This window comes from Wyeomyia smithii, chromosome 2 (assembly GCF_029784165.1).
Source record: "Wyeomyia smithii strain HCP4-BCI-WySm-NY-G18 chromosome 2, ASM2978416v1, whole genome shotgun sequence".
NCBI classification, from domain to species: Eukaryota; Metazoa; Arthropoda; class Insecta; order Diptera; family Culicidae; genus Wyeomyia; species Wyeomyia smithii.
In genome coordinates, this window is record NC_073695.1 from 185288042 (window position 1) to 185576399 (window position 288358).

The 288358-nt window shown below is 39.1% G+C and overlaps 8 protein-coding genes and 1 long non-coding RNA gene across 17 annotated transcripts; 4 read left to right on the plus strand and 5 right to left on the minus strand.

The window, feature by feature from the left end:
• Positions 1-23132: 23132 nt before the first annotated feature.
• On the minus strand, positions 23133-25905 carry LOC129721607 (zinc finger and BTB domain-containing protein 8A.1-B-like). Its single transcript, XM_055674362.1, has 2 exons — positions 25665-25905; positions 23133-25584 (listed from the first exon to the last, which is right to left on the minus strand). Exons 1-2 carry the CDS (start codon positions 25685-25687, stop codon positions 24588-24590), a joined length of 1020 nt encoding a protein of 339 aa, XP_055530337.1. The 5' UTR covers positions 25688-25905; the 3' UTR covers positions 23133-24587.
• Positions 25906-30981: 5076 nt separating this feature from the next.
• Positions 30982-38608, plus strand: LOC129724584 (anillin). 3 transcript variants are annotated; one of them, XM_055679579.1, is made up of 10 exons: positions 30988-31243; positions 31296-31655; positions 31730-33393; positions 35797-35932; positions 36088-36237; positions 36490-37051; positions 37121-37419; positions 37481-38106; positions 38169-38331; positions 38411-38608. In XM_055679579.1, the coding sequence occupies exons 1-9, from the start codon at positions 31226-31228 to the stop codon at positions 38284-38286; spliced, it is 3933 nt and encodes a 1310-aa protein (XP_055535554.1). In that variant the 5' UTR covers positions 30988-31225; the 3' UTR covers positions 38287-38331; positions 38411-38608. The 3 variants fall into 3 exon arrangements, with proteins under 3 accessions (XP_055535552.1, XP_055535554.1, XP_055535555.1); XM_055679577.1 differs by having other exon boundaries at positions 30982-31243; positions 38169-38608; XM_055679580.1 differs by lacking the exon at positions 36088-36237 and having other exon boundaries at positions 38169-38608.
• A 3179-nt stretch (positions 38609-41787) lies between these two features.
• LOC129724095 (probable very-long-chain enoyl-CoA reductase art-1) lies at positions 41788-44272 on the plus strand. Its single transcript, XM_055678718.1, has 5 exons — positions 41788-41909; positions 41971-42329; positions 43380-43596; positions 43657-43772; positions 43830-44272. The coding sequence occupies exons 1-5, from the start codon at positions 41904-41906 to the stop codon at positions 44032-44034; spliced, it is 903 nt and encodes a 300-aa protein (XP_055534693.1). The 5' UTR covers positions 41788-41903; the 3' UTR covers positions 44035-44272.
• A 532-nt stretch (positions 44273-44804) lies between these two features.
• On the minus strand, positions 44805-48436 carry LOC129724094 (exportin-2). Its single transcript, XM_055678717.1, has 7 exons — positions 48162-48436; positions 47945-48096; positions 46223-47874; positions 46071-46162; positions 45706-46012; positions 45475-45642; positions 44805-45414 (listed from the first exon to the last, which is right to left on the minus strand). Exons 1-7 carry the CDS (start codon positions 48244-48246, stop codon positions 44952-44954), a joined length of 2919 nt encoding a protein of 972 aa, XP_055534692.1. The 5' UTR covers positions 48247-48436; the 3' UTR covers positions 44805-44951.
• Positions 48437-55059: 6623 nt separating this feature from the next.
• LOC129722237 (m7GpppX diphosphatase-like) lies at positions 55060-57011 on the plus strand. Its single transcript, XM_055675534.1, has 3 exons — positions 55060-55823; positions 55883-56028; positions 56484-57011. The coding sequence occupies exons 1-3, from the start codon at positions 55259-55261 to the stop codon at positions 57009-57011; spliced, it is 1239 nt and encodes a 412-aa protein (XP_055531509.1). The 5' UTR covers positions 55060-55258.
• A 70-nt stretch (positions 57012-57081) lies between these two features.
• On the plus strand, positions 57082-58508 carry LOC129722236 (uncharacterized). Its single transcript, XM_055675533.1, has 2 exons — positions 57082-57828; positions 57887-58508. The coding sequence occupies exons 1-2, from the start codon at positions 57082-57084 to the stop codon at positions 58466-58468; spliced, it is 1329 nt and encodes a 442-aa protein (XP_055531508.1). The 3' UTR covers positions 58469-58508.
• Positions 58509-58689: 181 nt separating this feature from the next.
• LOC129722235 (tyrosine-protein kinase Shark) lies at positions 58690-67540 on the minus strand. 2 transcript variants are annotated; one of them, XM_055675531.1, is made up of 8 exons: positions 67273-67540; positions 66931-67195; positions 63533-63629; positions 62187-62671; positions 60688-62130; positions 59878-60616; positions 59640-59811; positions 58690-59586 (listed from the first exon to the last, which is right to left on the minus strand). In XM_055675531.1, the coding sequence occupies exons 2-8, from the start codon at positions 66958-66960 to the stop codon at positions 59244-59246; spliced, it is 3309 nt and encodes a 1102-aa protein (XP_055531506.1). In that variant the 5' UTR covers positions 66961-67195; positions 67273-67540; the 3' UTR covers positions 58690-59243. The 2 variants fall into 2 exon arrangements, with proteins under 2 accessions (XP_055531506.1, XP_055531507.1); XM_055675532.1 differs by lacking the exons at positions 66931-67195; positions 67273-67540 and adding an exon at positions 63835-64057.
• A 14826-nt stretch (positions 67541-82366) lies between these two features.
• On the minus strand, positions 82367-220148 carry LOC129723047 (uncharacterized). 6 transcript variants are annotated; one of them, XM_055676992.1, is made up of 11 exons: positions 220023-220148; positions 219005-219587; positions 85964-86255; positions 85228-85868; positions 84657-84789; positions 84346-84570; positions 83898-84078; positions 83541-83798; positions 83230-83477; positions 82989-83161; positions 82367-82932 (listed from the first exon to the last, which is right to left on the minus strand). In XM_055676992.1, exons 2-11 carry the CDS (start codon positions 219455-219457, stop codon positions 82879-82881), a joined length of 2658 nt encoding a protein of 885 aa, XP_055532967.1. In that variant the 5' UTR covers positions 219458-219587; positions 220023-220148; the 3' UTR covers positions 82367-82878. The 6 variants fall into 6 exon arrangements, with proteins under 6 accessions (XP_055532967.1, XP_055532968.1, XP_055532969.1 ...); XM_055676993.1 differs by lacking the exon at positions 220023-220148 and adding an exon at positions 219863-219955; XM_055676994.1 differs by lacking the exon at positions 220023-220148 and adding an exon at positions 219802-219906 and having other exon boundaries at positions 84687-84789.
• Positions 117810-136809, minus strand: LOC129723048 (uncharacterized). Its single transcript, XR_008727708.1, has 3 exons — positions 136708-136809; positions 136595-136654; positions 117810-117987 (listed from the first exon to the last, which is right to left on the minus strand). It is a non-coding gene; the product is annotated as an uncharacterized LOC129723048 (long non-coding RNA).
• Positions 220149-288358: the final 68210 nt, after the last annotated feature.

Sequence of the window (288358 nt, forward strand, 5' to 3'; positions counted from 1 at the left end):
GTTTCGCTTTGTGCAGCCGGCGACTACCTACGCTCGGTTTGTTTCTAGCGGCTTCGAATAATGTATTTAAAAATGATATTTGATTTTTCTCCTGTAGGTTAAATCGTTATTTCGATTAAATCTATAATTGTTATTTAAGATGTGTTTTTACTTTTGCGCGTGCTCGATTTCAAATGACGCAGAGAGGGTTACGAATGGACAACAAAATAAATATTGGCACTAATAGAAAACATTAGCATAGCATTCAAATCACGTCATTTGAGGATTACCGCCAGACTGGTCAATCGAATATCTGTATTTTTTATTGGATCAAATTCATTAACAATTCTAGGAAAAACATTTTATGTAAATATATTAGTTTCACAAATGTTTTATTTCTCAGGAATATTAGTTTCCTATGGAGTATTGAAATAAATGTTTGAATTATACGTGAAGATAAACAAAAATAAACGCAAAATACTGATACTAATGAACTTGACCTTGTTTCAAAGCTATTTGACCCTGCTTGTAAAACTGATTACTGAAACAAACATTCTCTAAAAATACAATTGATTTGATATGCACAACAATATTGTGAAATGCGCTATGGAAATGAACATTTTGGCATAATCATCACTGAGGTATTAACAACTGTGTAACTTATTTAACACGAAAGTTTATAACAAGTGTTCATTTGTCGTCTTTCTTTTTCAGCAGATACTCGTTTGCCATAGTGTAGGCAAGGCCAAATGTGAGAGCAGCAACGACTGTACCCTGGGCAGCAACTCGAAGCTGCATCAGGAACACTGACGTTGACATAGCACCGCGGGTTTTGTATTTGTAGAAGCCGATGCCGCAGACGGCAGCCAACCCAGCCAGACCAATAGGCATGAATGGTGACTCTCGAGCCTTTCGGGCCAGCTTATCTCCACTGCCTTCTTCCATGCGAGGTGTATTAACCATTGTGTATATCTGAAAGTTTTCAATATTCTTGTATTACAAGCGACAGTAAAGATATCTTAATTTCAAGTGCAGAGAATACTACTTTTCAAGGTCAAACTGACAAGCTTGATTTTGGCTCTTATAGTTATCGTTATGTGAAAAACTCATTTTAATTTAAAGTAAATGTTCGAACCGAAGTCAATTCTTCATTTGGCACGGTAAATTGAACTAAACTAAATAATGTAAACTACCTCTTGCGTTCAAAACACAATGGTGAAGGCTATAAGCTCTGTTTTAGTGATGGGAAACTTATCGATACTTATCGATAATATCGATAAATGTTGGACACCGATATTATCGTAAATTTTTTGACGTTAACGATAATTATCGATATTATAAGGGCGAGCAGCGCGAGCAGTGCACAAGTCAGTGCGGCTGGTTACTGGAGGAGGCCCAAAAGAAGAAGACCTCACCTACCCTACCCCAGCAGTTACTTTTGCCGCTAGGTATTTGTTGGTTGCTGCTATTCGACAAGATTTAGCATTGTTGGGGGTGGTGTAAAGGTTCGCCCCGGGTGTCACTGAGTTTCTGAGAAATAATGGTAACTAAAAAGGTATTTTTAGTTTCCTAAGAACAGATGAATTCGACAGCTTAGTACTGGAGAACTTTAATAAAATATCCAAACTTTTTGCACCATCTCATAAAAAGCAATGATACGAAATTTTAATAAAATGCATTTTCTTTGGCTTGCCAACTCTCATAATATGATAGACATGCATAGCGGCAGTCTATTGGTAATTCTCTGGTAATTGTTTAGTTTAACTTGGAACTGTTTAAGTTTAAAGCATCTGTTACCCAACAAACAATTTTTAGTTCCAAAAAAAAAATTCCAAATCAACGAAATTGTTGCGCCAAAAAAGTATCCTGATTTATACAGGGGATAGACAAAATAATTGAGATAAATTAAATTCTCTCGAATTTTAAATGGCCAGAACTTTACGAAAAATGAATCAATTTTGATAACCGGTTTCATTTCACTGGAAAACAGTAATATATTAGTATTACTTGGGTACTTGGTGTGACCAACCTACACCTAAAATGTTTCGGATTTCAAGAGTGTGTGTCAAAGTGTACATTTTTGCAACGCATAGAACGTTTTAGGCAGCTAAATTGTCTATCTAAAATACTTCATTTAAAAAAATCAGAGATCACCGATAATTTCTAAAATCATTTTTTGTTTTCAAAATTAAATTTTTCTCAGAGTAGGATCTTAAACTCATTTTTCAATATTTTTGAAGGAAAGTTCAGATAATTTTTACTAAGATATATTGATTCATAAGAAAAAGGTTCAAATACAGTTAGGTTTTTTTGCGCGGAGGATGCCTCGTGAAAAAAACATGTTAATTCAGAAATCCGCTTGAACAACCGCTTTAATTGAAAAATTTGCGTAGAAAACCACGTTAATTCGAAAATCTGCATAAATAACCTTTTAGAAAAAATCCGCGTGAAAATAATCTGACCTTTTCAAATGTTGATCCAGATAAATTTTCAAACGCAAGTTTGCAAAGTAGTTTGGTTTAATAAGACCTACACACCCACAATGTTCGATTGAATAGACGTTTCCCGTCGGACCTTACCCCCTATTTTTATATTTTTTCTTCAAAGTACTTTGCGTTCAAAGATTAATAGCGCTAAAATCAATTTTTTTCCATGAGTATTGAATTTACTATTATTTTTTGAAAAGTTGAAAATGCATGAATGTTGAAAATTTTTTTCACCTTGCATGAATGTTGAGTTTGGAAATTTACGTTCTTGCAGCACTGCAAAATATTATTCACCCCAACCTTTTGGCAACATTGTCATTTTTGACATGTTCTTGGTACTGGAATTGTTGACAAAACCAAGCATCGTTTTATTTACTGTGAAAAAACTTTTGCACGCAAATTTAAATTACACATTACCTGACAAAATTCTTTCGGAACTGCACCGAAAAAGTCTCTCCGCAACTCGTAAAATAACGAGACTAAAACTTAACTCTCGATTCGGAGGTATCCAGCATCCGTTCAGAAAGACCGATTCGTTGCTGCTGCGACTGTATTCCCTCTTTTCAGAAATAGTGAACAACTATCCTTAAATTCTTTCAGCTTACAACTAGGACGAATTTAATGAAAACCTCGAGACACTAAATCTCCTCCATCAGTAGAATTCCCAATATAATTTGCCTCGCCAACCAAAGCGTAACTTTGTCGTTTTCCTTAAACTATCAATCTATTTATCACCTTCTGAACTGATAACACTAAATCCACCTTCGGCAATCAAATGTGCAAGTAGTTTGGCAAGATTCCTTAACTTTGCTTGCTTCAATTCATGTATGCTATTCAACCGATCGGCGATCATAACGAACACAAAACTTTTGCGAAAACGCACTATAATCTGGATTGTAACCCTTTCGGACAAACAGTAAATTATGACCGTGACCGTCACTCGCTGGTTTTTGATGACCAATCCGAGAATCCTATCTAACACTCATTCGTATCATTTTATACCCGTACTCATTCGTTGTTCCCGGGCCAGATAATGCAACTGCTACTAAACAGCTTTTTCGTTGCTGTTTTATGCAGATCCTTCTGTACCAATTCCTCTGAATCATCAAAATCGAGGCGCATGTGTTGTTAAGTTAAACGACCAGACGTCCCGCATTTTGCGAGACAGTTCCGCTGCTTAACAAACTGTCCTACTCAGAAAAACGTTTCGCGAAATGTCCCGCATTTATCAAAAGTATCTCGCACGGCTTTGAAATGTTCCACGGTTTACAAAAATGAACCAACGAATGTAACATTTTTTCACTGGGACATTGTGCCCTTCTGTTAAGTAACATTTTACTCACTAATGTACCTCCTTACGTCTATAATAGCCAAATTGAACAAACGTAAGTGTGATATTTATGAAACCATTTAGTGAAAAAACGAACTTCTGAAATTATGTTCACCGTTAAATGCTTCTGCCTTAGTTTTCTCCGGTTGCATAAGCATTCACAGTTCTTGCTTCGAACCTCTGGAACGAGCCTAATCCTGGACTGGAATTCAAGCCTTTTCAGCCACTATCGAGTAATTATGGATGACCGATACAATATCTAATTAGAGTACAGCCAGAGGAAGTATATCGGTACTGGGCACGAACAAGTATGGAAAGCTCAAAATCATCGCTAACCTTCGTTGGCTAGTTAAGTTGGCCGCTGCGATATGCTAAGTTATTTTGCCGTAGCCGAGAATAAATCGAAAGTTTGATATTAGAGAAAAACTATGTGAGCCACTACTCGAAAAGCCAGAGGAAAAAACTTGAAATAAACTATTCGTTAAAACATTTATTCATAACTACAAGCAGAACACTATATATAACTATATATAAATAGCAGAAAACTATTACACTATAACTACTAACTCCCGTAGTGAAATTGTTAGGTACTGCAGCTGCTGTTGAAGGTTGCCGTCGCAGCGGTTCCGACAGTGGGAATTGCACTCGCCAGAGATGTCCCATTACTTTGTTGGCTGAAATCACAACATCTACATTTTACTAACTTGTAAGTTTTAGATAATCGTAAAATACTTACAATGTTTTCGAATTTCTCTATCCTTGCGGCTGCATTTCCTGCCGCGGGTGGGATTGAGGTTTATCTTTTTCAAGGTATTTGTTTATTTTACCTAGTTGAGATTATTTACATCGGAAACAGCTGCCAGAAAATCGATGTAAACATTATTCAATGAGATACACATGAAGGTGCGGAAAAACAAGTTAGTCAGCATAAAACAGTAAATCCTAAACAACGTCGTGGTTGAAAAACAACGTGAATCGAACAACACGGTTCGTGTTTCGAGTGTGAGATCTCGCCTAATTGAGTTTAGTTTATTATTGTCTTCATAAACACAGAAAAAGTTCTACGCGTTGCAAAAATGTACACTTTGGCACACACTCCGGAAATCCGAAACATTTCCAGTGACCCTTGGTCACGTCCAGTTCTCAAGTAATTTAAGGAAACTAGGACAGTTTTCCAGTAAAATAAAACCTGTTTTGTCAGAATTGATTCATTTTTCGTGAAGTTTTGGCCATTTAAAATTGACAGAATTTTGCCTGCTTCAATTATTTTCCTTATTATACAACCTTCAAAATGAACTTCGGATTGAAACTACTCCGTAGAAAGCACTCCCGGCGTAAAACCCGAAGACTTTCCAAAACAACCTGTTTAACTCGTCCGGTTGTTTGAATTTTCATTCGCAGTGTCGTAAGATTTGTCATTCAAGGCCTTAACACAATGGATACGTTGCGGCTGCGTTTGCGGCAATTTGACAGTTAGCCCATACATTTACTGTCACATTGACGTCACACGCCCGTAAATAATAACTCTAAAATGCGTAACATTTGACGCATTTTCGTAAAAAGTGGAACAACTCCTAAATTGAGTAACTCCACAAATATTGTCCTTCCACAAAAAAAAATAGAATGCAGGGTATTTTTAAGAAAAAGAAGAAGCAACACCCGCAACTGACAGACATCTCAAACACTGGTAAAAAAGTGCTGTAAGGAATAGCACTCGATAAACGTTCAACTGGGGATAGTTAAATGTTCGTAATTGAAATACAAAAATATCCGAAGTTTTATTCTCTACACCTCATTAGTTAATTTGAGTCTTTTTCATTAAGCAGACAGTATATGAAGTAGAGAGAACGAAAATTAAGCGAACTAGAAATATGATATATTTCCAGTTCGCTTAATTTTCGTTCTCTCTACTTCATATACTGTCTGCTTAATGAACTTGCGTGTTAACGGGAAAAAGCCGTTGTTAAAAATAGAAATTCAGTTCGAAAAATAGAGTCTTTTTATTTGTTTCTTAGGTTTTCGTTTGTCTTGATCGAGCAAAGAATATCATATTCATCATCAAAGGCATGTACGATTTATTGCCATCAGCGATGGGCACCATTTCGCCTGTTTTTAGATCGGTTAGTGAATATGATACGACAACATCGGGTACGGGTTTGTTAAAGTTCGCATGCTTTTGGCGATTTGATGTATTTATCACAACAATGCCATGATATATAAAATAAAAGTCGTGGAACAACTATGTCTATAAAGCTCAATTTTGAAGATGCAGGAGACAGACATAGAAACGATGCGCTGTACACTTTTGCGGTACTGAAAAACATCTATGTTAACTCAGGAAACAAATTTTCAAAAAAAAAAAGACTTTCTGAAGCATAGAAATTCTCAAGCTGGAACCAACAGAAGTTATGGGGAAACTAGGCCTTCGAATTTCGTTTAGCGGTAGGGCTCAGAAGCTTCGGTTTTTCGAAAAGTGTCCTCAATGGTAAAAATAAATTAAAGCTGAGAGAGTTTCCCAGCTGAAAAATTTATGAATATTTATTTTTACCACAAAAGGTCAAAATAATGGTCGCAGTGGTCCAAATCTTACAAAAAAAACACTAGATTTTAACTTTTATTGCATCTCTAAAGAATTTGGCATCACAATTTTTTTTATCGAACATTTTTTTATTGATAAAAAAGTATAATTTTACCCGCACGACTTCCCGAAGTCCGATTGTGCTGAAAATTAGAATAGTGACTTTTTTCGAGAAGACGAAACTCTTGAGCCGTACCTCCAAATCTCTGAACGAAATTCAGAGGTCTTTTTCCCATATATCTCATCGACACATTTTTTTGTTGAGGTTTTAACCGGCGGTCATTCACCAGTTAATGAAAACTATATTATATTGCATACTGTTTAAGCAACATCAAATAATGGATTATAACTAGTTTATTCGTAGAACATTCTGATTGCAAACCATATCAATGCGGCTCTGCTGCATAGTCGAGGGCAAGGAATCAAGGCGGCTTCAATGCTATTCAATTTCAATTTAAGTAAATTAAGAGTGCATACGCTTTGACAAACAAGTTCATGAGTCGCATTTTTATCGGTGCTGTCTGAGATTGTCATTTTCGGTTGTCAGTTGTGGTTGTCAGTTAGAGCGCAAAATTCTAATTTTTCTCTGATATCACAATACTCAAAACTGAGTAACACTAGGCGTCTTTAAAATGAGTCATTATTACTCAAAATTTGAGTACGACATTACTCATTTTTTGGGTACAGTTCAGTTTCATTTCTGGCTAGAAATCCTCCACGACCAATAAACGACACCACATGCTCATCAATAATTACCTTGTAATAAAAGTAAACAGTTATAATGCCTTCTGAGGCGCACACAATTAAAAAACATATATCCCAAACTGAAGCACATCATAGTCACCTATCAAAATGGACGTCGTTATATGCGACGTTACTCAGAAAGAAGTTATATGAAGGGAATCCAAAAAGTGAGTCAAAGTTACTCAAAATCAAAAAGGACTTCTACTCATTTTTTGACGTCTACGAACATCGTTCTAAACTGAGTCAGAGTTGCTCAGTTCATGAGTTATTATTTACGAGCGTGCAACGCAACGCAAACGCATCCATTTGTCAAATAACGTTTGCGGTAAAAAAAATGGACAAAAATTGCCGATTTTTCATGGGTTTACCTTTAATCGCACTGACGAAACTACTAATGCTTAACAATTATTGTAACCAATGAGTTAGCAAAAAAAATTTGACAGCTCTATCAGTCAAACTCTAACTGTGAGGGCGAAAAAAGTTAAGCTACTCCGTTCAGAAGTGTGCGCGTTCAAAAAACGGTACCCCGCGGCACTTTGTGGACGCCGGGTATGCCGGTTCTGGCATCTACAACATCTTGACTCTATTGGACAACGATCAAAGCATCGAAAGAAAGCCCGGTTTCGATGCTGAAGAGGAAGACCGAGGGAAAAGTGGCTAAATCGCTGTGTGCACTTGGCCGAGAGGTTGGTGCATGCTCTAAAACAGTGAAAAAGTATCAGGAGAACATGGACATACATGCAGGAAGCGGCAGTCCCGTCCTTTGGTCGCGGAGCTGCAGGCAATGACGCAGCGACAGCGGTTGAATAAGATGGTCAAGTCGATTTTCCCGGCGAATCGCAACGTGGCAGTGGTATTGGACGACTAGACCTATCTTACCCTGGATGGCAATGACTAGCAGGGCTCTTTGTATTTTACCTCCCCCACGAAGGAAGTGAGCACCGAGGTAAAGTTTATTTCACAGACCAAGTTCCCCAAGAAGGTGCGGCTGTGGCTGACAATCAGCGAGAAAGGGATGTCAAAGTTGCTCTTCTTTCGCTCCGGGCTGGCCGTGAACGGGGAAATTTATAGTACGAAGTGTCTGCCAGAAGTTGCGTCGTTCATCAAGAAATACCATAAGCACGAAGACACGGTGTTCTGGCCAGATTTGACGTCGGCCAACTACTCGAAGCGATCGTTGGAGGAGATGGCGCGGCTGAATATCGATGTGGTACCGAAGTCGGCGAATCCGCCCAATGTCCCCCACCTGCTTCCCATCGAGAATTTCTGGGCAAACTTGAAGCGCAAGATCTACTCCAACAATTTTGTCGCGAAAACGGAGGAAGAATTAATAAAAAAAACGAAGAAAGAGCTTAAAAACATGGCTACACGCATGTTTTCGTCCGCCATGGCGAATGTTCCGGTTAACTGCCGAAAGGCTGCACGCAAGGACGTAATATTTTTGCGAGGAAACTAACATGATAACCTTCCATGGGAAATTTATCCAACTCAATTATCTGTCATAGTTTTTTTTCATCACCATCTGGAATACTTTTTTTCTCACCATCTGAAAAAAAATTTTTTTTACCGCAAACGTTAGCTGTCAAATTATCGATACTTATCGATAATATCGATAAATGCGCCGGAATTATCGATTGTTATCGATGTCTGTTTTGGGTGATATTTCCCATCACTAAAGCCTGTAGTACACTCTGATTGAGCGTCAAATATTTGTCTCTTTTTGACAGATAAAAATTTGGTCAAAGATAATTATTTGTCACTCTCCGATTTTAACATGGGGCAAACACGGGCAAACAACAACCATGATGTCAAATAAATTTGACCATTATGTCAGAAGGTCAAATATTTGACCATTAGACAAAGAGTGCGAGCTTGGATATTGTCAGTAATTTTGAGCTTCTTCTGACAACTTACTCTTACACTAACCACACTCTCTTAATTCTCTCAGAGCGCAAAGAACGGCAGCGATATCAAACTTTTTTTCCTAAATCGAAGTGAGTATGGCAGCGATATTTATTTTTTGCTTTGAACAAGTTTTTCAGAATAAATTTGTTCAACCAGATGGCCTGTCATTGGATCTTTAAGTATGATATTAGTCTGATAAGGTATCTAACGAGAGACCGCTAGAGTCAATAGGATTGTAGCACTAGCCTCGCAATTGTTATGTGTACTTACTAACAGATGGCTCCAAAGTCTGTGTCGAATAAACCGACAGTTGAATTCTGAACCAGAATATGGACTCGGACAATGATGATTAAATTTTCGTAATGGTTGGTAGTGGTCTAGGATGTGCACGTACATACCTCTGCAGATAATCTACCGTAAGTTTCCGTTTTTGTTGCAATTGTGGTTCGTCACTGGGTGTGGTGAGCGTTGAGAACACCGACAACAACGAATTCTCTCCGGTTCGCACCTTCATTTGTCTTTGAAAACTAAACAAATATTGGTCAGAAATTTAAAAAATATCTTTTTACAAGGTTTCTCTTTAAAAAAATCAAATCTACAATGAACACTCAAATCCTCCAGTATATCGTACTCGCAACATAAAAATGTCAAACTTGACAGCACCCTTCCTCCATAGCCGTATGAAACTAAAAAAGACGCAATGCAACAGAACAGTTTTTTTTTCTTAATTTGTGGCCCCCAAGATGTGGAGGCCGGGACCCACCATAAACCCGGCTCTGGTTGGAAGTTAGTAGTTAAGTCTAGGGATGTTACGTATATCCGCATCCGTAAATACGGAACATCCGCATGAAAATTGACATTCGTATTCGCATCCGCATCAGCATCATACCATGCGGATGTTGAGAAAAAACCTAAATTAATCCACCTTGCGGTCAGACCCAGCCTTTCTCATTCACTCTTTTATTTGTAAAAAAAGATTTACATGAATGCTTCAATCCAATAAACGTATATTCACTCTTTAGGTTCTAAAACAATGGTGTTGTAATCTATACATATGAAAATGCAGTCCGGTCTGTCTGTCTGTCTGTCTGATCCATATAGGCTCGAAAACTACCGAACCGATCGACGTGAAAATTTGTATGTAGGGGTTTTTGGTGTCGATAAAGGTTCCTATGATAGTTTGAGACCCCTCCCTCTTCTGAAAGGGAGGGGTCCCATACAAATGAAACATAAATTTTTGCACAACACAAGAACCAGCCAAGCAAATGAAACCGAATTTGGCATGTGGATGTTTTAACGGGTAACTAATATGTCCCTAATAGTTGGACGCCCCTCCCTTTTCTGAATGGGAGGGGTTCCATGCAAATGGAACCAAATTTGGCAGGGGAATGTTTTTAGTGGTAAAAAATATGTCCATAATGTTTAAACACCCCTCTCTTTTCTGAAAGGGAGGGGTCCCATACAAATAAAACACAAATTTCGCGCAGCTCACGAACCAATCAAGAAAATACAACCAAATTTGGTATGTGAATGTTTTTAGAGGTAACAAATATGTCCATAATGGTTCGACGCCCCTCCCTCTTCTGGACGCACATGTTTCTGCACGAATTTCTGCACATCTTGCGAACTAATCAACTAAATGGAACCATATTTGGCAGGTGAATGTTTTTAGTGGTAACAAATATGTTCCATAATCGACCTTAGGCAACATTTTGCATTGTAAGATGGTAACTTCCGGTTTCAGGAAAATAGCCAAAAATGGCCGATTTCCACCCAATATAATAATATCCGGATCTAGAATGATACACAGGAGCTAAACTCGATCACAGATAGCATTTTGAATTCTAAGATGGCGACTTCCGGTTTCTGAAAACAGCTGAAAATGACCAAATACCACCCAATATGAGTTTTTCTTTAACCAGTATGACGTTCAAAATCCAGAAATTGTCTCCAAATGCCATTATGAAATCCAAAATGGCGACTTCCGGTTTCTAAAAAACAGCCAAAAATTGCCGATTCCGTCTTACATGAGTGTCTCCGGATCTAGAATAATACACAGCAGCTGTAATCGACCACAGACCCAATTTTGGAATTTGATTTGGCGACTTCCGGTTCCTGGGAAACAGTCAAAAACGATCGAATAACATCCAATATGGGTGTTTCTTCAACCAGAATGACGCTCAGAGGCTAGAAATTATCTTACATACCATTTTGAAATCCAAGATGGCGACTTCCGGTTTGTGAAAAACAGCCAAAAATAGCCAAATACCACTCAATCTGTGAATCGCTGGAACCAGAATTATGCAATGAGCTAACAATTTACCTCAGGCACCATTTTGAATTGCTAAATGGCAACTTCTAGGAAACAGTCGAAAATGACCGAATAATACTCAATATGGATATTTACGTAATCGAGATGATGCATAGAAACTGAACATTGACCATGGCCACCATTTTGAATTTAAAGACGACCACTTTTAGTTTCTGGAAAACAACCAAAATAACTAAATAACTCCTAATATGGGTATTTCCGAGATTGATGCCAGAAAATCTGCTGAAAATGGCCGAATACCACCCAATATAAATATATTCAGAATTGAGGCGATGTACAGAAGCTAAGAGTCGAGGATGTTGTCATTTCGGTAAAACCAATCATTTTAAACGATTTGTTATTTGACTTTGATCATATCCTATGGTCGATTCGTCGTGCATTTGCAGACTTTAAACACATCGCAAGGAATCAATGAATTTGGAACGTTCAAATAGTACGATACCACATTTAAATTATGTTAAGGCCACATACATCGATCAAAGCAAGTATAGTTTTGAATAGTCTCTGAATTTCTTTTCTTCCATAACTTTTGAGCCACATATCAAATTGTTATGAAGTTTGTTATTTGTAAGTTTGAGAGATGACTAGTTCGTATGACACTAGTTATGTTCAAATAAGTCATGTAATCTTTGAGATATTAGACTTTCGTTGTTTTATTAACAATTCAATACATAAAGGTTGCTGGGAACGTATAGGGCAGGCAAACTTTGAAACCACGTGTTTAATCATAATTCATCAGTTAACCCTTAACTAGTCCACTCATCTGATAATAATATTGATCAAATTGGTTGTGTAGTTTCTGAGATGATGAAGTTTCGTGATTTTCACATTTCGGTACATTACAGACGAAGTTACAGTTCGATTACAGTAAAATTCAATAGGGTCTTCTGAGGCAGCTAGACCATTCATTTGACACTAATTTTGCGGAAATCGGGTCAGCCATCTCTGAGAAAAGTGAGTGAGTCCAAATAGTCTTCGGAATATGTTACTTTTTATAGCTGGATTTTACATTTTTAAGCATAACAGGCAAAGTAATAGTCCGATTGCAAAACAAATCAATAGAATCTTATGGGGCAACTAGACCTTCCATTTGACACTGAATTTATGAAAATCGGTCCAGCCATCTCTGAGAAACATGAGTGAGATTAAACAGTCTTCAGAACACGTTTCTTTTCTTAACTTCTAAACCCAAAGTTCAAACTTTATAAAATTCAAAACTTATGGGTTTGTAAGGTAGCCAGTTCATATGAAATCAATTTTGTTCAAATCGGTTGTGTAGTTTTCGAGATAATGATGTTTCATGATTTTTACATTTTGATACATAACCTCTAAACTAAAAATCCGATTACAATAAAATTCAATAGAGTCTTATGGGACAACAAGACCTTTCATTTGCAATTAATTTCATAAAAATCGGTCCAGCCATTTCTGAGAAAAGTGAGTGAGAATAAAAATCTGCACTTACACACACACATACATACAGAAAATGCTCAGCTCGTCGAGCTGAGTCGAGTGATATATGCCATTCGGCCCTTTGGAGCACTTTTATACTTTCGGTTTTGCAAGTGATTGCTATACCTTTCTAGGAGAAAGGCAAAAATATCGCTTCACAAAATTTTGTAGAAAAATTTTCCTTGGTGTATTTGCTGCTCGCCTAATTAACTTTTGCACTGGGGAGGGACATGGTTACGCGAAATAGGCTAAATAAAAAACACAAAGGGTGCTACGGATACCCGCATTTGTAAATGCGGAACATCCGCAACTACATCTGCATCCGCAATCACATATCCGCATCCGCATCCGCATCTGCAGATGTCTAAAAATCAAATCCGTAACATCCTTGGTTAAGTCTTGGGTTGGGCGTGGTTTCAGTAATCAATCGATGTGTTTTGTGTTTTGAGCAGAAAACAAACAACTCAAGCTTTTTCGCCCTTGAAAGCGAGCGTTCTAATTGATGTTTTGGGTGTTGCGAAGCTCAATTCATCTCATACTTGTTAAATGTTAGCCAAAGACTATCATTTGGTCTGGCTTGATTTGGACTGCTTCAGGCGAACACAGAATACGTTGTAGATGGAGTTTTTTGAACCGTAACTATAAGAATCTCTAACATATTAAGCAGTACATGAGCTCTCAAAAGTATCTACGGTATTTCACACACGAGAACGCCACTCTTCCAGGCCCAACATCCAGCATTTGCACAACCGACAGGTTGCCGAGAACTTGACGAAACATTACCTTCCACGGAAGAACTATGTGCTTTGAATCGCGACGATGCATGGGGTAAGCTACAGTCGTCCATCGGAGAGGCCGCAACCGTGACACTAGGTGAGGTAATGCTGAGCTGTTTAACTGTTTTGACTGGGAATGCAAGCGATGACGAAAAAAAACTAGCTTGGAAAAGCTATCTAAGCATCCTCAGAAAAAGCACCCAAATATCAACAAGTTCGGAATGAGTTGGCCACGGCTCTGAAGAGAAAGAAATGCCAGCAGAGAACAGAGATAGTGAAGAGCTGAAGCAACTGCTTCGACCTAATGATACGCGCAAGTTTTACAAGAAGTTAAGGCAATCTCGTAACAGCTACACACCGATTCCAGATATGTGTAGGAGCGAGGAGGGAAACCTAATCACAAGCGAGCGCAAGGGGGTCGACATGTGGAAGCAGTTTTTCGATGAGCATCTCAATAGCGGAACAACGAAGGGAGGTGGAAGGGAATTTAATTTCCATGGTTTATGAGGAAGAGAGACTACCGGAGGAATGAATGGAAGGAGTTGTATGGCCCATCTTTGAAAAGGGCGATCGGTTACAATGCAGCAACTACCGTGGCATAACGTTGATCAACACCACCTACAAAGTCCTCTCCCAAATTCTGCTCTGCGTATTTCTTCTCTAGCAAAAGGATTTGTAGGGCTTCACACAAGTACGCGTAGAACGGACCAAATCTTCACTCTCCGACAGATCCTTCAGAAATGCCGGGTGTACAACGTGCCCACACATCACGTTTTCATGGAATTCAATACAGCGTGTGATACAGTCAACCGACTGGTCTCGAGACCAGTTATGGCAAATACTGCACGACTACAGTTTCCGTAAAAACTGACACGACTTATCAAAGCTAACTTGGATCAAGTGATGTGTTACGTGTGCGTATAGGGGACACTCTTGCATCCCTTCGAAGCACTCAGAGGGTTGAGACAAGAGATGGACTCCTGCACGAGCGGGCATCGAAACTAGAGGCACGATTTTTAGCAAAGGTACTCAACTAAAATAAATTACTCCTGATATGATATTAGCCGCAAATAAAAAATTGAAAAGGTCGTGCTGCCCTGGTGGAGACCGTAAAAATGTAAGGAACTATCGTGGTATCACGAGTCTTTCTGCTGCGTCCAAGTTGTTTGAGATAGATGTAAGCAACTGCATTCTTGCACGAACTAAGTGCTATGTTGCCTCCGAACAACATGGTTTTATGCCTGGCCAATCCGTTTGTACAAATCCTTAGAGTTCACGTCAACCTGCATTTCTCACATGGAACAGAAGGCGCAAGTCGATGTTGTATACACTGATTTAAAGGCTGCATTTGACCGTATTGACCACAAAATTCTCTTATGAAAACTTGCACGGCTTGGCGCTTCTCGAAAACTTACGGAATGGCTCAGCTCTGATTTGTGCGACAGAGTCCTTCGTGTGCAGATTGAGTCCTGCTTCTCGACACAGTTTACCAACGTTTCCGGTGTTTCTCAGGGCAGCAATTTGGGACCTCTGCTGTTCATATTATTTTTTAACGACATCGTCTTGCTGCTTAAAGTCGACTACAAATTAGTGTATGCTGATGACCTAAAATTGTACGTACTGCCGTGATACAACATTATGACGTACATCCATTTGAACAATTTTTCAATACGGCCCAAAAACGAACGGGTTACTTGTCACTTTTGTATTGAAATGGTGCATACGTCAATTTGTTTCCTTGATTTTATGCAACGTACGAATGAGTAACAGCCAAAAGAAAGATACCAAATGATGGGTCTTCGAATAACCAACAAATTGGCATAAGAACCCCATATTTGAAAAACTGGCGCTTACGTCAGTCTGCGAGATTACGGCAGATAGTAGTTCAATCTGTTCCCGACTGCTCACGTTTACAAGCGCTGTTAGACACGTTTGTTGACTGGTGTCGACAAAATGGGCTTGTCCTTTGTGTTCCCAAATGTCAAGTCATGACGTTTCACCGAAAAAGTAGTCCAATACTTTTTTTCAACTACCAAATCGATTGGCATTCCCTCGATAGAGTGGACCAAGTTAACGACCTTGGTATCCTACTTGATGCGAAGCTCACTTTTAACAAAAAACATCATATCAAGAAGACTGGGAACTCTGTCTGAGATTGAGCGACAGTTTTGGCAGCGCAGTCTTTCGAGTAAAAGTGGAACTGACGCATGCTAGTGTGTGTGCTGGCGATGCGAATGCAAGCCGATCGCACAGATTGGACCACCACATACGCCCACTCTGTCTTCGCAGCGATGCAAACTAGCACCTTTAATAGATGGAGTGCGCTGTTTAATTTGATGCTTGTCATTTGTATAGAAACGATCCAGAGATGCCAGTCTTCTTGATATGATGTTTTTGCTTTTGATCTACATCGCTCTGCTGTTATCTCAAAAGCTATACGTCAGCTAGGATTCATTACAAAAATTGCTCGAGACTTTAAAGATCCCCACTGCTTGAAAACGCTTTATTGCTCGTTGGTAAGGCCTCTGATCGAGAATGCCTCTCTCATTTGGTGCCCTCATCAGCTAGTGTGGAGTTTACGTATCGAACGTGTACAGAAAAGGTTTCTGCGATTTGCATTGAGAGATCTACCTTGGCGGGGTCCTGTAAATCTTCAACCGTATCCTGACCGTTGCACAGTGGTTTAAAACGTGAAAAACGTGATCGGCAGCCTTTTGAATACAAAAATACCATTTAAATGCTACAGTGTATTCGACAAAGTTTTTGTAGATCTTAAGGGGCATCTTTTGATGTGAATAAATTTTTGATTAATTCACCTAAAAGTGAGATAAAATTTTTATTTTTTTATTTACTTATCAAATCAAAACGAAGTCTTCAGCAAAGTTGTAGACAATCTAATGTAAAAAAACTTTGCTGAAGACATTTTGGTTCTATCTCTTGAAAATCGATCACATACAGGTAGTTTTATACACAGACATCCTTAATGCTTCTAAAAATCGAAAAATACCAAATAACTTTTTCTGAAGTGATTTTAGAGGCCTGCTATGTTCTAGACATGTTTTCATATTTATAAAATACATAATTCTGCCGAACATACCTTGGGAAAATTTTCAACTTTTTCATAGGGTTTAGGACATTTTAGATAAAAAAATGCACTTTTTTAAAAAAAATTTCTCGAAAAGCTGCAAAAACAACAGTCTTCACGAAGAAGACGGGGATTAGTACTAGCTTCCCCAGGTGGTTTCACTAGTTTCTTGCAGTCTCCTCAAGACTTGGGCGTGGGTGAAAAATTAGTTTTTTTTTACCCCTATACCCCTAAACCCTATGAAAAAGTTGAAAAATTTTCCCAAGGTAGGTTCGGCAGAATGATGTATTTTTTTAATATGAATAAATATCTAGAACATAGTAGGCCTCTAAAATCACTTCAGAAAAAGTTATTTGGTATTTTTTCGATTATTAGAAACTTTAAGGATGTCTGCATGTGGTCGATTTTCAAGAGATAGAACGAAAATGTCTTCAGCATAGTTTTTCTACATTAGATTGTCTACAACTTTGCTGGAGACTTCGTTTTGATTTGATAAGTGAATGAAAAAATAAAAATTTTATCTCACTTTTAGGTGAATTAATCAAAAATTTATTTGCATCAAAAGATGCCCCTTAAGATCTGCAAAAACTTTGTCGAATACACTGTAGTATTTAAAAGGCATTTTTATACTCAAAAGGCTGACGATCATGTTTTTCGCGTTTTAAACCACTGTGCGTTGTCGGTACTCGGCCTTGACACACTGGAACGACGAAGAAAAATTCAACAGGCTTTATTCATTGCCAAGTTAATGAACAACGAAACTGACTTCCCGAGAACGCTATCCATGTTAAACTTCCGGGCTTTACGACGAACCCTTCGCTCTACCGGACAGCTGCAACGAAATTATCATCGTACTGTATTTGGATGCAACGAACCAATGACTGCCTGTATTCGTACCTTCTCTGCTGTAGAAAACTTGTCCGAATTTGGAGAACCAACATTAATGTTCAAAAATAATACCTAATAATTTTATTTCAAATTTGATGGTTTCATCGTATTTCTTGGAAAATTTTACGTAAGAAACATTAATCACCCCGTGGTAATATGAGCCAATCTCGAGATATAGCATTTTTACGAAAATAGTTCAGAATTTTGTATTTAATAATAAAATATCTCAAGATTGGCTCATATTACCACGGAGTGGTAAGTGTTTCTAAAGTGAAATTTTCTGAGAAACACAATGAAACCATCAAATTAAAAATAAAATTAGCTGCATTGGCCGAAAATGCAAATTTAATTTTAAAATACAAAAATAATCTATCTGGCAACACTTCCGGGCAAAAACAATATTTTTTCTTGACTCCTTGGATTATTTTCTTCAAAAATCACCTATCACTATTTTCCGGGTGTCTTACGTCTATAAATTGTAAAAAAAATTAGTTACGCAGTTTACAATTTTTTTCGTAAAAATGTTATATCTCGAGATTGGCTCATATTACCTCGGGATGATAGTTGTTTCTTATGTGAAATTTTCCAAGAAACACGATGAAATTATCAAATTTAAAACAAAAATGGCTGCATTTGCCGAAAAATGTAAATTTAGTTTTCAAACACAAAAATAATTTATCTGGCAACACTTCCGGTCAAAACTTATACTTTTTTTTTTGATTCCTTGGTTTATTTTTTTCAAAAATCATCTATCAGTATTTTTCGGACATCTTACGTCTATGAATTGTAAGAAAAAGAAAAAAGAGATTTTTGACAAAAATTGCGCGACTTCGCCATAAAGAGGGGGGTCCTGGAGAGCGGGGGGTATTCCAATCCTCACCAAAATTGGGATTTTTCCAAAGAGACAGTAGATGAATAATTCCCCCAACTTTGAATAAAATCTGTGATGGTCGCGTCCAAGTGGCATGTACACTTCGTATGGAATGACCCATATTCAATTGTCAAAATGCGTGTGACGACAAAAGCAAAAATATTTCCTTCTTTTTTTTCTCATGCAAAAACCAAACAAATACAGTCAGGTTTTTTTACGCGGATTTTTGAATTAACGCGGTTTTTTTTTCGGCGATACCGCGCTAATTCAAAAAAAAATTCACGAATTTCCGAATTAACGTGGGTTTGAAACCACAAACGTTTAAGTGTTTATCTAGTAAAAGACTTAGTCCAAAAAATACTCTCCGCCCACCGAAAGATCCGGAATGACCGTCAAAGAGGACAATTTTAAATACTGGTTCTAGAGCGTCTCAGGTTTTTTCTAAAGACCTTCTTGCTGGACTACTTTACGCGGATTTAAAAAAAAACGTGATGGACAATCCGGTGTTAATCAAAGTTGCTTCTGGAGAGACGCTTGTGAGTAACCACTCTGGTTTTGTTGATATAGTGTCAAAGATAGGAAGCAAAAGATTAAACAGCATTGTCAGTGAAGTTGTCTATGTCCCGGGACTGCAGTACAATTTATTTTCGATTCAACGTATCGGGCAGTTGGGCATGGAAGTATGTTTCAAAAAGAATAGTGCCGAGATTCTTCGAAACGGCGAAGTCGTTTGCACTGCAAAACGAAAATACAAATTGTACGAAATGAACGTGAATGTGTCGCGTGTGAAAGAGCCAGCTGCTCTAGTGTCTCAAAATATTATCGGAAATGAAGAGTTATGGCACCGGCGTTTTGGCCATATCGGGCGAAGTGGGCTTGTAAAGATAGTTGCTTCTGGTATGGTAAATGGCATGACGCTGAAGAAATGCGAAATAGGAAAACGAGTAGTTTGCGAACCTTGTCTTAAAGGCAAGCAAATGCGAAAGCCTTCCATTGAGGTGCCTTTGCCTCGAAGCACCCGTCCTCTCGAGCTTATTCATAGCGACGTTTGTGGTGCCTTGACACCGACGGCTTACAACGGTAGAAGATATTTTGTTTCCTTCACGGATAACTACTCCCACTTCACCGCTGTATATATATTGAGAACGAAAGATGAGGTGCTTAAAGCCTTTCAAACTTATGTCGCTATGGCAGAAGCTCACTTCGACAGTTCTATTTCTCGCCTACGATGCGATAATGGAGGGGAATATGTAGGAACAGCCTTTCGTGATTATTGCCGAGTACGGGGTATACAACTCGAGTACACTGTTCCGTACTCACCACAACAGAATGGAGTCAGCGAAAGACTTAATCGCACTGTGATGGAAAAAGCTAGATCTATGATCGAGGATGCTGGAATATCTAAGACACTGTGGTGTGAAGCGGTTCAAGCGGCAATATTCGTGATTAACCGAAGTCTAACGACAGCGTTAATCGCCAACAAGACGCCGTACGAAATGTGGTACGGTCACAAGCCAAACTTTTCGAAATTTCGCATATTCGGTGCGAGAGCTTTCAGTTTCGTACCAAAAGAGAAACGGAACAAATTAGAGGCTAGAAGCAAGAACTGTTTTTTCGTTGGGTACGGAAGCAACGGCTATCGATTATGGGATGGTCATAAGGTTTACATCGCTCGAGATGTGATTGTAGAAGAGTTACTATTGATTACCAATAAAGTTCAGATGCCTGTAACAAAATGCAGCAGTATTAATGTTGAACTGGCAGGTCCCTCGGCAGGTGGTTCCGGAGTTTCTTCAATTTGTCCTACAGAGAGTTCTTCGGTCGATTCTATGGAACCGCAGACGACTGCTATAGATCCTGTTGTTGAACAACTGGAAGCCAACGACGAAGAAGAAGAATTTAATGACTGCCAGGATGAAATGGAGCCGGGAGAATGTGAGCAAGACCCCCTAGGAATACGACGAAGTCAACGTGTTCGAAATCCACCAGCCAGACTGCAAAACTATTCTTGCGTTGCTTTTGCACTTAATGCAGAAAGCTATGTATCAAATGTTCCTGAAAGCATCGATGATCTAAAGTTGCAACCAGATTGGCCGGAATGGCAAAAGGCAATCAACGAGGAGTTACGATCGTTAACCGAAAATAAAACGTGGAAGCTGGTCGATCTTCCCAGTGGCCGCAAACCTGTTGACTGTAAGTGGGTTTTTCGGCTAAAACTCGATTCTGATGGGATAATCATCAAAAGAAAAGCAAGATTGGTTGCGAAAGGCTTTACCCAACGGTATGGGTTTGACTTCAGCGAGACCTATTCTCCTGTAATACGAATGTCTACAGTTCGTATGATGCTTGCCTTAGCGAACCAGCACAACTTTATCGTTCATCAAATGGACGTGAAGGTCGCGTTCCTTAATGGGAGATTAACAGAAGATATCTACATGCGGCAGCCTAAAGGATTTGAGAAGGGGACAAGGTATGTAAGTTGAGCAAATCAATTTACGGGCTGAAACAGGCCTCGAAGGCATGGAACGAAAGATTCAACGAGTTTGCAAATAAAGTTGGTTTCCGGCGCAGTTCGGAGGATAGCTGTTTGTACGTGCTGGACAGCAATGCTGGTCCAGTTTATCTTCTGCTCTACGTAGACGACATATTGATAATAAGCAAGGATTTATCTCAAGTACAAAAGGTGAAATGTATGCTGCAACGTGAGTTCCGTATGGTGGATCTCGGCGAAGTGCAGGTATTTTTGGGGATCAGAATCGAACGCAATTTCAGTAAGGGCGTGATGGAGTTGAGTCAGCCAGGATATACTGAAGCAATTCTTCGTCGTTTTGGAATGGAATCATGTACACCAGCCTCTACTCCTATGAGTGTTAACTTGCACCTACAGAGACCGAAAGAGCAGCAAACTCTAGAGAATTAATAGGTTGTTTAACCTACCTCATGGTGACATCGCGTCCTGATCTTAGTTCGCCGTGTCTTATTTTAGTCAGTTCCAATGTAACTGTTACAACACCACACGGCAATACGGTAGATCGGACAACTGACACTTATGTTGTGGCGATAGAGATAGATAGTTTGCAGGGAAGTAAAAAATAGGAGGAAGAAAAAGAAAAAAAGGAGTTTGTTGATAGCGGGGATTGTGGAGAGTAGAAAAGTGAAGATAATTTCGCCATTACGATTGCTAAGAAAGTGTATTGGAAACAAGAAGGAATTTGTTAAAAAAATCAAGTTACTGCTATTAAATTTGAAAAGGTGTTATTAACAGGTGTCATAAAAACTGCTCCTGTATATTGTAGATTGTGCAGCGACCATTAGTATTCACCTGAAAAGGGAATAAAAAGGAACTTACCCTTAAATACATATATCGGTTCTGCTATAACATTCACTATCACGCTTAAAATTTATTAGGGTAGCTCACACTAGTCCGATCCTAGACACAAATTGATAACTTTGCGATTCATAATACAAGTAACGGTAAACAGTACGGGAAAATAGTAAAACGGAAAAGACGAACCACTTCTTTTTGAGAACGTTACCGAAAACTAATCGGCTGCTACAAAATCTGGTTTCTATCTGAACAGTAACCCCTCACAAGAGCATCGGTCACATCTTAAGAGAATACTGCGTTATCTGAGAGGAACGTCTAAGTATGGTTTGGTCTACAACCGGCAGAAATCAGCTGAGCAGGTGGTCGGTTTCGCTGACACAAACTGGGTGACCGACGTCAGTGATCGTCACTCCGTTTCTGGACACGTTTTCCAGATTTATGGTTCAACTACATCTTGGAGAAGCAAGAAGCAAAGGACAATTGCGCTCTCCTCAACCGAGTCGGAATGCAGCGCTTTAGTTGACTGCATTTGTGAAGCACTGTAGATTATTAAGTTTTTCAAGGAACTAAAATTGCGTGGCAATGAGGCTGTAATCATTTATGAAGACAATCAGTCAGCAATTGCTATCGCTGAATCGGAGACATCCTCCAAGAAACTGGAGCATGCAGATGTGAAACTTCAATTCATCAAAGAGTGCGTGCAGAAGCACTAAATTGCCATTCGGTACACACCAAGCGGTGACCAACCAGCGGATCTTCTGACTAAAGGTCTGCCAGCAGTTACATTCAAGAAACATTGTTTGAACTTAGGAATTAAGTAGTGATTAGATTCAGAAGGGGTGTTGAGATAAATCTGATCACAACAATTTTAGAGTATATTTCATAACCCATAACCCATGTACTTTGATCAGTTGACAACTATGTATATTCATGACAATAAACTCTTCACTTTGGTTTTGGATACAACACGAGCAAGTCCTGTTTTTTATTCTTTTCATTTTTAAGTATGGGTTAATTCTCAGGCTCCCCCACCTCTTTATCTTTCCCTTACGCTGAAATCTATAACATTTTTGCGTGACTTCGTCTTAACAAAAACATAAGTCCCCCTAAAACTGACCAGAAGGACGCACGACGAAACTTCTCCAGGGAATTATAATTGGTGATAATTGGCAAGAGGACAAGCATAGTAAGAACAGTAAGCGTGTAAAAGAAAGAGTATCACATTACACAAAAGCACTGATGAACAATAATAATAAGCATGCCGCTTCTCAATAGCGGTATTGCCAACAATAGAAGTGCGGGATACAGCGGACACCCGGGCTTTACGTATTTAACGTATTTAACACTGTTTCTTTTTCCAACGAAAACAAAATGAATCTTATCACTCGGCAATGTTGTTACTTTATTACACATTAATGTTGTACAGATATTTTTATAATATATTGAAGATGAACAGAGCAATGGTAACTACATTTTTTTTTTTCAAAGTGATGGCTCTTGATAATCGAGTAACTCGAGGGCGTATAACTGACGACCTTTTCTAATTTGGCTAGAAAGTTGAACATATCATCCGCCAGTTCGCTGTTTTGAAGCACACTAGGTACATACCAAACAAGACACAATATATCTGAAAAAGGACACGTTCATATCTTTTAACGCCGCATCAACATGCTACGGCATTTTAGACATGAAGTTGCCTTATCTTGCATTTTTTATATGTGGGCTTAAAAATATATATGATTAGCTAGAACTGAAACTGTAAAAATTTGTTAGAACAACATATACGCTCTTCATGTATATACTCGAACTTCAAATGTGTTATTTCCGCTATTAGGAACGGAACGCAGCGCCAAGCCCGCAATCGTACAGTAATTGTTTTCAAAACTTTCGTATAGCCCAGGGTACTGGATACTTTTTACGATATTTATTAGATGTACACTAAGGTCGTTTTTTACGCGGGGGATGCGTTTCAAATTTGTATGTGCCCGCGTAAAAAACGCCTTTTCCGTCCAAAAACGTTTAAACCTCGTTTGAATATGATAGAGGCCAATCTAGAGACTAAAATGCAATATTTTAAATTTTGAGTATTTACACCAAAAATTGTGATTTTTTTTGAAAACTGATATAAAATCACTCGTGGCCTAAAACGGAAAACGTGATTGAAAAGAGGTCGATATTTTGTACCGTTTTTGAGCAATGGAGGAAAGCAACCCGCGTAAAAAAAACCGCGTAAAAAACGACCTTACTGTATTTGATTCAAACGATACGATTCGATAAAGGAAAGGTGGATTTAAACTTTGTGTTTTCTCAGTATAACTTCAAGTTTTGATCGAGTAAACATAGAAAATAAAAACTTTGGTTCAAATTCAATTGTTTAGTTACACCGCATGACGCAAGCTAACCACCCTTATTCTTGTTTATGACTAAATCAGACTTTCGTACGATTAGATCAATTTAAACTAATTGGAAAATATTATTTCCATTTCAAAACGCGCTAAATAACAGGACATTCGAACGTTCCAAGTGATTAGAGCAAAAATGGAGATGCACATTTTCTATACTTTCGTACGAATGAGATAAGACCGTGAGCGAAAATTTAAGTAAATAACTTTGCTTCAAACCTGGCAATCTCAACAAGCTATACAGATACGTTGAATTCCATCGTATCATAAACCCAACTTCAAAGAAGCAAACCAGGTCTTGAGTTCTAGTTCGAAAACTATACTTCTGCATACTCTGATTATCAAGGCATCTCAGAAGCTATCATTGTGGTGATACCATTGTTCTATTCGATCTTCACAGAAATTGCGCAATTTGCTTAAATACCATGTCATTACAAATTAACGTTCCCCAGCTTGGCATCTTCGGGTGGCTCATGAAAAAGACGTAAATGCTTGGTCATATCTCGCTGCCGGGTAAAAACTCTGGAACAAAACTCACAGTGAAAGATTTCCGACACGGACGCAGTTGCGTTAGGACCGTGATATCGTTCCTGGTGCTTCTGAAAATCTCGACGCTCGGAAAACTTGGCTCCACAGTCGTTACAGGTAAACGGTAATGAGAGCGTGTGCAAGCGAAGATGTTTTTTGAGATTTTTGTCCGTGGTGTAAGGCTTCTTGCAGATGGGACACTGTACACCACCGGATTCTACTATTTTCTGATACTGACTGCTGCGCTGTTTAGGAGGTTTTACATCTCCAGTGCTGTTTCCGGAGCCGGCGGATTCAGTTTTAGTTGCTGGCCGCTTTGAAGATGATGCTGGTAGATCTAGCATATTGACAAGCTCTTCCGGTAGTCGTTCTACCGGAAGAACATGTTTGAATTCTGTGTCAATGTCTATCCGAGATTCAGACTTAGTTACATGACTAACAGGGGGTTGAATTGCTTCGTGAAAAACTCGCGTAAGTGTTCTCGGATGTTCTGGACCAGGGCGGTCCCGAGTTTCATTCGGTAGTCGAAATTCGTATCCTAAGGCTGGTTGCATCAGTGGGTACATATACCCAAAACGCCTATCGTCCATCTGATTTCCACTGTTTTCTTGAGAATTTTCACTCTTTTGACCCTGTCTTATCTGATCAGTGCGTTTCTGTTTAACAATCCAGTCGTTCTTTCTGCAACGATCACAAAAACGTTGAAACTCTTCTAAATACACCGTGCATTTCCAACAGATTGCACAGGTGAAATCCTCCTGGTAATTGATTTGTACACCGGTCCACTGATACACTTGATTGATCAACTTCTGGTTATGGTTGCTTCCAAGCGGGAATATCGGCACAACTTTGGTTTGTGAGAAACACAACCGGCAGTATGTGCCAGGATTGTTATTTGGTCTGCAAAGGAAGGAACAGAAGCAAATCAACAGAGTTTCATAGTAGTTCCGGTGATGCTACATTGCGTACAGGTAACTTACACATCGCACACACTATTATTCATGCCGATGCGATATCGAGTTATTAATCGATTTACCCACCGGTAGAATCGTTACCAATCGCACTATTGCAAGATGAATGCAAGTCGGATGAGTTGACTATTTATGACGCTTTTTGGTAATTAACACACGCGAATACTTTTTTTTCGTAAACAATAGCTTGCTTTTCCAGCCGATGGCATCAAAAACTTTCTCCCTGATGCGGGGTGATGCCGTCAAAAATTTTTTGACAGTAGATTTTTTGCAGAAATACATTGGCTCACATCTCATGCAGCAGACAACAGACGTAAAACTTTCAGTACATCCTGTTATAGACACTTCTTCTTCTTCTTCTTCGGTTTGATTTTGTTGGCCTGAGGGACAGTTGCCTCATATTAGCCAATACAGCTTCTATGTTACGGTTTCTCGTTACATTTAGTCGTTACACTTTTATTTTTGCCATACGTATGAATTGTAATACGTTTTCCATCTCTGTTTTATCTAATTCATTTTTATTAGCACACAATAATTCTTCTAAATTTTTGTATCCTTCCCAATCGAAATGGTTCCTCAGATGTTTGAACTTTATGCAGTCAAGGAGCATATGTTTAGTCGTGTTATCCTTTTCACATATGTCGTATTTTTCGAGTTGTCCTATACCCATTTTACCCAGCCAAAATTCTGAGTAGTCGTGCCCTGCTAAGACTCTATTTAGGGTTCTTACTTCTTCACCATCAAAATCTGTTTTCCAATACCAGGGCCTTTTGGGGTAGTAGTCATAAAGGTCGAAAAACTTCCTTCCTTTTCCTTTTGTTAGCGCTGTTTCTTTGTACCAATTGTCCCTTGCTTTTGCCAAATGGCTTTTATATTTCCTTACTGCATCGGTCCATGTGAGCTTATTTATTAAAATAACATTTGAACTTGCACCTTCTTTAGCAAGTTTGTCTGCTTGCTCATTGCCTTGCAGTCCTACATGCCCGGGTATCCATTGGAGAACCGTTCCAGTAGCTTGCAAGTCGTGACAAATTTCTCCGGGTAATTCGTCCCTGTTATAGACACTGTCTGTATATTTTACTATTCTGGCAGAGTGGATTCGGAAACCAAAACGAGAACCAGTCGTATGGAAACTCCATTGACTGGTTCCCGTTTTGACAGTTCAAATTGGTTCCCGAATCAAGCTGACCAGACGTACCGTTTTGAATGGGGCAGTATCGTTTTTTCGGCCGTTATTGACTCTACCTTGTCTTTCTACCATTTTGTACCGTTTTTTGGGTACTCCTTCAATTTTTAAAATGAATGTCTGCGTTAGAATTTTCTAATTTATAAAATAAGTTTTTAAGCTGCCAGGAAATGGGTTGTTCAGCTATATTAGTTTCCTATATCATCTGAAAGAGCTGAATTTTCTAAGCAAAACGTGATATTCAAAAAAATTCTATCGTCCTTCCATTTTTAAATCACTAATTAAAACTGCTCGAAATCTGCTCGAAATCACTTCATTGACAGTTTGCCCATGCGTCAACTGTCATTGTAGCGATTTGGAGCGATTTTTTCTTCATTCAAAAATCGAAAGACAATGACATAAAATTTAAAGAATAACAAGAGGGTTGTTACAAAGCCACGACCGCAAGGTTGACGTAGAATACTTTTACAAGAGAGATAACCCGGCTGCTTGCGTGTATTTGTTGTTCAATTTAGTATCGGATAAGATGCCGATTACATCTTTGCGTTATCACTGACAGTGCGAACAGAGTATTCGTTGTGATAAAGTAAACAGTGAAATGCTGATATAACACTAAAAACTAGACGGCTCACAGACGGCTGCTGTTAAAATGAGTCAACTTTTCATTGAATGCATTTACTAGTGCCCACTATCGCACAGAGACATTTTACTAAAGTGCCTCACTGCATCAGCCGCTATCGATGCTGAGATCCGCTGCAACTAGTTCGCTATCCATAGCCATGCCACAGTTGTACCCGCTATACGCTGCCATTGGTATCCACTGTCCCTGCATTAGCTGGCCCAGCTGCTATCGTTGCTGGAATCCACTGCAACTAGTGCGCTACCCATTGCTACGCCACAGATGTAGCCGCTTTCCGCTATCGCTGGTATCTGCTAGTGCTGCTGCTATAGGAGGACGACTGCTGTTGTCGCTGTCCAGAACTATTATGAGCGGCTTCGACTGAAACAGGCTCTTATATAGTCCAAATAGCATGTTTTAAATTGCAAGGCATATGATTCTGTCGACCGTGCTTGGGAAGCAATCAAATAACGACCAATCAGAGGTCGAATTTTTCGTTTTGACAAAGCTTGACTATTTTCAATAGTACAATAGTGTGAATAATAAAATTACAATCATATTCTTTTGGGAAGAATCTTAGAAGATTTTCCAATCTATTGCTGCAAGAACGAAGGAAATCCATCGAATACTAACCGATTTATTAGCATTTGAAATTGGGCATATTTTTCACTTTTCTCGGTTTTAGATTTTTTTTGTAGCCGAACTTCCTGAGAGAAGTATTCTACTTCAAAAAAAATCACGTTTTACTCAGAAAAAGGCGCTTTTTTTTTTTGGTACTCTTTGCCCCGCATCACCCGGTACCAACACCAGTATGAACTGATCGACGAAAATGAGCGGAATGAATTTTCTTCATAGCGGCTCTACTCGAGCCCTCAACATAATCCCTTACGAAACTGTCAAAAAGTTGTTTACAAAATCAATGCTGCTTTTTTCGAGTGAAAACGAGACAAATGCAGGGCTGCGCAGGTACACAACCTCCATAAACTACTCGAACAGAGGTTTTTTTTACAGAGGTTGGTACTTTCGAGTAGTTCGTTTTGTACCAACTTTTTTGGAAGATTTCTTCCTGAGTGTTACGTATGTCTTATGTATGTGATACTACTAATTAAGGGCCTCTGCCCTAGGCCACTACAGACTCATTTCTAGTCTAACCTGATGAGACACAAATTTAGGCCAAGATGGAGAAATCCAATGGAGAAGCTAACTAAGTTGTAGGTCTCCTACACAGCACCGAACCTAGAGGATTTTCGAATCACTTTAGATAAAAAAAGATACTTCCTTACTCTTCAAGTAGCGAAATTAGAATGTCAGCACGGCTGACAGTTTATTAGATTTATATCCGCAAAGTGCGTTACTCTTCGTTTGCTATAAAGTGCTGTTAGCATTTCACGTAATAAGATATTTATCGAGTATGCCATATCCGCGGGTAGCTAAACAACCCAATTGGGTTGTATAGCTATTCACGGATTTCCGATTTTCATATATCATCTGAATGAGTATAATTTTTTGAGTGATTTTTAAAAACTTTATATTATCATCCTTCGATTTTTGAATGAAGAATAAAACTTCGCTCTAAATCGCTACAATGACAGTTGGTATATGGGCAAACTATCATTGTAGCAATTTCGAGCAGGTTTCGATCAGTTTTAAATCGTGATTTAAAAAGCGAAGGACAACGATAGAAAAAAAAAATTCAATTACGTTTTATTTGGAAAATGCTGATCTTTCAGATGATATAAAAACTGATATAACTGAACAACCCAATTTGTTAATATTACTAAGTGAACTTTGTGTCTTCTTGGCAATACTGCGGCACTGGAAAAGACCTCAATCGCAAACGTTATGTGGCCTGCGAAATCACAAATTTCACAACCTTATTTCCAACAATCACACTCTCCTACGTAAAATTCCATCAGATTGTAAATATGAGAATCCAGCTTTTTACGCACCATAATGGCGGACGCTATAATGCAAAATTCGTAATATGTTACCTACCCTTTAGACAACTCTGCTTACGTCAGTTTGACTTTTCATGTATTTCGCAAGGAAAACAATGAATCTGGCAACATTAATGTTGCCAAAACTGCAAAAATCATTAACCTGACGTCAGCAGAAAGGTTCACAAATTACGAACGCGCATTATAGCATTATGGTGCGTAAAAAGCTGGATTCGAAATGAGTCAGGCTAATAAACATTTTCAAATATAAATCTTCCCATGTTTCCCGTTTTTGAACACATTTGTCCCGTTTTCTCCCCGATAAAATCTGGTCAACCTACATTAGGTTCACTCGTCAATCTATCCAGCTTTTTACGCGCCATAATGGCGGACGCTATAATGCAAATTCGTAATAAATTACCCGCCCTTTTGACAACTCTGCTTACGTCAGTTTGAAGTTTTCATATAGTTTATCAAAAGAAAAATATATCTGGCAACATTTGTGTTGCCAATATTTCAGAAATCGCAAATCTGACGTAAGCAGAGAGGTCGCATATTACGAACACGCATTATAGCGACCGCCATTATGGTGCGTAAAAAGCTGGATAGAGTTCTTCAAGCAGGATCTCACGAACATTAGCACCTTTGCAATCTGTAGTGATTTCAGTGAGTTTTCATTTTAGTGAGTCATTGTAGTGATTTCGAGCAGTTTTAACTCGTGATTCAAAAATTGAACCGGTCAAACCTTATGCAAGAACGTTAATGTCGGTCGGATTGTCTTCATTTTTTTGCTGTTTCGGTTGGGGCTTAACCCTTGTGCTTCTTAAGGCCCAAACACAATGGATACGTTTGCGTTGCGTTGACGTTAATTTGACAGAAAATGTATGGGCTAACTGTCCAATTGCCGCAAACGCAGCCGCAACGTATCCATTGTGTTTAGGCCTTTAGGTAGACGCGGTAGACACAGTGTATCATGGTTATTATCCAAAAAAAAGCTGGATTCTGAGTGAAAACCTCTTTATAATTCATATATGAGCTTTCCTTTCGAAAATAAAAGAAACGGCAATATTTTCGTATTTACAGCTAACACAAGCGAGGAAACAGAGAAGAGCAAAAACTTCAGATTTGACGTTTCTAGTCGTACTCAATGTTATTGGCCCTGACGACTCTATTGATATTGGATTGGTTTTTACTTGCGAAATTGAAGGAGAGAAATATTTTTGCTTTTGTTTTCACACATAAAATGACAATTGCATATAAGAATTCGCGTAGGTGCGAACAGCCTTAAAAATGTCTTTTACTTGTGTCAGGGCCAATAACTCATAGCACATTCCCTCGGATTTCTCGCAGTGATGTGTTGTAATAAATTAGTTAAAACCCCCTCAAATTGTAATTCTATATCGGCTTGCATCCCAGTAGTATCATGATAAAAGAAAAAGGTTCACACACACCACGATATAATCATTCCATAATAAAACCTACACTACTGTGCAGCTTAGCGACCCTCTCTTTCATACGCACGACTATCAACAAGTTTCCCTCTTGCTTTAACAACAGTTTTTAAAATTTTTGCACCGATCAGAAAGCAAATTGTAACAGTCGTTGCTTTGATGGGCCTGGATTGATGGCGTGCTACAATTTTTCCTAATTTGTTATATTTTGTGAAAAAAAAACTCAATTTATTAGTAGTGAAAAGTCAAACAAGAGCAAATAGTTTATTAAAACAGTGGGATTCGTGCTTTTTTGTCACAAATATTTGAGATAATCTGGTTGATTGAATTCGACCGTTGACAGTTCTGTTTGGGCGTTCATATAGAGTCAATGTAAAATGGATCCTTTTACTCAGGTAAAGCGATTTTACGTATTGTTGGTGCATTTTTAAAGTTTTTCGACCCTAGAACATACTGGATCGGGCTGAAAAACGCGCTGCGGCTCTAGGAATTACCAACACCTCCAAATTTCCCTTGTCGGAGTTCAACTACGACACAACGGCTGCAACTTCGTCTACGGTGGTATCGAAATCGCCAGCTAAAAAATCCCCATCAGCTGGAAATACGTACACCAAGCAATCCAAGAAAAGTTTCGGTAACGCTCCGACGATTGACTCAGAGAACAAGAGTCCTCAGCAGCAACAACCGGTATTGGCAAGTGGCTCAAAGGTTACTAAAATCGAAACTCAGCTTAATCCGACAAGTAGTTCAGGAAAGGATGTTGATGTTGCCGTTGAGATCAACATAACTACTGGTTCAAACGTACAAGTAAAGAAAGATAAAAATGAAGTTTGTGTTTCAAACTAGCTTATATTTTGATTTCTTTTTATTTCTCTCAAAAGGTTGAAGTGGAGGTAGCGGAATGCGAGGTTGACGCGAATGGAAAAATCTCTCGTAAAATGGATAACAAAACCGACGATATGGATGCAAAATGTTTAATTAGAGACTCATCTCGAAACCAACTGCAACGATTAGGCACGCTCTACTCTGAATCACAGGATTTGTCGTCACCTGTTCATCGCACGGAAGGACGCTTCCATGAAGAAAACACACAGGGGAAACAAAATTCCCGTCCTAAGCCTAAGCTTGCAAAATTAGCTATGTTGGCAGACTCAATCAATAATTGGGAAGATGATACGTCCCATCCGGACATCAAACAACATCGTGACACGCTTGCTATCGCACGGAAAGATAAAAGTCCAAACAGAAGACAAAGTCCAAATAAAAAAGAAAGTCCCAAACATACTGGAACAACTCCAAAGAAGAGCATGGCCCCTGCGCCTCCGAAATCTATTCTCAGTCCAGCGAAACCTACCGGGATCGATTCTGACAAGGTTGGTACAAAAACCCTCAAATGGGATCGAAAAGTAATGGACGCATTGGAGTCTCAAGGATTTCAAAGACGAGAATCTACTACTTCTAAGCTGGTCTATGATTACAAAGATTCATCTAAACTATCCCAGGAAAACCAAGAAACGGAGCAAACCGAGAAAGCTCTTGTTCCATTGAAAAAAACCCATGATATTGTTGATAGTTCTCGTGAGCGTACAACAGGACAAGAAATTATGAAAGCTCCTACGCAAAAAACTCAAATCAGTAAAGGTTTGGTGTCTGGACGAGCTGCAATGTTCGAAAAGTCTAATCCTCGCCAATCGATCCTTAAGAACAGCAAAGATCCAGCGGAAATGTCACTCAAGGAGCGCATGGCTATTTTTGAGAAAAACAAAGGTCAAGCACTTGTGCCAAAATCGCCATTCGGAATGGCTCCCTCTATCAAGCAAATAACAGGAGAGTCTGCATCATCGTCCAACACAAAGTACGTCACATCATGTCTACCCATACAGGGAACCGGTATTGGCACTGTTCCAAAAGAGCAACCGATTTCTCAAAAGCAACAAATTGATACTTACAACAAACCGTCTTCTGCGGCTTCAACGGCAACGGGGTCGGCAATCAAAAATACTTTTGCAGCGTTGATGTCCAACAACAGCACCATTTCCGAATCACAAATTCTCGAAGAAACGCGACGGCAACGACAGCAGGAAATGGAAATGCTACTGAACCGCTTCTCAAAACCGACTGACATGTCATCGGATGCGCTCATCGAGAAACCAGTTCCATCACCTCCTCCGATGCCACCGGATGGTTATCTCACGTTGAGCAACAGGAAATCGGGACGCAAAGATGATGTTATCGGTGCCGGTAACAAGCGACGCAGTGGAGAGGAGCACGTTAGCCCCGAAGTTCGTACCACATTGGACGATGTGAAACGGATTCGCATCGTGGCACCCAAAGATGGCCGGCTTTATCCGAGACTGAGTGACATCGAAACAACAACTACAGAATCAGAGGGCGATGATTATACAACAGCAACCGTTTCCGGTGATGATGGCAGTGATCGAAATCAGGACAGTCACTACCATGACTGCTATGGAGAGGAAGAAGAACAAGAGTATGACGAGGAGCAAGACCAATACGGTCAATCAGTGGATGAAGATGACGATAGGTAGGTGGAAAACCTTAGTTGGTTTAAATTTTTATGCATTTTTGGAACCTTTCACCTATACAAAGATTTTTTTTTCTACTGCAAAACATCATAGTTTTATTTTATTTGATTAATTCCATCTTATCAACAACGATCTACATGAAATGTAATAAATCTGATCCTCAATCAAAAAAAAATCACAGGAGGGTTGTGTGCAAAGCCACGACCGCGAGGTTGAAGTAGAATACTTTTCACAGCTCTACTTACGGCTGCACATTAACCTACGGCCGGGCGAAACGGTTCACGCCGCTTTTCGCGTTTAGCCTGGCAGAGGCCTAATGTGCACGGCCAACACAATAGAAAGGTGTTTTCACATTGAAAATTAGACACGGCTTTACTGGAGTAACTGTTGGAAAATGCATCTACCGCTAATACCGCCGATATCGTACGAAAGCGCTTCGTTTCATGTGGGGAATAATATCAACAACGAAAAATGACGCGCGTCTAAGCACACCCGAACTGTTTCGCCATGCCGCTTCCATTTACTTCCTTATAACATCTGCCTCATGGAAGTACCGGCTGCACCTACCGCTGAGGCTGTTACCATACTGCTACTGGTACCCAAAACTATTAACTCTTCAAATTAAGTGTTTTATTTGTCCTCAAAAGAACAATTGTTCAATTCCATATCGGATAAAATGCAGTCGCAGCTCTGTAATATTACCGACAGTAATATTCTTCTGAACAAAATGATCCAACTTTTCCATTAGAGGAAGTGCCGGCTGATGTACGGCTAAAATCTCGCCCGATCGCTCGCGTTGGCGTTCGTTCTCAGGCAGAGGTCTGAGACGTGATGACCAACCACAGGGCAAGTGATTTGTTTAATTTGAAGGCAACCATAGGCGCAACCCGCTGATATGTTCTGTTACCGCTGAGTGCTGATATCTGCTGCTGCTGTCAACGTTGCGAACGGTCCATCCAGCTCACCTTCCGACTAATGAATGTAGCTAGTTTTCACAGAAACACTCTTTTATAGCCGAAGGGTGCTACGTAATAGGCCACGCCCTATCAGTTCAGTTGTTCCATTCCCCAATGTTCTTCAGACAAATTATTCCACAATTCGCATTTGATTTTTGTATTCAGCAAATAAACACCGATGGTGCTCTCACACACGCAACGGTTTAAACCCGTATCTTATTGCGGTTTGTAACATCAAGCGATTTCGTTTGCTCGCTGTTGCGTGTTGCATCATGTTGCAACTTGGCAGCTGGGAGACGACGAAATTCTGTTTATGCTGATTGATTGAATCGTCTTCATATTAGCTCTGCATAGTCGAACTAACTGCTTTTGTGAATGCGTTCTAACAGGGCAGTTTGTTATTCAATGTCGGTTATGCTGATCGCAGCCTTTGCGCTGCCCCTACAGTGGGGGGTTTACTAAATAAAGTGAAAATTAGATAACTACAACAGAATTTGATTGCACAGAATGTCTGCTTGTGTTGATGCCAGAAAATTATTAACCTTCAATTATTTTTTTATTTGCCTTGAAAAAAAGCATTTTGCGGTTCAAAATCGGTTGCTAATTACAACCTTTGAGCTGCCCTAACATTGGGGGGATTAAGATACACGGACAACATGCACTGTGGAAGCTATTTCACATTCAGTAAATTAGACGGGTGAGACAAATTTAAATTGCTAGGATGCAACACAGAATGCTTGTTCGCGTTGACAAAAATTATTAACTTTCAATGACTTGTTTATTTGCCTTGAAAAAAGCATTTTGATGTTCAAGATTGGATTTCCTGATGGCAATCTTCATGCTGCCCCAACACGGGGGGAATAATGGCTGTCTGGCGACACACGCTGAGAAAAACCGCGCTGCTCCTGAGACGTGGTGACCAACCACAGGGCTAGTGCTGCTGCTAAGGAAGGACGACTGCTGTTGTCGCTGTCTAGAACTATTATGAGCGGCTCCGGCTGAAACAGGCTCTTATATAGGCCAAATAGCATGTTTTCAATTGCAAGGTATATGATCCTGTCGACCGTGCTTGGGAAGCAAGCATATAACGACCAGTCAGAGGTCGAATTTTTCGTTTTGACAAGGCTTGACTATTTTCAATAGTACAATAGTGTGAATAATAAAATTACAATTATCTTATTTTGGGAAGAATCTTAGAAGATTTTCCAATCTATTGCTGCAAGAACGAAGGAAATCCATCGAATACTAACCGATTTATTAGCATTTAAACTTTTCGGTTTTAGATTTTCATTTCACATCTCTATGTAGCCGAACTTCCTGAGAGAAGTATTCTACTTCAAAAAAAAGTTATACTGCAAAATGTGTAGAAAAAGAACAATCTTATCACATCTGTTGATCCACAGATTTTGTTTTTCTATCAGAACTAAATTCAAAACACGTTTTCAGCTACATGTACTCTGACGAGGAAGATCTGGATACAGGTATTTGTGACGTAAGTCTAGGTCAGGAAATTATGCAGGCTGTCAAGATGCAAGACCGGCGTGTCAGTTGCGGTAGACGCCGACAAAGTCAGGGAACAAAGGTAATTTTTTCTTACAATCTCTGGTTAGATTGAGACAGTAGACCCCTTTTAGAATGAGTTTGCAAATTTTTGTACCAATTAGATTAGTATATAGAGTGGTTTGAATGCACTATCCTTAACCGTTGTTTGCCATCACCCAACCCCAAATTTTGTAGATTGATCCGCACCAACAACAAAGTAGCATACAGCATCACCATCAGAGCCAGAATAGTTCCACAAGCGAAGTTTCCGGTATCCTCGATGACATGGAAGACTATCTCGACGAAGCACTCGACGAGGACAACGGAGAAGAATATGATACACCAGTAAGATCTGACACGATAACGATGCTTTGTAGTTTGTTTTCCCACTGATTTTTTTTCAAACTGAAAATTTTGTTTGGAAACATGTTTTTACTAACAGTTGATTCTAACATGCAACAATTCCTATGTAATAAACATTTACTAACTGATATTTTTCAAACTAAATTTTATCGTGTTTTTGCTAACAGTTATTTCTAACAAGGAACATTCCCTGCGTATATACATCTACTAACTAATAAATTTTATGTTTTACAGAGAAAGTCTACTGTTTCATCGAACAGTTTTTCGTATCAAAAAAATCCGCGCAAAAAGGATTGTCAAACAATTACTGAAGAAGAATCGGAAGAGAAAAAAGATCCTCAAAAACCATCGCCTAAGCAGCATCGCCATCAAGAAACTGTCCACGAAGATTACAGTAGCCCAGTAAAATCTGAGCTGAAAATCAATCCATCCGACGATAACAATATGGTAACATTGGTTCACACGGTTAGTTTCTACCGACGCCAGCAAAACTCGAACAATTCAACACCAGTTAAAAAAATAATTCGAGCCCCAGTGCAGTCGCAGCGAGTTCAAATGGAATCTACAACAGAAGATTCCGATGATACCACTTCTACGACGACTGCAACCAGTACAACATCCTCAGACGAGAATGATTATCTGATTCAAGAAAAGGTTAAGAAACTTTTGGACGAAGTTTGCAAACAACAGACGGTAATCGCGCAAACCAGCCAGGCATTGAATTTGTGCGCGGCCACCATTGAATTTTCAGGTTCTAGCGAATCTGTAGAAGGCGAACGACATCTGCTAGTAGCGAGTGAGTTCTGATTTGCTTAGTATGTTTGACGTGTTAAATAAACTACGCTATTTCTATTTAATTGTTTAGCTCACAGACGCCAGGCAATCCTAGATGAAGTTCAGCGTCTCCGTGTAGAAGGGTGTCTGCGGCCACCAGGTGCTCCCACCGAAAAAGGTCGGCTGACAGTTAAAGACATCACACTTCCTTTGAAGCAGGAATATATCAGAAAACTGGCTTCTGATGCCATTAGCGGTCATCATTTAGTTTGTTTGCTTAAGTATAATGAAACTGTGCTAGCTACGCAAACCATTCCTACTTTGCCAGGACTACTATCAGTTCGATTTCCAGATGTGCTCCAACTTAGCAATGTTTTTGCCGATTTTAAGGTTGTCATAGTATACCGCTAAGAGGTTTACAATTTTTGATAAATATTTTTAACATCTTTAGATTACTATGGAAATTTACGGAATGACTGCTCAACGGGAAATTCTTCCTCACGAAATCAAGTATCACATTGCAATGAACAAAAAAGGTTCCAACAAGTTGCATACACCAAAAGGCGTTAAAAGCAACACACGCTTGATAATGCCACCGGTGCAATCTCCAGCTGGCCCACAAGCCGTTCGCAGTCCAGCATTGGTTCAGTACGGTTTCATAATATTTTCATTGAAGGAAGTCCAGCGAACCAATTGGACACTGAACCCAGTAGCTGGTGTAAGTCCTCTGGAAGGTACCGTACATATGAAGGTAAACTGCGAATTAACAGTTACTGTCGATTATCGTGGATTTCTGACGATGTTCGAGGATGTATCCGGGTTCGGAGCATGGCATCGGCGCTGGTGTCGGCTGCATGGTCATGTCCTTCGCTATTGGACCTATCCTGACGATGAAAAACGCAAGCCTCCGATCGGAAGTATTGATTTGCAGAATTGCTGCACTCAGAAAGTAGCTATTGCACCCAGATTGGTATGCTCTCGACTGAACACATTACTGTTAGAATTCCGACGTCCAGCACAGCCGAACGATGTTGAATCGCTGGTTCTAGAAAAGCAAGGCAATACTGTTATTCAGCGGTAGGTTTTCGATAATATGAGGCTTTCATTGGATACTAATATGCCGCTTTATATTTCCACAGGCATTTGCTGTCAGCTGATTCCAAGGAAGAGCGCGACGAGTGGTGTGCTCATCTTAATAAGACACTTGCTCTACTTAAAGCCTGGGGACAGACCGATAACAAAAGCACGAGTTGCTGAATACATCTAATCTGCTTTATATCGGTTTCCTGTACAGTTGCCATTGTGAGTAGTATTATGTGTATCTTAGTTACTTTGTCTTTATTGATGTTTGAATAATTATGAACTCGAATCCCCCAAGCAGATGAAGAATAATATGCCTGCATCTGTTAACGATTACAACCGGCATAACTTATAACTAGTTATAATCAAATTATGCTTTTCTTTGCTAGCTTTGTGTACTAACTCGTTTGACACACGTTCATATTTTTATTCATTTACGCCATAAATAATCAATATATCTAAATGAATATATATCTATATGTATTTTGGCTAACATTAATGTTCTTTTTTTTTTGTGTGATAATTTGAAAGAATATCCTCTGGTGACATTTACTTTCGAAAGTGGGTTTAAAAATACATGCATATATTTTTATTTTTGCGTTGTTCAGAAAGTGTTTTATTTTATTCAAAAGTAAAGCCATGATAAAATAAATGCACGTTACAAGAAGGAGTGAACAAATCGTTTGCTTATAAAGATATCACATGCATGGGTGAAATTCGTTTTATGACGAAGCCAATATGTGTGGTATAGGACGCAATGATAAAATATTGATGCAGAATTTATTATTGATTAACTTTTACTACTTACATGCAACTTACATCTTTTTGTCACTATTTATTTAATTATAATAATATAATTTAAATCCGTTAAGGTGAAACTATGTTGAAGCCACAAAGGGCCGACTTCGAGCTACCACGTCGTCGATTTCGAGTTTTCAAGGCACAAAACTCTTGGGGAAGCGGCCCCGATAACGTGAAGAAGCGGTTGGTGGAGCTAGCCTCGCAAACTAGCACACCAAGAGGCTCAAAGGCCGGAACATCGACCGGAGCGGCGAATGCGGGAAATCCATGGGTTACCGTGGCAGGAAAAGGGCGCAAGGAGGGTATAAAACGCCAAGACGGAGCGGCGACCAAACGTCCGCCGAATGTAAAAAAAGCGAGGAGCAGGAGGAAAGCCCTCATACTCAAGACTGACAGGTCTAAGTACTCTGAAGTCTTGAAGAAAATGAGAAGAGGAACCCAGCTCAAGGATTTAGGGGCGGATGTGTGGACCATCCGCCTTTCTCGCACTGGCGAGATAATTCTTGAGCTCCGAAAGGATGCGAAGAACAATGGCGCTTCTTACAAGGCGGTAGCCAAGCAGGTGCTTGGCAAAGAGGTGCAGGCTCGGGCACTCACCTTGGAGGTGACTATCCAGCTTAAACACCTGGATGAAATTACCGAGAAGTGCGACGTGGCACAAGCCCTCCAAGAGAAGTGCGGGATAGAAGTGGTTACTGAGTCGATCCGCGGGTCCAGCGGGTCACTGAGTCGCTGTCGGACATCGCCATCGTATCGGACCCCTACCGGCTTCCTCCCGGAAAACGGTAACTGGGTTGCAGATAAGTCCATTATGGCGGCCGTATGGACGACGTGCAGGTTCGCGGTTCAGGAGGTTGTTTTAACGTCAAACGAAGGTACGCAATTGCCAAGGTGAATGAAGTGTTCTACTGCAGTTGCTATGCTCCGCCACGTTGGTCTATCGAAAGGTTCACCCATATGGTTGACCAGTTATGGAGCTAACGGGCCTAACGCCGTCGGTGGTGGCGGCTGACTTCAACAGTTGAGCTGTTGAGTGGGAAAGTCGCTCTACGGACCAGAGGGGTCAGATCCTGTTGGAGGCTTTGGCAAAGCTCAATTCAGATCTGGCCAACGTTGGGATCAAATGAACATATAGCATTAATGGTACGGAGTCGATCATCGATGTGGCGTTCTCCAGCCCAGGACTGATCACGAACTGGAGAGTAGACGATGGCTACACCGATAGCGGCACCACCAGTCGGTTTGCTATAGGGTAGAAAATTACGCGAGGCGGCAAGTGACGGGCAGAACTGTCCGCGGCTGGAAGACATCGTATTTCGATGCTGAGGTATTCGAAGAGGCAATGAGAAGAGTGCGATAAAGGCAATTGGCTCCGCCTGACTGCTGACCAACTAGTTGCCATGCTGTCGCGGGCGTGCGACGCCTCCATGCCTAGGACCCGCCGACCTAGGAATGAGAAACCACCGGCTTTTTGGTGGACTGATGCGACAGCGGATTTCCGCAGTGCGTGCCTCCGTGCAGCGAACAGACGAACGAAGGATTAAGCACCGCGCAGCATTCGGTTCTGCAAGATCGGCGCTAAAGAGTGCGATTAAGGCAAGCAAGAGGGCCTGCTTTGATAGACTATGCGCGAGTTACAAAACGAACCCGTGGGGTATTTCGTCTATACTTAGGTATGGTGTCCCAGTGTGGTCCAAAGCGCTAGGTACTAACTGTTGTGGTGAATTGGAAAGTACCTACATGCTCATGTGTGTGCCGGCATGATGTCTTTCAGCATAGCCATTAAGGAGGACGTAGAATGCTTCGACCAACGTGACACAGGGGCATACGAGGTACCAGCACATTATCGATGATCAGATGGCAGCAGGAATAGTCCAATTCCTTGAAAGGTAGATGGACGCACTGACTTATTCCGGTGGTATCCGGATGGTTCGGGAGGCGCCATGAAGAAGCTAACTTTCACCTGACACAGATCCTGTCAGGTCATGGTTGCTTCAGGCAGTATCTACACAGGTTCGGGCATGCGGGGTCCTCCATGTGCCCCGAGTGTATGCATGTCCTCTTCGTATGTCCTCGTTTTGCGTTTTGCGGAGCGCCATGATGGTAGTGAGCGGGCCAGACACTACTTTGGGCAACCTAGTTCAGAGGATGTCTTAAGACCCGAACATCTAAAGGGCGGTTTGTGTAGCCGCCTTTCAAATAGTCTCAGAGTTGCAAAGCAGGCAACAGGTTGACCACCGACACACCGACAGCCAGCAAGGAGGTTGCACAAAGCATAAAAGCCGCTCCGAGACTAGAGGGTTTTTAGTGGGTCAAACCCCACACTACCTGTGGTTGATCTTTGACAGCAAATTTTCCTTCTACCTGAAATAATAAAAAAGGCACAAAACTCGGTAATAGTTAGTGCGTCACCACAGTATAAATGAATTATCAAAAATATTAAAAGAGTAACAAATTATTATAGTATTCAATAAAAGTAACTTGATGATTACTGACCTTTATTGTAAACTAAAATACATTATGCAGTTTTTAGTTTTTTGTTGGTTCAGTAAACATTTGACGATTTATCGGTACTTCTACATTGTTGCAAAAAGCCCTTTATTTTTTTTTTACTGAATTCATATTGTTTTTACCAGACCGCTCGGCAATTTTACAGCACTTGTTTAAAAGAAATCGAACATAAAAACTCCGCCATTTTGAACTATTCTAAATGTTCGAAATGGGGGACTTTTATGTTCGCTTCTGTTTCGACAAGTACATCAAAATTACCAAGCAGAGAGCTTTTTCAGATGATATATAATAACTGGTATAGTGCAAGAACCCAATTGAAACGATTTAATCGTACGAAATAGTTAAAAAAAAACTGGCAGCTCTGTAGAACTGTCATTTTAGATTAGTCGGGCTCAGTTGCTGTATCATCCGTCTCAACGTAAGTTGTGTTGCTTGCGTACACCGTTCGTCGATCGACTGCTACGGAACAAATTTTCAAAACCATGGAGGTAAGGAAGGATAAATTATTCTTGAAACGCAGTCAATACTCTACAGTACTTGATTTTGCAGGTCGAAATTTTGGATGCTAAGAGCTCAAAGTCTCTTGGAAAATGTCAAGTTACAAGTGAAACAACTATAAAAGCACTAAAGGGAGAAGTATATAAACTGAAGAAATCATTGTCCATTCACCGACAAGCACTCCGCCTTGAGCCCCGTGGAAAAACTTTGAAAGACTCTGACACACTACAGTCGCTTAGCCTTTCCTCCGGAGCAAAACTGTATGTAAGGGACCTCGGACCACAGATCAGCTGGAAAGGAGTATTCTTGACGGAATACGCAGGGCCAATTTTTGTGTATCTCATTTTCTACCAGCGACCGTCACTAATATACGGTACAGCTGCATCGAATGCGATGAGTCTAACGGCAAAGTAAGTTTTTTTAAGTCGAACACAAGGCAAAACGCAAAAACCATCGATCGCTGTCTGGTCGATAATTTATGTGCATATTAATGCGTTTTCCTCACTATATTTTCGATGTCAACTAACCACATCATGCAGCTGCTTAACTTCAGATTGAATTAAATTCCATATTTTGCTATAAATTGGTAGATAGATAACGATAACGATAACGAACTAGCGTATACAGACAAACATAATGTATCGATGCGAAAAAGTACACGTGCACATTTTTATGCCACTGACTGGTTATCGAAGCCAAAGCTCATCAGGTCATCTATATAATTTCCTTTTTTAATTCTCTTTTCTCTCTACATCGTTCGTTAGTAACACGGTGTGTGATAAAGTTGTACCTACATAAGTAATGTAAAATAGATTAAGTTTTCGGCTGTTGCCATTTTATTTATTTTCGCTCACCGGCCCACACTTTTACTTACATACTTTTTCAAAGCCCGACAATGATTGTTTTATACTACATATCTACTATTTGTTTTCATATACATATGTACCTAGAAGTTTTCGTAGAAAAATCATCAATGCAGATGATCAATTTTTTAACATATTAATTGACGCATTTTAATATCAATCAAAAAAATGTAATTGGCTGGGGCATACTGTGTGTATTTTTGTGTCAGTGAAGTAAATTGCCTACCCAGTGAGCCGCAAATATAATTACGCTTACGCTGACGTCACTATTGTGTGTACCTAGCGTGCTATACGTAGCGTCGATGAAGCGAATTGATTTTGAGCATTTTCAAATGTTTTCACTGATCAAAATTTAATATTTCTGTGTCTAAATTTTGTAAGGCGATTAGACTGACCTTGCATCTCACTCAGATTTGTCGAAAGAAGGAGAAACACAAAAAGGCGAAATTAAGCGAAAGACAAATAACTATGGCCATGACATTGCTTCGAGCTTCTTAATATTGATGCAGTCAAAACAATACCAACAGAAGTTTTAAATTACTATGTTTTAATGTTTCTAGAATTCTGATTATTTTACTCAACAATGTACTTTTTCAGTATTGCTGCCGCATGCTGGGTTGGTCATTATGGAAAACGTTTGCTGGAAACTTTGTTCGTGCATCGTTTTTCGCACGCCACTATGCCATTGCGCAACTTGTTTAAGAACTGCTCCTATTATTGGGCGTTTGCTGGATACGTTGCTTATCACGTGAATCACCCACTTTTTACGGAACCTAGTACGGCCGTCCTTTATGCCGGCTTGGCTGGTTTCATTGTAAGTGCTACTTTTGGTTTTCAATTCGAATAACTAATTACCTTCTATCTCGTCCTGCAGGTCAGCGAACTGGGTAATTTCTCCATTCATATGCTTCTGAGAAACCTCCGGCCAGCTGGTTCTACGGTGCGCAAAATACCCGTTCCGGATAGTAATCCTCTGAGTCAACTGTTCAAGTAAGTCAAGGGTTTTTTGAATTCGAAATTTGGAAATAATCGATTGTCTTCCCTCAGTTTTGTCTCTTGTCCTAACTACACATACGAATTCTTTTCCTGGCTGTCATTTTCGTTGATGACTACCTGCGTTCCGGCGTTAATTTTTGCTGCCGCCGGTATGTATCAGATGACTGTATGGGCTATTGGTAAGCACAAGAACTACAAGAAAGAGTTTAAGGATTATCCTAAGGGTAGGAAGGCTATTCTGCCGTTTGTTATTTAAATGCGTTTCATTTGACATTTTTTGTTGAATCCATTCTATTTGCTCAGAAAAGGGGGGGATCGATTTGAGAAGTAGATTAAAATAAACAGATAGCGTTAGGTTTTCGGGTAAGGTTTTTTCAGCTTATGTTACGAGAGTGGTAAAGTATGGGATAGAGATTAGATGTGTTTCATGGAAGATAAAAACATTCATTCCCGTACTGGTTTTTGTAAAACCTAGAAATAAATTTCAAAAACAATTTGTTGTTTCATTTACCCCCTGTTGTACGGAGGAAACTTGGTATAAACTTTATAAATTTAAGTATTGGATCATATCAACGATATTATAGATAGGCACGAACCGAATATTAAATTTAGAGATGCATTACCCTCGGTGCGGGATGTAATTAGACTCTGTGACAAAGCTAATCAAAAACTCGATTTTCACAGTTCTAGAGAAACATTTCAAAGGTCCTATCTTCTTTGATCGATTTTTTAATTGATCACTTTCATTCAATCACCACAACTTATTAAACACCTTTTGCGACACGTTTTTTGCACAAGGTAATAGAGGAGGGATCACCCTAGCCTTCTGAACGAATCCACGCTTGGAAGAGTTACTAAAGCTCAGCCATTTCTAAAATGAAAAGACGCTCCGGAAAAACGATGAAAGCAGATAGGACCTTTTGAAATGTTTATCTAGAGTTGTACCCTAGGTTTTAGAGAAAATGGACTGGATATGCGGTGCCAGTGGTAAAGTTCGAATATGTGAATTTTAATTACAACGATTACTTAAAAAATTAACACATAGAAGCTTTATTCAGGGTTTGCTTAGACTACTACTTATAATACCTAATATTCTCAATGCAGCTGGCTCGAAACAAAAGAAGGTATACAATATAGTACTGATAGACAATTAAAAGCGAGGCCATATCCATTTTAAGCGATCTGCACTCCACTCTGGGCGCAGTACTTTTGTAAAACCTCTTGATGTGCCGCTGGTAAGGAAGCCACAAGAACGCCAATTTTGCCCGGGTTACTCTGTGCCAGTTTACCGAGATGTTGCACTAAAAACTGGCGTATATTACCAACGTCCGGTAGTGGATCGATTGGTTTGGCCTGCGCGAAATTAAGCTGTGAGTAGGCTGCCTGATACCCGGGCACGTCTTCGATTTCAATAAAGGTTTCTCCCTCGCTGGCCGTTTCGTCCGGAGGGAGCTCAAAAATCTGTATCACTGCTTGCAACAGCTGAGGCCAAAACTTTACATACGGATCGGCTATCATTTCCGGTGCTTCACAAAGTAACTTCGCAATGCCAACAGACACGATTTTCTGTTCCAATTCGCCCGAAACTTTGTTGAGATCGGGAATGAAGATACGTTCGATGACCATTCCAAACATTCTGTAAACAATGGTGAAGTTATTTCAATTGACAACGTAAACCATCGGATGTAATGCTTACGAAGATTGAATATTGTCGATGATTTGCACAAGAGCTTGAGCTCCTACTCGGGAAGCATACAAACATAGGAACACGATGAAACTGCGTACAAATTTTGTCGTTTTAGAAGAGCTCAACCGTTGAAACAGCAAGGAAAAGATCTGACGCATACTCTGACCTAGTTCATCTCTGAAAGTAACACAATATTTCACATAAACAAGCTCGCATAAACTAAAGGTAATTGATACTCACGGTGGATAATGCAAAAGTAAATTCTGCAGCAGATAAAATCCCTCATGATCATTGTTCTTGGAAGCAATCATTTTTTGAAACACCCCTAGGACGCCGTTCAGTTTACCATCAGCGCTAATTTGCGGGGAAGCTTGACGTACAAATGCACATAGCAGCCGGATCAACGGCGTAACATTACCTGGCCTTTCCCATAAAGCCGGTGCTAGTAAACATGGAAACAGTGATAGATAGGTGTCTGGTATGGCACGATGACCTTCGCGGATTTCCAGGAACAGCGACAGCATTTGGAAAACGTACGGCATGAATTCTACGGAAAAAGGAAAGGTCAAGTAACGAATATAATAATTGAAAAACCTGGCACTCACCGAGAACGTCGTTTTGTAATATGCCTTGAAACACTGGGAACAGAGCTTCTTCGAAGGAAGTGACAGCGTTAGGATCTGCTTTGCATACCAATCTGTAAAAACAATGTTTGCCATAAAACGCTTTAAACATCTAGGGTGTTATTTAGTCATACTTCACCGATAGAGACAAGGTTTCGAACAGATAATGATTGAAGTGCGGTTTGGAAGGATTTTTCGATACAACGGTTAAGATTTCCGTAAGTCGAGGTAGCACTACAATCATGAATGGCAGTGAAGCTTCCTGTAGCGTGTTAAGTGTTCGCATAATGCACTTCATGATGTACTCATTTTCATTGGAACCTTGTACGGTAAAAGCGGCAAAGAGTCCAGTTATTAGTTCCGCACTTATAGGAGCGAGAATTTCTTTTGTAACGATGGCTTTATTGTCTGAACCTTTCATGATCAGAATTTTATCGATAGTGCAAGCTGCATAACTATGAACGACTACATTGCCAGCAGCTAGATGCTTTGCTACCAGCGGTAGTGTAGCTACAATGATCTGTGGCCCTAGGATCGTACGGAAGGTCATAAGAAATTTAAGGGCGTCAGCTTTCAAAACAGGTAATTCGTTCACATCCGCCCGTTCCAACTCAGGAATAACCTGCTGCTGTGTGAACTGAGGCAACGGGACTAATTCGGATGTCTGGGTTACTCCTAATTTCTGTGTCTGACCTTTAGAAGCCATTGATGTTACCAAATAAATGGCTGTGTCTTTGGTTTTCCAGTTATTAACTGGATTCTCTGCAAATCTGGTTAGCAAAACTTGCAAATATTGGCCAAATATTTCTATAATTTTCGACTCAAAATTTTGAGAAAGTGTTTTCACCAGATCACATGCAGCTCTACGGCGTGTTTCTACATCAGACCCCTCAATGTCCCGTCTTATGTATTCCTCTGGATTATCTTCGAACAACTCTTCATCGGACACCCGAAAGTCCATGTTCGGTATGATAACTTTCTCACATATACTAGCAAGGACATTTGGATCCTCAAATAAATGTCTGTAGTGACTGCGATCTGCGACTGTGCTCAGGAAATTTAACGCATTTGAAACGAGTGTGTCATACTTCGTCTGAATTCCGGTATTGACCAGCAACTCCCATACGGCGGTAACAAATTGTGGCATATAGGGTCCGAATTCCTCGTCGTATTTCTGAGCGTATAAACAAAGATTTTCACATATCTGTGAACGCAACAGCTCTAAAACTCCTGCATCCTCGTCATCTGGTGTTTTTAGGCACGGAATATCTATTGTCAGCATACCGTGAAACGCTTTCATCCAAGTTTCCATATTATCCTCGAAAAATTCTGGCAAATCTTGCGAGTTTAACGAGTAAAACACTTTACAAACAAGTACTAAAGAACCATAGATTATTCTCAGCGCTTCTTCGTTGTTTGCGTGTGCTTCCGCCAAACCTAATGTCGCTTGCAACAGATCGGTTAACGGTTTCGCGAGCTTATCCAGGACGAACTTAATTTCTTCCCATAGCTCTTGTGACTTGAACTCGTATCGGTAGCGTTTGAACAACGAGTGGGCCGTTTGGAGCACTCCATTTATAATGTTGAAATCGCCTGTTGCAAACTTTTCGATCATTTCGTCCATCAGCTGAGGCCACTTGAGTGGAAAATCATATTTGCCGATAATACTAACGGCATCACTGAGTTGTTTTTGAATTGAGAGTGGAGATTTTAACATTAATGGAACAATCATCGCCTTAATGCCATTCCGATCTGATTCTGCGACTTTATCCGGACCGTCGTTTTCCTGCATAAAAAGCAACAAATACGTACGCCATTATTATCTACCTAACTTTTGTCTATCAATGTGTACTCACCAGATGATAACCCCAGTTGCGTTTGACAAAGTTCTTGAATGCAATCGCTGCCGCAACTCTGATGGTGATGTCCACTGTCGCTCGATCTATCAGATGCAAGCAAAGCAGTGGATAGTTTTGGCTGATTTCAATACTTTCGATGAATCGTTCCGCTGGGGAAGACAAAATAGGAATCAGCAACATAACCTTTCTGCATGATGTTTGATATTTGACCTACCGGGCCGACGCACTTCTGGATCAGGGCTAAGTGTTTGCTGCAAGTAGTTCGCTAGACGCTCGAAATTGTTCTCGTTGATCTCCATTATAGACCCGACTTGTCTGTTCAATACACTTCACCAATTCCACAAAATTTTGCACTGCGCAGGTTGCGTTGAAAATCTCTAGTAAACTGGTTTGCCCAGAGATAAAATAAGATAAAATTACCTAAATAAATTAATAAGAAATTTGCGATGTGAGCAAAATGATAATCAAGCACCAACCGGCGGTTTGCGAAACAAGAATGACAGTTCCAGAGATGCCAGATGTTCTACAATTTCACTCATTTTGAGAAATGACTTTTCTCAAGGAAATGGGTGAAATTTTACCCATTATTAAATAAACGGAAATATTGTGATTATCACTCAAAAAAATGAAAAGAAGTGAAAGTAAAATCAATTATTTTTAATTATTTGCAAAAATGAATCTTATTTACGAATACAGGAGTATTTCATCTGCTATCATCAATTGTCAGAATCGCTATTCTCTGCAACAAATCCAATACCATACGGATAGTGAACATTCTAGACCCAATATAAAAGAATCTCACATTGTAAAATTCAATACTTTATATAACATACTGTTTACCTTGCAACTCCTTAAACGACGCAGTATTGAATCTGTTTTAAAGTCCTTCCATGGCAATTGTTGACAAATAATAATCGTAGCAGTAACGCTTGCGAACAGAGCTAAAACCACGTTTGGAGTATTTTTTCACCCATTAATGGGTAAACAAATGACCCATTTTTTCTAAGAACATAGAGTTCCCAAGGTGCGTTTGTATTAGTGCGATGTGTTCGATTTTTCTTTGTTAGCTGTAAGAATTTTTTGTCACCTGTGAGAACTGTCATCTAAAAGAGAGAATAAAAAACTACCGAGTTCGATTCACACTCTCACAAACAGAGTTGCCAATAAAATTTTCGATTTAACTGGAAAAAGGCTGAAGAAAAAACTGGAAAAAACTGGATTCCAAATTTTTTTCTTCTTCTTCTGGAACTGGATTCCAAATAAATTGAAAAAAGAGCAAAAAAATGATTGTGAGAGTGCTTTTCTGTTATGGGGACTGAATCCAGTGTCAGTTTTTTGTACAGAAACTAAAGAGATAACTCTTCGCAAAAAATTACTCATTTTAATCAGAACTGTTTGGTACCGGCCTACACTTTATTAAAATTATGGACTGAAAAATTTCATCTAACAGCTGCAAAATTTAAAATTACGCAATCAATCTATCTCAAAATTAAGAAAATAAAGCAACATTTTCTTCTGCTACATTTGTGAATTTTAAATTTCAATTATTTCTGACTTCGCTAACTTTTGGTATCTAATTCTTCTAACAATTTTTTAACTTCTACGCAACAGAAAATAAATAGAAATATTTTTCATGGTCTGGTAAAATCTATTCGTTTGGTTTCATTTCAACCATGTTATGCAGTCTTTAATTTGACCGTGTTTCGTGTGAGAAGATAGAATACTGAAAATTTACGGTTTGAAAATAGTTCCGAAAATCATTCGGAGCTTCAGTGAATGAAAAACTGGACAAAACTGGCAAATATCTGAAAAAACTGGAAGATTTTGGGTATAAACTGTTTGACTGGACCATTTGAAAAAAAACTGGAGGAATCCAGTTTAAACTGGAACATTGGCAACCCTGCTCACAAATTTCAATATACAGTGTAAAGCGGGTCGTGTCGTAGTGTTCGTGTGTTTTCGCTTGGAGAACTCTATGTCTTTCTAATGCGTACAATTTTACCCATTTCAGATTTTTAAATTTACCCATTTTTTTGACAGCCGCATATGACAGAAAAAATGGGTACAACAATACCCATTAATGGGTTTTCGACTCTTACCGTGTAATAGAGATGGTCGGGTACGGGTATTTTTACCCGAAACCCGTACCCGACCCGTACCCGACCCGTACCCGACGGGTTCGGGTCGGGTTTCGGGTAACGCCAAAAAATATTATACGGGTTCGGGTCGGGTACGGGTAATTAAAAAACCAAGGCTTCGGGTCGGGTACGGGTTTGAAAAATTCTCAATTGGTCGGGTACGGGTCGGGTACGGGTAATTCAATTTTCGTGCATTGTGAGAATTCAATTTTTATCATTTCAAGCCTGGGTGTTTTCTTAATGTCGATAATCGGTAAGATCGGAGAGAAAATCGCTCATCATCACTCAACGAGAGATCGCCCACTACCTATTCTGACAGTTGTCGGCAGTCTATGCACCAAGGGAATGACATCATGCTATCGCTTTCTAATGTTAGATTGAATAGTTTTTCCTGCAACGGTTTTGATTTAAATGGAGTTTTTGTCGGGCTTTATTCATAACTGTCAGGAAAACCGCGGAGCATTGCACAGTGGGGCGACTTAATACAAATGCTTGCCAAGTAAAAAAAAGTGTCGATAAATACGACAAAAATATGGTATATATTTAATTTTGGGGTGCTGAACACGAATCTCCATTCCACTTTTTATTTGGAGACGTTCATAAAGCACGTGACTCAATTTGTCATGATTTTTTAGCACTTCTCCCCTAACTTTTTTATTAAACAGAATTATATAATCTTCAAGCACAAGCAACGCCACAGGGCGTCCTCTTTACAAAAACAACTAACGTAGTTTTTGCACAACTCCTCAAATCAACCAAATTTCGGAAAAAAAATTGTTTTTATAAAAATTTAAACAATATTATATATTATAATAGGTAATAAAAACTAACTACAAATCAACTTTTTCTTCGAGGCCAAAAAAAATCAAGCTATCATTGAAGCTGCAGAGCGTTTCAAAGTAATGATATATTTATTTTTAAATATGTCAAAAAACGTCAGTATGCCGAGTTTTGAAAAGTTATAAAAAAATCAAATTCTATGATATTGCACCCATATTTTGGACTTAAGCACTTAAATATTTATTTATTTATTTAATACCTGTTTTTTCTGATTTTTAGAATTTATCAGTGACACCGAATCTATGCTCAAAATTACAGGTTTTTGGCAAATGCAGTGAATTATCAAATTTTTCTCAAGTTATAAACTATATTAGTTTTGACCTTTTAAAACTCGTTTGACCCTTTAATGCGTTTATAAAACTCGTCGTTTATTTTAAACTTTACCAGGCATGCACTTTTCATAGTGGACCGATTCCTTATAGTGGACCACCCGCCTGAAACTCTGGGTTCATTATCGTTCGTTCACACGCACACTCGGTTCTAGCCTGGCTCCGGCCATCATCTAGAGAAACCACATATGACAATCAGTGCATAAAATGTACGAGGTACCCAGGCATGTTGAACAAAAAAAAATAAAAAAAAAACAGGACGGGACGGGTACCGGCAATTTCGGCGTTTTTTTCTATCGGGTACGGGTCGGGTACGGGTAGTTAGAATAGATATTTTTCGGGTTCGGGTCGGGTACGGGTATTTTAAACAAACCAGACTTCGGGTTCGGGTCGGGTACGGGTTTGAAAATTTTCGATGAGTCGGGTACGGGTAACAAATTTCCCATACCCGACCATCTCTACCGTGTAAGCCAACATCGATTATGAGTAATTTCGAACTAGAGTAATCGGTAGAAATTACCTACATGAAGGATAAATACGGCATACCTTTTTCTGAGTGAAATGTTTTAGGTAGTATTTACCAATGAAATTGGTAGTTTCCTTCGATCTCTTTCATCAACATCGATCTCTTTCATTCTACCTAATTTTGGATGAAAATTTTGTATCTGCTACTCTTACCAGTGCTGTCAAGACATGGTTAGTTAATATAAGCTGCAACGCGATCGAGAACGGGTGTACGGTATACAAAGTGTGTTAAAGGCCGAGCAAGTTGAAAAATAAATAACGGATTTTCATCGGTACAGATAGAAATAAAGGTATTTATTAAACTTTAATTGAAAAATATATATTTTCGATTGCCTTAGGCTTGACTAACTGTTTATAGGATATATATATATATTTTTTTTTTCATTCTTCCAGAACCATGGATCAGCTAAAACGTATTTTGGATTCCGAAACATTTGAAAAAATAAAAGGTTAGTGATACGCATAGATTTATCAGATATTGTTATCCCACAATCTCTTGAAATACTTAGTACCTATAATTTCAACGAACATTTTTTAGCTAACGCAATAATTTTTATTCTTAAACAGTAAGCCGAGATGCCAGATGCTCTTGATTTAAATCTGCAACTGCTCGTAAAACCGAATGGAATCTGTTTGAAATGTGAAAAATAACTTTCCGTATTTTGAAAAAAATTTGCCCTGACGACTCTGTTGATATTGGTTTGGTTTTTACTTGCGAAAGTGAAGGAGGGAAATATTTTTGCTTTTGTTTTCACACATAAATTGACAATTGCATATGAGAGTTCGCGTAGGTGCGAACAGCCTTAAAAATCTCTTTTACTTGTGTCAAGGCCAATGGGGTCCTACAGTTTTCAACGGTTTCCTGCTGGAAGAGTGCAATTTTTTGAGCAAAACGTGATTTTTAAAAAATGTTTATCATTTTCCTTTGATTTTGTAATGAAGGATAAAAATCTGCTCGAAATGCCTTAAATGACAGTTCTCTCATATACCGTACATGGGCGAAACGTCATCTAAGACCTTTCGAGCAGTTATTTTATTCTTCATTTTAAAATCGAAGGAAAACGATAAACATTTTTATAAAATCACGTTTTGCTCAGAAAACGCGGCTTTTTCAAATGATGTATAAAAACCGACATAGCTTTAGGACCCAATTGCGCTCGCACAGGCAAAAGTCTGCTAAAAATCTGAACACCTTTTGAAAAGGCTGCGAGGAAACTATTCAAATACCTGCAAATCAATTGGGTTGTATAGCTATATCAGTTTTTTTTATCATCTGAAAGAGCTGCATTTTCTAAGCAAAAAGTGATTTTTAAAAATTTTCTATCGTTATCACTAAATTTTTAAATCACGAATCAAAACTGCTCGATATCACTACAATCACAGTTCGCCCATGTGCTAACTGTCATTGTAGCGATTTAGGGCGATTTTTATTCTTCATTTAAAAATCGAAAGACAGTGTTATAAAATTTTAAAAAATACCTTTTGCTTAGAAAATTAACTCTATTTATCTGATATATAAATATCAAAAATCCGTGAATAGCTTAACAGCCCAATTCTTCTGCGTTGAGACTGTATTACAATCTTTGGCCAGGCGTAAAATATTTGTCACTTTTTGACAGATAAAAATTTGGTCAAAAAGGTTTGTCACTCTCCAATTTTTAAATGTGGCAAACACGGGCGAACAACAATCATGTCAAATAAATTTGACCATTATGTTAAAAGGTCAAATATTTAACCAAAGGTCAAATATTTGACCTTCTGACATAATGGTCAAATTTATTTGACATCATGATTGTTGTTTGCCCGTGTTTGCCACATGTAAAAATTGAAGAATGACAAACAATTATCTTTGACCAAATCTGTCAAAAAGTGACAAATATTTGACTCTTGGTCAAAGAGTGTAATCCAGCCTTTAGACAATACATTGGAGATCAGGGATGCCAGGTCATTTTTCCAAATGTCTTCACGTTCCAATAAAAAATGTCTTCACATGTCTTCCAACCCGAGATGGCTCGTTAGGACCGACTAAAGACTGGAAAAGTTACCGGCAAATCGTAACTGTCGAGCAAAAAAAAGGGCACCACCTCTGCCAAAATGCGGTCATATCACATATTTTCGAATGTCTTCACATATTTTTGAATGTCTTCCATTTGTCTTCACAAACAAAGATGTCTTCACCGCAGGGTAAATGTCTTCCATTTGAAGACATGTCTTCCAATCTGGCATCGCTGTTGGAGATCACGAAAAAACAATAGCTCATCATGGACCTGGTTGGAAAGCAGTTTCAAATATTTTTCTTTACACGCTCATTCTGGATAACCCAAAACTGAGTCAAAACCTAATCAGTTTTGCTAAAACCACCCCTTTGGCATCACGCCATGTTTCAAGGGCTAACATCTCAACATATGTGTAAACGAGATAGCACATCACCGCTTCTTTTCATACATATTCATCTCACTGCTGACAGCGGGCACAAATTAATTTGTGCCCAGGACATGAGTTCATTGTCATTCACTGTTACTCGGTATAGGGATGCCAAAAGGCTCGGCTAAAACCGTATGTACTCAAAATTGAGTAGAAGTTGTTTTACTCATTTTTGAGTACCACCGAATGTTATAAAAATTGAGTAAATATTACCCATATTATACCTGATGCGCGATGCGTAAAAGTTACTCATTTTCGACTCAAAAATGAGTACTTTAAGCTTCAATAAGGGAATTTCGGAAATATTATCATTATTGACTCGATATTATTATATTTTGCATTTTTAATGAATTTTATTTAAAAAAAAATTATTTTATTTCAAGAAATTCACCTTTGTTCGCCGGGACACGGGAGATCTTTGAATTTATTCGCCGTATATTTGGCATTAGTTGCAGTCAATTATTTCAAATTATGAATTACCTACCGATAACAACTAATTTCAAACATTTCTATTTCCTCCTTTTTTTGACGGTTTGCTTGGTTGCTGTTTGCTTTTAATTGCAAAACAAAAAAACAAAAACAACACGCAAGCACCAGTTACCCAATTTTGAGTAAATTTGACGCCATGATTAATTTAATTCTACTCATTTTTTGACGTCTTTGAACAACTGAAAAAAATGATTAAAATTCAACTCAGTCACTGAGTAGCCCAGAGTGAGCGTGTACCCAGTTTTTGACGTTTAATCGGTATACCCGTTAATGGGTAAATCGAGTTTACCCACTTAATGGGTTGGCTCACTTTTTGGCGAAATGGTTGAAAAAGTACCCATTAATGGGTTTTCGACTCTTACCGTGTAGATTCAATGATGACAGATAATGACGTGACTGGCAGACCGAAAACGAAAAACGCGCTTTTTCTAGTTGTAGCTAGATGTTTTTTTCGTTTAATCGAGTTAATTGTGATTAAACTCTGTTAGTAGAGATTCTGGCTGAAAAATAATTATTTTGCTATCGATTTGATAAAGAATTCCGTGGTTATTTTTGTTTTTTATATCATGCCAGAGAGTCTTTATCAATTGAGGACAGAAAGCGTGGAGTTAGGCAGCACTAGTGACAACAAAGATTATGACGAACGGCAGCGCCGTCAAGGTCAGCCAGCATCAGCAACGTCGTCTAAGCCAGCGCCTGAGTCATCTAGTTCAGCGTCCGTAGTGGTGGAAGATGGAGTGAACAATCCAACCAGCCGTAGCTACGATTTGGCAGACTTCGTACCTGTTCGCATCCTGAACAATAACAGCACACACAAGAGCGTTTCACTGTTGGGGCATTTTGTAAGCCTATCGCGTGACGATTACGCGATTATTGTGTTGGAAAAGACGGCATTCACTGAGGGGCAGCTGAAAAATCATAAGCGTCATCAAACGAGCACGGTGACGAAAGTTAATTCTGACGACGTCGCGACGAACTTGTCGGAAAACAGTGAAAGTGTGCAAAGTAGTGCAACTGGTGTTATAGCAGCCGTCGAAAGAAGTTTTTTCTCATCCACGTCCCAACTGAGGACGGAATTTGTTAATGATATCTACGGAAATTTTTTGTGCGTTGCTGATCCGGAAGTAAATCGTAAGTAAATGTACTGTTTTAAATAATATTTTTAACTGTAATATATACTTACTTGCTAGAAATCAAGGTGACAATCATATATCCAGCTACTGAGAGGCATATTGTGAAATTTTCCACCCAAAAAAGATATTTGGTGGAAGAAACTGCCCAAGATTATCGAACCGTGACATTGCCTCATATACAAAAGGAGCAGCTAAGCTTAGAGGTAAGCGCAGACTTTCGTTTTCGTTTCTTGTGCTACTTGAATACGTAGAGTAATATACTGGCTTTGTTCGCATTACAAATAACGTTAGATGAACGGTTTCTGAACAAATTGTGCTAGTGCTAACGCATCGGTTGGCCTCATTTGGCCAGTTTTCCATGGACAATGAAGGTTACGTCATTCATTTCGACGAGTTTCATTGTGCTCTATATCACATGATTTTTTTGTTTCTTATTTTATAGTTCTAGTTCTATTAATTTCTTTTTATAGTTCTTTTATTTATGTTTTATAATTTCCATTGTGATTTTTTCTTGATAAACCATCGTGTTTTGTCCTACAGAAATTTTTTCTCGTCCGCGCTAGGTTAAACTTAATATTATTTAGATAAAGATTCCGTCGGTAACATGCAATTATATAGGCTGTTGGCAGAACAATTTATGCAATCCTTTACATTTCAGTGGCTTTACAACATACTAGAGCATCGGAAAGAGAAGGATCGCATAGTTTTTGAGGATCCGTCAGAGGAAATTGGCTTCATATTGTTGCCGGATTTAAAATGGGATGGTAAAACATTGGAACAACTTTATCTACTCGCGTTAGTGCGCCAGCGAGGTATCAAGTCATTGCGGGATCTTAACGCTACTCATTTACCATTGCTGAAAAATATTCAAACACGTGGCATTGAAGCAATTAAAACACGTTACGGAATTAATGCTGATCAACTACGAATCTACATTCACTATCAACCCACATTTTACCACCTACACGTGCATTTCACATATCTGAAGCACGACCCACCGGGTATTTATTGCGAGAAAAGTCACCTACTAACATCGGTTATTGGGAATATCGAACTGCTACCAGACTATTACCAGAAAGTGACACTCTCTTGCGTTTTAAGTGAAACTGATAAATTGTACGGCAAATTTGAAGCAGCAAAGAGCGAACTGGATGAACCAGAACCTAAACGGGCCAAAGTTGAATAAAATTCTCAGCAATAGAGTTATTAGCAATTAGCCATTACAATTCTATCAGTGTTTAGCATTAAGAAAAAAGATGGCTGTCGGCAATATTGAACGTGTGTTAATAGAGTTGCGTCCGCGGCTTCAAAGTGCCAATTTCTTTATCTGCTTCAGTCGTCGTTTTGCCGAAATCAAATCAACAAAAATAGATCTAAGTTCCGATCGTATCATTATCATAACCGAAAACAATGCGGAACGTTACGAGATCCGGCTAGATGATTATTTCAAACTTCATATACAAACGCTAAGTTCGTTATTGATTAAAAATAGCTACATCTGTTTTCGTTTAAATACCAATGAGAACAAGTTCCACTCGGAAGTACTTGAGATTAACGAATACAATGGGTGCACTGATCTAAAGAAGCTAGAATGCAATTTGGAAGCAGATTGCAGTTACTTTATCATCTGCAGTAACTGCGGAAGTTATCTGCGTGATGAAGCTGTTAATTTTAAAAGAATTCTTGAGCTCCCATCGGATCACATGGACAGCAACGATTGGTATTGCCACCAGCATCCGTATACTACAGTAGACGATTTTGTTCATACGAATGGTGAATGTTCTTCGACAAAGTTGCCTCAAGCAAACAGCTTTAATCCTACTGAATCGGACGTATTCTTTGGGCCATTTTACGTTCTTCTCGACAAAAAACATCTTCAGCGAGTTCATCTCAAAGCGGAACGGTTTCTGTATTGTAGACGCTGTTTGCAATATCTAGGCATCATGAAACGCACTGGCTGTGTTAAGCTATGGTACGAAAATCTTCAGTTTCAAAAGCAAGCGGTAAGTTGTAAACATTTTAATGCAAGTGACGCACTTTGATATTACAATTCATTTACAGGATGTTTCAGACGAAACACAACCAACGAGACTATGCTTCTTCCGCAATGATAATCCACTCGAAAACTTCCAGTATCTAGTTCGCAAAACTGTCAATGATTATAATTTTATCTCCCACCTTGGACTGCCTCCTATTTTTAAGCTATTGTTCGAAATGCGCCAACCGGGTTTGAATGGAGAGGTGTTCTATCTGCTGATACAGATAATGGATGCCAATTTGAATGTTTTTAAAATTCGTAAATGCGTGGATCAGGATTCGGGTAAACAATATGTCGATAATGACGATGAAGCTCGAGATAAAGATAGTGATGACGAAGATAACGGTTTAACGGTTACGAAAAGGATTCATCGCGATATCAATCTAGAAAGACATAGGACTATGAAGCTGATGTACAGGTATGAAAAATATGATCAACAGCCTATAGTTAATTTTTGGCAGCAGGATAGTAACGTTGTGTGTGTCGAGATTTCGGAACAAATGTTTCGATTGGCCGTTCGGTATTTGGATAATAATTCAAACTATGTACCGGAATGCTACCGACATAATCTGGGATTCATTTTGAGCTATTTAGATATTACATAACTATTTTATTACACTGTAATTTATGTATTTTCATAGCAAATGATTTTTCTGTTTGTAAATAGAACACAAAAGAATTTCTACTTGGGAAAAATAGTTGGGTAATTGCAATTTATTTATGACATAGATCTATCGGTTGCGATACGCAATCGCTTGTTTTGGTTAGTTTCTGTAAGGTTTTCGGAGATTTTAGAAGAAGAACTATCAGAAAACACTTCATGTACTAAGTTGCTATTTATGTTTCATGCACTGTTATTGTAATACATTCAGCGTTTCTTGGTTGCAAACATTTTTGAAATCTGAATTCGAATGACAAGTTTAAATGCTTTTCTAATAATACACTGATTGAAGGCACATAAAACAAGCGAAAAATCATATAGTGATTTCTCTATTATGACACAATATCAATTCCAATCCAGTTGAGTCTTAGTTTTTTTTACTAGTTAAGTTGTTTATCTTCGGATTGATATTTTTTGTAGAGAGGAATGATAGGTTAAAATAAATATAAGAGGTATAACATTCATATTGTTAGCAGAACTACAAGCAACTGCTTGTATTGCGAATAAATATTGGTTGACTAACGATATGCACAACACATTAAAAAAGATACTTTGGAGAAGAAGTATGAAAGATAAATTGGCCATAATCGTTCCTATCCATCTTCTGTCGTATGGTAAAAAGCCCTGTATTGTAGCAATTCGATTAGCAAACACAAATCATAGGGACAAAATAAACGAAAAGTAATACTTTTAACATTGCTACTGAAAATCAAATCACCTCAACTGCTATTGTTGGCATTAATTTCCTTTCCACTTTGCACAAGCTCTTGCACATTTTGATACTCGATATCGTCAGTAAAAAATCTGGTTAGAAATTTGAATGTCGGTCTATTTTTGGGATTGAAACTCCAACAACTTTTCACAACGTCAAACACTCTGTTAGGACATAGCTCTGGTTGTGAAAGTCGCTGGTTGTTCTCAATTAACTTGATAACATCTACGCCCTTCATGTCGTGATACGGTGGTTGACCTAGGGAGTACATTTCCCATATTGTTACCCCAAAGGACCATACGTCACTAGCGTGGGAGAATGTACCGTAGTTGAAACTTTCCGGAGCGTACCTGTGAGAGTCGAATTAAATAACATGGCCTTAGTTTAAAACTTATAAACTTACCATTTAATTGGCCATTTTCCTCCTTGACTGGCTCGGTAGTAATCATCCCCAGCGCCAATTGCACGAGATAGACCAAAGTCGGAAATTTTTGCCTGATATCGATGGGCTAGCAGTATGTTGCGTGCTGCCAAGTCCCGGTGGACGAAATGATGCTGTTCAAGATATTGCATTCCTGTGTAAAAGAAACAATTTTCTATTGTATTCTAATCTTAACTATTTGTTGTGTTAAAATATTTACCACAGGCAATTTGCGCAGCCCAGATTACCAATTCGTGCTTAGGATTGATTGTAGTTTTATGTGCAATGATGTAGTCTAGCATTGACCCAAGTGGTACCAATTCTTCGACCATCATCAGCGGAGGCCCTTTGCAGATACCGATTAGTTTTACGATGCAATGATGCCTTAGTCGGATCATAACGCTAGCTTCCCGCAGGAAATCCGCTCTATTCCGTTTACCCTGACTCTCAACTAGTTGCTTGACTGCAATCGGTATGTATTCAGAGGGATTGTCAGTAGTAGGGACCAATAAGTCTGTTGCAGAATCCAGCTGGCATGGAATAAGTGACCCTTGATACACGTAACCAAACTCTCCACGTCCGAGGACCTTTTGTGTGATGATACATTGCTTGGGGATGAAATAGTTAGGACGATTGGAAATACTACGGTTTAGTTTCAGCTGAAGTTTCTCGTCTTCATCCTGTTGCTGCTGGATAATACAAAGGAACTCGGAATCTCCGCTTTGGATACTGTCACGGCTTACGGTAGACAAGGTGGAGTCCAGCCGTTCGAACGGACCACCGTGCCGGTATGCGTTTAGAACAGAGGGTGAAGGACTAGTGGGGGAAGCACATTCTTCTACTGAAATGCTGCTTATAACAGGCACATTCCGTGTGGCGATGTAATTGGTAGAAGTATTAGCAGCTACCGGTGAAAGTAATGGTGGTTTAGGAGGATTGTTGTTCTCTGAGTGCACAACCTAAAAACAAACAATTTTAAAGCCAGGATTATCATCTAGACAAGTTCCGATATATATATACTAAACAGTACCTGTGGAGGATGAGGAGCAGGTAAAGCAGGCGGAGCATCAATAAAGTAGATTTCTTCGATACTGTTATCTAGTTGGTTGTTCTCGTTGTAGATATCCTTATCACTTTCGGTGAAGCGATCGATGATTCCGGTAGCTCCGGAAGATCTCCGTGGTTCAAGTGTGGCGTGTGCCCGGGAAGGACTACTTTCAGTGGATGGTCCGTTGTTGTTGATACTATCGGTCACACGACTGGGCGGGAGAATTGGTTCGCCGATATCGATGTCCACAATGGCACAGTTGTTGCTCGGTACGTTATACAAGTCTCCGGAGATATCAAGAGGAATGGCTGGAGGTAATGAGAAATCCGAAGAGAATGATATTTGAATGTTGGACGACATGACTTTTGCAATCAGACTGTCTCTGTTTAACTGACGCTCAGGATCTGTTTGTGGTTCCTGCTTCATTTTGCTTTTTCGTAAACTTTTCATGCCGTCTATGATGATATTTTTCTTTTTCTTTTGTGTAGAAGTACTGCACTTTGCCCTGCTCTCATCGGTGTTGGGCGACTTCGGGGTAGGGACATGTTCTGAGCCAGGTTCAGACAGACCAACTTTGTTCATTTGTCGTAAAATGCTGTCATTCGGAACGGACAAATTTCGAATTGGAGCAGGAGGGCGCTGGGTTCTGGATAAACTGTTGTCGCTTGATTTACGAATAAACGACATGGTTCCATTGCTAGGCGAACTAACTGGCATCTGAGAAATGTTAGCTGGTTTGTGCTTTGTTTTAGGAATTGTGGAGAACTGAGGTATAGGTGGTTTGGGTTTTGGTGGAACCGGGAACTTCAAATTGATTTGCAGTCCATCAGAGAAGCGACTGTAGTGTTCTATAAGGTGCTCCAGGGATGTCATGTAAGGACCATCGTCAATGTATAAATAGTTTTGCTTTCTCTGAATAATAAAATGTTTTGCCTCGCCATCAAATAGCAAGGTTAGAACATCCACGCCATGCTTAGTAGAATATCGTACCAAATAAATTCCAGATGTGTCGGGCATATTTTCTAAATCTGTCGCATTTTCCTTGTTTTCCTTTCCGTGACTGATTGGTCGCAATTTACGAGCATGTTCTTTTAGGCTTTCAATAGCTACTTGCCGGTCTAGTGTTCCGTGATACCATTGACCTTTGTGTGTCATAGGAAGCGGAGGTTCATAGCTATTTAGAAAATCCACTACAGTGAAGTAGTTTTTTTCTTCAGCCAGATCGGCTGGAAGTTCTCCGAAGCTGGTTCTGGGCATGTGAGATACGCGATTAGCCAAAAGTTCTTTAACGGACTCGAGATTTCCATTGGCAGCAGCTTCATGTAACGGGACCCATCCGGTATCTTTGTTTCGTGCTTGAATATTTGCCCCAGCATTAATTAATAAACGAACCATTTCTAGCCCATCATGCCTGCGGCAGGCATACTGAAAATATAAACCATAAAAATAGTGCGTCACTCATACTAGCTTATTTTACTCACGTGTAGTGGAGTATTTCCCTGAGCATCTCGATTATTAATGTTAGACCCTCGCTCGATGAGCTTCTCTAAAATTCGAGCTTCTGCGTGTAAACATGCTAAGTGAACCGCTGTTTGTCCGTCTTGATTTTTAGAATCAATATTCCTGTAGCCACATTTCAATAGTTCCGAGACAATGGTGTAGTTGCATTCTTTCGTTGCTCTGTGTAGCAAATTCGTTGTCCCGTGACTACGCACGTCGTGTGGTGGAGGATCACTGCGACAGATGGCCTGTAGTTGAGTGACCAATCCGTGGGAAGATTCCCGGTAGTGTTCAATCAGCGAGTCCAGCCCATGAATCGGTGTGTGGTCATCGATCGAAAAGAATGCATCGTCCCCGTGGCGACGGATCTGATAATGCACAACTTCTTTCTGGAACAGCACGGACAGAACGAAATCTCCTTCGGATGAGCTGCTTTCTCGTACCATAAAGATGCCATCGCCGCCCTCTGGAATATATGCAACATTAGTATATTAAGCAATTGAAGTAACGCTTGGGGTAAAACATTTTATCGGGAATATTCTTTTGACATGTTTTAATAGCTGCTACATGTAAAAAACTGCGAAATAATGAAGAGTAAATTGCATTTAAAACTGCAGTAGAGTTTACTTTACGAACTAATTTCATTTTTGTCATATGACTTATATTTTAAGTTTAGTGAAGCGGGCATTGTATGTAGTTCGCGAGAATAATGGCTCATAGCAGTCGAATATAACTGGGCCGTATGTCTTTGATCGCTTAAACATTAAACATTGTATAAAATGTTCATTTAAACGCATAGGAAAGTTACGCTTCAAGTTTTTGGAAAAGATTCAACAAATAAAAAGAAAAGAAATTAAAAACAGAGCCAGAAATATATAAAGAAAGCAATCAGTAAACGTTGTATATACTTTTATTCTTGTGTAAAAACAAGCGCAGCTGCAATTTGTGCACATAGACAAGACTGTTTTTGTATATAACAATTGTAAACTCATTACAAAATTAACAAATTCAACAAAACTTTTAAACTGATCCTCTATGATTAGACGTGAATCAAATTTTTTAAAGAGCGTATACTAAAATTTACTAAAAAAGAATGAAACAAGTCTGATGCATGACTAGTGTCATTCTTTTGTTGAGAAAGAAATTGTTGTTTATTTTATTTAAAGTACATATACCTATGTAAACAATAAAACAACACCAATAAGGTCGAAAATTATGAAATGTACATAGTAGGTATGTTTTAAATCTGACCAATAATCGACCTCAATTCCAGTGGCGATGCAACAAAACAGCTCATTCATTATCGTGTTTTAGGAGCTGCACTTACCTTGTCTTAAAATTTCCTCTGCCCGTTCGCGTGATACTTTTCCATGGAACCAGCAAAGATTCTCCTCTCGATTCATCCTGATTATATAGGATTTAGTCTGCGCAATTGAATAGAAAATTGGTTTAAATTGGAAAAAATATTCGTTTCCCTAATCTAGTAGCAGCACGCGTCATTAATCAGTGTCATCATTTGATCTATTTTTAGCCAACAGTGCGGTACATTCATTACGACAGGTTTCATTTTATCAGCCATCATCAGTATCGACGGGGAAAGTCGAAAGGGTGTAAAAATAAGATTCTTACCAGAATTTTCGCAGCAATTGATAAGTAGCACAAATCAAGCAAAAAACTACCGTTTCACGGTTTAAATTACTAAATGGAAGTGGCACATAAACATTGAACTTATAGTTGCAAATCTAAAGGTAAAAACTAAAAGATAAAATAATAAAATTGCTCTTTAGACTTGACACTAATGCTAATACGACACTTTCATAGCTATTTATGCCAGTAGCTGCTGGAAATTGTGATTTCTTGACGTCTTCCAAATCAACTGGTAATGCTGTTTCGCTCTCACCGCCTGTGTTGTTATAAATCATCAGTGCAACAAAAAGGGATGGCATCTGTTTTATGTTTTTGTGTAAACGTCATCCGTTGAACAAAGAAAGAGGATAAATAAAAGAATTCCATGTGGCGAATTGCATTTAAGTACAGTATACCACGGTTAGTTTGATCATTGACGGAAAAATATGACGTAGAACAAGAATAGTGGGAACAATATTTCTATCTTAGATCTTTTCGACATCCCAAACTAGTCACATTCATATTACGTTCATTTTTGCGATGTAATTACACCAGTGCACTAAAATTGTTCGTTTTTGGTTTTCGAAGTAGTGTTAATATCAACACAGTGTAGTTGAAAAAACACCAACAACAAATAAAAATGTTTTCAAATGCCATTAAAATAGAATAACACCTACAAACAATTATAGAACAATACAGAAAATATCAGTTTCCCAGAAGAAAAGTGTAGTGAGAAACGTTGTAATACCGGAATACAAACGCATTTCCGATAATCGCCAATTGTTTAACTCAATCGACCCTTGCTTACTTGTTATAGTAAAGTGAAATAAGTCGATAAACAAATCAGAATATTTAAGTCTTTTTAAGGTTTTTCGTACTGTAACTGTAAATGAAATATAGAGTTCTCCAGGTGCGTTTGTATTAGTGCGATGTACTAGTATTGATGACATGATTTTTTTTTTGTTAGCTCTAAGAATTTTTTGTCACCTGTGGGAACTGTCATCTAAAAAAAGGAAATAAACTGTTACCGAGCTTGATTATCACTCTCACAAATTTTAAAATACAGTGTAAAGCGGGCCGTGTTCGTGTGTTTTCGCTTGGAGAACCCTCAGATACGATTCGCAATTTCCACAGCAATTTTCCCTCAATTTCAATCCAATTCACACATGGAAAAGGGGCCCATACAAGCAAGATTGAAAAGTTCTTTTGAAGGTTATTTTATCGAGGGTTGGTGCGAAAATTGTTAAAGTGATGGTGGCGGAAACAGTCAGCGGATTTTAAATCAAGAAGAGGCTAACCTTCGTCTATATGAAAACGTTTCTCCAGATTTAGCAAGAGCATAGCTTGAAATATGAAGGTTACCGCATGTACAGATTATTCTGTACCATATTTGATGATGTTTTCAGAGTGACAAAAAAGTTCACAAATAAATTCCCTGATTTTTCCTGATATTCTATGAAATATAACATTAATTTCCCTCATATTTTTCAGCATTCAGCACAAAAAAGTGCAACGTAGATGAACGCAACTCTTATATTCCAGCGAAAACAGTGTTTGATAGGATTTGCAACCAAACAGTAAAGGGTCCGCATTAGTCTTTTACGCTAAAAAAATCCGTTTTTGCGCTATAGAGCCGTTTAAAAATGGATCATGTCTCGGTTAAGAATTTTTCCCTGGTTGTTTTTCAGTTTTTCTTGATGTTCTATGATTTGTCTGAACGAAAAATTAATTTCCTGATTTTGAAGGTTTCCACCACCCAGTATTTTCCTAGTAAAGCATTTTACTAAACGTATGTTTATAAAAAAAAATGTGATACTCTACTTTTGTTTTTATAAAATGCTACGTAAACGGTACATAACGCAATAACATTTCAAAGTTATAATGTAACATTTCTGTTATATTTCGTTACATTGGTAGAGTTATCGAAAATCATTATTAGGTACAATGAACGCCGATCCTACTGATATTTCAATATATTTTGACTCACTGTTAACTGTCCACACAAAAGATGAAAATTAGCCTAACTTCCGATTAGTTTTGAAGCTTGGATAACGTATGTAATTCAGCAATGACGCATCTTTCGTATAAACATATAATCGGGTTAGTAACGAAAGGCTGAAACTCAAAAGGCTGAAACCCGAAAGGCTGAAACTCGAAAGGCTGAAAAGTATGTTTCATAACGAAAGGCTGAATGCACAAAAGGCTGAATGCACAAAAGGCTGAAACCACAAAAGGCTGAATGAACGAAAGGCTGAAACTTTTGTAACTTGAATCATAATCGTTGAAAAATTCGGACACATGGATAACAAACCTTTATAAGGTGACAGAGTTCAATGTTTGAGTATTAGTTGGTTTGTGCAATGGAAAATCAATTTTCGGCAACATTTGAATCTATACACACTTGACTCTTGTACACGTTTCCTAGATGATTCAGGGCGAGACGGCCAAAGGCTGCGAGTGTGCGCCGGCGACCCGCCGTCGGAAGCGCCGGCCACTGCGGGGGGCAGCCCCCCCGCAGAAATCACCTCTGTATAGGTGCGTTCGTTTTCCTAGGTCTACTGACTCGTAGGGGTGATCCCCTAGTTTAGTCCGAACGAGCGATAGCGAGGACAGTATACATCTCGGACAATCGAGTCGGCCGTAGGCCGCGAGTGTTTTTTTAGAAATGAACTTTGTGAATTTCAGCCTTATGCTTTTTCAGCTTTTCGTGATTCAGCCTTTCGTGTTTTCAGCCTTATGTAGCTTTCAGCCTTTCGTGATTTCAGCCTTCCGTGTTTCAGCCTTTTGAGTTTCAGCCTTTCGTAGTAGACCCCATATAATCAGGCTTTTATCTTGTTTTGTGCGAATCACTAAAATAACAAAAAGTTTACCAGTAACAATAGTTTTACATTTTTGTGCTGGTGTTTTGGTGGACAATTTAAAAAACTGTCAAATCTACTTCAAGCTATTTTACTGGTAAACTGTGTAGCCTGTAGAGAATGCAATATTTGCTCAGGCTTGAACTTTTGCGTGAATTTCGTAGTTTCTTCGTGATGAAGTATTTTCTAACATGAGGTTTTTTAAAGCAGTACTATCAAATAATTATCCAACAAATCTTACCTTGATTAGCACATAATCTCTGAACGGCATTGTATTGTGTAATTCGATTGTTTTTCGGATAGACGAAGATAATTATTTATGAGACCCAATCTTCGTCATCGTTGATCACACAGATTGCTTTTTATCAATTATTGATTTGCTTTTATCCTTCCTATGATCTTCGCCGGCATTCAAGCTTCATAGCCATACTCTCAGTCGAGACTAAGCCTTGCAAGTTTTTCACAACCCATGACTCATCCATTTACTGTTTGACTTGGAATAACGACTTAGAAATAGTAAATTGGTAATTATGATGATTAGATTCGAACCAACAGCAATCCTTGTTGTGTATTCGTATATCACCTGCTAAAGCAGACGTTTTTGAAACCTATTCGGGTACTTGTTCTACATGGCTTGGAATTTTGACTGGACAATTGATAACATGCTCACAAATTTACCGATTGCAGTGAGTTTTGTTTCTCTTTCGATGAAAGCTGTACGGTACAGGAAAACTGGACTCTCGAGAGAAAAGTTACAGCGACTTTATGTTCAACCGGCCGGGATAACAGATGATGTCTACGAAAGCCGAAAATTTCCCATTTAACTTCACCGCGCGAAGCATTTCGGTTCAAGTTCATCACAAGACTGACTCACGCTCGAAATAATTGAATGAGCAGTAGCTAGCTCAAAAGTCATATACCTAGCTACATTCGATCGTGTAATCGTCGTGAGAATCACGCTGTTATGTACGGCTAGCCGAAAGTTACACATAATGTCGCGTGTGAGGTTGTTGTCACTCAATGGGTGTAATGAGGGTGGTGGGTGGTGGGTGGTGTTATTTTTGTTTTCCGGTAAAGTAAACGCTGCGAAGTGCTGTTGAGAGGGAACTGTTTCTCTCTGGCTGGAGTGAGCTTTAGAATCGGGCACACTTATCGCCCGGCTGTCTAGTTGATGCGTGTGAACTTGATATCAATATTGACGGGTTTCTTAGCATGAATCATCAAATTCAGACTCTTACCCGGTAAAAAAGCACTATTGCATGACTTCCGAAATAGATTCGGTTTGATTTTTTCAGAGTTGTTATTGCGGTTATAATCACTAGATAAAGGTTAAATATAAATTAACTCGGCATATCGAACGGGGATAACCAGCCATTACGTTTTAACAAAGATGACTAGAACAAGATACCTGACTCTTGCAGAATTCATCGGACATGATTGTCGCTGCGCGTGAGCAAAAGTCGAACTAATTTATACACTGTTAATATGATGTATACTTAACGTAAAAATCAACTGACTACAACGCCAAGACATGACTGCTGAAAGGTGAAACAATTTTTTCAGTATCCATGTGGACGACTGTACGGTACTCCCATACGAAAAATGATGATAATGTGTACGGTTGCTTAGTTCTCAAACATGAAGCTTTCCGGAAGAATCAAGAATTATCGGCGCATCATTTAAAATTAAGCGTACCATCAGAAATTTTCTGATAACCGCTATGAGCACGCTCTACAGCCAAGTTTTTCACTCTTGCCGAAGTTAATAAAGCAAAAATCGGGTACCCCGATGAACCTGATTATATGCACAATGGTTCTGAAACCTGGCTTGCGACATATCAAACTTTAAGTTCTGGTAGAATGGGACCTGAAAATAAATATAACTCCTCAATATAAACCCCCACTCTGACAGTCAATTTCACACTTTTCTTTTCGTACTTTGAAGTGCAAAAAATATGGCAATAGCATTAAGCGCAAAAAATGACATTTTATCTTAAGCGTCAAGCTGACCAAACTGCTACACCTTTTCCATATACAATCTTGAACAGCTCAACGATCGATGACGGACTATGCACGATGAATCGGTTTTGCTCATAGTGACAATTTTATGAGAATTTAAGTCATCAGATGGCAGCACTAACCGTCGGAAATCGGTCGTGTTCAAAATGTATGAAAAATATGGAAGTTAGGTATCTTGTTCAGGTTATCTTTGGTTTTAAATATCATGAATAGTATACTCCATTCTTGAACAAATTAAAAGACGGATTTGGACGCAATAGTGTTAAAAATCGGTATATAAAAATGAGAAAAAAAGATTTGACATCTGGTAATCATTTGAGAAATCGGTACAGTGATGGCGAAAATAATAAATACACTTGCAGTTTTGGTTAATTTTCTATATTCCATGTGTCGCTTTTGCAGCATAGTAGAGTTTGCAGGGTACCTTGGCTGTCAATTTTGCTTCCGTATGCCGAAGAAAACATGCCTTTTCGTTGGATATTTATCCTGAGTAACGATCCTAAACATACAGCATTGAAAACTTGAAGATGATTTTCAGACGAAAATACAAAATTGTTGCATTGGGCAGCACAGTCTCCTAATTTACACCGTATCAAAAATCTATGGAAGATTGTTAACCCTCTAGTGCCCGCCTTTAGACGGTCTTCAGTTGAACCTCTAAAAAGCTTCGATATGAACTTAAAACATGTTTATAAAGCTTCATAGTGATTTTTTCGAAGTCGTCCAAAAATATATTTGGGCACTAGAGGGTTAGGTTCTACGTTGTAAAGCATCATCCAAAGAATGAAACAGTCTTAAGGAAAGTCGTACAGACAGCGTGAAATGCTATTCGAGTTTCTACTCGTGAAAACCTGGTGGTAAACATACCACGAAGATTGAATATGGTTTTACAAAACAAAGGACAAGCCACGAAATATTAAAAGTGAGTTTTGTAACGTCACCTTAAAAACATTACCTCACGCAAAAAACGTTCGGCATCACCGACACAGAAAAAATCCAGTTATTTCTCCGTTCACTTTTACAAAGAGTGTCTCCAAACCGTAATGACGTAACATAACAGCATACAACAACTAAAATCAGTGCTCAAATTTGGAAAATTATCCAACACTGCAAGTTTATTTATTATTTCTGCCATCACTGTATATAAAATTGTAACAAACATTTGAACGAGATATTTACGTAGGTATCATTGAATGGATTTGTTAGCCGATTTTTATGCGTTGTTTGAGCCAGGATATATTGTGATGACAAAGGAAGCCACTGTGATACCGAATCTTCGCGGAAAGTCATAATGATTAGATTTAAACATGTTTTAAACATTAGCTCGAGCAGTCTGGAGCGGAATGGATAAAAAACTGAAGTCTTTCCGAAAGAGAGTTCTACTATTCTTTTCATCGTGAGCTCTGATACGTTCTGCAGTAAAATATTAATTAAAAAAGGAAAACTATAAAACTAGAAAAACTATTCTACTGTACAAAACTGATAAAGGTAGGTTCTAGTGTTTTTTTCTGACAATCAGTGAGCAGTTAACCGTAAATCAGTTTGAACGAAATGACTTTTCCAAAAAATAGGTAGTTTATCATAGTTTTTATCTTAATCCTTTAAAGAGTATAACCATGTTGATTGATACTTCAATATAGTTTGTATATTTGAGAAAATACAACTAACTACTTACTTACTTATTTTGCTTTTGCGGCGACAGACCGATTATTGATCCAGTGCCGAATCCAGAATACGTCGCCATGTCACTCGGTCTTGGGTTCCTCCAAACGCGGGCATCCTCGTCGACAGCACACATCCAACGAGTGTAGGGTCTACCCCGAAGTCGACGGCCTCTATCGGGATTCTTGCTAAATATAGTTTTTGCTGATCGTTTTTCCGGCTTCCAGTTACATGCCCAGCCCACTGTAGCCTGCCGTGTTTTATTCGCTTAACTATCTGACAATTTGTATGCCTGGTAAACTTCATGATTAATGCGGCTGCGCCAAATACCACTTTCCAGTATGCCACCAAGGATTGACCACTAGATTCTACGATCAAAACACCAAGAGCTCGCTAATCAGAATCTTTCAATGTCTATACTTCATAGAGGGTCACCGGGAGAATCAGTGTTGCATAGTGTGCAAGTTTTGTACGGGTTTGCAGGTTGCGGGACCTCAGCTGGTTACGCAATCCATAGAAGGCCCTGTTCGTGGCCGCTATCCACCTTTTCATCTCACGGCTAACCTCATTGGTGCACGTCATCAATGTACACAGGTAAATCAATTCGTCGACTACTTCAAATGATTCCCTATCTATCACCACCGCAGCACCCACATTCGACGGGCTACCACACTTTCTACCAGCTCGATGTTCTTAGTTTTGGCAGAGATCATGACATGCCCCATTCTCGCAGCTTCCCTCTGGAGAGGTTCAAAGGCCTCGTCCACCGCTCTACGGTTCTTACCAATAATGTCAATATTGTCCGCAAAACCTAGTAGCATGTGAGACTTCTTCATGATGGTGCCGCTTCTTTGCACGCCAGCCCTCCGTATAGCACCTTCCAATGCGATAATAAACCATAAGTTGGACAGCTCGTCATCCTGCTTCAAACCATTTAACTTCGCGTATATCTGCCATAACTCAACTCTCCTGACTGAGTCCCACGCTGCCCTGAAGTTTATGAACAGATAATGAGTCTACCGGTTGAAGTCTCGAGATTTATCAAAAATTTGTCGCAAGATAAACATTTGGTCCGTGGTGGATCATGATGATGATGATGATGATGATTTTTCATCAGCGCAGACCTTCAGCATGTCTTGCTCGCCGGTCAACTGCACACTAAAATGTTGTTTTGAACGTCTTGACACCTCTGATTCGTCGGTAATTAGGTAAATCCCCTCTCTGTTGTTGCACATGACAGAAGCAGATACGTTCCGGATTTTTTCAGCGGTTATAACTGCTCGATATCTCCCTACGCTCTGACGTGTCACAGCCGTAGCGAACATGTAACATCTGGCGCGGTTCTTTTCAATCGTCGCTCGCTGGCACTCAGCGTCAAACCACTCGTTCTGTGTGGTTGTCACAGCTGTACTCAACACTTCTTGCACTGTGGTGCTGAGCGTGGTATGGATATGTCTCCACTGTTCGTACAGGTCCCCTCCAAATTGCTCATTGCGATCCGGTCATCAACTATCTGCAAGTATTCTGCAGCCACTCCTCCAATTGACAACCGGGTGCGTATCCCAGGTACCACGAGTTAGTGATCTGAGTCAACGTTTGGTCCTCTGAACGACCTTACGTCTGTAAAAATGCACACCATTGATCAGAACATGGTCGATCTGAGAGCAGGCCACCCCATCGACCTTGATGTCATGTCCTGAGCACTCACTATACGTCTTCTCAAGAAGATCGTAGAACTCCTTCTTCTCGTTATCGGGTTTATCATTAGCCGGTGCGTACATATTGACTAGGCTGTAATTGAAATCATTTGTCCCTAATCAAATATCTTAAAATAACAATATAGTTCACTATCGAATTTCCCATATATTTCCGTGAAGACAGACAGGGAACACCCCCTCTTGTGGGGAAAAAGGTAACTAAACTCATTGCACAGTGGTACAGTAAGGCAATTTAGGCGGACATGAGCTTTTCGTTGCGATTTTGGTTTGCGGTTTAAAGCCATAGTTTTTGTAAAAAGTTGTTTCTTATACATAGTCCTCTATTTATGTGCAAATGAAAATTAGGGTGGTCCTAAAATCAACGAAATAAAAACAAACCAACTTGTTTTTATTTGCATAAATAATTGTAAACATTCTTTGGCAAACTTGTTGATCAACTAATTCTAAGTAACTTTGTAGAAAAAACTTTTTTGTTGACATTTCTTCATTTCTTCGGTAACTTGAATCAAAAATACGCCAATTTTGACGAAAAAACATTGTCGATATATTGTACAGATGAAAAGTTTTCACTATTTCTATTTTAAAAATAGGCCCTTTTAAAGTACTGATGTCTCCGTTTAGGGCAAATAAAATGATATATATTGGTATCATTTGAAAGAACAAATATTGTACAAATATTGTGAAGAAATACCGAAAGTAGCTTAAAATTAGTTGATCTACAACTGTGCGTGTCGTGTAAATAGTAAACTAATCTCAAGTTGCTATATACGTGGTTCCCTGTGTAACTTCACTAGCTCAGATCCATCACGGGAAGCAATTACGAAATGTGCGGCAGTCAAAGTCAAGCTCAATAATCAGGACACGAAGTGTACAATTAAATGAATGTTTCAATTACCTCGTGGAAGAGATAAAAGAGAAACCGCACAATGGTTGTCAATTGTCGTATTCGGTTGTTGTGCAATTTTTAGCTTAGATAACACTTGAATGTTCTATCAATTTAACAATTTAAGTATGGATACATGTAATGTTGTAATTGGTTTAAAAGCTTTATTTTATTATATATAAAAGATATTTAACAAAACAACCATAATTAGTGATAACCACTGTTATGCAAAACCTATAATTTAATGTTTAATTTTTTTCGTTTTGAAAGTATTTTTTTGTTTTTCTCATCCCTCCGAATTTTTTGCTCTCGAGTTCTAACCTTCGTATTCATCACTTGCAGCTTTGCTTTAACCAGCATATTTATGTATTTACTAGCTGACCCGGCAAACTTCGTCCCGCCTGTTTTTGTGTTTAATTTAATAATTTTCAACATTCCAAATTCAATGATTTCTTGCGATTTGTTTATATCGTTTGAAATTATTTCTTTTATCGGAATGACAACATACTCGACTTTTGCCTTCAGTACATCACCTCTATTCCGGAAACACTGATATTGGGTGGTATTCAGTTATTTGCGTTGTTTTCCAGAAACTGAAGGTGGTCATCTTCGAATTCAAAACGGTGTTCAGGGTCAATGCTTGGCTTCTTTACATCATTTCGATTACAGACATATCCATATGTAGTAGTAATCGGTTATTTCCGTTGTTTCCCAGAAGTTATCATTTTACAATTCAAACTGGTGTCTGAGTTAACTCTGGATCCGGTGATTCTCATATTGGGTGGTATTTGGTCAATTCAGGCTATTTTTCAGAAACCGTAAGTCGCCATCTTGGATTTTAAAATGGCATTTTGAGACAATTTCTGGCCTCTGAGCGTCATTCTGGTTAAAGAAACACCCATATTTGGTGGTATTTGGTCATGGTATTTGGCCATTTTACAACTCAAAATGTTGTCGGAGGTCGACAAACGTACAAACCGTGGAACACCACCCATGGATTGCCTCATACATAGGCGAACTTTATTAATATAAAATATTTGGCCGAATCCATTTCACAATAATATGTGCATTTTTTTCAGTGTACCCATTAGGGTAATATTATTGTCAAAAGTTACTCTTTTTCGCATGTCGTGTAGAACAAAATCAGAAGTGGCGCACCTAGCGGTCGAAATGGTGACTAACGCTTCTGTCATTTTCAAATTGTCTTCATAATTTCACGTAAGTGAACTTTATTGGTATTTAAGATATTTGCCTTAATCCGCAACACGCATATACGCTCACTGATTGGCCTCCACTCCATCTAATGACACGCTTCAACTGTTTCCAAATTAGCACGAAACCGACTCCTCTTTCTGCTCTCACGCCACCACTGTGGTACATAAATTAAGTGTCCGAAACAGGATCTACTGTCCAGAATTTTTCGATTGCCTAGGTCCATGCCGTTTATTCTGATCCGTATTATTTTCTGGTTTGTTCGTAGTAATTGAAAATTGGTATGCTACCTCACTAGGGCTGCAATACCTAGTCTCGCGACAGGGGTGCCGTCTTAGATATAGCTGGCAGGGCATTGCACGGTCCGGGAAGTGAGGGCTCTTGTTTTATCTCACCCCGCATTTCAGCTTGTCCCGATGTATCTCAATCATTCATTTTTATCCAATTTAAGCTCTAGGGAAAAACTTGTGTTTACTGTTTACCAGTGTAATTGAATCCACGTGCATCTTATTTTATCTGGATACAATTACCAACAATTGATTGAACTTTGCGTTATTATTTGACGGTTGATAGCGAGAAATCGTCAAAAAGGGAAGTAAGTCGATATGCCTTAGCAACTTACTTAGCAACTCTACAACTATTTCGCCAATCTTTTCAGTTGTTCTTACTAAGAGATATTCGAAGTCCAGTTGAACTGGACATAGCAGCAAGTGACCTACAGCACAGAATCACGGGTGCCGTGGTGGAACGAAACCTATAGAGAAACCTCACAAAATAAAGCGCTGAGTTACGCAAAGCCGAAAGGAGGTCCAGAGTTCAATTCTGTTGGGATATTCAGGCTCTGCCTAAAGCAACGCGACTGCAAAATGCGATGTCCAGAGATTGTACGAATGGTTTTGGGCAATGGATAAATAGAGATGGAAGGTTGATTGTCGCTGAAACGCTGTAACACCATGGAAGGTGTTATGAAAAGAGCGGGGATATAAATGAATTTTACGATCTTCAGAAAGTCCGGGCAGTTAGCTGGCTTCGCTGACGACATTGACATTATGACACGCAACCTTGAGACGTTGATGGAAAAGTACAGCAGACTTAAGGCAGTGGCCAATCAGGCCAGGCTAGTCATAAACACGACGAAGACAAACTACATGAGAAATAGTGGCTCGAGGGAAAACGGATTCTGATTGATAGTGACGAAATCGAGGTAGTAGACGAGTTTGTGAATTTGACAATAACACTAGCCGAGAGATTAAAAGACACATTATGGCCGGAAATCGCGCTAACTTTGGACTGCGGAAAACGCTTCGATCGAATAAAGTTTGTCGCTCCTTAAAGTTGACCATCTACAAAACACCTATTAGACCGGTAGTCCTCTACGGCCGTGAAACATGGACCTTGCTCGTGGAGGAGCTCATGGACGAGCAGCCATGGACGCTGGAGATTCTTATGAACATCCATTGACCTCTGGACGGAACATTGAAGAGCTACAGAATGTCGGATTCAGACGCACGACGTCACGTAATTTCTCAGTACTCGCACGTCGACTGTTCGCGGTCTTATATCAACTGGGCACTAAGCTCTTTCGAGCCTATGAAGTCACCACGACCGAGTGGTTGGTGGGGTTGTATTAAGCTAGGAAATGCTGCCACCCAGCCGAAAAAAATAAAAGCTACGTCACCCTTAGCTTAACTCACTGGACTCTTTCCTGTTTTTTATCATTTAAAGAAGATCAGCAAAGTACAAACCGAAAACTGCCGATTTTATAACGTTGAGCCTGAGAGTTCAGCGCATTTACTCTACTCTACGGGGCTCTACCTTCATTGAGGTTCAACTTCTTCGGAAGTTACCTCTTAAATCTGTACCAAGAATGGAGTACCAAAAACGGTCACTGGTTACATCAACCATTAGGGCACAGGCTTGCAAACAACAAGCTCAACTCCATCGATAAGTTCGAGCGTCTTGTAATCTGTGTACAGCAATTGGGGCCAGCAACAATTAACAACCATTCCCATCGCGGTGGCTTTTTTACCCGAAAAAACCTAAATTAATCCACCTAGCGGTCAGACCCAGCCTTTCTCATTCAAACATTTATTTGTTTAAATAGATCTACATGAACGCTTCAATCCAATAAATGTATATTCAATCTTTAGGTTCTAAAATATTGATGTTGTAATCTATACATATAAAAATGCAGTCCGGTCTATCTGCCTGTCTGTCTGATCCATATAGGCTCGAAAACTACCGAACCGATCGCCGTAAAAAATTGTACGAGGGGTTTTGGTGCCGATAAAGGTTCCTATGATAGTTTAAGACCCCTCCCTCTTCTGGAAGGGAGGGGTCCCATACAAATGAAACATAAATTTCTGCACAACTCAAGAACAAACCAAGCAAATGAAACCGAATTTGGCATGTGGATGTTTTAAGGGGTAACTAATATGTCCATAATAGTTGGATGAAACACAAATTTCTGAACATCTCGAGAACTAATCAACTAAATGGAACCAAATTTGGTAGGTAAATGTTTTTAGTGACAAAAAATAAGTCCATAATATTTTAACACCCCAAACGGAGGGGTGCCATACAAATGAAACACAAATTTCTGCACCTCTCGAAAACTAACCGAGTAAATGGAACGAAATTTAGCATGTGAATATTTAGGGGTAACAAATATGTCCATAATGGTTCGACACCCCTCCCTGGAAGGGAGAGGTTCCATACAAATGAAACACAAATTTCTGCACGTCTCGAGAGCTAACCAACTCAATGGAACCATATTTGACAGGTGAATGTTTTTAGTGGTAACAAATTTGTTCCATAATCGACCTCAGGCAACATTTTGGAATGTAAGATGGCAACTTTCATGGGCGTAGCAAGAATTTCAAATAGGGGGGGGGGGGGAAGCTCTTCAAAATTTAAGAAGTAAAAAAACTGTACACAAAGGTCGCTTTTTACGCGGGTTTTTTATGTGGATTCCGGAATTTAGGCGTTTTTTTACGCGGCACGTATCCCCCGCGTAAAAAGCGACTTTAGTGTGTTTTGAAAACTAGAAATAAATACTAATCTTTAGTGATTGTTACATCAAGGCAACCAGTGAAAAGTTGTCCTACATCAGAGTGGAAAATTTGATTTGTCCAACCTCGAATATGAATAGATGTTCTTTACTAAAAACTCTTAAATTCATTTAAACCTTTGGACATATTATTTTGGCGACGAGGATCTCAAGAATCCACGAACATGGCAAAAGATAGAGTTGATCAGCAGCCGCAATCGGGAATTCAAGATATGATTCACAAGATGGCCCAAATTTTACAGCGGAGCATCAAATCCGGAGCATATTTTAGAGTCCCTCTCTTCGAACAACATCGAGTTTGTCTTCGACGAAGAAAACAGAGTTCCGTTCGGACGTTGTTGTTTAACCGCTACCAGGACCTCTTCGAGAACGATGCAGGCCAGCTGAATGATGCGGCGAAGGTACGTTTACTTTTCCGGAAGCTGGACACCCATTCGCCCAGCCGCTATCTCAACTACATCCTGTCAAAGCTTCCCAAGGACGAGAAGATTGAAGACACAGTCAAGATTCTCAATAAAATCTTAGGGCATCAAACGTCAAACGTTCCGGAAACGGTTCATGTGTCTTTTCACGATTGTTGTTGACCATCTGCCGATGAACACTCAGCAAGCAGAGAGCACTCAACCGCTGTTCAAATATTGTTGACCTCAGTCAGGTTTACACCCGACGTAATGTGCTGAACGAGCGTTCAATCGTGTATGTTTCCATGGTAGAGCAAGTGCAGATTTAACTGCTTTCTCAGTCGCAGGGAAAAAAGAACGGACTTTAGCTAGCAGGTCTATAAGACCCAACTCTTCCAAGTTCTCACGGTCTGCTCTCATGCTGCTGGAATGTTAATACCAAACTTTCACCTCTCCAACAAAATTGTCAACTTCATAAAAAATTACGAAACTTTCGGTTTTGCGGTTGAACTCTTCCAACGACCTGCGTATTGCGTTAGCGGGATGCAGCAAGGACAACGCGTACGCAGGTGCACTATCTTCATCGAACCGTGTTTCCAGTGAGGTTACAAGGGAATCAAGGTAAGGAATTGTCACAGCTCGGTTCCAATACTCCAAGCTAGTTGATGCAGGCGGATTTGCCCGGTACTTTTGCCGCTGCAATGTCCTTAGTGGATCAACTAAAAAACCTGTGCAATTCCACGCAACATAGGGCAAGTATTCCGATCAATCATTTTTGATCTGGCTGATACTTTACACAGATGTTTCAATGGGCTAAAGATGTCGTTTTGTGCTATTAGAGTTATTGAAAACAAAATTCTGCACCAATGTCAACATTTAGGGGGGGGGGGGCAACGCCCCCCTCTGGCTACGCCTATGGCAAATTCCGGTTTCTGGAAAACAGCCAAAAATGGCCGATTTCCACCCAATATAATAATATCCGGATCTAGAATGATACACAGGAGCTAAAATCGATCGAAATTGTCTTCAAATGCCATCATGAAATCGAAAATGGCGACTTCCGGTTTCGGACAAACAAAGGCAAACGACCAAATACCACCCAATATGGGTATTTCCGGAACCGTAATAATGCACTGGAGCCACAAATCGACTTCAGATAACATTTTGAATTGTAAGATGGCAACTTCTGGTTTCTGGAAAACAGTCTGAAATGGGCGATTCTCATTAAATATGAGTATCTTCGAACCAGAAAGATGCACAGAAGCTAAAAATTGGTCACAGACACAATCTTGAATTTTAAGATAGTGACTTCCGGTATCTGGCAAATAGCCGAAAATAGCCAAATACCATTCAATATGAATGTTTTCGGAACCAGAATTACGCCCAGATGACAGAAATTGATTTCACAGCCAATTTTAAAGTCCAAAATGACGACTTTCGGTTTCTGAAAACAGCCCAAAGTGACCAAATACCGCCCAATATGATTATTTCCGGAGCCAGAAGGTTGCGATAAGCTAAAAATTGACCTCAGACACCATTATGAATTGTAGGATGGCAACTTCTGGTTTCTGGAAAACAGCCAAAAATGACCGATTTCCGTCTAACATTAGTATCTCCGGATCTAGAATGATACACAGCAGCTGAAATTGACCACAGACCCCATTTTGGGTTCTAGGTTGGCGACTTCCGGTTTCTGGGAAACAGCCGAAAATGATCGAATAACCCCCTAATATGGGTGTTTCTTCAACCAGAATGACGCTCAGAGGCCAGAAATTATCTTGAATACCATTTTGAAATCCAAGATGGCGACTACCGGTTCGTGAAAAACAGACTAAAATAAACAAATACAGTCATACCTCGATACAAGGCAACTTTATTTTTATTTTCGTTACGTTATATCGAGTTACTTTATATCGAAGCACAAAAAAAATTTTTTTTAATTGATGCAAGAATGGTAATGGTTGCTCAAATATGCGTGAAAACCTATTTCCCATCACCTATCAGTAATTTTAAACCATTCTCATGCCCATTTAGGACAATTTTCAACAAGCAAAAAATAATTTTTTTAATTGATGCAAGACTGTTGACGGTTACTCAAAGATGCGCGAAAACCTATTTCCAATCACCTATCAGTATTTTTTAACCTTTCATATGCCCATTTAAAGAAAATTTCAACAAGCAAAAAAATTTTTTCTGATTGATGCAAGACTGTTAATTGTTACTGGAGGATGCGTGAAAACCTATTTTACATTAGGTATTAGTATTTTAAAACCTTTTTTATGCCCATTTAGGACACTTTTCGCATTAGTTTCATTAATTTTAAAACTTACTACAAACACTTTTTTGAAGCAATTTATACCCCGAAAACAGTTACTGTAGCATTTATTTTCAATTTGAATACATTTTCAAAGTTACTTTATATCGAGGTTAAAGTTACGTTATATCGAGTTACGTTATATCGAGGTTGCCTTATATCGAGGTATGACTGTACTATCCAATATGAGTATCTCTGGAACCAGAATGATGCAAGGAGCTAACAATTGACCTCAGGCACCAGTTTAAATTGCTAAATGGCAACTTCTAGGAAACAGTCGAGAATGACCGAATAATACTCGAATCCAAACCAAACATTGACCCTGGACTACATTTTAAATTAAAGACGACCACTTTTAGTTTCTGGAAAACAACCAAAATAACTAAATACCTCCCAATATGGGTATTTCTGGTGTTAGATTGATGTTAGTGTTAGACCCAATATGAATATATCCAGAATTAAGGCGATGTACAGAAGCCAAAAGTCGAGGATGTTGTCATTTCGATAAAACCAATTATTTTAAAAGATTTGTTTTTTGACTTTGATCATATCCTATGGCCGATTCATCGTGCATTTGCAGATTTTAAACACATCGCAAGGAATCAATGAATTTGAACATATATCGATCAAAGCAGGTATAGTTTCCAATAGGCTTTGAATTTCTTTTCTTTCCATAACTTTTGAGCCACATATCAAATTGTTATGAAGTTTGTTAATTGTAAGTTTGAGAGATTATTCGTTCGCATGACACTAGTTATGTTCAAATAAGTCATGTAATCTTTGAGATGATAGACTTTCGTTGTTTTATTAACAATTAAATACATAACGGTTGCTTAAGTTCGATTATAATCAAATGAAATAGGAACGTATGGGGCAGCCAAACTTTGAAACCACGTGTTCAATAATAATTCATCAGTTAACCCTTAACTAGCCCGTTCATCTGATAATAATATTGATCAAATCGGTTGTGCAGTTTCTGAGATAATGAAGTTTCGTGATTTTCACATTTCGGTACTTTACAGACGAAGTTACAGTACGATTACAGTAAAATTCAATAGGGTCTTCTGAGGCAGCTAGACCATTCATTTGACACTAATTTTGTGGAAATCGGGTCGGCCATCTCTGAGAAAAATGAGTGAGTCCAAGTAGTCTTCGGAATATGCGGATTGCAAAACAAATCAATAGGGTCTTATGGGGCAATTAGACCTTCCATTTGACACTGGTTTTATGAAAATCGGTACAGCCATCTCTGAGAAACATGAGTGAGATTAAACAGTCTTCAGAACACGTTTCTTTTCATAACTTTTGAACCACAAGTTCAATCTTTATGAAATTCAAAACTTGAGGGTTTTCCAGGTAGCCCGTTTTTTTGAGACCAATTTATTCAAATCGGTTGTGTAGTTTCTGAGATATTGATGTTTCATGATTTTCACATTTTTAAACATAACCTCTAAACTAAAAATCCGATTATAATAATTCAATAGGGTCTTATGGGACAACAAGACCTTTCCTTTGCAATTAATTTCATGAAAATCGGTCCAGCCATCTCTGAGAAAAGTGAGTGAGAATAAAAATCTGCACATACACACACACACACATACACACACACACACACACACACACACACACACACACACACTAACAGAAAATGCTCAGCTCGTCGAGCTGAGTCGAGTGATATATGCCATTCGGCCCTTTGGAGCACTTTTATACTTTCGGTTTTGCAAGTGATTGCTATACCTTTCTAGGAGAAAGGCAAAAAAACCCGAGAAGTTCAATGTGTTGCTCGAAATCTTGGGTTTTTGCCTATTAAGTTATTAACCTAAGAAGAGAGCAGACTTTTGTATTAAACATACATCGGAAGGAAATAATCGTCACTATCAGGAATTAAATCTCACCCGCGAAAAGCGCGGATACTTGAATGTTGGTATGCGCGATGATTACAATTAAATTTGTCGCGACATATGTACCTACTTAGAATATAACTGACGGAGAGAAAAATTTTGCGATGGAGTTTTAGACGATACTATTTAATTTATCATTAGCTACTGATACACATCGACAGTTACATAAATGAATCATACTTTCAAACACAGCACGACAGAAGCGAGAGCGCAACGGAGAGGAGAGACTGAACGTTGTTAAGCTTCTCACTCGTCGGTACTCGCTGTAGAATCACCTCCATACTACTGTTCATGCAGATTTCAATAGCAGGTTCGATGTATGATTTACAGTGTACTGTGCGCATCTACCAAATTGTTTTATACTCATTATCATATTTGCTGGAACTTGCAGCTATTTCTCAAAGCTCTTATTCTATAAATATATTAGGAAGTCGATTTAGTTTTAGCTTCGGATTTCAGCGGTGATATATATCATAAACAAGTAACAAACAAAACTAATTGTAAAAGACATTTATCGAAAACAGATTTACAAAAGAAACATGAAATGATAGATAGAAAGAAAGAATGGCTTATTTACAGCGCTTCAATAACTAGTAACGTATTAACCTTTGAAAACTACTTTTTATCGGTGGTGCGCTGTTAAATACGTTCCACAAAACTCCCCGTTTTGCGGAGTATTCATACGCACCAACCAGTAACCGTTTGTTCGATATTACATATATTTTCCTACTGCTTTCGTTCTAAAGCCTAATAATACACATCATGGGTAACTTCAACTGTGGTAATGGTAATAATGGAGGATGGTATTAAACTTAATTGATGCACAGTTTTTTTTAACAACAAGTTAACAAGTAAAATCACTATTAGTACCCCCGAATCTTCTTGCAAGAAAAGAATTAACAGTTCGATTGCTGTTCGATTCTTTTTAAGGCAGTGCATATTTGTTTCCGCTAGGTCATCAATTTGCTGGGTGGGCATTGTTTCCTCTCCTCAAGCTGAACTAAGTTCTAATCCTTGTAAACACACATGGCTTCATCGGCGCCGTCGGCGCAATCTGTAACCTGTGAATATTGAATAGTTAAAATGTGCTTATCGATAAATTATCAGTCATACTCACTTTATCACACAATTGGCTCACTGAAATGCAAATTCCGCTAACACATCGCAATTCTCCTTCCGGGCAGGGCGATGCATGGGCAGTTGTTAGAAATGCCCTGCTAGTGCTGCTGAATTTGAAGTCGTTTTCTGAATCAGAGGTCATCATAATTTCCTTACTATCTTGAAAGTTGTCTGGAAAAATCAATAAAGATCAGAAACGTAGGGAATGATGTTATCTGAAATAAGTCCATGAAAATTACTCAAAGTTTTTGAAACCGAGTGAGTTCTAACGGTTTCCGCCTCGGTTTGATCTTCTACTCGTTCGGTGTTTGTTTCAATTGGATCCGTGCGGTTCCTCCGATTTACCTGCGGAACGTTTTCGGCTGCAGTTGGTTCATATTCATCTTCTCGCGACGATCCATAATCTGCATAATGGCGTTCCTGGTGTGCTGGCTCCGTACGATGATTCCTTTCACGGTCCTCGTTGGTAATTGTTAGGTATGGTTTGCTGGAATTGACAGTGGATTTCCATTTTGTGTGCAGCAGCTAATAACGTATGTGACTAACTTACCCATTGACGGGGCTATTCGGTACCTGTACCTGCACAAATGGATACTCCCGGTGGCTGCTCAAACCAGTTGGGTAAGTTGTGTGTTCATCATAGTAGCAGTCCAGTTCATCGGATGCATCCGGGCAGTCTTCGTATTGATCGCAACGCCATTTGTCCGGGATGCATTTATCGTTTGAAAGGCAGCGATACTCATCTCGTTCGCATAATTTGCAATCAGACTCATCCTCTCCACCATGGCAGTCCTTGATGTTGTCACATCTGTGGAAGAATCGAGCATGGTTTATGTTTTTATCCTGTTACACGTCATGATCTACGCTTGAACGGGCACGTTTTGAAACTCGTTGTCGGTAGACTTACTTCCACTGTAGAGGTATACAGCTGGAATCCATGCACCGGAACTCATTAGCGTAGCAATCGCTCTCACGGGTTGGATCCTCGCAAACGTTGCTATCGTTTGAGTCTGGATAGATGTCGCAATCGAACGTAGACGTCAATATTTCCGAGCTGGCAATTATATGTGCACACGGTTCCAGGATAGCTGTTAACATAATTAGGAGACAGTATTGAGTGCACAATATGGGGGTGGGGGAGATTTATATGTAAATAAAAAAATTTCAATTACTTATTTTTGGTACAAAACAACTTAATACTTATTTACTTCTCTACAATAGTTCGTTCTGTGAAAGTGGAAATGGTGTTAGTTTCAAGGATACCATTCGGAAATTGTGGTAACCAATTTCAATTTTTCATTAAATTTGCTCTATAAGTGTGAATTGTTACGATTGTGAACTTTGACTCTACTTACATTTGCAGATCCTTTTGCAGGGCGTGAGGGTTCCCATTCGAGTCGGCCGACATTCGGGTTCCAGGACCAGACAGACGAATTCTGCCACGCGTACCGAGCACTTGGAGTTGATGACATACTGGAAGTGCTCGTACTCAACGTTGGTCAGCTGGAAGTTTTTCGACGTAGTCAAATCGTACGGTAATATTCCCCGGCACAGAGGGAGAGAAGTAGACTTGCAAATGCCTGGAAAAAGGTAGAAAAAAATTAGTTCGATTTGCCACCTCCAGGAGGCTCACCTGCTGGGCTGTCTGTTGGCTTGTGGGCAGTACCTTCTTCGGAAATATTGAAACGTTTCAAACCTTCGGTCGTGATTTCAAACCGCGACAAAATCGGCAGCGTCGGGGAAACTTTGGTCCGGTACAGGTTAGAATCTGTGGTGGCCGAAGTTGCAGTAAGGTTTTTCTAGAAAAATTCAAGGAATAAAAATTTAGTCCAACATTTGTTGGATGGATAACAACAGTTCAGCAATAATGGAATTGTAGTGATGATGGTTGGCGTATGAATGGAGACATTGGCCTCAGAAAGCATCTGGTTTAAATTTTGTTCTGTCATTGGGAATATTTACAGTTGAAAAATTTTCTCGAAAAAAAATGGTGAAAGGTAATCCCGCGTGACTGTGGAGAAGTGTCTCTGTGAGATTCACCATAAATCTGTCGCACACCGTACCCAGCCACCGGAAGAAATAATTGTCTCCCATCATTAGCAGAGGGAAGGTTAAGCCACCAATGGTACCAGTCCAAATGTTCTGTATATGATGTTTAAAATGATAAATGGGTTCATGCTCGTAGCCCAGACACATAAGAAAGGGTGAAAACGAGTTGAATTGAAACTGTAAATCACTTCTCTCTGCTTCTCAAGTCTGATCAACTGTTCGTTTAACATCGTCAACAGTTGTTCATCCTCTTCGATAGGAACCCCGAAGCTATTCTGATGACCTGAAGTGAATCCTAGCGATCTGTAGGAAATATCCTTGTTAGATCCCACCTGTCTGTCATTATCGTTGGTTCCGGTTTCGAGTGCGCGGGTTGTTTGCTCCTTGACGGCCTCCTCATTCTCGAACTCGTCATCATCAAATGAAACTCGGCCCTTGGTGTAATCCTTCAGTGATATGGTGCTCGTTTTTCGTACTGGTGCTTGAGTTGTGCTACTGACCTTTACTACTTGGGCGGGTATCTCTTCACTTAGATTTTCGTGTTCTGTCGATGTCCAGAAATTCTGACCTTCATTACGATTTTGTTCTGTTTTCTTTACGATAATTGCCAGCAAATCGTTGTTTAAACCGAACGAGAATTTAGAGTTGGGTGTTGCGCCATCTTTAGAAAATTCGGTGCCCTTGTCTTTATGATCTCGACCAAAAGTTGTTACTGCGCCACTATTTAGGTCGTTTGTATGTGAAAAATCGTTAAAATCGATAGATAAATTCTCCTCCACGTCGTAGATGCTATCTCCCCCTAGCAGGGAGCTACTCATGATGTCCCTATCTATAAAATTGTTAGAAAAAAAACGAATACTAGGTTATTGAACCTGTTCAATCGGTCAAATGAATTGAAGATCTGTTATTGTATCCGATACTCACCTACAACCAGGAAGTAAACAATTAAACCTAACAAGCTACATATTAGCAGTAATCCCAGTGGCCACTTGATAAAGCGCCATATCAGCTTGAGAGCCTTCCACAGGCAACAGCTGGAGTGGGAGGATGGCCGGAAGAAGGAATTGATGGATGATGCGCTTGTGAGGGGCGTCTGGGAACCGGCTTTCCAGTAGTTGAAACTGTGGCGATTGGCATGGAGGTGATTGGGTAGAGTATTTGCAGCCGAGGGCGGATGTGGAGAGGAGGTGGAGGTGTATCCGCTGTAGGGGGTACCCTGCAATGAGGAAACGTTAAGAAATAGTTAATTTTACATAGGTTGCTTGCGTAGTACAATGGTTATATAGAGATATGTAATATTTTTTATCTTTGCCGAACTCATTTTCGGAATATATAAGAAACTTATAGAATTCATCGAACTGAATTTCTATTTTTAACAACGGCTTTTTCCCGTTAACACGCAAGTTCATTAAGTAGACAGTATATGTAGTAGAGTAGAGTCCCGTCGGGATGCGGTATATTTTTCCAAATCTGTATCATATTTCCAGTTCGCTTATTTTTCGTTCTCTCTACGACATATACTGTCTGCTTAATGAACTTGTGTGTTAACGGAAAAAAGCCGTTGTTAAAAATAGAAATTTAGTTCGAAAAATTTAGCCGTACTTCCGTACTTGTGTCGCACTTGCAAGCACGACGCAGACTGACTTTGGTCTCGATCACACAGGTCTATGAGAGTTATCAGCATCTCTTCTGTGTGTGATGAGACATTCCTTTCAGTCTATAAATAACGCTTGCACAGCAGTGTGTGTAGTTAGGGATGAGCAATAGAATAAGTCGGCAGCGGAATGTGATATGATATAGATTGTGGAACAGTTCCACCGTCCCCCGTAGTTTAATTGGTCAAAACACCATGCCGGAGACAGGGAGATTGCGGGTTCATGTCCCGTCGTGATGCGATATATTTTTCCAAATCTGTATCATATTTCCAGTTCGCTTATTTTTCGTTCTCTCTACTACATTTACTGTCTGCTTAATGAACCAATAGAATTCATTTTTGAAGTTTATACCTATTGACGTAGGACTACGTTTAGCTATAATAGTACGAAAATAAATTTCTCTCGCAGCTCATGGAAGTCGATTACGGAATTGTGAGACGAATCGTTTCGGTGATACACATAGTATTTGTGCGACTCGTACTTGGAAAACCTTTTAATTAGTTTCTCAAGCATCCAAATGTAAGAATCTTTCAATTTTATTTTAAATAATCTTTTAGATTTCTTCAAATAACGTGCCCAGAGAATCTTGACTGTGAAATCCTAGAATAGCTTTGAAATCTTGAGAGGAATCGTTTATGCAAGACAGACAGAATCTGTGTGAATCATATATATATATATATATACATAAAACTTTCTCATTGATTTCTCTTCAATCCAAATGTCGAAATCGTTAGTTTTCATTTAATAAAAATCTTTTGTTGTTCTATTAAAAACTTTGATGTTATAGAGTATTAGATACTACTTCATTGCGTAACACAAACACAGACTTTTCCTCATGGATGGCGCAGAGTAAATACCTATATTTTACGTTGCGTTTCTCTATGAGAAATGTGACTATGCTGTTATCGGATATCCAGTTGTTTATTCCAGCAATCAAAATGGTTGAAAACGGGTTGATAAATTGCAAATTGGTTTCGAATTCAGTAGATTTCCGATACACGATTCTCATTCATGCCTCCTAGTCTCATAGACCAGGCAGTCTTGAGGATTCCCTTTTCAGGATTCCTTATCGTAACTTAAGTGTTCGTCTAAGCGTTTCGAATTCTGAGAATTCTTCATACGAAAAGGTTTTGAAACCGATTAATTCCTATTACATGTGATTCTTATTCTTGGGGACTTTTTTCACGTGATCGCCCACGATTTCAATGTAAAAAACCCTAGAGAATCTATGCGAAACTAATGTGTTCGTCTAAGCGTTTCCGATTCTGAGAATTCTCTAAAATAAACGGGTTTGGAACCGATGGATTCTCTTTACAAGATTCTCATAGGCAAGAGATCTGGGAGATTCCTTATCGAGGATGCCCATGATTGCAATGTAAAGAATCCTAGATGATCTATACGAATATTCGACCCGAACCCGAAAATGTTATTTCTTTGAAACCCGAACCAGAAATTGTGAAACCCGAACCAGAAATTGTGAAACCCGAACCTGAGATTTCATAGATTTTATAGTCGGGTTTCGGGTTTACGAGCCCAAACCAGACCTGAACCCCATTTTTTTAAACCCGTACCCGACCCGAACTTAAATATTTTTTTTTCACCCAACCCGAACCCGACCCGTACCCGACACTTTTCAGAAATTTTAAACCCGAACTCGACCCGAATGTAAGGTTTTAATCATCTATAGCTGTGCAAAAATCGACACAGTTGTTCATGGTTTGGCCGTTTCACCATTCCCATGGAAGAGATGACAGCAATATTATTTTCACGCCGCATGTGATCATTTTCACCTTGACTACTGGTTTCTAATCAAATTCAATTTGCTTGATTAGTAACTAACAGCATCTAAACGTGTATGGTTTTGGTGATAGACTTCAAATGTTGGATTGGCAACTTGGAAGCAGCGTCAATATTAGCACCGGCCCTCACAAGTTCCTATCTCACGCCTCCATCATATGATACAGCTGCCAGCTGAAACATGGACACAACTGGTTGGCGTTGCCTGGGCAATTTTGTCATGCGACAATAGCTAAGTGAGAAGTTGTAACACTATCGTATCGTGTAACACCGGCAGTAGAGGAAATGCTTCGCCAATACGAGCGTCTGTTCACCAAGATGGCGCGGCTTAAAAGAGCGTCTGATCTCCATGTTATGCTGATCAACGTCCTGGTGTCAGCGTTGTACTCTAAACAAAGCTGGCCCGATGGTCCCCCGGCGAGACAGAGGGTTATGGAAGGCCCAACAAACCAACGCGCAAAACACCAAACGTTGCAAACATAGAAGTAGTAAATACGGATCGGAACAATCGGCTCAGACCTAGTCGATGAAATAAGAACTACGATTGGAAACTCGGTATATGGAACTGCAGATCATTTTGCTTTCACGGCTGATATGTATATGATGAACTCAATCCACTTCGAAATCGTAGCGCTGCAGGAACTTTGTTGGTCGAGATAGAAGGTATGGAAAAGCGGACATCGAGAGGCTACCTTTTACCAGAGCTGTGACACCACCAATGACCTGGGAACTGACATTATAGTGCTGGGCAGGATGCCCCAGCGCGTGTAAGTCGAGAATTAAGGACCGATTCTTCTCCCGCAAAGACACCTGAAGGTCGCCTGATTTACAAGCGGAGAACCAAAACGACCACGTGCTAATCGAAGGTAAATTCTTTCCAGACGTCATCAACGGTCGCACCTACCGCAGTGCGAATATAGATTCGGACGAGCTTACAGTATATTCATATACGCTTCAAACTCTCGACGGTGTGTTAACTTGGACGGCAACCTTCTCACGAACAAGAGTACTACGACGAGCACCTTAACGGCGATGTAGCAAAGGACAACGACGAAGTGGCAGTAGATCTCGGTGTACGCGCAGCTGATGGCAGTATTCCAGCGCTTGACCTCCAGATTAAAGAGGAGATCAGCCAGCTGAAAACCAACAAAGCAGCTAGTGCTAACCAACTCCCAAGTGAGCGGTTGAAACACGGTGGCGAAGCACTGGCTAAGGTGCTACACTGGGTTATTGCCAAGATATGGGAGAAGGAGATAGTACCGAAGGAGTGAATGGAGCATACCGTGTGTCTCATCTACAAAATGAGCGACAAGTTGGATTGTTTCTATTACCGTGCAATCACGCTGCTGAGCGCCGCCTATAAGGTGCTCTCCCAATTCTATACTCTCGACTATCACCGTGTGTGAAGGAGGTTCGTGAGGCGAACCCAGGTGGGATTTATGGGGGCCCGCGCCACCACGGACGATTACGGTTTCCCGGATAAACTGGCGCGGTTGGTAAAATCAACGATGGATCGGGTGACGCGCGTAGTTCCAGTTTCGGGGACACTCTCGAGTTCCTTTCGAATCTTGAAGAGGGTTACGGCAAAGTGATGGACGTTGGTTCTTGTTATTTAATATCGTTTTGGAAGGTGTATCACGAAGGAGTGGTGTTGACACGAGTGGCACAAAACTCAAGAGCTCCGTTCCGCTCTTTGGCTTTGCCGATGACATCGACATTGTAGCACAAACCCTTGAGAAGATGACGAAGACGTACATCAGAGTGAAGGCTGTAGCCAGACGAATTGGACTGGCCTTAAACGCTTCAAATACCAAGTACATGAGAGAAAGAGGTTCCAGAGAAGACAGTATCAACCTCCCACCACGAATTCAGAATAGCTGTGATGAAATCGAGGTGGTACACGAGTTCGTGTACCTGGGCTCACTAGTGACTGCTGACAATAACATCAACAGAGAATTTTATCGACGCCTTATGGCAGCAAATCTTGCCTACTTCGAGTGCTCCGCTCGAACAAAATTCGCCGTCCGTAAAGTTGACCATGTACGAAACACTGATCAGACCGATAGTCCACTACGGCTACGAAATCTAGGTCATGCTCATCAAGAACCAATGCGCTCTTGGGGTTTCGAACGGAAGGTGCTGCGTACTATCTGCGATGAAGTGTAGATGGAAGATGGATTATTGCGGAGGCGGATGAACAACGACTGGCACCAGTTGCTGGGAGAACGGTGCGGTGGGCTGGGCGTGTTGTAAAGATGTTGGACGACAGGCCGGTTAAAATGGTTCTCGATAACAACCCAACTGGAACAAGGCACGCAGTGATCAAGGTGGCTCGATTAAGTGAAGGACGACCTGCGGTGCCTCTGCAGACGACAAAGCTGGCGAGCTGCAGCCATGGACCGAATTGAATGGAGACGATTTCTTCGAACGGCAAGTGACACCTCGGCCTGGAGCTGACTGGTAAGGTAAGTACTGTTCCATGTTGCAGTTTGTGGGTACGGTTTGGGGAAAATTGAACTCAAAAAATAGAAACAATTAGAATAAAGAGTTCGAAATGCTGCTATGAATCATGTCAACCGCCTTTTTTAAGATGTTAAATAATTGAATCAAGTGTAATGTTTTTTTTTCAATCGAATTCAACATTCTCAACAGAATACGCCTGTCTTTGATTCGGATTAAAGTTTTCTGTATATTTATTTTTCATGCATTGTATCGACCATTAACAAACGTCACCGTGGATTCACAGTTTCTATTTGGGAAAATAACTGAAGAGTTTTAATAATAATATAGTCCTTTGTCAAGTCTTCGATTGTGTTAAGTATACAAACCAAGGGCACTACCCTTTTATCGGATTTTACATTTAGGAGTATTTTTTTCTACTCAAATAAACTCGTGAGTATTTGCTACCTAAACGCAGCGAATTTATGGTTTGTTTAGATGACGCCATCGAATGTTATATATATTACCACAAATTAGACGAGTAATGAATCGGTGCTTGTCGATAACTAAATTGAAGTTTAGTAGTAGATGGCCCCTTTAGTTAACGTGGAATGAATGTTCGAATCGTGAAATCAGTTTCGTTGCTCATAATGGGAATTCAATTCATGATAACAAAATTTGGAAAATTATTGATTGCTGCTTTCCCCAAAATTGTATGATTTGATTTTGTTCTAACACTGTGATTGTGTTGAGCAGTTGCGTTGAGAGGAGCTTTTGCACCCGGTGCGGAAGTGTCTGGTTGTACCTCCTTTCTCCCCTCCCCCTACCGGAAATGGATTCAAAATGCAATGCTAATCACAAATATAAAGCCATTTTTTGAATATTCTAATATACTACAGCATTGAACAAAATACACCTTATTAAAATCAATGACAACGAAAATTTCTTCTTCGGGCCTTGATTTGAGAAAAACTATCTATAACTTCTTTAAAATCGATCGAATTGGTTAAATTTCGACAGACAAGATCAATACGTCGATAACTCCTTTTGATGCAAATAAGCTCAAATAACAATCAAACTGGTGGAAGGGAAACTTAGTTGAAATCTTTGCAGGGAATTTTAATTGTGGATAATATTGGCAGGAGGAACGAGGCTGGGTATAGTAAAGCAATAAGTGTAAAAAGGAGTGACAAAGCTGTTTTAAGAAGCTTTCTGTTTTTCAAAAGCCTTCACTGAAACCTCCAAAAATGAATTAAACATTATTAACCGTGCATATTTTATTACCGAATTACAAACAAAGTAGAGCAAGATCGCGCCAAATGACCTATGGTTGAATATCGACAATTTTTGATTTGAATGAAACTTTGCACACGTATTTGGCTTAGCAAACTGAGCATTTTTTACAGATGGAGAGATTTTTTACACCGATGAGTTACATTCTAAAAGGGCGTATGCCTTTGGCATAGGTGTTATTCGAAGCATTGTAGCCCAGAAACCGTTGGTTGTATAGAAAAATTGTCTGAGAATGAGTTGTAGGGAATTAAAAATGCACCATAAAAAAATATACACTGTACCAAAAAAAATTTCTTTGACCAAAAAAAATTAAAAATAAACATTAAATTTCAATTTATTTCAATTCAATTTTTTTAAAGAAACTTGACGTTAATACGCAACTTTTTAAAAAAAGTGGATGGAGAAATAAAAAATAAAATTTTTATGGTAGAATAATATTTTTATAAAAATTCTAGCTTAAACATTTTTCAAAATATTTGTATTCTGATGATTTTAAAAGATGCAGAGAGTCATTTTGAATCAAAAATCTCTTGGTAGTAAACATTCTAAAGGCATCGGTTTTCGAGTTATTTTAAATTTAAGCTCGAAAAATTAATAATATTTCGGAGAATACACGTTTTTCTTAATTTGTCCATGGTTCTCCAGCAAAAGCCATACGTTCATTGGAATGCTTGATCAAAAATATACAATTTTTTCTTTGACAACAAAACGATTGGATAAATAACTCAAGCGCTAAACCTTAGCTTACCTACACGTTCCCCCTTGCCGAATGTTTTATAAAATACCTAGATTAATCCACCTAGCGGTCAGACCAAGCCTTTCTCATTCGTACTTATTATTTGTTAAAATAGATTTACACGAACACTTTAAAATAACAGATCATTGGTAGCAGTGAAACCGTACCGAACATTTAAAACATAATCTTCAAACATATATGAACATATATTAACACATGCGAATAACATGAAATAAATATGTTTCAAATATATGATGCGAAATTTTTTTTTGATCGTGGTATAATCGAACCGTCACTGTACTCATATATAGGTTGGACTCGATTATATGTAGATTCGATATATTATTCGTTGAAATATAATTTTTGATTCGATTGTTTATAGTAAGATTTTTTTCTATATCGAATATGACTTGCTTTTCAAAACTTTTAAACCACGTGTACAATCATAATAATTCATCAGTTAACCCTTACCTAGTCCGTTCATCTGAAATCAGTATTGTTCAAATCGGTTGTGTAGTTTCTTAGTTAATGAAGTTTCGTGATTTTCACATTTCGATTCATTACAGACCAAGTTAAAGTCCGATTACAGTAAAATTCAATAGGGTGTTATGAGGAATCTATACCTTTCATTTGACACTAATTTTGTGGAAATCGGTTCAACATTCTCTGAGAAAAGTGAGTGAGTTTGAGTAGTCTTCGGAACATTTTTTCTTTTCATAGCAGGATTTCACATTTTTAAACACAACAGGCAAAGTAATAGTCAGATTGCAGAAAAAATCAATCAAAATGGGGCAACTGGACCTTCCGTGTCATATGGAATTTTTTGGAAACTTTTATGAAACTGGTGATTTTATGAAAATCGGTCCAGCCATCTCTGAGAAACCTGAGTGAGATTCAATAGTCTCCAGAACACTCTGTCCATAGCTCTTGAACTACAAGTCCAATCTAATAAAATTCAAAAGTTAAGGGTTGTTTAGGTAGCCCGTTTATTTAAAAACAGTTTTGTTCAAATCGGTTGTGTAGTTTATGAGATAATGAAGTTTCATAATTTTTACATTTTGAAACATAACAGAAAAGATTATAATAAAATTCAATAGCATCTTATGAGGCAACTAGAACTTTCATTTCCATTATTAGTTTCATGAAAATCGGTCCAGCCATCTCTGAGCAAATCGAGTGAGATTGGGAGAGCGTTACATACATACATACACACACATATAACACACACATACAGAAAATGCTCAGCTCGTCGAACTAAGTCGATTGATGTATGACATTCGACCCTTTGGAGCACTTTTATACCTTTGGTTTTTGCAGTGATTGCTATACTTTTCTAGGAGAAAGGCAAAAATCAATAGAGTCTTATGGCGCAACTAGACCTTCCATATGATACTGATTTTATAAAAATTGGTTCAGCCATCTCTGAGAAATATGAGTGAGATCAAATAGTCTCTAGAACACATTTCTTTCTATAACTTTCAAATCACATGTCCAATCTTTATAAAATTCGAATGTTGAGGGATTTTTTTTCAGGTAGCCCGTTAATTTAGAACCAATTTTGTTAAAATCGGTTGTGTAGTTCCTGAGATAATGAACTCTCGTTATTTCCACATTTTGATACATAACATATAAACAAAAAATCCGTTTACAATATAATTCAATAGGTTTTTATGGGACAACTAGACCTTTCATTTGAAAATAATTTTTTTAAAATCGGTCCAGTTATCTCTGAGAAAATCGAGTGAGGTTGCAAATTTGCACATACACAAACACATACAGAAATTGCTCAGCTCATGGAATTGAGTCGTGTGATATATGCCATTCGACAGTTTGGAGCACTTTTATACCTTCGGTTTTGTCAGTGATAGTTATACCTTCCTTGAAGAAAGGCAAGAATTAGTGAATGATATAAACTCATCGGAAAACATTTATATTTATAACTTTTGGACCACATGTTTATTCATTGTAAAAGTCATCGATGGTTTTGAAGACAGCTTGTTCATTTGATACCTGTTTTGTTCCAATCGGTTGTGTAGTTTCTGAGATAATGAAGTTTCGTGATTTTAACATTTCGTTACATAAAAGACAACGTTACAGTCCGATTATAATAAAATTTTATAGGGTATTATGAGACAACTAGACCTTTCATTTGCAACTTATTTCGTAATAATCAGTCCAGCCATCTCCGAGGAAAGTGAGTGAGTTCAAGCAGTCTCAAGATAATGTTTCTCTTCATAGCCTGATTTCACATTATTATACATAACGAACAAAGTTACAGTCCGATTACAATAAAATTCAATAGGGTCTTATGGGGCTACTAGACCTTCCATATGACACTAATTTTGTGAAAATCGGTCCAGCCATCTCAGAGAAAAGTGAGTGAGATTAAACAGTCTTCGAAACACGTTTCTTTGCATAACTTTTGAACTACATGTTCAAACACTAAAAAAATAATTTACAAATGGTTCAAAAAACAAGCCCGTTCTTTTGATACTAATTTTGTTCAAATCGGTTGTATAGTTATTGAGATATTGAAGTTTTAAGATTTTCACATTTTGATACATAACCTCGAAACTAAAAATCCGATTACGATAAAATTCAATAGGGTTCTATGGGGCAACTGGACCTTTCATTCGCAATTAGTTTCATGAAAATCAGTCCTGCCATCTCTGAGAAAATCGAGTGAGATTGGGAGACCGTTACATACATACACACACACACATACACACACACACACACACACACACATACAGAAAATGCTCAGCTCGTCGAACTAAGTCGATTGATATACGAGATTCGACCCTCTGGAGCACTTTTATACCTTTGGTTTTTCCAGTGATTACTATACCTTTCTAGGAGAAAGGCAAAAATAAGTTTGTCGTGCAACACTACCTTGTACTTGTTTACTAATAGTAACTGTTTGTAGAATACGCAACCAATAACTACTGGGTTACCTATATCTGTTTTCGTATATAAATACGATTGCACTGCTCCAGATGTTTGCATTTTGTGAAGATGAATAAAGTGACAATGGAATACACCAAGCCCAAATGCTGTAAACCCTTTCCTGATCATCGATGCTCATCAAGCTTACGCAAATTGAACGAAAACGTTATTGCAAAATTGAAAATATTGAACAGTCAAGCTCATTTTAATACGTCTTTATCAATTTGTGATTCGTGTAGTTATTGGAATGATAGTCAAGTCACCATTCATCCCTTCGTTGTTTACTATTCAATATCTGGAACACTTAAGAATATCAGCTTCATCATAATATTCGAAGTACTCCATCATGATACTGTTGCGGTTCAGGTGTTCATTGCCAAATTAATGAGTTTTTTGAAAACAACAATACAGTTGAAAAAAGCGATATTAATGTCTGATGGGGCTGCCTCACAATATAAAAATAGAAAAAACTTTGCAAGTCTTTGCCAGTTCAAAACAAAATATAACGTTGATGCAGAGTGGCATTTTTTGCGACTTCTCATGGTAAAGGCCCATGCGGTGCAATTGGTGGCATATTAAAACGAATGGCAGGAAATGCAAGTTTAGCCAAAGAACGTGAACATCCCATTACAAGCGCAAAAGAGTTGTATGATTGGTCTAATCAGAAAAGTATTGAAAATTCATCAAAAATGTCATTTAGTTGGGTATCATATGAAGAATATGAACAAGGAGTAACAGAATGGAGCAATATTTTCAAAAAATCTATAATAATAGCTGCCACACAAAAGTATTACTCTTTTGTTCCGATTTCAGAAAATAAGATACAAACGAAGCTGTTTTCAAAAGATGACGAATCATTTACTTATGATGTATATAAAATATAAGGTGAAACTAGTTCTGTAAAGTATCTATGTCATAAAAAAATATGTTCCTAAGATAATAAAACTCGAAAATAAATATTTGATTCTTATATATATTTATATCACTTAGAACATTTAACTCTTTTCTTGAGAACCGTTCGCCCAATCGTTTTGTTGTCAAAGAATGAATTGTTTATTTTTGATCAAGCCTTCCAATGAACGTATGGTTTTTGCTGGAGAACCATGGACAAATTAAGAAAAACGTGTATTTTCCTAAGTAATTAAAATTTTTCGAGCTTAAATTAGAAATAACTCGAAAACCAATGCCTTTAGAATGTTTACTACCAAGAGCTTTTTGATTCAAAATGACTCTCTGCATCTTTCAAAATCATCAGAATACAAATATTTTGAAAAATGTTTGAATTAGAATTTTAATAAAAAAAATAATCTACCATAAAAAAATTATTTTTCATTTCTCCATCCTGAACTTTTTTAAGAATTTGCGCATTAACGTCAAGTTTCTTTAAAAAAAAAATCAACTCTTTTTCCCTGTATTTTCGATGTTTTGTGCAACGTAAGAACCGACGATCACATTATGCGACGCGACGCGAGACCAGACAAACAACACTTATTGTTCTTACAACATAAAAAACGCATAAAAAATTACCTTTAGTCGACCGGTTTCGGGCTGCTACCGCCCATCTTCGGGTCTTTGTCCAGACTAGTTGTTTTTTCTCTCCGTACGCTGTGGGCGTTCGAAGAGAGAAGAGATTTACTGCACTCTCAGTTTCGTCAGTCCGAATAAGCAGGATGTAACAGGGGGATCGTCTTCATTCATTAATCTTTCCTGTGAATTGCTAATGAAGTACGACTCCCATGCATTCAATTGAGATGCTTTCCTAACGTTTTTAATTAATTTCGCTTCTTTCCAATTGATCACGTGGTCACAACTGATTGCATGGGCGGCTACACTTGATTCGCTCATTTTTCCGTTATCAACGGCAGCTTTGTGTTCTTTCAAGCGCACTTTAACCTTACGGCGAGTTTGTCCAATGTAAACTGAAGGGCAATTTTGGCAAGGTATCTTGTAAATGCCTGAATTCTCATCTGGAGGAACCTTGTCCTTCAAATTGCACAGTAAATCACGTAATGTGTTTTCACTTTTATGTACAACCTGAAGCCCTTGCCGTTTCAGTGTTGCTTTGATCGGGTTGGTAATCTTTGGGTAGAACGGCAGGCTGACTCTTTTGATTTCTCCTCGTTCTGGTTGCAGCGTTGTTGACATTCGTCTATGTCGTTTGCGTCGGTGTGTTTGTAGGATTTTATTCACGAATCCTTCTTCGTAGCCATTTACTTCGGCCGCTTTGTGAATATGCTCTTTTTCTTCGGCAAACTCTGCGTTTTCCATCGGTATATTATACAGGCGATGGGCCATTGAATGGAAGGCCGCCTGTTTTTGACCGCCAAAGTGGTTCGAATCCGATGTTATATAGCGATCAGTTGATGTCGGTTTACGGTAGATACCGAATTTCAATGTGCTATCCTCTTTTCTGGTTATTAATAGGTCCAGAAACGGTAGCTTTCCATTCTCCTCTCGCTCTACTGTGAATTTTATAGAGCTGTGCCGAGAGTTGAGCATTTCCAAAGTTTGGTCCAGGTAGCGTTCTTTTACCGGAGCGAAAATGTCGTCTACATAGCGCTTCCATACACGTGGGAAATATTTTTCTTTCTGAGCGTCGTCTTCAAAATCGCTCATAAAGAGGTTTGCTAACAACGGCGACAGTTTACTTCCCATACTTAACCCAAAGGTCTGTTTCCAGTATTTTCCCCTGAAGCTGAAGAAATTCTGATTCATGCATATTTCTGCTACAAGAAGGTAAGCTTCAACGTGGTGTTGTGGCGCACGACTACGTCCCAAGTGTTGGCGTAAACTTTTTAACGCGTCTGGAACTCGTACGCTTGGAAAAAGTGCTGCTACATCAAACGATACTAGGATTTCCCCACGTCTCAACTCAAACCCTTCTAACTGCTCGACTAACTCCACAGAATTTTTCACACTTTTGCCATGCTTTATTGGGTATTTTCTCATTTCGTCCCCAGCCAAGCTGCCATCTTTTCGGTTGGTGTACGAATGTTGGATGAAATTGGCCGCATTCCCACTAGGTCTTTGTGGATTTTCGGCAAGCAGTAGAGCGAGGCCACCGTCGGGTTGGAAACATGAAATTTTCTCTCTAGTTTATCCTCTCCCATCAGACGTGCAACATTCTGTCGCGCGAAGGTAGCCTCTTCGATCATGGTGTTGAGAGGATCCCTCGGTTTTCCGTTTTTGAATTTATATTCCTCGTACGGGCCTGCCGCGATCATATCACGGACGCGCGAATCATAATCGTTTTTGTCCATGATAACTACTGCATTCCCTTTATCCGCACGAGAGTAAACCACATTACGTGCTCAAGTGTAGCCGCCCATGCAATCAGTTGTGACCACGTGATCAATTGGAAAGAAGCGAAATTAATTAAAAACGTTAGGAAAGCATCTCAATTGAATGCATGGGAGTCGTACTTCATTAGCAATTCACAGGAACGAATAATGAATGAAGACGATCCCCCTGTTACATCCTGCTTATTCGGACTGACGAAACTGAGAGTGCAGTAAATCTCTTCTCTCTTCGAACGCCTACAGCGTACGGAGAGAAAAAACAACTAGTCTGGACAAAGTCCCGAAGATGGGCGGTAGCAGCCCGAAACCGGTCGACTAAAGGTAATTTTTTATGCGTTTTTTATGTTGTAAGAACAATAAGTGTTGTTTGTCTGGTCTCGCGTCGCGTCTCATAATGTGGTCAACTCTTTTTTTTTAAATTGAAATTTAATGTTTATTTTTAATTTTTTTTGGTCAAAAATTTTTTTTTGTACAGTGGATATTTTTTTATGATGCATTTTTGATTCGCTACAACTCATTCTCAGACAGTTTTTCTATACAACCAACGGTTTCTGGGCTACAATGCTTCGAATAAAACCTATGCCAAAAGGCATACGCCCTTTTAGAATGTAACTCATGGGTGTAAAAAATCTCTCCACCTGTGGAAAATGCTCAGTTTGCTAAGCCAAATACGTGTGCAAAGTTTCATTCAAATCAAAAATGGTCGATTAAATTTTCGCGTATTTCCAGGCGATTTGAAATGATTTTGCTCATGTGAGTGAGAACGAGAAAGGGTAATATTATAGAGCGATGTTTTTTCATAATATTCTTTTATTCTGCATCAGCTGGTATTTCAACAGCAAATACAAAATAAATTGCAATTGTGGGTAGTTATGGGTAATTTAAAAAAGAGCTGAATAGTTTCTCGGTAGAACGTATCTCAATGTTCGCAACTTTGCAATTATTATTCTGAGCATTTGGAATTAATAAAACTTGAAATTATACCAACATGGCCATCATAAGTAATGCGAATAAACGATATCACATAAAACAAATTGTAACAGAATATGATTTATTAGAAAGTTAAACTTTTTTACACAAATTTATTTCACCAATTCCAACAGGTCAAAAAGGTAGATAGCTAATGCGTGCACGACTGGTTAAAACACGCAATCAATTACGTGAAAATGTCTGCATCTCCTGTCATCATCCGGCAAGCGATATCCCAAACTGTAGCAGCCAATAACTCCGATTAGTCTGTACTTTAATCCACTTCCCAATCTGCATATCAATGAGCTGTAGAAATGTAAATGGCCCCGTGCCTTAGGCTTTCACCATGGTAGGTATGTACTGGTCAAGCGTTGCGTCCATGTGCGGTTTTACGCAATCTTAATTTTGCAGTTATAATAACGCCAACTTCCTGCCCGTGCAGTAACAGTCACCGTTGGATACAGTGAAAACGAAAAGTGATTGCTGCAACCCTCCTGCAGGGCTCTGCCAGGAGACATCCAGCTCAGCTACTACCGTAGGCAGACTGGCATTCTCCTTGCAGGCGTTCTCTTCTGCGTGTTCGTTGTTCGCTGTCAGGTCGCGACAATTTACGACTTACAAGGATCGCTCAGAGTATTTAAAAACTGCATTCCACTCACGGATTCTCGCTGAAAACGATGTGTTCGTGAAAAATAAAGGTAGACGCGTTCACCGAAATGTGCAAAAACGGATGCACCACTTTTAGTCTGTAGGAACCTTCCGGATGCTTATTCGGCACTGCATGAATAAATTAGTCCAATAGCTCATACAAATGTAAAACATTGATGTAAACATAAATATCCTGTTCCTTACTGCGGTATGGCCGTTGCAACTCTGCATCACAAAAGCGAAACAGACTGAACCACGCGAAAGTCCTACCTTCTGTAGACCGTACGCATCAGGTCCGTTCCGCATCACGCAGCGCATGATGGCAAAGATTCACATAAATTTTGTCGACCCCCGGAAACCTGGCTATCGTTGATTGTTCAGGTATTTCAAAAGCGAAACTCGGCCAAGCTGTACCACCCACACTCAGTCCGTCTGCAGATGGCGGAGGCATCGGCGAGGAAGTTTAGTGGAAAATTGCATAATGGTTTGGTCACGGCATGGTGCATCTCCAATTTCGCATACTCCACTGTGGCGGTTGGTCGATCGAATTGGGCAGAGCCATGAAATAACTAGGGCCGATGTGATATGATAAAGTGAATAATAATAATTTTGTGATAAAACTAACCACAATATTTACATCTATTGATGTTTTGTTACCTATTAAAAGCCCATCCGGAATTATTTATCATTACTGTTACCGATTAGGTTGAAATATTTTTCACCAAGTCCATAATGGGGTCCTAAAGTTTTAAACGGTTTTCTGTTTTTTATATATCAGCTGCAAGAGTGCAATTTTATGATCAAAACGTGATTTTTATAAAATGTTTATCATTTTCCTTTGATTTTTAAATGAAGGATAAAAATCTGCTCGAAATGTCTTAAATGACAGTTCTCTTATATACCGTACATGGGCGAAACGTCATCTAAGACCTTTTGAGCTTTTTTTTATTCTTCATTTAAAAATCGAAGGAAAACGATAAACGTTTTTTAAAAATCACGTTTTGCTCAGAAAACGCGGCTTTCTCAAATGATATACAAAAACCGGTATAGCTTTAGGACCCAATTAGATGGATAAGAGGAAAAGTTCAATGCTATAAGCGGTAACGCCATAGTTGTAAATGTTTTCTATTCGAACGTACAGAAACCCAGCCACTTGAGTATAGTTTAGCATTTCATCACAGTGCATTCTTACCACTCTGGTGAGCTAATTTTAATGCTACCGCCTTCGTGTGAGTTTATGTTTTCTACCCTACCATAGAATCAAGTGACCGTGCTCCATTGATTCAAGCCGTTGTGAATCGGTATCGGTAAGCTCAGCTTACCTGTCTAGACTGTGTGTAAGTAACGTGTATCATCGTCTATCATCGCCGAAAAGTACAATGAACGGCGCTATTTCACATAATGGAATTTTGTGCAGCTTACGTGCAGACAGGGCGAAATGTGTCTAGAATGAAATATATTTTTGTGAGCTTACCAAATCTGTTCCTTTTATATGCAAATTTGCGAAATGGGGAATGGTTGCATCAGATAAATGTTTCTGACGTGATATGCGGGTAATTAAATTATTCACGAAGTTGTACCGATTTGAATTATAATTAAATATTATTATTTCAGTGACATGTGAGTACTGTGAACCATTTTATATTTGTACCAAAGAAAATACGAATCAATGACATTAATGACTAAATTTCACATAATAAATTCTTCCGAAAAGAAACAAATACACTGAAAGAGAAAAAACTTGACCACATTTCATGTAAAAAATTATGAAAACTAAATTTACTTGAATGTTACGAATTGTATTATAATTGCCAATTGTATTAAAAAATTTCTGGAGAATGGATCCTAACTTTCAATGATAACTGCACGTTTGAATAAAACTTCTTAAGTGTTAAGTTCTTCACCATGGGAACATTCGAAACATGCATTGAACCATTCAGCTGCCATGCGATGCAAATGATATATAAGCACATGCGTATTGTGCAAAACGAATTATATTTAACATTACGCGTAACGAAGAGTGGATTTAAAATTCTGATTTTTTGATTCTCTAAACATGGAACAACTATCGCCAAAACGACTGGGTAGTGGGTAGTCGACTTGACGTAGAATTTTGTACACTTAGAAACAAACCATTGTATCATTTGCGTTGCTTTTCAAATTACAATTTGTTTTTTTTTTTTTCAAGATTGTGCAAATATGTTGAATTTATTTTCACCAAAAGTATTTCACGCGCATGCTTCTAAAATATCCACCAATATAACACTGGAACAGTCGTGTACTGGATCATAACCTAGATTTTAAAGAACAAGGAGTGATGGAAAGGTATTGTGTGTCCCATATACAGAAAGGGCGACAAGCTTGAGTGTTGCAAATTACCGTGCAAACACTCTGCTGAACACCGCTCACAAGGGACTGGTTCGAGTGAACTGTGTAGTTCGAGTATCGGGCACTCTCGAAACTTGACGAGGTTTAAGGCAAGGTGCCTACTGTTCAGTATTGAACTCTGGAGAGTGTGATTAGAAGAGCGCAGATTGACACGAGTGACACACAAGCATTGAAATTTTCAATCGCTCGCAATATTTGATGCAAATGTGTTCTTTGATTCAACACGTATCATTCAATTATTCTCACTCACGTACTCCATAGAAACGCTGCTGATTGTTTTTCGCTACTGACCGCGTGAGATCGTGTTCAACTATTTGCTTTTCACAATAGGTAGGTATCGTCAATGCTTACGGAATTATTTTTGTTTAGATGGTTTTACTGGAATGCTTCTGGATAGAACTTTCAGGTACGATTCCTGATTGTTATGTGCTGTGACTTTTTATTATGCTTGGGCAAGATATTCCAAAAGTTCAACTGTTTGGTTTCGCCGACGATATCGCCATTGTGGCTCGGACCTCTGTGCAGATGGCGGATACGACATGAACTTTGCTTGTGGAAGAGCGATGCGCCCTTGCAGTTTTCAAGCTGAAGATGTTGTGTACCATCTGGACGGAACTAGGAGAAAGTGAATAATCCACAAAGTTCAGGAGCTGCTAAAAGTGACAGGATGCGGCGGGCTGCGCATGTCGTAAGTATGTCCAATAACAGCCTGGTAAAAATGGTGGTTACCCCCCCCCACACACGCTCAGTGTCTTATCTGCCTCCACTACGCTAGCCCCTTTTGAATCCCTAGTGCTGGTTTCCGAATCAGCTCAGACACCTGTAACAGACGAGGTTTGACTGCCGATTTTCGAAGTTGAGACGCACCGTGAAAAGCATTTTGAAAGCCTCTGACTCCCCTAACCCAGTCGCGCAAACTGCAGCGTTCGACGACAAGAGCACGCTGTCTCATCGCTAATATTCCGTACAGAAGTATCAATAAGCAATTGTTCCATGCACACCTTAATCGTTTGCAACGTTCCCCAAGACATGAGCCGAAGGGTTTCTAGCGCTATGTTAGTAATCAAAGGAAAGAAACTGGTCTTCCTACATGTATCCGTAATGGTAATCGTGAGGCTTCTACCATGGATGAAACAGCCTCTCTTTTTCTCGAATAAAGCAGAATTTTCCAGGATGGCCGATACATCCAGCTCACAAGCTATCATCAGCGCTACTGCGAATGTACCTATTTTACCTAATATTGATCCTCACCACTCGTTAACTAGTAATGTTATTATTACAGCAGCCAACCGTTTGAAAAATTCTTCCAGTCTTGACCCAAATGGTGTTCCAGCAGTTGACCTCGAAAACTGCATCTATGCTCTTGCATCCCCGTTAGCAGTAATTTTCGATTCCTCGCTTACTAATAGTGCCTTCCCAAACTGCTGGAAAAACTCTTCTGTCTTCCCGGTCCATAAAAACAGGATGCAAGCGTAACGTTTTCAACTATCGAGGAATAGTCTCCTTGTATGCTTTGTTAAAGCTTTGCGAGCTGATTGTTTTGAGCTTTTTGACGCAATAATTCTCGCACTATATTTCTTCAGATCAGCATGGCTTCGTTCAGAAACGCTCCACTACCACTAACCTTGTATCTTTCACCTCTATCATCGTATGGCATATGGAAAAAGGGTCGCTGGTAGATGCGATTTACACAGATCTTTCTGCTGCATTAGACAAAATGGATGATGATATAGCTTTAGTCTTCATTCTTGGCAGCGCTCGTACCTAGCTAACAAAACCACTTCCGATAAATAGGTGATCATCTTTCGTCACCGTTCCAAGTGAAATCCGGCGTTCCACAAGGTAGTCATCTTGGACCAATCTTGTTTCTGTTGTACATAAACGATATAAACCACCTCCTGAAATGAACTGAAGAAATCTTACGCTTATGATCTGAAACTTTACTGTTATTAAAAAATTAAGTGATACCCTCTTTCACCAAAATGAACTAAACGTCTTTGCGGCTTGATGCAAGACAAATCGAATGGTCCCCAATTCTTCCAAATGCTCTGTGATACCCCTTGGGTGTGAGCGACAGCCAGCCTTCAACGTCTACGTCTCAAGCGGCACTGTTATGAAACGCGAGAGCTCCGTCAGAAACTTGGGAGTACTACTTGATTCATCACTAACGTTCGGAAATCAAGCATCATTTCAGTTAGGATTCATCTTCCGATTTTGCAAATACTTCCAGGATATGTACTGCTGAAGGCTCTATATTGTGCTTTTGTACGGTCAACGCTCGAGTACTCAGCCGTTGTGTGGGCGCCATATTACCAAAATGTAATCAATGGAATCGAGGCGGTTCAACGAAAGTTCGTACGTTTTGCGCTACACAATTTGCCGTGGCGTGACCAGAATAACCTTCCCAGATATACTGAGCACTGCAGGTTAATACATCTGGACGCTCTCAACGTCAGAGATGTCGCTCAAGCTTGTTTTATCAGCGACTTGCTAACATCCAACATAGATTGCCCCGAGCTTCTCAGTCATTTGGACGTAAACACCCGTAAACGTGCTCTTGGTCCCATACGTTTCTCAGCACAGGCAGATCCAGGACGAACTACGGAATGCACGAATCGATGAAATGTATGTGTCGTCTATTCGAAAATTGTTTTGAATGTTTCGGTTTTAATTTGTCCAAACATGTAATTAGAAATAACTTTTGAAGAGTGTTGTCTTTTTAGTTTTGTCCTTACTTGTTAATCTTAGTTTTAGTTTTAGTCATTGGGGTTGTGTCTAACTGTTGACTGTACAAATAAATCTTTTCATTTCTTAACTTAAAACGGTTTGGAAGCGCATTTCCTAACTCAAGCAGTGTCGTAGTTGTGCATATAGTTTTGTCATCACATTAAAACCAGATCAATGATTGCCAAATTGCTCTATTATTATAGAGCCTTGAAATTTCTTTACATTGCTGTAAGTCGAAAGGCATCCCAATTTCCTTCTGAAAATGCCAAGCATTTAATAAGTCATTGCATAAATTTAACTGCGGAACTCGAGTACGTCCATGTCACAAAGTCGATTCAAACTGTTTCACTTGGTAATTGTGTCACTTCCTTCTCGTAGATCGATTTGTCTAAGTTGACTTATATATAGGTTGAAACATTTCCTCAGCGCACCAAAACGAGAAGAGCCGCCCTAAATCTACCAAGACGGATCGTTTACCCGCGTTCATTACAAGAGGTGGTGAGGGGAAACCAGCAGACTTCATAGAAAACCAGCCATGGTTTAGTCTGCGTTTGGTTGCTTAAAGTGCGATAAAAATTGATAAACATCGTAGCATTGGAACGTGTAAATTTGCTAGTCAGATTTACTATCCGCTGTTGATACGGACACAGCAAGTTGGGAATCTAGACGGACATGAAAAATTTATGCCGATGCATTTAAAAGTAACAGGCGATTAACTTGATTAGATTAGTGGTATTTAGTTCGTTTATCCGTCCAATAATCGTATCTCTTCCGTCAGTAGTGGGCCATATGTAATTAATTTGCCAACTGAGTGATTTCGATTAAAGTGGTAGATGGGGTATATTTGTTTGCGCGGGGACTGGGAAAGTAGTAATTTTTATGCAAAACAGAAATATTATTAATCTTTAAATTTAAATTTTTATTCAGTTTATTTTCCAGTGAGTTCATTGCACTGATTCCAGTTACGACCAGGCTTCCAGCATCTCCGATGATCTTGAACGTGAAGTTTTAAATCAACAATGTCACTACCAATAGCAAAACAAAACACACAAAAGCACTGCCTATCTCTCCAACCACGCAGTACCTGATGAACGACGGACGCCGTGATTTGCGAGAAACCTTCACTTGAATTATGTTTGCGCTGTTTCACCGCAACATGTCGGTCGCGTAACTGAACATTTCTCGCCAACAACGGCGTTACGCTCGCAACAGAGCGCGGTGAACATTACCAAGAGCTCACCCACTATAAACCTGCATCGGATCTTTGTGCGCTACCCGCTGGAGTTGAAATTTGCGCGGTTCAGTTGACCGCCAACAGTAATAAAATGCGACCGACGATAAAATCGTTTGAATGTCATTAACGATTAATCATGCCAATCTTGTTCAGGTTTCGTGAAGACATCGGCAAAGCTAGCCGGTGGGAGATCATTTTTTTTTTGGATATACGATCGGCGTTGACGGTCATGGTTAATTAATCTATAAAAAAGGCAGATAATTGTGGCAACGGTCTTGCGCTTTACTGCGAAACAAGTCGTTTTATTTACTTCACGCATGATTGAAAATATCGTTGGAATGGTGTGAAAAGAAAACTTCAAAAATGTATCGTCCTTCGCAAATCACGGTGCAGTTTAAAGTTTCAAAACAAAGTACTTCGTCGATGGATGAGCGAAATGCTGATTATGTAATGTGGTGTAACCGAAGGGCACGGCCATATATCGGCAACACTCGGTAGCTATCATAATGAGTCATATCAACCAAATTTCACGATTTCGATTCGACTTTTGAAAGAGGAAACATTTTTTCGCCGCAGGCATTAATGAAAAGTCATTTATCGTTTTAATGGATGACAGCAACGAAATGAGCTTCCTTGCATCCTTGTGGTCGATTTTAAAACGAAACGCGCCTTTCAGCGACTCTTTAGTAATTTTCATTACTTCACAAATTTACGACCTCGTCGTTACGTATTGTTCGTTATCCTTTTTTGACAGAGCGGGTGTAATCATGTATGATATATATCATTTGTTCGGAATGATGATAGTAGCCGATAATCAGCCGGACTAGCATAACATGACACACTTGGAAATTAAATGTATCGCATAATTAATGAACTAAAAGAAATAAATCTTATTTTATCGAAACGTCAACATTCTACAGTAACATCCTGTTTTTGCCAATTCACGCACCAATTGAATGATTGCATTAAACTATGTTCTGTAAAAACTTAAATTCACAGCTAGAAAAAAACTGTATTGATTTATACATTGTTGATACACGTTCTGCACCGCTAAACTAAAAAAAAGTGAAGGCCAAGCCATGAAAATCAATGGCTTCAAGACGGGTCGCTGGCTTCAGTCCAGTGGAAATCATCTTTAAAGTACACCCGGCTCGGCTACACGCCTACCTCCAACTGCGATGAAAAAATGAAACACAAAATGTTGTTTTATATAAACAAATAAATCAGCTGAAACTTGATGTAGGGTGGGCATGCCGAGAATGCCGTAATCCGGCCGACGCGACAGCGAGCGAAAATATTTATACATATTGCGAAATTACGCAAAAACGTTGTAGGCTGAGTGCAAAGACGGACGCGCAGATCCGTAATTAATGTTTTGTATGCTGAGTAAGAAAAGAAAACGACCGATGAAAGCAACAGGTCTTGTTATAAATGTGCTGTTTTACCTAAAGTATTCAGCAACTTCAAACTTAAAACATATATCCAGTTTTTTTGTTCATGAGGTCTGCTATTCATAACGTGAGAAAATCTCACTGCGATTCAAAATACCAAGTTTCGCCCTTTTTTTCTCAAAAACTTTACACTATCTTGGTTCTTTTAGTTTAAAAATAAAACGGAGATACCTACAATATTTCTGGAAACGTGGACATTTTGTTGATTTGTCCTCAGACCACCGCGCTATAAAAGAAGTAAGCAATCCACGTATATTTTGCTGGTAGGCGAACATTAGGCCGCCAATCATCGTATGGAAAAAAGTGACTAGAAAATTTCAAAAAAAAAAACCCTATACAAAATGTTCACCTGCTCGAAAAAACACCCTGTGTAAAATTTCAGCTCAATCGGACTTAGAATGGGGTGGCGCAAAAAGATTGAAGTTTGGCTTTTTCGAAAACCAAAAAATCACTAAAGGGGAGGGGGGGGGGGGGTACGTGAAATTTCGGTTTCCGAATTTTTTTTTTGATTATCAAACTACTCAAACTACTCTGTGCAAAAAAAAATATCTCAACCAAAATTAAGATTGTGTCTCGTGGAAAATGTTGAATGCTTTCATGTCATTTGCAAAATCACACACGGGAGGTACATGGATTTTTAATATTTGAAAAATGTTTTCGATTCCAAGTGACTTAAACTTTTAAAGGAAACGGTGGAAACTGATGGAATATGTTATATTACTTTGTTTGAAAAATCTACTCTCTAAGACACTTGCACTCGTCTTCCGAATGTTGTACCAGACAATTTATTCGTTTTATTTACCACAATAATGTCCTTTGTCAACACTTGATTGAACACACAGTGCTCTGGCTTATATAATCGGACAAAAGACTGTATCGATGTTATTCAGTGATAATGAGAGTATAGGGATCTCAATCAGATACGCAACACAATTGACTCGTTGTTTCTGGGTTTGCGTCGTTTTGACAGTTCGACCATACATTTTCTGTCAAGTTTACATCATCAGAACGTGAACGTGACCATTGGCTGAAACTTTGCATAGACGATTTTATAGGCAAAAGATTCCATTTTGTGCTATTGGTTTAATTTATTGAAACACAACTCATTTTTTGCTCGACGCCTGGGTTCGAATCCCACCGCCGACATAGGTGTCGATGGTTGTGAGGTTGCGTGATCCACTCACAACCAACCCAACTGGTCTAGATTCAATCCTAGCCGACACCGGGAGATTTTCTGAGGCGAAAAATCTCTGGGATCACGCCTTCGCATGAGGAGGTAAAGCAGTTGGCGCCGGTCCGTTAATAAACGGGTCGTGAGTTAGGGTCCTGGGTGTGGAGTCGCCTCCCTGGGCGTCGGTGATTGGCCACAACAGTGGCGGAGCTAGACCGACGGAAAATAAGCGAGAGTAAAAAAAAAAAAAAACAACTCATTTTTGAAAAGCTATTGGAAAATGCTATTTCGGATAGGAATTGATGATTACAAAAATTTTCAGAGCCAACACGGTTTGTTTGAGCGGTATGACATCTTCGGCAAAGTTGTAGAAAATAGTTTTATTTTCAAAAAAAAAATATACACTCTAAAAACAAATTACTAATTTAAAAAAAAAAATAAAAGAAAGTTATAAATTAATTATCGAAAACAGCCCATTTAAAAAAACAGTTTTGCCTTTCTCCTAGAGAGGTATAGCAATCACTGGAAAAACCAAAGGTATAAAAGTGCTCCAAAGGGTCGAATCTCGTATATCAATCGACTTAGTTTGACGAGCTGAGCATTTTCTGTATGTGTGTGTGTGCGTATATGTGTGTGTGTATGTGTGTGTGTATCGCTCTCCCAATCTCACTCGATTTTCTCAGAGATGGCAGGACCGATCTTCATGAAATTAATTGCAAATGAGAGGTCTAGTTGCCCCATAAGACCCTATTGAATTTTGTTGCAATCAGATTTTTAGTTTAGAGGTTATGTTTAAAAATGTGAAAATCACGAAACATCATTATCTCAGAAACTACTCTACCGATTTTAACAAAATTGGTTTTAAATGAACGATCTACTTAAAAAACCCTTAACTTTTGAGTTTCATGAAGATTGAACGTGTGGTTCAGAAGTTATTTAAAGAAACGTGTTCTGAAGTGTGTTTCTCACTCATGTTTCTCAGAGATGGCTGAACCGATTTCCACGAAATTAGTGTCATTTGGAAGGTCTAATTACCCCATAAGATCTTATTGATTTTTTTTTGCAATCGGACTAATACTTTGCCTGTTATGTTTAAAAATGTGAAATCCAGCTTTGAAAAGAAACATATTCCGAAGACTACTTAAACTCACTCACTTTTCTCAGAGATGTTGAACCGATTTCCACGAAATTAGTGTCAAATGAAAGATCTAGCTGCCTCATAACACCCTATTGAATTTCAATGTAATCGGTCTGTTACTTTGTCTGTAATGTATCAAAATATGAAAATCACGAAACTTCATTAGCTCAGAAAGTACACAACCGATTTGAACAATATTGGTATCAAATGAACGGGCTAGTTAAAGGTTAACTGATGAATTTTATAGTGATTAAACACGTGGTTTAAAAATTGTGAAAAGAAACATGTTCCGGTGACTTTTCAAATTCACTCGTTTTTCCAAAAATGGCTGGAAAAATTAGTGTCAAGTGAAAAGTTTGGCTTTCCTATTTTATTTGATTTTATTTTTGTTTGGTTCCCATTTTATTTGACTATAATCGTATTTTTATTCCAACCGTTATGTATTAAGTTATAAAAACAACAAAAGTCTATTACCTCGAAGATCACACGACTTATTTGAACATATCTAGTGTCATTTGAACGGGTTGTCACTCAAACTCACAAGTAAGAAATTTCATAGCCATTTGATATGTGGTTCAAAAGTTATGAAAAGAAACGAAATTCAAAGACTATTTAAAACTGTAACTGCTTTGATCAAAACATATGGCCTCAACAAAATTTAAATTTGGTATTGTGCTATTCGTACGTTCCCGGTATTGCTCGTGATTGATATGTACGAAATTCAAAGTCATTTATTTTATTTCGCTATGTCTTCAGCATGAATATTTTACTCCTAATGAATATTTTTTTTAACTTTTTGCCTTTCTCCTAGAAAGGTATAGCAATCACTTGCAAAACCGAAGATATGAAAGTGCTCCAAAGGGACGAATGGCATATATCACTCGACTCAGTTCGACGAGCTGAGCATTTTCTGTGTGTGTGTGTGTGTGTGTGTGTGTGTGTGTGTGTGTGTGTGTGTGTGTGTGTATGTGTGTGTATGTGCAGATTTTTATTTTTACTCACTTTTCTCAGAGATGGCTGGACCGATTTTAATGAAAATACATGCAAATGAAAGTTCTAGTTGCCCCATAAGACCCTATTAAATTTCATTTTAATTGGATTTTCACCTCTAAAAGGTTATGTTTAAAAATGTAAAAATCACGAAACATCAATATCTCAGAAACCAGACAACCGATTTCAATAAAATTGGTATCAAATGAACGAGCTATCTTAAAAACCCTTAACTTTTGAATTTTATATAGAAGTTATGAAAAGAAACGTCTTCTGAAGACTGTTTAATTTCACTCATGTTTCTCAGAGATGCCTGGACCGATTTACACAAAATCAGTGCTATATGAAAGGTTTAGTTACCCCATAAGCCCCTATTGATTTTTTTGCAACCGGACTATTACTTTTTCACGAAATTAGTACCAAATTAAAGGTCTAGCTGACTCATAACACTCTATTGAATTTTAATTGAAATTTACTGTAATCGAACTGTAACTTCGTCTGTAATGTACCGAATTGTGAAAATCACGAAACTTCATTATCTCAGAAAGTACACAACCGATATGATCAATAGTATTATCAGATGAACGGGCTAGTTAAGGGTTAACTGATGAATTATGATTGAACACGTGGTTTCAAAATTTGGCTGCCCTATACGTTCCCATTTCATTTAATTATAATCGAACTAAGCAACCGTTATGTATTAAATTGTTGATAAAACAAAAAAATCCTATTATCTCAAAGATTACACGACTTATTTGAACATAACTAGGGTCATACGAACGAGTCATCTCTCAAACTTACAAATAACAAACTTCATAACAATTTGATATGTGGTTCAAAAGTTATGGAAAGAAAAGAAATTCAATGGCTATTTAAAACTATACCTGCTTTGATCAATATATGTGGCCACAATATAATTTAAATGTGGTATCGTACCTTTTGAATGTTCCCGGTATCGCTCGTGATTGAATTGTTCGAAATTAAGAGTCATTTCTTTTATTTCGCTATTTCTTGAGTATTTACATTACGTCAAATTTCATATTTTATACTTCCATTACAACATCATTATTTTAGAACCCAGAAAGTGAATACGCATTTATTGGATTGAAGCGTTCATGTAAATCTATTTTTACAAATAATAAGTTTGAATGAGAAAGGCTGGGTCTGATCGCTAGGTGGATTAATTTAGGTTTTTTTTTTATAAAAACTACGAAAGTTTTCCTGAACAACGAAACCGGCCATGGAGAAATCAGAAAAATAAGTTATATATTCCAAATTTTTTTTTTTTTCACAGAGTACATTTTTTTGGAGGAACGAAGTTTTTGTTTACAACTTTGCCAGATACACTATGCCAATCAAATAAACCGTTTTGACTGTAGAAATATTCTTGATTCCTCATAGAGTGCTCTATTGGAAATTAAAAATAAGTCTACATTCGAAACGGCATAGTGACTTCGGCAAAGTTGTAGATAATATTTTGTCCTTCCAAAAAAAATATGCCTTTAAAAAAATAAATTGAAAATAATTTTTTTTTCAAAAAATATTTTTTTTTTTCAAAAAATGATAATTTATTTTTCTTGATTTCTATATGATCGGACTGGTTTCATTGTTTTGGTAATGTTTCGTTGGTTTTATTAAAATAAATCAAGTTTTTAAAAAATGAGCCCTTTGGAACAATTAATTAACAATTAATCTATTCTATTATCTTACTATTATCTATCTATTAACTTTCTTCTAACTTTTGGAAGAATAATTTTTTGAGTGTATTTTTTTTTTGGAAAGACAGAATTATTATCTACAACTTTGTCGAAGACGTCACACCAATCAAACGAACCGAAGTGCTGTTTTTTATTTTATACTCATTTTTCACAATATTATGAACCACCCTATGCCGAATAAATGAACGACCCTAATGAAACATAATGTATTCGATGCTAGTTATAGTGTATATCATTATACAAACTATTTCGAGAAACTAGTGATCAATTTTAAAAGATAAATTCTAAACATTTTGAACTCCGCCTTCCACAATTGAAAAAACGACCAAGTCCCAGATAGTAAATTTTTGCAAGAAATTTTTTTTTCAGATGACACCAATTCTCGACGTTTCATGCGTTTTCAAGTCATTTGGCATAAAAAAAAATTTCGAAAACCGAAATTTCACGTACCCCCCCCTCCTTGGGTGATTTTTCGGTTTTCGGAAAAGCCAAACTTCAATCGCTTTGCGCCACCCCATTTTAAGTCCGATTGAGCTGAAATTTTGCACAGGGTGTTTTTCCGAGCAGGTGAACATTTTGTACAGGGTTTTTTTTTTGAAATTCGAGATGACCATTTTGGCTGGCACCCTAGCGAACATGACGTAGCGTTTCGTCGTGAGACTACGTCTTTGTTGTTCGTGACGTTGTAGGGAACAGGCTCTCGAACTTGCTATTCAACTTAGTAAGAGACTGTACGAAGGACATGTGTGCAAAAGAGCGTCCTCATCGTGGACGTGGAAGGAGCCTGAAGAAAATAGGGTGTAGGACAGGCGAATGAAACACTAGCGGTAAGAAGTATACAAACACACTGATATTGTCAAGCTGATGAAACACAGCAGGTTACAGTAGGCTGGCCGTGTTAAGTTGCGACCGGTAAAGATAATATTCGGCAGACACCCGGATAGAGGCCGCCGACTTCGAGGCAGAGATAGAATTTCTATGATCTGTCGCCATAGAAGTGGAGTAAAGTAAGGAATAATCTAACGATTACATTGGTCAACATAGGCTTTGCACTAGAGATCAAACTGGAAGAAAATAAAAGATTATAACTTTTGAATCGTTTTCGTGAATGTTGGTGAGCCTAGCCGCCTCGTAAGTGCTTCAAAAAGCCGCAAAGCTATCGCTCATTGAGTTCATCGTTACTCCGTTTGACGAACTTGATCTGCGACCTTTTGATGCACTTCTAAGGCGACTAGGGGCACCAAAATTCGGAGGAATCGTTAAAAAGCTATTATCTTTCGATTTTTCCTGCGGTTTGAGCTCCAGAGAAAATTTTTCTGTTTGTCGACCATGGTTCTGCATAAAAAAATAAAAAACTTTAGAAAATAAGAAAACTTCATTAGAACTTTTGCACTCAAATTTCGTTTAGCGCAGTTGTTCCCAACCTTTTTGGCCACGCGGCCCCTTTTGCTAAACACAAAGAGCTCCGCAGCCCCTTTTGCGAACCACAGAGAGCTTCGCGGTCTCCAAAAGAATTTCAGATACAAGCTTTAAAATACGAATCTGCGTCTTTCAGTTTCATATCGTTTACGTCTTAGTCCTAATACGCAGAAGAGGTGAGAATCTGCTTGCACGAAGATATTTAGGAATTTTATTTTTCTGTCAAATTTACCAAGAGCTTCGCCCCCCCGAGATGATCCTTGCAGCCCCTTTGCCGGCCGCGGTCGCCCGGTTGGAAACCACTGGTTTAGCATAAAAATGTTTGCCTATTTTCTCTGTGAAAACTCTAGTAGTTTTTCACATTTTATTCTGTGGCACAAAATTTTATCCTGTAGTTTTTAGATGAAAAAAATAGATCCTTTTGAATAGATGTCTAAATTATTTTTAGTTTTAGTGGGATTTCAAGCATGCGAAGTTGCTAAAAAGTCAACTGAACTCACAAGTTTTATTAAAACTAAGAGGATGAAAACAAGTTTGCCTAAAATCCACCATTGCGTAACAACAAAAGAAAAAAAATCCGATCATATTAATAAATTGAGATTAACGAAACGTTCGGATGCGACCGAAGTATTTTGCAAAAGTTAGAAGTGACAATGGAATAAAATTTGTCAGAAAGATATTCGTGTTGAAGATATACTTTAAATATTGTTGTCTCGGAAAATACTACCATATTTCGCCAAAAATGTGAAAAGGGCCCATGTGCCATATGTAAACAAGCCAAATTTTCTGGTTTATTGATTAATACAAGTGAAATCCTCCCTTACCGATAAGATTTGTTGATTGAAGAATTTATTTTTAACCAAACGATCTTATATGACACCCTACATATCATAACACATATGGGCCCTTTTCACATGTTTGGCGAGATATATGGTCCGTTACCGTCTCAAGAAGTTGCAGTCACCAGATAAATACTTTTCTGTGAGGAAGAAGAAAATGGCGCCATGGCATCATGAGAACCCATCTTTGGCTGTCTGACATGGCTGTGTAATTGAAATATCAGCAGATGCAAGATTGCCATGGCGTACCGTTTTTGGAACATTAGGAGTCCCATTATTTCACGATTTCACGATGCGATGATCTGATTGTTCGCGGTACAGCAGCGGAATATTGGAAGTAATATTGCGTTGCTTCTTCCATTTTGTGGGAGCGTAAAAGTGAAGGTCAATAAAAACGGCAGGCAGATGACTCATTCAGTGCATGGATAGAGCAGCGCGTTCAGTTGTCATGCTAACCGCCCTTCACCCGATGTACTGCGTACTTTGTAGTTGTGGGAGGTAAAATGCAGACAATTCATTCATCATGAACTGAATTCCAGGCAACACCCAATCTTTATGGCTAAAGAAATATCTTACTAACATTGTATATAACCTCGCTCTGGTAAGGTGCGTGACACGATCACTGCTGGAATTCGTTGAACGTGTTCAGATATTGCATGTAGGTATGAAGGAACCGGAATTTTGCCTCGTTTTAACTGTTGCTCTGCTACCGTACCCGGAATGTACATATTTGCAACTGGAATGGATTTTATACTAAATGGTAATGCAGCCATCAGCCGCTTGAACAGATTGAAAAAGTTAGCCAATTTTTAGCGAAAAGCTTCATAAGAATTGGTGCCTTTTGTCATGTAAATTTTATTGAATGAATTCAAAATTAAAATGTGGAATTTTTGTTAAGGTACACTCGGATTAAGGTAGAATTTATCCGATTTATACCTTGATACAGTATTTTATTAGAAATCATGCATTTATCGCCTCGAAATGATTGTTTGCAATGCATTTATTATGAAATTTCTGGAAGATTCGTATTGTGAAGCATATCAAAACGTTAGTGATGTTTATGATTAAGCAGTTGTTTTATAATCTTATAAAGCATCCAAGTGTACACAAATCGCTGTTGAAAGCCTTGGTTTTTTGCTCCTGTTTCGATCTTCATATTGAGAGATGGTGACCATTTCTACAGGAACGTGTAGGATCTGTTACACTCTATCCACAGGGTCTACCGCATTGAGCGGTTTGAAATCGTAGCTAATTGGAAAGGTTAAATCACCCTGCTGGGTGCTATATAGTTACCCGTCGTGATATTCATGTGTATTTTTATTACTGACAATTGAGAGACAGGTCCAGCCAGATTACCGTCAATTCAGCACAAATCGGCGAAGATCAACTAATTCTTTGTGTGATTGCTATTACGAGCGCTGGGTTCAGCTGTGAATGTGGCAGATTCCGCTCTAGTTAAACGGCGAGCATCAGGAACCCTAGAGGCTTGCCTGCCTCGTCAAGGAATCGAAGGTGCGCCATATGGAAAATAAAATATCGCAAACGATGCAATTGTGTCATCACGTTGGCGTTCAGGGTTTTCACCGTACCTCCCCGGCTGCAGCGACACTAGTTGTAATGTCGCTAGCCCTGAGTGCGGCACCGTTGCCCCTTGCATTGAAGCCCATTTCGTTCCTTGTTGAAGCGCACTGTTTCTTTTATTTATCGTCAGCGGTCAGAAGGGGGAGAGACGAAAAGGATTGCCTCGTGCCGTTCCAAGATATATGTACGATCGGAATGTGTTGAGCGCTTCGTGCTAGTGTGCTATCGATCAAAGCAGCGGTGGAAGATGATCATTAGTCAGGGGCCAGTTTGAGACACAAATTAAAGGTCTAGATGCTAACCTGAATAAAGATGATATATTGTATGGTTAATTATGCACGTATGCCGCTCTGGTAATTGTAACTTTTGCGCTCTTAGGATCAAGATCAAGTTTGATGTATTGGAGTTTGAGTGCAGGTTTATAGTTTATTGATCACAATAGCTGATAAATAATTGAACTTAGCTTAACTTTTGGAGGGGCTGTCGTAGTAGCATAGTTGTACATCTTACCTGTAAAAGAAAAAAAAAATTAAAATCAACAAATAATTAAATCATCTGTTCATTTTATTCATTCTAGTTGAGAATAAATCGTATGAATCTATCTTCTATCTTTCTTCCAATAAGTTACGTATTTTCGATGAAAATGCAGATTAGGTCAAAAACGGTGGTTTACTCAAAATAATGTTTTTGGTTCTTGGTAATAATTTAAACAATAATATATTCGATTTAGAATCGAATCACCTAAAATTTATGAGAAAAAAGCTATTTATACTTGATTGTTGAAGCGTTTTTTACTTCCGCTGTTTTGTTTTATACTAGACCTTTTCTGATTTTTTTGAGCAAATACATCATAAATTATTTGTACTTTATGTTTATGGAAACCTTGAAACGAATTTAATATCAATCGAAATGTCGGAAGTAGTCACTGACAAAAAATATGCGAACAAAAAGGCAAGCATATCTAGTATAAATGTTACATTAATCATACATTCCCTCTAGTTGTGACCGGCACCCCCATCACAACACCATTAACACGCTCGACAATTGCTTACGGTCACAAAATACAGTTGTCAGCGGACAGTTAATGACCTGCTAAGAGCGTTCATTATCCTCGACACGTATCAAGATTGCGATCATATCCAAATCTGAGCGCGCAATTTTGCCGCTTTGTTCGTGATCCGAAAGCTTTTGCAATAATAGTATAAGTGGCCTCAATGGACGGTTAATACCACTAGGTTTAGTGACTCATTTCGGAACCTAAAGGAGCACTTAATACATTTTAGATTGCAAAGCCTCGCGTCCATTTGGTAACGATGGATTAGAATCGTAAAATCTTTTATACAATTGCCGACAGCCCTCTGATCCAATATAGGTGTGCGTTGGTTCCGCATAGGTGAACAGTTGAACGCACCTCTTTTCCTATACCGGTTTCAAGCCGACAATAGAAGGATCTCCTGGCTATTCCGTGTGGTCAGTTAGTTTACCAGTTGACCCTGGATGTAAATTGTAACGATTGGCATCGCATTAGTTGCACATACGGTATGCTAGCCCAGCTAGGATCGGCATGCACAGTCATTTCCTTCTCCTTATTTGTAATAGCAAGGCTGATCCTAGACACTCAGGTTAGGTTTGTGCTCGGTGCTTCTAATGAGCGGCTGATCGCATGCTTTCGGTTTCGCTTAAAAGAAAGATCACTCGCAGATTCAATTGCCGACTTATTACGATTGTAGGTTAATTGTTGACGATCATCTCCTAGAAGGTGTTGTAAAATGAATGTAAGGTCGATAAATGACTCGGCATAGAGGATGGGAAAATGGTAATTGGTAATACTACGCTTATGTCTCCCTTTGAAGTTGAGCTGAAACATGACACAGATATTGTAGCTGGACATCATTTGGGCTCAATATAGACATTATACTAAGAGATCATTCGAACAGCAATGTCCGTCATTACCATGGCATAATTTGAAATATCATTTCAATAAATCTTAATGCTGTGAAATCAAATTAGTTCAACGCTCCCCACGTTTCCAAAAACAAACGGAAAAAATCTTCTTGTATACATTGAAGATTCATCTGCAAAAGAATGAGCCCATTAGCGACTATTGTGTTGGCCATTCCACACTTCTATCTAATGTTTCGACAGCGACAAGATGTTTCTACACGAAGCGAACCGACTTCAAAACAAAAGGGGACAAACTTGAATATCGCAAGAGATGGCCGCAATTAATCATTGGATCGTGGTCTAATTGGAATGCAGCTAATTTGCACCATGCAGGTTGATCACGCAGTGGTGTATTGAAGTCATATGTTTATAGAATAGAAAAAATACGTAATTTTTACAGGAAAAGCGAGTTTATTTTTGTTAAACTGCCACTTTTAATAAAAGTGACTGCTATTGCGAACCTTGAGCCGTCCCTGTAATTTGTAGTTAAAACCACATGTCTGATCGACTTGCATGATTAGCGGTAGCACTTCCTCTTGGAATGAACATCCTTTCAACTGAGTGAAAAAAAAAATTGAAAGGTGATACCTGCGGAATACCTATTGGTACCCATGTATTCATTAGTTATTCGCGATTGGTATAAGCTTTTTTTACCGAAAAAAGCTGTAGTAAAAATCTTGAATGGAATTCAGTCGTGTAATGTTTCGAATCAGTTTCGAAAAGCTAACCAGCTGCAGGTAATCAATTAGCGCATCAGTATAATAATAACCATCATCATACAAGCCGAGATTTTGCCGCTGGTACTATAAGTCGAAAATGCTACGGATAAAACCTGTGTTTATGTGCAGAGAAAATCTTCCGTGGTGAAGTCGGTTATTATGGTTGCAGCATTCGCGAAGATAAACGAAAGAAAGAAAGAAATGATAGGGCCCCGGTGAATATGTTTACTTGTAATAATTGCAGTCCATTTAGCGGATGAGAAATAATCTATTACTTTCAGGTTATTTTTGGTGATGTGTAACCGTTTTGCATTCTTTTAATATTCGTTTTGTTGCGAGTAGGGTTCACAGCCGTCAAAAATGCGGTTACTGATAGAGTTCCTACCAGCCATCAGTTTGGAATCGCTTCACTGAGTATTGCAACACCCAGTTTTAATATTTCAGTATCCTCTAAAAAGTTTACCATCACCTGAAATAGACTGATATCTATTGTTTCTGACTAGTACTAGTAGTGTATTCTTCGTATTTGAAGCTTAACTTATTTCATGATCTGCAGTCTTCAGCAAAGATGTTCTGTAGATCAAGAGTTTCTGGATGGTACACAATTTAGTATGGAATTCTGTCGCTTTGTGGCGCTGGTATGTATGCAATTCTTCTATTTTACCCTTACCTAATCTCATGGTCAGCGGTCGGTTTGCAACATCAAGGGCTTCTGGTTGTTGGACAACTTAGTTCAGAATTCTACTAGCGTTGCGATCTTCGACCAGTACCAGAAGATTTTTTTAACTTAGTGGGTATTGCTAAACGATGGATGACGCCGCTATCCATATGTCCGCAAAATTTATAAGTCACTTCGGATTGGCCCAAACACGGATACAGTTTCATGCTACATGTTGTATCCTGCTCAAATGAAATTAATAGAGACTGTGTTATAAAGAGATACGCAAAGAGAAAAGCAGTAAATATGGCAACCCTTTGCTAATATTTCATTTTAAACAATTTTGGCAACCACATTTATTTTCGCATGACTTTTCATACGCACTAGAAAGTGTAATGAAATTTCGAAACTTTGTAAGGATATGTTTCTGAGTTTCAGTGCTTGTTCATACAATTATAATAATTTCCAATGCATCACTCATAACATGAGCATGACGAACACATTTTTCGTTGAAACCATAATTGCACGTGATTCACAGAATTTAAACTGATCGCAACACACATTCTATACGAAAAGTAACACGCATGAGTTTGTTCACTTTGCGCACTTGGAGCCTCAATTTGACGGTTTACTTGGAGTTTTCGACGTTCTTTGCGTATCTGTTCATAACACCGTCTGTAGAAATTAATTTTTCAAAATGAACACAAAAAATTATAAATCAATTAGGTATTGATAAAAAATTAAAAAAAAAAACCTAAATTAATCCACCTAGCGGTCAGACCCAGCCTTTCTCATTCAAACTTTCATTTGTAAAAATAGATTTACATGAACGCTTCAATCCAATAAATGTATATTCACTCTTTAGGTTCTAAAATATTGATGTTGTGATCTATACATATAAAAATGTAGTCCGGTCTGTCAGTCTGTTTGATCCATATAGGCTCGAAAACTACCGAACCGATTGACGTGAAAATTTGTATGTAGGGGTTTTTGGTCCCGATAAAGGTTCCTATGATAGTTTGAGACCCCTCCCTCTTCTGAAAAGGAGGGGTCCAATACAAATTGTACATACATTTCTGCACAACTCAAGAACAAACCAAGCAAATGAAACCGAATTTGGCATGTGGATGTTTTAAAGGGTAACAAATATCTCCATAATGGTTCGACGCCCCTCCCTCTTATGGAAGCACATGTGTCGGCACAAATTTCTGCACATCTCGCGAACTAATCAACTAAATGGAACCATATTTGGCAGGTGAATGTTTTTAGTGGTAACAAATGATACACAGCTGCTGAAATCGACCAAAGACCCCATTTTGGTTTCTAGGTTGGCGACTTCCGGTTCCTGGGAAACAGCGGAAAATGATCGAATTACACCCAATATGGGTGTTTCTTCAACCAGAATGACGCTCAGAGGCCAGAAATTATTTTAAATACCATTTTGAAATCCAAGATGGCGACTTCCGGTTTGTGAAAAACAGCCTAAAATAACCAAATACCATCCAATATGAGTATCTCTGGAACCAGAATGATGCAATGAGCTAACAATTGACCTCAGGCACCATTTTGAATCGCTAAATGGCAACTTATAGAAAACAGTCGAGAATGACCGAATAATACTCAACATGGATATTTCCGTAATCGAGATGAAGCATAGAAACCAAACATTGACCCTTGACACCATTTTGAATTTAAAGACGACCACTGTTTTTTTTCTGTGTGGACTCATCACTGCTACCAGAGATTAGATCTCTTGTGATATTGCCCAGGTGTTTTCTGTACTCCGCACTTCACATTATTGGCAGTATCACTATTGAAGTAAGTGATACGCTTATCATTCATATCCGTGCTTGTGTGTAAGTTGTACCTTTCCGTTTCAAACTTACTACCCTACTATACCGAGCCTCTGTCCCTCCTAACAATATCGCCTAATTACAATTCCCTGGAGAGAACTTTCATATGTTACTCACACCAGATTTATTATAAAAGGGACTTATTTTTGTTAGAAGGAGAGTCACAACAGGGAAAAATTCAAATTGAAGGAAGGATACGTGGTGGGGAGCCTGAGAATTAACCCATGCTAAAGTCCTTTTTGACAACCAAACGGCCTGATTTTACTAAGATTCGAACCCACGACCACCGGCTTACCAAAGCAGACCCTGTAACCTTGCGGCTACGGAGCTCCCTTCGACCACTGTTAGTTTCTGAAAAACAACCAAAATAACTAAATACCTCCCAATATGGGTATTTCCGGTGTCAGATTGATGCCAGAAAATCTGCTGAAAATGACCGAATACCACTCAATATGAATATATTCAGAATTAGGGCGCCACAAGCCAAAAGTCGAAGATTTTGTCATTTCGATAAAACCAATCATTTCAAACGGTTTGTCTTTTGACTTTGATCATATCCTATGGCCGATTCGTCGTGCATTTGCAGACATCGCAAGGAATCAATGAATTTGGAACGTTCAAATAGTACAAAACCACATTTAAATTATGTTGAGACCACATATATCAATCAAAGCAGGTAAAGTTTTAAATAGCCTTTTAATTTCTTTTCTTTCCATAACTTTTGAGCCACATATCAAATTGTTATGAAGTTTGTTATTTGTAAGTTTGAGAGATGACTTGTTCGTATGACACTAGTTATGTTCAAATTAATCTGTAATCTTTGAAATAGTAGACTGTCGTAACCGGACGACCGGTTTCTGTGGGCTTAGGCCAGATTTCAGTAATAGCAAATAAAACGTGCGTTATCTAGAAGTGTTAACAAAGGAATGACGTTTATTTATTCTTGTACACGTTTATTAAAGAAGGTCTCAAACATTTCATTCTATACACGCTAATGAAAACGCCAACAACTTTTCCCCTCTTTCGAATCAAGCCTCATCCATTGCTCATTTATAAGTCTTATCTTTTTGGTGGTTTTCTAAGACGAGTGGACCGCCTCGGACTAGGAAAGTTCCTTGCTATGTTTTCGGTCGGTTGGTCGGTATTGGTGTCAAGAGATTCCTCAGTGGTTTGCTCTGGTAATTTTTCATTCAAGGCTTGGTTATAACCATGTGTGACCAGTGTTGGCGAATTCACTCTGTGGTTCCGGTCATCCGTGGATTTCGGAGCGAAACTTAGCTCTGGATCTTCAACAGTTTTAATTGGGGCAGCTCTCAATTGGTCAATGTGTCTTTTCCAAATTCGGCCGTCATTCAATTCCACTACATAGTGTAGTTTTCCAAGCCTTTCCGTGATGGTTCCAAAACGCCATTTAGACGAGCTAAGAAAATCTCTTGCAGCTACGGTTTCGCCGACAGTGAAGCATCGTACTTCAGTTTCTTCCCCACGTGAACGATCTTCATTTGCTTCCTTGGGAATTATCGAGTCAAGTCGAGATCTTATTTGCCTGCCGTAGACCAAGTACCAGTCGCAGGATGAACCATGCGTCGATAAGCCATCAAAATGTTATACAGTTCCAACTGGACATCTTTTCGCTCACATTTTAAAGCTTTTAATTTGTCTTTGAATGTTTGGACAAATCTTTCAGCTTGTCCGTTTGTAGCTGGATGATAGGGAGCTCCCATCTTATGCGTTACGTTATTTGTTTTCAAGAATAATTGGAATTGTTGAGCGGTGAATTGAACTCCTCTGTCAGTAACCAGCACTGACTGAGCACCGTACGTCGTAAAATATTCACGCAAACGTTCGATAGTCGTATCTGTAGTCATATCGCGAGTGATTTTCACTTCTGGCCATTTTGTAAAAGCATCAATTATGACCAAGAAATAATGACCTAGTAACGGTCCTGCGTAATCAATATGAATCCTCTGGAATGGCTCAGATGGTCGTTCCCAATGATGCGGTTGCACCTTCACTGGATTTTTCCTCACCTCTGCGCAGTTAACACAGAGTCTTGCTAATTCTTCGATATCTTTATCTATACACTCCCACCAGCAATACGATCGGGAAAGAGACTTCATTCTTGAGACACCAAAATGGCCTATGTGTAGCGAATTCCTCGTAGGATACAACCTTGTTGGATGCTGAACTCGGCTTGATCTACACCAAAGCGGTCTGGACCATCAACTACTCTTCCAGCTTTCAATCCCTGTAACAAATTCCGGACGTTGAAATCGTTCTTTGTGTATTCTGCTAACTCGTTGACCGTCACCGGTAAAGTTTCGATTTGGCCCAGTTCAATTACATCAGCAACTTCAATACAGTTTTTGTTCTCCGCATCATTTACTGGTAGTCTTGACATTGCATCCGCGTTACTATTATCTTTAGAGGAACGACACCGAGTTTCGTAGTCAAACGATTCGAGAAAAACTGCGTAATGTTGCATTCGAACAGCTAATAATGTAGGAAGCCCTTTATCCGGGGATAGAATCTGTGATACAGGCTTATTATCGGTCACTAAAACAAATTTGCGGCCGTATAGATACTGGGAAAATTTCTTCACTCCAAAAATAATCGCATATGCTTCTTTATCAGCTTGACTATACTTTTGTTGAGTCTTATTTAGTGTTTGTGATGCGTACTGAATAGGCTTTTCGGTTCAATCAGGATACGAGTGACTAAGAATGGCACCCACACCGTAGGGCGATGCATCAGTTGCAAGGACCAAAGGAAGCTGAGGGTTGTAGTGCACGAGAACTCTGTCAGAAACCATTTCCTTTTTCACCCACTGGAAAGCTTTGTCGCAGTCTTTATCCCATTTAAATTTCACGTTGTCTTTCAAAAGGTTATTGATCGGGTAGATGCGTGTGCTCAAATTTTTCATGAAACGTCCATATTAGTTAATAAGACCGACAAAAGCACGAACCTGCTCGCGATTAAGGGGTCTAGGCTATTGCTGAATAGCATCCACCTTCGATTTCATCTTTCGTATTCCTTCCTTGTTGATAGTGAATCCACAGTACTCAATTTGATCGGCGAAAAACTCACATTTGGCGATATTAACTCGCATTCCGTACTCATTTAGTCTTTGTAGAACTTGTTCCAATCTTTTCAAATGGGATTCATCATCGTACCCTGTGATTTTTACATCGTCTAGGAACACTGACACGCCTGGAATATCTGCTAGTATCTGCGAAATTTCCCTTCGAAAAATAGCGGGAGCGGATGCCACACCATACATCAAGCGAGTTGGTTTATATAATCCAAGGTGCGTATTTAGCGTAAGAATCTCGCGATCCTCCTCACGAACCTCCATCTGCAAATAAGCTTGAGCTAAATCAATTTTTGAAAACTTTTGTCCTCCAGACATATTTGCAAATAGTTCTTCGATTGTGGGAAGTGGATGTTCGTCAATCTTTAGGCTTTTGTTAACTGTAACTTTATAATCTCCGCAAAGGGGTCTTCTGACTTTCTAACCGGAACCACCGGTGTAGCCCAGGCACTGTGTTTCACTTTTACAAGGATTCCGCTGTTGACCAAACTACTAATTTCACGTTCGACGATATCACGGATAGAAAATGGCAACGTACGAGCTTTCATGAATACTGGTTTGCGGATGCGGATATCCGTTACATCCCTAGTCCATAGCATCCTGCCCAGCAACTCCTATCCCTACCTCCCCATGGTACCAGCCGGGATACGGGTAACCAAGCGAAGATCATGGTAACCAAGATCATGGTATCATGGGCCCTTGGTCGTATGCTGACAGGGAAGGGGGAGGTGGGCTGACCTCCTCGAAGGAAAGCTCAGCCCTTCTAAGCGTCTGTTTCCCAGGTTAGGGGCGGCTCATAACAGCGTCTGACCCGAAGCGGGCGGCTGAATAAAGAAACGTGCTGTCTTGAATGCTATACCCAAGATGGCAGCCCCATCACGAGACTCGGTAGCGTAGCCCTAGTAAGGCAACCTACCTAAGCAATTACACTACGAACATTCAAGAAAATATAACTCGGGACATTCGGTACCTGGAACTGCAAGTCGCTAAATTTTGTGAGCGGAGACAGGGTGCTGCTCGAGCAGCTAGAACTCCGCAAGTTCGGCATCGTGGCTCTGCAGGAGAAGTCGCAAAAGTTAGAAAGTGTGGAAAGTCCGTGGAGGCAAGACCCAGTTCTACCAGAGCGGTGGAGCAGCCAACGAGCTGGGAACGGGTTTTTGTGTTATGGGCAGAATGCAGGATCGTTTGATCAATTGGAAGGCGATCAACGAGATGATGTGTCTGGTGAGGATTAAAGGTCGTTTCTTCAACTACAGCATCATCAACGTGCACTGCCGGCACGAAGGTAGACCTGACGACGAAAAGGAATCGTTCTACTCGCAGTTGGAGGCAACATACGACGGCTGCTCGTCACGGGACATCAAGATCGTCATCGGGGATATGAACGCCCAGGTTGGTAGGGAAGCGATGTATAGACCGGTGATAGGGCCACACAGCCTACACACCGACACGAACGACAACGGTCAACGATGCATCAACTTCGCAGCTTCCCGAGGCCTAGTGATTAGAAGCACCTTCTTTCCACGCAAAGAAATCCACAAAGCCATCTGAAGATCACCTGACTACCGAACAACAAATTAAATTGACCACGTTCTCATTGATGGCCGATTTTTCTCAAACATTATAAACATACGCTCCCTCCGGGGTGCGGATATCGACTCAGACCACCACCTAGTAGCAGTACAAGTGCGCTCAAAATTATCCACGGTATTTCACACACGTCAGAACCGTCCTCCTCGGCCAAACATCCGGCAGTTGACCAACCCGCAGGCTGCCGAGAACTACGCGCGCTTACTCGGGAAGGCAAAGTAGATAAAACTATTATTCTCCGTTTTATAGAAGTTGCAATTTTGAGATTAATCCACCCTAAATTAAGAAGCGAATTTTACTTTTTTCATTTCTGCATATAAAAATTCACTTTATTTTATTCCACGGAAGAGTTATGTGCCTCGACTCTCGACGATGGATGGGGAAAGTAACGCTCGCCCATTGGAAAGGCCGCATCCACGGCACTAGGTGTGGTAATGTTGAGCCGACAAAACGACTGGTTTGACGGGGAATGCCAGCAAGCGATGGAGAGGAAGAAAAGAGCTTGGAAAAATTATCTAAGCATCGCCACAAGAGAGAACGCGGCCAAATACCGACGAGCACGAAATGCGTGAACCACGATTCTGCGGAGGAAGAAGCGCCAGCAGGAGGACAGAGATCGTGAAGAGCTGGAGCAACTGTTTCGGGCTAACGATACACGCAAGTTTTTTTGAAAAAGTGAACCAATCCCGTAAAGGCTACACACCGAGTCCAGATATGTGTAGGGACGTGGAGGGAAACCTGATCACAAGCGAACGCAAGGTGGTTGATAGGTGGCAGCAGTTCTTCGATGAGCACCTCAATAGCGGAGCAACGAAAGGAGGCGGAAGGGAAGTTATCCTTGGAGTGCCTACATACGACAGTAGTGTCCCAGCTCCCGATATCCTAGAGATCGAACGGGAAATCGGGTCACTTAAGAACAACAGAGCCGCCGGGAAGGATAGGCTCTGGCAGAGCTCTATAAACACGGAAAAGAGGCACTAGCAACGGCACTCCACTGGGTAATCTCTAGGATTTGAGAGGGAGAGAGACTACCGGAGGAATGGATGGAAGGAATGGTATACCCCTTCTATTAAAAACGATCGGCTACAATGCAGCAACTACCGCGGCATAACGCTGACCAACGCTGCATACAAAGTTATCTCCAAGATCCTACTCCGCCGTCTATCTCCTTTTGCGAAAGAATTCTTAGGGCAGTATCAAGCGGGCTTCACACAAGCACGCGCTACTACGGATCAAATTTTCACTCTCCGGCAGATCCTTCAGAAATGCCGGGAGAACAACGTGCCCACACATCATGTTTTCGTGGACTTCAAGGCAGCGTATCATACAGCCGATCGAGACCAGCTATGGCAAATAATGCACGACTACGGTTTTCCGGATAAACTTACACGACTTAAGCAGGTATTAGACGAAGCAAATATTTGCTATTTTTGGTACGATTTTTATTTGCACAAAATAAAATCTGTATAGAAAAATAGCAAATGTTTGCTTCGTCTAATACCTGCTTTATCAAAGCTACCTTAGACCTAGTGATGTGTTACGTGTGCGTGTCGGGGACACTCTCGAATCCCTTCGAAGCGCGCAGAGGGTTGAGACAAGGAGATGGATTATCCTGCACATTGTTCAACATTGCCCTTGAGGGTGTAATCCGACGGGCGGGCATCGAAACGAGAGGCACGATTTTCAGCAAAGGTAGTCAACTCATGAGCTTCGCAGACGACCTGGACATTATTACAAGAAACTCAGCGACGGCGGAGGCAATCTACGCCAGACTAAAAGTGGATTCTAGAAGAGTTGGACTAGAAATAAATGCGTCGAAAACCAAGTATATGAAAGGAAGATGCTCGAAAGAAACTAACATTCGCCTCCCACGGACGGTGGTCATGAACGGCGACGAAATCGAAGTGGTAGAGGAGTTCGTATACTTGGGATCTCTGGTAACCGCCGACAATAACACAAGTAAGGAGGACAATATTTGGTGGAGTACAAACCGAAAGCGGAGAGTGGCGTAGGCGTATGAACCACGAGCTGCAGACACTACTTGGAGAGATTCCCATTACACACCTGACGAAGGTCGGGAGACTACGGTGGGCCGGTCATGTCGCGAGGATGCCGGACGATAGTGCGATAAAATCGGTTCTCTTCCAAGACCCCACCGGCACCAGGAATAGAGGGGCCCAACGTGCTGGATGGCTTGACCAGGTTGGAGCGAATCTGCGAGTATCGAGACGTCCAGGAAATTGACGACGAGTAGCCCAGGACCGAGTAGAATGGAGGAAAATTCTTGATACGGCACGAGCCACCACGGCTCTAGGCTGCTGAAGAAGAAGAAGAAGTGTATAGTGTCTTGGACAAAGATGTTTCTTTTAAAATGTGCTACAACTTTACCGAACAAGATGGATTTTTATAACCCAATGCAAATTCGTTTTCCCTATTAAGTGGATTAATCACAAAATTACAACTTCTATAACATGGAGAATAAATTATGGAACAACTCTACTGAAGACACTGTGGCTCTAAAATCAATTTTGCATGGGTGAAAAGAATTTTAATCACATTTTTGCAGCATTGGGAACAGTGTGCGCAGCTCTAAAAGTGTTTGGATTCATGAGATAAATTAAATTCAAAATACTCAGAGCTACGTGTACAATAACACCACGTAGCAGGTGAATTCCACACCAAACTGTATAACAACCAGGAGCCGTTGTCCTCCTGAACAGCTTTACCAAAGTCCACGGCTTTTAAACCGGTCGGAATCACACGATGAATTAAATTCAAAACACTCGAAACTACATGCACACTAGCGTCGTGTTGCCGCTATATTCCGAACCATACTTTCCGTTGTTTCTTTAGAACAACTTTGCTGAAGACCACAATCCTCTCGGTTAGCGGAATCACGAGATAGTGTTGCCTAAATCTGCCATAATTTTAGGTGATGCCAAACTTTTCGGGGTGCTGCAATATTCAAACTGGGTCTTGCAAAACTCAGTCAAACGATTCCAAGCTTATAACGGGTAGTGTATATTAATTTTCATTCGCATTAAAGCAGATATTCTTTAAATCACAAATCATGACTTTGAACTGTGTTTAATGCCATTAAGAAATGTTCTATTTTCACCGAGGAATTCTCGGAAGGCCTTCCTAGGGTTTAAATCCGTTTTTTTTTTTGAAGATTGATAATATTGAAGAACATTCTAGACATGCTATATTTCAGAAAAAAGCAAAAAGAGATTTGTTATAATTTTGAAAATTATATGACTTTTTACTCAATTCCTAGTGGACTGTTAGATTTGCAGTCAGTCTTGTTATTCTCCTCAATATGTGAAAAGACCAGAGAGAATATTCACCGTTCACTGCTTGCCCAGCATGAGCGCAGCGTATAGCAATTGTTTGCACCAGAGGTCTTCATTCTGTACTGTATTTCTGCCGCTCGCAGAAAAATAAAATACATGCTGCTTACACCACAGCTGAGTGAAACAAGAGTGGTAAATCACTCTGATGAGAATACACAAAACTACACCGCGCTGATCACTGCTGGAACAAACACGATAGCATTCGAAGAGCAAACATGCGGGGCTGGCGGCTGGATTATTTATTTTTCAGATTCGAGATACAAAGCCAACAACGCAATCTACCTAGATGCACTCCTCATTCGACATATGCTTAAGAGCCACACAGTAAAAAGCACTGCAGTGAGCTCTCAAATACACACGATTCGTTGCTTTCTTTAAGCAAGTGCGGCGCTTTGCCCACCAGTGTGAGAGTAGTTGTTTTCGCAGTGAAAGATATTCTCTCACACACTAGTGATTCTCTGAGGAGAAATGGCAAGTCTGTTTGCAGTCATGTTTATTCCTATCGCAATGATTATTCAAAGTATAATTGATTGTAAAATAAGTAATAAAAATTGGAAATATGCTTATTGAATTCTGCACGTGATAAATAAGATATTAGGTGCGTAACTAAGTTCTTGCTGTTTGTCAATAGTTGCGCCCGCCATGAGTGCTGCTCGATTTTAACATATTTAGAACGCAATGAACCAAGCTGAGTCCTATGATAAACAAATCATTTTGATACGTTAGTGAATTAATGGTAGCATCATTAACTTTTAGTAATGTGAAAACATCTGATTTTGTGCCATATAACCGTCATTTGCGAAAAGTGTTGCTCCTCATTTCACTCACGGAAAACGGCGACCAAACGACTTTCTATATCTAAAAAAAATTACTTTCTATTTAGACAATGAGTTTTTTTTGACTGAGTATACAACTGATTTTTGTGAGATTTCGTGTCGTGAAAAGATCAAACATCTAATGCGACCGCATTTGGGATATAAATTATAAGAAATCTATAAAATATATAACGAATGAATTATATATTACATAACGTATAAATAAATGTTACACCGCCGGGTGACCCAATAGATATTGCCAATATTCCATAGTGACCTCGTGCTTCGTTGAGGCTCTCTTTATTGCTTTATATGTGTCACTGTTTCCCTGCAGCGAGAGCTTCTCGCGAATTTCATCTAGCGCTTCGTACGACATATCGTGAATGTCCGTAAAGGCGTCACTATTTCGCAAGTCGTTTTCCAACACCACTAACTCATAGCTTCCTTTGTTATCTCTCCTAGCAGTTCGGCCCTTGATCTGGGTTTCTTCCTTGATATCCAGCGAGAAAAATGTCTGAATAACGTGTACTCCGCCATTGCGTTCTACAGCAACACTTGATTTGTAGTCAACCCCACGCCCCATACCGCGAGTAGCCAAGGTAACCGTTCGTGGTAGGCCTGCCTCATTGATGAACAGTAACTTCAGGTTCGGTTCCGTATTTTCTGTCAACACATTGAGCCGATCGAATCTACCGGAGTAATGAAGCTCGAACTTAAATAGCTCTTCGTCGGTTGCAAAGAATATAATTACGGCACGTTTCAAGGCTACTACTTTCTGAGCATGGCTGCAAATGCATTCTAACCAATCACTTACCGTCGACAGATGATGAAAGTTTTCGATTGTGTTAAAGCGGAGGTTCGAATACCCAAAAAATGTCGGCAGTACGCTCAATGTTTCTATGTTATAAAGTTCTTTGATGATTTGTTTTTCTGATTCGTTCAACGTTGTCAGTGTTCCAGAAACACCTAAAATGAGTGAGAAGCTTTTAGGAAGCATAGCGTATGATAGTGAACCGCACTCGATGTTTAGGTAGCCGTAGTTGAGTTCTCCGTTGATTTCCGCACAAAAGTCATGTTTCTTTAGCCGGAAGTAGTTAAACGTGCTGAAGTAACTTTCTCTTCTGTGGTTCGTATATTCTCCACGATATTTAAAGGTGATGGTGTTTCGCGTACTTAATTGATAATTTGTCCAACGTGATTTTGGCTCACGATGAACTGCAATGGCACATTGTATCATACTCTGCAGATGTTCATCGAAAAGTGTTTGATTTGTGAAGGTTCTTCGTTTCCAAGCATGATCTTCCATTCCAAAAACGTTTGAGTAAGATGATACCAGTAAATCATATCGGTTGCTTTTGCTGAGGAACTCTTCAAACACTTCGGAGTTTACGAATGATTTCAAATATTTGGTGAGACGATTAGTAAGCACTTTTACGTCGTAACATTTTTCACACACCGCCTTCCAGATTTCTTGTTGTATTCGTCCCAATCCGGTAATCACTGGGTTTGCAACGGGATAATAATCATTTCCATAGAACTCACGAGTAAAGAAAACATCCACTTCATCCATCAACAGAACCTTATTGTTTTTTGGTTGCACTGTTTTGTTCGCTTGATTACTTGCATCATCCTGTAATATTAGATCTGTGACAATTTCTCGTAGACCTTTCCGATGCCCACCGATGTTAGAAGTCATAACCGAATTGGCTAAATCTTCAAATGTACCGTACTGAATGTGTTCGTCAACACCAAAAACCAAGAACAGTGGTTTGAAATCGGCAGCATCTCTTGTAAGCAGATATCGATTATAGCAAACGACCAGCACATCGTGACCCATTAAGGCTAAGACTGTCGCACACAAGCCAAGAATTAATGACTTTCCTTGACCGGTTAATATTTGAGCCAAATGTTTTGAAGCGCCAAGCTCAATTCTATCGGTGCTCAACATTCGTAACAGGCATATAACCTGAATACAGTGTGGGCTAAGGTATTTTCCAGCAACGCATACATCTTTGGACACTAGTATTGACCATACCGCAGCGATTCCGGCGATCAGATCCGGGAGTTTCTTCAATTTCATACTTTCACACCATTCGTTGAAATGAATTTGATTGGCAATTTGCTGTATTTTATCCGCTATTAAACCCAACACATCTTTTTCCTCGTTGCCAACAGCCATTTGCGTGTATTTCTGGAAACTGTCTAAATATCTTTCATACGCAACTCGCAGCAATTGTTCCCTATCGGGGTCCGTAGATGGATTCTCCTCTCGGTACAATTGCAAGGCTCGTGTGATGTCCATTTCATTTTGCTTGCGGATGAACCAAAAAGCTTCACGGATTAAATTAATGCGATTTGCGAAGTTGGCGCGTGAGCTGCAGCCTTCCATAATACTGGCGAATGGTTTTACACTCTCATCGTAGAACAGCTCAAATGAAACATAATCTGACTGTTCATCTAAATACAGGAGGGATGCTCTGATGACACTAATCAATTCACCGGCTGTTATTAGCTGATCTTCAGGAGAGAGTGTATCACCAGACTGCCAAAAGTTTTTATTCAGCTGAGTGCTTATGAAACTCATTAGAACGTCGAGAATTTCGACAATGTAATGTTTCGGGAGATCAGTATTCAGCAAAGATGGTGCACACTGAGTAAATTTTCTAGTATCTAGCACGCGAAATGTTTTGCTTTCCGTGTCCGCCAAATGATTATCGACCAGTTCGATAATTTTCAGATCTTTTATAGCTTTTATTTCTACTTCACTTATGTTCAGTTTGATGAACCAGGTGAACTGCATGTCTTTTAAGTCAACAAGAAAATCATTGTAGGCTCTGAAAAAGGCTACAAATTGTTCGGCCGCGGCATCTTTTTCTAGTGCGGTGAGAGCAATTGATATCAACTGTTGCTGCATATGATGTATCTTAGGAAGGTTCAATTCAGCCGCAAGCTGTTCAACGATTTCATTGCGGTACTCCCAATAGCTGTTGAATATATCCATCAGGTCACGGAAAGTGTTTGTCGAGTTGGTTATCTGCAGCGCAGCGGAGTTGGCGACGTCTAGTTGTCGGAGTAAAATTTGTCTATCACAGGTGCTGTTTTGGTGTAAAATTAAGTTGGGTGAAGTTTGAACAATGAAGCGAGTTGTATTACGCGTAACAACACGCACAGATTCCAGCTGGTTCCACCCTACGTTGCAGATAAATCTGACGTAACTTTCTAGAATGGTTGCTATAAGGTTCTTCTCGTCCTCATATTGTGACACGATACTCTTCATTACATGTCCAATGGCATCATCCAACATACAGTACCAGACGAATATTTCATCTGGAATACCCAACTGGTTTGCCATGTCAGTGCCTGTTCTGTGCAATTCCACGATTTGATTTAAAATTATCGGTTCATAGTTAAAAGGCTTCCGAGCAGCGCATGAAATAGGGTCAAAATGATGCAACAGTTTGAAGATAAAGAAATATTCCCGTTCCATACATTCGGTAATGTGGTTCTGCGATTTCCATACCACTTCAGTAATTGGGTACCATCCAGTTGAATTGCTTAAAAGTAATTCCACCGGGGAATTACAACATTTATCTACCATTTCCAAAAGCAGCTCCTGCAAACTTTTACATAAGCTAAAGAAAACTTGATTACAGGTCGAACCGGGCTTAGACTCTTTTGTAGCTTTTATATGACGAATCCATCGATTAACTAGATCTTCGATTGGCTGCTGGAACATATCCTTATCAAGCAGATTAATCATATCCACAAATAGCTTCACGTCATCCATGTGAATTACGATTATTTCTTGTGTGGAAAAATGTTCAATCGGTTTCTTTAGAATTGGTGGAGCTTTTTGCAGCAACAATTTACGACGTTTTTCCACATTGTGCTGCCATATCTTATCTAACTGATCAAAGATTTCTGCTTTCGAATCTTTCAACTCCATGCCGAAAGAGGCCATTATTTCAGCTCTTAGCAACTTTTGCTTCTCCAAACCAATGAGCTCGTTAGCAATAACTTTCAACGTTTCGCTCGTCCTTCGACTTAAAGCAAGTTTGTGAATGAATATCTCGTAGCAGAATTTTCCATTTTCATAACATTTTTCCATGATTAGTAGAAGCGGTCTGCAACTTTCAAAATTTTGATCATTGGTTGCACTAAAGGTTTCTTTAACAACTGTGAGAAGTTTCGTGTACAACTCAGCAATTCTAGCTGTTAGCCCACATTGTAATACGTTGACAATTCTGATTTGCCTAAGCAGTTCCTCCTTGGCATGAGTAAAGTCGTGACAGTTAGTAAGTGCTTCTGGATTGACGACTTGAACTGTAGCAACAAACTTATTTTCCGTTGTCATGAGGCATCCTTCATTGTGCAATTTCAGTACCATACGTCGATGTATTAGCTTCGCCGATATCCCCAACTGATCATCTTTGTGCTTTGACTGATATTTCAACTTTACGTACTCTCCATGTTTAGATAGAAAAGTTCGCTTTTCGTTAGATGACTGAGCATTCTCAGTTAAATCTGGCCTAAAATAGTTGTATACTTTCGAGAGAAATCTATTGGTGTATGGTCTAGGAATTGTCAACTTTATACTATCGTTTCCAACATTTGCAGGTTTGACAGTCATATCGCTGTTTCTCTCGCCAACAGTATCGTTGAGGATATTCTGTTTCGTGTCACTTATTTCGTCATTTTCTACCAAAAAGTTTACACTTTTCTCGGAATTCCATTTCTTCATTGCCATTGATTGCGAATGTACCAACGATTCCATGAAATTGATTTCGTTTTCTGTGGCGCTGTTTACACTATCAGTGCTTTTAGTTCTCTTATAGTCTTTAGCGTTACCTGCGCCCGACGTGGGTGGGTTTAGAATACTAAAATATTTGTAGTCCAATGATTCTGGTCCGAGGCTTTCAACTAGAGTGTTTACTGCGTCTTCCGCTGCATCTTCCCATGTAGCGTCTGTCTCGTTGTCTGAGTCTGTATCATCTTCTCCGCAGGTATCCTTCAACTTTGCACTGTGCGATGACATATTCTCTATAAAAAGAAACCTTATCTCACTACCTTACTGCATCGATAACACTTACTTACCGATTCCAAAACTCCAATGGCCAAATTTTGACGTTTTTATTTAGTTATCATGAAGATGCACTAGAATAAAAGTATTTGAAACAATGTACAACAAAATTGAAGCTCTAACATACAAGTTTCGAACAAAACACTAGTTATCAATGTAAAGCAGACAAACGTGTTACTGGTGACAAATGAACTCTGTTAATGCAGGCAAACAGATCGAGACTGAACTGGTGCACTCATACAGTGTGTAGACCTGCTTTCATATAGATAAGCGCTATCAGAGTTCCAAGTAAAACGATAGTGATCATTTCCAGCTGAAGTAGTAAATCGGTAGGGTAAGGACCCCATAATTCGCTCTGACCCCATAATTCGCCTACCCACTAATCAACAAATTGTTTAAAGGGGTTTGTTATTGAATTATGCCAAATAATAATTTATGTTCAATCTCATGTACTTCTTTTTTATGTTTAAACACGGTTCTCTTAAGTTGACACTATATTGCGAACAATAAAAAAAAAATAGGTGGACGAACTATGGGGTCGTTACCCTATATGTCGATCATTAATAAATGGACTAGAGTTTTTTATTTTTTCAGTATTTATGCATGAATAAATATTCCAGTTTAGTATGTTTATCACGAAAAGTTTTTTTGTCCTCACCAGTAATTTTGAAAACGGCATATTTTGAAGTGAGCTTTCTCCAAATTTAGTTGTAGGAAACTGAATGTTTACAGTATGCTATAAAGTCAGGGAAATAGTTGCTTAGAGCTCTTCTGGCTATTAAAAAAAAATTTAAAAAATGCAGTTTATTTCAGTTTGACGAATAAACAAACATTAGGAAAAACCGTGAGAAACCGACGCATAAAGCTGTTTAGCGCTTTTGAAAGTAAAATGTGGCCTTTTTTATATACTTTTCATTTAACTTCCGTTCCCGTTTGGTTTTAACTTGAATCATTTTTTCCGTATCCGATTTAAATATGACTCCTATATTACTAACCTGCATGACGATGGCACGATGATCCACATTTCAAACCTTTTCTTGAAAACCGTTCACCCAATCGTCTTGTTGTCAAGAATTGAATTGTATGATATTTTATTGAACTTACTTATAATTTGTGCTGAAGAACCACGGACAAATTAGGAAAAACATGTATTTTCCTGGATTTTTGATTTAAAATGACTGTCTAAATTTTTCAAAATCAAATCAAATAAGGATTAAAAAAAAGCTAAACTCCTATCAAAAATTTGACTTTCATTTCTCTTCCTGGACTTTTTTTCAAAATTGCGTTATTATTGTCAAGTTTCTTTAAAAAAAAAAAAATGGAAAAAAATTAACTCTTTTTTAATTGAAATTTGGTGTTATTTTAATTTTTTTAATGAAAAAAATTTTTTTTTTTCAGGTGTGTAATGTTTTATGAGGCATCATTAATTCTCTACAACTTATTCTCAGACAGTTTTTCTATACAACCAATGGTTTTTGAGCTAGAATACTTTGAATAAAACTTACACCGAAATGCATAGGTACCCCCTTTTAGAAAATACTTCATTGGTCTACAAAATCTCTCTGTCAGTGAAAAATGCTCAGTTTACTAAGCCGAATACGTGTGCAAATTTTCATTCAAATGGTACCATGGTACCATGGAACGGGGTGAAATTGATCAATACCAATAATATTTTCCAATTAACTCGCTTAATGTATATTTTTCCCGAAATAGTATTTGTGCAAAACAAGTACTGGTATGTGCTCAAGGAAACCACTATGGTTATTGGTGAAATTTCTATCGTTTACTTATGAAATAAATTCTAGAATTCTATAAGATAAATAGGAGTAAAATTGATCACCCTTAAATTCCATACATTCTGTTGGAAATGCACTACTATTCGATTTATTTAAGATAAATGATGACTTCTGAACTGAAAAGTATCAATCACAGCTAGTTTGGAAACAAGGCCAACAATAATTCAGATTAAACTCAGGTATGAAGTTTACTAAATTTGCTCTCATTTATTCATCGCTAGACCGATTTCAATTTGGTTCGTTGCAAAAGGTGAAAAGCAAGGTCTGGAATTAATATTTTTGCAATTTCCTGCAAAATTATCAATATTACATTAAGGGTGTGGAATAATCATTTTCGAAAATTATATTTTTTAAGGTTTTATCAAATTTTACTCACTTGTCCAAATTTATCGTAATTTACTGAATAAGTTTACTTCAAGTGAATTCAGTATTATTTGCTCTAATTTTTCTCCTCATATATCGAAGCGTCATATTCAGTTTTCATTGTTCTATGGAACATGGTGTGAACGTCAAAAACTATCTTTCAAAAAGGTTCGCGGGAAAAGTGGTGGTGTAGATACAGTGCAGACGGACGATTGGAAGGAGACCCGGTATAACTATAAGCAAATATGAACCGTGCGACATTATTAACAGTGATGAAACAGGTATGCAGTAACGTTCAATCAAATATATTAAATACCAATATAGTTCACTTACGTGAAATTATGAAGACAAATTGAAAATGACAGAAGCGTTAATCACCTTTTCGACCGCTAGGTGCGCCACTTCTGATTTTGTTCTACACGACATGCGAAATAGAGCAACTTTTGACAATAATATTACCCTAATGGGTACACTGAAAAAAATTCACATTTTATTGTGAAGTGGACTCGGCCGAATATTTTATAATAATAAAGTTCGCCTATGCATAAGGCAATCCATGGGTGGTGTTCCACGGTTTGTACGTTTGTCGACCTCCGACAATATTTTGAGTTGTAAAATGGCGACTTCCGGTGACTGGGAATTTGCCGAAAATGACCAAATACCACCTAATATGGGTTTTTTTTAACTAGAATGACGCTCAGAGGCCAGAAATTGTCTCGAAATGCCAGTTTGAAATCCAAGATTGCGACTTCCGGTTTTTGAAAAATCAGACAAAATTTTTAATTGTAAGATGGCGATTTCCAGTGATTGGAAAAAAGAGGAAAATGACCAAATACCACCAATATGGATGTTCCTTTAACTAGAATGACGCTCAGAGGCCAGAAATTGTCTCTGAATACCATTTTGAAATCCAAGATGGCGACTTCCGGTTTCTGAGAAACAGCGAGATATGACCAAATACCATCCAATATGGGTATTTCCGAAATCGTGATGATGCACTGAAACCACAAATCGACCTCAGACAACATTTTGAGTAGTAAAATGGCGACTTTTGGTGACTGGGAAACTGCCGAAAATGACCCAAAAACAACCAAATATGGGTGTTTCTTTAACCAGAATGATGCTCAGAGGCCAGAAATTGTCTCCAAATGCCATTTTGAAATCCAATATGGCGACTTCCGGTTCCTAAACAACAGTGGCAAAAGACCAAATAACACTCATTATGGGTATTTCCGGGATTGTTATGATGCACTGAAGCTACGAATCGACCTCAGATAACATTATGAATTGTAAAATGACGACTTCCGGTAAATGGGAAACTGCTGAAAATAACCAAATAACACCCAATATGGGTATTTCTTCAACCGGCCGATTTCCATCCAATATGAGATGTTTCGATACCAGAATGATACACAGGAGCTAGAATCGACCACAGACAACATTTTGAATTCTAAGATGGTGACTTCCGGTTTCTGTAGAACAGCCGAAAATGACTAAATAACACCTATCATTGGTGTTTCTTAAACTAGAATGACGCTCAGGGGCCAGAAATTGTCTCCAAAAAAAAATAACCTAAAGGGACCAAATACCACCCAATATGAGTGTTTCTTTAACCAGAATGATGCATGGAGCTAAAAATTGACCTCAGACACCATTTTGAATTGTAAGATGGCAACTTCTGGGAAACAGCCGAATACTACTGCATATGAATATTTCCGCAATCGCAATAATGTATGGAAGCCAAGCATTGACCCTGGACACCATAATGAATTCGAAGATGACCACTTTCAGTTTCTGGAAAACAACGAAAATAACTGAATACCACCTAACATGAGTGTTTTCGGAATAGAGGTGATGTACTAAAGGCAAAAGTCGAGGATGTTGTCATTCCGATAAAACCAATAATTTCAAACGATATAAACAAATTGCAAGAAATCAATGAATTTGGAATGTTGAAAATTATTGAATTAAACACAAAAATAGGCGGGACGCAGTTTGCCGGGTCAGCTAGTAAATACATAAATATGCTGGTTAAAGCAAAGCTGCAAGTGATGAATATGAAGATTAGAACTCGAGAGCAAAAAATTCGGAGGGATAAAAAAAAAACAAAAAATACTTTCAAAACGAAGAAAACTAAACTTTAAATAATAGTTTTTGCATAACAGTTGTTATCACTAATTATGTTTGTTTTGTTGAATATCTTTTATATATAATTTAATAAAGCTTTTAAACCAATTACAACATGATATGTATCCATACATAAATTGTTAAATTGATAGAACATTCAAGTGTTATCTAAGCTAAAAGTTGCACAACCACCATATACGACTATTGACAACCATTGTGCGGTTTCTCCTTTTATCTTTTTCACGAGGTAATTGAAATATTCATTTAATTGTACACATCGTGGCCTGATTATTGAGCTTGAGCTTGACGGCCGCACATTTCGTAGTTGCTTCCCGTGATGGATCTGAGCTAGTGAAGTTACACAGGGAACCACGTATATAGCAACTTGGGATTAGTTTACCATTTACACATCGTGGCCTGATTATTTGAATATTTCTTCTTCGTGCCTCGATAAGCTACATCTATTATATTATCAATATTCAACTCCCGGAATTGCGTTAGTTTTACATACAAACAATATACGCACGAAATTTGCAACATATTTTTTTCTGTGAAAGTATGAAATTGAGTCAACTAAATCTAAAATTGAGTAAATTCAGTTTCGTGTGTGAGAATGTCACACGCTCACAGAAATTCAACAACAATGCACAGTGATACAGTAAGGCAATGTAGGCGGACACGAGTTTTTCGATGCGATTTTGTGGTTTTAGAGTAAATTTTTTTTTTAAGAACTTGTTTCTTATATTTAGTCTATTTTTATGTGCAAATGAAAATTAGGGTGGTTCTGAAATCGACTAAATGAAAAAACTCACTTTTTATTTGCATAAATAAATGTATACATTCATCGGCACAGTTGTAGATCAACTAATTTTAAGCAACTTTCGGTATTTCTTTACAATATTTATACAATATTTGTTCTATCAAATGATACCAAAAAATATTATTTTTGTTTGCCCTAAACGGAGACATCAATATATCAAAAGGGCCTATTTTTAAAATAGAAATAGTGAAAACTCTTCATCTGTATAATATATCGACAATGTTTTTTCGTCAAAATTGGCGTATTTTTGATTAAAGTTACCGAAGAAAACTTTGTTTTTAAATTTGAATTGAAAAAATAGAGCGAAAAGACTGTTTTTGGAAACCAAATTTCATGTCTACAAAAAAGTTTTTTTACAAAGTTACTTAGAATTAGTTGGTCTACAAGTTTGCCAAAGAATGTTTTATTTCGTTGATTTTAGGACCACCCTAATTTTCATTCGCACATGAATAGAGGACTATGTATAAGAAACAACTTTTTACAAAAACTATGGCTTTAAACCGCAAACCAAAATCGCAACGAAAAGCCTATGTCCGCCTAAATTGCCTTACTGTACCACTGTGCAATGAGTTTAGTTACCTTTTTCACCACAAAGGGGGTGTTCCCTGTCTGTCTTCACGGGAATATATGGGAAATTCGAGAGTGAACTATATTGTTATTTTAAGATATTTGGTTCAATCCAAATCCTTCTGGTTGTTGAAAACAGTTTTCGTTCTAAGTCTTTTTTACAAATGTTTACAAGACAAGACGTATACCTTCCTGTCAGAGAGCTGCCACGGTGGGAAATACTTAAAGAAACAATAGGGGTCTTCACATCGAGCTCGCATACGAATACCCAGCCGTAAACTGTGTATCTTCCATTACTCGTCAATGGAGGTGAGTATTTTTACGGCTGGGTGTTTGTTTACGAGCTCGACATGAATACCCATAATTGTTATTCATGTAGTAGTGAGACGTATCCGCCGCTCGTTATTGGAAATTATTGGAATCTGAAGTCATCCCCTGTAACGTATGAAGCAGACTCGAAAGCCTGGAAGCTGCCCGTTATTTTTGAAAAGTGGATTTTAGACTTGAACGTGAAATTTGTTAAAGAAGAACAGAAGTCGTTTGTTTTCCTTATGGGGTTTTCACTGTGGCCAGAGAGGTTGATCTATTATGATTTTGCCCGAGTGTTGAATACAAGATTCAAAACTCCTATCAAAAAGACCGAAACTAGGTCTTGCATAATGCCATATTTTTTGAAAAGAGGTACGTGGGGTAAAAAAGCATGTCAAAAATTTATGTCCAAAAATTGCTCAAAACGTAAAATTGTCAATTCAATTGAATCGATTGTCATGAAAGTTGGCATGTTTATTCTACTCTATAAAGGAAACAAAATGACAGTTATTGCAAGTTGCTATCAAGAATACATGATGAGATATTCGCATTTAAAAAAAAAAATCCACCTAGTGGTGAAAACCAGCCTTTCTCATTCGAACTTATTATTTGTTTAAATAGATTTACACCAACACTTAAAAAATACACTTTGATTATTTCTGCTGGATTTGTTATTCTTTTTTTGTTCACACAACTGTACCGAACATTTTAAATATAACATTCACACAACATACATTAACACATATACATGCAAATAACATTAAATTCTTTCAAATATATGATGCGATTTTGGTTTTAATCGTGGTATAATCGATTTGTACTCATATACTGCGTATAAATATTTAGATTGTTTATGTCAACTTTAGTCAGTAGATTTCAAATAATACATTATACATTAATTTGATTTTTTTAACGCAGTTGATATTACTGAATGGGCAAATACCAATCAATATGGGTTCTTGAAACCTGGATTATACCCAGTGGCATTTTTAATCCAGATGACCACATCTGGTTACATGATAATCATAAAATCCATCATAAAATTGCCGAACTGCCTGATCGACTGTTTCCGATCAACAGCCTAAAGTGACAAATATCATCCAATACGATTTGGGGTAGCGGTATGATACCCGGAGGCCAGAAATCATCTTCAAACGCCATTTTAAATTACTGGACAGTAGCTTCCAGTTTCTGGAAACCAGTCTAAAAGGGACAAACATTACGCAATTTGAGTTTTTCAGTATCCGGGATGATGCTGAAAGGCCAGGAATCAACTCCATACTGCATTTTGAAATCCGAATTTGCGACTTCCGGTTTCTGGAAAACATCCTTCAATTGCCAAATATAATCCAATAAATGTATATCCACTTTTTGGATTTCAGAATATTGATGTTGTATTTGAAGGAATAGTATTTAAAATTTAACGTAATATTTGTACTAATTAAATAGATTTTCTATCATAATGAATCCTACTTTCGAACTTTGATCAAGGCAGCTAATTTTAAACAGCCTTTGGGTTTTGTTGCTTTGTAAGTTTGAGAAACAACTTGTTCGTTTGACACTTATTTTCTTGAAATAAGTCGTGAAATCTTTGAGAGAATAGATTTCCAATATTTTTTTCCTATGAATCCTTTTTTTTCTAGGGCAACTATTGTGAGCTTTAGAGCAGCTTTTTTTTTCGATTTTGTCAACCAGCATTATAATCAATTGTAATGGGTACCAATACAGCAACTAAACCTTCAATTTAAAACTAAGATTGTTGAAATCAGTCATGCCATCTTTGGCAAAACGAGTGAATTTAAAAAAGTTTTCTGAACACGTTTCTTTTCATGACCTTAGAACTACATGTTCAATCACCATGAAATTCGTTATTTAGGGGTTTTGAAGACAGTCCGTTCATTTGATACCTATTTTGTTCAAATCAGTTGTGTAGTTTCTGAGATAATGAAGTTTCATAACTTTTACATTTTGATACATAACAGACAAAGTTACAGTCCGATTATAATAAAATTTAATAGGGTCTTATCAGGCAACTAGACCTTTCTATTGCAACTTATTTTGTGAAAATCGGTCCATCCATCTTTGAGAAAATTGGGTGAGTTCAAGCAGTTTTAGAAACATTTTTCTTGTCATAGCCTGATTTTTCATTATTATACATAACGGACAAAGTTAAAGTCCAATAACAATAAAATTCAATGCGGTTTCATGGGGCAACAAGACCTTCCATATGACACTAATTTTGTGAAAATCGGTCTAGCCATCTCTGAGAAAAGTGAGTGAGTTTAAACAGTCTTTGAAACACGTTCCTTTACATAACTTTTGAACTACATGTCCGATCCTTATAACATTATTTTACAAATGGTTCAAAAAATAAGCCCGTTCTTTTGATACTAATTTTGTTCAAATCGGTTGTGTAGTTTTTGAGATAATGAAGTTTTGTGATTTTCTCATTTTGATACATAACCTCGAAACTAAAAATCCGATTGCAATAAAATTCAATAGGGTCGTCAGGGGAAACTAGACCTTTCATTTGCATTTAATTTCATTAAGATCGGTCCAGCCATCTCTGAGAAAATTGAGTAAAATTGGGAGACCTTTACATACATACGCACACACACACACACATATACAGAAATGCTCAGCTCGTCGAACTAAGTCGATTGATATACGAGATTCGACCCTTTGGAGCACTCTTATACCTTTGGTTTTTTCAGTGATTGCTATACCTTTCTAGGAGAAAGGCAAAAAGGTAATTTTCACAGCAGTTTTTCTCTTGCCAACAGATCTTGAATTAAAATCCAAATAAAACGTTTTGTAGTGCAACTCAAGAGTTTCCATTAAATATATTCAAAAAATGCGCCGTTATAAAGATGCCTTGCAGTATCTTTTTGGCAAATCCTCAGAACTCGGTCTATATCAAATCAATCATGTCAAAAACAAACAAAATGCTTATTTAGACCTATTATTCACAAACTGCACTGAAGACTTCTGTGTAGATGCATCATTGACTCCCATCTGGAAAAATGAAGCATTCCACACAGCAATTGAATATTCAATAGTAATGAATAACACTTCGTACCCCAGCGACTGCGAGTACGAGGATGTACCGGAATACCACAAAACTGACTTCGAACAAGTCAAACGTAGACTTCGCATAATAAATTGGCGTAGTATAATTTGTAAAGAAGGAAATGTCAACGTAGAAGTATCAAAATTTTATGAAATAATTAATCAAATTATATCAGAAAATGTACCTCTAAAGAAAAGAAGACGAACGAACACCAACAAATATCCAGTGTGGTTTAATCCACAATTGAAGAACCTAAAAAATAGAAAACAAAAAGCACATAAAATATACAAAAAAGACAGCAATAGCGAAAATCTTCAAAATTACCAAGAAATTTGCTGTCAACTTGACGCAGCCATTAAAATTGCACATGAAGAACATAATCGTAAAATCGAATATCAAATCAAGTCTTGCCCTAAGAACTTCTTTAATTACGTAAAAACCAAACTAAAAAGTAACAACTTTCCATCACGAATGCATCTTGACAGTAATGTAGGACAAACTAGTAATGAAATATGTAGTCTTTTTGCCACTTTTTTTCAAGAAATTTACACCAAATATGAAGAAACAGATCGCGACCGCGAATACTTCTCGTATTTTCCTGAATTTTCGAATTCTTTATCTGTCAATCAAATATCTGAATTCGAAATTCAAAACGCACTTAAAAATTTAGACGCTACGAAAGGTCCTGGACCTGACAGAATAGCTCCAATTTTTCTCAAAAATTTGGCAGAAGAACTATCTACACCATTACAACACCTTTTTAACATGTCCCTGAAGAATGGAATTTTCCCAGAACTCTGGAAAACCTCATATTTAGTGCCAATTTTCAAATCTGGCGCTAAATCTGACATTCGTAATTATCGTGGAATTGCCATTATTTCATGCATTCCAAAATTATTTGAATCAATAATTAATGAAAAAATCTTTCAACAAGTAAAACACCAAATTACAACTCAACAGCACGGCTTTTACAAAGGCCGATCAACTACCACAAATCTTTTGGAATTCATAACTTTCACTCTGACTGTAATGGACAACGGTAACCACGTAGAAGCTCTTTATACGGACTTTAGCAAGGCATTTGACAGAATCGACATACCATTATTACTCTTCAAGCTCGAAAAATACGGAACTGAAACAAAATTTTTGGAATGGCTGCAGTCATACTTAACAAAACGAACACAAATAGTCCGCTTTCAAAATTCCTTTTCAAACCCAATAGAAGTAACTTCTGGGGTTCCTCAAGGTTCCCACCTGGGCCCTCTTCTTTTTATATTATACGTAAATGACATTTCCTTTCTTCTTAAGTCAATACATGTGCTTGTATATGCTGATGACATGAAGCTCTTTATAGAAATAACCAATGCAGAAGACTTCGAAATATTCCAGAACGAAATTAATGTATTCTACACTTGGTGCAACAAAAGCCTATTACAACTCAACATTAAAAAATGTAATTCAATAGCCTTTAGCAGAAAAACAGTAACACCACCAACAAACATTTTCTTAGGAAACCAACCAGTAGAAAAATGCAAAATCGTTAGGGACCTAGGCGTAATCTTAGACTCCAAACTCACATTCATAGAACATTATAATACAATTATCAACAAAGCAAATAGTATGCTGGGCTTTATAAAACGCTTCGGCCACAATTTTCAAGACCCATATACAATCAAACTATTATATATTACATACGTCCGACCAATTCTGGAATATTGTAGCATTGTATGGAATCCCTATATTGCCACACATGAAGAACGCATTGAATCTGTCCAAAAACAATTTCTTTTGTACGCGCTTCGTAAGCTAAATTGGACATCATTTCCCTTGCCATCATATGAAGCACGCTGCATGCTTATAGACATACAAGCACTTAAAGAACGCCGCGATCTTTCAATGCTTTATTTTATCAATGACATTATTTCTCAACGCGTGCAATCTACTCAATTATTATCACAACTAAATTTTTATGCACCCAGTCGTCAATTAAGAAATCGTAAAATATTTTCGGAAAATTCTCACAGAACAAACTACTCAAAAAATGGCCCAATAAATCGCATGATGCGTCACTATAACCAGCACTGCGAAAATATCGACATCACCATGGGCAGAAATCAAATAAAAAAACGACTAACTACTGGAAATAATGTATAGAATATAAGAAAGCATTGTATTATTATAACTGTAGTCTACATTTGCTTGACGAAATAAATAAATAAATAAATAAAGCCATTTTTTCTATAACATGTCATTGACCATCATTTCGAACCAATTGTGCGAGAAACGAAACTCCGTTTTGTGTCGTTGTTCTTTATGCATTAATGCACTAATACATAAGTCTGCAGAAATTGAGGTTTTTGGAAAAGGGGTTAGTGAGGTAAACAGGCTCTTCAAAATCTTGTATTCAGAAACTGCTCAAATCGTAAAATACTTACTCTCGGCTTAAATTCGAAGTTACTCGATGGAATGAGAGGTTATTTTTGGAGCCAACAAGAGAATGAGAGAATGTCAGCAAAGCCACGCAATACTTTCTGTTGAGCTTTTTTTAATGTAGGGTTCATTAAAGAATTAATCGAAATTTTCAGTAAATCTATCAAGTCTAACCCAAATTCTTGCAGTTTTGGTGATTTTGACGGTTGTTTTTTTCGAAAAAAAAATCTTCAAGGAACGTTTTACCCCAAATTGCTGTCTTCTGGTAAAGTAGGTAGTTCTGGTAAGATACAGTGATAATCCAAATTTTCAAGAAAATCTATTTAGTCTAGCAGGAACTAGTGATTTTAGTGATTTTGACGGTTTTTAAAAAAAAACCTTCTAGGGCCGTTTTACCCCATTTGGCACACTTGGCTTATGCATGATATAAAAGCTCTTGAGTTGCTCTACAAAACGCCATATTGAGATATTTTTTCTAGCGATGTTGAGAAGAGTAGGATGACCCTGAAAATTGACAGTTTTTAAAAGAAAAATGCGTTTTTTCGTCAATTTATCTCTTTGCCATATATTGTGACCATGCGTTTTGAAGTACTCTTAGTGTAGAATAATACCACAATTTTTTAGGAAAATCCATCAAGTCTAGCAGGAATTATTGCACTTTTCAGTATTTGGACATATCATTTTCAAGGGCCGTTTTACCTCACTTAACCTCAATGAAAAAAATTCAAATTTCGCAAAACTTCCTACCTTGAACAGACAAACAAACGCTGAAAATTTCAGCCCAGTCGGAGAACATCAAAACAACGTCCCTCAGAAAGGCGGTTGCGGCTCGCGCGAACTGGCTCTTAACGTTGCTTTTGCTGACGCAGGAGTCCTCTCGACCGCGCAACCAGATGTCGTACCGGTACAAGGCGGCCAGCGGATGACAGGATAGGGGGAACCCAAATATCACGGACCCTCCTTTCCTCCTTGATGTAAAAGGCCAGACCGCGGCTGACCGCAATGACCAAAACCAAGAGGGGACTCTCCTTAACGGTGAGAACGTACTGTGCGAGGGTGCCAATGCTCTTTTACGGTTTAGGCGCGGAACCTTTCCAGGTTCGCGAGCCGAACCGTGTACTGTGCAGCTCAGGGGGGTCCAATCCTAGGTCTCACTCACTGCACATCACACGGACGCCTCGTGTATATCAAAAAGCTCGCGAGTCTGCGGGTCTACTTCCTTTTATACCCTCAGAAAGTCCGCCAGTTCCCTCCAATAGTTTTGCGCTTAATTTAAATCTTATTTTTGAAGCAGTTTGCGCCTTGCTGAATCCAGCCTTATTGACCAAACAGCGATTTATATTGTGGCAGTGGCATTTGTCCCTAACTAACGTGCTTATGTTCTGTATTGGATTTTATTTTGATTTAAAAAAATTTCGAATTTTTCTCCAGAGTTACCTGGAAGCTGAAAACGCTCTGTCGCAAAACAGTCAGTTCTGGATCCACCAAAAATCACTGCTTGTAATCAAACCTAGTAAGAGTTTATTTTATTCTGGAGAAAAATATACTTTTCCTCTGTATGTTTACGCTCCTTAATTTAGCTCATTGGAAAGAATATCCTTGATTTATTTAATAGAACAACTTGTGGCTCTGCTTGGATGGATGATTACCTTTCCTCTTCCTTATGTTGGCACTATATTATTAACTTAACTCGTCGACATCTTAGAACAAGCAACTGGTTTTTAAAATATATGCGGTTCTACGTAGCTATTAATTATTAAGCTGTTTTATGCGAATTCCAGTGTGAATGAATGGGTTTCTAATGGTGCGCACAGTACATAAGGCAGGCAAGCTAGGAGATACCTGTGATCGCATGCGGTGAGTTGCATGTTCGTCATCAAACACCTCCCGGCGGTTCGATGGTAGCCCGCTGCTACACCATAAATGCTATGTTCATCTTCGATGAATATATACCACAGCTTGTGGTGCTACCGGTTTTTCATAGGAAGAAATGTCGATAGGTCTATAAATTACCCGAGCGTCTGTAATTAGTTGTTTGCCTCCAATAGCCATGGTTTTAGGTTACATTTAACTGGTGGTTTCAACCTGGAGCCATCAAAGTCAAGGTCGACTCTGGCTCAGTTGAGTACGAGTTTTTAGAATATTATACAGACATATAAATAAACTTTTTAGTTTGGCTTTAAAAAGCAGCTACCATTTGCTGAGAAACTCATTTCAAATGATTAGTTTAATATGCAGCTTTACTTTTTAGGTGTTGAAATAAAACTGTTTGACAAACACATTTTCCTCAAATTAGTGTCCAATTTGACATGTCCAGAAGAATTTTAGGAAACTCAACTTTCTACCAAAAAGCTTGAAGAATAATTTTGTTCTAATGTACGAGCTTAAATTTTTTTTTTAAATATTTTGAATTTTAATACTGAGAATAGGCTGTGTTTTCATTTAATTCTACTACGAAAGATCGAATACCCTCTTATACCTACTGACCGCAAATATTTTAAAATGAAATTCCAGACAATTGACTAGAAGCCAACCCTTGAAAACTTTTCTCTACCTTTGCCATTGTTAAGATATATCGGTTCAACACGCGAAATGTTTCATTAAATTCTGAGTGGGTGCTGCCAGCCCGTCAGTCGCTTTGGCGAGAAATCCATCATATGTTGAGTATTTCGGGGCCATCCACATACCACGTGGACAGATATTGACCCCCCCTCCCCCTCCGTGGACAACTGTCCATATAAACTCTAAAAAAATTGTATGGACCGTGGACATTAGCCAACCCCCCCCCCCAGTGCTGTCCACGTGGTATGTGGATGGTCTCTTCTGAAAATGTTTATAGAAATAAAAATCGGACTGGTCCAGTCGACAAACATGCATGCTCAATTTTGGGGTGCTTTTTCGCCGTGTGCCGATAGCTCGCTCCACAAGTGTAATTTAAAAAAAAACGATGTATGACAAACTTGTAGTCTCATTCTGTGCCGAACACGCATCAGTATAGGACGTGTTTGGTGATCGCTCCGATAGAATATAAAACAAAAGACGCGCGAGCAAGTGTTGGCATTGTTTGCCTGGTCGAGTGAAGGTTCAAGGTCGCCCGCCTTTGTGCAACTGTTTCGCATCGTGGCTGTTTGCTGGTGCGTAAGCCGATTTGGCTGCTAAGTGATTTGTGCTACAGCAGTGGACGAGAATCTCAACACAAAGGAGGAAAAAGAAGAAGCCAACAGTTGACAGCGAGTTGTGTCGCTGTGCTGAGTGATCACACACCCGGCTCGATGCTGGTGGCTGTTTGGAGCTGCTGTATTGGTGCTGCTGGCTGTAACGGCTGCAGCTTCGACCGTTCGGACAACCAACCCTGCTGAAAGGAGAAGTAAAGAGGTACGTGTTCTGTCGGCGCTAGTGCGCTAGATTTAGCGCGATGGATGTAGATCCCTAGCCTCCCGTGCCACCATCCCCGAACCCCTCCGACCCTGTCCCTCCTGCCAACCCTTCCTCTGTTAATTCTCCAGTCCCCCCTCGACCCAGGCTTTACCCGGACGGATCTCAGGGCAGCTTTACTGTTTTCTTTCGGCCAAAAGCAGGACCGAAATCGAAACCGTTAAACATCCTGCAGATTTCGAAAGACCTGACGGAGGGGTACAAGGCCGTGACCGAAATCTCCAAGGTCAGACCCAACAAGCTCCGTGTCGTGGTCAGCGACCTGGCACAGGCCAATGCTATCGCTTGCTCTGAGCTCTTCACACGCGAGTATCGCGTTTACATACCCGCACGAGACGTGGAGATCGACGGTGTCATAACCGATTCGAGTCTGTCGGTCGAGTGTATCTTGGCAAGCGGTTTTGGCTGCTTCAAAAATGCTTTGTGTCACGACGTAAAAGTAAAGATCATAGATTGCAAGCAATTGCGGTCTGTGTCTCTTGTCAACGGCACAAAAGTGTACACTCCGTCAGACTCGTTTCGTGTTACGTTTGCCGGATCTGCTCTCCCTAGCCACGTCTCGATCGATCGGGTTCGTCTGCCTGTGCGATTGTATGTACCCCGTGTTATGAATTGCACCACACAGTCGCCTACTGCTGCAATAAGGCACGATGTAGCAAGTGTGGAGAAACTCATGCGGACGATTCTTGCAGTGTAAATGCTGAAAAATGTATTCACTGCGGGGAAAATCAGCATGAGCTCTCCACATGCCCGGTGTACATGCAGCGCAGAGATAAAATCAAGCGGTCACTTAAGGAGCGTTCAAAGCGATCTTACGCTGAGATGCTGAAGAAGACCGTGACCACTTCTACCATAACATCGAACCCCTTTGATCTGTTGTCCTCTGATGAAACCGATTCTGACGATTCACCAGCGGGAACAACTTATGCCAATCCTGGGGCGTCTAGAAAGAGGAAAAATATTTCCTCTCCTAAACTTCCCCGAAAAGGTCCTAAGATTTCCCAAAGGGAAATGAAAGTTACAAATAAACCAAACAGTGCTGCGGAAAAACCGAAGCAAACTCCTACTGGGCTTGCAAATTTAAAGTCCCAGAAGGAGTTCCCAGCACTGCCAGGAACATCTAAAACCCCAGTTGTTCCTTTTGCACTCCCAGTTGATGAAACAAACTCTGGATAAGTGAAATTTTCTGACATTGTGGACTGGATTTTTGAAACTTTCAATGTACCCGATCCAATTAAAAATTTTCTTACAGCATTCCTCCCAACAGTTAGATCATTTTTGAAGCAGTTGACTGCCCAATGGTCCCTCCTTGCAGCGATTGTATCCTTCGATGCCTAATTCATCTGCGTATACGAAGGATTCTATCTCTGTCTTACAGTGGAATTGTAGAAGCATTTTACCAAAAATTGATTCATTTAAAGTTTTAATAAATAGAAACAAATGCGATGCATTTTCCCTTTGTGAAACTTGGCTTACTTCAAATATTGATCTCAACTTCCATGATTTTAATATTATTCGCCTTGATCGAGACACCCCATATGGAGGAGTACTTTTAGGGATTAAAAAGTGCTATTCTTTCTATCGTATTAACCTCCCCTCGATTCCAGGCATCGAAGTTGTCACATGTCAAATGACAATACAAGGTAAAGAGCTTTGTATTGCCTCAATATATATTCCTCCCAGAGCACAGGTTAGGCAACGGTTGCTCTTTGATTTAATAGAACTTCTTCCCTCGCCACGTTTGATTTTGGGAGACTTCAACTCTCATGGTGTGGCTTGGGGTTCCCCCTACAATGGTAACCGCTCCTCTTTAATCTATAACCTTCGCGATGACTTCGACATGACTATTTTGAACAACGGTGAAATGACCCGTATCCCGAAACCTCCAGCGCGCCCAAGCGCTTTGGATCTATCCTTATGTTCGACGTCGCTACGGTTGGATTGCACATGGAAGGTAATCCTCGATTCTCACGGTAGCGACCATCTGCCTATTCTTATTTCAATTACTAACGGTTCAACTCGCATGCGACCAATTGACATTCCGTATGACCTCACACGGAATGTCGATTGGAAGTTATACGAGGAAATGATTTCAAAAGCGGTCGAGTCGATTCAACATCACCCACCACTTGAAGAATGCAACCTCCTCGCGGGCTTAATCCTCGACGCCGCGTTGCAAGCCCAAACGAAGAAATATCCCGGCGTAACGATCAAAGAGCGGCCTCCAACTCCGTGGTGGGACAAAGAGTGCTCCGATGTCTACACGCAAAGATCCGACGCGTTTTTGGCCTTCCAGAAGGGAGGTATACCCGACGACTATATACGGTATTCGGAGCTTAATACCAAGCTTAAAAGCCTGGCTAAAGCAAAGAAACGCGGATATTGGCGTCGGTTCGTGAACGAGACGTCGAGGGAGACATCGATGAGCACTCTTTGGAACACAGCCCGAAGAATGCGGAATCGCGTAACGGTCAACGAAAGCGAGGAGTCTTCAAGTCGGTGGATATTTAATTTTGCCAGGAAAGTATGTCCGGACTCTGTTCCTGAGCAAAACATTGTTCGCGATGCGTCTCCGGGCCACGACGCGATAGAATCACCTTTTACGATGGCAGAATTTTCAGTTGCCCTCCTGTCCTGTAACAATAACGCGCCTGGGTTAGATAGAATCAAATTCAACTTGTTGAAGAATCTACCCGGCAATGCCAAGAGGCGCTTGTTGAACTTGTTCAATAAGTTCCTGGAGCAAAACATTGTACCGCAGGATTGGAGGCAAGTGAAGGTGATCGCCATCCAAAAACCAGGGAAACCAGCATCTGATCACAACTTTTATAGGCCGATTGCAATGCTATCCTGTATCCGGAAATTGATGGAAAAAATAATACTCCGTCGTTTAGACCATTGGGTCGAATCAAATGGTTTACTATCAGATACTCAATTTGGCTTCCGCCGTGCCAAAGGGACGAATGATTGTCTTGCGTTGCTTTCAACAGCTATTCAGCTGGCGTATGCTCGCAAAGAACAAATGGCGTCTGCGTTCTTGGACATTAAGGGGGCTTTTGATTCCGTTTCTATTGACATTCTTTCGGGTAAACTTCACCGACAAGGATTTTCTCCAATTATGAACAATTTTTTGCACAATTTGCTGTCCGAAAAGCACATGCATTTTACGCACGGCGATTTGGCAACTTTTCGCATTAGCTACATGGGTCTTCCCCAGGGCTCATGTTTAAGCCCCCTTCTTTACAACTTTTATGTAAATGACATCGACGAATGTCTGGCAAATTCATGCACGATAAGACAACTTGCAGACGACAGTGTAATCTCTGTTACAGGAGCCAAAGCTGCTGATTTGCAAGGACCATTGCAAGATACCTTGGACAATTTGTCTGCTTGGGCTTTACAGCTAGGTATCGAATTCTCTCCGGAGAAGACTGAGATAGTAGTTTTTTCTAGGAAGCATGAACCTGCTCAGCTTCAAACACAATTAATGGGTAAAACGATTTCTCAGGTTTTGGTACACAAATATCTTGGTGTTTGGTTCGACTCTAAAGGCACCTGGGGTTGTCACGTTAGGTATCTGATGAAAAAATGTCAACAAAGAGTGAATTTTCTTCGTACAATAACCGGACAATGGTGGGGAGCCCACCCAAGGGACCTTATAAGGCTTTACCAAACAACGATATTGTCTGTCATTGAGTACGGGTGTTTCTGCTTCCGCTCCGCAGCAAACACACATTTGATCAAACTGGAGCGAATACAACATCGTTGTTTGCGTATCGCCTTGGGTTGCATGCAGTCGATCCATACGATGAGTTTGGAGGTCTTAGCTGGAGTATTACCATTGAAAAACCGCTTCTGGAGCCTGTCTTCTCGCATTCTTATCAAATGTGAGGTCTTGAACCGTCCTGTGATTGAAAATTTTGAGAGGTTAATCGAACTTAATTCTCAAACCCGTTTTATGACATTGTATTTCAATCACATGTCCCAAAATATTAACCCTTCTTCGAATATTCCAAATCGTGTCGACTTATCAAATACTTCTGATTCTACTGTGTTTTTCGATACATCCATGAAAGAAGAAACTCGTGGAATCCCGGATCATTTACGCGTGCAGCAGATCCCCAAATTTTTTTCCAATAAATATCGAAACATCAACTGCGACAACATGTACTACACTGACGGATCACTTCTTGATGGGTCCACTGGCTTCGGTATTTTCAATAACAATTTAACCGTCTCCCATAAGCTTGATAATCCTGCTTCTGTTTACGTCGCAGAATTGGCTGCAATTCAGGACACCCTAGGGATTATCGAAAAAATGCCCACGGACCATTATTTCATCTTTACGGACAGTCTCAGTTCCATTGAGGCTCTCCGATCGATGAAAGATGTTAAGCACTCTCCGTATTTTCTGGGGAAAATACGGGAACATCTGAGTGCTTTATCCGAAAAATCGTATCAGATTACCTTAGCGTGGGTCCCTTCTCACTGCTCGATACCGGGCAATGAGAAAGCGGACTCTTTGGCTAAGGTGGGCGCAACAAACGGTGGAATTTATGAAAGACCAATTGCCTTTAATGAATTTTTCTCATTTGTACGTTAGAATACGATCATCAGTAGGCAAAATGCTTGGACCAGAGGGGAACTGGGAAGGTGGTTACATTCCATAATCCCCAAGGTGTCGACGAACCCGTGGTTCAAGGGGTTGGATGTAGGTCGGGATTTCATTTGCGTGATGTCCCGGCTTATGTCCAATCACTATAGATTTGACGCGCATCTCCGTCGTGTTGGGCTCGGGGAAAGTGGTATCTGTGCCTGTGGTGAAGGTTATCACGACATAGAGCACTTTGTTTGGTCATGCCCTGTACACCGTGACGCCAGGTCTAAATTAATAGCTTCCCTGCAGGCCGAAAGCAGGCAGCCGGCTGTTCCTGTTCGTGATGTCTTGGCGAGCCGTGACCTATCCTACATGTCCCTTATATACGTTTTCCTGAAATCCATCCACGCCCCAGTTTAATCCTATTCCCTTCCGCCTACATCCAACCAAACGACAAGAACACGTTAAGACCCCGGATCCGGAAACAGCAACTAGACCCGCACGATACTCTCAGGTCCCGAGGGAGACAACCCAGTATGCCAGTCCGTAATATCTTGGCCCAGCAGCGGAACATGTGCTTACCTATGGCAATGAAAACCATCATACAGTAAACCAGAATTTTTTATGCAAAATATTATAGCTTTAAGTTACATTTAGTTTCAGCTCGTAGTCGGCAGCGAGGATAAAAAATTTGCTTTTAGTTATTAAGATACTTTAGCAAGTAAGCTACCAGATATAATTGGCGCCGTTAAACATTAAATTGTATTTGTGCCGTGTCAAATAAATTATAGATGAACAAAAAAATAACTTGTAGTCCCTAAGTAGTACTACAAGTTTGACGAATAGTGCAGTACTCTAACTCCTAGACATGAAGTGTGAGAGCCCACATTCAGCGCAATATTCAGTCAACATTCGCAGTGAATATTATGATATTCACCGCAAATATTGGTTGGATATCCTACTGAATATGGGCTCTCACACTTTAGGGATAAAAGTTAGAGCACTGCTTATTTCGACAAACATGTAGCATTTCTTAAGGCCTGCAAGTTTGTCGAACATCATATTTCAAAATTATGCTTGTGAAGCGAATTATTGGCACGCGACCAATTGAATGGAATTGACACCCCATAATTGAATATGCAATCTTGCACAAAACATGCGACCAGCGAAGCCGTCAACTGCCATCAACCGTAGAGACGCTCATAACAAAACGTGTTTTCTAAACCGAATAAATATTTTACCTAGCAGCATTGTTATATATATTTTTATTAAGTTGTATGAGGAAAAAGTAATTTAGCTAGTGACTAGTTACCCAAAGAAATTTTTGAAGATGGGTAAAACCACTCAATAATAAACACGTTGTGAACTAAACTAAAGAGTTGAACGCGTGATGCAACTCATCATTAATCTGACATTTGCTTCAACTGTACACAACAGCTAGCTAGCATAGCACTGCACTCACCGACCGCTAGACGACAATTTTCTCAACTATTGTACCCACTGGGAACTGACAGATTGTTACTTCCAAGAAACCGATCGAACGCCATCCTGCTATAGGGTGTACTTTGCATAGGTTAAAGCTTTTCCACGCTTTGCCATGCTTTTGTGTAATTTCAGCGCCTCGCGTTCGGCAGTTTTTCATTCTTTCTCATTCAAAACAATTTTCTTCGCTTTCGGTTGCACAAGTAATCATCGCTTGGATTCAGCGCGTGGGCACCGGTGAAAGAGATTTTCGCACGATTTACGATCGATCGATGGATCAATCGACAATGGGTGGTGGTAGATATCTAATTTGATTTTCTGATCGACTTTGTAGTGCGCACCAGCAAATTGAGCGATCTTGACGGCCAGAAAGTAAACAATTTGTATTGACCTATGGATGCAACCGAGTTGCGAATTAACGACGCCACGATGGATCGAATTGTACACAATCGTGACTGGAGGAAATCTTGGGAAGACACGCGATTTCTGCTTGCTGGTGATGCACAAAAATTGGTGAGATTCGATGGAAAATTTAATCCTTTTTCTCGGTCGCTTCAACGCTTTATATTATTTCTCACGTAATTGAAAAAGGGTGATTGGATTCACTACCGTGTTTTATGAGCACCATAAGTGAAAGTTTCCGCATTTCGATATTCTAAAAGAGATCATTAGTTGTAACATTAAGGCTTAATTTTTTTTTGTAAACAAACGGGTTGCAAAAAAATTTATTTTGTTGTCTTTTGTTGTGTAACATTATTTTCCTATATAATAACGATTATATTCTATCCTCGCTGTTTTCCCCAGCAGACACGTAAGTTTTCTGTATTATGCAAAACTAATTATTTTCATCCGTTTTGGTAATGGTTTCACTCAGCGCTGCTACCGTGCTATCTTTAATTCTGTTCAACATGACGGTGTGCCGCTTCGGCTTCCCCTGCCTATGGCCGGCCAAGCCTTGACGGCATTAAGGGAGCAGTTTGGCCTCAACGATCAAAATTCATTATCCGGTATCGACAAGCTGCTATTTTTTTTTTGCACGAAGCAAGCTATAAAACGAAGATGGTACCTCCTCAGTTCTTGAAGCAACAGTCGTTGGTCCCGCAATATGATAGGTTCTATGAAATTAATTTCAATGCTTTAAAGTGCAACTCCGTGAGTCTACCGAAGGTAGACTGTGATGATGGCGCAACTGCAAAGTTCTGAACATGTCATCTACGCTAAATGTCACTTTCGGTATGCGCTCATTTTGAAACTTGAACTTTGTCGTAAACGAAGGTGCGACACGATTGTCTGTTAAAGCCGAGCGGTGCTGCTTCGACATTTGTTAGTAGGTATCAATTTCATTGTGCCGTTTTTCGATGATGACAATAGCGCTTTGCTTGTGTTTATGTTCATCATAAGAGATCATTGCTCCGAAATAGTCGTTCACAGCAAAAATAGTAGAAAAGTCATTAAACGTAATGGAATGCTGGTTTCTATGCGAAGTAATTTTCACCATTCAACGGAATGCGAGACAATTAAGCACAATTGATTATTATGCTGTATGCGCTGTTATGCTATTTTTATGAATGGAAACTCGAAATGGTTGATCGTTGGGTAAATTGCAACAACTATCTTTGATTTTTCGAAAACGTTTACTTAGCGATTCATTTAAGTGATCAATCGCCCGCAGCACATGTGTAGTTATTGTGTTTCAAACTGTGCATCACTTTGCTTTCCAAATTGTTAGGAGTGTATCTCAGAAACGGGGTAAACAGAAACTAGCGGAGCAACTTTAATCCTACTTACTTTCTCGTCACATTGAAAGCTATGAGTATTTTGGTTACAAACCCAAAAAAAAGAAATCCAAAAAATGTTTTTAGGTCCAATTACTGATTATTATGTGAGATTTTAATAGAGCAATTGCAATTAAAATTGACCTGAAAAAACTGGAATTTAGGAGGATTAGGGGCATAATGAGCACACGGGGCGAGATGGGCACCGCTCTTTTTTGCGAAACTACGTATTTTTTAACACAATATGGTATGTGGAACTCTTCCGTAGTTACTACAGTATCTTTTTATGTAGAACAAAAGTGGTTTGCCCGTTTAAAATATGGAAATATATTGAAAAAATCAACTTGGTTCCCGGATGTTGGAAAAATTATTATATTTGCGCACTACAAAATAAGCTTCTACGGTCGTTTAAATGACTCAATCAAGTATGTAGACACATCGATATGACATATGGGTCGTACCCCAAATTTCATTATCATTGAAGTTTTAATTTTAAGCTATAATTAGTATTAATATCTCATGTTAACTTTAAATAATTCGATAGGGGTGAAATGGTCACCTTTAGGTGGGGTGAAATGAGCACACCTTGTCACATAAACTTAGCTGAAATTCATCTCAGTACACTTGTGAGTTTGTCTGTTTTCATAGTCAGTGTTTGTTAACAGTGATGGTGCGAACATATATTAGAAAATCTTTGAGACCGAATCGGTCAGAAAAAGGGACTGCAGACATAATTGGCCACCATAAGGCACGACGGGACATTCACGAAACAAGCCGCCAAATATCACGGCATCCCGCGACAAACGTTGGCCCATTAGTTGTACTTCTACACAGTTTCAAGATAGGTTCTATAAGAATGCTCATTATACCCCGTGGGTGCTCATTATGCCCCAGTGGGGTGCTCATTGTGCCCCACACATCGACTGATTACTAGTTTTTGATGCATGAATCTAATTTGTGTTTTTCACCATTATACGATAAATTTTTCAGTTTGTGAATAGTGTACCTTTAATTATAGATAGTTAATTCAAGTTTTGCACTGAAGACAGCATGAAGTTTTTGTCGTTTTCCATGCCTAAATCAGCATCTAAGTTAGGGTGCTCATTATGCTCCTATTCCCCCTACATACATTTTCGATTTGGATGAATCTTTATATTTCTGTATTTATTTCAAACGTTAGTTTTTGACAGGGCGAATTTATTTTGGGGAGTAAAATTTCTAGCAAAATATATCTATTGTTTCGTTGGGATAATCACCGGTTTATTTATGTTGGATAATCGATTTTTTTAAATTATCCAACATGAACAAAAAATATATATCTGAAAAGCCATGGGCTGTGCTGAATACGTATTTTAGGAAGAGTTTTTAGATGGACGTTAGATGGACTGAAATAGAAGGATGCGCTGTCACTCTCCAATTTACTGTTTAACATCGCTCTTGAAGGTGCAATAGAGCAAAATCATTTCAAATCGCCTGGAAATACGCGAAAATTTAATCGACCATTTTTTTGATTTTAATAAAACTTTGCACACGTATTTGGCTTAGCAAACTGAGCATTTTTCACAGGTGGAGAGATTTTCTACATCCATGAGTTACATTCTAAAAGGGCGTATGCCTTTTGGCATAGGTTTTATTTGAAGCATTGTAGCCCAGAAACCGTTGGTTGTATAGAAAAACTGTCTGAGAATGAGTTGTAGGGAATTAAAAGTGCACCATAAAAAAAAATACACAGTACAAAAAAAAATTTTTGACCAAAAAAAATTAAAATAAACATTAAATTTCAATTTAAAAAAAAAAGAGTTGAATTTTTTTTTATTTTTTCGAAGAAACTTGACGTTAATACGCAACTTTAAAAAAAAAAAGAGAAATGAAAAATATTTTTTTTTATGGTAGATTAATTTTTTTATGAAAATTCTAATTCAAACATTTTTCAAAATATTTGTATTCTGATGAATTTAAATGATGCAGAGAGTCATTTTGAATCAAAAAGCTGTTGGTAGTAAACATTCTAAAGGCATTGGTTTTCGAGTTATTTCTAATTTAAGCTCGAAAAATTATAATTATTTAGGAAAATACACGTTTTTCTTAATTTGTCCATGGTTCTCCAGCAAAAACCATACGTTCATTGGAATGCTTGATCAAAAATATACAATTCATTCTTTGACAACAACACGAATGAGCGAACGGTTCTCAAGAAAAAAGTTAAATGTTCTAAGTGATATAAATATATATATAAGATTCAAATATTCATTTTCGAGTTTTATTATCTTAGGAACATATTTTTTTAAGACATAGATACTTTACAGAACTAGTTTCACCTTATATTTTATATACATCATATGTAAATGATTCGTCATCTTTTGAAAACAGCTTCGTTTGTATCTTATTTTCTGAAATCGGAACAATACCTGTGAGCAATTCCACAATAAACGGGCAACCAATTCAATCGAACATTTTTGATTTAGCTGAAACTTTGCATGCATGTTTCTAGGGGCAAAAGATGCCTTTTTGTGCTGTTGGTTTAGTTTTTTGCAACACGACTCATTTTTGAAAGTTATTTAAAAATGCCATTTTTAGAGCCAAAACGGTTTATTTGATTGGTATGACGTCTTCGGTAAAGTTATAGATAACAGTTTTGTCTTGCCGAAAAAAAATATACACTCTGAAAAAAAAGTTTTTATTTGAAAATAGTTAGAAGAAAATTTTCAAATTATTTATCCAAAAGAGCTTTAAAAATCTATTTTTTTTTATAAAAACGACAAAAGATTACCTAAACAGTGAAACCGGTCCGATCATGGAGTATCAGGAAAAAAATATGATTTTTGAAAAAAAAAATCACAAGGGTACTTTTTTATGGAAGGACAAAGTTTTTATCTACAACAAGGTCAAGCTTGAAGTTAATTCACACTAAGGCACTTTTTTATTTGATTTCACTGGTGACCTCAGAAAAATTTCACACATTAATAAGCGCTGATGTTTGCATGTGATTCGCAGAAACTCGCAATCTAATAATTGGCTTAAAAATAATAGAAACATGCTATCTCATTTGCTGTCATGTTTCCCACCGGTACCCACAGCAGAGGTACAACGATGATGCATGGTGCTCCCAACGAAAGCGCGAGATGCATACACAAGCAGTGCGAATCAACGGACCTCGTCCACCGACGCTGCCTCTGTCCTTTTAGCTGGATATCGCTCTAAAACGACAATTAATTCAGCGGAATGTCGGACATCGCGGTAAAAACAACGATGGCGGCGGTTGCGGTCTGCACCTCATCAAGACTGTGGCGAATTGTATTGGTTTCGCGATACTATGTGATGTGAACTATGTTTCTTGCCACAAGTCGGTTAAGCATAGTGATTGTTGTTAACTGCCACCACCCGCCTATAAGTTTGACGGTCGCCTGAAATGTGGAACAGATCTTCGCGTAACCAATGTTTTGAAATACTACCGTAGCGAGATGTTGCTTGACCCGGTGGCCTTTGGAATAATTCGCTGCACAGGGGAACTGATACGGTTGTGCTGAATCGCCTACGTGATTATCGTTTTTATTTTCAGGATTATTCAACTTACTGCCATTTGATACGCATCTGTTAGGCTCTGGGCGCTCAATTAAATTTGTTCATATTTCTATTGCACTCACCTGTAAAGAAAATGTAGAGAAAAACCGGTTAGTTTGTGCTGAATAATGGTAACGGACGCTTTATGATCGGTTAAACATGAAATAATAGGCATTGATTGGTTTGACTGTTCAAAAAAATCAATTATAGTGATAATTATAAATTCTTTTGTTATAAAGCTTTTCTTGATGCACCAAAACGGTGATTGGTTGCCTTCCTTATGAAGAAAAAAATTACGTTCAATCATCATATTATCAATGATAAACTTGCAGTACTGTAATGCACAAAATTATCGAAAATTCTTTGAATAAAATGGAAAAATTACATAATCTGAATCGCAACATCATAAAATACTAGCAACTTCAACAATAACAATTGCTTGAACAATCTGCATTGCGCAATTCTGGATATATCATAGAGGTTGCTAGTAATAAGGAAACTGTTTAAAGCTACAATATTTTAATCTTGCTGTGATTTGTTGTATTTAGAAACCACCTGGCAGGCTATTTTTTTTTTTTTTTTTTTTTTAAGGGGGGATTTGTTAGTAGCTTAAGTATTTATGATAAATATTAGAAAATAATGAGTATGTGTGTCCAATCACAAATGGTGACTTCTCAACACTGTTGGAAATTTGTAATTTTAATTGTTAGGATTTGTTTGCTTTCGCAATTAGGACTTATCATTCGTAGGGATTTAAACCTACTTGTAAGAAGAGGGAAGTAAATTTACAACTAACTTAATTGCTAACTTATTGGCTATAAAGAGAGCTTATCGTAGCAATTGAGGATTGCAACGATTTTTGTCGAAAATTGTTAATAATTTTATTTGACATAGCTTCTAATGGTTCAACACCAGTAAGTCTATGTAATTCGAGTGTACCAAACCAAGGAGGACGCTTCAAGATCATTTTCAGAATTTTATTCTGAATCCTTTGAAGCGTTTTCTTCCTTGTTGAACAGCAACTTGACCAGATCGGTACAGCATAAAGCATTGCTGGTCTAAAAATTTGTTTGTAAATCAAAAGTTTGTTCTTTAAACAAAGTTTAGAATTCCTGTTAATGAGAGGATATAAACATCTCGTATATTTGATGCACTTGGCTTGTATACTCTCAATGTGCTCTTTGAAAATAAGTTTTTTATCATAAATTAGTCCCAAGTACTTAACCTTGTCGGACCAACTTAAAATAACCCCATTCATCTTGACAACGTGATTATTGTTTGGCTTGAGGAAAGAAGCCCTAGGCTTATGCGGAAAAATTATCATTTGAGTTTTAGAAGCATTGGGAGAGATTTTCCACTTTTGCAAGTAGGAAGAAAAAATATCTAAACTTTTCTGCAATCGACTGCATATGACACGAAGACTTTTTCCTTTTACGGAAATGCTTGTGTCATCGCAGAACAATGACTTTGTGCATCCTGGAGGCAAATCAGGAAGATCTGAAGTGAATATGTTGTACAGGACTGGACCCAAGACTGAACCTTGAGGCACACCTGCTCTGACAGGAAATCTATCAGATTTTGAATTCTGATAGACAACCTGCAGAGTTCGATCAGTAAGATAATTTTTTAAAATTTTGATAAGGAAAATTGGAAAATTAAAAGTTTGCAATTTCGCAATCAAACCTTTATGCCAAACACTGTCGAATGCTTTTTCTATGTCTAAAAGAGCAGCTCCAGTGGAATAACCTTCAGATTTGTTAGCTCGTATCATATTAGTAACTCTGAGCAATTGATGAGTTGTGGAATGCCCATGGCGAAATCCAAACTGTTCATTTGCAAAAATTGAATTTTCGTTGATGTGTGACATCACTCTGTTAAGAATAACTCTCTCAAACAGTTTACTTATTGAAGAAAGCAAACTGATTGGTCGATAACTTGAAACTTCAGCTGGGTTCTTATCCGGTTTTAAAATGGGAGTGATTTTTGCATTTTTCCATAATTTGGGAAAATATGCAATTTTGAAGCAACAATTGAAAATTTTTACTAAAAATTCCATTGTGCTCTCAGGGAGATGTTTGATTAGTATATTAAAGATTCCATCGTCACCAGGTGCTTTCATATTTTTGAAATTTTTAATAATTGATTTAATCTCATTCAAGTTAGTTTCAATTATTTCTGCAGGTAAAAAATTCTGGGAAGAAATTAAATCAAATTGACGTGTGACTTCATTTTCAATTGGGCTCACAAAATTCAAATTTGAGTTATGAACACTCTCAAACTGCTGAGCAAGTCTTTGAGCCTTTTGTTCATTGGATACAAGAAAACGTTCACCATCTTTTAAAACTGGAATAGGCTTTGAAGGTTTCTTAAGAATCTTCGACAGCATCCAAAATGGTTTTGAATATGGTTTCAATTTTTCAACTTTAGTCTCAAAATTTTGATTTCTCAGAAGAGTAAATCTATGTTTAATCTCTTTCTGTAAATCTTTATAAATAGTTTTAAAAACAGGGTCACGAGAACGTTGATATTGACGTCTGCGGACATTTTTCAAACGAATTAGAAGTTGAAGATTTTCGTCAATTATTGGTGAATCAAATTTCACTTGAGCCTTTAGAACAGAATAATTCCTGGCATCAACAATTGCACATTTTAATGCGTCCAAAGCGGAATCAATATTCACTTCGTTTTGCAAATCAAGCTCATTATTGAAATTTCTCTCAATATGAGTTTTGTATCTTTCCCAATTAGCCTTGTTATAATTAAAAACAGAGCTCATAGGGTTTAAAACTGATTCATGTGATAAAGAAAAAGTTATTGGAAGATGATCAGAATCAAAGTCAGCATGTGTGATCAAATCACTACATACATGACTTTGATCTGTAAGCACCAAATCAATTGTTGAAGGGTTTCTTACAGAAGAAAAGCATGTAGGACTATTCGGAGACAAAATAGAATAGTATCCTGAAGAACAATCGTTGAATAAAATTTTGCCATTGGAATTACTTTGAGAATTATTCCATGAACGATGTTTAGCGTTAAAATCGCCGATTATGAAAAATTTCGAACGATTTCTGGTGAGTTTTTGTAAATCACCTTTAAAATAATTTTTGAGCTCGCGTGTGCATTGAAATGGTAAATATGCTGCGGCAATAAATAAAATCCCAAGTTCAGTTTGAACTTCAATTCCCAAAGTTTCAATAACTTTCGTCTCAAGATGGGGAAGAGCACGATGTTTGATTCGGCGATGAATAACAATTGCAACTCCACCGCCGGAACCCTGAATCCTATCATATCTATGAACCACGTAATTGGGATCATATTTTAATTTTATGTTAGGGTTCAAAAATGTTTCAGTAATAATTGCAATATGCACATTATTTACTGTTAAAAAGTTAAAAAGCTCATTCTCATTGGCCTTCAATGAGCGAGCATTCCAATTTAATATTTTAATTGTTTTATTTAAAATCATTGCTAAATTTTAAATTAGAAACAATTTTAATAGTAAAATTTGTGCCTATTTGAATGGCTTCAAACATTGATTTTGCCTGCAACATGGCGTTCATAAGATCGAACATTGCCTGTTGCAAAAAAGAAAGTTTACCTGCCGTAATAGGCCCCAGGCAGTTGACATTAGAAAAAATATTTTCGGCAGCAATATTAGCTGGAGTGATAGGTGTACAATTATTTTCTAGCCTGTTTTGCTTACCCATATTAACGGTTATTTTCGAACTACCAACACTAGGCGGTATAATGTTCGAACTACCTGTAACCTGTGCATAAGTTAAACGGGTATGCAAAGGAGTAGGTAAACTATGCGTCACTGGTACGCTTGGAGAATTTTGTTTTGAAGTTTCTTTTGAATTTTGCTTACCTTGCCTTGCCTTAACAATTGCTAAACGGACTGGGCATTGATAAAAATTTGACATATGGTTGCCGTTACAATTCGCACAGCGAAAATTTTTACTCTCTTTCACAGGACATGTGTCCTTTTTGTGAGAAGAGTCTCCACAATTAAGACATTTTTGGTCCATGTTACAGAATTTGGAACCATGGCCATAACGTTGGCAAGTACGGCATTGGGTGATATGCTTTTCACCTCCGCCATACTTCCTATAAATTTCCCACTTTACACGCACATTATACAAAGCATGTGCTTTTTCAAAAAATTTTAAGTTGTTAACCTCATTGCGGTTAAAATGAATTAAATAATTAACAAGGGAAATTCCAGTTCTCTGACTGTTTTCGCCTCGTGATTTTTGTTTCATTAGAATTACTTGGGTAGGGGCTATGCCAAGTAATTCTGTTAAAGTAAGTTTGATCTCATCAACGGTTTGATCGTTGGTGAGACCTTTCAAGACAACCTTGAACGGCTTGGTGTTCTTGGTGTCATATGTAAAAAATTTGTACATCTTGTCAGTTAAATACTGAACAAGACGATCGCGACCCTTTACTGAGTCGGCTAATAAGCGGCATTCACCTCTACGGCCAATTTGATAGGTAACTTTAACGTCAGAAACAAACGTTGAAAGTTCCTTTTTGAATATATTAAATTCAGAAGAAATAGTTACCACAATAGGTGGAACTTTCTCCTTTTTTAAAGATTTTATATTTTGTATAGTTTCATTATTGGTAACTTCCATTTCACCAGCTTCTTGCTCAGGCAAAATATCAAAAGGATTGTCACTACAGACACTCGATGTGTCAGAAAGAGATGCCTCTCTTTTCCTCCCCGCAGCGATGCGAGGTTTCTTTTTCCGTCCAGCCATTTCAGGTGATACGAAAAAAGTTAAAACAAATGTTAAATTTAAAAGTAGGTAGTCTTGAGAAAGACTGATGGGAAATAACTTTCAGGTAGTCTTTAAAAGACACACTGACAAAACACAAACTTTGAAGCTATAGGCAGTCAAAGACCAGTCCACAAGCAACCGAAAAAACGTCTGATCTGTAGGACAGTTCAAGACGCACTGACCTGGCAGGCTATCATTTATAATATAAACCCATGGTTAGGCTTTGCATGCAAAAATAAATCCCTGAGTCATGCAGCATATTGAAGAGCACAATATATGTAACAACAAGCGCGATGCGTATTATGTAACTAATCGTAGACCATACCTGGAACCAACGGGCAGTTTTTGATCTCTAAAGATGCATCTACGGTGCTTTCTTTCTCGTACATTAGCGGCTCTTTTCCCAGCAATTATCCAGCCTCCCAAACAACATTGACAGTGACTATTATTATTATTTCACTTTCACATTCCAGAAATCGAACGGTTGATTGTTCGGAATCCTTTACTGCGGTGCTGGCACGTCTGCCTGTAGGCCGTCTGGCTGTCCCGGACCCAGGAGATGCCATACGAGACAACCCTTGGAGTATGCCACGAAGAACGGCATGTCAAAGAAGCATCATTTGCCATTTTTTTCCTCAGGTTATGAAGTATATGCTAGCTATCGTAGAGACGTGCTTGCCATACCTCAGCAGGTTGTTGATACAGCCAGATATCAATTGTGAGTTGCTGCACGGACATTGGACAGTACTTGAAACTGAATAGTCCGGTGACAGATATCACAGCATTTCGCAAACACACCGGCTAGACTTCAGAGTTTTCCCATGGCTCACGGGTCTCGGCAAGCAGTAGGGGCACCCCCGGTCTCGCATGCGGGGATGATCATAAAGCCATTTGTAATTAATATACGATTATGTCCAACAGCTACCGTGAGCGTAATCGCCAATTCTCACCGTTTTTTCCACTGTTTGTCTTGAGTACCGGGCTGTCGTGTGGCGTCGAGACAAGAGTGCTTTTGTGTGGCGTATGTGCGCGGAGGTATCGAACAAAAGTTCGACGGTACCCATACGTTTGTTCATTTGTTTTCCTATACCTCAATTGTGGTGCTTACATATGTACATTTGATTGTATCCGCATCCTGAGTTGACGACTACGTGAATGCAATTGCAAAGCCAAATTGCCGTGACATGTTGTAAATTATTGTTCCAATCAATACGTCACGTATTTGCAGAGTAGCTCTGCTTTAATAACGCAGCCATTAATGAGCTTGGCGACGAACCCAATCGACTTGATTTATCGTTATCGAAAATGAAATCATCGGAACTTATTCATTCCAAGCTACCAAACTTGTGTATTATGTCCTAAATTCATGAAAGTTCGAGAAATAAAAAACACTTTCGCCCTTCATGCTATGTTTAGTTCATTAATAACGCTTTTCACATTTTCTGTTGCGACCTGTAGCTACTACCGGTCAAGCAACCACTGCTTGTAACTTTGATGCGTTATCTTGTGTTATTCAATCCTATACAGAAACGGTTATGATGGTTTCGTTGCTACCAGCTTGCACTATCGACGTACGATCCGCTCATATCAATGCAGTCGGGCCAAGCATCCAACATCAATGCAAATACCATGTGCGCGTTAAATTTGTCGGGCTTGTTAAGCGCTCTCGTTTCAGGAAGAAATAATTACGAGATCAGATGCTACCCGCCGGTGTTAGGTGTGGAGCATTGCGCTAGCCTGGCGGCAGCTGTTGGCGGCGAATTTCTGAAATATACAACGCATTACATCACGTATCGGACCCGCGTGCCGGTTGCTTGTTTATAGCGCGTGAGGGCATCGGTCGATGATGCATAAGACGATAGTCGGCTCGGCGTATCCAGCGCAGCGCGAGAAAGAAATTTAATACTTTAGCTCCACTGACCCACTGCTGGATGGGCGATAGTCGATCCAGAGTGCTAGTTAAGTGAATAGTATTATGAATATTATCACCTCTTCGGTATGCGGCGTTCACCGCCCCAGAAGGGTGTTTCTTCATTGGAAATTGGGTTATTAGTGGAATAATGCATGGCACCTCGGTTTCGTTGATTTTGATCTTTCCAAGAAATCCGAGAAACAGGAGGGTGAAATGGAGTTCGATATTAATTAGGAAATTAATTAATTACCGTAATCATGTGGTGGAATAGAATATTTGTTTTCATTTGCCTGTGAATCGGGTTAAAAATATATTTTTTGCTCATGGGAAACCCTTGTGTGAATGCATGTTTCTATAAAACTGATGATTTTATTTTTCGAATAACGTATTGGCATTAATTTTGGCTAATTAAATCATTTAATTCAGACTGATCTTTATTTGTAGAGGCTTCAGATTAGATACCATTTTTTGATGGTAGTGAATGGCACATTATACCTAAACCCTATTCGATTTTGGCACGTATCGTTTTTGGCACAGTTCAATTTTGGCACAAAAGCGAAAAGTTTTTTTAAATCATATTTTTGAGTTTTCTCGTTTTTCCTCTAACAAATTTGAGTTCGAAAACCGCCAAAAGAAAGCTATTATGGTCCTTAGTGTTGCCGACAAGGATAGCCGGAATCGGTCAACTGGTTCCGGGCATATGGCCGGAACATGTTCCGATAATACAATGACCGAAGCAGTGATTAGAACCGTATCAGGCCTCTAATTACGTCGGACACTTCATATAGAGTGTCTAGATCGTCATAGGCCACATGTGGACCTATTCCGGTTATGTTCCGGATACTGCTGGATTATTGAACCAAATACCATTAAGCGACACCTGTAACGACTTGGAATCCAAAAAATGGTCCATTGGTGGTCGTATCTAGAGTCTAAGTCATCATAAACCACATTAAAAGTAAAATATATGATGGAAAAAACCGTCTGTTTTTGGCATGGTTCGATTCTGGTAACATATAAAGTTTTGACGTGTTGGCAAAATCGAACGGGGCCTGTATAGGAAAAATTCATAATTCATTCGGTTTCTGAAATTACCCTGATTTTTTAAAATATTTCTAAAGTCAATATATTTTTTGAGAATAGATGAAGATATGGTGGCTTACTTCTTTCTGTCTTCATCCTAGAAAGGTATAGCAATCACTTGCAAAACAAAGATTTAAAAGTGATCTAACGGGCCGACTGTCGTATATCACTCGGCTTAGTTAGACGGGCCAAGCATTTTCTGTATGTGTGTATGAATGTATCTATAGGTATGATACACAATCATACCTATAGATACATTCATACACACATTCATACTTTATGATCTCACTCACTCAGAGATGGCTGGACCGAATCTCGCAATCCTAGTGCCAAATGAAATATTCGAAAAAAAAATCGAAAATTCTCATAATACTATGCAAATACAATTAAAATTATCAACATTGGACTTCGTGTCAAAAGTTATTGAAGCTAAAGTATATGAAAAATAAAAACATAAATCGTCGAATATAATAAAATGAAAGTTTTGTATGCAAAACCGTCGTGACCGCAGAATAACGTAGAATAAGGTTGTTTGTTACATTACTTGTATTAAATATTTTTAAAATTTAGTGCAAAAAAGGAGTTGAAGTACTATCGAATTTTAATATGCACATTAAAATATGACATCAATGAATAGGAATGAAACAAAGACTATGCGGCGCAAACAAATTTCAACAGTCAGAGTGCATACAAATTGAAATAACATTTCACCTTTAATTCTAGTATAAAACGAGAAAATAATAAATCTTTAATACTGGGTTGAGGAAAAAGAAATGTCGTATTTTGTCAATAGATGGCAACACTTAAACATATTTTGTGTTATATCCATCGCGTCGGGTTATACTATACGGTTATTTAGAGACGGCAATTTGTGCTACAATACAAGTGACGTTCTGACAGTGTTGTGATCATACGTTTCAGTCTCATGTTATAGCGCGTCAAAGATAGAGTCCACCAAGCAAGAAATTCGTCATGTTTTACGTTTTTCTACCTGAGAGGTAAAAATGCAACGAAAGCGGCCAAAAAAAATTGTGAAGTTTTAGGCCCGATACTAGAGGTGGGCAATCCGCTCACGAACTGATCTAAAGAGCTGGTTCTTCAAAGTGAGTGAGTTTTATATCGCTCTTTTTTAAAGAGCGGTAACTCACCCTTTTACTTCAAGCAAAAAGCTGAAGCCGATTTTGTTGATTAGACACCGCAAGCGAGAGCCATATGAATGTTTTACACCCCAAGCGCAAAGCGGCGTGCGACACTGCAATAGAACTCCCAGAAAATAGCTGCCGCCGGCTGCCTGCTCTTCTATGCATAACCATCCACCCGCCGCGGGAATAAAGAATAAAATCTACTTGCCACAGTTCACACACAGCACACGGGCTGGCTAACGCCGGGACGCAAACGAAAAGTGGAACGAAAAGAGCGAAAGAACTGGTTCACTGATCTTTTGAATCTATGCAGACAACCCGCTCCCGAGCTGATCAGAAAATCAGTTCTTTGAAAGATCGAAATCTTCTGATCGCGAGCGGATTGCCTGCGAGCTGAACAAAAGAGTCATCGGAAGAACTAGTTCTTCTGAGAGCGAAAGATTTCGCTCTTTCAAAGAACTGAATCTTTTGATCAGCCTGCGAGCGGATTGCCAGATCAGTGAATCAGTTCTTTCGTTCTTTTCGTTCCACATCCATTCGTGTGCGTACTCGGCGTTAGTCAACCCGTGTACCTGTGTATGAACTGTTGCAAGTTGTTTTTTTTTTGCATGCTCTTGCGGCTGGCTGGTGGCTGGGTGATGAAAAATGCAAGTCATGCATATCAGGGCAGACGTTTGGTTGCAGCTTGTTTCTGGGAGTTCTATTGTAATTTTGCGCGCGACCTTGCGCTTGGCAAATCGGGTGTAAAGCTTTCACCTGGCTCTCGCTTGCGGTGCCTGATAATTAGCTACACTGATAAAAACCAAAAATTATGTAGGAACGAAAAGAGCGAGTGAGCTGTTAAAAAGAACTAGTTCACCTTAGTGAGCGGAACCGCTCTGATCCGCTCACTATAGTGAACCATTTTTCCCACCTCTACCCGATACTGTAACGATTCGCACAGCACAGCGTTGCAACGCGTTGGTTTGATCGATTTCGTTCTGGTGTAGTGGCTGTCGAAAATACACCCCGTACTGGTAGGCCAATCGTCGTAGAAACCGATAAAATCGTGGAAATCATCCGAGTAGACCGGCTTGTGAGCATTCGCTCGAGTGGCCAGGAACTGGGTATAGACCGTAAAACTGTTTGAAACCATTTGCAGAAGATTGGATTCCAAAAAAAGCTGGATGTTTGGGTGCCACAAGAGTTGACGCAAAAACAACCTCTTAGACCGAATAAACGCCTGCGATGCACTACTAAAACGGAACGAACTCGGTCCATTTTTGAAGCGGATGGAGACTGGTGATGAAAAGTGGATCACGTACGATAACCTCAAGCGAAAAAAATCGTGGTCGAAGTGCGGTGAACCGGCCCAAACCATCGCCCAGCCCGGATTGACGGTCAGGAAGGTTTTGCTGTGTGTTTGGTGGGATTGGAAGGGAATCATCCACTATGAGCTGCTCAATTATTGCCAGACCCTCAATCCGGGTCTCTTTTGTGAGCAGCTCGACTGTTTGAAGCAGGCGATTGACCATAAGCGGCCAGATTTGGTCAATAGGAATGGTGTTGTTTTCGATCAGGACAACGCTCGGCCTCACACATTTTTGATGACCCGCCAGAAGCTACGGGAGCTCGGATGAGATGATTTATCGCACCCACCGTATAGTCCATGCAAAACGCTTTTGGTGATACTAAGTTGGCCTCAAAAGAGGCTTGCGAAAACTGACTTTCTGAGGTTTTTGCAAATATGGAGGGGGGGTTATAAAGGGGAAATACTAAAGTTGCCTTCTAAATGGCAAAAAGTTTGCGAACAAAATGGCGCATATTTGAATCGGATAATTCTAAGTATGTTAAATAAAGCGTCAAATTCCGATCAGAAATACGACATTTCTTTTTCCCCAACCCAATATAAAAAAAAATCAATAAATCTTTATCGTTTAATTCCGTCACTTACCACGGTAAAGCAACCCTTCCTCTCCGTCGCAGTCGTGGAGATGCAGATGTAAATTTGGTCTCCGACAACAACGACTGTTACACCTCCTTCGTTACAATATCCTTTTTCACCCCAACGAACGTAAGGATGTGGCCGGCGCCGTTATGGATCTATACAAAGCGGAAGCTACTGAATTGTTGTACATTGAAGATGGTAAACTAATCCCAAGTTGCCATATACGCGGTTCTCTGTGCACCTTCACTAGCTCAGATCCATCACGGAGGAACAACTACGAAATGTGCGGTCATTCAAGCTCAAGCTCAAGCTCAAGATCAAACGGACCGTTTTTTTGCTATTTGAATTAGGTGTCTCTCAATATAAGCTTCACTGTACCGACCTCAACCTCGCACAAAAAAATCGTAAACAAATAAATCAATACCCGCAAATGCAACTAACCAACACCTGGTAGCAATAAAAACAAACTCTTCTGCATTCTTGCCTCTAGCCCAAACTACATGATATTCAGGCTTCCGCTTGAATGCCAAAGATACCTACATCAAATTACAAACATAGAAGGCACGGTATGTGCTACGCAAAAAGTGCTATGATGCATGTTTCGGTCACTCCAACTGTTCCGGCTTGCTGTTTCCGTCGTGTACATATTGGTATAAATGGTATTAATAAGTTCAATAAACAAGACAGAGTCAGTTGACTTCTGGTTTGAATCCGAACCCGTTAGTAGTCACTTGCAGAACACCGGATACCCAAACTGCGGTTTTATAAATATTCCGAAAGCCTTTAGTACTTTTTCGTTCGCTCTTGGCATAATGGACATATTTAATAGCGACCGTGACAGGACACCCTGTAATGTTGTAATGGTACTTATTACCGGTTGACCGGTTTAAGGCACTACTTCTCTAAGTCTGATTTCGCTGAGAGTCTTTTAAGAGAACATTTTTCGAGCAAACGAGACTTTAGAGCTCTACCCATGATCGAAATTCGAAGGTCAATTTTTCCCCTCACGTTCCATTGGCCGCAGCTCGAAAGTTTGTCCCAGTCCCAAGTCCCAGAGATTCGTTTTTTTTTTGAAAACGTCTTGTTACAGAGTAATAAATCCAACATGTATTATCATTAGATCACAAATCATTCGATTCTAAAACCTTCCTCATCTTCGTGAAATCATTTCACCGTTCAAAATGGTCATGGAATTATTCCACGCGAAACGTCGCTTTTCTCATTTTCACTGCGACCTAGGGTGGCAGCACTTTTCAAACCACTCGATGTGACCATCGAGTTCGCGGCGAATTAGAGCAATATGTCCAGGGATCTGAAGCAGAGCCTCTTCGTGCTTCGGACCACCATCGACGAAGCTCAAAAGGAGTACGCCGAACTAAAAGGACAACTGAATCTAAGCAGGTTCAGACCGATGCCCTCATGCCCTCATTCGCTGCGATCTGCGCTACGGGGTAGGTCGGTAAGCGAACGAGGCAGTCCCCGGGGAAGCGGACACCGATAACGTGCAAAAGCGGTTGGTGGAGCTAGCCTCGCAAGCTAGCACACCATCAGGCCAGAACATCGCCCAGAGCGACGACTGCGGGAAACCCTCGGGTTACCGTAGTAGGAAAAGAGCGCAAAGATGGTAAAAAGCGCCAAGACGAAGCGGCGACAAAACGCCCGCCAAATGTCAAAAAGACGAGGAGCAGGGGGTACGCGCTCAGGACTGACAGGTATAAATACGCTGAAATCTAGAAGAAAATAAGGAGCGAAACCCCATCCGTTGATCTCGCACTGGCGATATGATTTTTGAGCTCCGAAAAAATGCGAAGAACAAGGGGTAGGTCCTTGGCAAAGAGGTGCAGGTTCGGGCACTCACCTCGGAGGGGACTCTCCAGCTTAAAAACCTGGATGAAATCATCGAAGCGTGCGATGTTGCACAAGCCCTCAAAAAGAAGTGCGGGTTGGAGGACCCAGGTGGCTACTTTCCGACTAGCACCGGCAGATGCGAACCTGACACTGAAGAAAGGCAGGCTACAGGTCCGCTGGTAAGTATGCCCTCTGGGTATAATTCAGCAACCGGACGTTTGCTTCCGGTGCTTTGAGGGAGGGCATAAGTCCTGGATCTGCAAGCGGCCCGACAGGAGCCAGTTATGCAGGCGCAACGGTGGTGCAGGCCGTAAAGCGAAGGATTGTGGGGAGTCGCCCGAGTGCATGGTATGTTCCGGAAAACGGGACGCCAAACACTTTGTGGGACACCTTCGATGCTCAGCCGGTAAGGCGGCTGCGAAATCACGGGAATAAGGATAACGTAACTGAACCTGAACCACTGCTACGCGGCTCAGCAGCTGCTATGCCAGTTGGGAATCCACAGCGCTTGCATTTAGAAGCATCCATTTATCGGTGTCGCTGTACAAGATTCTAGAAAACTACTTCCAGAGTCGAGTACTTGTTCAAAACACGGAGAATGCTCAGAAGTGCGTCCCAATTACCGCTGGAGTTCCGCAACGTTCTATCCTGGGACCAATGTTGTGGAATGTCATGTATGACAGAGTGCTGAAACTCGAGTTCCCTGTAGGAGTTGTGATCGTCGGCTTTGCAGACGACATAACACTAGAGGTCTACGGCAAGTCGATCGAGGAGGTTGAGTTGACGGCTGCGCACTGTACACGCAAGGTCGAGGACTGCATGCGCTCCAGGAAACTGGAGCTAGCACATAATAAGACGGAGGTCACGGTTGTGAACAACCGTAAATCGAAGCAAAAGGGGGTTGTCAGAGTTAGAGACTGCAACATCACCTCAAAGCGATCTCTGAAGCTCTTGGGGATTATGATAGACGGTAAGCTCACATTTAAGAGTCACGTCAACTATGCTTGTAAGAGAGCTTCAACGGCTATTATAGTAATAACTAAAATAGCTCAGCAGTGAACGGCAGCAAGCGTTAATTTCTTACCAGCGTGATTACGTCCATGCTCAGCTATGAAGACGCCAAGTCCAAAGCGCTAGGTACTAACATTTTTCGTGGCAAACTGGAAAGTACCTACAGGCTCATGTGCCTGAGGGTTGCGAATGCGTTTCGTACAGTGTCATACGACGCAATCTGCGTCCTGTCCGGCGTGATGCCTATCAGCATAGCCATCATGGAGGACGTTAAATGCTTCGAAAAACGTGACACAAGAAGCATACGAGGTACCAGAAGATCATTATCGATGGTCAGATGGCAGCAGGGTTGGTCCAATTTCGCGAATTGCAGATGGACGCATCGACTTATTCCGGTGGTATGGGTTGTGGGTTGGAGACTGGAGGGTTTTTAGCCAAACCCCACACTACCTGAAGTTGGTCTCTTAGTATCGTTCCTCGACCAGCAGGCCAAGCATGCTTTCCTTACAAACCTTTTTAAAACGTTCAATTTTCATTAACTTTTAAAAGCTGCTTTATAGAACCACTGGGATTAGAGTAGTAATGTGTGCAAAATTGCTGCAACTTTTGATTAAGTTTGACACCTAGATAATGAATGCCTCTTGGCTAAGACGCATTTTTTATATATACATTTAATCATGCTTTTCTCGTGTTTTTGGTCTATAAAAATGAAAAAAAAAAATAATTTTTACTAGCAAAGGTATCGTCTTACATGTTTGAACTAGAGATGGTCGGGTTCGGGTTTGATCGAAGAAAAAATTTCGAGTTCGGGTCGGGTTTGAAAACCTGAAACTCGACTATATATAATAGGCATAAGATAATGATGTCCAACATCATGCAATTGTAAAATCACAAAAACTTTTGAATAACTTTGGAAGTTCAAAGCTTTGGGTCAGGCTCAAATTGGCTTTATAAAAAAATCGGGTTCGGGTTTGAACGAAAAAAAAATGATGGGGTTTTAGCTACAAAAAAAAAACATCGTTTAACCGAAACATCAACTCGACCATCTCTAGTTTGAACATGTATCTGTGAAAAATTTGAAAAAGAATTTGAAAAGAGCTAGTTTACTGCTGATTAACAGCTTGCATTTCGCTATGGACGTTCCATAACTCATCAACAGCTAAGAGCTACTAATATAAAGGGAAATTAATCTCAAAGATATGTTTATATTGGAATTATCATCTGACCCTCACACGAATTCGTTAGGACCGAGAACCCGAGGCCTTCCGTGACATAGTGGCTCAGTGACACACACCATATGGCTACTTGAACACCAACGTACAAAAAAATAGAACCACTGATCAGAAACAACATGTTAACATGATTTAATTAGATTTAATTTTAGCTCGTAGTCGGCAGCGAGGATAAAAAAATTGCTCTTAGTTTAAAAGATACTTTATAAAGTAAGACACTAGAAATAATTGGCTCTGTAAAACATAAATATGTATTGTGCCGTGTCAAAGAAATGCTAATTGATAAAAAAAAAATGCTTATATTCTCTCATTGACAGAAACTCTAAAGTTTAATTAAAGAATGAACTTTCGACTTACAAACAAATTCTAGACCAGCAATATGTTATTGAGTGTTGAGCTAGTCAAACTGTTACTTAACAAGGTAGTGAACCCTTCATAGGATTCAGAACAAAATTCTGACAATGATTTAGAAGCACTGTCATTGAATTGAAAAATTATGGGAACCAAAGCAAAAAAAGGCAGCAGTAATAGCAATATTTGTGTTATTGCCGTTCCGTACGAAAAAAAAAAAAAACAACGTAAAGTCTATCTCCGCTACCAAAGCAGAAGATCTAGTTTATATTCTGAGTTATTTATAAAGCAGAGAAGCATGTAGACAGAACAAGTCTTAGTCCAGTTTAGTTTTTGACTTTTTTGTAATTTTATATGCAAGCGATCTCATTCAGATTGTGAGTTTATTAATAGCAGAAACCATCTTTTAGGTGCTCATGTGTAAGAGTTTGCTTTATTAAATTATTTTTCTATGGATAAAAATGCTGCCCGTTCAGATGGAGGAGCAAGTGTTAATCCGGCACTGAACATCTAGAGTGCTAGACAAAATAAAGTACAAAGAAATAAAAACGCTAAGACAGGATGTAAATTATACTGCACTCTTACACTCTTACAATCATCGGTACAGTGATTTTTCAAAAAAATCTCCAACCACAACAAAGGTTTAAAAAACTATCTTTCAAAACAAGTAGCTATCTTTCGATCAATTATATCACTGCGGCATAAAAAAATGACTTTGGTTTTAATTCCTATCATAATCTACACTCTAAATCATTCGTCTACAAGAGAAATCCGGCACTGACTGTGACCAATTGACCATGCGCTGCCAGTTTGACAGATCTGCATAAAAAATCAATCTGGACTGTTGGGCTATTTTCATCACAATTTTGAACATCGTTAGGCCACGGCGTTATATCCATGTTGATGATTTTTTTTCATCGATTAAGCTGTCCGATTTTAGGGCCGGCACGCTTCCAAACACGATGGGGGTGATGTCACAGCAATAGTAAAATCGAACAGCTGGTGCTGCTTCCCACCAGTGAAAAAAAAAAATTCGTCGTAAAATAATTCCAAATGATATAAGGATCAGAGATGCTTCGTTTCGTATTAGTGGAATAAATGAGCCCACGTAACACTCCACTCTGTTCTCCCTCGACTCCTTTCGGTGTAAGGCATGCGACATTCGTTCACTGTCGGCCATGTTTTTCTCTGCTTTATTTTACGATCATATCTCGACTGCAGTATACGTCTGGTTTCTGTCAGTCTCAGTATAATTATTTAAACACCCGCAACTCTTAGATAATATCCAAACAATGCTACTCCGAAACGAACCGACAATCGGAGTGTTTCGCAATTTTCAACAATCGCAAACCATTGGCGCTAATTGCCAGGCGCTTTTGCGTACAAGCATACTTTATGTTGCTTGTACTCCAACGATTACTTTTGTTCCAATGGTATAGAGGTGCCGCATAATGTATCTTAAGGGGACTAGTTGTATATTCTGATTACTAAGCAAATTTTAGACTTTTGATAGCAAGTTCGAGCATGGACATCCCAATAACTCAAGTCTATTATTCATAACGATGGCATTTTCTCGTAGATTTAAGAGAAATTAGGCCTTAGTACGCATGTTACCAAGCTCTACCCACATTTGATGTTGCCAATCAACCAAATGCATATGTCTCGATAGACCATATCTTGGGTGCTATAAAATCGTGTGACACACTTGAAAGCGACAAGAATCTAATGCCGTTGTTTGTACTGTGCGCTGCATAACTACAAGTAACACAGGTGGAAAACAAAGCCACAGATGTGAATGCATAAGCCCTTGACGTGTACGCTTTGTTTAAAGCATGCAAGTTTTGACTTGCTGATAAATTAAGTTGTACTGAGCGGGCACAGAAAATTGTGTTATTTAAACGAAAGCTAATTTTACTGGTGACACTAATTACCAGCTCGGCAAGATCGACAATTCAACTCGATGTCATTTCTTCGTGGGAAGTTAACCATAAAATTTTTTATCGTTTGCCATTTTGTGCTCGAGAACGGGTGAAGTTGTAGGTGGCCAGAGTACATATATTCGATATCTGTCAATGACTTTTGTAAACATCGTTAAACAGGGCCCCCTATAACGAAAATTCATTGGTTGGCATTGCAAGAAGAGGTCTATATAACTAGTCGGTTTTAGCACTTTTCCGAAAACAACAAACGTTTACATGTACCTGTTGTAATGGTCCTTGTAGCTCGCTTGAGTACTACCATCAAGTAAGTAAGTAAAAGTGCCCAAGCAATAGTCCTAACACATGAGGTGAAAATTTGAGAGCCAATCCAGGAAGGTCCAAGGCTTGTTTGTCTTGTTGGGTGCATGTTTGGCATTTTGTTATATTTCACAACCGCACTTAGCAATTGCATTATTTCGCAAAAACCATAAGTATGTAACGATACACCGTAAAGCTACTATGTCAGTTATAACTAAAAAATAGTTGCGCTTAAGTCAGTCTTTGGTTTATCTCTTATTTGATGTCAATTGTCAAACGTATATTTTTAGTACTAAAGGGAATAACGTTTGCATTAAGAAAAAGGACAAAAAATGCTGATTTTTTATGAGCTTACCTTAACACGCACTGACGAAAATATCCATGTAGCATCAATCATAGTAACCCATGACTTAGCATAAAAAATTGGACAGCTCTATCAGTCGAACTCTAACCGTGATGGCGAAAACAGTGAAGCTAAGTTCAGTAGTGTGCGCGTTCAAAGAACGGTAAACTACCGCGTCGAGAACGGATATCATGCGGCATTTTGAGCAGGCCGGTTCCGTTCCGTCATTTACAACATCTTCACACTATTGGACAACAATCAGAGCAACGGAAGAAAGCGCGGTTCCGGACGGCCAACAACCCTTAGCGACAAGAAGCTCAAAAAGATGCAGAAAAGGAAGACCGAGGGAAAAATGGTCGATGCAACCGACCAAACAGTGAAAAAGTACCTGGCGAACATGGACATACATGTCAGAAAGTGGCTGTCCCGTCCACTTGTCTCGGAGCTGCAGGCAATGACGCAGCGGCAGCGGCTGAATAAGATGGTCAAGTCGATTCTCCCGGCGAAATGCGACGTAGCGCTGGTGATGGACGACGAGATCTGTCTCACCCTGGATAGCAATGACTGGCAGGGCACTTCGTATTTCACTTCCCCCACAAAGTCAGCTCCGAGGCTCCCTAAGAAGGCGTTGATGTTGCAGACAATCAGTAAGAAGGGGATGTCAAAGCCGCTCTTCTTTCGCTCTGGCCTTGAACGAGGAAATTTATAGTGCAAAGTGCCCGCCGGATCAATTATCTGTCTTAGTTTCTTATCACCATCCGAAAAAGTTAATTTTTTAATGCAAACGTTACTAGGTGCTGAATTCCAATATTGAAACCCGACGTTCTGTTCATTAACCACAGAATTTGACGTCAGTTGTTGTACAGGACAGCGGTGCTAACGCTTTGATCGCAACGGATTGTAAATAGGTACGGAGAATGGTTTGAATTTCAGGTTTTAAGGGCTGTTAAACACTGTTAGTGTTGACGTAGAACTTCAAGAATAATGTGAAATAAACAATGTCTGTAGCGTCGTCACGAATTGATACCTTTTTCATCGTGATAGAGTTAATGCTGGCATGTGACGAGGAGTAGGTCCATGTCAAATGAAAACGAAATTGGAATAAAAGGGATAAGGCAAAAAGGGATTTTGTCCTTTTTTCGGCCGTTTCGTATTTTCCACGCCTTCTTGCATAGCGTGATTTCGTACACGCCCACGCGTAGATTGGAAGAGGTCTATTTTTACTAGTATGTGAGATACACGTGGTGTATGACTTATCCTGCGCGGGGGACATACCGCTGCACTATATTTGATATAAGGATTGAAGCTCGCGTCTGGAGTAAACAAAACGTTCTATCAGTAGGTCTGAAATGCTAGGATTAGAGTCAAAGATATTTTCTGTCCTTATCAGGTTGCTTAGAGTTAAGGAAAACCTGTTCAAAGAATGTGTTAGAGAATGCTACCACCGCAATGCATTTAAATTGATATCTCTGTATTGGAGGGAAAGAATTGTATCAAGGATAGGAATACGATAAGTTACTGAATGTTTTGTAAAACTATATTTCTATCTCTGTTCAACAAACTAAGGCTAGGCTTAGAGAATGATTTTAGAAGATATACGAATGTGAAATTCTTCAGCTAGCCTTAAAGTAGTAGTTGTAATTTTACCCCCTAAGATGTGAATTTGTATAAACTTTTTTACTATATAAGCTAATATTTTTGAAAATAAAATTCAGTATCAGTTTAAGATTGAGACTCAACGTGTTTCCTGTGCCAAGGATCACATCCCGAACTCTAACTAGTAAAAGCGGTTTTCCTGTGCTAAGGAAAACTTTTGTCGACCCGTTTCTGTTCCAAGGAACGTATAAAGAGAGGATCCTTCGCCCTCTTGGTCGCATCAAAAACGCGATTACAATGTCCGATAGATTTTTTACAAGTGTCCACAGTTTTCGGTTGAAAATATCCTCTTGCGTCATTAAACAATGCGGAATCTATTATAACTAGTTGGCCCGTAGTGGCTAGCCACTTTCAAATGCGTTTTGAACTATTAAAAGTTAATATATAATCTAAAATCAAATTTTTTTTTAAATATCGAGTTGTTGTTCAAGCTGTAACTATGACACTATCGACGATTCGATGCAGATGGCCAGCGCTGGTTTAAAACTTAATTAATTATCTAAACTGCGATAAATCCTTCGTTCAGTAGATCCGGGATTGATTGCTTACTCGAAAACGAATCTGTATCTCGCCTCTTATACGGATCCACTGCACAGCTGTTTTCTCCAATATCTAAATACTTTTTCTCCATTATTTGATTAGTTTTGAAAAAATGTTTTCTAACGATTTAATTTTTTTTTAAATTTCATAACTTGAATAATAGCTCATTTTCTCAATTGCTTGATGTTACGTATGTTATATTCAAACTAAGCTTACAAAATAACTAAAAATGAATGTGATTGAAAAAAAAAACAATTGACAAAAACCATTGCTCATGAAAAAATACTGGATTGTTGAAAAAAATATTCACACATGCAATAGTTTGTCTCTGCAATTTGTTATTAACAATAGCAAAGCTTGGAACAACGAAGTACTGTCCTCTTTTAATCATTGATGGGTAGTTCAAATCCCTCTCTAATACTCCGATATAACTTCACACATGATAAATGACGCGCATGAAACATCTGTCATCTGCGTTTCATCACAGAAACCTTTTATAGTGTTGCGTAACAACATAGCAATCCTCATCCCATCACCACCACCTTTGTCTACTTTTTTGTTTTCGTCTTCTTCTACATAAGCAAACAAATATTATTTGATAAAAAATAAAAAAAGTTGGCACACTTTAGCGCATTTGCAGGATAGTAGATAAACCTATGTTTAATTTTCAAAACTTTGAAAATTTTATGTCGATATATCAAAATATCTTAAATCAAAACTGTTGATCAGATTTTACATAATGTTAAAAAATAATGGCCAATAGCTTAACCCGATCCCGGCGCAGATTAATTTGTTTTTACCTCAAAAAATGAACTTCAAACTTTTATTACTCATCAACTATAAACACAATTAACACAAACTGTATTGCAAATTAAAGATCAATCTGTACCTTACTGAATAATTTTATCGTGAAAATTTTCAAGCATAATTGTTGAACTTGAATCAAAGTTTGAATGTCACTCGTCGGAAATGGGTTTATCTTATACTCTAAGTTTTTTTGAAACAGCTAAAATTTTCACGTATCAGCAAAATAATTATCCCTTTCTCCGTACATCTTGAACGTCGCAGTATACTTAAAGAATTGGGGGTAGCATGTCTTGTGTAGGTTAAATGTCTTTTCTATTTTTAAAAATATCGAAAACAAATTATATTGCTTTATCTTTGAGTACAACTTCTTGAGAACATTTTGGTAAATTTTGTTAGAGCTTTGAGTAATAGGGAGAAAGTTGGATAGATTTCAAGTGCGGCTTGTCACGCGCCATAAGCTAAACCTGAAAGGGAACATCCATAAATGACTTGGTTTTTTTTAGATTTTTTTAACCCCCTCCTCCCCCATCGTAGCATTTCGTCACAAAGTCAGGACCCCCCTCTAGATAATTACGTAGCTTTATAACGACCCCCCCCCCCACATGATAATTTTTTTTTGCAAATTTTACTATCCAAAACATACCTTGAGTCATAAATGAACAAGAAAAGACAAGGAAGTAACAAAAATGACCCTTGACAGACAAAACAGTGATAAAAAAGAACAAATCCAATATTTTTTCTTAGTTTCATGTTTGCTACGTAGCTTGGCTTGAACCCCCACCCTCCCTCTCGTCACATTTCGTCACAAAACTCCAGACTATGTCTTCCATACATCTTAAAATTGCCTTCCGCCCTTTATTACGTTTTTGGCGGTTTTTGCCGATGCACCTGCATCAGAACCTATAACCATGTGCTAATTTAACACGTGTGCCGAATATTAGTTAAGACGCAGTTAGCTTTGATTTCCTTACGACTGGCTTCATACCAGGTGAGAGGAGGTAAGTGCAGGACTAAAAACAAAGGTAACTTGTAGTCAGAACAGGAGTGTTTGCGTTGCCACACACAAAAAATAACAAACTTTAGTGTACCCCAGCTTCAGAGTTTGCTTGGAAAAAAGGCAATTTGAGTAACTTTCGTTTGTCGTGCGCGTGACTGAAAAACAAGCAAACTATATATATTCCGATATAAAAACGAGGAAATAATAAAAAAAAATTGAATCGAATCTTTGCAGTTTTAGTATTCAAATTAACTTTGACTTGTTTTTATGTCCAGGGTTATCAAAGTTTGCCAAAAAGGGATACGCGGTGTCAAAAAATGAATAAAGTCTAGAAGAAACAAAGGAGAATCTTTAATAAAAAATTGTAAGCAAGCTTCGATGTTTGTAACTTGCATGCAAATGAATATCGAAAAATAACACATTATAATTATTATCTGTTTCTTTTAACACAAAACGCGTCGAATTAGTCGCTACGCTGTCGGAAAACCAATAATATTAACAATAAGGCTTGAATTGAATCAGTCGGACATCGTCCAGCTGATGGGCAAGATCGTAGCCCGCAACCGGTCGACGAAAAAGGTAAATTTACTCCTTTTTATGTTTTGTAAGAATAATAAGTGTTATGTCCTGTCTCGCGTCGTCGCGGTATGTGATTGTTCTTACGTTGGCACAAGAAAATTAATAGAGTGACTTGAATTTGTCCTCTTCCTTTTCCAGTTTGCAACATTTCTTAAGAATTCAAATTTTATTGTCATTTTATGTTACCTCCCCTCCCACTTTGTAGTATTAATCTTATAAATGTGTGCAAAAAAGAATAAACCTAGAAGTATTTTCATTTCAAAATGGCCTGGATTTGAATCCCAATGCTGACATAGGTGTCGATTATCGACTCACAAACTAACCAAATTGATTTAGAATCCTAGCCGACACCGGCAGATAATCTCTGGAATCACGAAGCTCGTAGCCTCAAGGTTACCCAATCCGCTTCGAAATGTGATTGTTCATGCGTTCGAATCTTAGCAGAAGTAGACCGTTTGATGTCAGAGAAACTTTTACGCACGTGTTTATTCTTAGGTTATCCCAATCATTTTGCTTTGATCCTTCCCTCAGGCCAAAAATTCAAGGAAAAATCACACACAGTTGAATGAGAATACAGCTCTCCAAAAGAATACAATTCCCTATACTTGGCAGAAGGTACTAATGACGATCGATAACGAAGAGCAGTAGAGTGAGCATAGAGAGAAAGGGTAAGAATATTGAAAATAAAAATGTTATATATGCAGAGATAAACTCGGTCTCTGGCAACAACTATTATAATACTTTCGTTCTTTCTCTCTAATCGACCATAACGGACGTAGCCGGTGCCGTTATCGATCTATACAAAGCGGAAGCTTATGAATTGCTATACGTTGAAGATGGTAAATTAATCCCAAATTAAAAATCCTACGGAGGTTCTTTGTGCAACTTAATCAGCTCAGATCCATCATCATCATTCATTGTTTAGAGAGTTATATTTAGCAGTCACTGTCAAGAACCAAAATTTTGAGCAGAATGATATATGCCATTCGAGCGTTCTGTAGTCATAGAAATGCGATTCTTTTTTTACTTTACAGGAGACTTTTAATCTTATGCGCGTATTTCATCTATCACTTTTTGCATAGATTTTCTTCACATAAGAAAAAATGAAATGAAGGAAAAAAAATCTGGTTAATGAAGAAAAAGAACAGCAGAAATAAAAAGCTTTTGCTTCAAAAGATTGCAGTAATACAGAAAGATATGAGCAAGATCGCGCCAAATGACCTATGGTCAATTATCGCCCATTTTTGATTTGAATTAAACTTTGCACACGTATTTGGCTTAGCAAACTGAGCATTTTTCACGTGTATTTTCCGAAATATCAATAATTTTTCGAGCTTAAATTTAAAATAACTCGAAAACCGATGCCTTTAGAATGTTTACTACCAAGAGCTTTTTGATTCAAAATGACTCTCTGCATCTGTTGAAATCATCAGAATACAAATATCTTGAAAAATGTTTAAATTAGAACTTTCATAAAAAAATCAATCTACCATAAAAAAATTATTTTTCATTTCTCCATCCTGAACTTTTTTTTAAAAGTTGTGTATTAACGTCAAGTTTCTTAAAAAAATAATAAAAAAAATCAACTCTTTTTTTTTAAATTGAAATTTAATATTTATTTTCAATTTTTTTTGGTCAAAAAAATTTTTTTTGTACAGTGTATATTTTTTTATGCTGCATTTTCAATTCCCTACAACTCATTCTCAGACAATTTTTCTATGCAACCAACGGTTTCTGGGCTACAATGCTTCGAATAACACCTATGCCAAAGGCATACGCCCTTTTAGAATGTAACTCATGGGTGTAAAAAATTTCTCCACCTGTGAAAAATGCTCAGTTTGCTAAGCCAAATACGTGTGCAAAGTTTCATTCAAATCAAAAATGGTCGATTAAATTTTCGCGTATTTCCAGGCGATTTGAAATGATTTTGCTCATATGTATAATTGTATACGTTTGATATATACTATTATACCTTTAAATTTAAAATATATAAATACACACATAAGGTTTGAGAAAATACGGCATATATGATTATGGTTAATTTGGGGAAAGTACAATATGGATGTATCCATCGATGCTTAAGTTTAACGTTGTTCGATTTCTGGCATACATTAGGATACGGAATGGATAAAGAATGATCCGAAAAACATTTATATAACTTATAAATAAACATTTATAAATTCAATTCACGTATTCAAAATAAATTCATTCGAATGATGTTTGTAGATTTGTAGGATTCAGTTTTTCAAATCCAATTTTTGCTAATTTATGGTGACTTCAACTATAAACTTGAATATGTCTGTTAAATAGATTCGATTCAATGCATCGGAATTCGCCTAAGTGTAGTTGAATGTTATAAAAACATAATGCTTTTTAATCATGTGAAATCAGGTAATAAGTATCAGTACTTTACCCAAGCAAGCCGAATCGATGGAGAAAATTTTTGTTTTGAGCCAGTGAAAGTTTGGTTTCACATTAAGAGTTTTGTTTATAAATGAAATTTATTGAATTGTCGCAGAGTCGTGTCATTCAAGTATTCTTACAGATAAAATTTACATTGAAATTGATATTTTTCTACTATTTTGCCGACAATAATCGCAATAATTTAGCGATTTTAAATTATCATCACCTAGCAAAATTATACTCACATTTTACATTGGAAATTATCATCTTTATGCAAGTCTCTGTAACCTTCGTATCGTTACACGTTTGTCGGGGTACCCATCAATGCAATTCACTTTTATACCTCGCCGTTCGATATCTGTTGACTGCCTACTTGCCACATCACACTGCAGTCGCACAGCGTACATTTTCCGATGTCCGGTGAATGGACAGGAACTGGTGGAGCGCGTCGCTCGCAGGCGCTTTTCCATTATTGCTTAATGTGTGTCGATCGAGCTGCAAATTAGGCGCCTTTTGCGCATCAATTGCTGTTGTGCGGCTATTTTGGATCATTCTACTGTTTTTTTTTCTGGCTTTTGCGTTAATAAATGCATAATCTGGGTAGTTGCATTGCGGATGTATGCTGTTGTTGTTGTTCATATTCAGCTCATCTGATAAGCTTCTATGATACAACCGGTATAAGATAATATTATTTCTTCAGCTGGTGGCCATCCGTGGGCATTCACTTTACGTTGTTACTTTTGTATGTGTTTTCGTTTTGATATAATTCATGAGGTCCATAAAAGCTGGGTGGTCAACGATTATGTGGACTGCTTATCAAAACAAGCAAAATGGAATAAGTCATTATTAGCAATAATAAGAGATGTATCATATTTACGATTACAATGCTGCATGTAGCAATAATTTTTTGTGGATATATTTAAAAACGGTTTCTTTTGATCGAAAAGACAGCAGTTTTCAGGGGTATTAAAAAGAAAGCAAAGCCTTGGTGCTACATTCCGATTCGGAACTCAACCTTCTGTTTAATAAACACAGACTTCGCAGCCAACTGTTAAGTGTACAGGACAATTGCGGGGCTAGCGCTACGATCCTACTGACACTAGCAGTCTTTCCCAAGCCGAGACTCGAACCTATAACGACTGGCTTGTTGAGCCAGCATATCACCTCGAGACCAGCTGAGAGGGTTTTTCAAAGGATAAGAAATTAAAAGCTTCTTTCGACAATAACCCGATTTGAAACCACAGCCAGTAATCAGGCTTCATAGTTGGTGGTGTGGCTTTGACCTTTAAATTTAAGAAAGCTTTTTTTTTGTTTCTCAGTTTCGATTTTGCCTCTTAGTATACAGAATATGGTATCTTTAATCCTAGAAAACGATGCAGGAAATTGAATGCAGCTAAATGCCTATTCGAAACCTAAACTAGTCATCGTATTTTACATTAGGACGGCAGTAAATTTGCAAAGCAGGTTTCCTGCTTCCAGTTCCATATCCATTAAGACAGAAACGAATGGCTTCAGCGATCGGAATGGTTATGTTTATGAAATTAAATCGGTTGAATAGCACCAACGATAACGGAGTGCATCATGCATAAACTTGCTCAAGGTTAAGGTCTTCGCAGTCATTACTATTCAATTAATCGCCTGTCCTCAAGCACACAGGGTCCTAACCGATGCGGATGGAGGCCGATTGGTTAATCATCATCACCGTCACCGTTGCGCCGGCGTCATCGTAATATGCAATCTCGTGGCCCAGACTGCTAGTGTCTACCGGTTAAAAAAGATCTCACAAAGCCAATAATTAGCCACCGCAGCATTTTGGGCTCCGGTTTTCGCCGTCGCTCTGATGTGGCAGCCTTCGGTCGGATGTTGTGAAAGGAAGCGTTCTGTTCTCATCGAATGCTTGTTAGTCGGCGATCGATATGTAGAGCACCCTCAATAGATCAATCAATCAGGCAATCACACGTATTCATCAATTGACGAGCCTTTTCGTTTGAAGTGTACTTTCGCAAATACGGATTAGAGGCAGGAAACGGTTGATCGCGACCTGAGCAGTCAGTCTGAAGTGGATTGCTAAGGTGAGGAAATTATATACTCGACTGGATTATGTTTTGATTTGGCTGCGTCTCATCATGCAGTGGATAGAGGACTGGCATGGCAGTGTGGCATCACCAATCTCCGACAGCTGCTTAACCAGTTTGATTCAACGAATGCGGCGCATAGCAGCGGGCCACTACTGGACGTGGACACAACGACCTTGTGGCATAAAAAAGTGTTCGTAAAAATGCGGTAGGTATTTGAACAATAAACGCCAACTACTGGACCATGACCATCAAATGATGTAGCGATGAGATTCGATGATAAGTTGAAACGTGTGAGAATCGATGAGTTCAGCAGGAAGTTACCCAATGAATATGAACCTCTGTTATGTGGATGTTGCACCACAGGAAGAGTGTTTTTAGTAAAATTGCGGATTAGATTACGGATCGTGTTGCAAATAGTTACAAAAATTTTATGCTTTTTAGTTGGGTTGCAATGACTTGTATGAGAAAAACTTGACCTTCGCTTGAAGTAGTGCTCAAAAGTCATCTCGAAAAAAACCTGCATGCAAAATTTCAGCTCAGGCGGACTTTGGGAACATGTGCCTCAAAGCGTTCCAAGTTTCACTTTTCCAACTAATGAAAAAAAATCATAGGTAGTCCTTATGAAATTTTCGATAAGGATTTTTTTTTTCAATGTCAAATGTCTAAGAAATACATAAAACGTCGATATTTGGTGTTACCTAAAACAAAAAAAAAAAAAAAAAAAACACGAAAAAATCGACTCTCTGTGACATAGAAATGTTTGAGCTGTGAAACTTTCACATCTTATGAGTGAAAATCGAAAAACTTTTCTAGTTTTGACAGTAATATTTCACTATTTCTCTATAAAAAATTTAAGGGTGGAGAAAGGCTTGTGTACATGGTTGGTAAATAGCTGGGTAGTGCGTACCATCAGTACTTCGTGTACTTGCAGGTATGAAATAGACCCCATAATGGTCCGTAGCATCCTGCCCAGCAACTCCTATCCCTATCTCCTCGTAGTGCCAGCCGGGATACGAGTAGTTAACCAAGTGAAGATCATGGTAACGTGGTTGGTCGTATGCTGTAAGACAAGGGGGAGGTGGGGACTGGCCTTCTCGAAGAAAAGCCAAACTTTTCTGAGCGTTTGTTTTCCCGGTTAGCGGCGGCTTACAATAGCGTTTGACCCGAAGCGGGTGGCTGAATTAGGAAACGTGTTGTCTCGAAGTGAGAAGTGGCAAGTCCGTGGTGGCAAGGCCCAGGTCAACCAGAGCGGTGCAGAGAGCAGCGAGCTGGGAACGAGTTTTTGTGTGGCGGGAAGAATGCACTATTGCGTGAGCAACTTGAAGGCGAGCATCGAGAGAATGTGTTTGATAATGTGTAAAGGTCGTTTTTTCAATAACAGCATCATCAACGAGCGTTGCCCGCACGTAGCCTTCGTTTTGCTCATCTTCATCTTAAAGAGAAAACAGTTGTCTTTGCTCTTAACAACTGTGAGCTTACATTCAATGTACATCATGCCATCTGCTGTAGAGAGAGCGCTGAGTAAAAGTTTCTCTGTCAAAAAACGCTCCTAATTTGACACAGCAGAAGCCCAGTGAAACTCTTGTAAATAGCGCACGCACGATAAGTGAAGTAAATTGCTCGACGAACAACTGAGAATTGTGTTACTGTTCTCATCGTCCTGGGGTGCGGCAAAAACAGTATAAAATCGAACGTTCAGCAGAATACGCACCCATGGTGAGTTATGAATTTTCCTATAATATTAAATTCAAAAACGGTTGGGATGTGGCTTCAATGTAAACCTGAATGTTTTGTTCTTTGGCCAACTTCTCTTTTAGCTGACGTAAACTGCTTTCTCTTAAACTGAGAGAGAAAACAATTGTTCACCCCGCGCACGCGATGATTAAGAGTGAAAATTAACTATGCGACTGAAATACTCTACGCCTAAATCTGGATAGTTACTAAATCTGTGTGAGAGAAAGTCTAGTTCTCCAAGGCGTTTAACAGGTAGAGGAGAAGTTTTTAACAAAAATTCAAGAGAACGGAAGAAGCCTTGCTGCACGAAGGTAGACCTGACGACGAAGAATGAATCGTTCTACGCGTAGCTGGAGGCAACAGTTGCTCACCACATGACATCAAGATTGTTATCGGGGATGTGAACGCCCAGGTTGGTAGGGAATATGGATCGATGATAGGGCCTCACGGCCTACACACTGACACGAACGACAACCCTCAACGATGCATAAACTTCGCAACTTCCCGAGATCTGGTGATTAGCAGCACCTTTTTTGCATTTGAAGATATCCATAAAGCCACCTACTGCTGATCACTTGACCACCGAACAACAAATCAAACTGACAATTTTCGCATTGAAAGCAGGTTTTTCTCGAACAGCACAAACATATGCTACTTTTTGGATGCGAATATAGACTCAAGCCACCATCTAGTAGTACATGTGTCCTTCAAATTATCTACGGTATTTCACACACGATAAAACCGTACTCCTCGGCCAAACCTCGCAGGCTGCCGAGAATTTCGCACTTGTACTTCCCGAGGCACTACCTTCCACGAAAGAACTATGTGCATCGACTCTCGACGATGGATGGAACAAGTAGTGCCGCGGTTGCGGCCTCTCCAATGGCCGAATATCGGAGAGGCCTCAAACACGGCACTAGGTGAGGTAACATCGACGGGTTTGACGGGTAATGCCAGCAAGTGATGGAATTGACAAAACTAGCTTCGAAAAGCTATTTAAGCAGCGTCAGAAATGAGAACGCGGTCAAATAGTTCTGAGGTGAATTGAACGCCAGCAGGAGGACAATGATCGTGAAGAGCTGAAGCAATTGTTCCGGGTTAATGACACATGCAAGTTTTACGAGAAGATACACCAATCCCGTAAGGGCTACACACTGAGTCCAGCTATGTATAGGGGCGAGGAGGGAACCCAGATCACAAGCAAGCGCGAGGTGGTTGACAGGTGGAAGCAGTTGAGCAGATGAGCACCTCAATAGCGCAGTCACGAAAGGAAGCGGGAGAAAAATTAAACTTGGAGTGCCTACAAACGATAACAGTGTCCCAGTTCCCGATATCCTGGAGATCAAACGGAAAATTGGATCACTAAAGAAAAATCGAGCTACCGGTAAGGGAAGACTACCGGCAGAGCTCTTAAACACGACAAAGAGGCACTAGCAACGGCGTTCCATTGTGTAATTTCCAGGATTTAAGAGGAAGAGAGACTATCGCAGGAATGGATGGAAAGAGTTGTATGCCCCATATAAAAAGGGCGCTCGGTTAAAAAGGCCGCTCGGTTACTAGACTCGCAAGCACGTGCTATTACGGACCATATTTTATTTTTGTCTTTGGCAGATCCTTCAGAGATGCCGGGTGTACAATGTCACGTCTTCGTGGATTTCAAGACAGCGTATATATATAATACAGTCGATGAAGACCAACTATGACAAATAATGCAAATAATCCACGGTTTCCCGGATAAACTGAGACGACTTTCCAAAACTACCATGGATCGAGCGATGTGTAAGGTGTGCGTATCTCGAATCCCTTCGAAGCCCGTAAAGAATCGAGCAAAGGGGATGGACTATCCTTCACGTTGTTCAACATTGCTCTTGGGGATGCAATCCGACGAGTGGGAATCGCAACGAGAGGCAAGAATTTCAGCAAAAGTAGGTACTCATGGGCTTCGCTGACGATCTTGTCGTTATTATGAAAAACTTTACGCCTACGGAGGTAATCTACGTCAGATTAAAAGTGAAGGCTAGGAGAGTTGGACTAGAAATTAATGAAAGGGATCGAGAGAAACCAACATTCGCTTCCCACGGACGGTGATTATGGACGGTGATGAGCTCGAAGTGGTAGATGAGCTCGTATACTTGGGATCTCTGGTAACCGCCGACAATAATACAAGTTAGGAGATCCAAAGACGTTTTCAAGCTGGAAATCGGGCCTACTTTGGCCTTCGCGGAACGCTTCATTCTAGGAGCATACAACACTGCACGGAAATGACGATGTACAAAACCCTAATTAGAGCAGTAGTTCTCTATGGACTGAAACCAGGACTCTGCTGACTCAGTTTTGTAATAAAATTCTGCACAACTTTGCAGAAGAAACTATTCGTCTAGCAAGTCACGTTCAAAAGTTAGGTGTAGCGCCCTCTATATGGTGAAAATTGCAGCTGGTTGCATTGAAGCACATAAAGGACAACAGTAAACGAAACAACTTTCTAGAAGATACTGATAACGTTTCTAGATTTAGCCCCATTGTGGTGTCTGTTTGTTGGGCATAGAAACGAAAACGTAGTGTACGCGCCGGCCTGTGTGCTATAAAGAGCGCACAAATGCATGTTAAAATCGGTAATTTCAGTTGGCCATATATTCGAAGCTACAAATAACGCAGTGTAGTTTTGTGTTTTTCTGTTAGTCAGAAAGGTACTCTATCGGATGGTTTCATAGAAGCTTGGATTCGTTTGCGCCTTTTCGAGTTTCAACTCAAATAAAAAAAGGCTTGAAAAATACTCTTTTTCAGTTTTTATTCATGAATACTGTATATAATAACCAATATATCACTAGAAATTGTTCAACATGATTTACCGCGTCGCTTTCAATTTTATACAGTCATGTTTTAGGCCTTAGGGTTGAACATATGAATGAAAAACTACTTTTGAAAAGCCTTTTCAGGAAATGTCTTGTAGCTCTGAAATCTCAATTTCTAGACGTTTGAGGTATTCGGCAAACAGTTTTGTAATAAAATTTTACACAACTTCGCAGAAGAAACTATTCGTCTATCACGTCGCGTTCAACCCGAGCGTCTGTTCACCAAGATGGTGCGGCTCAGAACAGCGTCTGATCTCCATTTTAGGAGCGGCTGATCAACGTCCTGGTGGCAGCGTGGGACTCTAAACAGAGCTGACACGATGGTCCCACGGCGAGACAGGGGGTTGGGGAAGGCCCAACGAGCCGCCCCGGAAAACAACATATTACAAACAACGTGAGAGATAATACGGATCGGAACAATCGGCATGGACCTAGGCAACGAAATAAGGACTACGATTGGAAACTTGGGACATGGAACTGCAAATCGCTCTGCTTTCTAGGATGCGACAGGCTAATTTATGACGAGCTACATCCACGCAACTTCGAAGTCGTAGCGCTGCAGGAACTTTGTTGGACAGGACAGAAGGTATGGAAAAGCGGGCACCGGGCGGCTACTTTCTACCAGAGTTGTGGTACCACCAGCGAGCTGGGAACCGGCTTCATAGTACTGGGTAAGATGCGCCAACGCGTGATAGGGTGGCAGCCGATCAACGCAAGGATGTGCAAGTTGAGGATAAAGGGCCGGTTCTTCAACTACAGCATCATCAACGTGCACTGCCCACATAAAGGAAGACCCGACGACGAGAAGGAAGCGTTCTACGCGCAGCTGGAGCAGGTCTACGATAGCTGCCCGCGACGGGACGTGAAGATCGTTATTGGGGACTTGAATGCTAAGGTAGGACAGGAGGCAATGTACAGACCGGTAATCGGACCAGATAGCCTGCATGCCGTGTCTAATGATAAACGCCATCGGTGCGTAAACTTTGCGGCCTCCCGTGGTATAGTAGTCCGAAGTACCTTCTTCCCCCGCAAAGGTATCCACAAATCCACCTGGAGATCACCCGACCAACAGAGAGAGAACCAAATCGACCACGTTTTAATCGACGGCAGGTTTTTCTCCGACATCATCAACGTTCGCACCTACCGCAGTGCGAATATAGATTCGGAACACTACCTAGTAGCTGTGTGCATGCGCTCAAAACTATCGACGGTGTATAACACCCGCCGAAGTCGAACGCCGCGACCAAATATTGAGCAACTGCGGGACGCCGAGGTTGCACAGGAATACGCGCAGCAGCTGGAGGCAGTGCTACCTACGGAAGGGCAGCTTGGCGCAGCTACCCTTGAAGATGGCTGGGAAAGCATCCTATCCACCATAGGTAACACTGCAGAAGCGCTACTAGGTACAAGGGCCCCGAATCATAGAAACGATTGGTTTGACGGCGAATGCAAACGGTTAGTCGAGGAGAAGAATGCAGCACGGGCGAGAATGCTGCAACACCGTACGAGAGCGAACGTGAAACGATACCGACAGGCACGGAACAGCCAAAACTCAGTCCTCCGAAGTAAGTAGCGCCAGCAAGAGGACCGAGATCGCGTAGCGATGGAAGAGCTGTACCAAGCTAACGACACTCGGAAGTTCTACGAAACGCTGAACAGATCCCGCAAAGGCTTTGTGCCGCAAGCCGACATGTGCAGGAGCTTAGACGGCAACCTCCTAACAGATGAGTGTGAGGTGATCGAAAGGTGGAGGCAGCACTTTGACGAGCATCTGAACGGCGATGCAGTAAAGCGTGAGGACGGTATGGCAATTGATCTTGGTGCACGAGCAGAAGACATCAGAATTCCAGCCCCCGATCTTCTGGAGGTGGAGGAGGAGATTGGTCGGCTGAAAAACAATAAAGCTGCTGGAGTGGACCAACTTCCCAGCGAGCTATTGAAATACGGTGGAGAAACACTGGCCAGAGCCGTGCACTGGGTCATTGTCAAGGTTTGGGAGGAAGAACGAGTACCGGAGGAGTGGATGGAGGGTATTGTGTGCCCCATCTAGGGGGACAAACTGGAGTGCTGCAATTACCGGGCAATTACTCTGTTGAACGCCGCCTACAAGGTACTCTCCCAAATACTTTGCCGTCGACTATCACCATTTGCGAAGCAGTTCGTGGGGCACTACCAGGCGGGATTTATGGGTGCCCGCGCCACCACGGATCAGATATTCGCGGTTCGGCCGGTTATGCAGAAATGCCGCGAATATAACGTGCCCACCCATCATTTGTTCATCGATTTTGAATCGGCGTACGACACAATCGATCGGGACAAGCTATGGCAAATTATGCACGATTACGGATTTCCGGACAAAGCGACGATGGATCGAGTGATGTGTGTAGTTCGAGTTTCGGGGGCACTCTCGAGCCCCTTCGAAACCCGACGAGGTCTAAGGCAAGGTGCTGGTCTCTCGTGCCTACTGTTTAACATTGCCCTGGAAGGTGTCATTAGAAGAGCGGAGATTAATACGAGTGGCACGATATTCCAAAAGTCGGTTCAACTGTTTGGTTTCGCCGACGATATTGACATTGTGGCTCGGGCGTTTGTGAAGATGGCGGATACGTACAACGGACTAAAGGCTGAAGCCAAACGGATTGGACTGGTCATCAATGCATCGAAGACGAAGTACATGAAAGGAAGGGGTTCACGAGAGGACAATGCTAACCTCCCACCTCGAGTTCAAATTGGTGGTGATGAAATCGAGGTGGTTAATGAGTTCGTGTATCTGGGCTCATTGGTAACTGCCGACAACGATACCAGCAGAGAAATTCAACGGCGCATTATGGCAGGAAATCGTGCATACTTTGGTCTCCGGAGGACGCTCCGATCGAGTAGAATTCGTCGCCGCACCAAGTTAACCATCTACAAGACGCTGATCAGACCGGTAGTCCTCTACGGGCATGAGGCATGGACTATGCTTGTGGAGGACCAACGCGCCCTTGGGGTCTTCGAGCGGAAGGTGTTGCGTACCATCTTCGGTGGACTGCAGATGGAAAACGGAGTGTGGAGAAGGCGAAAGAACCACGAACTGCAGGAGCTGCTTGGGGAGCCATCTATCGTTCACACCGCTAAGATAGGCAGGTTGCGGTGGGCTGGGCATGATGTAAGGATGTCAGACGACAGCCCGGTAAAGATGGTTCTTGAAACCAATCCGTCAGGGACGAGACGGAGAGGTGCACAGCGGGCAAGGTGGATCGATCAGGTGGAAGACTACCTGCGGACCCTACGCAGACTGCAGACTTTTTTTTGGGACACCCTAGCTCTTTTGTATCTTCGGCCAAGTTGTTAGGTATCAAAAAACCTACCATTTGAAGTCATGAAACCTATAGTTTGAGCCATTTTGAGCTCTTTAGAATGGAAAGTGCAAAAAGTTGGTTTTTCCATACAAATCTCCATATAAATTTGAAATGCAATGCGCCAAGCGGAGACAAAACCAATCGACTCTCGATAAATTTATGATTGTTTGGGGCCCCAAATAGAACAAAAAAAACTTGGTTCTGGCCTTCTGCTATCAGGTTTCGTTTTTTCCATGTAACGATTCCCCACCCTAACATACACGCACTAGCCATATGCGAATGGAAAGTATTGCGGACAATTTTTGGTGGAGTACAAACTGAAAGCTGGAGAGATTCCCATTGTACACCTGACGAAAGTCGAGAAGCTGCAATGGTTTTTTAGAAGCGCACCCTCCCGTTTGTAATTTCTAGCGAACACTATGGGAAATGTTGAGAGAAAAAATCAAATCAAAAACCTGCCAATCAAGGAACGACCCTAAGGTAGAAGGAAAGATTGCTTCAATCAACAACGGTTTTCAACTTGTTACGATAAGTAAAAGCTGCTACATATAAACATTTTTCAATATTAATATTTAAGCCTTGTAAGTCGATGTCCATGACGATTACATTCTAAAGAATTCTATGCATATTTGAATGTTTCCTATTGTGTAGATTTTGGATGCTTGAAACTTCGCCAGTTTTACCATACAATGGGTAACTCAGCCTATTTATTAACACAACACTGGACTTCTTCAAGTTTGTTCAAGTTTACTCTCACAGTGGTCGGTTTTCTAGTCATATTCCTCACACTGATACGATTGTGCCCAGTAGTATCATAAAAATACATCAGCTTGAACATACAATGGCCACGCCTATAATTTAGACGTTCAAAGTATAGGTTAGGCATAGGATTAGCGAGAAAATGCAGCGTAAAAATTCCGACTAAAGGACCAGAACGCCGAAGAGAATTCAAAGTAATAATGCAGATAAGCATTATCAACATCAACCAACTTTTTGACACGTACGTTCTAATTTGTGCAGATTAGCTTCAATTATTTTAAAAAATAAAGCGACAGTTAACTGTTGTGGTTGTTAGTTCCCACGATAGACTGGTGTCTTTTGTCATATATTTCCATCCATTTGAGCAATCAAACTTTTGCAACTAAGAGTAGTTGGTTGGTTATTTTATTTCAATATTACACAGCAAAAAGAGTTAAAGCAACAATGTTTTGACCCTCAATTTTGCATATTTAGTTTGTACACATTTGCTTATCATTGTGAAAATAGTATTGCACCGTGTCAAATTAACGTTACATAAAAACAATTTTATATCAATTGGCTATCCGGTTGCACCACTTAACCCTCATGATGCCCAAATTAGTTCCATCGCATCTCTATCATTCGCTCGGACGAACGATACGTGTATTGCTTCCCATAAAAGCATAGACAATTGCAAATTTGTATGGATATAATACTTGAGCAGGAGATCTACTCGAGCGGCATGAAACCACCCAGACAACGGACTCGAGGCGGGCCGTGCCGAATAAGAGGATTATAAGCATATTGTGGCATGGTTTACGGCTTACGGTATACTATATCGGCAGGCATAATCCCGAGGTTAATCGTCTACTTCTGGCGGCGCTGGCGATAGCCACGCGTGCTGACAACTTTGACTGATCTTGATCTGATCGAGTGGAGTGAATTGATTTGCGGATCATATGGACCAACCGCAACTGCACTACCGATCGTTTTACCTACAGCGACATTGAGTGACACACATGTGGAGTAGTATCGAATCGATTGGTCAGATCGTGCGAGGATACTTGAGCGGATTATTGCGATATCAACAAATCGCTGGCAGTAACAATTTGTTAAAGTCATGCTTGAAACAATCCTATCTATGATCTTAAAGCCTATCCTAACTACTCGGCCGATTTTGTTCTAGAATATAAAGCCTGAACGAACGCGACTTTCCATTCTCAGGGGTAAGTAATTGAATACACTCTGAATGTTACTCTGGTAACACTTACTGTAAATTTCCCACCGCATCATTCGTGATTTTTCAATTAACTTCAGAGCAAACAATTCCACTGTACTGACTGCGCTATTTGCTAGTCCCGAAAGACCACCTCCATAGTTTTATATCACTGCTTTTTTTCCAGAGGGCTTTGCGAACCATCTGCCGCTCCGAGTTGCTGTGACGAAATGCGACTTTAATAAATCTAAATAACAGAACGGCATTAAAATACAATAATATAAACCAGCGATACTCGACGCCGTCATTGAATCTATTCCGTTCGACGTGACGCGCCTGTTAGGAGCTGCACACGAGTCGTGAAGAGAATCCCTTGAGGGAGCGTTCCTTGGAAAATGCATGGCAGACGACATTTGGGGCAGCACATCGTGCCAGCCAAAGCTTACTCCTTTCGTTCACGTCGAGCGGAATTACTGTTATTAACTTTATTGAGCTGAAACCAGCGTTTTTTTTCTTCCAAGAGATTTTTGTAGGTGCATCTCACGGTTCTTGCAATTTTACAACTTGCTACGATTCTGTTGCCCCTGCTGCTGAATTTACTGCTGCTGTTGTATAATAGACAATCGGTTGGAGGCTTGCCGCGAGCTCTTGCAGAACTGAGCCTCTGTTTCGGCGCTGTGTGTGAGCGGAACTACCGGTAGAAGATGATATTTACGATGAGAAAATTTCCATAAAAATGTTGCCCGCAGCAATGCTTTGACTTGGTGTCTTACCTAATTCGAGATCTGAATAGCAAAATCTGCTAGTTGTAGTTTATCCTCATAATTACTAAATCGAGAATAATTCTTTGGCAATTGAAATTCCATTAGCGACAGAAGCGCATCGAAAGCTTAGAAGACGAACGTGTGTACACTTGCACACATGCAAGACATTGCGAGTCAGTTGCAACTGGTAAAAGGTCAAACTACGATACTCGTGACTTAGCTTGTTGTACTAAAGTGTGGCCTGACCGATCACAATCTAGTTGTTGTCGGCAGTGTCTCTTGTCATGTGCCTTGTACGATTATTGATGTTTCTCGTACAAGAGCGTTGGGAGAGTCAACTTTTAGCAACTGATTGCCCGTTTAAAGGAACCACGTGCTGTATAAACTCCTCTATTTTATTTTAAGTTTTTAGTAGAACCTTATCGCTACTTTAATTTAGTTGCCTTTTGCTAGATAATCCAAAAATTTACATTTCATTCTCTCTTTATTTTGATTTTTTGCATCTTCTAAAAACTATATTTCATTATTACCCGTAATCCTAACACTGGTCAACAAAGGAGAAAAAATATGCGGCCTCAAAGCTCAAAATAGTTTCCCTAGAAAGATTGAAGCTTTTTAACCTTTCCTGTGAATTTGGGTGCCCCTAGTGTATCAGAGTGTCGCATAGTAATTGCTCGCCGGGTTCGTCGCTTCAACGTTGTTTACGAGAAGACTAAATTAAGTAATTTGTTATAGGGGCACCAAAATTCACAGGAACTGTTGAAAAGCTATAATCTTTCATTTATTTTCAGTTTGAGTAATGTAATACGAGACACTTTTGAGATTATTAAGAACACATACGTCATTAATGAAAAGGCTTGCCCTAATCATAACTCACATTCTTTCACTAAAAAGCATCAAATTTGCAGATGTCTAAAAATTCACATGCGTAACATCCCCGATTATAAGAAAGATTGAAACGAATAATCTGCGAAGGAAGTTTAAAGACAATTGTACCACATACATAAGACATACGTAATACTCAGGAAGAAATCTTCCAAAAAAGTTGGTACAAAATGAACTACTCGAAAGTACCAATCTCTGTGAAAAAAAACCTCTGTTTGAGTAGTTTATGGAGGTTGTGTACCTGCGCAGCCCTGCATTTGTCTCGTTCCCACTCAAAAAATGCCGCATTGAGTTTGTAAACAACTTTTTGGCAGTTTCGTTAGGGATTTTGTTGAGGGCTCGAGTAGAGCCGCGATGAAGAAAATTCATTCCGTTCATTTTCGTCGAGCAGTTCATACTGGTGTTGGTACCGGGTGATGTGGGGCAAAGAGTACCAAAAAAATCACAGGAGGGTTGTGTGCAAAGCCACGACCGCAAGGTTGAAGTAGAATACTTTTACACAGCTCTACTTACGGCTGTACATTAACCTACGGCCGGGCGAATCGGTTCACGCCGCTTTTCGCGTTTAGCCTGGCAGAGGCCTAATGCCCACGGCCAACACAATAGAAAGGTGTTTTCACATTGAAAATTAGACTTTACTGGAGTAAGTGTTGGCAAATGCATCTACCGCTAATACCGCCGCTATCGTACGAAAGCGCGTCGTTTCATGTGGGGAATTATATAAACAACGAAAAATGACGCGCGTCTAAGCACACCAGAACTGTTTCGCTGTGCCGCTTCCATTTACTTCCTTATAACATCCGCCTCATGGAAGTACCGGCTGCACCTACCGCTGAGGCTGTACCATACTGCTACTGGTACACAAAACTATTTACTCTTCAAATTAAGTGTTTTATTTGTCCTCAAAAGAAAAATTGTTCAATTTCATATCGGATATAATGCAATCGCATCTCTGTAATATTACCGACAGTAATATTCTCCTGAACAAATGATCCAACTTTTCCATTAGAGGAAGAGCCGGCTGAAGTACGGCAAAAATCTCGCCCGATCGCTCGCGTTGGCGTTCGTTCTCACGCAGAGACCTGAGACGTGGTGACCAACCACAGGGCAAGTGATTTGTTTAATTTGAAGGCAGCCACAGGCGCAACCCGGACGGTCCATCCAGCTCACCTTCCGACTAATGAGTGTAACTAGTTTTCCCAAAAACACTTTTTTATAGCCGAAGGGCGCTACGAAATAGGCCACGCCTTTCAGTTCAGTTGTTCCATTCCCTAATGTTCTTCAGACAAATTATTCGACGATTCGCATATGATTTTTGTATCCAGTTAATAAACACCGATGGTGCTCTCACACACGCAACGGTTTCAACCCGTATCTTATTGCGGTTTGTAACATCAAGCGATTTCGTTTGCTCGCTGTTGCGTGTTGCATCATGTTGCAACTTGGCAGCTGGGAGACGACGAAATTCTGTTCATGCTGATTGATTGAATCGACTTCATATTAGCTCTGCATAGTCGAACTAACTGCTTTTGTGAATGGGTTCTAACAGGGCAGTTTATTATTCAAAGTCGGTTATACTGATCGCAGCCTTTGCGCTGCCTCTATCGTGGGGGGTTTACTAAATAAGGTAAAAATTAGACAACTACAACAGAATTTGATAGCATCCCTATGGTGGCGAACCAGCCTGTGGCTGAAAGCCACCTTAATAAAGTAAAAAAAAAGATTGCATCAATTATTTGTTTATTTGCCTTGAAAAAAGCATTTTGCAGTTCAAAATCTGTTGCTAATCGCAACCTTTGAGCTGCCCTAACAGTGGGGGAATTAAGATACACGGACAACATGCACTGTGGAAGCTATTTCACATTCAGTGAATTGGACGGGCGCGACAGATTTAAATTGCTAGGATCCAACACAGAATGCTTGCTTGCGTTGTCAAAGAATTATTGACTTTCAATGATTTGTTTATTGGCCTTGAGAAAGGCATTTTGATGTTCAAAATTGGATTTCATGAAGGCAATCTTCATGCTGCCCCAACACGGGGGGAATAATGGCAGTCTGGCGACACACGCTGAGAAAAACCGCGCTGCTCCTGAGACGTGGTGACCAACCACAGGGCTAGCGCTGCTGTTAAGAAAGGACAACTGCTGTTGTCGCTGTCTAGAACTATTATGAGCAGCTCCGGCTGAAACAGGCTATTATATAGGCCAAATAGCATGTTTTAAATTGCAAGGTTTATGATTCTGTCGACCGTGCTTGGGAAGCAATCATATAACGACCAATCAGAAATCGAATTTTTCGTTTTGACAAGGCTTGACAATAGTTCAATAGTACAATAGTGTGAATAATATAATTACAAATATCTTCTTTTGGTGAGAATCTTAGAAGATTTCCCAATTTATTGCTGTTGATTTATTACAAGAACGAAGGAAATCCATCGAATACTAACTGATTTATTAGCATTTGAAATTGGACATATTTTTCACTTTTTCCGGTTTTAGATTTTCATTTCACATCCCTATGTAGCCGAGCTTCCTTAGAGAAGTATTCTACTTCAAAAATCACAAGAAGGTTGTATGCAAAGCCACGACCGCAAGGTTGAAGTAGAATACTTTTACAAGAAAGATAACCTGGCTGCTTGCGTGTCAGTCATTTTTTCTAGTAAATAAACGTTGACCGTTCATTGGCAGTATTGTAATTTCTTTTTGTCTGATATTTTGAATGAAGTTCATTGGATATTTTTAAATTTTGTGCAAATGAGAAGTTGAAGTGCTGCCGAATTGTAATATGCACATTTAATACGACATCATTAAACGGGAACGGAACAAAGGCTACGGTTATGCAGAACGCGAATGCCGGCGCGATGCGATTCGCCTTACCGTGGTGAAATGTACAGCTCTTTTTAAGGCGAAGTAGAGCTATACATTTCAACAGATTTCGTCTTGCCGAATCGCATCGCGCCGTTATTTGCGTTCTGCATGACCGTAGCCAAACACTAAGCGACGCAAACACGTAATAATAGTCATAGTATGCATATAGATGAAGATAATTAACTTTGGATTAAGCGCAAAACGAGAAAATATTAACTCTTCAAATAATCATTTGTGTTCTTCAAATTTCAGTTGTTCAGTATAATATCCGATGAAATGTTTGTTTATTATCTGATGAAGCTCTTATACAGGCCAAATGATGCATTCCCAATTTACTAGGTCCATAACTCTGCCGACCGTGCTTGGGAAAGCGCGGTATAACGACTAATCAGAGGTCGAATTTTGTGTTTTGACAAGGCTTAAGAATTTTCAATAGTACAATAGTTCGAATGATAAAATTGCAATTTCATGCATTTGGTAGGAATCTTAGAAGATTTTCTAATCGATTGCTGCAAAAACGAAGGAAATCCATCGAAAACTAACCGATTTATTAGCATTTGAAATTTTGCTCACTTTTTTCAGTTTTAGATTTTCATTTTACATCCCTATGTAGCCGAACTTCCTGAGAAAAGTATTCTAATTCAAAATTAAATCTTCATTAATTCATTTGTTGTCCTTATAAGGACAATTGTTCAATTTATCATAGGATGTAGTGTTTATCTTACATCTCTGTGTTACCTTGATAGTGAGGACTAAGGCGCACGGCCAACACAATGAGAAAGGTGTTTTCACATTGAAAACTAGACACGGCTTTACTGGAGGAAGTGTTGGCAAATGCATCTACCGCTAATACCACCGCTATCATACGAAAGCGCGTCGTTTCATGTGGGGAATATCAATAACGAAAAATGACGCGCGTCTAAGCATAACCCGAACTGTTTCGCCGTGCTGCTCCCATTTACCTTTACATCGGCCTCAGGGAAGTACCGGCTGCATCTGCACCTACCGCTGAGGCTGTCACTATACTGCTATTGGTACCAAAAGCTATTAACTCTTCAAATAAGTGTGTTATTTGTTCTCAAAAGAACAATTGTTCAATTCAAAATCGGATTTACGCAATCGCATCTCTGTAATATTACCGACAATAATATTCTTCTGAACAAACTGATACAACTTTCCCAATAGGCCTCTGCCATAATAGACGCGAAAAGCGACGCGAACCGATTCGCTCAGCTGTAGGTTAATGTACAGCCATCAGTAGAGCTGTACATCAACCTACGGCCGAGCGAATCGGTTCGCGCCGCTTTTCGCGTCTACTATCTGCTCTCTGCTGGCCCTGCTGCTATCGATGGTGAGATCCGCTGAAACTGCTACGCTTATTCGCAGCCATGCCACAGTTGTGGCCGCTATCCGCTATCGATGGTATCCACTGCTCGCTCCCGCTGCTGCTAAGGGAGGACTGCTGTCGTCGCTGTTCAGAACTACTATGAGCGGCTTCGACTAAAACAGGCTCTTATATAGGGATGAAAATAGGAATGAATTATTTTACGTACGTGGTGGAATGATATAACTTGAAAAATATGTGTGACTTCATTCTGGTTCAGAGCGATCATTTGATAAGCTCCACCTCTTTTTTCAGTTTCTAAAGTTTTTCCTCAGTTTCGTAGCACGGATGCACAAAAATGATTTCTTGTGAACATTCTGTCGAGCCGGACCGATAGCACTCTCATTGAAGCAACAAAATAACATGTTTTGTGACGTGTTGTGCAGCTTGGTTGAAGAAAATGTTCCCGTCCCCATGTCGCATGTAAGCAGATTATTGCGTTCAGTAGACAGTAGATAGTGTATCCAGCGAATAAACACCGATGGTGCTCTCACACACGCAACGGTTTTAACCCGTATCTTATTGCGGTTTGTAACATCAAGCAATTTCGTTTGCTCGCTGTTGCGTGTTGCATCATGTTGCAACTTGGCAGCTGGGAGACGACGAAATTCTGTTTATGCTGATTGATTGAATCGACTTCATATTAGCTCTGCATAGTCGAACTAACTGCTTTTGTGAATGCGTACTAACAGGGCAGTTTATTATTCAATGTCGGTTATGCTGATCGCAGCCTTTGCGCTGCCCCTATAGTGGGGGGTTTACTAAATAAAGTGAAAGTAAAAATTAGACAACTACAACAGAATTTGATTGCATCCCGCACAGAATGTCTGCTTGTGTTGATGCCAGAAAATTATTATTTTTATTTGCCTTGAAAAAGCATGTTGCGGTTCAAAATCGGTTGCTAATTACAACCTTTGAGCTGCCCTAACATTGGGGGAATTAAAATACACGGACAACATGCACTGTGGAAGCTATTTCACATTCAGTAAATTAGACGGGTGCGACAAATTTAAATTGTTAGGATGAAACACAGAATGCTTGCTTGCGTTGACAAAAATTATTAACTTTCAATGACTTTTTTATTTGCCTTCAAAAAGGCATTTTGATGTCCAAAATTGGATTTCCTGATGGCAATCTTCATGCTGCCCCAACACGGGGGGAATAATGGCTGTCTGGCGACACACGCTGAAAAACCGCGCTGCTCCTGAGACGTGATGACCAACCACAGGGCTAGTGCAGCTGCTAAGGAAGGACAACTGCTGTTGTCGCTGTACACACGCTGAGAAAAACCGCGCTGCTCCTGAGACGTGGTGACCAACCAGAGGGCTAGTGCTGCTGCTAAGGAAGGACGACTTGTCGCTGTCTAGAACTATTATGAGCGGCTCCGGCTGAAACAGGCTCTTATATAGGCCAAATAGCATGTTTTCAATTGCAAGGTATATGATCCTGTCGACCGTGCTTGGGAAGCAAGCATATAACGACCAATCAGAGGTCGAATTTTTCGTTTTGACAAGGCTTGACTATTTTCAATAGTACAATAGTGTGAATAATAAAATTACAATTATCTTATTTTGGGAAGAATCTTAGAAGATTTTCCAATCTATTGCTCGAGAACGAAGGAAATCCATCGAATACTAACCGATTTATTAGCATTTGAAATTGGACATATTTTTCACTTTTTTCGGATTTAGATTTTCATTTCACATCCCTATGTAGCCGAACTTCCTGAGAGAAGTATTCTACTTCAAAATCGCCAGTGTTACGTATGTCTAAGTATGTGATTGTACTGTCTGCTCTGTTTGCGACCTTACTGAAACCAACCAGTGGATCAGAGAAAGTGGTCATGATTTAGTGAGAAGAAACTCGACCATACATTGGATACGGTAAACGTCAAAATATTGAAAATTCAATCATAATGAGGTGATTCAATCAGGTCACCTCTCTGCATACCTCATTGAGCTAACTAAGCGGCAAAAACTGGCATTCCTAGATGGAATCGATAAAAAAACAAACGTTGGAATTGGAAACAAATCCTAGATTTAAGAAAAAAATGACTCCGGATAGTCAAACCATTTCCTGATAGATTAACGAGCCTCCGAAAAAACCGTACCTTCGGATAAATAAGTCGAACCTGTAAAAAATTGGGTTATTCGTTATTTCCGGCTTTTGTGGGAAAAATCTGTGAAAATCTATGATTTTTCAAAAATATTTGGTTACCGGAAAAAAAGATCTGTGATTTTACAGAAAAATCTGTGAAAACGGCAACTCTGGCCGTTATTCCACAAGTATTCCTTTGAACAAACGTGTTTTTTGTTGTGATTAACAGAACTTTAAAAAAACTACTACTTTTTTGCAATAAAAAAGGTGCTACACACCTAAAAAAACAAACTTCGCTCTTTTTTCTCGAGCCAAAAAGGGTTTATATCCCTTTAAACAAATAAATGAATAATTGAACAAAGTCTATTTATATAGAAGACAAGTTTTGTATGCATGTTTGTACGTATGTTCCGGCGTGACTCTTGAATGCCCGAACCGATTTCCACCAAACTTGGCATACGAGTTCATTTTACAAAGGGGCTGGTCATTAGGATGGCAACGAAAATGGTCATGTCACCGACCATGTTTGTTTATTAACCTAAAAAAAATCTGTGTAAAATTCCAGCTCAATCGGGGGTGCCTGTGTTGCCTGTGCAAAGTGTTCAAAGTTTTGATGGTTTGACCCTCGAAAATAAACATCCATAATAAAAAATCTAGTTCAAGATGCGTAATAAGCATTAAACTGATTCACCAAACCACATGAAAATCATGGTAATGTTTATTAGGCATCTTAAACATAATTTTCTGTTAGGAATGTTAATTTTCGAGGATCAAAACCAAGGATGGGAAAAATCGTTCAAGTGATGATTAATCAGTAGTCCAAACTGATTCTCTATCGCATAGACAGGTACAACACGCCCAAACCGAGAAGCTAATTTTCTTCTTTTGAAATATGTAAGCGAAAATGAAAGCTGGATGTTCTACGGGGTGTTGTCTTCTAGAAATAGGAGTTTAGATACTGGTATTGTGGCCGGGGCGCATCAAACAGATTTCCAGAAAGCATGTATTCAAGTATATTACATGCAAGCTTTCATGTAATATAGGGCTTCGGAAGTGATTTTCTTCGGCAGGTTCCTGCACAAGATCGCTGTATTTTAATTGCTGAGATTTTAATTGCCTTGTAGTTTGGAGGTTTCAACCAAGAAATACATTAGAGAATTATCGAGTGAATAGTTTGATACTTTCTATACTTTATACTTTAAGAGTCCAATTTTACATCATTGTGAGACAAATCTTTAGAGTATGGCATCATTTTATGTCGTTGATTCAATGTTGAATGTATTGCAAAAATTGCAGCTTAAAACTATTGAACTGAAAAAAAAATCGGTGAGAGAATTTTCGTCTTCAGGAAACGAAAATTTTCAGTAGTGATTCTCCTGAAATTATCACTAACGATTCTTTTTCATTTCTGTAACAAAACGATTCCATGCGATAATAAATCGGAAGTGATTCTTCGAGTGAGTGATTTTTTCCGTCCTTGATCAAAAAACAGAAATTTTGAGCGCTAGGAGGCACCCCTAAATCATGTCTAATAAGGTTGAAATTTTGCACAGGTTATTTTTTAGGCAAACAAACAAAATGTACATGGTCGGTTCTTCAAATTCGATGATGATGTTTTTTCCATATATCGCACACTGGGAAAAAATGAACCCAAATCCCCACTAATTCGAAGCCGCTGGGCTGGCAACCTGAATATAGCATTTCTTATGTAAAATTGGTCAACAACTCGATTGGTGATGGTTTTATTTAGTGCAGGGCACGGAAAATGGTCTATTTTGCCCCTTTTCACCCTATTTTTGCGTATTTTTGGAAATATAGACCTTTTCTCGTGCCCTGCACAGGATGAAACTATCACCAATCGATTTATTGACCAATTTTACATAAGAAATGCTATATTTCAGGTTGCCAGCCCAGCGGATTCTAATTAGTGGGAATTTGGGTTCATTTTTTCCCAGTTGTTTGTAGCTTCCGAAGGGGGGCTACTTTGGATAATTTAAGAAATCGCTAGGACTCTATACAAAAATACATTTTTGACGTAGAATACGTCTTACGGCAACAATTACAGGGACCCAATTCCAATACAGGGCTCCAATTTCAAAACCGAAAACATCGAGAGCGTCACAAAAATTGTCCAATTTCAAACGTTTTAAACCCAGTCAGTTCCAACCGATTTTTGTCATTTTTGCAGCAATCTATTGGAAAATCATAGCATCCGTCCAAATGCAGAAAATTGTAATCTGATTGTTCAAACTATTGTAATATTGGAAATTGTTGAACATTGTCGAAACGCGAATGTCGACTTTTGATTGGTCGCTTGCTGCCTTTCCCTAAAAAAGACGACAGAATGGAGTACCTAGTTAGCCGGGAATGCACTCTTCAGGCTATATTAAAGACTGTTTCTCCTCAAGCAAATCAGTTTACTAGCAGCAGGCAACAGCAGCGAACGTCAACACCGATGGCAGTAGGCAAAGTGGATCAGCAGCGGGTAACAGCGGCGGTGGTAGTGGTTAGCTGCAGTTCCTACCTCTTTTAGTTCGGCTTCCCTTCGATCTGAGTTGTACCCCACCAGCGGTAATTCGATTCAGATATCGTTGGGTGAATACAACCCGAAACTAAAAGACTCGCACCGCCAGGTGATTCGAGAAGCCACCATCATCCAGCGTATGTAGGGTGTGTGCACATAACGTGTGTGAATATTTAAAGCGTGTATCCCTAATATATAAGGTGCGTGGCTTGCTATATAGCGTGTGTGTATGTTTATGGCGTGTATGCATGTCTGTAGCGCGTGTGTGCATGTTTATAGCACGTGTGGCACCACCACCACCACCACCACCACCACCACCACCAAAACCACCACCGCCGCCACCGCGAGTCGCTTGCTATATAGTGTGCGTGGTTCGCTATATAGCGTGTGCATGTCTAGCGTGTCTGTGCATGTCTATAGCTTGTGTGGCTTGCTATATAGCGTACGTGGCTTGCTTTATAGCGTATGTGGCTTGCTATATAACGTGCGGCTAGCGTGCGTGGCTTGCTATATATGCTATATAGTTTATATCATGTGTGGCTTGCTATATAGCGTATGTGGCTAGCAGTATAGCGATTTAAATTTTCATATATACATAATTGCTAATAAATCACCTCATGAAGAATGTTGAAAAAATATTCACTTGTCAATAAATGGCATTGACAAACACAATTAACCTCAAATTTCATCTGAAGAATTTCTAAGCTAGTGAGCCTGAATCACACAATTTTTCGCGCAAGTCTTACTAATTGCAGCAATCAGTTGTAAAATTATCTACGCAATCGTAAAATGCAGAAAATGGTTATTTGAGCTGTTATATCATAGATGGAGAATGCAATATTTGCCCTTGTCTATAGCCTCTTCGTAGCCACTGCCTAAAATAAGATATCTTAGTGCAACTTGGATCAAAAGACAACCACAAAACAATTCAATTTCATTACTGTTTTGGATACGGCAGCAAGTGAAACCGCGGTGCCGGCTACAAAGGTAAACGTCATCTGGAGCAAAGAGACTATTAAATTAATTAACCCCAATTGAGTGTATTCCCAAACCTATTCCAAGAAAGACATTGACATTAGACAGGCTGTCGTATTCTACGTTACCTCTGCGGTCGTGTCTTATAAACAACCTCTTCAACTTTTTTTAACTTAATTATATTTATTTTTATGAGTTATAAAATCAGGACCTATTTTACGCAAATTTTTCGTTTTCTTTAGTGTGAATTGGAGAGCTTGTTGTAGATAGTCTGCCGACTGCATTTAAGCTGTCTTGCAGCGTCCGCGATGAACATGTCTCCGGTTTAAACTTTGTTGAGACATTTTTTTCCCATGAATTTTCTTTCAAAAAGATGGCCCTTGAATGCACGCTTGAAACTTATATAGTATATTTCCGGAAATTATTGATTTGGAATAGAAGAAATGTCCAAAGTAGCCCCGCATGTCAAAATAATCCCTGCACGACGGTACGTGTTTATACAAGACATGTGGCCATAGAAATAATATTGGAAAAAGAAGCAGGTAAACCCCGAAGAAGATTTAAATTAATTCGATTGTCCGGACTCCGGACTCCGGAGACCGAAGGCTTATGTCCTGAGGAACCACAGAAACAAAATTTTTAATGCTAAATTTTAATTAGGGATGCAGACAAGCATGGTGAAATCAAAGAAGCTGTTAAAAACCTTTTTCAAAATCAGAAGTAGCAAAAATTGAATCGATGTGTGATGATGTCTGGAAAGTTGGAAAAAATTTAGGAAGATGCTTAAATACTCCTCAACTTTGATACTTCCGGAACTGATAGGCCACTAAGAAACAGCAAATCGACACCATTTTGAAATTTAATTCTTGGCTTCCGGATTCTACGAAGCTCTGTATCACTCAATGTTCGAAAACTTTTCAAAATTGGCACTTCTAGAACCGGCACTATACCCAGAAACTGAAAGTCGCTAGTTTAAAACCTGAGATGATGACTTCCAGTTTGCAGAAAGCTATTACCAAAGCAGGAGAAAATATCATTATAATATCGCAACCACATATTGGAAATACACCTCATTTTGATCTTAATATAGTATTACCAAAATATTGTTCCTCCAAGACTATATGAATAGCAAAGCTTGATATTTCAATAACAAACCAATAATTTGCATCAAAAATCACAAAAATGACCGATTCAGATGATTTTATGTTATTGAACATTAAATGTATAGTAAATAATTATAAATAATCAATATAAATAATCAATAACGAAACTTAAAAACTTACTTTTATTGAGATAAATATCTTTATTGAGATAAATAAAGCCACTCAAATATTTCATTAAAGGCATAGCGAGATATGATACTAAAATTTCATAATATTTGCATATCCATGTTTGAAACGTGAATTTCTTTCGAATAACACAAGTTCTAATAGCTGAATATGTTATTGATGAGTTATGATTTTGTTATGCTTTCCTGCCCGGGTAACGCTCAAACATCGGCAATTCCGTAGGCAGATTGGCACGCAGAGGATAAAAAATGATGTCTAAGCGATTGATAGAGGTGGTGCATATAAATTTGACACATCATTTGTACCAAATAAAACCATAATTAATCCACCAGCGGTGCAGAAATCTTTGCTATTCTTACGATTACTATATCCTTGTTATGCCAGTAAACCACAACTCGTAAACCAACGTAAGAAGTCTGATTTCATAAATAAATGAAATGAATTTAAAAAATAGTTTTCCACAGGGTGAACCAAATACGATCATTGAATCTAAGCTTGACGTGATTTTTCACAAATATTGTGAATGTTATTACTGGAGTATATGAGTCTTATTTTTTTGATTACAAACCAATTTTTGAAATGCTGGTTAGAAGCAACTTAATTTTTTTTTGAAATAATCGAACTGGTGGAAACAGTAATAGATAACAATGATGCAGAAGAACAGCAAATATGTATGTTAATTCAATGCAGCTCTAATGTTTCAAATCCCCATATTTCAGATTTGAATACCACAATGGTTTGGTATCAGAAATCGCAGGATCTAAAATTATGAATCAGCCTTTTTTTAACGAATTTTCGACCGATTTCATAACTTTTGTTTAGTACAACACAAATAAAAAGGTTTCTATTTATAATAAATCGACTTTTTACAGTATTCTACGGTAATCACCGTTGCTGTTAATAATTGCTGTTTGGCTATTGGATATTTTAAGAATATTTCAAGTGAGTGATTTCCAGTGATTTTTAGGCGTTCATGTAAATATTTCTAGAGAAGCAACGTTTTATCCGATCCGATTTTTCGACCGATCGGTTTGTTTTAAACGACATGATATGATAATCATTTGATAGCGGAAATTCCAAAATACGTAAGAAAAAGTTACTGAGGTTAATTTATTATCAAATTTAAATTTGATCAAAATCATTGATCGAACAAGATAAAACCAATTATAGATGAACAAAAAAAAAGATAAAACCAATTGAAATCTATCTGTATAAAAGTGAAAGTTTATTTGAATGTATGATCCATAATTTTTCATCATCCATCGACAGTCGGGCCTGTCTCTATCTTTCACAAAAATTAAATCAAAAAGCAAAAACATGATGAAAATAACATTTCGTGATTTTCAACAAAAATTTATTTTCAGCAGTCGACCTTACTCAGCATTAAAACTTTGGTGAAAATCACGAAATGTCATTATACTTATTTTCATTACTTTTTTTATTTTTTCGTTTGTTCACACAACATTTATTTGACACGGCACAAATTTTTATTACTTTTTGATTTAATTTTCGTGAGAACTTAGTCAATTTTTAAAAGAATTCAATATGACATTTTACCAATTTGCGACAGTCAATGTCGATCGTTATATTTTAAACTGCTATTTTCCTTTAGTAGGTCTGTCTATTAATACTTGTGCTTGCTTTCCATATTAAAAAGGTTGAACAGAGCTTCCTTTTTCGTCAACCCATTTGCTTTTTGTGCATCATTCAATTCTCTTTGACAGTAGTAAAAAAGAGATAAAGAGAGCTTGTGAAACTATCATTGGTGGGCACCGCTAACCGAAAATTTAGCGACGCTAATCGCTAAGTCGCTAACCGGAAAATTTAGCTCGATAATCGCTAAACGCTAAACGCTAAACCCACATTAGCGGAACTTTCGCCAATCGCTAACTTTTTAATATGTAAATAGTCATATCGCTATATTTATTGCTCGTGTTTTGTAAGATTTGGACTACTTTGATCTGTTTTGAAACAAACGAAAACAATTACTTTTTAAAGCTATTTACAGTAAGAGGTTTACAAAACGGTATTCTTATTTGATTTTGTATAAATAAGAATAACAAAAGTTATTTAGCTTGCAATGAAAATAGATACTCTTAAAAAAAGTTTTCATAAAAATTCAATTATTATCTGAATCGAAAAAGTAGAACCAAAGTTGTCAGAATTTAAAGCGCATTGCAATTTACCAAAGTTCTTGGTGTGCCGAAAATTTAATCTAGACCTTGTGCTTGTTCTTCAAAATGCACCTGTGGCTTGTACGATAACTGAAACTCCATACTAGGGTAAACAACTGACAAAAGTAACTTTCGCAGTAAAGTATGTTCATCTTTCGAAGCAATTTACGTACGTCATCAGCAATTCACAGTTTTCCTAAATATTTCTATTGTCGCTTCTCTACAAAATTTAGCGAATTAGCGATTAGCGTTTCAAAGGCCAAAATTTTAGCGACGCTAACAGTTTCGCTGACCAGTTCAAAAATTAGCGAAATCGCTAAATAGCTAACTGAATTTTAGCGTCGCTAATTAGCGAATTAGCGGAATGGTGCCCCCCACTGTAAACTATACTCATTTCGTCTTCATTTATGGTATGAATTGCAAATAAACGTAGGCGAGGATTGTACAAAACGCACCAGTTAAGCATTTTCGCGATTTACAGCGCTTCAAATCGTTTCAAAGCGACATTGAACGGGTAGGATGATTGTAGGATCTATGTTTATGACAAACTTTATTATAAAATACTCGATTTCAATGTCTTTTTTAGTTAAAAATAACCATTGCCGCCAAAACGCACCACAACGAAGGTCAGTATTACATGTTGGACAGAGCCACAGCCAATTGCACAGTTTTTTGAGTATTTTAGTCATTATGGTACACTTTTTTATATGAGAACTGTAGAGAAGCTGGGTTTTTATGCGAAAAGCGAAGAATTCCGTCATAAAAAGCCACATATGTAAGTATTTTTGGGAATTAATAGTATGGGCCATCTCACCCAACTGGTGCGTCTTGTGCGGTTATCCCCTACTCCATTACACCGTCGATCGAAGCATAAGTGGAATCCTGATGCACGCCGGATCGGCATATGATGCAACTTTTTTCACCAAAAGTTAGTTCAGGGTCTAAAATTTCAAATGAAAGTTGTTTGGAAATATTCTATTTAGGAAAACTTGAGTAAATTGAGTTTGATTTTTTTAAAAATTTTTGATCATTTCTTGTCATTTATGGAGGCGCTAGGTACATTTAAACAAATAATATAGTAACGGTATGTCACTAAAAATTTAACAATTTATGTGTATGTGGGCGTGTATGTGAGAGAGATAGAGAGAAAAAGAGGACACTCGCTTGCCAAAACTTTCAATGATTGTTTGCCTCCGCTATAACCTGGTACAAGATATCGACCTCATTTCAATCACGTTTTCCTTTTTAGGCCACGAGTTATCATATACCAGTTTTCAAAAAAAATCACAATTTTTGGTGTAAATACTCAAAATTTAAAATATTGAATTTTGATCTCTAGATTGGCCACTATCATATTCAAACGAGGTTTCAACGTTTTAGGACGGTTTTCTTTGTTATATTTGCAACTCATAAAAGTCGTTTTTTACGCGGGCCCATACAAATTTGGAACGCATCCCCAGCGTAAAAAACGAGTGTACAAAGTTACAAAACCATTCTACATCACTTGGTCTGCCAAAAGTCAACAAATGACCAATCGATGGTAAGTTTTACTAATTTGAGCGGAAACACCACCGAATACCGAAAAGTTCAAGTCTTAGTCAATCAATATGTCTTCTCATTTCGCACAATTGTTGCTCTGATTTCGTACAACAAATGTGCGAAATGCGTAACGCAAGTTTCGTACAATAATCAGAAATCAGAATATATTTAACATGCAAAAAAAAAATCCTAATGTTTCAGAAAACTTGGGTTTCAGGCAAACGATCTGTTTTGGGGCACTTAGACCGTAGCTCATGTTCATGAGATATTCCCTGACAACACCGTCTTCAGCCGGAACAGCAATTAGCATTCATCGTTATTACAGAATCCAGTTACGACAGTACCAGTAACGTGGGATTTTTTTTTTGCATATAAATAAAATTAGTAGAGTCATAGTTAAAATCAAAATGATTCGACCAAACCCAATTTCTTTTTCATTGTTGTACTTTCTAACTGAGCTTATAAATGGATATCGTAAATCCATCGATAATTTTAGCGAAAACTTGTCAGAATATCCAATAAGTCCGAAGTATCATATAATAAAATCTAATGAAGGACTGGGACCGTGTTCCGAACAGTCCATTGAACTATTCATCATGATTTTCCTTAAACATGGATGAATCTTTAAGTTCTTGAAACGCATGAAATATATCAGCAGAATATTCTCAAGGCAGTCGTTGTTTATAATGGCAGCTTCATCCAAAACCACAATGAAAAAATCCGTTTTCATGAACATCTTGAATTTTTTTCCAATCGATAAAAATATTTCAAAACCTGAAAAAAGCTACGTCATTTATGCATGCTCCCATACCATATGTTTCAATGTACATAGCGTCTCCATAAATGGGCAAAAAAATAAAAAACTTTCAAACTCATTTTATTTAAGTTTACCCTGACAGAATATTTTCCAACAACTTACATCTGAAAGCTTAGACCCTAAGCTAACATTTGGTAAAGAGAAACCCGATATGCATTAAAGTTGCATAACATGCCGCTGCGGACACGGCGCCATCAACTCCGCGAGTTCCAGAGCAAATTATTACTAAAGACGTCATTTCTGCAGGTATGTAAGATGCGCCTATATATAGACGTTTGTCGAAGGTTTGAAACCTGTTGTTCGCTGTGTGAGAACAAAAGGGATCGAAATATTTGATTTCACATGTAATGAACTCTGATAAATAAAGGATACGGTGCGTTTTGCAACAAAAAACGTTCCCTCTTGTACTGACAACAAAAATATCGACAGTATGTTGTGCCGAGGAGAACCTTTGTTTGGAACAAGATTTTATTCTAGGAGCTGTAGCTCTTATTATTCGTAATTGTTCATAGTGCATGCGTTATTTGCTTTCTTTAGAGCGACGGAACTTGGGTTATTCGAAGCAAATGTATATTTCTAGAGATAATCGTTATTAAATATCGCTAGCGTCGGGGATGTATTCCGTGAATGTTCTCTCCGGTAGTACGAAATATCTGAATGTGTTAAAGTTTAAATGCATCATTGTTAACTAACTATAAACATGTGGAATTAGAAAGTGATTCATTTATGGGAACCAGAAAACTGCAATGTTCAAGGTAAGCTAGTTTTTACAGAAAATTTCAAATAACAATTTCTTATGCTTGCGGAACAAGATACGGTTATATCTGGCAGCACTGGATAGCTTATACTGTTACGTATCAGATGTAAACAAACAGTGTTTTGTAAACGTAAAGATGTCGAAACAAAAGAGTAATCGGTCAGCCGTCATCGTTTTATTGCGTGCCGAAGCAAGCGGAAATTGGAAAGATTCCAGTCGATACTATACTTGAAGCTTCTGCAGGAAGTTATTGTCTCGTGGATGATAAGTGTCAAGAAAACAGAGGACTTGCATGCTGAAAGTGTTCCGAAGTATTGAGAGAAGGAAGTTTAGCCCCTAAGCAGTCTAGAGGCCAATCCTTCGAATTGTTTGGTATGCGGCGCCTTTGAGCGGGATACCAATAAAACACCCCAATTACATAGGTTGCTCAAAGCTAAGATCAGGGAGGTGATGACACCTCTGAATCGAAACATGGTGAACCGTGGATGATGTAGTTGCCGGAAGCGTCTTTAAGCCATCGAAAGGTGAGGCGATTTTTTTAATGGAATAATTTACCATTCTTATATGTTATGAAAGAAAACTCAAAACATTCATCGCATTGTTCAAACATTGTTTACTGCAAAAATTCGCCACACCCACCCCCTGTATATAAGATTTAGGTGCAATAAGAGCAGTAAAGCTAGGCAAACAGAACCTAGACTACAATATATACGAGCTAACGAAGTAGTCAGTATCTATCTCGAAAGATTTTTTTCAAATCATGCATTTTTCATTATAAAAAAAACTTTTTGTGCATGTATTGAAGTTGTGATTGTCAGATAACCAAAAGCTGCCTTTCAATGTACATCTATAAGTCAACGAAAATTCAAACGATTCGACAGATTCTAAAGATTTTCCAAAACGACTTGTAGTATTCATTCAACTGTAGAACATCGAAGAGAGAACAGAAAGAAGTAGAGTTATCCGATGGCAACTGCAAAACAGGATAAATTCGTACCGGTAAAGCACCACACTGTTAGACCATTAATTTAAACATCTTTCGGATCTACACAAGGTTGCTAACGTAAGACAAGCTTGAATGCACGCGCATAATGTAATTAAATCAATCCGCATGTCGAGAACCCACTCAAAAAAGCTGTTCACTTTTTAGTAGATAAGCTGCGCAAAAAATCGGAAAGCGGGTTCACAAGTTGCCCAAACACTCACCACTTCTCGGTCCATCTGGAGAATGTATTGGAATCGGCCAATGTCACTGATGGTCAAATCCTTCACGCTGAGCCGTTCGTTGCTGCCCGTGGTGGAACTTCCATTACCTCCATCTCCAAACTGCGTGTTCTCACTGTAGTAGCTGATGTTTCGACCGTAGACACCATCCTCACCAAAGTCCTCGACCGAGGGTGAAGTGGAACCCCCGGTGCGACGTCGCACATCTAAGTCTAAATTATTCTGAATGTGGTTCTGCAGTGAACGATGCTGGCGGTGATGTTGATGATGTTCGACACTGTGGTTCAAATTATTTTCCAAAGACCCATTTGCACTGGAAGGATTCGGCTGGTTTGACACCTCTGGGAAGTTACGCATTATCGGAGTTGGTGAATTTGGACCACTCTTCGATTTGTGCAACTTGGGATTGTGTACGTTGTATTGTTTGTTCACCATCTTGATCACTCTTGCTCAGCTATACTTGCACTGGCTCAAAGCGAAAAACTGTGGAACGGAGACGACCGTCACTTGTTTGCTACAAAATCATGAATAATCCACTGAACTCACTCTCAAGGACAAAATGTTGCTAAAATTAGGTACGAAACCAAACAAATAAAAAAATGCAGAGTTGCTTCAATAAAGGAAGTATGTGGAAAATACGACCGCGATTGGATCAATCAATGTTGGAAATTAATTGATCAATCAAGCGGCAAAGTCAAAACACGCGCGATCGCGAAGATAAAAGAAATATTGCACTCGCGGGTGTTTGCTATAGCAGGGCACTGTTATTAGCTATCTACGTTTTTTTTCTGAAACTTTATAACGGCAATCGGCTTGGTTCGCTAAAAAGGAAACCCGTACACGGTAGTTGAATTTTCACACACGATCGCGTGCCCACAAAAGTGACGACAATCAATGGTCGTAATTCTCAAAAAAAATCACACGCGCGCACAACTTGATGCAAGTCCACTTAAAAAACCGCCGCCGCTCGGCGCGATTGTCGAGGAAGGTAAGCACCAACCATGTGCGTGTGCCAACCAATGGCTGATGGTTTGGTTTGGTTGAGGCACACTGCCCGTGCACCCTAGCCTAGCAGCGCTGTGCTGTTGAAAGTCCGACCGAATCCGACCGTAGGTAAACGGCAACTAGCGAAAGAGTTCAACAAGCTCCGGCTGGGAACCCGCGCGATTGCACCAACGATTGCAGCCGTGTGGGACGGTCTCTCGGTACGACGCGACGATGCGTCGCGATCACAGCTCGTAAGTGTTGGAAAACAGCTGGCTGACAGCGGGACCGCCTGTAATCGGTTCTCGAAATATTAAATCGCATTATTTCTACGTTAATATAAAATGTATTTTTATATGAATATAAATAGACGTGGTCAATGGCAAATGCTGAATCAGTCATACTCGACCGTTTTCAATTTGCGTAGAACTTTGCTTTTGGTATAAATAATTGAATGTTTCACATAACTCTGAAAAATGAAGTAGTGCTGAAATAGACTTCAATCATATATCAGAGAACCATCAACATTTATTCGCTAAGCGCTGTCTCCTTCTCGTGTCGGAATGATTTGGCTGAGCCTTTGTCCGTAGTTTTGCACCCGATCGTAGACATAACCGTATATGTTGCGCGTTCGGGTCAAGTCTATACACCCGGTCGCGCGCGATCGCTTTTGTTCGGGTTCGACTCTGCCTGCTGCATACCGATACTTCTTTTCCAGCTACCCGTCAGACACCAGCAGCAGCGGGAAGAATGTAGCATCCCTCCACGAGAATTGACCTACTACAATAACGACGACGTCCGTGCAGCACCGCAGACGGTATGGGGTGTAGAGCATACCTGGTTGATTTCATTTGTACGAACATACGTCCGTCCCTCGGCGGTCGACGCGGATCGCATGGTGAATGAAGCTGAAATCGAAAGTGATTGCAACGCGCTGAGGCGACGCAGTAACAGGCGACGAACCTCTACGCGGATGAGATGAGATAATAGAGGCGCTATCGGGCCGTGCCATTCGCCGCATTCACCGTGTTGTTTGTTGTTGTCATCTTTTGAAGGCGGTGATCATGGCGATGGTTATTACGGTGATACCGCACGGTGTATTTAAGCTTGTATATTAACCATTAAATTTCAAAGAAACGCCGTTTTATTCAATTAATATAAAATAGAAGGTGTTCGAGAAACGCCCTTATGTTATGCGTAAAACTTTAATTAATAGATATCATTAGTCTGCTTTTATATCGATTAAAAAAGTAAATTTAACCAGTCAAAGAAGTATTTAAATAAGATACAAACTGAGGATTTAACACGTTTCAAAATTATTAATTTTTTTTGCAGTCAAACTAAGTCACAGTTTGAATAAATTTCCTCTCAAGATTTTATTTCCGCTCTCACAATAAGCACTCTAATATAGAAAAGCAAAGACGTAGTCCTTGATCAAAAAACCTAAAGTAAATACACAATCGACATACGTTGTTATATATACATACAAATACCTTTATTATACCTACTTGCAGTCACCATCAGTTGCTAATTTTATGAACTCTCCAAGTGATAACTATTAAATATATGTTAATAAAACCCAGTAGTTCAACAGAAATTACAACTGCAGCGCTGCTGCGCACCACAAGGGTCTGACGGAGTGTCGCACGATCTTTCCTGTTTGCAACCACTTGGCGCGCGAATTCTTCTATTTTTATTGCTATGTAACTGCTTATCCCATTAATCGCGTGTGTTAACCTGCAACGTAACGATCATATTATCTACCTTACAGGAATGGATGTGTTGCGTTTATGCGATCACCCTGGGTGTTTGTTAATTAGAAGCACTTGCACGTCGGAGGTAAGGCTTAGTCCTTCTTGTATAATGCTAATATGCATTTATCGGATCGGTTCACCGATAATTTCAAACGGAAACGAACCAATTGATTATGCTGACGGTGAGGTATGCTGCTTACAAACTTGTTGTCATATAATCTGGCAAACTTTCTTAATAATCATGTAGCGACATACATGCAAATTGAATAATCCGATTGCAACTGACGAAGTGATCTGCTCGATCGCACTGCACTGCTTTTTCGATTCATAATCAACTGATTGAGTGCAGTTATGGATAATGTGGGAGATTGGTATTTCTTCCCATGGTTTGGGCTTCGGGGCGACTACACGTGAGAGATCCAAAAAGAGACCCCGATTTGGGAGATATGCGTTTTTTAGTGTTATGTTTAATTTCTTTATAAGCAGTTTACCGTTTAATCAGATAAAAGCAATAGTTTCCATGAGCTTCTTAGTTTTGTTTTGTTCCTTTAATTTATACGTTAATCTTTAATTTGAGGATCGTTTTCAGGGCACGTTTTTATAATATTTGAAACAGTGAGGCATCGATTAGATTAACTCATATCAGATAACCAAGTATAGCGGATTATCGTTTTTTTACTTTTCCATTCATTTCGAAAATCGAAAAGATTTCACTATTTTTCTACACACAGAATCCAGTTTTAGGCCAACTATTTACTTCTGGAAACAAAATTTTATCCAAATAAATTAATTGAAAAAAAAAATCATTGGAATGATGGGATGTTTTTGTTAGAAAATATTGATGTTTTGTTTCAGCCACATAACAGATATGCGTGTCAAACAATAGAATATAAGTAAGCTTTTTTATTTCATTTAACTTCAATGCCATAGTCGTATGCTCGCACCTTACGCTTAACTCCACATATTAGGTTTTGTACAACTGCTTGCAGCTTTTTCTGTACTTTTTCTTCATTCTCAGATTTGGCCTCCTTATAATGATTTCGTAGTGCCTGCTCATTAAGCCTAGCCTTTTTCGATAGGCCTTAATTCTTGCGTGTTGGGGGGTTGGGGGTGGGTTATTATGTCCTTGGGTACGAAAGTGACCCTGTTGGCTTCGTACCACTCCAGGACATGTTTTGAATAGTGGCATGAAGCTAGATCTGGCCTGAAGATAACTGGTACCTCGTGTTGCTTCAACAAAAGAAGCAGACACTTTCGTAGACACTTCTTGAGGTAGATCTTCCCGTTTACAATCCTGGTAGTCACGAACGGCGCACTCCATTTGCTACATGAGCAGATCGCTTGCCCAATAAGGTATTTCTTGGCGAACCTTGAAAGTTTCTGCTTCCTTACTTCCTCAGCAACATCAAATTTTAACTGGGCAGTTAAAAACAGTAGCCCCGGAAGCTGTGGAAAGCCCACCTTGGCGTGATCTTCATCATCCATGACAAGGAAATGAGTCTGCATCTACACGTATACTGTACGTATACAGTACCTCCCGATCTATGGCTCTCTGAACTAAAGACTAGGATTCAACTTTTAGGCCACATCCTTCAGCGAAGCATTGTGATTCCGCTTAAATGCTTTTTCCTCCTTCCTCCTTCCGTTCGATGCTCAGAGTTTTTGTAGCAAAGTTTAATCACACGACTCACGGTTGACTACACGATTCCGAGTTGTTTGCCGATGTCCCGATGAGAGCACTGACGATTTTCTAGGTGCTTGCGCAAAATCCATTCATAACGTTGCTTCTCGGGTAACAGCATTTTTTTCAATTTTCGAAAAACTGACAGCGATAAAAATACAGTGGAAACAATAGACTCCAAACTGCTTTCAACCAAATTTTTAAGACAATATACCCAAAAGGTACCTTTCTACAGCATTTTTCCCGTGATGCCATTTGATGTGGGACACCCTTTGTGTATTCGGAAGGGATGCTTACTACAACTACTAGGAACAAACTTCAATGTTCCGGATAACGACATATTGTCCTTCTGCAAATAAGTTTGGGGCCATCCACATTCCACGTGGACAGCTTTTAAGGAGGGAGAGGAGGCCCGAGTAATGTCCACGGTCCGTAAAAAATTTTTAGAATTTATATGGGCAATTGTCCACGGAGAGGAAGGAGAGGAGGGGGATAAAAATCGTTAATTGTTGATGACTTGTGCGTTCTGTCGAATAATTCGAAATTCTTGGCTTGAACGCTGATAGCCAAGTGCTTAAGATGTAGGGTAAGCATGTATAAAACGAACCCCTGTTTTCCCTACCAAGGTGTTGGCGGGGTAAAGCATCGATATCTGTACGTGAAGCGAACTCCTGCATTTTCAGAGTGTATCCGACTACGCAAGTTTTGTAACTGTTTAATGCGGTGTTCTTTAGTTTCTCGATTATTCCCTCAATTTTGACCCGTGAATCAAAACACTCTAAAAAATGTACACGGAAATCGTTGTAGTTAAAGGACCGGTCTACGCGTAAGAACTATTCAGCTTCGGTACATAGCTCCATAAGACGGCGTACACTCTTTAGACAGAAATCTGCGTCCAATCAAACCGATTCACAAGCCTTTTGAAATCATGCATACATTGGTACTAAGCACCGTATGTCCTGGAATGCTGCGAATCGTCTAGCTGGAACACCGTATTCGGCCAATTCTCGACGAAGGTTAGCGGTCTGAATATTGAGAATACGTTATGTTTCCATTCGATTCTACTAGTAGAAGTAGTATAACTAAATGAAAACATAACATATTTACAATATTTAATTCCATTCTGCTAAGACGCTCAGTGAGAAATTAATTTGAGTTAGCGATCTGTTTTTCTTGGTAAGGATGTTGAGTTCCGTTGCAGAAGCCGGGAACTTGATTTTCCGCTCCTGCAACCACTTTTTTAGTTCGGCCTTGTTCAAATGGCTGGCCATCTCGTATCTCACTTCTGACGATGTAAAGTCAAAAGGAATTTACTAAAATACGTTGCAACGAGATTCTGCGGTAGACAAAAAAGCACTATAATTTACAGTCACTACAGTTTTTCGCACAAAAGTGACGCTAACTTGTCGATTCCTATTCCTCCCAAGAAGCGCCAGAAAACACTCGTAGTTTGACAATTCGGAAGTGTTGCTAGCGGAATGGGAAAAACATCAGCGGAATGGGAAAAACAACGGAAGAAACCGAAATTCACACACTAAAGGGATATAGTCGGAAAAGCTGAATCGTATACACTCTGCTAATCAATTGTCAGAAGAAACTTGAAGTTATAATACAAATTTTTATAAAAAGTTCAGGAATCATTTATCGAATCTCTTTGCTGTCAACGACTGAATTGTGTAACATCGATCGAATACTTCGATAAATTTATGTTTATTGATGGTGAACTACAAATAACTCACAAAAAAGCATACTTGAAAAAAAAATTGTGTGATATTTTTGAAACATATTTTTTCATTGCAGATGTTTTCTGTATAATTGATTAAAACGATATTTTAAGTTCAACTTGCAAATTCTCAACTGTTGATCAGCTCAACTTAACCAATCGAAGTAATACAACACATAATAAATCAAAAATATATTTATAAAACTATTGATGTAGTGACTCTTTTTAGTGAATATGGCAGCAACTCGAATAGTTTATCATCATCTAATATGGGCATCTGGGGGCCTGTCGTAGTTGGTAACATCTCCACCAACCACGCTGGCGCCTGGGTTCATATCCCACCGCCGACATAGGTGTCGATGGTTGTGGTGTGGTGTGATCCACTGACAACCGACCCAACAGGTCCAGATTTAACCCTAGCCGACACTGGGAGATTTTCTGAGGCGAAAAATCTCTGGGATCACGCCTTCCATCGCATGAGGAAGTAAAGCCGTTGGCTCCGGTCCGTTAATCAACGGGTCGTAAGTTAGCGTCCTGGGTGGACTCGTCTCTCCGGGCGTCGGTAATTGGCATAACAACAGTGGCGGAACTAGACCGACGAAAAATAAGCGAGAATAAAAAAAATCTATTATGGGCAGATTTTTATAACTGTATCTCGGATACCGACAACCTAGAGAGTTGTGGTCTTCAGAAAAGTTGTTCAGAAAGTTTTAAGGGCTTGTTTAGGCCCGAATTGTTTGGAACACCCTATCGCGCAACAACATATATAAACGCCAGAGCCGACGAACAGATGGCAGCACACTACTAATCCTGCCTCCCTACCCGTAGTGTATTAATCTTGTGCAGCATATGACAGTAGTTTTTTATGCTGGTTTTGTTTACATTTAGTTCGGTTCGCGGTGCAAATTATATTTCTATTTCGACTGTTTCCGTCTAATATTTCGATAAAAGGGTGAAGACAACCAGATAACATCCCTCAGTTTGTAATAAACCGCCCTAGAAACAAGGTCGCGTGAGTAGTTGATTTCCCAATACCCCGAAATCAGTGGAATTTCCCTAAATTAGAGGAGAATAAAGTGTACTCGTTAAGCGACCAGAAAAGTGAATATCATTTACGCAAAGTGACTTATACCTACCCGTGAGAGATACGGTTTTGCCCCGTTCGATAGTGTGCATAGTTACCTGGCGCGAATACTTACCTGTTGAATAAATAAGTGCGTGTACTTACCAGTGTCCGCTCGATTAGTACGCATATTAGAATGCTACCCGTGAAGTATTCTTCTATAAAAAAGAAGTTTGAGCCCGAAGATACCCGTCCCGCAGTACGCTGTTCCTGTTGAGAAGAAGCGTTAGATTTGGAAGTTGAAAGTGATTCCCCAGGCCCGTTTGGAAATCCTGGACCCAACAGGCTTTTATTTGGTACACAATTCGTTTCGAAATTTGACGGCAACGCAACGCTAGCGTACAAGTAGTTTTAAGTATTTGGAACCTTATATTCATCTCGTGAATCCGAGTATTTGAAAAGTTGTCGTCCTTAGCAAAGTTGTTCGGGAGGTCAGAAGATTTTATTTTGTACATATTTTGCTTTCAAATTATTTATTATTTTGAACGTTTTTGAGAATTAATTATTAATTAATTTTGAACGTTTTTGAGAAATTACAGTTTGGTATGAAATTTAGCTGCCACGTGGTGTTATGTAGTTTAGAGTATTTTGAACTAAATTTAGCTTACTTACCCCTATGAAGCTGTAGTCTACAGGAAATTGTTCAGAAGATCACGTGAGAAACTTTGCCGAAGACCTCTGTCCCTTTCTAGGAGGATAGAATGGTAGTATAGGTACATCAAGTTCAAAATACAAAGAATTTCGTGCGCACTATCACCACATAGTAATATGATTCCGTACTTAACTTCCCACCATCCAGAAGCCCTCGACCTTCTAAACAACTTTGCTGAAGACCGCAGCTTTCTAGAGAGTATAAATTTCGCGATCAGTTGAGGTCAAAGTTGAAGAATTGCGTTTACACTAACGCAACGTAGCGACAGAATTCTGCACTGAACTGTGTAGAAGCTTTTAACCTTCTGAAGAACTTTGCTGAAGACCGTAACTTTAGAGGTTGACGGAAACACCAGATAACCTATTCCAGGTTTGACAATATGGACATTTTGACTGTAAGAAAATTGTATTTGGCTAATACGTTCTTCCTCCAGTTCTGGTATAATTATTAGGTTCCGGAAAACTAAACATTGCGGCCAAAGAAATTTCATCATCATCTATGAGATGATTGTGTTTAATCACATATATGAGCAATTCCTGTTGAGACCGGCCCACTATTTACATGATGGTATTGAAGACGATTCAAGTTATGTTTTTTTTTTGACCCTATGGCCCTAAGACCCTATACCTATAAGGTAGACGTTTGACTGTTGCTCTAACCCCATCGCGAAGTTAAATTTTGAAAGAAATTATTTTAAATTGAAAGCGAAAGTTAACAGCGTCACAATCGCCTGACAATTTTCAGTTGAATATCTTTCATCCCCTCTCTAATGATGGGTTGGTTGGAAATATTCTATGAAGAATATCATGTGTTACAGCATTTTCAGTGAGGTAAGATTTAACGAAAAACCCGAGCGATAGAGTTGAACATGATTTAGTAGTTTTAATATTATTTTTGTTTTAGACAACATACATCTCAAACGTTAACATATTATATATAAAAAAGCATGATCTTGCGAATGGAATATTAATATATAATATAAATGACATAAATGGAATATTAAATTTGAGGTAGGTGGGTGGGTACCTATTCAAAAACCAAATTTTCCGAAAGAAAATATGGCGACCAAATCCAATATGGCGACTACCCACTCTGATATTTGCAAAAGAAGGCCCTATCTTTTTCCTTTCTAATGATATGTTGGTTTAGGTAATTTTATAGAGAAATTCAAGAGTTAAAGCAATTTTGGTGAACCAAGTTTTGAAGAAAAACGAAAAATTTTAAAAAAGTATTGATTTCCAGTTAACGGGGAGTCCATCTATTTGATCAACCAAATGCAGTTTCTTTACTTGTTCAAAATGGGCTTCCAAAAAACATAACTTGAATCGTTTTCAATACCATCGATGTATCCGGTATATTATCCGGTCATTATTTTTTCTAGGTCATACCCCCTATCCTTGTTCATTTTTCGCATCCTTGTAAAATTACATACGCTGCCCACCTTAATAAACATAAAATGTAGTCATAGAAAAAATTAAATTAGTTCGTAAAGAAAATTTAATCTTTTCGGATTTTATGTAATTAATATAATAATATAATATAATATAATTTTTCAAATCTTCTCAACTTAAATTCAAGATAACTTGAAAACGAAGGCATTGACGATGGTAATTTTTGTAAACTTTCCGACCTGAAATGACCGTTTAAATTGGTTCAAATCATTGGAAAACAAATATTTCAAAAATTTTCGAAACTCAATATTAGATATTTAATCATTTTGGCTTAATACTTTCGAAAAAAAAAAATCAATAGCAGTGTTATTTAAAATATTAGATGAGCAGGTAAAATCAATGAATACTCAGTTATTGTATTGAGCAAGGACACTCTAAACAAACAATTTGGAAATGAAAAACCATTAAAAACATGCCGCGTGAAAAACGACTTTTCTGGGGAATCAGCATATAAAACTGCATGAATTCCGAAATCCGCGTATAAAAGACGCGTAAAATTCGATTTAAATTCAATTTTGAGTGTAAATGCGTTCCTTCTACCGCAAGTCTTTTATTAAAATTTCAGCACATTTTTACAAAGATATATTTTCAAAAATTACCGTGTAGCAGCAAACATTTCGGACGTGCCGGACCTTACAGAATTTTCCCAATGATTACAAAGCGTTTTTATACAGAACTGCCAAATTTTGCAGTCTCGGGCGCACCACCCTCCTTCCCGTGGCTAAGCGTCGAGTTCACGCATTCCACAGCACGACATGACCGGTCGTGATTGCTACCAATTTCCGAAAAGAGATAATGAACTTGATACCTTTACGGTCAGTGTGAAGCCGAGTGTAATGCACCGCCCATAAGCGCTCCTGTCCATGCTTAAAACGGCACAATCAATCGAGCATTAACAGTCAGTCAGTCAGTTAGTACACCAGTCAATGGCGTGTCAAGCTTTGATACAGGATCGATCGAGCCGCCAACATCAACCGACAACAACGTCCGTACCGTAGCTCCTGCCGCGTGACTGACTATACAAAACATATGTTGCAGATCACGCATTCCCGTCATAACATCGCCTCTCTCGATGGCTGCTGGGCTCAGTACGGCTGCTGGCCGTTGGCTGGATGACGCCGAGAGCGCTTTGGTATCAAAATCAATTTACGATTATGATTTATGAAATTGTATTCGACCGGAGCGATTAGACAGAGCGTGAAAATCGGTAAAGCGTGAACGATCTTCAAGCTTCGATTTAGACATATCGATTAGGTTTAATTCATAGTCTGCCAAGAGACTACATACGCGTGACATATGAAGGTAACGCAGCCAATTCGAATGTATGTTCTGCCTACTAAACGCTTCTCAGTCAAGAAATCGTAAACAAAGTCTAATTTGAATGATCTTTATCGAACTGACAACATCAACGAGTTGGCAAAAATATAACTGCAGTTAGCTCAATCAAACAGTTGTTGAAATTGTTCGATTAGCCTCCAATACTGCGTGTGAAGGTGTTTAAGAGAGGCAATCGATTTCGATTGACAACTCCGTGGCGGCCAGGTGGGAAGAAGGGCTTGGCACGCAATCGACATTCTGGTGGGTCCCGAGGAATTCATGCATATTAGCCGCCAGGTATTCGGTGCGCTTGATTAAATCTGGTACTGCCTGTTGATTAATGGACTTAAGCGACACCGTTTAGAGTCTATTACCGAGCCCATGCTGCGTTAAGCGGCGATGACATATTTCATCGGTGACTAAGAATGGAGTTATGAATACGAATGTGAGTAGAACGCACCTCAGTTCGGTTTTTTTGATTGGTGCACACTTGAATCGGTGCCAAAATGTTGCACCATTGTTGTCACAAGAAGCAATATGGCTTTGACAGTTGATTCGAAACGGTACGCATGACTCAGTGGATTCTCAGGCTGCGGCTTGCGAAGGGTAGGGTAATGAGCTAAAAATAGTTGATGAAGCAATGCCAATTTCGATGGAATGCGAATTTTGGTTGGGATAGAAAAGAAGATATTGGTCATGAAAAGGATAAAAAGGAGCTTTCAAATTTAATTGTATAAAGTTTATTTCAACCTTTCAATCCAAAACTAACGAAAAAAGTGTATTACTGACGCTTGCGGGACTTTTATTCATTTATTTCGTCAAGCAAATATTAAATCTCTTTACTCGCTGAGACAGTTTGATCGCCACAGACATATTTCTTCGATCGAAAGCCGACCTACACAAGGTAATGAGCAGAAATTGCAAACAAATTAATATTTCTTATGTGATGACTTCCTGTAGTAAGTCGTAACGAGAAACTGATATTAAGTTATCACAGAGAGACATTACACCAACGGGGCCAGCGGGTAGCCTTTCCACATGTCAGCTACCATCTTACCGAGGGACGAGATGCGTGTAACAGCTTAAAATCGAAAAAACGATCACTGCCGCCGTATAACCCGGTGAACCAGTTCTGGTTCAAGCTCGGGAATTAAATTTCGCTATTTGTCACTTTTTATCTAAAACTGTTTTAATTTTTATGAAATATAGCACGCAATGTCGGATCGAAGCGGAAGAAAGGTACACTCGATAGTACGTAACGCACCCGTTGCAGAGCAGGCGCACAGCACGACCCTTGCTTGTGTCGGATCAGACCGTAAAGCTAAGAGCTGAGAGTTTGCCTGTCACTTACTTTTACATGCTTGGCATAACAGCAGACAAACAGTGGTGCGTGCAGAAGGTAGATTTAAGTAGTTTATCCTTATCGCTGTTTAGATTCACACGCCATCGGGTTTGGGTCCATCTGTTAAAATGTTGAATGGAGTATTTTCCAAGTTACAGTTTGTCTGGTAGACTTCTACAGTCTGTGTGCGTATGTAAATGAATTGCTTTTAAAATTGCACCCGTGTAGTCTGATATTGGATCAAATTGGCTTTATTTGGATAATATAGTTTTCCTCTTTCAGTGTTCCATAGTCACGCGAAAAAAAAATCAGGAAACAACTACCACGAAAGCAAGTGTTAAAAATATTCTCTCGGCTCGTTTAGTTTTCCTCATTGGTATTGCCCAGATTTTACAATTCGAAACATACAAGTTTGTAATAAATTCATAAAATAAGGTTAGCAATGAGTTTACCTTGCCATTCAGAAATCGACTTTCGATCAGATGAACGCGTCCTATCTAAATGGTAAGGTAAACTGTTTTATGAATGCATCTTGAAGCATTTTTTCTCAACTTTGGTGGTGTTGAATTCAAAATCGGTGATGCTGCATTTGGTCAAAAACATGTGTTTCTTGTAAAATTGACGATGGCGGCCGATTTTTTCTTCTTCAAAGATCATGAATTGCTTAAAATACAACTTTTTTAAAAACTATTTAACCCTTTGGTGCTTGAGAGGTTCATTAATTTGGAATGAACGAAATGTTTTTGCTTTCATTTTTTCACTACATACCTACCTAAATATCTCTTTTGAAAAACCTAGTGTCACCAGTGGGACGCTTTTAGCTAGAATAACCTATTAGTGAAAGCTCAAAATTCAAGTTCTCCTACTATCTGGAACAGTGGAGATACGAGTCAGCGGATCATTCTGAGTAGCGTTTTTAATTCGAAGTCCTTTGTTAATTTTGAAGTCGGTCAAGCCAAACACGAAGAAACCACCGACAAATCAGAAATGCTTGCAGTACCGTCCACCGCCTGCTGTCAGATAGACGAATTAGCCAATATGTTGTTGGATGACAGTTGGAACATTGGCGAACTGCTGGATTTTGAGTAGTTTTTTATTTTTCATTTAAAAATTGAAGGACAAAAATTTACATTTTTTTTAAAAAATCACGTTTTGCTCAGAAAACGCACCTGGTATAGCTTTACGGTCCAATCCAGGTCCAATTGTGCGTCGACGAAAATCTCATTTCGAGCTGTTAGAACACGAAAAGATAACGATCTTCTTAGATTTCAATCAAAGACTAACTTCAAATAGATCCTAGATACACATTTTCTCAATGCGAAACTTAATGCGTTTGATGACTCCGTGCGACGTGTAGTTTGCGCCGCAAACTTAAACTTGAACTAAATTGTCACGTCGAAGTTCAGATCAAGATCAGATAGTATCAATTTTTCGTTTATACCCGCAGCGTGTTCGCCATAATGCAGTCCATTATTCGGCCGCAGAAATATGTTTTAGATTCTTCAGCTGAAATTGACCCTGAACAAGCGGCAGCATGCAGTGCTCGTGGCGGTCTAAAGTGCAACGCGCGTGAGAGACACTGACCAGAGATCCAATCTGCCACGAACTGATGTAGACACGACACACGACGAACGACGGCGCCCATATCGGAATGCCTTGGTGCGTGGTATCGTTTTTGGACCGTCGACTTCGTCGTGTGGACTCAGCCCTGAGGTTAAATGTAATAATAGACATTTCGTTAAGCTTACCTACATGACAAACATTCTTTTTGCGCAACGGCTCTTGTCTTCGAGTTCATATGCTGCAAATTTAATGCGCTATTTACTACCGTCATCTGATTGGTACCAGAAGCGCAAATGGATGAGACTTAGGGGTACTAGTTTCTTCAATCCCTCCGTTGGAAAAACTACCGACGCCACTGATCAGCATGAACGGCTACGGTACAGTTACAATAGGACAAATGTGGCATTCGTTCGTGAAAATTCCCATTTATTCTTCTGAACGTTGCACCTTGCTTCTGCGGTCGGTGATAGAAACTACCGTGTAGGTGGGTGACACAGGATCATTGTCGTTTGTGGCCTAAGCAAAGAACAAACAGCTGATGACAATGGTCTTGTAATAATTACGTGTGTATCATATAAGGAATAAGTGGTAAAATAGTTTTACAAACTGCATCAATTATTGTTTTGTCCCAAACAAAGAACGCAGTTTGCAATGGAGTGATCGTCTTCTCGCTTATTTTGAACAGCGCGTCAAAAAACCAGCTGCTAAACGAACTTTATACAGTGACGGCGCATAAATCTCAAATCTCATAGCATACTATTTCCTAAATTCCGGTGCGTCAAAACTAGAGCAGGCATCCCATCTGACCATGGAAACTCCGATCATGTTGATTGGAGGCATGAAACCGAGCATTTTTACGAAATTTATCTCGGCTTGTCGTCGTGAGTTTTTCTATTGTTGGTTAATTTTTCTTTAAAGATCAGAGAAACGCTGTCGCAGCAAAGCTTAAAATGTGCCGACATTCATTCGGTAACCTTGACGCTCGGTTCGTGCAGTTTATTCCCACGTTTTGCGTGAGACGGTGAGAAAATTGAATTTTTATGAAACTTTTACAGAGCCGTCTTCACTGGCAGATCAAACTTCGTTTCGCCTGAGGAAAGATGCGCTTGACGACATTTCCAATTGAATATAACTCCACTTATGAACGAGTAAATTCAACTGCAAAATAACTCCAACCAATCGGGTTACAATCTCAATTACCACCCGAAATGAGTCCATAATTAATTGTCCTGACCTTTCCATCGTCGGGGGTCTAAAAAAACTCTCCAATTACCGAAGGCAATGACCCTTCGATGAACACCTTTTCGGCGTGTGCAACAAAACCCACAACGCACCGAGAAGCTTCCCATATAGCTTGACCTACACCAAGTTGAAACGTGTTGTAAAAAGGCATCGAACAGCAGGGAGAAATAATTATGCCGTTCGTAATTACTGTCAATGTAGTTTTTTCTGGGCATCCTTTTAAATGGCGAGCGCGAGATGCTCCGTTTTATGTACGTTGCATTTTAAGTTGCACATACCAGCGGTGCGTCGTCTGCTGTTATTTATTTAAAGGATGATTAAATTCGAAAATCATTTAATCATTTAAACCCTGACATGGAGAACGGAAAACAACCAAACATTAATTGTTGTACACATAATGATGTCGCAGTTTATTTAATTGCGTAACACGATTCACCTGAAACTGTTAATAAACTATTGATTTTATTGGGATCATGACTATTTTAGAGATACATTGGTTTTGATTCAGAAAATTCTCTAATTCCATTGTGTCTTGGCTGTGAGTGAATGTACCGTACTGCATCAAATTCGAGCACTTAAGCTATAATGTAATTTTTGCACTAAAAAATCAACTAAAAATGACTTTTCTCGTCGATTCTAAGAATTTACCATGTTGGTTATTTTATTGTTGCTGCAATTAAGTGCTTTTATATAGATTCAAACATGTTTTGTTTATGAAATTAACGAGAATTCACAACCCGGCTTTGATTCAAATTTCGAAAACTTCAATGTAATCACTAAGAAATAGATAGGCAAACCATCTCTACACTGACTGTCACTTTTTTCAACACCTGCTGGCCCTGGAAGCGGTCCTACAGTAAAGAGGTATCGCTAGGTAAAGGACATACCGAGGAACGAAATGGTATACAGTAATCATACTCCTGATTACTCTAGCTAAGATAATGTGGTTCTTTATACTGAAGTGTTCGAAGTTTGAGACTGTTCGAAGTTTGAATCAAAACGGTATGTGTTACCTTTGCAAAATAATACCGCGTAAATTCCGGAATCCGCGTAAAAAAACCGCGTAAATTCCGGGATCCGCGTGAAAAAAACCGCGTAAAAAGCGACCTTAGTGTAAGTGAAAATGTACACCAAAGAAGCGATTACGCGATTACCTTTCGCCCAAAAGACGCCGGAAGAGATTACCGAGGCCGTTGTTTGTCATTTGGCCACAGTTTATCGATAAAAAAGTTTCTACAGAATGGTCCTAAGCAGCGAAAGTCGGGAAGTGGATGTCCGTGGTTTGCACGTACGCAAATTGTGATCAAATAGATCCGTGCAACGATTGCTTTCAACTCGGTACGTTCTATGAGGAAACATGCCAAGAATGCGAACATTTCTGCGAAATCCATGCGAAGAATCATCACAAAAGACTCGATGCATCTTCCAGCGCTGAAGTGAACCGCCTAGGATAAAATATCACAAGAGTCGCTACGGGCCTTCTACATTGCCGTTATTTTTCGCCTGCTGCGAATGGTTAATCTCAAGGACAAACGAATTTGATTTGACCAGCGAAATTTCAAAAAGTGATATGTTTCAAGTGGAATTGAACGAGTTTGAAATAGAATATTTCTGTTTTGATAAATTTATCTGTTTGCTTCAATATAGCACTTCAATTGCCGCGCTCGGTATATCATGTATTTGAAGATCTCCCAAATGGGTAACGGGAGTATTTTGGCCCACATGCATATTTTGGCCCACCCGTTAACATTTCACGCATTTTATCTAAAAATTCAATAAATATTAGAAAACTATGCATGCATCATTGAAATAACATACCAAGAAATCATACTACATTTCAATTTTCGGCAAAAAATTGACTCTAGGTAGCATTATTTTGGAACTACTTCATACATTTTTTTTATATGAGTTCGGACATGATAGCTGCGGCCGATTTTTGTAGAAAGATGGGTAGTATGCCGTCTGGACCTGGAGACTTCATAGGGTCGAGTGAGCTTAGAGCCCAACCTATTGAAGCTTCCGTGAACAGTCGGCGGGCCAGCAGGATGGACTCCCGAGACGCCATATGTCTCGAGTTGTCCCGCCGCGACCCATCATTATTCAGTTCGTCAGTCTCTGTCGATCCGGGAAAGTGGGTGTTCATGAGAACCTCCAACGTTTCCTTGGTAGTGACAGTGAGGCATCCATCCTTTTTCCTTACTTGTCCTAAACCGTTAGTATGGTCTTTGGACATCGCCTTTTGGAGCCGCGTAGCTTCCGGCAGAGTTTGGATTCTTTCACAGAAACTAACTCTGGATTTCCGTTTAGCCTTGCGTAGCTCGGCGTTGTACTCAGTGAGGGACGCTCTGTAGTCGTCCCAGTTAGATGTGACTTTTGCCCTGTTGAACAACCGCCTAGTTTCCCGACTAAGGTCACTGAGTTGATCATTCCACCAGGGTACGTCACGGCATACTGACCGCTGTGTTAGTGGACAGTTTGCATTAAAAGCATCCATGATTCTGTTTTGTAGATCATTTGCTGCCGAATTCAGGTCAACTTAATTTCGAATGTTGCTGTAACTGAAAGTTCGTAAATCGATCAGGTGTTCCTTGAAGGATTCCCAATCTGTATTCTTAGGGTTTCTGAACAGCTCTCTTGTCAGAGGGTTACCCTCTATATTAAAAACAATGTGTCTGTGGTCCGACAAACTAGGTTCATCGGAGACATGCCAATTTTTAATCCTTTCAGAAATAGAGGCGCTACAGAGAGTGAGATCAAGGACCTCCTGTCTGATAGCGTTGATAAAGGTTATTCCCTACATTACATACATTGACATCGTTAGAAGTAAGGTATTCAAGTAGGTACTCACCCCTAGTGTTGGTATCCGAGCTACCCCAGATCGTTTGGTGGGCGTTGGCATCGCAGCCGATCAGAAACAGCTTGTTGATGGCCTTGCAGTACTGCACGAGCGCAGCAACTTCGGGTGGCGGTATATCACCTTGGTCGCTCGGGAAGTAGGCCGACGCGACAACCATCTCTTGCTTTTCTCTGGTTGTCGGTACGTCAACCGTGACAGCAATGACATAGTTCTCTATTTAGCAGAATTGCAGTACTTGGTTTGAACTGCGTGTCGCAGTAGATTAACCTACCGTTAGGAGCGTTAAGTCCGAGAACTTTGCATTCGTTGATCCACGGCTCCTGGATGAATGCAGCCGCTAGCTGCTCTTTGGCGAATCTCCGGCAAAGAACACCCGAGGCGCCTTTTGCGTGATGGAGATTCGCTTGCACGCAGCGAAGGCCACTTTGCAGTGCAGTTGCCGTCTTTGTCCGGATCGGAAGATTTTTTTTTTTTTTTTTTTAAAGGGGGGATTTGTTAGTAGCTTAAGTATTTATGATAAATATTAGTAAATAATGAGTATGTGTGTCCAATCACAAATGGTGACTTCTCAACACTGCTAGAAATTTGAAATTTTAATTGTTAGGATTTGTTTGCTTTCGCAATTAGGACTTATCATTCGTAGGGATTTAAACCTACTTGTCAGAAAAGGGGAAGTAAACTTACAACTAACTTAATTGCTAACTTATTGGCTATAAAGAGAGCTTATCGTAGCAATTGAGGATTGCAACGATTTTTGTCGAAAATTGTTAATAATTTTATTTGACATAGCTTCTAATGGTTCAACACCAGTAAGTCTATGTAATTCGAGTGTACCAAACCAAGGAGGACGCTTCAAGATCATTTTCAGAATTTTATTCTGAATCCTTTGAAGCGTTTTCTTCCTTGTTGAACAGCAACTTGACCAGATCGGTACAGCATAAAGCATTGCTGGTCTAAAAATTTGTTTGTAAATCAAAAGTTTGTTCTTTAAACAAAGTTTAGAATTCCTGTTAATGAGAGGATATAAACATCTCGTATATTTGATGCACTTGGCTTGTATACTCTCAATGTGCTCTTTGAAATTAAGTTTTTTATCATAAATTAGTCCCAAGTACTTAACCTTGTCGGACCAACTTAAAATAACCCCATTCATCTTGACAACGTGATTATTGTTTGGCTTGAGGAAAGAAGCCCTAGGCTTATGCGGAAAAATTATCATTTGAGTTTTAGAAGCATTAGGAGAGATTTTCCACTTTTGCAAGTAGGAAGAAAAAATATCTAAACTTTTCTGCAATCGACTGCATATGACACGAAGACTTTTTCCTTTTACGGAAATGCTTGTGTCATCGCAGAACAATGACTTTGTGCATCCTGGAGGCAAATCAGGAAGATCTGAAGTGAATATGTTGTACAGGACTGGACCCAAGACTGAACCTTGAGGTACACCTGCTCTGACAGGAAATCTATCAGATTTTGAATTCTGATAGACAACCTGCAGAGTTCGATCAGTAAGATAATTTTTCAAAATTTTGATTAGGAAAATTGGAAAATTAAAAGTTTGCAATTTCGCAATCAAACCTTTATGCCAAACACTGTCGAATGCTTTTTCTATGTCTAAAAGAGCAGCTCCAGTGGAATAACCTTCAGATTTGTTAGCTCGTATCATATTAGTAACTCTGAGCAATTGATGAGTTGTGGAATGCCCATGGCGAAATCCAAACTGTTCATTTGCAAAAATTGAATTTTCGTTGATGTGTGACATCATTCTGTTAAGAATAATTCTCTCAAACAGTTTACTTATTGAAGAAAGCAAACTGATTGGTCCGGATCGGAAGATGATCCGGGTATTGGCTGACGGCTGCCAAAAGCGGTTTGGCTAGTTGATGGAAGTTGCTCTTCCTCACTGTTCGGCTTCGGTTGCAGTAGTCGATTGGCAACAGAAGGTCGTCGCGCACTCTGTGGCGGTTTTTGACTCCGGGGGGTGCGACTGTTCGGTGGTTGATGCTTCACACTCTTGCGAGTCTTCGGCGGAACCGTCCGAGCAGCAGCGGGGTTGCGTTGTTTGGGTGGTGACAGGGCACTCCCGAGGGAGCATGCTGCGCGTACCTTCCCAGCCGCAGGGTTGCGTTTGGGTGGTTGTGGGGCACTCCCGGAGGAGTTTCCCACGCGAACCTTTAGCCCATTCGCAGGATCGCTTTGCCTGGGTGATGGCAGGGTACTCCCGGAGGAGTTACCCGCACGTACCTTCCCTGACATTGCGACGGAGTCTTTCCTGCTAGTGAAGTTCGGCTTTCCGCTTACCTTTCGGAAGCATGCTTTGCCGAAACCGTAGTGCAGTTCATGGTTTCCATTTTCGATGAGTTTGGCCAATTCTTCGTCGATATCCAGGACTAGCTCGACCAAGGTCTTTACCAATTTGCGGTTACAGACTCGCCACATTTTGGTAGAGAGATGGTCGTTCTGATTCTGGAGTGAACGAAGGATCTTCTCGTCCGGAGAGTTCGCACTGTCCGCGAAGTAACCGACATAGCGTCTGGCCTTCGGCAGATCCTTCATGTGGTATACACGAAACTGTGCTCCCTCCCACGGTACGAGGAAAGGTACCTCCCTATCCAACCACTGCACTGTGTCGGTGTCGGCACAGGCAAGTTGCAGGAGGCCATTTTTTAGATGGCAACCGTTAAACTTGGGCTTGGTGGTTGGATTTTCCTGGTCAGCAATGTTATCGAGGATGGAGGTCCGGACAGTCTGAAGCTGGTCCGTTGTGAGTAGGGAGCTGGGGTGGGTACTGAAGTAACCCCATGTGGCCGTCGGGAGCGGCTTCGGACCCGATTACCCCAAACCAGTGCCATTCCGCAGTTTTTTAGGCTGTGGACACTTAGTACTGGTGTTTGGGGACACCAAGTCGTCCGACCGTTGACGCTTGACGGCGACTTGGTTCTAACGGATGGAAGGCCAGCTTCCTGGCTTCTTCGTACGAGAGACCGGAGCGGAGATTTTTGCTCAGTCGCCGCCTTTGCGCATTTGAAAGTCGCTTGACAAGGGGTGCCGATGATTCGGGTTTCCTTTTGTTATCGGGCCTTGTCTCTGGACCGGGAAGTAAGTCCATTTGACATTCGTTATTTCCTTGTGGAGAACGTAGGATTAAGGATGAAGCAGAGGGTCCTCCGTCCAGCGATTCGCTGTCGAGGTTGAAGTCATCCTCATGCTCCATCTCCTCCGTTCTGCGCCCGGTGCGTTTGTTTTTATTGGACTACGCTCCGATAAGTCCATGGGTACCAGCAAAAAAAGGCTGCCGGTGGCCGAATTTTGTGAATTGATGTGATCCATAAAATTCCCACTGGGTAAAGAAGAGTCCGCTGCATCAGTGACCCGCGTGATGCAGTAAGGGCTAATTACTGTGAAGGGTGCCCTGGTGCTCCACAGGCTTCGTTAGAGGCTGGGTTTTTATTAAACCCCTCCCCCCGGAGTTACTTCATACATATCCTAAGTCATGTCTGAGTCAACCTAAAGTCAAGAGGAAGTGGTAATATACAAGTCAATGTCCAGAAGCTATTGTAACAAATATATATGCTTTTGAAACGATTCGTTGTTGTAATAACATCAATAAAATGAGCGGGGGCCTAGCGTGGTTGGTAACGTCTCCGCCAACCACGCTCGACGCCTGGGTTCGAATCCCACCGCCGACATAGGTGTCGATGGTTGTGAGGTAGCGTGATCCACTCACAACCAACCCAAACTGGTCTAGATTCAATCCTAGCCGACACCGGGAGATTTTCTGAGGCGAAAAATCTCTGGGATCACGCCTTCCATCGCATGAGGAAGTAAAGCCGTTGGCGCCGGTCCGTTAATAAACGGGTCGTGAGTTAGGGTCCTGGGTGTGGAGTCGCCTCCCTGGGCGTCGGTGATTGGCCACAACAGTGGCGGAACTAGACCGACGGTAAATAAGCGAGAATAAAAAAAAAAAAAAAACATCAATAAAATATCATAGAAACAGTTTGTATACTGTAACAAGTTGGAAAAACTTAAAATAGTAGTTTAAGGCATGGCCGAAATATGTTTGTCTTTTTCTAAAGCGAACATATTCTGGCCATGCCAAGTTTAAACAGCCATTGAACCGTTGCGCGCTTAACAAAGAAGCTGCTTGTGACTATTTACAGGTAATTACTCCTTAATTTATCACATTAAACGAAATGCAGTTTGCTGAGGGTGCCTATCAAACCGCTATAAGCCCAAACTTTTATTTTTAGATGTCTAAAATTTACAAAAATTAACAGCTGAAGGATGTCCTCCTCAAACCCACTATTTAAACTCTAAAAATACCGATGATGATCCTAAATATAATAATTAGTCTGAAATATTTCCATACGTGGCTCTAAATATAGAGGTGGCTCTAAATAAAATATGGTGGACCAAAATATGTCTTTAGTACTTCGTAAAAATTTTGATATTTCTAGGATGTTTTTCAATATATTGCACTGTTGAACAATGTATGTTAAAATAGACACTTAGCTCTTTACAATGGTATGATAGAGTAAGTATTTATGTGCAAATTTTTTTTTATGCATTGTGCGATCACTTCCCAAAGCTGGCTAAAATACCCCCGTTACCCTACCAACCAAACGATAAACATACACCACGGTGCTCCCACAGACCGTAATTATAAAAAAAATGCATCAAAGAATCTGAGTACACCATTCGATTCGGTCTGACGTCCAGAATGTCTGGTCAAAATTTCAAAATCATCGTACGGTACATTTTTGAGTAATGCCCTTTTGAAGGTCGTAAAGTACAGAAAAGTGATATAAAAACGATGAAATACTCATTGTAAAGCACGTTTTTCAACCACCATTTTATGAAATTACTTCCAAAATAGTTTTTACACATTCCAAGGGTTATATTTCAAGACATTAACAATTGATGGAAAGATTTATTTGAAAATCCCACAGTGCACAGTGGTCTAAACTCGAAAAATCGTGATCATCCTTGGTTTGACTGTGAAAAATTGATTTTATGTACTCATATCTCCAGCAAAATTGTTTCATAGAACAAGGCCTTACTTTTGGCGTTTTTAGTTTTCCGATCAATCCACCTAACAGTTAGATAAACAAAATTTTTTTTCTAATTTTCAATATACCAGGTAGCTTACTTCAGCAAAGTTGTGGAAAATTTAAAAAAAAAAAACAATTGTTGAATACTGCGATGTCCTATCTGTACGTTGGACACGACAAAATAGAGTTTTTTGTGGAACACCCTTCCTCAAAATCAGTTTTTTGTCTATAACTTTTTCTATGATTGTCACGTGTACACGTTTACTCATTATACTGTTAACAAGCGCAAACGATCAGCTGCGAAAAGCCACATTTTACAAAGTACTGTCGAATAGCAGCAAAATTACCCCATTATTCATCTAGATCCTGTCTAGGTGAACAATCGAACTCGCTATATCAATGCGAAATTACAGCATTGCAATAAGTACTTATATTATCACAAATCATTCTGATACCATTAAAACCTGATTTTTTTGTTTGGTTGCAACTAATTATACTACAAGTGCTCCGGTGCAAGTGCTTCGCTGGTTTTCTTTGCCTCTGTACGATGACATTACACGAAGATAACAAAACCAATTGCATTATTTTATGCAAATATTTAACTATGCCGATTAAGCAACTGCTCAATATTGACTGTCAAGCCACCGAGTGCAACCAATCAGTATCAAACGTCATGAAATGCAACACATCGTGAATCATTTCAACCCTTCGTTTACATACCAGAAACAGATGGCATAAGTGAGGAGAGCGGTGGATATCATGTTCGATTCGTTCCAGACAAGTAGACTTGACAATTCGCATCACGTACGGTAGTCGACAGCAGCGAGTCGCTACAGGGCAGCAATTCTAAATTAGTGGTTGGGAAATTGCACCTTAATTTGTAGCCATCCATCGGTGATTTGGTTAGAAAAATACCAAGCATGGCTCAATAGCTAATCAAATACGCGGTCGGCAAGAAACCGGTGCCCAGAGCAATTGGAAAAATCTCAATTCAATTATCCAACCCTTTTATTAAGCACTTCTCGTCTGGACACTAGCGGGATTGCAGGCGAAGAGTCACCACTCAAAGAAATAAATTGGTTAAAGCATTATAAAAGCAGTTTTTCACGTTCAATAACTAACGACAAGTGTCATTCTATGATTGTAAAATTGCCACATTTGACAATATGATTTATGACATCCAGTGGATGTTTTCATCCTTATCCAATTACTTCCACACCGCCAATATCTGACCCAATCATCAGTAATAGCTACACTTATGCAACCCTAAATGTGCCGCCGTAGAAACCAAAACAGTAGATAGCCGTGTTCTAACAAGTCAAAGCGGTTACACCTGAGGCTCGAAGGGCCTATTCAGCAGAGGCCTCTGAAACCATTCACTTGCTGGGGTTTACTAGCCGCAGCTACCAAAGATGGCTAATCTAAACACCAACATTATGACTGTGTTGCGTAACGACCTCCAGAGATGCTCTGTGGAAACATCCAATTCAATATTCAAACAAAGAAGATCCCACCGCAGAAAACTAATTGCATTGGGCAGGCACTACTATCGATGATCATCAATTGATATGATTCCCCCATTGGTTGGCAACATGGAAACATTGTTGCTTTGTGCTTGATTTAACTGACGAGAACCGTTGGCAGCAGGAGGTTCAAGTGTTAAAGCGCACCGGTGCTCAACCGTGGAAAGTACTGGCCCGGCTCTTACCGTTGCTGTCATGCTCTCATGGCATTTCGATTTGTACAAAAGAAAGAAAAAGAGAAGCCCTATTGGTTCATTGATCGCACGGTTCGTATCGATGAATGTAGTGCCTGGTGAATAAAATGCCCAGACGACTGAACATCACCGGGCTCAGCGTTTTTTTTTTTGATGAACGTAGATAACTCTTCTGTTCGTTATGGATATCGATAATGTGTGGAGCAGCAGGTATTTATAATTATAATCGATTCAAATTAGCTGTAACGATCCGTGTCGAAAATGAAAATAGGAATGATCCAAAACAACATTCTCGATTATTACAAAACCATGTTACACTCCCAAAATCTTTCCTCTCGACTAGCTTTGACATTTCAGACTAACATGAAAACGGAAGTGCGTTCGAATGTCTGAGTTGATATTCCGGGTGCATTTTTGGGGAACCGAGAAAAATTAATTGCCAGATTTTATCTGCGTCTGTATCACGTTGTGCGCCGACGTTTACTGCTTGAAGGTTCCTGCCGGTTGTTTGGGTTGGGCTGAAATGAGACCCGGGTCACGAGCGCCGTCGAAGGCCTGCCTAGTTGAGCAAGGCGGATTAAAATGTGAACGCTTAATTTGCTTACCTATATACTGTTCCTACTTGTCTGCCAAATACGATGCGATCTTTTCACCAGCGTGATGGGTTTTTAATGAACTGAAAGCTTTTTTGGGGAAGTTTACGACCCATTTGACGGTATTTCACGCTTCATGGCGAGCGAAAGGACGCCACAATTAATATTTTATGAGCCCTAACTGCATGATCGTAACTACTTTGCTAAATGTATTTTTTTTTATTATAGAAAAGACGGTAGCGATTTTCGGTACACTTGTGATCAAGGAAATTATACGTATTACACGATTTAAAATTAAGCGGAGACATAAATCAATAGCTTATTGTACCTACTTGCAAATAATTATGCAATGTATAAATTTTAATTCAATCTTTTGGTCTTTTTAATGATTTATTTCTTCAATGGCCGAAATTTAATTACCTTTTATATCCGAGATTTTGTTATTGAAAGCAACATCCTTTTTAACGAATTGTTTATTTGATGGTCAGAGTTGTATTTGCGAGAATTTTTTAGCGAAAACAATAAAAAAGAACAAACACATGAATGTATTCTCAATAATTCAAGAACTTATCATTTCTTAGAAAAAAATGCCAGCCTGTGAAAAGTAGTCAGTATGCTAAACCTAATATGTGCAAAGTTACATTCAAATGCAAAATGGTTGATATTGGACAATAGGTTATTTGGTATGGATTTGCTCATATGCAAATAAAATGCTTATACAGGTTGGACACGATTATCCGGAGGGTTGAATTTTTTTTCATTCCGGATAATCGAATCACCAATTCTTTCTTACAAATTTGCCTTTAAAGGTTGTAATACACTCTTTGACCAAGCGTCAAATATTTGTCACTTTTTGACAGATAAAAATTTGGTCAAAGATAATTTTTTTTCACTCTCCATTTTTTACATGGGGCAAACAACAATCATGATGTCAAATAGATTTGACCATTATGTCAAAAGGTCAAAACATTGGTCAAAGAGTGTAATATAGGCTTAACGAACGTAAAATATTTTTTTCTTTCGTTATGTTTCTCGAATGATGCAGTGGTGTAACCAGAAATCATTTTTGTGGAAAAAGGGGTAAATTCTCGAGAAGCAAAATAAAATAGTTTGACACTGATTGGTTTCACTCAACTCGTACATGTTCCAAACATGCCAGGAAGGACAGCAATGGTAAAAAAAGTGCTGAAGGAATAGAAAAAGTAAAGTTTCAAAATAAATATTTAAAACAAACAGCAAAAAACATTCCGGATAATCGAATCCCGGAGATCCAGGCACCGGCATTATTTTGGCATATAAATCGACCCGATTTTCAAATAAATATTTGGGTCTAGCATTCCTAATAAGTTAATGAGTGTTCATAAGATATTGGCAAAAATTTTACCAATATCGGGAAGCATTGGTATTTTTTTACTAATATTTTATATTTTAAATTTAAGGGTTGCGCACCTAGTTGTTCAGAACCAACAAGGTAAAACTGTAATACAAAATAAAATTAATTGAAAAAGGTTTTATGCTTATTGATCATGCATGTGATCGTACTTATTGTTCGTTTTCAATTCCATTCCTGTGGTTTTTGTTCTATTTATAATCTGCACCTAAAAATAAAAATAATGAAATAACGGCTCTGTATCTAAGTTCATTTTACTAGCTATTATAAAACCGACATCTTGTCATTTCCAGCTCTTGCAATTGTTACGAGTGTTATGTGTAAAATACTAGTCAACAAACCATTTGCACTTTCCAAATTTGTCACCTCTAAGCCCCGGTTCATATGTAAACAATGACAGGTAGCAGCGAATGTTGTAATTACTCTCGACTGCAATATTCACACAGTACCTACATACTTTGCGGTGCCGCAAAATTAGTGAATCATAAACCCACCAACATCTCGTCACCCACGCTAGGAAACAAGTCACAACCGAAATCATAAAAACGGTAATTAATCTGCCGAATGCTGACACGCCCGAGTTGCACACTTCGCTCGCATTCATAATGGCTAAAAGGTTTTTTTTTGTGCCCCGTTTGTTTCAAGTGGCGCAGCAGTTCAGCAGTTACTGAGCGATTTAAAGAGCCAGACAGAACGTTGCAACCGATTGTATTCCTGTTAAGGGGCCGTTCCTAAGCCACGTGGTCATAAAGAGGGGGACGGGGGGGTTTGTCAAAAGACCACGAAAGACCACGCACGGGGGTGGGGGGGTTAACGAAATGACCACGTGGTCTTTTTTCCTGACTTATAATTTTGAAGTAGAATACTTCTCTCAGGAAGTTCGGCTACATAGGGATGTGAAATGAAAATCTAAAACCGAAAAAAGTGAAAAATATGTCCAATTTCAAATGCTAATAGATCGGTTAGTATTCGATGGATTTCCTTCGTTCTTGCAGCAATAGATTGGAAAATCTTCTAAGATTCTTCCCAAAAGAAGATAATTGTAATTTTATTATTTACACTATTGTACTATTGAAAATAGTCAAGCCTTGTCAAAACGAAAAATTCGGCCTCTGATTGGTCGTTCTATGATTGCTTCCCAAGCACGGTCGACAGAATCATATACCTTGCAATTGAGAACATGCTATTTGGCCTTTATAAGAGCCTGTTTCAACTGAAGTCGCTCATAATTGTTCTAGACAGCGACAGCAGCAGTCGTCCTTCCTTAGCAGCAGCACTAGCCCTGTGGATGATCACCACGTCTCAGGGGCAGCGCGGTTCTTCTCAGCGTGTGTCGCCATACTGCCATTTTTTCCCCCACGTTAGGGCAGCATGAAGATTGCCATCAGGAAATCCAAATTTGGAAATCAAAATGCCTTTTCCAAGGCAAATAAACAAGTCATTGAAAGTTAACAATTTTAGCGCAAAGGCTGTGATAAGCATAACCGATTTTGAATAACAAACTGTCCTGTTAGAACGCATTCACAAAAGCAGTTAGTTCGACTATGCAGTCAATATGAAGTCGATTCAATCAATCAGCATGAACAGAATTTCGTCGTCTCCCAGCTGCCAAGTTGCAACATGATGCAACACGCAACAGCGAGCAAACGAAATCGCTTGATGTTACAAATCGCAATAAGATACGGGTTAAAACCGTACCGTGTGTGAGAGCACCATCGGTGTTTATTCGCTGGATACAGAAATCATATGCGAATTGTGGAATAATTCGTCTAAAGAACATTAGGAAATGGTAAAACTGGAATGAAAGGCGTGGCCTATTACGTAGCACCCTTCGGCTATAAAAGAGTGTTTCTGGGAAAACTAGCTACATTCATTAGTCGGAAGGTGAACTGGATGGACCGTCCACAACGTTGACAGCAGTAGCAGCAGATATCGGCACTCGGCAGTAACAGACCATAGCAGCGGGTCGCGCCTGTGGCTGGCTTCAAATTAAACACTTGCCCTGTGGTTGGTCACCACGTCTCAGAAGCAGCGCGGTTCTTCTCAGTGTGTGTCGCCAGACTGCCATTATTCCCCCACTGTTGAAGTCATTGAAAGTTAATAATTTTTGACAACGCAAGCAAGCATTCTGTGTTGGATCCTAGCAATTGAAATCTGTCGCACCAGTCTAATTTACTGAATGTGAAATAGCTTCCACAGTGCATGTTGTCCGTGTATCTTGATCCCCGTACTGTTAGGGCAGCTCAAAGGTTGCGATCAGCAACCGATTTTAAGTTCACCATAACTCCCGCTATCGGCGCAACACAGAGATGCAATCAGCGTCATATCCGATTTTAAATTCAACAACAAACTGTCATTTTTAGGACAACCAAACAAATGAATTGAAGATTTAATATTTTCTCGTTCTGAGCTTTAACCAAAAGATAATTATCTTAATTTGAATTTACATGTACATATACTCTAACAGTTGAAACTTGTTTGCGCCGCAACGAGTTTGTTCTTTTCCTGTTTAGTGAGGTCGTATTTATCAAGGTTGTTAATACGATAGAATATCGTCGACAATCGTCATCGCCGTTACCGATAACGTATGGTATCGTTATTGACGATGACGATACCGTCTTCAAACATTAACGTTATCGGCGATGACGATAGTCACTAGACGTTATCAGCTCACTAACGTCTTATGTCAATTTTGTTTGCTGTTGTAGCGAGTGATGTAACGATTTGACCAAAAAGCAGGCACGGGGTGAGGAAACGTTTTTTCACTACGGAGGGTTGGAGACGAAGCATCACTAGGCAACAGAAAGAAACTTTTCCTTATTTGTTTATGTTTCGCTTCTCATCAGGAAAATAAATGTCCGAGTTTTGATTGTTCTAGCTTTTAAGGCACTTTTTGTAGCACGAAATAGCAAGGCATTGAATAGCAAGGTATGTTGCATTGTCATATTTGCGTTTGAAATGCATCTAAATGATATATTTAATGATGCAAAAATTGGTCTTGCAGTGGTTGTTAATAAACAAAACAAACGTTATCGATTCGATACCATCCAGCAGTTATCGCCTTTGACAATGACGATAATGTTTGAAGACGTAAGCGTCATCGTCGATAACGATAACAGACGGTATCGTTATCGGCGTTTTCGATAGGTTATCGATTAACAACCTTGGTATTTATATGTGCAAACTGAAATTGAGTAATACTTCAACTTCATTTGCACAAAATTTTCAATACTGCCAATGAGCGGTCAACATTTATTTGCTAGGAAAAATGACTGACACGCAAGCAGCCGGGTTATCTTTCTTGTAAAAGTATTCTACTTCAACCTTGCGGTCGTCGCTTTGCATACAACCTTCCTGTGGTTTTTTTTTGTTGCCACTAAGTCAAGAAAGAAGCTTTTGTATTTTAGAAATATAGAATGTACTGAAGTTTAATAATGAAAATTTAAAAAATTTAAGCAAATTTTTGGCACTTGACAAATGAAAGGACCACGTGGTTAAAGTCGCAAGGGGAGGGGGGGGGGTTGACCAACAGTCCACAAAAGACCACGGGGGGGGGGGGGGGGTATAAAAAGTGGTCAAAATATGACCACGTGGTTTAGGAACGGTCCCTAAGTGCAAAATCTGCTGCGAAAAAGTGTGTTGCACTGTTGCACCAACCGAACCACCGCGAATGGTGTCGTTCCAACGAGTTTAGCGCTGTAGAAGACCCCTCTCAATCAGGCAGGCGGTTTAGTTATAAGCGTCGTCGGAACCTCTAAAGATGCATTTTTTCATTTTGCGAAAGAAAGTGAAACAGCAAACAACTGCGGCTTGTCTGAGCAAAATAACAAAACAAGTCCGATAGTCGGTAATGAGAAAATCGTTTAATTTTGTTTTTATAAGCTCATCATTGTTTTACACGTTTGGTGCGGGAAATGCTGTAGTTTTTTTTTTCTAGTAGGTTTATGCTCTTGTCCATTTGATTATGGTTATAGGTTAAAGTAATGTAGTTCAGTCCAACCAGTGTATTCCTATCTAATTACAGCAAATTTATTGTTTGTTTTTATTTTAGTGAGACTACGCCAATTGAAGATAAAATAAAAAAAATAGTAAATTTAGCATCAGACGGAGTTCCTCGTAATACTTGAAATCTCAATAAAAATCGAGAAAATAATAAAATCACGTTTTCAAGAAACATACTGATTTTGGTTTATGAACGGCTGGGCAAAGTGTACCTGCAGTACAACCCGGACTAGTTAGTATTAAATAGACCCCAGTGTTGTTCAGAGCATACTACCCAGCAACTCCTATCACTGCCTCCACGTGGTACCGACTGGAATATGAGCAACAGAACGGTGAACCGGAACTTGATCGCGTGCTGACAGGAAAGGAAGGCTGTTCCCCGTAGAGGGCAGCTTCTCCATGTTAACGGGTGACTCGAACAGCGACTCATCCGGAGCTGATGGCTGAACTATGAAAAGCGATGTCTCACCAGCTATATCCAAGACTGCAGCCCCGTCGCGACACTAGGCATCGCGGCCTCAGTAAGGCAAAATGTCGAAAGTACCCTACTACAAACAATCCAGAAATTAATACGAATTGGAACAATTGGTATCGATTGCAATTACGATTGAAAAAAAAAACAATAATTGGACAATAAAAACTGTTAGGTACTATGTACTTGGAACTATGTATGTCAGAACGCTACTCGAGCCGTCACGCGTGGGTGTTAGGGTGGGACAAAAAATAAATGTTAACTCCCGTGCACTTTTCGTGTTCCTCATGGGTCCTATTAAGAACTGTGTAACTTTTCAGAAAGATCGGTGGAACAATATTTTTTTGTGCGATTTTTAAAGTTTCCTTACGATTTTATATGGGAAAATTCGTTTTTTCAAAACTTATTCTCTAGAGATGTCCAGTTGACTCCTATGAGCAAAAACACACTTTCAAGCTTAATTCCATGCGAAATTATTTCTCATCCTTAAGCAACTTTGCAACATCAGCATGCTGCAGCAGTATTGCTAGAAAAATTCAATGATGAGCCGTTTGTCAGATATTCAATCGATTTGAGGGAAATAACTTTTTCTACAAGCATCGTAGCGGCTTACGATCTTCAGAAGAGTTTTTTCCAGGAAAATTTCCTACAAATATCAAGTATTGATGTATATTTAGGAGTCAACTGGTTATCTCTAGATAATAAGTTTTGAAAAAGTTGATTTTCCCATATAAAATCGTATAGAAACTTTAAAAATCGAGCGCAAAAATATCGTTCACCGATCGATCTGAAAAGTTACACAGTTGTCATAGGACCCACAAGGAACACGAAAAGTGCACGGGAGCGAAAAAATAACACCATCGATTTTTTCCTATATAACCGTGTCCCAGTCTAATGGGTATCTCAGTCAGGAAACTGCGAAAAGTGAAGTTGGTAGTCGCAGCCATCCAAGAAGTGCGGTGAGCGAAGACGGATGAGCGTGAGTACCGAGCGGCAGATACTATCGACGACTTTTATATACCTCAACTACTACAGTGGCGGTGTCAGAGATGAATGAGGTGTCGGTCATACAAGAAGAACAGATCATTGTCATTAGATAGAGGCCCATCAGGGATCGTTTACGCGTGTTGAGAATCAAGGGCAGCCTGATCTATGTATATGCACTGACAAACGATAAACCCGGATGACGTGAAGGAGGAGTTCTATGAGTTTCTCGATAAAACCGATGGAGAGCGCTCAAAACACACACAGGTTGAACGGGCGCAGTTCTTCCGTCCTATTATTGGTAGACACATCCTCCATGCTACCAGTAATGAGAATGGCCAGCGGTTGGCGAACATGGCCGTAGCCAGAGCTATGGAAATCCGTATCACTTACTTTGTATGAAAAGATGTTTTCGGATACACTCATGACAACACCCTAACCTAAATCGGCTTGTTCTTAGATCGACCATATTCTGATTTCTAGACGTCATCAATGTGCGGTCCTTCCGAGGTTTAACCGTCGACCAAGATCGGTAGACAGGATTTGCGCCCGGCCGGCCAACTAATGGACAGAGTTGCTGCTGAGTACGCTCGGTAAGTTGATGGGCAAGTTGTTGACCTGAACGAACAGTGGAGATACATCCGCAATAGATCAGTATTATAGCGCGAAAGGTGTTGAGCCCGATCACCAGAACTATAGGTAACATGTGGCCATGTGCATGGTCATGCATTGGAAACAACATTTCTAACTGTAGAGGATAGAGCCGCCGACATAAATAGGACAGAGCTAAAGGATAATGAACAAGCTGTGTATCCGCCATGCTTGGGCGAGGTCAGACAAGCTTCTAAAGATCCAAAAAACGTAAAGTAGCTAGATAGTAGTAGCTAGCCTCTCAACCGAACTTGTCAAAGCCGAACTAAGTAATTGTTGTGTGCAATACATCGGCTTATCTTAAAACTACCAGCGGACTAGTTGGACGGACTCATTCTTCCAGTAAATAAAAGGGCCACAGACTCGAATAAAGCAATTATCGAGATATAACACTTCTCAATTCTGCTTTGGAGAATCTCTTCCGCATCCTGTTTCATAGAAATGGCGTCCTGTTACGCGACACTTTTCGGTTCGACGCAAGATGACGGGCTCTCAGATTTGTTGTTTGGCATTGCCTTCGAGGGTGCAGTGCGGAGAGCTGGTATTCAAAGAAGCGGTTCCATTATCTCGAAGTCTCAAATACTCTTCTACTTTGCGGATGACATGATAGGGTGACGGTCCCATAAATCGACACTTTTATTCAAGACAAGCAAGTTGACGGGTAACGGTCCCATAAATCGACACTTTTATTCAAGACAAGCAAGTTGAACGTGATACATTTTAATGTGTTACTTCGACAATGTACAGTATTTACTGCAGTATACAGTATAAACATTGTGTTACATATTCGGGTTGCATCACAGCTAAAATAACTTATCTAGTCATGTTAAATAGAAATTTCCTGATGGGTGCCCAAGCCCCTAAATTCGCCACCCGAAATCATAATTTCGCCAACCCTAAGACCCATTTTTCGCCACCTTTGAAACAGGACGGAAATGGAAATAATACTCGATCGTTAAACTATTTGAAAAAATTCTGTTGCTGCCTAAATGTTATAAGACAGCTGTAAAATGAAACAAATCAACACATACAAAATAGATTCAAATTGATGATGTTATGCAATTGACTGGTCAGCAATGAGAAGCATTTATTTTATTTTACATTAGCTGAGTATCCAGCCTTACTTGGAATTCAATATATGGTGGTTTTGAAAATATTCTATTTTATGTTGAACTTATATTTTTAAACTGGATTGTAAGAAGATCATTTTGTCAGTCAGGGGGCAATCTGTATAAAACTTTACAACAAGATAATTTATAGAACACGCCGTTTCATGTCTTTTAATTTATTGTGTGTATTGTGATAACAAAAATATGTGATGCAAGGTCATTTTTCAAGAACATTAGTTTTTCTTTGAAACTACACGTCTTGCTTTTCTTTCTTCCTTTGTTCTTTCCTCTTCGCTTGCTCCTCTTTCTTCAAATCCTTTTCGAGTTTGCGTTCCTTTCGAATTCGCTTCCTGTCTTCCTTCTCTTCTTCGAGGCGTCTTTTCTCCTTCTCCTTCTGAGAATATTCACGATCAAATTCATCTAATGTTAAAACGTGGTACCGTTTGGACCTATATTCCCTTTTGTTTTCTCTCTGAAGAGTGGGTGACATCTTCAAGTAATCATTTAATGCCTGATTGAGTGGGTCAGGGGCGCTGTTTTGGGGCATTTTAGCATCAACCACTGATTCCTTATAAAAAAGGGTAACTAATAGCAGTTTTTCCGGTCATTAAGCAAAATGCTCGTGGGAATTTCGATTTTACTACCACTACCACTACAGCGCCATCTCTTAGCATTGAACATTTTTTCGGGTATCCCATTTTTAACATTTCGTTACATAAAATGAAAATAACAAATTTGAAACGGCCTTACCATGAAATATAAACCTGGGCGATTATCAATAAATGGATTATCCCTGGGATTTTCATCAAGGATTTGTTTAACGTTATTTTGCAACATGTCTTTTGTGACGGGAAAACCTCTACGCTGCATGTCATGAATCCACTGTTCTAAATCATCCTCCTCTTGTTGCGTCAATACTGACATTCGGCCAGAACGGCAGATTTCTCGTTGCTGCATTTCCAAACGAGACCGGATCGTCGATCGAGGCACTCCATAATGTTTAGCAGCTTTACTTGCTCCCATCTGCTTACCACGTACTTTGAGAAAAGCGGCGGAAATCTCAGTCTCGGAGTAATTATACCGATATTTCTTAGTTCTTTGCTGCAAATGGAATGAGGAAAACTAATAGAACCAATGATTGTTAAGAACTTCAGCAGATTCTTACCATTTTTCAATTAGATTCAAAACCGTCTTTAATGTTTTCAATTTTTCAAAACATTCTTATATGTTTTCAATTTAACCACGAGTCGAAAATTGAATTCACTTGTGAAATCAAAACATCTAGCGAATTTAGGGTCGAGCTTATAATATGGGATCCAAATTTCGCCAGTTATATTTAGGTATAAAATTACAGTAGTTTCATGAAATTTGAATTATATGAACATGATAACCAATTTTTGGGGTTCTTACCCTATTGATATTTGACGCTTAGCACTGGAAGAGGCATTCGTGCATTTTAAGAGTGAAATTTCGTCCAGTCTTGATATTTAGATAGTGATAGAAGGGGGTATCTAAAAAGTAGTTGATGAAATTGTGTACCTTGGTGCTCTCGTGACGTGTGATAGCGATGTTATAGACTGTTCCGAAAATAATAAATACATCCACATGAAACAGATGTTGTCATTTTTCCTAATGTTTTGTGTAGATGTTTGAAAATGCGTGGCCTTTCTCCCCACCAAAGAAAACGAATTGTGTACAAATGGAGCACCGTGAGTGGTATTTCATTCAGAAAATTAGCCAAAGAAGAAGGTGTTAGTGTCGGTGCAGTTCAAACTGTATTACGGAAGTATAGTGGAGACTACACGTTTGGAGATGACCCGAAAAATGGTAGAAATACGTACCTAATCGCCTAACGTTATATGTGCCAAGGCAAGGAAAGCAGACAACTCAGATTAAGAAGCAGCCAAAACGAAGCACCAAACAGGCTTAATCTGTGAATCCGAAGGCTAGTAAGCGTTGTAACAAACTTCTGACCAAGAAATCGTGGTGTGTTATTATGCATGACGAAGCCTACATAAAATTTGACTGTAAGACTCTACCAGAACCACAATTTTAAACGCCAAAGAGAATGGAAGATCGAGCCTATTTGCATCCTACCCATATTTAGCCTAATTACAGCTCCCTGGAGAAAGACTTCACCTAACGTTCCTCTTTGGCCAGGTTCTAGGAGAGACTTATTATATCAAGAGAAGGGAGTCTTATCGAAACCTCGTTCCCCGTGCCGATAACGCCAGTTACAATTCCCTGGAGAGGATTAGTATTCATTTAATTAGTTTTACTAAAAGAAGGACTTATATTTTGTTAAGAAGAAAAAGATTTATCGAAATCCCGTTTCTCCAGTCTATATCGCGCCATAATTACAATTTGACAGCAATCAAGAAATTATTTGTTTATTTGTAAAAATTACATCAACAGGCCTTGTGGCCCAAATGATCTTCCTATACTAAAATTACGTGCTAAAGTCAAAAAGCGGATCTTCAGCTCCTCGCGGCTGGTGTCGAAATCAAAGCTTGTAACGTAACGATTGAAATGGCGCTGGAGACCGGTTATCGTGCTGAAGCTGCTGTAGTTCGTTCGCCTATTTTGAACGTGAAGAAAGAGGCTATTTCGCAACATGCGTGGTCGATCATAAATATTGAGTTGCTCGAGAATTGCCGGACAATCTATTCGTGAGGTCAGCACGTCGGAGACGAATATTGGCCTGGATATGTCTCGACGGATTTGCAGTGTATCTAAGTCGATGAGTCTGCATCGCTGTTCGTAACATGTAGTCGAAAAGAGTCGTTCCACGGAAGTCTTCTGAGAGCAAAACGAACAAATCTCCGCTGTTTTGACTCGGTTCTGTTTACTCCATTCAGGTAGTAGGGATCCCACACTGAAGTGCAGTATTCCAAGTTGGAGCACACCAAAGCGCAATACAGTGCCTTCAGGCAATAGATGTCATTGAAGTTTTTGGCGATGCGCATAATAAATCCCAAGTTTCTGCTAGCCTTGTCAATGATGAATGTCATATGTTGTTTGAAAATTAGTTTTGAGTCAAGCAACACTCCCAAGTCCTTGACACAGTTTGTGCGTCGCAGAGGTGTATTTGACAAGTTGTAGTTGAAAGTCAGTAGACTAAGCTTTCTGGAGAATGTTATTTTCTCACATTTGTCAGCGTTCAATTGCATCCGGTTGTTCGCGCACTATTTTTTTTGCCTTTCTCCTAGAAAGGTATAGCAATCACTGGAAAAACCGAAGGTATAAAAGTGGTCTCAATGGCCGAATGTCATATACCACTCGACTTCTTTCGACGAACTGAGCATTTTCTGTATGTATGTGTGTATGTGTGTGTGTGTATGTGCAAATTTTTTTCCTCACTCACTTTTCTCAGAGATGGCTGGACCAATTTTCATGAAATTAATTGCAAATGAAAGGTCTAGTTGCGCCATAGGTTGCTATTGAATTTCACTGTAATCGGATTTTCAGTTTAGAGGTTATGTATCAATAGGTAAAAATCACGAAACATCAATATCTCAGAAACCACATAACCGATTTCAATAAAACTGGTTTCAAAAGATCGGACTGTCTCCAGAACCCTTAACTTTTGAATTTCGTAATGATTGAACATGTAGTTCAAAAGTTATGTAAAGAAAAGTTATCCTAAGGTTGTTTTTTTTTTCTCGCTTATTTTCCGTCGGTCTAGTTCCGCCACTGTTGTGGCCAATCACCGACGCCCAGGGAGGCGACTCCACACCCAGGACCCTAACTCACGACCCGTTTATTAACGGACCGGCGCCAACGGCTTTACTTCCTCATGCGATGGAAGGCGTGATCCCAGAGATTTTTCGCCTCAGAAAATCTCCCGGTGTCGGCTAGGATTTAATCTAGACCAGTTGGGTTGGTTGTGAGTGGATCACGCCACCTCACAACCATCGACACCTATGTCGGCGGTGGGATACGAACCCAGGCGTCGAGCGTGGTTGGCGGAGACGTTACCAACCACACTAGGCCCCCGCTCTCCTGAGGTTGTTTAAACTCACTCATTTTTCTCAGAGATGGCTGAACCGATTTTCAGCCTAGTTGCCCAATAGGTTGCTATTGAATTTCATTGAAATCGGATTGTTACTTTGTTCGTTGTTCAAAAAAATGTGAAATTACATAATGAAAGTAAAGATGTTGACATTCTCCTAACAATCACTGGCTAATTAAAAGGTGATGATGATGATGATGATGATGGTCCCGCCACATACCCCTACAAAGGTTTGAGCTGGACGATTTATCTATAGATAATTAATGTGATCACATTTTAATCAGTTATACAAAACAAAGAAAAAAAGGAACTGATTTTACCTCCAGATATAAACTTCTTCAAAAACTGTATACTTGATTCATAGAGCACACAAAACTAGTACAGGGTTTTCATGACCTTCAGCCAGACCAACCACAACTATTTCATGATTTTCTCTAAGCATTCAAATAACAATTTTAATTTGCTAAAAGAAATCATTTATATCTGAAAACCGCGCGCGAGGCTCAAGCTTTTGTAGTCTCTTTCTATTATTTTTAAAGCTACAACAACAATAATGAAAGGAAAAAAAAACCATCATCATCACCGTGACGAACACAGTAGTTTTGTTGTTATGAATTTAGAAAAGTCCAATTTAATATAAACATATAAATAACATTTTACAACACAATGAAGGAACACAATCAGATCCGTTCGTATAAAACTTCGTCATTTACAAGCTTCAATAAAACAATCAATATATGAAAAGAAACTAAAACAAATAGTTCATCTAAAATAAATCCGTTTGTTAAAACTTCGTCATTTAAGATCCGTTTGTTCAAACTTCGTCATCATTTTGAAAAACTTAGTATCGTTCTATACAATAGAAACTTTCACGTGTGAAATACATTGTCTCTTGAACTCCGCAAGTGTTGGTGCACGTTCAACATGTCTTGGCTTCGAATTGAAAAAAATTATACCTTTATAAAACAATGAATTTTGTGAAGCTCTCGTCAGAAAGAAAGGTGTTCTTATTTCATCCGCGGTTCTAGTGTTATATCTATGAAAATCTCTTCCTCTTTCAATTCGATCACTCAAATATTGAGGTAGCAAACCATTAATTATTTTAAAAATGAACACAATAGACAAATAAACAACTCGCTGCTTCACAGATAGCCATTGCAAAGCGTCCAACATGAAAACAGAGGAAGTTAATCTATCACCATTCAAAATCAAACGCATTATTCTATTCTGCAAACGCTGTAACCTCAATAGTTGTGTGTTATTTGCTAAGTATAAAAAAGTAGGGTAGAAAAATGATCCAAATGGTCAAATGTCATATACTACTCGACTCAGTTCGACGAATTGAGCATTCTCTGCATGTATGCATGTATAGGTGTATATGTGTGAGTGTGTGTGGGTGTGTACGTGTGTGGGTGTGTTCGTGTGTATGTACACCTTTTTTTGCCTTTCTCCTAGAAAGGTATAGCAATCACTGGAAAAACCAAAGGTATAAAAGTGGTCCCAATGGCCGAATGTCATATACCACTCGACCCCTTTCGACGAACTGAGCATTTTCTGTATGTATGTATGTATGTATGTGTGTATATGTGTATGTGTGTGTGTGTATGTGCAACTTTTTTTTCTCACTCACTTTTCTCAGAGATGGCTAGACCGATTTTCATAAAATTAATTGCAAATGAAAGGTCTAGTTGCGCCATAGGTTGCTATTGAATTTCATTGTAATCGGATTTTTAGTTTAGAGGTTATGTATCAAAATGTAAAAATCACGAAACATCAATATCTCAGAAACCACACAACCGATTTCAATAAAACTGGTTTCAAATGATCGGGGTGTCTCCAAAACCCTTAACTTTTGAATTTCGTTATGATTGAACTTATGGTTCAAAAGTTATGTAAAGAAAAGATATCCTGAGGTTGTTTAAACTCACTCAATTTTCTCAGAGATGGCTGAACCGATTTTCACAAAATTAGTGTCAAATGAAAGGTCTAGTTGCCCCATAGGATTCTATTGAATTTCATTGCAATCGGATTGTAACTTTGTCCGTTGTTCATAAAAATGTGAAATCATTTAATGAAATTAAACATATTGACTTTCTCCTAACGATCACTGGCTAATTAAAAGGCAGAAAAGTGATCCAAATGGCCGAACGTCATATACTACTCGACTCAGTTCGACGAATCGAGCATTTTCTGCATATATGCATGTATAGGTGTATATGTTTGTGTGTGGGTGTGTACGTGTGTATGTGCACCTTTTTTCGCACTTACTTTTCTCAGAGATGGTCTGACCGATTCTTTCTATCTTGGTGTCAAATGAAGGGTCTATTTGCCGCTTAGGTTGCTATTGAATTTCATTGTAATCAAACTTTTAGTTTTGGCGCTGCGTCAGAATGTGAAAAACGCTCTTATATCTCAGAAGCTATTATGAACATAGTTGTAATCAAATTAAAGGGCTTTTAAACCCTTAAAAAATGAATTGCATAAAGTTTAAACATGTGGTTTGAAAGTTATAAATAGAAAGAAACGTAACCCGCAGACTGTTTAAAACTATAGCTACGATCAAAATATGTGGCCTCAACATCATTTAAATTCGATATTGTACTATTTCAATGTTTGCGGCCTTGCTCGGGATTGAAGTTGATATTAAAAGTCATTTCTATCATTTCACTTTTTACCTTTCTCCTAGAAAGGTATAGCAATCACTGCAAAAACTAAAGGTATAAAAGTGCTCAAAAGGGCCTAATGTCGTAAACCACTCGACTCAGTTTGACGAGCTGAGTATTTTCTGCATGTGTGTGTGTGTAACGCTCTCCCAATCTCACTCGATTTTCTCAGAGATGGCTGAACCGATTTCAATGAAATCAATTGCAAATGAAAAGTCTAGTTGCCCTATAAGAATTGAATTTTATTGTAATCTGATTTCTAGTTTAGAGGTTATGTATCAAAATGTAAAAATCTCGAAACATCAATATCTCAGAAACTATACAACCGATTTGAACAAAATTGGTTTCAAATGAACGGGCATTTATGAAGATTGAACATGTGGTTCAGAAGTTATGGAAAGAAACGTGTTCTGGAGACTATTTATCTCACTCATGTTTCTCAGAGATGGCTGGACCGATTTTCATAAAATCAATGGTAAAATGGAAGGTCTTGTTGCCCCATAAGACCCTATTGATTTATTTTGCAATCGGATTATTGCTTTGCCTGTAATGTTTAAAAATGTGAAACAGCTATGAAAAAAAAAACATATTCCGAAGACTACTTGGACTCACTCACTTTTCTCAGAGATGGTTGATCCGATTTCCACAGAATTAGTATCAAATGAAAGATCTAGCTGCCTCATAACACCCTATTGAATTTTGCTATAATCGGACTGTAACTTCGTCTGTAATGTATCGAAATGTGAAAATTACTAAACTTCATTATCTTAGAAACTACACAACAGATTTGAACAATATTGATATCGAATGAACGGGATAGTTAAGGGTTAACTGATGAATTATGATTGAACACGTGGTTTCAAAGTTTGGCTCTCCCATACGTTCCCTTTTTATTTGATTGTAATCAAACTTAAGCAACCATTATGTTTTAATTTGTAAAACAACGAAAGTCTATTATCTCAAGTATTACACGACTTATTTGAACATAACTAGTGTCATACAAACGAGTCATCTCTCAAACTTACAAATAACAAACTTCATAAAAATTTGATACACTGTTGAAAAGTTTTGTAAAGAAAAGTAATTCGAAGACTATTCAAGACTATAGCTGCTTTGATCAATATATATGGCCTCAACATGATTTCAATGTGGTATCGTACTATTTGAACGTTCCCGGTATCGCTCGTGATTAAATTGTTCGAAATTAAGAGTCATTCCTTTTATTTCGCTATTTCTTAAGCACTAACATTACGTCAAATTTCATATTTTATACTTTAATTACAACATCAATATTTTAGAACCCAAAGAGTGAATATACCTTTATTGGATTAAAGCATTCATGTAAATCTATTTTTTTTAATTACTAGCTGACCCGGCAAACTTCGTACCGCCGCCTTGAGTTTTATTGACTGTTGTATTGCAAGAACTGAAATATCTAACTGCTGCTAAAAAACATACCTACGATATGTTTCGGCTCTGATTTGTTTTTAGTTTTTTTTCTCAATCCTGCGCTCGTAAAATTCTACGTTTTTATTTCATTGAACATTATGAAGCCCCTTTCAACCATAATCAAATCATTCCAATACATTTCTGAAAATAAGCAGTCATTCTTTTAAATATTCTGAAGGAAATTATTATTTTATTTTTTTAATTATTCAAAAGCTTGGCTTCTGCTTGGCCAATCTCACTGGAACAGATTTTATAAAAAACTTCAGAATTCTAAATAATTCAAGCTTAAAATTCGGAATACACGAAACATGTGAAAGTGGTCAAGGCGGTCCTAGCCACTATCTTCTATATATTCCACCATGTCGGGGTCAGGGTCACGTGAATATGCGACATAGAGCTGTCCATGTGAGAAGCTGAATACTCGGAGTTTATGCCACAAATATTCAGTGACTGTCCTTGGGTTTTATCAATAGTCATCGCGAATGCGTGACGCACAGGAAATTGCAGACGTTTAAAATTTAACGGCAAATCGGTAGGAGTAATCGAGATACGCGGGATTATTACGACTTCTCCTTTGTAGTTTCCAGTCAGAATTGTCGCTTCAAGGACATTTGCCATCGGGTAGTGGCAGCAATGCATCTGTTCGGTGGAAAATTTGACCTATAAAGTAGTTGTATTTGAAAATATTTGATTAGCATTTTTCACTCAATTGAGTGTTTAAGTTACTATACTTTATTTATTCTTTTGTTCAAGACTCGTTTGAAGACTATGGAAACTAAGTGTGTAACTGACGATTCTGAGATATATGGGGTGTCGAACGTCGGCGCATTTCGACCTCGTCTTGTTCTTAACCGATCAACTTCCCTTCGGGACTCGTAGATTTCCTGACTTTCTAATATTCTATCTTCAGTGTTGCGAAGCCTGACACTCTTATTGACCTGCTACCTACTACTCGTGTCTTAATTCGCAAAACTGGAACAAAAACAACGAATTTAATTTTAATTCAACGGCATGTTAAGTATTTGAACATTCCACTTACAACAACTTCATCTGAACAAAAAACACTTCGACCACAGCAGAAATTTGTCAAAGTCAACTGGAAGATATGCAAGAATCAGTTTGATCATGTAGATTAGGGAACATTCCTTTTATAAAATACCCTTAGCGGCATATTCGCTAGAAAGCATTCCCACTACATGTGGAAGAAAATTATTTGAAACCAACTGAAATCAGTATGAATACTCCTCAGAATTCTTGCAAAAACACATTATTATTTTTAATCTATTATGTTTATTACGTACCGACAGTGTTTTCTTCTTTCTTGATACACAGTCACAGCACAAATTAACAGAAACCGACGTTGAATTGAGGTGGCGTCAACAGAAACCAATACGAAAATCGCATAGAACTATTCCATAAAATATTTAAAAAAAATGAAGGCTATCGTTTAAGTACGCCCCGGTGATGAAAACTTGTGTCGAATTTTTCCGATCAAAGGCAACAAAATATCGTTATTCACTAAAACTCACAGAAAACCTCTCAGAATCTCAGAAGGGCGGGAAATATCAAGGGTTGGTTTTTAACGTTTTATAACTTTTCCAGTTGATTTTCGTTATTGCCATGGCATAGTGAAAATATGGATTTGTCCTGAACAAAAATTCTCGCAAAACCTAATGGCCAACCATTTTTCGGGTATCTTTTTTTTCAAACATACATGATACCAATTGTTTTTCACGTGACCATGTGACATAAAGCTGTTTATGCGAGAATATGCATGTTTTAGGTTTAATGCCACCAGTTATCAGGGCTTTGGGCATTATCGAATATCACCCAACTGCGGAGCGCGAAGGTACATACAGACGTTTGAAATTAAATGGTAAATTGGTAGGTACACGGAGCTTCGAAATTTTCGCTTCAATGACATTAATATTTCATCTGCTTTTTGAGGCAAATCTGCTGCCTAAGCACAGTGCAATTGACACTTCGCAACATTATAGTTTTCAGTTCAACAATTAATTGTAAATCCAGAGATTTGTAGAAATGCAATAGTGCCTATTTAACGAAACATGAACAGAAATCAATGTTTTTTGAGAAGCAAAAACTACACGTTTCTTTTACCAGCTAACAGAATCATTGCAGCATGAGCAAATGTTTAGATCATTGACAGTCAGTGTGCATTTTAGAGAAAATTGAACAGATTGATTAGATCCGAGCAATGGTAAATTAAATCATCGCACATGTAGTGTTATTCTTGTTCTTTCTTTTCATTTATCAGATAAATAAAACGATTATATGCAACTTTGCTCAAATAAGCCAGAAATTTAATTTACATTATCAAGTATATGCCCTTGAATAAAATCAAAGCCACGTTGAGAGTATTCACATGCATGTTGAGTTTGCTGCTACCACGCTATAGGGCTTTTGCATAGAAAAGGTGTAGTAGGCAGCGAAAACGAATATCACCTAATACGTGTGCTGGTGCTTGTTTACTCAACTACGACGCCTCAATAACGACGCTACAACAACTTGTCTACCGGTCATAGCCTACAATCATAGTAATCTAAAAACGTTGTTCTTGGAGTAAAAGGCGGGAAAAACCGAAAATATATTTCAATTTTTTTCTAACTTTATCAGTTGATTATTGTTATTTTTATGGCCTATCAACTCGTCGAAGATGAAGACAAAACAAACACAAAAAGAATCATTCAAATCCGTTGATTCTACTTCGAGTGAAACGCCGTTGTACAGACACCAACTTATTTTTATTTAATAGATAAGTTTGAATGAGAAAGGCTGAGTCTGACCGCTAGGTGGATTAATTTAGGTTTTTTTTACTGTTTTTGTTCTGCGGTACGGTGTTCCGAATTTCGGCGGCATCGGATTCGAACGGACTGTTCGGAAACGTGCAAGTCGGCACGGGAAGGACAGGAGCGGCTTGAGGATTGGTAGCTTGGAGCGGTGGCGGACTGGTGTTGCTGGATGGACGCCGCGAAGACCGGATGGCAGTCAAGTGAGCTAGATTAAGCAACGTGGGTCGCATGGAGCGCGAAATGCCTGGCGACAAAAGTTGACAGGGAATGAAAAGCATAGGAGATTAGAGCGGGACAATATGAAGGAGGAAGGAAAATACACAGAAGTTGTTTAAGTAGATTTGTGGCCAATTTTCTTCAGTTTTGGGAAAAGCCTTTTTATGTTGAGGTTAGCATATAGAAAACCTACAACATTCACCAAAAACCCCTAACTGGTCCTGGAGCGCTGCGGCATCTGACGGAGTTTTTACTTTTGCAAACAGTTTTGGGTCGTCAGCGAATGACAGCCGAGGGCCTTGATGTCGAAAATTGACGTCATTCATGTAAATCAGGAATATCAAAGGCCCGAGATGACTGCCTTGCGGAATGCCTGAGTAAACGGAGAAAGATGTCGAACAAACTCCATTGATGATCACAACTAAACGCCGGTCAGACAAATACGACTGAAACCAGTAAAGCAGTAGGCCTCCGATGCCAAACTTTGCGAGTTTCGCGACGGCGATTTGGTGGTTCAGTTTATCGAAAGCTACGGATAGCTCCGTGTAGATGACGTCCGTTTGAGAGTGGTCGTCAAAGCTGTCCATGTTGTTCATCGACGATGTACTGCTTGAAGAACAAGAAAGTAGGGTCAAACACGACGAGCTCGAAGATATGGAGCAAAGAGCGGAGATTCCACGATAGTTGTTGATGTTACTTTTATGGCCTCTCTTGTGTACTAGAAACATGTACGCCGACTTCCAGACCGAGGGAAAGACGCCAGTGCGAATCGATTGAGCGAATAGACGACTCATTGGGGGAAGCCAACGCACTACCAATGCATTTTTTAGGAAAACCGTCTGGTCCAGCGGACATAGAAGACCTGAGTTTCGAGGCGGTTAATGTTACCGCGCTATCGTCAATGGATAGGTTAGTCAGTGCACGGCCGAGAAAGGGCATAATTTCGTCCGTCGTTAAACGTTCGTCCACAAATACTCTGGAAAATTTCCGCGAAAACAAATGGCAGATTTGCTCGACAGAGTTCGCAGTGTCACCGTCTAAGTGCATACTCGAAGGAAGGCCGTCATCTTTATGCTGTTCGCTAACATATTTTCAAAACGATTTGGGGTTACGTTTAAGCCTACGTTCGACATTACGAAAACAGTAGCGACTTAACTGTGAGTATTAATCGATAAGTAGTGGTTCCGTAGAGGTAGTGTTCCATATCTCCGATTTAATGCATCATAATGTGGGGTTCAACCAGGGCAATTTATGTTGGACAGAGATGGTGTTTCTTGGGACGTGTCGATCTATGGCGCAGTTTAAAATGTGGGAGAGAGTTGAGGCGGCAGTATTTACGTCATCCATGTCCAGGACAGCATCCCAATCGATTCCAGCTAGTAATACGTTGAAATTATCGAAATCGGCACGGACTAAATCGTAGTAAACGGTTGTCGATACCGAAGTCGTGTTGTGAGAGACTCTCTGATGGACTGCCATGAGCAGGGCCGGGTGATGAGGAACGTGTTTAACGAGTGGACAAGTAGCCAGGGTCACTACTGGGGCTTGGCAGCGTACACTAACGAAACAGAAATCGAAGAAACGTCCGTTGGTAATTTTGTTGCTTTGTTGGAGAGTGGCAGTGATGTAGTAATCTAGCAGTTCGTTAGAGGTTGGTGAAAACGTAGACGAACCGGGATCGACGTACATGAAACTATTACCATTTCCTGAAGAGAACTACTATACGTTACTCAGACCAGTTTTATTATGAGACGGACTTATTTTTGTTAGGAAAAATGTCAACAGGGGTATTGTAAAATTCAGCTTGAAGGAAGGGTATGTGGTAGAGCCTGAGAACATGGGTAACTTGGGTTTATATTAAAGTCCTTTGACAACCAAATGGTCTGATTCTTCTACTTGTCAAAGCGGACTCTGTAAGCTTGTAACCTCTGTAAACTCGCGTGCACTACCAAAAATAATACAAATTTCATAAAAATTGGAAAGAAAACATTACTTTTGAGCATACTTGAGAATTCAATGACCAAAATGTCATATATATTTTGTTTTACTTAAGAATAAGAGTGTATTTATAACCTTCGGAATTGTTTATAGCCGCGATATGAAGAGACAGCACAAGAAGACCTTTTGCGGCTTACGCAGCCAGCTTAGATCCCATAGTATGCATGTCCCCACGAAATTTTTGCTCTATATGACGCTGATTTTTCTACACCTACCTATGAGTGTTGCTCGATGAAGGAGGCCGACCGACGAGCGCTTGTTGAGTTTTAGAGTTCAATCCTTTGCGCGAAAACTGAAGATTAAAGTGTGGAGCAGGTACATGAACTACGAGTTGTACCTGGTATACCAGCATGCTCATATAGTGAAGATAATACAGCGTTACAGGCTTCAATGGGCTGGACATGTAGCCAGCAGGCCTGAATTCTTCGGTGGATGTGCGCTGTGAAAATAGATGCGCGATCTGCTGGTGTACGAGGTGACTGGAGAACGGCTGCCCAAGTCAGAAGAAGCTGGACATCTCTAATTCGTTCGGCCTTAGACCGGTAAACGGTCCGTCGGCCAACAAAGCAGTAAGTACAGTGGGCTGGTCACGCGGCACGAATGTCGGAGGAACGAAAGAGTTTTTTATAACATATTTTGCAGGTATTCAAGATAAGATATTTTTTCTCTTTAATTTGCTCAGCTCAAGATTTTGCAGATTTAATAGTTCGAGAGCACGAAAGTTTCGGGAAAAAAAATGATGAAGTAGTTGTGAGAAACACAGTTTCTCAGTAAAAATAGAATGTTGCGATATTTTATATAGGGTATCGAACGTCTTCGTCAGTGGTTTTCTTCGGCTCCCTTTTGCATAAGATTGCTGCAGAAAAACTGCCGAAGAAAACCACTTACGAGGACGTTCGATACCTTATTGTATAGACTACCGTTGAAAAATTCAGAGTTAAAGATAATTTATCTCGGAAATTGTATTGTAAATCAATTTTTTTTCTCAACAACTCTCGCAACAAATCTTTTTATTTGTTGAAGAAAAAATATTTTTTTCTAGAATATGCAAACACTTTCACACATTTTATTGTTTGTCTAAAGCTTAAAAATATGAAAAATAATCGGGAAAAAATGTCGACTTCTTTCGAAAAACTGTCTTTGTAGTATGCAAAGTTATGTAAACTGGCGATATTATCAAACTTACAAAATTTTACTTTAATCTGGGCGCTGGGTAAATTGGCATTAAATTCCTTGCCATTAAACTGTGTGTATTCGGGTTAAAAAAACGGCTTTCAACACTTTACAAATAAGTTAATTTATTTCAGTGTGTGACACATGTATCACTTGCTCTAAACAAGCATACGTAATCTACAAAGTGACCCGCTCCCCGCGATAATCAACCCATCAACAATAGTGAAGATTACCTCCACGATAACTTGCTAGTTTTCCATGGTAAGCGAAAACAAAAGCAAGGAAGCTGTTTTTTATCCTACTACAAGTTGGCTTGAGGGCAAAAACATACGAAACCAAATACGTGAACGCATCACAAGACAATGCGACTCAATTGGCAGGCGGAAGAAAGCTTTGCTAGCCAACATACACATACCCTGTATGTACGTTTTACCCAGTACACATGTAGTGTAAATCCAACCACGCAGAACGATTACGTTGGAAGGTGGTGAGACATTATAAGGTTAATTTTAACAAGGTGTATCCATTTCTGTTGAACAAACTGGAATAGAAGAAAAATTGCCGACAAATATCTTTTCTACATATAGCATAATTACCCGTTTCCCTTTTGGCCAGCCAGCCATACACCACTCCTGGGATGGAACCAATTTTTCACTGCGCACCATTTCACCAGTTCAACGTAACGTTAAACGTAATTATATTGTAGGGACTTTCCGCTCGCTAGTAATTCAACACGTAAGACGCCTAACAACGGAAGATTAAAGTGACCCGATACTGTCAACAGTTTTTGCCAGCATGTTGCCTATATAATTTGAATGGAGACAAACTCTAGTGAAATAAACGGCACTTATCTCATATGAATAGAGTTGTTCGGTTGGTTTATTAAGGTGTTTACCTGAGTTAAATCAACGTTTTGTGGTAGTATAAACCCACTTACTGGAATAAGCAGAGGTAGCAGATTGGTTACAATATTTCGTCTGATCTAGTCGACTATCGTTAATATGAGAAATATTTGTATGAACGCAACGGCGAAGTTAATTGTCTGATTGCAACAAATATTTCAATGCGCTTAAACCATTCGCCAGACTGCGCGGTACCTGACGTGGTACTCCTCGCGAAAGTCACTGCTCTGTCAGCAAGAACAACAACCTCACACTGATTGTGTATCCACAGGTGAATGATAAATGGCATCATATAAATAATTGCATTACACATTTCTTTCTGCGCAATCAGCGTATTCAGTATGTTTCTGCCTCATACCCGAACCACAAGAAGCGAACAGTTTTAGTTGGCGATGCATGCATTGCACATGGTTCACGGAGGTAACCGTATAATTTTCGCCTCACATCGTTTAGGCCTCCCCTCCCGGTAGGGTCGCGTCGTTGTATAGCAATCCGGATTTATTTGTATACCATCATGCCGACATTCCGACAGTCTGGATCTTCCCAAGCTGGGTTGGATAAATGAGATTTTTTTTGCTTGATATCTCGCTCAATAGTTGTGTTGCACAATAATCGTGTCAACCGAGACGACTGACGAGCCGACAAACGAACGTCGTTCGACAGTAATTAACTCCGATTTATATTCAGTATGTTTCACAGAAATCAAACCAATAGTGCCAATATTTGTGAACGTTAAATTTATCTCTGTACCAAAGCTCACATTAAGAAGGTGCTTCATTTCATATATTAACAACAGGCTAGCAGCAATGCTAATATTTAGACAAATATTGAACTGGTGATCTCGTCGATATCACAAATCCAAAGAACCTGGAGCCTTTTACAAAGTCTCCCATCTCTTTTAGTGGCATTTTTTTACATTTCGCTAACCTGAATCGTACGCTGCGTTGAAACTTATGGTGAATCTTCGAGTTTAATTCTCTAAATGTGCCGAGCATTCGCCACAAGGAAACACAAATCTGTTGCAAAGCACTCTTTCCAAAAATCGATATAGTGAAAAAATGATTATTTTGTTTGTCCAAATTTTTAATTTGCCGAGGGTCTATTGCTATTTTAGATTCAATCAGAAAAATGCGTTTTTGATCATTGTTCGTAACCACCAATCTTGGAGCAGCTTTGAAAAACCGAGAAACAATATTAACAGATGCAAAAATTAATTAAAAAAAATCCCAAGGCATAGACGGATGAATAGTAGCCAAATTTTGAACAATTTGGAGGTGTTTATTGCTTAGCATTATGCATACTATATATTTGTATTTGTATTTGAATTTGGATATATAGTGTACTTTAGAGGTACCTGAATCGTACATGCTTTGATCACCGCACAACACCGTCGCGTCTTGCTGCACGGTTTACGTCGTGCACCGGGTCTCCAGCAAAATGTCCAACAAACTCCGAATGGATTGCATTTGCGATGCACTTCGTCGCTATCAGATTCACGACAGCGCTTTCGCGCATTACATAAAATCATATCACCCCATTTCATGCGGATAGAGGGGTATTCTTCCATCTCGCTTTCTGCTACCCTATTGAAAGATTGCACGATTGAGCGAGACTTGAAAAACTCAAGACGAATACTTTTTAATTAAAAAATGATTGTTCCATAAGAATATTGATTACCAACAAATGGAGGACAACCCTGGCCAAAAGACTGGAAAAGAAATTATCTACCATAAATCACTTTCCCACAAAAGCTGGTTTTGAATGGAAAAACGTTGTTTAAAAAAAGGTATATCAGTTCATAGTGCTAATAGCTTAACTGATGTTCACTGGAGATAATAAGTTTGGGTTCAAGAATATATATTCAGCTTTCTTATGTAACGAGAAAACCCAAGGTTTGAAATTAAGCAAAGGTCATACTAACATCCCTTCCCTCTTACCATTTGATTTCAAGGACAAGACTGGAGCCGTTATTGATCGTTCAAAAACTATCGAGTCTCTAAAACTTGTAAAATGAGAATAGTCGATATGTGAATAGTGATATGTGCAGTCAGTCTAAGCTAAGCTATGCTATCTAAGAGCAACGTGGTACTGTAAGTTGACAAATAATTAATATGAATACATTTTTATCTTCACCAAGTGGTTATGATCTTATTATTACCTATAAGACATTCCTAAACAGGCAATATTATTTATGCTAGCCTGCTTATATAGAAGCTATAGTTCACTTTTCAATCATTGCAAACAAACCAGTGGGTAATTTTATTTATTTAGTAGCGCTTTATAACTATGCTACAAGGGTTCTGAGATTCATTAGCGCTTTTGATATAAGTGCCGCGTTTACCTATTACCAACGATAGTAATTAAAGTTCATCATAATCGAACCAAACAACCTTCAGTTTCACATAAACGATAACCAGAGAGAAGTTTTTTTCTCATCCTTGGAAAGTTAAGTGCGACCCCTCCACATAGACCGGTGTTAGTCTGCTCCTTCTTAAAGAAATAGGACCAGATGAACCGTCTGATTTTTTTCTGATTCTACCGTCAGAGTTGTTTTTTTGCAACAAGTCCTAATAAATTAAAAAACTAAACAAAACTGTTTGGCCATTCAGTGGTGATGATTACTTAACCCTTATTACCAATTCTATTCCAAGCACTTTTTTGCGCCAACTTTTCAAACTATCTTGCACTGCTGTTTGGTAAGCTAATCCCCAACCAGTCACCAACGGAGACCGTTAAACGTGAACAGACACTTTTTATCGATGTTGCTCTAATAAAGTAAAAGGAGTCATAAACTGGAAAATGCGCACAATTATTCGCACAAGGAGTCAATAATAAAGAGAACGCTCTTCCAACGCACAATGGTCGGAAAATTGAAATTTCCGGCCAAAATTCATTTTTTTTGTGCCAAATTGTTGGTTTTCAACTGTAGACGATTATGACATATAAGAAAAGTTTTGTACTGACAAGGGGCTGTCTATGAACTGCGTAAACTGAAGTGTTTTCGAATAAACGTAAATAGCTCGTTACTGGAACGAGATGAACGATTACTGTTTTCAGCAAAGATGCACATAATAGTAAAACGCTTCTTATGGCTTTGAGAGTTAGTTCGCGATTTCTCCGCAGATATGGCGCACGAAACTAGCTTTTGATAGGAACATCCAAGAGATATAGTTTCTTAAGCAAAGTTGTAAAGCTATTCAATTCAAACAAAACTACTAAAGACGAAACGGTTTAACAAATCTCGATTGTAGAGCCACCAAATGTTGATACAGCTTTCTATGGTCTTGTTTGTAGAAAACTGTTTTAAAACGGTGCTTGATAAATTCAATGCAATCATTTATAACATTTTCGGTTCTAGGTTGTATGAACAAACTCACTTAATAGATCTTATTAACTTAGGTATATGTTTGAACCTAATTGCTATGACATTCGTTTGTAAGTCTCCATAAAACTCCAAAAAATTACATAAAAAATTTAAAATTTCAAATTATCTTTTTCTACAAAAACGCAAATTTTACTCAAACTTTTAACATATGTTTTAAACAACGTATATTCTAATAAACCAATTAATTTAATCGTTTTACGTTTTTAGTGTGTTTTGTCCAAATCGCTATAATATACGAAAAACTTTGTTGATAAATCACCCAAAATTTCAAAAATGGCAAAAAAATGGAAAAATTTTAATCATCTTTTTTTACCAAAACGCAAATTTTCCGCAAACTTTTAACACATATTCTTGAGAGCACAATTAGGGCTCTCAGACACACTATCAGGTGCTGTGCTTACACGTGCTTACATTTGATGTTTTTGATGGTCAAAATTAGGAAAATTACCCATATTTTCAATGTTGCCTGCGGCTGACTGTAGGGTTGAAATCCATTACCCATCCTGTTTCAGGAAAGTAATTTAATAAGCTTTCAATCATATGTAAACATACCATGATAGCTTTAGTAGGTTTTTACATATTCCAAAATATTCAGGAAAACTATTTTTCCCCGTTTCTGAAATAGGTAACTTTCAAGGCATTTTTCAACATAAACCGTTTTTTTGTATAAGGATTTCATTCAAAAATTATGAAAATATAGATAAAATACTACAAAATCATGTGCTCAAAACATCCTGAATATGAAATTCGCATTTTGGTAATTTTGGCCACTCTTTTATATAGAAACCGTCTTATGTGCAACGGTGAGTTAATTTATTAGCCTTGATTGCCGCATCGATGAGCGTTCCTTATGTCTGGTGTAACGAGCGGGAGCTCATATGAACACCTCTGACCAGGAAGTGGCGGCAATTCGCAGCCACGACGGGCCACATTCACTAGCAGTAGGCGACCTCGTACCTAATGGGAACGGTTCAAGCGAAGGCGAGGAATTTACTAAAGCGCCTGCGATTAGATCTGAAACCATAGGGTCGTAGAGGAATTTCAACATCCATCACTTCTCGTCTAGTACACGGCTCGTGCTGGACGTCGGTCGATCGGAGTTCTTGGTCGCGATCGCGACATTTGCACCATGCTACTGGTTAGTTGCACGGCTCCGCTAAACGTTTCTATCCATAGTCAACTAACTTGGCCGAGGGAGTGCCACATGCGTGGCGACCGTGATCTACCGAAATGTCGATGTGAAAGTGGAAGCGGATAAATGCGAATTATTCCATGTTGTTGATTTTTTTTACAACTATTACTGCGCTTGTTTAGTGTTTAGCTCAAAATCTAGAAGATAAAGTGAACTCTATGGCCTTGATACAGATTATGTTTTATTAGAACACTTTTGTTTAAATCCGTTTATTGAAAGTATTGTAATTGAAACGTGTCATTAATATATCCCCGGCCTACGATACTGAAAGACACTGTCTGACAACTCGACTTTAATCACATTGTATAATTCATTTGTATTAAGATCATAGAGCCATTCCATGACAAATAGCCTGTAGTTAAATATCTACCATTTTTATGGTTAATGAAACTTTAAACTTATATTTGATATGGTAAACACAGGTTTTCCGGCGGTGAAAAAAAACTTTAGACTCAAAGTGATTTTCTGAAAGGTCGTATGTATTCTAGGGATACCACCATCACAGTAGTTTGATTAGATTAAACACCATACCGGAGACAAGAAGATAGAGACTACGGGTTCAAGTACCGCCTGGATGCCGTATATTTTTCCAAGTTTGTATTTTTTTCAGTTTGCTTATTTCCAGCCTCACTAGCCACATACACGGTCTGCTTTTATAAATCCTAGCATATACACTGGATTCTATTTTTACGCGATTGAAGCGTCCGTACGCGATTGAGGCGTCGTTTTGACAAAATCTTCCGCTACGTTTACCTCGGAAAATGACCTTCAAGCTCTTATTACTCAACAACTACATGTACAAATGACACAAACTGGGTTGCGTATTGTAGATCGATCTTTTCTCTAACCGTTTTGAATAGTTTTATCGTTCAAAATGTCAAATATAATTGTTAAGCAGTCTGTAATCCAAGTTTAGAGCCAGTTCGCGAGGGACGTTGTTTTGATGTTCTTCGATTGAGCTGAAATTTTCAGCGTTTGTTTGTCTATTCAAGGTAGGAAGTTTTGTAAAATTTCAATTTTTTTCATTGAGGTTAAAACGGCCCTTAAAGATGATATGTCCTAAAACGTCCAAATAACAAAAAGTGCAATAACTCCTGCTAAATTTGATGGATTTTTCTAAAAACTTGTGTTATTATTCTATACTAAGAGTACTTCAAAACGCATGGTTACAATATATGGCAAAGAGGGAACTTGACAAAAAGAAATGCATTTTCAGGTTCTTCCTACTCTTCTCAACATCTCAAAATCTGAATATAGCGTTTTGTGGAGCAACTGAAAAACTTTAATTCCATGTATAAGTCAAGTGCACCAACTGGGGTAAAACGGCTCTAGAATATGTTTTCCAAAAACAGTTAAAATCGCTGAAATCACATATCACATATTACAGATTTGACAGAAAATTTGGATAATCACACTATTCACTTCAGATCTTCCTGATTTGCCTCCAGGATGCACAAAGTCATTGTTCTGCGATGACACAAGCATTTCCGTAAAAGGAAAAAGTCTTCGTGTCATATGCAGTCGATTGCAGAAAAGTTTAGATATTTTTTCTTCCTACTTGCAAAAGTGGAAAATCTCGCCCAATGCTTCTAAAACTCAAATGATTATTTTTCCGCATAATCCTAGGGCTTCTTTCCTCAAGCCAAACAAAAATCACGTTGTCAAGATGAATGGGGTTATTTTAAGTTGGTCTGACAAGGTTAAGCACTTGGGACTAATTTATGATAAAAAACTTATTTTCAAAGAGCACATTGAGAGTATACAAGCCAAGTGCATCAAATATACGAGATGTTTATATCCTCTCATTAACAGGAATTCTAAACTTTGTTTAAAGAACAAACTTTTGATTTACAAACAAATTTTTGGACCAGCAATGCTTTATGCTGTACCGATCTGGTCAAGTTGCTGTTCAACAACAAAGAAAACGCTCCAAAGGATTCAGAATTCAAATTCTAAAAATGATTTTGAAGCGTCCTCCTTGGTTTGGTACACTCGAATTACATAGACTTACTGGTGTTGAACCATTAGAAACTATGTCAAATAAAATTATTAACAATTTTCGACAAAAATCGTTGCAATCCTCAATTGCTACGATAAGCTCTCTTTATAGCCAATAAGTTAGCAATTAAATTAGTTGTAAGTTTACTTCCCCATTTCTGACAAGTAGGTTTAAATCCCTACGAATGATAAGTCCTAATTGCGAAGGCAAACAAATCCTAACAATTAAAATTACAAATTTCTAACAGTGTTGAGAAGTCACCATTTGTGATTGGACACACATACTCATTATTTACTAATATTTATTATAAATACTTGAGCTACTAACAAATCCCACCCTTAAAAAAAATAAAAAAAAAATAAAAATGGATAATCACACTACTTTACCGAAACTACCGTTTTTACCAGAAGATACACCTTAGGGGTAAAACGTTCCATGAAAATTTTTTTCTACAAAATTCCGTCAAAATCACCAAAATTGCAAAAACTCGGGTTAGACTTGATAGAAAATTTAGATTATTACTCTAGCTAAATAAGAACGTTAATGGCAAGGTGACAAAAGTGACAAATAAATTTATATGACGAAAAAAAATTTGTTGGAAATGACTTGGCGATTCCCGGCGTGCTGTTTTCTTTACCGAAAATGATACGGAACCAGAAAGTAGCATTTTCTAAAAGAGCTTCTATTTGGTTACAAATCCAGATGCATCATTTGGAAACTGACTAACAAAGAACTAAAGTTTTTCCTGACTCTTTCATTAAGGGGTAATATCTACCAAATGCTCAAAACAGAACAAGGCTTTTTTCATGATTTTTTTAAAGGACATTCGAGATTCAAGGTATATAAATAATGTATCATTGGATTAAGCAACTCTTGGAGAATGGAAAAAAACAAATAATTGCTTTTTTTTACAAAATGGCGGCTGTACAGCGATTGCCGTGAACCGCTTTTTTTAAAAGCTCTTCCGCGGCGAGCAGTAGAAGTCGCCACCCATAACCAAAACAATTTTTTTTTTCATTATCTACATAAGTGTCGCTAGTGAAGTACACATGATTATATTTTTAGAATTTTCCTTCGCAAAATGGAAACAGTTTGAAAAAAAAAGTTATGTTTCGGCAAAAAAATCGACTTTGATTGTTTATAACTTTAGTTGTTGTTAATCAATCGCTTAAATCGTGTGTATTAAGGCCCGGATTTGAGGGGGGGCAAAGGGGGCAAATGCCCCGGGCCTCCCGATGCAAGGGGCCCCCCTAGTCCTTGGGCGATCTTTTTTTTTTTGCTCGTCACCTTCCAAAAACGTTACCTATGAAAGTTTTAAGAAAAGAGGGCCTCACAGACAAATTTGCCCCGGGCCTCCCAGCGTCTAAATCCGGCCCTGTGTTTATTTCACTAGATAATCTAATGAAGAAGCTACAGTTAAAATTTCAAGTCAATCGGATGTAAACTTTCTCAGTTCTACTGCTCGCCGATTTTAAAAACATGGTTTTGAGAAAAACGCGTTCAAAGTTTCAAAATGCTATAAATCTAAAGAATCGCAATAATAAAGCCCCTTAACGTATGAGGGAAAAAATCCGAACAAACCTTGCCGCAAATCCGCTAAAGTTGCATTAGCATAGTTTGACAATGCAAGGTCTGGCCAAAACACTACTTTGTCATTTCTATGGTACTTATATTTATAGTTTTAAACCCATTTTATGCAGATACTAGTTCATCGTTTTTTAATCAATCGGTTATTTATTGCCCAACTCATGATATGATTACGCGCACCGACCAGGCGTTCCCACCCTTAATATCGCTCGAACTTTGCTCTCTTGCAAAGTGCATTTTCGTCCGGAACCAAATTTTTTTAAAGGTATTTCCATTCTCGAAGAGTTTGTCAGTAATGTATATAAATGTTTTTTTTTCTATACCCAAGATCTTGAGAATAGTTGAACACTTCACTTATAGATTTTTCTTCATTTCGCTCCCAAAAATTGCAAATCAATTTACGACGATCTTTTTTTGATCACGCATTTTTCCCAACTAAGCGTTACTTGACAGAATCGACTAGTCGTGTTACCAGTTATATAAAAGTGAATCTTCATTTTGTGGAAAAGGATTTTTCGATTTGTGCAGCACTTCGCAATCGTAGACCAATTTAAAAGTTGTTCGGATTTTTTCCTCACACGTTAATAATTTTTTTATCTTCAGTCAGCTATCCCTGCGCCGTAAAGTTGTCATTCATGGGCTTTATTTTCCCCTTCTTCCTTTTTGTTATCTGATGTAAGGCTGCGCCTAGCTTCTTTCGAGATATGTATCAGACATGCGATGCTCAGCGACTTTGACGCGGTTGGCGTCCGATCTCGAGCGAAACTCAAACTTGTCAATCACATTTAAGCACTTTTAGTTAAAACGTATAGAAAAACTCAAACAAAGAACGCACAGAACGAGAATGGCTGATCGACTGAACAAATGGAAATTGTGAGTAAACACGTGCTGTAGAGACCATATAACAGTCGAAACTTGATGCAGCGACCTTTATACTTCAAATTTGAATCACTGTAACGATCATAGGTAACCTCTGTTAGTTTACAAAGCCTCGAAATAAAAAGAAAAACGAGCATCGCCAAAATAAACGAAAAATGTTATTTTGAAACATAAAAGTTGTTCGGTAAAAATTGGTTTTACGAATTTTGAGTATAGATCAGTACTTGGGCGATGTAGATTTTGATTCTAGGATAGTTTTAGCATGATTTAAACCAATAAAAAAATGACAACAAAACATTTTTTTGGTAGATATTACCCCTTAAGTTTCAAGATAAGCATCAAACAAGATAAAAGACATTATCGATTAGACGGTTGCTGGAAGACTACAAAATTTTGAGTTTTGTTGAAGCAAACGAAGTACGTTATTTTTTGGGTTTCATGTTCATTCTTTAAATTCAAACCTACTTTCTAAATTGTATTGTCATCGTTTGATCATTCAATGCATTTTTCGCTTATTATTATCAGAGTGTTGGCCAAAAAATCATGTTGAATCAATTAAAATAAAGAATTATTTGAAAAAATCACGGCTTCGAACACAGATTTTCGCCAATTTATAATTTTTCATTTTTTGGTAAAATGAGTAGTTCTGGTAAGATAGAGTGATTATTCATTTTGCTAGCGATGTTGAGAAGAGTAGAAAGACCTTAAAAATTGATCTTTTTTTTTTTAGTCATGTTACCTCTTTGCCATAGTTTGCCTCTTAGTGTAGAATAATAACACAATTTTTTAGAAAAATCAGAATAACTTATTAGTTCTAATTTTCAAAATAGGTAGCCACAAATTGAACTTGTACCTTTGCAAATTTAATCCTATTTCGATAGTTTTAGCACCAATGAAAATTAGCGTCACCGATGCCCTGAAAGAATTTTCTCGTTCTTAGAAATCAGGTTTTCCGAGGAGATGTTCCGAAACATAAGAATTTCATGAATTTTCGAATCTTGCAATTATTGGTTAAAAGTTCATAAAATTACTCATACAGGCAATTTTTATGGTTTTGGGTGTTATGGCGGTATGCACCCAAAATGGTCCTTCCGGAAAGATTCCTCTAATGAAATAATGTAATAAAATAAGGCCAAACACCATCCAATATAAATTTTTCCAAACCGTGATGAAATCCAGAGACCGGAGAACGATCCCAGATGCCATTTCAAAATTCAAGATAGCAACTTAGGTTTCTGAAAAAGAACAAAAAATGACCGAATACACGCAAAACTTTTCCTTATTACATTAAAAGCAATAGCGCAAAATTACCCTTTAGGTAACAAATCTGTTAATTAAAAGGCAATAAAGTTCTTCCCCAGTCAAGTAACAACACATACTGTCATATATTTTGCACGTGTTACGGGAGTACGACTATCTAACAATGGTCGTTTCAACCACATGCAAAATTTTCTCTGTCGATAAATGCTCTTTTTCCATCTCCAGTCAAGAAAAATCACACACTGTCGCATATGTTGTACATGTTACAAGTTTCTTCTACCTCCAATTCATCCGGTGTGCATGTATTAGTTCGCTGGTTGTATGCATACGGTGTAGTGAAAAAATACGACAAGAGCTGCCAAGCAGCATTTTTCCCCGTCATACAGTATGCAAACATTGATGATTTCAAAGACTTCAAATGCGTCTTGAAATCACATCACGATCTGTAAACGACGTTAGAAGAAAACAAAAACATTCGCTTTCTTGCAAGCTATCTAAAACACACTCTCATTGGCTCATGGAAACTCATTTGGACCAGTTTGAAGATACAAAACTTGTGCCCGTCTAGAACAACATTCGCAAATCCGACAATAATTATTCTGATCACATGGTTTTACATATTTCCATTTCAAGTAAACACTGGGGAACGAAACGAAAGTGTTTCTAATTAGACATTTGAGGTTGACAGTTGAGATTATGATTATGTGTGAATAAAGGGGACAGAAATGGACCTAATCGTTGCATCAATACAAATTCAGCGAGTGAAGTCTCGATACACGTACATTGCATGTTTCTGTTGGGTGTACTCAATATGGATATTTCCGAAGACGAGATGATACTCAGAGACCGGAAATCAACTCCAGATGCCATTTTGGAATTCAGATAGTGACGAACCAGAAGTAATCACCATAAATTTGAAGATGGCGTCTGGAGTTGATGTCCGGTCTCTGTGCATCATCCCGGTTCCGGAAATTCTCATATTGGGTGGTATTCGACTAATTGACGTAGGTCTCATCATCCAAAAAGGCTTCGTCAGCATCTGGATGTACTATTTCTGGGCCCCTGACTATTCCACCGTATTTTGCCTTTTGTCATGATTTGGAGCCTTCTACACTTTATACTTTTACATCCCTTCTCGGTCCTTTGCTCTCTCGACGAAAGACTTGAACAGATTTCACTTTTTTTAAGGAAGGAGATTTAACAGTCGGTGTTGTCGGAGACTGAGTTTACTTCTGCATCTCCGCGATTGCGACAGAAAGAAAATGTTGTATCACCGCTGTAAATGTCGGAAACGAGTAAAGTTTGCGCGCGAAGCTAATTCATTACAAAGACGACTGATGAGTATAGTGCAAGTCAAATACCAGCCCAGAATACCCTCGAGAAAGCAAACGTATTTCAACAGGCGCGATTCTTTGCACGGGACACATTGCGTAGTCGTTTCGGGTGATGCCCTTTTTCCAATTTTTAAAAAAAACTGACAGCGCTAAACAAACAGTGTCAACTATATGCTTTGAGCTACTTTTGACCAAATTTTCAACAGACAATACCCAATGGGTAATTTTCTTTTGACGTAGGACTACGTCTAACCGCACTATATCGAGATACATTCTGTGAAAACAAAAGCCAAGGTGTAACGTCGGAATGAAAGATTTCAAACGTTAATACTGATGTAACCATACGATGGATTACAATAATCAATATGCCGTTGGATTGATAAAATGATAGACAATTCTGTGATTCCTCAGTTATCATTATCATTTCATTGTTAAACAGTGAAAATTTCATAAAAGTTTCAAGGTCGAATTTTCACGAACAATGTACCAATCACATCCAAGCACTTCTGACACAGATTTCATGCGTAGACACCAACTGCCTGCTATGATATACTGTATAGCAAAGGCAAAAAAAAAATTGACAGAATCTCCCCGTCCCAATAGGTCAACTAATGTTTGCTTCCATGAGCCTAGACTATTTTGATGTCTCAAAGGTGAAGCTTTTTCGGAAAGTTCGTAACCACCTCCATTATCAGGCAGTATTACGTTCTGCTGTAAGAATGTTATTAAAACTGATGTCTTGAAGGGAAACATACTGGCACAGGCAACAGTACTGCACCGAGCATTTGGTGCATTGTACAGATAAAATGCGTTGTTTATTTCTGAATTGTACACTCCGTTTTTCTCAGATTCATTAAAAAACTAAATATAAGGTAGGGTAGAGCGGGGCTAGTTGGTCATTTTTGACCAAAATGTTCTGTAACTTTTTGTAGGAAATATTATGGCAAAAACTCATTACATGGAAATGTTGTGTTATGTCTATAGCATCTAGGAAAAATATAAACTGTACAGAATAGTTTATGATTTTGCGGATATTCGCGGATATGATTGGCCAACTAGCCCCTCAGCTGGGGAAAGTTGGTCAGGGTGTGGGGTAAATTGACCATTTATATTTCGGAAGGACAATTCAGTTTTCCATCCTCACTGCATTTGCGGCAGCCTGTACAGTCTCAGCGGATCACAAACCGCATCCGGTTTTTCGTTTATACGTTTGCTTTCCGAAATCCCAAACCATGAGAAAAGTAACTCATAATTGCATGTAAAAAATCGTGTTACTCTTTCATACCCGAAGAGAAGTGTATGTTGAAATCTCTCTAGTAGTTTGGTTGGGAACTAAATCAAAGACAATAAGGATTAAATTGAGAACTGGAGCCAAATTTTAGATTCGCAACTGCAATCACAAGCACAAAACTATAGCTACATTAGTTTTTTTGTTGTTGTAAGCTTGCTTTCGCCGAAATTTTCATCAGGTAGAAGGCATTTGTCGATGCATTAGTGTACGTTAAAGTCATTTTAGATCAGCATTTATAGTGTGCAATAAAATATTCATCAAAATGACGATGAAATGGAGATAACTGAGATAACTTTTATTAAATTCAAATAAATAGTTTTGCTAAACAAAGCACATGCTGTTTTCGCTTGGATTGAGTTTGCATCACGAAATGCACTGTTCCTGAAATTGCATTTACTTGGTTACTTGAATTCATTTATGATGTGCATATGAGCAACCAGCCCCGCTAGTATGTGACCAACTAGCCCCTCATGTATTAAATATGAAAATTACTTGAAATATATGAAAATAAAATTTCGGCGAAAGTTTGCTATACACAACTTAAAACTAACGAAAATGACTTTCATAATACGTTTAGTCAGGTTTAATTCAATTTGGCTAGCTTTGTTTAGACAAATAATTTCAACTTGAAAACCGAGTAGAATTGATGGCCAATTTGGCACCAACCTGTATTTATTATACGTCCTAATTAAAACTGTACTTCATTTTGTCATTTAGTTACTCTGGTTATCTGCTACGTATCACCCATATAACACGATTTTTTAGATACGTAGATTCGAAGATATTCTCATTGACCAACTTACCCCGTAACCAACTAGCCCCGCTCTACCCTATTTAAAAGACAATAAAAAAAAACAAAATGCTGCTACCTAAATGAATTTAGTTCAATATCACAATCCTAGTTGCATCCCGCGGTGGTGGTATAGGGGAAAACCAAATTCATTTCATCTTGATATTAGAGTTCCGACATTTGTACTTGTATTTTTCAATTAATTTTTTTGTTTTGCATTAGCATCAACAAGAAAATATTACATTCCATAACCTTACTTGTAATTGAAGAACACTATGTAAATATTAATTGCTGAGGCTAATGTTATGCATCACTCAAGCCCTGTTTATTTTTGAAGATAACAGACATATACATTTTGAAGACATTTTTTTAGACATTTTGAAGATAACAGACTTTCAAATTAGGTATCTTCGTTGTTTTCTGGTATCTTGGAACTGATTATTTTTTTTTTGATTGATTCTGTATATTGATAAAATGTTTAAATTTACCTGAATTGAATGTTAACATGTTCATAAAATTCTATATCAATTTTGAATTTTCTGTGAAACTGTAATTCATTATCGATATTTTTTTCCATGAACTTGTAACTGGCATGAGAAAAAATAACGTGACATCTTTGCGCTTTGTGATTGGTGAGTGAGCCGTCTTCCACAATATAATAAAATAGACATAGAAAGAAGTTTAATTTTTACTAAATCGTACTCAATTTATTATTGTATAGAAGGTTGCCTTTTCGCGTATTAGGGAAAATTGACTGTATTAGAATGACACTTGTGTGCCAAAATCGAACCGTGCCAATAGTAAAACGAATTCAAATCAAACAGAGCTTTAAAAGCAAATATAAAACTATTGTAGTCCTACGTCAACTATGCGGTCGTGTCTTGGATACCACCCTCCTACTATTTTTTTCCGAAATAATTTATATTTTCAACAACGACTTTTATACGTTGACATTCACGTTCATTGATGGCAGACAGTGGGTGCAGCTGGGGGGGCAAAAAATAAGCGAACTGAAAATATGATGCAGACTTGAAAAAATATACTGTATCCAGACGGGACCCGGGAAAAGTTGGCCTTTAACCAGGGAAGCACTCGGTTCTTTCAAGTAGCGCTAAACATTTCGGTTTTGATTTCAACACCAGAACTTTTAAAAAACAGACGGCATTTTCAAGCCGTTGGATACCGCCAAGCCAAATATTATGGAATCAGCCGGATATTCGTTTTCAAACTCAGACATCACTTTTACCGGAATATGCCAATTTTTTTCAGTGAAATAAACCAGTCTTTGTGGCTGTAGGACACAGCATAGATGCTGAGAAGCTTTTCGTCGAAGAATAGGATCATCTTTTTTTTGACGTAGGACTACGTCTAACCGCACTATATCGAGATACATTCTGCGGCAACTAAAACCAAGGTGTAACGTTGGAATGAAAGATTTCAAACGGTAATACTGATGTAACCACATGATGGATAACAATAATCAATATGTCGTTGGATTGATAAAATGATGGACAATTCTGTGATTCATTATCATTTCTTTGTTAAACAGTGCAAATTTCATAAAAGTTTCAAGGTCGAATTTTCACGAACAATGTACCAATCACATGCGAGCACTCCTGGCACAGACATGAGTAGACACCAACTGCCTACTGTGATATCCTGTATAGCAGTGACAAAAAAAATTGACAGAATTTTCTCGTCTCAATAGGTCAACTAATGTTCGCTTCCATTAGCCTAGACTATTTTGATGTCTTGAAGGTGAAGCTTTTTCGAAATGTTCGTAATTACCTCCACTATCAAACAGTTTTACGTTCTGCTGTTAGAATGTTATTAAAACTGATGTCTTGAAGAAAAACATGCTGGCACAGGCAACAGTACTGCACCGAGCAATGTATGAATAGAGCGCTGGTCATCCGTCGTCTATCAGTGCAGTAGAACTCGATATTTATTTGTGTGCAACCAAGCCAAGTGAAGACTACATTGCCGCTGTCGACGCACAGTGGGGCGTGTTGGGTCAACGCATAGGTGTCGTTTTGCGAACTGGAACACAATCGAATTGCCGTTTGAATTGTCTTCTTCTTCTTCTTGTTTCGTAGAGTGGAAAATATCAGAATTCAATATGATTATTCGGGTGCCGCATAATGCATTGCGCCACCGGGAACAACAAAATTCTGTACGTGTTGGTAGAGGCAGATAGCATGTATAAGATAGATATATAAATTAGGTTCATTGTACAGATAAAATACGTTGTTTATTTTTGAACTCTACACTCTGTATTTCTCATGTCCATTTTTAATTTTATTATTGTTGTTTATTTACATTCATCGGACATTATTGTCTACATGAACACTTAATTGCTAAGAACGCCTCAAAATTATAATTGGTCACACGATCGTAAAATACTCTAGTAAAAAAGCAAAGCCTTGGTGCTACATTCCGATTCGGAACTTGACCTTCTGTTTATTTATACACAGACTTCGCAGCCGACTGTTTAGTGTACAGGACAATTGCGGGGCTAGCGCTACGATCCTACTGACACTAACAGTTTCTCCCGAGCCGAGTCTCGAACCTACGACGACTGACTTGTTAGGCCAGCATCGTACCTCGTGACCATCTGGGAGATTAAAATATTCTAGTACTAATATTGAAATCAAACGAATGGTAACACAGATTGAAAAGTAAATACCTACATACATCTTATCAGTTCATGGTGCGCATAGTCTGTCCGATGGCGTTGAAGCCGAAGGAAGCTTCGCTGTCGTAGTGGTCGTGGGATGATGTTCAAGTCGACCTGAGCGAGAATCCAGGGCGCATTCATTTTCCCTACAAGCCTTTTTCGAAAACCGAGCCGTGCCAGAAGTAAAACGAGCTCAAATCAAACAGAGCCTCAAAAGGAAATATAAAACTGTTGTAATCCTACGTCAACTATGTGGTCGTGTCTTGGATACCACCCTCCTACTATTTTTTTCTTCCTTCAATAACACAAAGCAAACTAGTTACTCGTAGCTCCTTTATTCGCTCCATAATGAAGTCTCGCTAAACATGTGAAAAGGGCCCATGTGCCATATGTAAATAAGCCACAATTTCACGCTTTTCAATGAATACAAGCTTAATCTACTCGTACAAATAAAATTGTTTGATTAGGAGTAAATTCTTTTATCAATAAATCTTATTGGTAAGAGGAGATTTCGTTTGTATTGATCAAAAAACGAGAAAATTTGGCTACTCCTTAGGCCTCCCTTTTCACAAATTTGCGATAAAATTATTTCGATGTTCTGATGCAGCAGTTCAAAGTAAGCTTAACCATATACACTGTCAACAGAAATAAGTTATTAGTTACACAACTTACTTACTTTAAAGGCGAATCCAGAATACACTGTAACCTGCCGTGTGTTATCAGCTTGACTATATCACCGTGTTTGTATACTTCGTACAGCTCGTGATTCATGGGCCTGCGCCATACCCCAGTTTCTAGTTTGCCTCCGAGTATTGATCGCAGGAGTCTAGGCTTGAAGACCCCAAGTGCTCGTCGATCGGCCTCCTTCCACGTCCACGATTCATGTCCGTAGAGCACCACCGGGAGAATCAGAGTCCTATGGAGCGCAAATTTCGTACGAATCTGTAGGCTACGGGACCTTAGCTAACCCGCAATAAGCCCTATTCGCTGTCGCAATCCATCTCTTAACTTCGCGGCTCACCTCGTTGTTACATGTCACGAGAGTACCAAGATAAACAAATTCGTCGACAGTATCCCCATCCATCTTTACCGCAGCACCAACACCCGCAGAACTCCCACGCTCTCTGCCAGCCACCATGTACGTCGTCTTGGCAGTGTTTATGGTAAGTCCAATTCTCGCAGCTTCCTTTCTGAGAGCCCGTAAAGGCCACCTCAAGAGCTCAAGCCTAGAAGCATGTGGGATTTCGTGATGATGGTGCTGCTCCTCTTCACACCTGCCCTTCGTATTGCACCTTCTAAAGCTATGTTGAACAGCAAAATCGAGAGCGAGTTAATTTAGTTTTGATGGAAAACCATGTTCAAGCATAATTTGCCACAGCTCGTTGCGTTTCACTGTACCGTACGCCGCCATAAAGTCAATAAACAGATCATGTGTCTGCAAGTTGTGTTCTCGAAACTTGTCGAGGATCTGTCTCAATGTAAACATCTGGCCGTTGTAGATCGTCCCACTCGAAAACCGCATTGGTATTCCCCAAAAAAGGCTTCCTGCTACGGCCTGAGTCGCTGGTACAGGATACGGGAGAGAATTTTATAAGCGGAATTGACTACAGTCGAGTCTATGTCCCTTCTTGTAGAGAGGGCATATGTGTCCTTCCAACCCGTCCGTAGGTAGTTGTTCCTCAGACCATACACTTAGGATAATCTGGTGAATTGCACTACTAAGCGGCTCGCTCCCGACTTTGAAAAGTTAGGTCGGTAAGCCGTCCTTCCCAGCGGCTTTGTGGCTCTCCAGCTCTTTCTTCTTCACCAGGTGAAGCATTCTTCACCTCGTCCAATGTTGGTGGGTCCACATCATGTCCGTCTTCCCAATTTCTATCCTGTTCCCTTCGATGACTCTCCTACCTTCCTCACCGTTTAACACCACTTCAAAATGTTGCTTCCAACGCCTACCCACCTGTGATTTATCGGTATTCAGGTTCCCCTCCCTGTCATTACACATGGCAGGTACTGGCACGGTCCAGTTTCTGATTCCGTTAATCGTTCTGTAGAATCTCCTCGTGTCGTGCTTGGTAAAACAATTCTCCGCCTTCGCGAGGACGCGATCGTTTCATACGGTGGTGAAGCCTCTTTTCGGCAGCTCTTACCTTCCGGTATTCCTCCCGTATCTGACGCGTCACACGATAAGCTGCTACGAACGTATTGGCGTAGGCCCGGTTCTTCTCTTCCGTCATCTCTAGACACTCAGCAACGAACCACCCACTATGCGTGGTTCCCGTTATCATGCCTATCACTTCTCACGCTGTTTCGCTGACCGCATCATGGATGTACTTCCAATGCCACTCCAGCTGGTTCACCGTTCCGTCTACCAACTTTCCGAGTATAACCTCTGGATGTCCAGACGTTTCTACCTCGCCGATCTCGTCTTAAATACATTGGACAGCCGTTCGCGAATCTTGCCTATAACGAGATAGTGATCCGAGTCGATGTTTGGTCCTCGAAAGGACCGAACATCTATGACGTCTGAAAAGTGCCGGCCATCGATCAGCATGTGGTCGATATGGGAGCAGGCCTCTCCTTTGGGGTGTCTCAAGGAGTGCTCCCGAATGTTCAGACGGGCAAAATGGGTACTACAGATGGCCATTCCCTTAGCTCTAGTGAAATTTACTAAACTCAAGCCGTTGTCGATGGTGGTATAATGAAGGCTTCCCCTACCAATATCGGGACGAAAGAACTCCTCTCATCCGACTTGTGGAAAAATGCGAAACTGTTTAAACATTAATATTGAGTTCACAAATTAATATTAAAGTTCAAACGTTTTCGCTCTTTTTCCGCCTCACCCTGTAGTGTATCGAAAAATAGTAGGATCTAACAAGCAGTGGTCAAACACCTGGTCTAAAAGACCCTGGATTTGTACCGGGAATTTCTATGTTTCAATCAATTTGAGAGCTCAAAATATTCTGAAAGCACTGTTTGGGCATAAATATATTCGTTGTTTGTTTTCACATAACAAACCAAAAAAAAAAGGATATGACGTATGATCGCTGAAGATAACAAAGTACTCTCTTTGTCAGGAGAAACGAGTAAAACGAATGAAGGAGAAACGAGTTGACAAATATTGATAAAATACCATACGTGACGACTAGTAGAACCAATTCAATTGACTTAGCTAAAGTCGGCATGAAATCTTCAATTGCAAATCTTTAGTTTTAAAATGTGAGGTTCGAGAATCTTTCATATTAGCTAAAAATTGTATTACCATTTTCAAAATAATCACACAATATGTATTTGATAGAAACTGTTATTGGGTCTATAGAATAGTGCGATATGTTCATTTTGCCACTTCGAATTTAGTACTAAAGTAATAAAACAAGATAAATAAAAACATGAACGGAAAGTGCGCGTATTTACGCCAAGGCTTTCAGCGACTTTTGAACGTCATACAAGCGGTGCATTCTACGGAATCCCAGGCTCTAAGGCAGGCAGCCTCGGAGTAAACTGTTTAGATAATCATTACATATATTAATATGGGAGCAATAGCGACGCAACAACAGTACCGCCTTCAGTAGCTGTTTTGCGTGACTAGTTCATGACCGTTGGCTGGATAGCAGCATTTGGTCATATAAGATGCGACCTCAGGAGACGAATAAAATTAAATCGGCCATCCTTGTGCAGGAGACAGGAGATTATATGATGCGACTATTAACTGCAAGGTAACTGGTCGAATAGCGGGGTGGCACCCGTTGGCTGTCTTCTGAAATACACATGGTTATAAAATCAACGTTTTGCGCATTGGTCATCAGCTCAACAGTAATGTTTACCACTGAACCGTGCACTAGCTTAACCACAGATGTAGCTTGCCGCGGCTGTGAATTGAAATAAATGCTAGCAGTATAGTTCTTTCGTAGAGAATGTTTAAGCCTCAACTCCCAATTTAATAGCTAATCCTGTAAAATTAACCATAATCTCTGGGCAATCCTATGTCTGCGTTTCCATTATTGATTCATTAACTGTAATTTGCGAACACGTTTTTCTGTTACTTTACTAACGGGCATGCTATGTTG

Coding starts and splice junctions, on each gene's coding strand:
- LOC129721607 (XM_055674362.1), bottom strand. CDS start 25,687: ATGAATAATAGTGTGTGCGATGT. Junction 25,585..25,664: donor AATAATAGTGTGTGCGATGT/GTAAGTTACCTG, acceptor CTTCCTTTGCAG/ACCAAATAACAATCCTGGCA.
- LOC129724584 (XM_055679577.1), top strand. Junction 31,656..31,729: donor CTACTGGTTCAAACGTACAA/GTAAAGAAAGAT, acceptor TTCTCTCAAAAG/GTTGAAGTGGAGGTAGCGGA. Junction 38,107..38,168: donor GGCAATACTGTTATTCAGCG/GTAGGTTTTCGA, acceptor ATATTTCCACAG/GCATTTGCTGTCAGCTGATT.
- LOC129724095 (XM_055678718.1), top strand. Junction 43,597..43,656: donor CCGGCTTGGCTGGTTTCATT/GTAAGTGCTACT, acceptor CTCGTCCTGCAG/GTCAGCGAACTGGGTAATTT. Junction 43,773..43,829: donor CCTCTGAGTCAACTGTTCAA/GTAAGTCAAGGG, acceptor GTCTTCCCTCAG/TTTTGTCTCTTGTCCTAACT.
- LOC129724094 (XM_055678717.1), bottom strand. CDS start 48,246: ATGGAGATCAACGAGAACAATTTCGAGCGTCTAGCGAACTACTTGCAG. Junction 47,875..47,944: donor GCAACTGGGGTTATCATCTG/GTGAGTACACAT, acceptor CTTTTTATGCAG/GAAAACGACGGTCCGGATAA. Junction 45,643..45,705: donor TTACTTTTGCATTATCCACC/GTGAGTATCAAT, acceptor TGTTACTTTCAG/AGATGAACTAGGTCAGAGTA.
- LOC129722237 (XM_055675534.1), top strand. CDS start 55,259: ATGCCAGAGAGTCTTTATCAATTGAGGACAGAAAGCGTGGAGTTAGGC. Junction 55,824..55,882: donor TGCTGATCCGGAAGTAAATC/GTAAGTAAATGT, acceptor CTTACTTGCTAG/AAATCAAGGTGACAATCATA. Junction 56,029..56,483: donor AGGAGCAGCTAAGCTTAGAG/GTAAGCGCAGAC, acceptor TTTACATTTCAG/TGGCTTTACAACATACTAGA.
- LOC129722236 (XM_055675533.1), top strand. CDS start 57,082: ATGGCTGTCGGCAATATTGAACGTGTGTTAATAGAGTTGCGTCCGCGG. Junction 57,829..57,886: donor TTCAGTTTCAAAAGCAAGCG/GTAAGTTGTAAA, acceptor ATTCATTTACAG/GATGTTTCAGACGAAACACA.
- LOC129722235 (XM_055675531.1), bottom strand. CDS start 66,960: ATGCCGTTCAGAGATTATGTGCTAATCAAG. Junction 62,131..62,186: donor AGGGAAATACTCCACTACAC/GTGAGTAAAATA, acceptor TTATATTTTCAG/TATGCCTGCCGCAGGCATGA. Junction 59,587..59,639: donor GGAAAATGGCCAATTAAATG/GTAAGTTTATAA, acceptor CGACTCTCACAG/GTACGCTCCGGAAAGTTTCA.
- LOC129723047 (XM_055676992.1), bottom strand. CDS start 219,457: ATGGTGAACAAACAATACAACGTACACAATCCCAAGTTGCACAAATCG. Junction 83,478..83,540: donor CCGAATAGCCCCGTCAATGG/GTAAGTTAGTCA, acceptor TGTCAATTCCAG/CAAACCATACCTAACAATTA. Junction 83,162..83,229: donor CTCGGTTTCAAAAACTTTGA/GTAATTTTCATG, acceptor TGATTTTTCCAG/ACAACTTTCAAGATAGTAAG.